The sequence below is a fragment of the Prionailurus bengalensis genome, chromosome D1 (assembly GCF_016509475.1).
Source record: "Prionailurus bengalensis isolate Pbe53 chromosome D1, Fcat_Pben_1.1_paternal_pri, whole genome shotgun sequence".
NCBI lineage: Eukaryota > Metazoa > Chordata > Mammalia > Carnivora > Felidae > Prionailurus > Prionailurus bengalensis.
In genome coordinates this window covers 109080278-109290755 of record NC_057346.1, presented here as the reverse complement: position 1 = coordinate 109290755, position 210478 = coordinate 109080278, and the positions used below count along the sequence as shown (strand labels likewise).

The window sequence follows — 210478 nt, the reverse complement described above, 5'->3', positions numbered from 1 at the left end:
TCCTGCTTGGGATTCTCTCTCCCTCTGCCCCTCTCCTATGCTCTCTCTCTCTCTCTCTCTCTCTTTTAATGTTTGTTTATTATTTTTCAGAGAGAGAGAGACATTTGATCCTTACTTCTAATTTTTTTAAATGTTTATTTCTGAGACAGAGAGAGACAGAGCATGAGTGGGGGGAGGAGCAGAGAGAGGGGGAGACACAGAATCCAAAGCAGGCTCCAGGCTCTGAGCTGGCAGCACAGAGCCTGACCTGGGGCTCGAACTCACAAACTGTGAGATAATGACCTGAACCAAAGTCAGCTGCTTAACCAACCAAGCCACTCAGGTGCCCCCTCTCTCTCTCTCTCTCTTTCTAAAAAAGAAAAAAAAAACATGAAATAACAATTTTTAAGATTTTTTTAATGTTTTATTTATTTTTGAGAGGGAGAGTGTAAGCTGGGGAGGGGCAGAGAGAGAGAGAGAGAGAGACAGACAGACAGACAGACAGAGGATCCTAAGCAGGCTCTGTGTGACAGCTCAGAGCCTGGGGCTTGCTTTGGATTCTGTGAATTTTTCTCTCTCTGCCCCTCCCCTGCTCACACTCTGTCTCTCTCTCTCTCTCTCTCTCTCTCAAAAATAAACATTAAAAATTTTTTAAAAACATAAAAGAAAAAATTGATGAAATAAAAATTCACTCTTAGAAAGACATCATTAGCAAAATGAAAAGGCAAACCACAGACTGGGAGAAACTATTTGCAATACTTGTATTGCAAATTCAAAAGACTTTTATCCAGACATATAAAGAACTCTAAAAACTCAAAGCAAAAAAATTGAATGGAAACTTTACAATAGATGGCATTTGAAGCCAGATACAAAAGAGTACTCATCCCACTGAATGATTCCATATTATGAAGTGTTAGGAAAGACTCATTGAATTAATAGTATCAGAAAGCAGTCCACTTAGGGGCACCTGCATGGCTCAGTCGATTGAATGTCCAACTCTTGGTTTTGGCTCAGGTCATGATCCCAGACTCATGGAATCAGGCCCGGTGTCAGGCTCCATGCTAAGCGTGGAACCTGCTTGAGATTCTCTCCCTCTTCCTCTGCCCCTCTCCCCTGCTCATGTTTTCTCTCTCTTGAAAAAAAAGGAGGGGGAGGAGGAGAAGGAGAAGGAGGAGGAGAAAACAGATCACTTAATGCTTAGGGCATGGGATGAGTGTGGAGATTGACTGGGAAGAGGCACAAGGGAGCATTTGGGATAATGGAAATGTCCTGTGTCTTGATTGTGGTGATGGACACATAGATGTGTATATTTGTCAACACTTATTGATCTGCATGCTCAAAATATATGCATTTATTGTATGCAAATATATTTTAATAAAATTGATTTTTTAATGTGTCCTTTACTGTACTGTGTCCTTGAGGGGGTGTCTTCACCCCTCTGTGCCTCAATTTACGCATCTGTAAAATGGAGATAATAGTATCTCACAAGGTTGCTTTGAGATGTAAATGAGCTCCGTTCACATGAAGGGCCATATTGTGAGCAGTCCACAAAGGCTAATGGAGTGCTAATAATACTATTAATATTGGGGAGGTACCCTGCTGGTACCTATGGTTCCTTCCGCATCTTGGCCTTCCCTGCTCTCAGGGCGGAGCCTCTCCAGGCCTACCAGCTCTTGGTGCCCAAACCATACAACTCTTGGTTGCAGGGGAACCCTTCTGTGCCCCATCCCTCTCAATGCCCAGGGGCTCTGTGAGGCCCCTCAAATCACCTTCCAGGCTCCCACTGGCCATCATCTTTGAGGACATCCTTGACCCTGACTCCAGCCCAGAAACACGACACAGGCATGGGGCTGCCAGCAACCCAATCCCTCTGGGCTCTCTTTTTGCTTCTGTGCCTTAGCCAAGGTGGGGGCTGGGCCGGGGCTCGGATACAGTGGGGGGACACCCCAACTTCTTGGGTCTTTTCTGAAACCTCTGATGTCCCTGTCTTGTCTGTTCCTCATCCTCTCATGATCCCCCTTGGTGGGGGTGGTAAGCTGATAGACTCTATTGTTGACAACTCTATTGTTGTCATCTATCGTTATGACATTGAAACCAGCATCATGATTTCTTTTGTTCCACTGTGTCCTGAGTCAGTGACTAGAGAGAGTCATGGAATAAAAGGAAATGTGTGTGTTTGACTTGTGATACTATCTCAAATGTTCTCCTATTCCAAATATCTGTTGGAGTAGGGCTGGGGAGGTGAACAGGAAGGGTGTAAGTCTGAGGGAACAGTTCTGACACTTGATCTTGGGCCAAGGCTTAACTGGAGACAGAGTTGGGAGGTGGAAGAGACCAGAAGATTGGAAGGGTGGCTGGGACAGGGTGGGAGGCAGTGAGAATAGGCAAGGGAGCTTTAGGCTAGAGAAAGGCAGAATATGAGTGAGTTGGAAGTGCCTATGCACTCTGGCTAGGGAAGGATCTGGGGATGGGTGAAGGAAATAGTGGGCAGGGGTAGGAGTGGGAACTCTGGAGTTTGGGAGAGGGTAGGAGGCCAGCGAATTGTGCCTTTCTTGCTGTCTGCTTGTTTGGTGTATGGAGATGGGGAAGCAGGATTTCCATTCTTTTTTTTGCTGGGACTTGGACAGAGTAAAGCTTTGGGATTGCCCTGGACCTATGGCCCATCCAAACCCCAGAAACAAGCCAAAGCATCTTGCATGGGGTCATCACAGCCAGCCCCATGGTCTTGCTCTTTGTATGACTACCTCATCTGAGACCACATTTTCAAAGGATCTTGAATCTGGAAATCTGGCAGCTCTTTCTGCCCATGGGTCCTGTCTCCATGCTTTAATAAAACCACCTTTTTGTAACTGACGATGTCTCAAGAATTCTTCCTTGGCCATTGGCTCCGAACCCCAACATTTCCACAGATAGAAACAATGCCAGGGACTGCTGACATTCAGGGATGTGGCCATAGCATTCTCTCAGGAGGAGCAGGAACCATACAGGTATAATTCTAGAGAATCATGGAAACTTCCCCTTCTTGGGTCTCCTTGTGTGGAAGCCAGAGCTGGTCATCTTTTTGGAGGAAGAGAAAGAGCAACAGTATGTGAAGAGAAAGGAGGCAGTAGCCTTACACCCAGAGAGAGAGAGAGAGAGAGAGAGAGAGAGAGAAAGAGCTCATGAGGGGGAGGGGCAGTGAGAGAGGGAGAGAATCTTGGGCAGGCTCCATGCTCAAGGCTTAGCATGGAGCCCTATGCAGGACTCAACCTCACAATCCTGAGATCATGACCTAAGCCAAAATCAAGAGTTGGATACCCAACCAACTGAGCCACCCAGGCGCCCCTGATTTTTATTCTTTTATTTTAAAAAAAAAATGTGGCAGAAAAAAACAGCAACTTGTGCTAACCTAAAAAAAAAAAATCTGGAAATCTGGAATGATCCACAGAGACTATAAGGATGTGTGTGTGTGTGTGTGTGTGTGTGTGTGCGCGTGTGTGACTATCAACATGAAACTTATTGTATGTTTCCCTCTTTAAAATGTCAATTCCACCAGGGCTACCATTTGGTCTTGTTTACTGCTCTGTCCCAGGCACATTGTGGACACATAGTAAATATCTGGTGAATGAATGAGTCAAGATCTGAGGGGATTCCCTATGGTGTGGACTAGCTTTATGTCTTCTATAAGGCCCCAGAGGGCAAAGGGCTGACCATCTAATGGAAGCCAAAGGGAGGCAGATTTGACCTACATCATGAAGGACCTTGAAAACCCAGAGCTGCTTCATGCATCTTGCTGCAAGGGCTGACCATGTTGGGGCCAAAGATAGACTTGGAGAGACACTAGGGAAGATGGCTTGCTTCAAGGAAGATCTGAAGGGCCCTCAACACTGCATCTGGGACTTGGCTCCAGGATCACATTGATGTAGGCAATTGCAACAAAGCGTCGGTTCTCAAGGCAGACAGAACGGGTTTCAATCTTGGCTTCTCCATGAAGCTGTGTGATCTTAAGAATGTTACCCAGTGTCTCTGAACCTGTTACTTCACATGTAACGTGGAGGTAGAATGGTGCAACACCTACCTCAATGACTGGCTGTGAGCATGAGATTCAAATACTCACCCATGTACAGCATTTAGCTCAACATCTGGCACACAACCAATGCTCAGTGTTAGCTATTGTCACGACGCTGGAAGTGGGCCAGCGCAGCTGATTCCCAAGGCTCAGTGAACCAAGACAAGTTGCATGCAAAGTAAACCAACTGGTCGGCAGCCAGAAAGGTGAAAGGCAGTGATTTCTTTACATATCCAGGTGCACTTTTCTCATTTGATACAGTTTTGATTCTCACATTCCCAAATCATGACTGGGAGGACAAACCAAGAGATAGGGAAGATGCCATTCTTAGGAGAGTTATAGAAACAGATATTAAATCCATAACTGGTGTAGATATTTGTCATATGTAACAGAAAAACTGACAGATAACTTCATTCTAAGTCCCTTATATAAACTTAGGAGGGTTTAAAGACTAGTTTAAAGAGGTTCAAAGACTAGTTCTGCTCTTCCCCATTAGAACAACCAGCTCCAGGAGCGCCTAACTGGCTCAGTCGGCAGTGCGTGCAACTACTGATCTCAGGGTCATCAGTTCAAGCCCCGTGTCGGGCGTGGAGCCTACTTAAATAGCAATGACAACAACCAGCTCCAACAAGAAAACTATTTAGATGGTTTTATAGACAATATTTACATTGTTTTATTAAACTGTGTTGATCCTGGTGTCAATCATTTGTAGAAAGAGTAATTTTATCAGTAAGACAATAAAATCGTAGTTTTAGAATATCTTAATTTTTTTTCAATGTTTATTTATTTTTGAGAGATGGAGAGAGACAGAGCATGAGCGGGGGAGGGGCAGAGAGCGAGGGAGACACAGAATCCCAAGCAGGCTCCAGGCTCTGAGCTGTCAGCACAGGGCCCGACCCAGGGCTTGAACCCATGAACTGTGAAATCATGACCTGAGCTGAAGTAGGACACTTAACTGACTGAGCCCCCCGGGTGCCCCAGTTTTAAAATATTTTAAATATCTAGCAAGCACAATTGACATTAAGCCAACACTTTTAAATTCTCAGAACAAGAATAAGGATCAAACGCTGATTTTGAGACTCCCAGTTAGCGCTAAACCCACAAGAGAGGCTAAATTAGTATTCAAATGGACTCAGTGGTCCTGTTACTCCCACCTCCACTGAAATTAATAGCAGAAACAAAAGCAGGAGCAAACCCTCCATGGAGGGGGGCTTTCTCAAGTTAAGCCTACAGGACTGTTTGATTTCTCAAACAACCACCACCAAGCACATGAAAGTATCACATGTGGTTTTTTTTTTGTTTTTTTTTTTTAATTTTTTTTCAACGTTTATTTATTTTTGGGACAGAGAGAGACAGAGCATGAACGAGGGAGGGGCAGAGAGAGAGGGAGACACAGAATCGGAAACAGGCTCCAGGCTCTGAGCCATCAGCCCAGAGCCTGACGCGGGGCTCGAACTCACGGACCGCGAGATCGTGACCTGGCTGAAGTCGGACGCTTAACCGACTATGCCACCCAGGCGCCCCACGAAAGTATCACATATTTTACTCAGCAATAAATATCGGCAGAGACAAGAAACCACTTATTATATATGGTGTGAGGTAAGGATTAAGGTTCTTTACTCCCCACCCCTCCCCTGCCCCATTATTCCATCACCACTTCTTGAAAAGATTAACCTTTCCCCATTGAATTACCTTGGCACTCCTGTTGAAAATCAATTGATCATGTATGTATATGTGTAGGTCTCTTTCTGTTCTCTCTAATTTGTTCCATTTATCAATAGGTCCGTTTTTACGCTAATATCCCACTTTCTTGTTTACTACAGCTTTTTTTTTTTACTTCAATAAACCCTTCTTTAATCAAAGCCCAATATACAGTTTTTTCCCAATATACAGTTTTAAAATAAATTTGAAATCAAGTAATGTAATTCTTCAAACTTTGTTCTTTTTCAAAGATGTTTTGGCTATTATAGGTCCTTTGCATTTCCATATAAATTAAAACAATTTTTTTAACATTTATTTATTTTTGAGAGACAGAGAGAGACAGAGCACAAGCAGGGGAGGGACAGAGGGAGAGGGAGAGGGAGACACAGAATCGGAAGCAGGCTCCAGGCTCCGAGCTGTCAGCACAGAGACCAACGTGGGGCTTGAACAAACTGTGAGATCATGACCTGACCTGAAGTCAATGTTTTAACCGACTGAGCCACCCAGGCACCTCTCCATATAAATTTTAGAATCAATTTGTCATTTTATAGAACAGATTCTGCCAGTATTTTGATTGAGATTGCACTAATTCTATAGATAAATCTGGGGAGAATTGATAACTTAACAATACTGAATCTTCCAATCCATGGACATGGTTGCTAGCCCAGTGAGTTAACCCAAACCTAGGTAAGGAAGGCAAATTCATACCCAGAATGCATGCCAATCCTTGTATGGACAATATCACAGCCACTCCATTGCAGAAGCACCCAATGTAATTCACTTGCCATCAGCTGTGATGAAAGGGAGCCCACATCATTGGGCCATAGGTAACCTGCATCCCTACCACTGTGGTACTCTATTCATGAACCAATTGTGCAAATGCTGGAGTCGCCTAAGACAAAAGCTGACTTACATCTATGAGACAAGTCGTCTTGTCCACCATATTGTTTAGTTTCTCTCTATGATGGATGCTGTCTGGGTAGGTAGTAACACCAGACACAAAGATCCCTGCACTTTCTTTCCACTCTCATAAGGCCACTTACATGCTTCTTCCCCACGTCTCCTTGTCTCTGGGCTCTCAACCTTGCTACTCCCAGGCTCTGACGAATGAGTTTGTCACTGCCCAGGAATCCATACATAGCGCTATTCCAGGCCATTAATTTCTCAAAGTACACCAAGGTGATGACTAGGTCTACTGCTTGAAGCTCTGACCACTGGGAGGATTACCCCTCGCTATTTTCCACCCTGAGTAGGTCTGTGGAACAGCAGCAGACCATTTTTGGTTCATTCCAATTTATCATACTGACCCATCAATGAACCAAGCATGAGCTTCTCATCTTTGTTAGCTGGTCATAGAGAATCCCTAAGAGGCCACAGGCATGAGCTGATGGGGAGACATCGATGCAACAGACACAGTGGGGATCAGGCCACATGGTCATGAAACTTACATTTGCCCTTTGGATCTGTACAGGCCCAATTGTGACTATGTCACTTTGAACTTGATGGGGTTGACAATTCGTAGATCATGATAGGCAGAGGCCCTTGGACCTTAACCTGCATACACATAGAGCTCTCTCTTGCTCCAGGCTCTACTTAAACGTGGCAGGCTTCAAACCATTCAATGGATGGATCAGAACAGAATTCCTAAATGTAGTATGTGCTGTTGTCTAAATCTAAAAACTGCCTCACAGACACGGGGCTTCTTTTCCATGGTAGAAGGTGCAAGGTACGATAACTGTAGTCCATTGTGTGACTATTCCACAATTTGTTAATCCACTCACAAAGGATTATTACTGACGGACACTTAGGTAGTTTACAGTCTTCTCATATTATAAAAAAGCTAGAAACATCTCTGTACATTTTGCGAAAGCATTTTTAAAAATTCATTTTTGGAAAATACATCATAGTGAACTTGCCGGTCATAGAGTGAATGTAGATTTAACTTCACACGTGCCAAACAGATCCCCAGAGTGGTTGTACCATTTTATGTTCTCACCAGCAAGAGTTCAAGTTGCTTCACATCCTCTTTATCATTTTATGTTTTAGTCTTTTTATCCTAGTGTGTGGGAAGTGGTATCTTATTGTAGTTTTAATTTGCATTTCTTTGATGACTCTTGATGAATACTTTTTGTGTGTTTATTACCATTTATTTGGATATCTTCTTTTGTGACGTTTCTGTTCAATTCTTTTGCCAACTTTTATTGTTTCTCTTTTCATCACTGATTTGTAGAAGTTCTTTATACTCTCGTCTAGAGACGAGGACTTCCTTGGATGTATGTGTTACACATATTTTTCCCTGAGGCCTATCTAGTTATTTTACTAATAAGTCCCAGAAAGAACATATGGAAAGCATAGAGGAAAGGTAATATATTTAGAGATAATGGACACAAAGTTTTCACAGCTGAAAGGAAGGACAGGTTTCTAATAAATAAGAGAATAACAGCAACCTTCTCAACAAAGGAAGCCACAAGACAAGGGAGTGATAGCTGCCAAGCACTGAGAGAAAATAACCAAGTTAGAATTGTGTGCTTACCAAAATTATCTTTCAAGAACAAGGGCGGAGAGGTGCCTGGGGGGCTCAGTCGGTTAAGGGTCCGACTTCGGCTCAGGTCATGATCTCATGGTTCGTGAGTTTGAGTCCTGTGTAGGGCTCTGTACTGACAGCTCAGAGCCTGGAGCTCCTGCTTCGGATTCTGTGTCTTCCTCTCTCTCTGCTCCTCCCCGACTCTCTCTCTCTCTCTCTCTCTCAAAAGTAAATAAACACCTTTAAAAAAAATGAGGGTAGAATGAATGTATTTGCATATAATCAAAAATTAAGAGTTCAACAGCAGGAAATCTGTTCAAAGACCTTTTATTTTTTAAAACATTTTTATTTATTTTTGAGAGGCAGAGAGCACGAGCAGGGGGTGGGGGAGGTGGGGTGCAGGGTCAGGGTGGGGGACAGATAGAGAGGGAGACACAGAGTTCAAAGCAGGCTCCAGGCTGGGTGGCTCAGTCGGTTAAGTGTCCGATTTCAGTTCAGGTCGTGATCTTGCGGTCCATGAGTTTGAGCCCCTCATCAGGCTCTGTGCTGACAGCTCAGAGCCTGGAGCCTGCTTTAGATTCTGTGTCTCCTTCTCTCTGCCCCTCCTCCACTCATGCTGTGTCTCTCTCTTTCTCTCAAAAGTAAATCAACATTTTTTTTAAATTAATAAATATATAAAAAAATAAAAACGAAATCCTTACATGTAGACATACATAATTCTGTACTTATGAGTTAATGTAATGGTTGCTTTTAAATACTCCCTAAAATGGAGCAAAAAAAAAAAAAAAAAAACCCAGGAAAGTTAATAACTTATGTAAGCTGAAGGATGGGTATGTGGGGGTTAACTATGCCAGTCTCTCTAATACGGAATGTATGTGAAAATGTTCCTAATTGAAAGGTTAAAATAATGAAATGAAATAGACCGAGATAACAACAGCCACAGTCAGTTTCACTGGTGAGTTTTACCAATTGTTCAAGGAAGAAATCATTCCAAACTTAAGCAGACTCCTCAAGCGACTAGAAAAGGGGAGATTTTTTCCTCCAATCTTTCTGAGGCTGGTACAATTTTGATACCAGAATTACACGAAGCCGGGGGGGGGGGGAGGAAAATGACAGCAATTTCATTCACAAATATAGTTGCAACACCCCCTCCTCATTTATCAGTGAATCAAGTCAGCAACGTAACACACTGATGACCAAGCTAGTTTTATCCCAAGAACACAGGACTGTTTCCTATCAGGAAGTCCACACCATACTCTACATTAACAGATAAAGGAGAAAAATCATCTGCTCTTCGCTATAGATGTGGAAAAACATTTGAAAAAAAAAAAAAAATCAGGGTGCCTGGGTGGCTCAGTCAGTTAAGCATCTGACTCTTGATTTCGGCTCAGGTCATGATCTCGTGGCTCTGGGTTCAAGCCCGGCATCGGGCTCTGTGCTGACAGCGAGGAGCCTGCTCTGAACTATCTCTCTGCGCCTCCCCTGCTCTCTCTTTTAAAATAAGTAAACAAAAACTTTTAAAAAGAAAAAAAAATCAACACCTACTTACCATACACTTTCTTAGTAAACTAGAACGAGAAAGGAGCTACCTTAACCTGATAATGGATATGTACCCCAAATTATATATAACCTAAGGACAAATACTACAAAAATATATTTTCAGTAACTCCACGCATTATTGGTGGCAGTTGGTGTTATTATTCTGAGAATGTTTTGTGTACAATGTGAAATACATCAAATGAGTAATTGGTCGATGTCATTGAGAACAGAGGTATTTATTTATTCCTTTATTTATTTATTGTGATAAAATATACATCGTATAAAGTTTACCATTTTAACTATTTTAAGTGTACAGTTCCATGGCATTAAGTATACTTATATTGTTTTGCAACCATCACCACCATCCATCTCCAGAATCTTTCCACCACCCCCAGTATAAATTCTGTCCCCATTAAACACTAACTCCCCATTCCTTCCTTTCCCCAGCCACTGGTAACCAGTATTCTACTTTCTGTCTCTATGAATTTGACAATTCTATATGTAAGTAGAAGCATACAACTTGGGGAGGGGGGAGGAGCAGAGAGAGAGGGAGAGAATCCCAAACAAGTTCTGTGCTGTCAGCACAGAGCCGGACACGGGGCTCAAACCTATAAACCATGAGATCATGATCTGAGCCAAAATCGAGACTCGGTTGTTTAACCAACTGAGCCGCCCAGGTGAGCCCCCCGCCTCCACTATGCTTTCTTCTAAGAGCTTTAGGGTTTGGCTCTTTAAGTCTTCAATCTATTTTAAGTTAGTTTTTGTATATAGAGTAAGGTAAGGGTCCGGCGTCATTTATTGAAGGTGGATATCCAGTTTTCCCCTCACCATTTGGTAAAAAGACTGTCCTTTCCACATTGAATAGTCTTAGCACTCTTACCAAAAATCATTCAACCCCATATGTCAGAGCTTGTTTTTCTATTTGTTTGTTTTCTACCTATTCCATTTCATCAATCTATGTCTGTATCACATGGGCCTGATTAGTATTCTTTTGTAGTAAGTTTTGAAATCAAGAAGTCTTACTCTTCCAACTTTGGTCTTCTTTTTCAAGATTGTTTTGGCTATTCAGGGTCCCTTGAGACTGCATATGAACTTAAGGATGAATTGTTCTATTTCTGTAAAAAGAGAAATGAGATTTTTTTCTAACACTGGAGAAATATGTAAGATGATTGAGGGTGAGTTAAAACCCTGTAGTCCTAAATTTAAAAAGGAGATATCAACATGAACTCCTAATACATTTTATATTATATATATAGCCTAACTGTTCATTGAAAAGATCTACAATGACTAACCCAGTACAGTAAGGGATCAGTAAGTACCCCTAGTACTCAGGCTGTGGTCTCTAAATACCATTTCCCACTAGGAGGAATGAGGACTCTTCAGAAACCTTCCCAATTCCAGATCTTAGACACTAGAACTGCGGAACTGTGTCAAAAGGAGTGAAGAACAAAATTGAAAAATTTTCCACTGGCCAAAGATGGAACAATTTAAACTTCAATAAGGAAAACAATAGATCAAATATTAATAGATCAAAATGCATCAGATATGTTTAAATCCATGCATTAAGAGCTTTTTTAAGACTGGCTATCTTTAAAAACAATTTTTTTTAAGTTTATTTATTTATTTTGAGAGAGAGCACAAGCTTGAGCAAGGGAGGAGTAGAGAGAGAGAGGAAAAGAGAATCCCAAGCAGCCTCCTCGCCGTCAGCACAGAGCCCTACACAGGGCTCAACCCCATGAACCCCTGAGATCATGACCTGAGCTGAAATCAAAAGTGGGAGGTTTAACCAACTGAGCCACCCAGGTGTCCCAATATATGTGAATTTTAAAAAGAGGATCATGCAAGGATCACTGATTGAGTGTCATTAACCAAAGATTGTAAGTGATCACTTCTGTCGACCTGAATGCCTCCTTCTCAAAAGTGAGCTGACTCTTCAAATCGGGCTCAAAACAGGAGAAACTGAAATGAGTGGGAGGGGTGGTTAACTGTTTTCACTTTTCTCTTCCTGTTTTTTCAGAGCCTGGGAAAGCAAGTCAGAATTTCCAATCTTTTCCAATTCCCACATGATTCCCTAATTTGGAACGAGTTCAGTCTTTCTCCATCTGGGGAAGAATCTACTGCCTGCCTTGGAGCATCTTCGTTTGGGGGAAAAGCCTGGGGGGGGGGGGGGTACTCCAGCCTCCTCCCTCACCCCACAAAGAGGCCTTGAGCTTGGCCTTGGGGACTATACCTCCGCGGAGAGGTCACAGGAGGGTTAATTAGTGGAATTGCTTCAGCAGATGGTTGGACCCTAGCAGTAGGCCCTGGGGAGATGGGCGGGGGAGGGGGTGCAGGACTTTGCGGGTTTAGGTGGCCCCAGGGGTCTGGGACCTTCCAAGACACAGGCATCAGGCTATAAAGACAAAGCTCCTCGGAAGATTTACCCTTGGGCGCCTCCAGCCCTACCATCGCCCCTGGGTGGGGGGAGGGGGGGGCGCTGGGGGCCTGGGACCTGGGGCTGACAATGTGAATGAACCATAAACGCTTATGAACCTTAAACCTACTAGCCCTCGGTCCGCCCTCGCCGGCGGGAGCAGATGCGGCGCAGTGTCCTGGTCGCCCCTTGCGTTCTGCAGGCTCCGTGAAGCCCACGGTCCAAGCACTGCCAGGTGGAGAGGTCCGGAAGTTCCCCTTTGCCCCTGCTTTGTTAGATTGGGGTGAATGGCTAATTAAAAAGTGCTTCTGCCGCGACACCACCAAGAGGCACCTTTGGCGATTAGGAAACTTTGCGGAGATCAGCCACCTGGCCTTTGCGGGCGAAGCAGGCCCGGGCCTTTCCCCGCGCAGGGCGGGCGGCCGCAGCCCAGCAGCCCTGGCTGGGCTCCAGACCCGGCCCGGGTGACATCACCCAACTCCTTCGATCAGCGGGAGGGGGCCCCGAAATCCCCTAAAAACATTGTGAGTAATCGCTGGGCCCGCCCTCCAGGCGGGGCCTGGACCCGGGAGGCAGCCCAGCAGCCCCGCCAGCCTCGGGAGTGGCGTCGGGACGAGCAGCCTCTTGGTCCCCGGAGCGGCGCGCTCTGGTTCCCAGACTCCAGCGGCGGCGGCGGCGGCGGCGGCGGCGGCGCGCGCGGCCTCTCAGACTTGAGCGCGGCGCGCGCCTGGCCCCGCGCGGGTGGCGGCGGCCGCGGCGGCGGCGACGGCGGCTGAGCGGCGCAGCGCGCAGGCGCGGCCGGATTCCCGGCAGTGACGCGGCGGCGGGCGCGCGCGGCGCATTTCCGCCTCTGGCGAATGGCTTGGCTGTAGCGCGCGCTGCGGGCCCAGCTGCGACCCCGGCCCCGCCCCCGGGACCCTGGCCATGGATGGTGAGGGCACCCTCTGACCCCGCGGGGTGGCCGCGTCGGGGTCTCCGGGACGGCGACGGGAGCCCCCCGCGCCGCCTTCCGCCCCTTCCTGCGCCGACGGGCGCTGCGCAGGGAGCGGCCGGCCGGATGGTGGCGCGGGGCGGGGCGGGCATGGAGGGGTCTGACTCAGTTTCCCCTTTAGGTGGCGGAGACTTGACTCAGTATCCTCCGGCGGGGGAGGGGGAGGGGTGGCTGTGAGCTTTGACTCAGTTTCACCCCGGGGCCGTGGGGGCAGTTCCGACTTGGTTTCCTTGTCAGGGGAGAGACTGTGTCTGACTCCGTTTCCTCTCAGGATGAGGTGTGGGAAGTGCCCTCCCTTAGTTTTCCTTCTGGAAGTAGGAAAGGCCCCGACTCCATTTCCCTCCGTAAAGAGAGGACGCTATACCCAGGGTTCCCTCGCGAAGCAGGTGCTTCTGCCTTCTTTACCCCTTCTCCTTAGTTTCACCCGCAGGTCCCAGGGAACAGGCCTTGACAAAGTCTCCTTCGGAGGGAGGGAGCCTGGCTCCATCTCCTCTCCGTGGGGAAGCAGGCCCTCCCTGGTAAGGATGGGAAGTGGGCTTGTGCTGACCCTCGTCTCCCTCCCCTTTCAGACCTGTTTCCCCTCATCTTCCCGACTGGTAAGTGGACCAGCCTTTCCCAGTGACTGGGGAGGAGCTCCCCAGGGTTAGGGGCATGGAGGGCAGCCGCCTGACCGGGGCTGGTCCGTGTCCCCGCCGCAGAGCCGGCCCAGGCCTCTGGCCCTTATGTGGAGATCATCGAGCAGCCCAAGCAGCGGGGCATGCGCTTCCGCTACAAGTGCGAGGGTCGCTCCGCGGGCAGTATCCCCGGCGAGAGGAGCACGGATACCACCAAGACCCACCCCACCATCAAGGTCAGCATGGCTGTTAGCGGTGGGGTGGGGGGCACAGAGAGGGTTTGCGGGAACGAACGGTGGTAGGCTTGCTTCCGGGCCCCGGTGCAGTGTCTGGGAGTTGGGTCTGGAATTCCTGAGTTTCTAGATGTTCTCTGTACTTTGAACAGATCAATGGCTACACCGGGCCAGGGACAGTTCGCATCTCATTGGTCACCAAGGACCCTCCTCATCGGCCTCACCCCCATGAGCTGGTGGGAAAAGACTGCCGGGATGGCTTCTATGAGGCTGAGCTCTGCCCAGACCGCTGCATCCACAGGTGAGCTCCTGACCAGCAGGGTGTGGGGGTGGGGGGACAAGAGGCAAGGCAGTTGTGTAGCTGTTACTGTCTGGACAAGGGGCCAAATGCCTCACTCCCAGCTCTGCAAGCAGATTCCCTTGGTCTTGGAGTTACCTGTTTGTGCATCTCCCCTGTCAAGTAGATAAGAGCTCTGTGGGCTAGGGCTGGATCCCCAGTCACCTCAACACCTGAGATAACTTCACAGATGAAAATAAAACAGTGTTAGGTTGGAAGAATAATCTGCTGGTGGAGGGGAGGGAGGTAGGAGAGTCAGGAGGTCAGGAAAGGCCTCTCACTTAAGGCTTGAATAGTGAGAAAGAGCAAAGAAGCATGGAAAGAACATTCCAAGCAGAGTGAACACATGCAAAGGCCTCAAAGTGGGGGGGTGAGTTTGGCGTGTTTGGAGAACAGACAAGAAGCCACCATGGCTGAGGGCAGGGAGCCCGCAGGGACCGTGGCCAGGGCCGGGTCGCAGGGCACAGGTGCTTTTCAGCCACAGTAAGGAGTGGGGTTTCTTTGCAGCACAGGAGGAAGCCATTCGAGGGGGTGAAGCACAGAGGTGATCTCCTGAGTGGGGGGAGGGGGGCAGCCTGGGCAGAGACCGTGGGACTGATGCCTGGTGGGGGACTCAGCTTCCAGAACCTGGGGATCCAGTGTGTAAAGAAGCGGGACCTGGAGCAGGCCATCAGTCAACGTATCCAGACCAACAACAATCCCTTCCAAGGTGAGGGGGCGAAAGCCTGGGCCTGCTTGAAGCACCCCCACCCTCTGTCGCCCCTCTGAAGCCACCTTCCCTGCACCTCTCCCTCACTGGCCAACAGTCGTAGTGCAGACGGAATCTTGCTGCCCATTCAGTACACACTCCCATTTTACCATTGGGGAAACTGGGAGCCAGTGAGGGGACATGACATCCAGGGTCCCGTGAGGGTCATACAGGTCAGTGATGGGACTAGAACCTTGTCTCTCTCCTGCTTTAGGACTCCTACTGTTTGACACACCCTCAACTAACCCTCCTGGCCCAGAGCTCCCTGCCCCCCCCCCATTCCCTGCCATGCCTCCCAATCTCCTGACCATGTGCTTTTGTGGCAGTTCCCATAGAAGAGCAGCGTGGGGACTACGACCTGAATGCGGTGCGGCTCTGCTTCCAGGTGACAGTGCGGGACCCGGCAGGCAGGCCCCTCCGCTTGCCACCTGTCCTCTCGCATCCCATCTTTGACAACCGTGAGTGGCCGGGCTAGCCGTGGAAGGGAGAGGGGGATGGGCCTGTGAGGAGGAAGGGGGTTGGCTGGGTATGGCCTGCGAGAGGAGCTCTCGCTTGGTTCAGGCATCTTGTGGATTTGTCACCTCTTCCGTGTCCCGCTCTGTGCTGGCTGGGGGGACAGGGCAAAGAAGACCCGGAGCTGCCTGTGAGGTGTCGCTTCTAGGCTGGCAGGGAGTCGATGCGAGACAGGCATTTCCACTACATGATGGGAGGATAGTGTGCCCGGAACGGTACTAACGACTCCGGGAAATGAACTCCCAGGAACAAGAAGATGTTACCAGAGTAGTAATTCAATGATGAAATCTCATAGGAAGTTCACAGATGATTTGGGCCAATGTTGATCCGTTGCAGCCTTTAATCAAGTAATCAGCAGGATGAGTGGGAATAAAAGGGCCCTGGAGCCCCAGGGACAGAAAACCAGGATGAAGTGGAGGTCAGGAGGGAAGGGTCTGTTACCAAGCAAACTGGATTTTGAAGGGTACTTGGGTCTGATGGAAAAAGAGGGTATGTGACCAGATTGGTTCCCCCAGACTATAAGCTCCACGAGGGCAGAGATGATTAAGTTTTGTCGTGTTTTCCGTGCGTGGAACAGTGCTGGGCACATAGTAGATAAACAGTTGCTGAATACGTTGGGCTGAGGGGTTCTGGGGACGGTGCAGCCTTGGCTGCGGAGGTGTGGTCCGCAAGCTCTGAACAGCCTTGACTCTGGGATGGACAGGGATGTTGCATCCCCTGCAGGCCAGCCCCGGAGACCTGCGACGGTTCAGGGCTTCCCTCCTTATTCCCACGCCCTCAGGTGCCCCCAACACCGCGGAGCTCAAGATCTGCCGAGTGAACCGAAACTCTGGGAGCTGCCTCGGGGGGGATGAGATCTTCCTGCTGTGTGACAAGGTGCAGAAAGGTACACACCAGGAAGAGGGCTGGACTCTGGAACAGGAGGTGAGGGGCAATGCTGAGCGGAGATGGTGAGTGTCAGGAGACTGGCTTTAAACACTCCCCCTAATGCCTCGGGGGCAGCAGAGTGATGTATCTTGGGAAACAAGTCTCAGCGATTGTGGGGGGGCGGGCAGCGAGCCGTATGAGTCGAGCACGGTGACCCACATTGCTCCCCATCTCCCGCAGAGGACATTGAAGTGTATTTCACGGGACCAGGCTGGGAGGCCCGAGGCTCCTTTTCTCAAGCTGACGTACACCGACAAGTGGCCATTGTGTTCCGGACACCTCCCTATGCCGACCCCAGCCTGCAGGCCCCCGTGCGTGTCTCCATGCAGCTGCGGCGGCCTTCAGATCGGGAGCTCAGCGAGCCCATGGAATTTCAGTACTTGCCAGACACAGGTACACAGCTGGGGAGGGAAGCAGCAGGACTGTCGTCTCCAGCCAGCAGACGTGAGGCTAGGGCTAGACGTCTGGGGCTGTAGTAGTGGGTCAAGAACTGGAGTCAGGGCAGGGATTTATACAGGAATCAGATTCTCTTTCTTGCCTCAGTTAGTAGTAAGGATCCCTGAGATTGGCTGAGTCCTTACATGTTTGCTCCTATTCCAAGCGTATCAGTGAATTACCTGATTTTGTTCCCTCGTGAGCTTTTTGAGGTAGAAGATGGCATCTAAGTTGCCTGAGGTCCCATAGATAGTGAGTGGCAGAGTTAGTATTTAAACTCAGGCCATCTGGCTCTAGGGTCCTATTGCCAGGCGATGTGTCTCATCACTCCCACGTAGCCATGATTTGGTCAAGGCTTTCGGGCATCCGTTAGGAACAGCCAGAATGATCTTCGATCCAAAGCCCGTCGTCGAGCCTGAGAGTGTTTTCTGTCCCAGGAGCAGCCTGATAGAGTTTGGAAAGCAACCCCCGAAATAGCCATCGGTTCATTCCACAAATAGTTATTGACACCCACGTGGTGTCAGGGCCCGTGCCAGGTATTGTGAACACAAAGACGAATGAGATGTGTTCCCTGCTCTCCAGAAGCTCAGCCTCATGAGAAAGACAAACATGCAGGACAGATTCTTAAGTGACAGAAAGAGCTGTGAAACAGAGGGAGGTGCGTGCAAAGAGCTGGAGATGGCTGCATGGGGCAGGAGTGTTTTAAGGTGGAGAAGGCCCCAGAAGCACATTCTCCAGGTAGGTGGACAGACATCTGGAGGCGCAAGGGCGTTGGAGGGTGCCCATCGCATTTGGGGGCAGCCTTGTGGGAGCTGTCGGCGGGCACTGAACAGGTGCTGGCAGGAGGGCCTCGAGTGTCAGACTCAAGGCATTCATCCAAGATTTCATCCTAAAGACAGTGGGGAGCCACCAAAGGTTTAAGAAGGAAGGGACACGCGTGGATCTCGAAGCTCACTCTGGCAGGAATGTATAGAGGATCCGAGAGGGAGAGACTCCAGGCAGGGAGGCTCTTGTGGAAGATGCCGTAGTCCGGTCCAGGAGAAGACGTGGTGTGAACCTTGCAGAGCCAATGGCAGAGGAAGACAGTCTCCTCCACCGCTGTCTCCCTTGGGTGCCCTCCACCCCCAAGCCCTTCTGTCCGACACACACTAAGCGGAGTCCCTCCTCGGGACCTGTGCTCCAGCTGTTGCCTCTGCTTGGAGTGCTTGGATCTCCACATGATGGGCCCACACTGGTGTTTCCATGGCCACCTCTAAGCTCGACTCCCCAACCTCACTTCCGGTTCTGTTACATCAGCCTGTGTCTCTTCCTTAGAGCTCCTGTCACTTGTATGTGGTTGTGTCCCTGTCCCCCTGTCATGAGGATGTCCACTTTGGGGGGAGCAGGAGCCTTTGTCTGCTTACAGCCATACCCCCAGTGACTAGAATGGAGCCTGCACGTGGTGGGTGTTGGTAAACGTGTGTCATGTTAGTAGATGGTGGAGAGTGAGAGAAAGGAAGATGCTGAGGATGATTCCAAGGTTTCTAGTTGGGGTGACAGGGCAGACAGGTGGTGAGGGGCCACTGGAGAAGGAAGAACCAGGTTTTTGAGGTGAGATGATGCGGCTGGCTTTGGACTGATGGTGTTGAGTACTTTGGAGTTATCCATGTGCTCCAGTACTTAGAAAGTCAGTCCTGGAGGCTCCAGACTGAACTAGCAAACCATCAGAGATAAGAATACAAGTCCTTGTTGGTCTTTAGCAAGCCTATTATGCTGCCCCAGAGTGCAAAGATCATGGCCAGGCCTGGATCAAGGCTGGAGGTGAGCTAGGACGTGGGCAATGCAGGTAAGAGAAAAAGCTGGAGACGGCTTCACGAGGGCTCCTGTCCCCTCAGAGCATGACCCCTACTTGGAGGCACCCACGTAGCCTTTGAGGGGGTGGTCAGATTCAGTGACCAAGGCCTTCTCAGAAAGCTGTGGGACTCTCAGAATTGCGTGTCAGTGTCATGAGGCCCTTCTCATTGGCAGGCAATGTTTGGAGAAAGGGTCTTACGGAAAGGTGGTCTCGTCCTCTTCCTCCTGCGGGTCCTTTGAAGGCTCTGGGGATCCAGCTGAGAAGAGCAAGACCCACTTCTCCCCATTACTTTTCTAGATGATCGTCACCGGATTGAGGAGAAACGCAAAAGGACATACGAGACCTTCAAGAGCATCATGAAAAAGAGTCCTTTCAATGGTGAGAGGGGCAGTGCAGAGAATTAGAAGGTGGTGGATAGGGGAGGGGAGACCCTGGGGGCTAGGAACTGACCCAGCCTTGCCCCACAGGACCCACCGACCCCCGGCCTCCACCCCGGCGCATTGCTGTGCCTTCCCGAAGCTCAGCTGCCGTCCCCAAGCCAGGTAAGGATTTCCTGTTGCCCCACCAGAACTGTGGGCTCAACTCTATTCAGCCTGTGGCTCTGGGCTGGAGGGGGTCAGCTTTACCAGCGGGTGTCTGAAGCTTACTGTCTGTGGGGCTCACAGGGCTTAAGGTCTAGTTACCCACATCAGAGTCATTTGGGGGGGGGGGGGGTAGTGAAGATGCACATTCCCCGGCCCCATCACTGACCTGTGCAATCCAGAGGCTCTGGAAGCGTGGCCCCGGAACCAGCTCATGAATTAATGCACGTTGTGGTCTGAGAACCACTATGTCAGCTAAACCCCATACTGGATGCTGCAGGAGACCGGTCAAAAATGCAGTCTTCGCCCTCAGCTCTCAGTTGAATTAGGGAAGCAAAATCTCCTCCAGCAGAATGTGCATGCTGGTATGTAGCTCACAAAAGAGCGACCAAGTGCCCTGCTTCAGGCTTTGACTCGCCGGGCGCTCACTGGGCTCATGGTCTGTGGCTTGGGTTTTACCAGCTGATCTCTGACAGCATCCCTTCCTCTAAAAGGCTGGGAGAGCTTTGCGGGCTGGAGGGCTCCACAGGAGGACGTGGGGATGGAACCGAACAGGTCAGACTGAGGAAGAAGGAGTGAGGGTGCTAGCCATGACCTTCTAGGGAGGGACCTCCTCCTAGGGACTGATCCTAAGCACTACTGACAGGGGCTGGGGCACAGGTGACAGGGTGGGTCTCTGCAGCCTTGTCTGATCCGACTCTATCTCTCTCTCCCAGCTCCCCAGCCCTATCCCTTTACGCCATCCCTCAGCACCATCAACTTCGAGGAGTTCTCCCCCATGGTCTTCCCTTCCGGGCAGATCCCAAGCCAGACCCCTGCCTTGGCACCAGCCCCTGCCCCAATCCTGGCCCCGGCCCCTGCCTCTGTCCCGGCCCCTGCCCCTGTCCCCGCCCCTGCCCCGGCCCCAGCCCCGGCCCCTGCCCCAATCTTAGCCCCAGGCCTTGCTCAGGCTGTGGTCCCGCCTGCTCCCAAGACCACCCAGGCTGGGGAAGGGACGCTGACGGAGGCCCTGCTGCACCTGCAGTTTGACGCCGATGAAGACCTGGGGGCCCTGCTCGGCAACAGCGCCGACCCAGCAGTGTTCACAGACCTGGCATCCGTCGACAACTCTGAGTTTCAGCAGCTGCTGAACCAGGGTGTATCTGTGGCCCCCCACCCAGCTGAGCCCATGCTGATGGAATACCCTGAGGCAATAACTCGCCTGGTGACGGGATCCCAGAGGCCCCCTGACCCAGCTCCCGCTCCCCTGGGGGCCTCTGGGCTTCCCAACGGCCTCCTCTCAGGGGATGAAGACTTCTCTTCCATTGCCGACATGGACTTTTCAGCCCTTCTGAGTCAGATCAGCTCCTAAGAGGGTGACACTTACCCTGCCTGGGGTACTGGGTTGCAGGGGATTGAAGCCCTCCCAAAGCAAGCACTTATGGATTCGGGGAGGGGGGTGTGCTCCAACTGCCCGCAACTTCTTTGGGTGATGTCTTCCGGGGGCTGCATTTTATTCTTTTACTGGCAGTGTCTATCTCTCTCTCTTTTTGGAGGTGCTTAAGCAGAAGCATTAACTTCTCTGGAAAGCGGGGAGCAGGGAGGACTCAAACTCTTCCCCTATCCTGATGTTCCGCTCCCTTCTCTTTACAGGGAATTCTGGGGGCCCCCATCCCTACCTTCCAGCTTCTAATACTCTCCTAGAGAGAGGGACAGGCTGGAGCTATGGCCTTTGAGGCCACAAAGCCTTATCACCAAGTGTCTTCACATGATGGATTCATTCACATCTTGTGCCAAAATAATGCCTGTTACCAGCCCCTCTGTGGTGCTGGCACGTTGTCCTTGAACTAACACCAGCATTTGAGGGCCTGGCCTTCTGGCCCTGCCGAGGTCTCTGCCAGCTCTCCTTGCTCAGCTGTGGCTGTAAGGGAACTGGTGGGACAACACTGGCCCTGTCCGGGATCCTGGGAGGTTCGGTCTGAGACCTCTCTGTTCCCCCTTTCCTCAAGTGCCTTAATAGTAGGGCTAGTTGTTTGGAGAGTAGGGGGGAGGGCAGGCTGGCAGCTCTCCAATCAAGAGGCTCAGTTTTTACTGAAGAAATCAAAGCAGTTGGACTCTTGCTCTTTCTATTCTGAACTAATAAATTTGTTGCCAAGCTGGCCAGAGATTCCCCTTCTTTCAGCAAACAGCACACTCTTTGCTGGTCATGTCAGGCTGGACATTAGCAATACAGAGTTGGATGAATAGTTACACTGTCATCTAGAAGCCTGCAGTCCGAGGATGTCTTTGGAATGAAATGCCCGTGGATGAAAGCAAGCAGCTGATAGGGGTGGTGTCCCAGCACAGTGAGAGCTCAGCAGGGCCCAGTGGCTGTGGGGATGGAGTAGTTTCCGCAAGAGCTTCACAGAGGCCATAGGGGCAATCAGCTTCAGGTCTTTGATCAGAGGAGGGTCAGTCTTGCAAAGGGTCCAGCCAGCGTTGGAAGGTGAGCCGGGTAAAAGAGACAATGTTGGAAAAGTTGGATGGGGCCAGGCTATAAAAAACATGAAGGACGCTGGACCGAGAGGTTTGGATTTCATCTCTTGGGTGGTTGAGGGAGAGTTCGCATCTGTTGGGGAAGGGAGGTGCTAGGTAAAGGTCTATGCTTTGACATCCTGTTCTGCGAGGACCAAAGAAATCTTAAATCCGCAGCCCCGAGAGCCTAAACAAAAGCCAGGCCACAGCCCAGAGGCCAGGAGCTGGACGTACTTCCGGCTTGACCCGACGCAGGCGCAGTAAGGCAGTGTTCGCGAAGGCTCGGGCCCGCAAGACCCCGCCTTCTCAAGTGCGCACGCGCACAGGCGGCATTCCGCGAGGGGCGGCCCTGTAAGGCGCTTCGGGGAAATCCCAGTCCTGAGTCGGATGGCATCTAAGTTCTGTGCTCTGCACGGCTGCGGGAGGGTGAAGGTAGAGGTATGCGGGTTACCAGTGGCGCTTGCTGCAAAAACTAGCGTGTACCCTGGGAACGACAGTAGGCCCTGGCTGCAGACTCCGGTGGTGGACTGCCTGCCGGCGAGGAAGACGCCAGAGAGCGGCAAAATGTCGGGGTATCGGAAAGCGTCTGCAGAGCCAAGCTTGCGTTCCAGCCTCTAGCCCAGCGGGCGGAGCCAGGGGCGGGGCCCGAAGCAGGGTGGGCCACTCAGGGACCAGGCCAAGCTGCGCGTCCGCGTACGGGGCGGAACCCGAGTGTGGTCGCCAGGTCAGGACCCCTGCGAACCCGCGACCCCATCGCCCAGGGAGGCCGGGTTCGGTGGAACCCCGGCCCCGGAGGCGGGGCCCGGGCGAGCCGGAGGAGGGAGGTGAGAAGGCTCTTGACCGGAGGAAGCAGACGGCGTAGCTGCGTACGGTGGCCCCAGCCTGAGGCCCGAGGGCAACGAACCGAATGAGCCCTGGTCCCCCTACCCGGGCCACGCCTCTCCCTTGGCCTTCCCAGTGTCTTGCAGTCACCTGCCAGGGGTCGAGGGAGCTCCAGTCTTGGGGGCTCGGTGACTACAGAGAGGAGAAGTGGGGCCTTCACTGGAGGGCAGGGCCTGGAAAAGGACTTTCCATCGGGGCATAATCAGCCTCTCTCCTTGACCCCTAAGCTCCTCCCCCACACCTGCAGGCCCACCACTGTCCCTCTGCCCCTGGTCTCACTCCCTCAGGTTTGGTTCCAGGGCAAGGGCCTGGCTGGGCCTGGCTCCCAGATAAAGCAGAGTAAGTGTGGGGCGTGGCCATCTGCTTCCCACCAGAACAAATAAATGTTTGTGGGAGAGAAACCAAGGGGTGGCCTAGCCTCAGAGAACCCCTCAGCGAGTGCCGACCTAGGCCTGAGCCAATGTCCCCAAGGCCTGTCCTTCTAACTGGTCCTGGGAACTTGGCACGAGCCTCTGGGGTCAAAACCGATTTGCCCCTACCCCCCCCCGCCCCCCCCACCCCACCCCCCCCGTCGTGTCACGAACACCCACACAGACACAAATAGTAGTGGCTTCTTTACTCCCCAAAGTCCCCTCTTCTCCACAGAATATTTACAAACAGGGATGGGGGGTAGGGGCAACTTCACCACCAAATAATGGACTGGGGAGTGGGGGCAGTGCTAAGACGCGCCTCTGTGCGCAGGGAGAGTTCCTGAGGAGGGCCCCGGGCCCGTTGTGACCCAGGTACCCTGAAGGACCTGAGCAGTTCCAAGCAGGTCCACAGCCAGGCTGAGGCTGGCCCAGACGGCTCAGTCCAGGTCGGCAGTAGGTGAGCCCAGCTGCTTGGAGGCCAGGAGCAGGCGCGTGGCTGCACTCTCTGATTCGGCCTGCAGCCTCCGGTTGTTGTGACGCAGGCTCCGCACCTCCTCCTCCAGGGCCGCCTTGTCTGCCTTCTCCTGGGACCGGTGGGAGGCAGGTGTCAGAGCAGCGGCTCCTTTCCCAGGGCGGCCCTGTAATTCCCCGCCGGCCCCCAATCCGCCCCGTCGTCACCTTCTGCAGATCTTCCTGCAGCTTCCTGAGCATGGACTCCAGGCGAGAGACCTTCTCCGACAGGTTCCCAGGTTCTGGCCTGAGGACGTGGGGGACAGGTTCATGGGACCAGGGTAGGTGTCAGCACCTCCGGCTGGCTCCCAGCCCGCTTAAGTGAGATGGGCCCAACCCCTGTGTTCTCAGACTTCTGTGGGTGTGAGCGCGGAGCCCTGCCCGGGACAACGCTTAACTCTAGCGGACGGGCACGTATGGAGGCCACGCAGGTACGGTGAAGGGGCTAGATCCGCACGGGGAGGCTTACTCAGCATCAGACTTCGGAGTTCCCTTGGCATCCCCGCTCTCTGGGATGGGCTGTCCTGTGGGGACAGAGGGACCATCTGGGCAGGAGGATAAAGGGGGAAAGATCCCCACCCCATCCTGGCTCCTACCCCCGGCGCCCTGGTGGCCTCACCCTCCCGGGACAGTGACTCCAGGATGGTGTTGCAGGTGGAGGCGATCTCTGAGATGGACTGCCACTCGTCTTCCAGGGTCTCGCTGCCCGCCTCTGACATGACTGTGGGCACAGGGAGGTGGGCTCAGCCCAGGGAGAGCCCAAGCCAGCCCCTCTTCTGCCCGACCCCACCCATGACCCACACCTTGCTCCAGACTCACTTTTGCTGATGGAGTTCCTCAGAGACAAGGTTCGTGGCAGGAAGGAGGCCCTCAGCTCTGGGGCCGGGTCGCCCCTGTCCTCACAACCACTGGGGCTGCCTGGCCCATCCTGAGGGGTGTTAATGGGTACGGATGCAGTGACGTCCACACTCCCCACTGTGCCCACCACCGCCCTTTGGGCTCGAGTCTTGTTTTTGCTCACCCGGGTGGGTGGTGTCTCCCGGCCAGCACTGGGTGCTGACGGCTTGGCCGTGGCGGCCAGGAGGAGGTCCGGGGTGGTGTTAGGAAGGACCGGGGCCTCGTCTGACAGGGAGCTGGGGAGAGCAGAGACAGTTCAGCGAGAGAAGCTGCACCCCAGGGCCCCCGCTCTCACAGACCGCGGCTGTCCAACTTCACTGGGCTGGACAAGAGGGAGGGCCGAGAGGGAGCACCTGCGGGGTGACGGTGAGTCCTGACTGTGCAGGAACTCGGTCCTCTCTTCAGCCAGATCCCCAGGCCCCGTGGAACTGCCACCCTCCAGCAGGCACGCTTGTAGCAACTGCTGCGTGGTGGGCTGCAGGGTCGCCGCCCCGGGGGCCTCATCCTGCACGGGCTCTGGGGCCCCCCGCCGGCTGGGCTCCTGCAGAGACAGCGTGTACAGCTCCGAAAAGCTCCTGGCGGGAGAACGGGCGGCGTCAGGCGGGAACACCCTGTCCCCGGTGTCCCGCATCTCCAGCCCCACTCCCGGCTGTGCCCGAGGCTCACTTCCAGGAGGAGAGCTCTCCAAACACCCTAACGACAACGAAAACTGTTTGCCTGACTACTGGCCATTTTTTCCACCCAGCGCTGCCCCTGTGTATCCTGGGCACATCACTCTGAACACCCGTTTCTCCGTCTGCGAAATGGGTAAACTGTTCCAATTGACAGCCCGCTGTGAGGATTTAAGTAACCCGGGGTAGAGATCTAAAACCTCCTGCCCGGGAGCCAAATCCAGCCTGCGCCTTTTTTTTTTTTTCTGTTTTAGCAGATGTGCCTGTTTTCCCACTCCTGTGAGCCAAGAGTGGTTTTTACATTTTTAAACAGTTGGCAGAAATCAAAAGAACATTTCATGACACACGAAAATCAATAAAATTCAAATCTCAGTGTCCACAAATAAAGGTTTAGGGGAAGAAAACGAATTCGTTCATGTGTCCTCTACGGATGCTTTTGTGCTACAGCACAGTTGGGTAGCTGTAGCAGAGACCAGGTGGCCCAGAAAACCTAAATATTTACTGTCTGGCCCTTTGGGGGAAAAGTTTGCATATCCTGGCTTAAGCCGGTAAGCGGCCGGTTGCATGTATGCGTCTGTGGGTGATACTTTTATAAAAGATGGGGCTGCTATTGGATCTTGGCCTCACTCTGCACCTGCGACTCAGAGAGATTAAGAAACGTGGGATTCGCCGGAGGAGAGCCCTCCCCACGGGTATTCTTGGGAGAATGCTAATGGCGACACGGGAGGCACAGGCTCCGCGGTGGCCAGCTGCCAGGTCCTCCCACCTCCCCGCATCCAGGCCCTGACCTGCGGGGCCGGCCGCTCTCGTCGGGGGGCAGGACGGTGACGCAGACCTTGGGCGCCGAGCGCAGCAGCTGGGCAGCGGCCTCCGGGCCCAGCCTGGGCAGCGGCTGGCCGCACACGCGCAGCAGGCGCGCCCCTGGCCTCAGCCCCGTTGTCTCCGCGAACGTGAAGCGCTCCACGTGCGTGATAAATCCCTCGGCGTCCACCTCGAAGCCCAGGCGGCCTTGGCCTTCGCGGGGCAGCGCCAGCTCGAGGGTCTCGCAGCCTCGGCTCACCAGCTGGGGCGGGGCGGGGCGTGAGCAGGGCGGGCACTGCGCCAGCTCCAGTCCAGGTCCCAGACCGCCTACCCCACACCCCCGCACCCCTACACCCGGGCAGATGAGGACCTGAGGCTCAGAGACCGGAAGTCACCTGCCCGACGACCTCCCCGCCCCCCCCCCCCCCCCCCGGCCCCTGTTCCAGCTCTGCCAAGCGCCAGGGTAGGGTTTGCCCCCAATCCCCAATATCCCCTTTCGCGGGAGAGGCGGCGGCGGGAGCGAGGGGTTCCACAGCCCGCTCCGCCCCCCGAGGTGGGGAGGGACCCGGCGGCGAGTTGCCTTACTCCCGGGCCTCACCTGCAGACGCGCCACCACCTCGCCTACGGCATGGCCGGGGGGCCCGTCGAACCGCAGCGTGATCGCCTCCCCGCGGCCGTGGTACAGGTCGAGCCGCTGCTCGGAGAAGGTCCAGGCCAGCACGTCGCGACAGGCGCAGTTGAAGACCACGCGGCCGTCGCGCGGCGCCACCAGCACCAGCGTCTCCGCGGAGATGCCCAGCAGGCAGGGCACCTCGGCGTCGTCGGGACCACGGGCCTCGGCCCCCGCGGCGCCCCGCGCTCCGGGCGCCGCGCGCACGGCCCACACCAGCGCCCCCGCCGCCTGCAGCTCGGAGCCCGGGCCCCGAGGGGGCGCCCTTCGCCTCCCGCCCAGGGAGGGCAGGCCAAAGCGCGAGGCCGAGTCCAGCGACGTAGTGGTCACCTCGTTGGTGGCCAAGTCCTGCAGGTACTGCTGACGCGTGCGCGTGGCCATGGCGTGGAACTGGCGTGCGTGGCCTGCTGCCTGCTCGCCATTGAGCGCCTTGGCCAGCAGGAAGGCGCGGAAGTCGGCGTTGGCCGGGAAGGGGCCTCCGCCCTGGGGCAGAGACGGCCCAAAGGCAGGGGTGTCCTGGGTGCGGCTCACGGCCACCCTGAGGGGAGGGAGGCGGTAGTTAGGGGCCACTGGGAGGGGCCGCGGCGGTGGCAGAACTGGGACCACCCGGGCACCCACCTGTAGGAGGTGTGTGGCGTGCAGGGTGCGTGAGCCCGCACCACCAGGAAGATGTGCTGAAAGTGTGAGCGGATGGTGGCGGGGCAGAAGGGCTTGCTGCCGGGTTCCTGGAACACGATGGTCACGATGTCGTTGCCAATGTGGCGTTTCCGAAGGAGCTGGGAGTTAGATGGCAGGAGATGTAACCCGGGCCCGTCTGCCCAAGTCCCTCCTAATTCTGGCAGGGCGGAGGCTGGGCACCAGGGGCTCCCCCACCTGCCCCTGGGGAAGGTCTGGGGTGATTGTCTTTGGGGAGGGTTGTTTGGGCCTCGAGAGATCTCGGGTCAAGGTTCGAATGCCACCGCCCACGCGACCCCCCTCCATGGTTCCCCAGAAGCCCGTGGCCATCCCCCAGCCCCGCCATAGCTCTTCACACCTGCTGCTGGTTATTGGGGGTGTAAGGCAGCATCGTGGACACGTGGAACATGATCTCGTGGTCCTGGTACGTGGTATACAGGGAGTGTGTGCCTGTGGAATCCGCTGTGGCCAGGGGTTCGGGGACACGGGGGGAGAGCAAGAGGGATCGGCTCGAACTTGGCATCCCTGCTTGCGGTCTCGAGCTCCTGTGCCCCCCAACCAGCAGGCGGACCACCCCTCGCGCCACCAGGTCACGAAGTCATGGCTTCGCCTGTGGCTGCTCCCTGCCCCTTCCCCCACAGGCTCCAGCCGCCAGCCTCGGCTCGGCGTGGGCGTGCGGAGATAGAAGGAGGACCTCAGTGAGGAGTGGCCTGCTCTGAGGGGGGCGGAGGTGGGTGTCCCAGGAGAGGACAGATTTGGCCCAGGCACCAGCATGCGTGGAGCAGCTGAGTGGAAGGAGGCCAGAGGTGCTCCGCAAGCGGCCCTGGGGCCCTTCCAACCCGGGAGGCGGGGGCATTCCCGAGGAAGCGGGGCTGGGGGAACATGTGTGTTTGACGGAGGGAGCGGTGCCTGCCAGCCCGCGTGGCTCCAGCTCAGGCAGTAGGGCATCAGGGCCTTGGGGGACCGTCCTAGTCCTTCCTTCCAGCCCGTGGCTTGCCTGGCCAGTGTGGCCCCTGACCCACGTCCTCAACCTGCCCAAAGAACTCTTCAACCCGGGCCTCAGACCCAGGACACTACAGGGGGAGCGGTGACAAGCCAGGGGGCTCTCACCAAGGCCGCCTGCCCCTCAGCACCGGCCCGCCCCCACTCCCAGCCCCGGGGCCTCACTTTTGGTGTCCAGCTGGGCCCTGTAGCTCTCAAAGCCTTTGAGCCGCACCACGTCGCCCAGCAGGGTGAGGAACTGCGTGAAGGCTGGTCCTGCCTCCTGGTTGTTGTACATCTCCTCCTCCGAGCCCTGGCCGGCGCGGCAGTACAGGATGCCCACCTTGCGCTGGAAGCTCAGCTGCGGGGCAGCACAGGCAGAGGGCCCAGGCCTCAGTCTCTCGGGCCCTGCGCCCACCGGGTCTTGGGCAATGGGCTGGGGGCTGGGCTGTCTCTGCGAGCGGCCCTGAGCACCTCCCTCGCTAAGCCACCTCTGTGTTTCTGCCTATAAGTGGGTTTGGTCTGTCCTGCCCCCTCCCCCCACCCCACCCAGTGCTCAGGAGGGTAGAGGAAGTCACAGGTGGGAAGGCACCAGGAGGGGGGTGGTTCTCATGTGACCACAGACGAGGTGATTCGTGGAAAGGCCCCGGCCCACGGTGCGCTCCCTCCATCTCTGTGAACGTTCACATTGTCATCCTCCTTATCTCAAGGCTAGCCTGTCCTCCCCTCCCTCGAACCCCAGGCATCCCCAGCCCAGCCTCTGGAGGCCTTGAGCCCTGCACCCCCTCCGCTCACGCTGCTCCCGGCTCCTTTCCATCCGGGGTTAACCGTGCACAGCTCAAGGTGCTCTGGCCCCTCGGGCTCCAGCCTCCTTTCTTCACGAGAAGCTTGTCTACACTCAGTCCCCACTTCAATTTCATCACTCCTGACTCCTGCGGCCCCGCTTCCACCCCAGCTCCAAACCCCTGCGGCTCCTTCAGCCCATGGGCGTGCCTTACCCTGGCACGCTGTCTCCGTGGTGGGCGCCTGGGACAACTGGAACTTCACTTCACCTGAAACCCTAACGACCCCACTGTCTCCGGCCTGGGCCTCTTCTCCGCCCGCGGTCTCTGCCCTCGGTGACGGTCGCAACCGTCTCCACGGGAAGAGACTCCAGTCTCTGCCTCCAGCTCAGACCTTCCTTCTGAGCTCCAGACCCGTTTCTCCGGCTGCCCAAGTGTCCTTCCGCCCACTCGGCACCTCACCCCCCTCACTGTGCCGCTGCCATCCCACCCACCTACCCCTGGACTGTCATCTCCTCTTCACCTCTGCCATCATCACCATCAGGTCTGGCTTGGATGACTACAACAGCCTCTGGCCTGGCCTCCCTGCCCCTCCAGTCTGGCCTCCACACTGCCACCTGAAGGCTGCTCTACCTTTCATACCTTCCATGGCTCCCCAGTGCCCCCAGGACCAAATGCAAGCCTTCCCGAATACAAGCCTTCCCCATCCCCCTTCCCCCCAAGTGCTACTCCTGCCTCACAGAACTGCCTATAGGACCCCAGTGTGACCTGCCCTCAGTCACTGAGCCTTCACACAAGTTGTTTCTTCTGTCTAGAAGACACCTGTTCTTCCTGAGCCAAGCCCTTACATTTCCACCATGATACTAAACCCCAAGCCAAGGAAGGGCTGTCAAGACTACCCTTGGCGCCCCGCGGAGCCTTCAATATTCCTCTTTCACTGCTCCACGATTAACTGTGGGTCTCTCTCTCTCTCTCTCTCCCCACTGGCTGTGAGCTACTCCAGGACAGCACCTGGTCTGGACATGTCCCCAAGTGTCCAGTCCGGGGCCCAGCATCAAGTTGCGAGAAAATGTTTGTTGAATGGCTGACAGACCGAATGACACAGAGGAGGAGAATCGGAGCCAGTGGGCAGCTTTCGGCACAGGGTCGGGAAGGACTTCCACTGGCTTGATCTGTCCCACAGTGGAACAGGCAGTCCCAGGAAGGAGTGAGCACCCCACACTGAGAGGAGACTAAGCAGCACCTTGCAGGGCAAAGTGACAGGGAAGGAGAGGGACTTGCAGGAAGGGGAACAAGTGGTCAGATCAGTGTTTCTCAACTGAAATGTACATGGCAATTAACTTGCGATCTTCTGAAAGTACAGGCTCTGATGCGGTGGGACAGGCAGGGCCCAAAAGTCTGCGTTTCTAACAAGCTCCCAGATGGCGTGGATGCTGCTGGTCTACGGGTTATACTTTGAGAGGCAAGGCTCTGGATGACCTGTGCTGCCCCCTCTGAAAAGCCAGCTCTCTTGGGGTCACCGTCCAGCCCAGGATCAGGGTCAGGGCTAGGCGGCTGGGAGCTGAGCAGACTGGGTTCAGACCAGGTCTAGCTGTAGGGGCTGCGCGGGGACACCGGCCACTCACCACTTGCTCGTCCAGTGTGAGCAGCGTGCGGGGCACCTTCGGTGAGGCTGAGCCCAAGCGCAGGCAGGTTGGGCTCAGCCGCGGCGCCACGTGCTCCAGAAGCTTCCTCGGGGACAGACCCCGCGGGGGCCCCGGCGGCAGCGCATCCTCCGAGATGGTGCCGCGGAGGGTCCGGAGCTGAGGAGGGGACATGGGGGCGCTCAGAATCCATACAGGCTTTCGAGGAGGCGAAGCGCGCTCGGGTCCCGTGACCTCGGCCCACCTGTGTGGTCCGCACGATGACGCGGTAGCTGTGCAGGGTGCCTCCTCCGCTGCCTTCCTTCTCCTCCCGCCGCAGGCTCACTGCCACCGGGCCCAGCACCTCGTCCAGTCCGAAGAAGTTCTGGTGTTCTGGAGGGGGGTGCGGGGGAGGGCCAGTCGGTGGATGACCGGCCCCACACCCCCCCGGGGGTCCCACCCCCGCTCGACCACGCCCATCACTAAATCCACCCCCCCCACCCCATCCCCTCACCTAGTGGGGGGACCCTAGACTAAGGCCCACTCCCTCCGCAGCCCCGCCCCCGTTCTACCAGGCCAAATCCCTATCCGTGTTTGGCCCTCTGCCCCGCCCCCTGGGCGGCTCGGCACACCTCACCCCTGCCCCAGACCCAGGGGGCCAATGCCCGCTCCCTTCCAGGCCTAGATCCTGCCGGGCCCCGCCAGCCACATCCGCCCATCTTCTGCTGCAGGACGTCTGGGGCCCTCCCTTCTGGGAACTGACGAGAACGAGGTTCCCAGGTGCAGAGGTTTCCACACCTCACTCTTCACCTCACAGAAGTGTTGATAGAAATTCTCTCCCCAGCCCGGAGGGGTAGGAGGGGTAGGATGAATCGATGGAGGCAGAAGGCCTCAGGTGGTTAAAGCTGGTTAAAGGTGGTTAGAAGGCCTCAGGTGGTTAAAGCTAGGCCCTGCAGGGCAGCCTTGGCCCCAGAGGCAGACCCTGACCCTTCACGCAGCCGGCCGGAAACTTGACAGGGAAATGACAACTCCTGAGCCCTACCGTGTGCTGGTCAGGTGACAGGGCCTGCTGCCCAGCCCTCCCCTTACCTTTGCCGTAGAAGTACTTGCGGTAGTAGCCAGCACCCAGGTCTGCGTGCTCCAGGCTGTAGGCCGAAGTTCGGTTCTGCGGCTCCTCCAGGATGGACACGGCCGCGTTGGGCAGTGCAGGGGGCACGGGTGGGGACGCCGGTCCACCCAGGCCCAGCTCGCCCTCACCCCCGAGCTCACTCACGAAGCCAGGCGCTTCGAGCAGCAGGTCCGAGCTGGCGGACAGGTCCTCAGCGGAGGCCGGAGTCCCAGAGCCAGCCTCTGCGTGGCCGCCCGTCCCCCGCGGCCTCGGAACCCAGTCAAAGAGCAGACTCTGCACGTCATAGTGGGCGAACCAGTGGGGCTCAGGCACCGGCGGGAAGGCGGGCTCCGGCTCCTCGGCCGGGAGCCCCAGCAGTGCCAGGGGGTCAGTGAAGAGCCGGGTAGGGGTCGCGGCAGGGCGGCTGGCCTCCTCGTGGCTGTGGGCCCGGGCGCGAGGGCTGGCCGGTGTGGGGGGCCGGGCCTCGCCGGCGTCGCTGCCGCTGCGCAGGAGCGGGCCCCGGGCTGGTCTTGGCTCGAAGGTGTGCGGTGTCAGCGGGGGCCGGGCCGGCTGGCGCAGCTTCCGAGCGAAGAGGTCATCGGTGGGCGCAGGGGCCGGGCCCCGCCGAGGGCTCCCCACGCCACCGGCCCACATGGGCGTGATGTGGGCCCGGCTCTCCGGGGGCCGGGTCGCATTGGCAGGCACGGGTGGTTGGTGCCCGGGCGGCAGGCCAGTTCCTGCCCTGAGGGAGGAGGGGGCTGTTCAGTGGGGCCTGGGGAGAAAACAGGAACCCGGGCCCCCAGCCTGGCCCTCCACCACGCGGGTTGGCTTCCGGCCCCCCTCCGCGACCATCAAAGCCTCTTCCGCTTTCCTGGCCACTTCCTCGTCTGCCCTAGGCTGAGGTTTCCAGCCCCCTCCTCCAGCTAAGTGAGGGGCAGGGCCAGGGGCTGGGCTGTCTGGGCCTTGGACCTGAGGGTCTTGGAGTCCGGGCAGCCCTGGGGCGGTCAGTTCCTATGGCACACACCGTGGCTCTGGCCTGGGCCCAGAATGAGGGTCCCCACCAAGTCCTGGCCCAGCGAGACAGACGATTCGTCTTCACTGGGACGGGAAACCCACGGGGCCACTGATGTCTGGGTCTTACCCACTTGACAAAGGGAGGACGTCCTGTCCCCAGAGACCTTCCTCCCTGCCCCTCCCACTTCCTTCAGGGTCCCGGAGGAGCCGAGCACCCAGAACCTGGGTCTCGATGCCCTGGCCCTCATGGCCTCAATACCTCAAGGACACAGAGGTTCCCGGGGGGCACTGGGAGGGCAACACAAACGACAAGAGTACTTCCTTCAGTACAGGAAGTGGCCCCAACTCTGAGCCCAGCCCCCTGCCCAGCACCATATCCTGAGGAAGGTGCTGGGGTCACACCAGCTCAGCCATGGGACCCATCCCCCTGGCCCGAAGGACAGGCCCAGGCTCACTCTCTGCAGCCTACTGTGGCCATGCCTGGGGGCAGGGGAAGGAGTCACACTGACGGAACCCCTTTGCTGGAACTGGGACCCACGGGACGGCTGCCTACCTGGCCTCACTGATGCTGACAGGGAGGTCGGAACCCCATGTGACAGACGGTCAAACAGATCCAGAGAAGGGGATGCTCTTGCCTGAAGCAATTCCATGTTACAGCAAGGATTTGAACCTAGCTCTGTCAATCTCCAGGGCCTAGACAGCGCCGAACCTGCCCACTCCCGTCCCTGTGTGTGTAGGTGTGGGGTGAGCGGGGGGTGTTGGGCTGAGGCTCGAGGTCTCACGGGACGTAAGACTGAGATACCCAAGGTCCCAGGGACCTGCTAAATGCGGAAACGTGTCGAGGCCAGGGGCAGGGGCCAAGGGTAGTGTGAGAAGGTGAGGGAAGCCACCCCAGGTGAACTCAGGTTGGTGTGGGCAAGCAGGACAGGGATGTGGGACCCTCCACTAGGAACACAGGCGACTGCTGGTAGGGCTTTGGGCATCCTCCGGTGACACTGTGTGTGGCCGGGGTGGGGGCCAGGGCTCTGTCCACCCTTCAGCTTAAGCTCTAAGACAAAGCAAGGGTAGGCCACCACGCTCGGGGTGCCTCCTCCCTTAGTTTCTCCTAGGACAACCTCTGACCTCACCCCCGAGTCTCTGTTCCCTCATCTCTAAAATGGGGTTAAGCTTCTGCCCTTTCCCAACACCACTGGGAGCCTGAAAGGAGGTTGAAGAGTGTGAAGCTGACCATGTGTGGTGATGATGCAGGCCCTGGTCTTGGGCCTGGGTTGTGAAGTGTGTGTTGGAGTGGGAGGGGACACGAGAGAGGGGAGCCGTGTAAGCCCCTGCTCCGCGTGGGCTGAGCTCTGTGTACGTGTCTGTGCACAGCCCATGGGGTGCCTCTCGCTCTGGCCCAGTGCTGGGCTCTAGCCTTGCCTTGGGGGGTGTTCTTGGGCTCTGCCCCCCACCCGGCAGCTTCACACAGGGTCCATTGAGGCCGGGACATTCCTCGCAGCCTGTGTCACTTGGGGGGAGGGGGCCGGCCCCGCCCCCACAGATCCGGAAGGCCTGGCTGCCCCAGGAGGAGGCCCTGGACGCTTCCCAGCACATCTGGAGGTCACGACCCCATTTCTGCTGCCAAGGGGGCGACAGATGTTTCCTCCCAGGCCAGGCCCGAGACTGGGGGACGGTGCGCAAAGGCTGAGGAGGAGGCCGCCCCGAGACAAGGGGAGCCCCAGAACAGGGGGAGCCCCTCACACAGCCGGCAGCAGGGGCAGTCGCCAGCGCCGCCCAGAGGAGTCGGGGGCCGCCGCATCCAGTCGCCGGCACACTGGACGGGCCGGGCCATCACGCAGAGCAGAGTGGGGGCCGCCGGCCGGAGGCAGGGGACTGGACGTACTGATTCGGGACTGGAGCTGGAGCCCGGACGGAGGTTGGGAGGGTGCAGGCGGCGAACGCGGCGAGGACCCCCCTTCCACACGCACACCACCCAGGCCCACGCCAAGCCACCTTTTCCCCTGTCTGGCCCGACCTCGGTGCTTCCACTCCCCCGCTCCCGCCGGTACCTCTAGGGCTCCCGCCTGGTGGCCGCCTCCCGCGCTGAGGTTCCGCTGCCTCTCCCGTTAGCGCTAGGGCGCTGGCTCCGCCTGGGGGCGGGGCCGTGCCGGGGGGCGGGGCCGCCACGGAGCGGGCGGGGCCGGCCTGGGAGCAGCCTGGGCCGGCGGGAAGCACCGCGGGCGGGGACTGGCCAGGCGTCGGCAAGGCGGGCGGCAGTCCGAGCGCTGTGGGGCCTCCAGCCTCCGCCGAGAAACGCTGAAGTGTACCTGCCGTCCAGACCAACTCCGAGGGCTACACCAGGATTCCTAGAGCGTTTAGCAACCCCCTCCCTTCCCACCCATCCACCCACGCAGCAGGTGCCCAGAAACTGAGTATTTATGAGCACTTACTAAGCACTGAACCCTACTCTCCACGCGCTCTCATTTATTCTTAAAACATTTTGGACAGGTGTCCTCTCTTCTTTATAGCTGGATAAATTGAGGTTCAGAGATGGGCTTCGGCTAAAGTCAAGGCTGATAATTATAGGCACTAGCCTCATGAACTGGAAGTGTTTGAAAATACAGGGATGAGAAAGTGAACAAAATGAACTTCAGACCAAGGCTTCAAAAGGAACAGGTTGGGGGGGGGAAGGGACCTAGGGCTACGTGAACCCTACCTTGGCCTTACCTCTATCTCCATCATAACCCAGCCCCACATCCTTCATCCTCCTCTTGGTGCTCATCTACCTTGACCTGGCCGCCACCTCTACCCTCCACCCAAACAATCCCAGACAGAAAAAGAGGACGCCAACCAAAATCAAAAATAGTGTTATTCTGGTGTCTCTGAAGCACGAAAAAAAAAAAAAAAAAAAAAAAAAAAGAAGAAAGAAAGAAAAAAAAAAAAGAAAAGAAAAAAAGAAACCACCCTTCCCACATTTCAGCCCCCGGTCCAGGCCAAGGGGCTGCCCCTGCAGGCAGTGCAGGCCCAGGGGCCAAGACAGTCCTGGCCACGGGCTCGAAACGGGACCAGCCCATGGGTTTGACTTCTAGGGCCTGGCTGGGAGGCTGCCTGCCTCAGTTTAGGGAGCCCAGGCCCTCGACTAGGGATGAGAGATCAGGGATCAAGGCCGGAGGTCTGGGCCACTTAGTTCTGGTACGCTGGCTAAGGCAGCCAGAGGTCAGGGTTCAGATGTGGAAGCCAAAGCCACTCAGTTCTGTGGTCCAGCAGAGGGCCAGAGACCAGGGATCCAAGTTACTGAATCCTAGGGCTGGGATCCAGAGGGTACCAGGCCACTCAGTACTGATGCTCCAGCAGGGGCTGGGCAGCCGGGCTCTCACGCTCCTCAGCAGGGGCAGGCCAGTCACCCAGGATCCCAGTGGGTGTGCCACTTTCAGGAGCACTGCCGTCCAAGCAAGGAATGTCCTGGGCTGCTCTGGCGGGCGAGGAGGCATTGGTGCTGATATCCGGGCTGAGGCTGAGGTCTAGGGGCGCCTAAGGGAGGGGAGAGAGGTTGGTGGGAAAGCAGACCCGAGTAGCTCAGGACCCAACCCTTCCACAGGACCCTTACCTGAGATTTGGGGGTGCCTCCTTTGGGGCTCCCTGAGGCTGGCTCTGCCTCAGATCCCCCCAGCCCCTTCCGACCCCCCAGGGTCCACTTCCCGCTGGGACCCTCAGAACTGAGGAGACCGGGGCCAGGGGTTCTTGAGGGCCGGGGACCCTCAGTGGGGGCGGGAGAAGAAGGGGTTGGTCCAGGGAGCCGAGGGGGTGGCCACTGCAGCAGAGGAGGGGGGCGCCCATCACCAGAGCCGCTCAGGGAAGGCCGAGGGCCCCAGCCTGGACCCGGAGGGAGGGGCTGGTCTCCACTGCCTGTGGGAGACAGATAAGAGGGTACAGATCTCAGCTAGGCCGTCCTCCTCACCCACCAGTTCGGCCCGGCCTCGCCAGCTCACCTGCTGTGTTCTCAGGTGTGGGGTGTGCCAAGGGGGGGTTATTGCTGAGGGAGCCTAAGCCACCGCCTCCGCCACAGTCCGAGTCATCCACGTTCCCGCCACTATTGCAGCCGGCACCACAGCCCTTATGAAGCCTGGGATGGGGGCAGTGGGGAGGGACAGGTTGGCAGGGGGAGGGCCAGAGACCTTGCAGGCACAAGCCCCCGGCTCCAGGACAAGTCACCTAACATCTCTGAGCCCCAGGATCCTGTCTCTAACAGATTTTGCCATCTACTTTGCAGGGTCTTCTAAGAGAGGCGTTATCAATGGCTCTTAAGGCTAAAGGCCACCTTCAACTCTGGGAGAGCAGGATGAAGTCAGGTCAGCTCTGGGACGGTGTCAGCTCTCGGGGCCCAATCCTGGCTCCAGCACTTCCTCATTCTGAGCCCTAGGAGGAAGTGGCTTCACCTCGCTGAGCCTCTGCTTCTCACTCCAGGACCTCAGCCCCACAGGCTCGGGGTGGTGTTCTGGGCTCACCTCTCCCAGCTGTGCAGAAGCCAGCGGGCAATGGCACTCAGGCTGACAGGGCCACCCCACAGTGCCCGCAGCTGGGGGTGGCTGCCGGCCAGCGAGGTGGTGAGGGGGGACACATAGATGGGGTAGCCCAGTGGCTGGTCACAGGAAGAATTGATCATGTTGCGGAGGGCCTGCTTGGCGTTCTGGATGCTACCGCGTTCGGGGTTGCGGTTGCGCAAGAACACCAGCTCCTGCTGCTGCCCGGCCCACAGGCCACGTACACACTCGCGGTTCACCTGTGGGCGGCCACACACAAGGGTCAAGGGGTCAGTGCCAGGAAGGGGGCCGAGCGGGCACGGGGCGGGAAGGGGCATCCCCACCTTGATGACTCGGAAGCTGAGGTGGCGCCGGTTAAGCATGATGATCTTGTACTCGTCGGAGGCGTCATCCAGGACGTGACGCAGGGCCAGCAGCGAGGGCGTGTTGCTGAGGATGGCGCTGCGCCAGGCTGGGTCGCCCTCGTGCGAGATGACCAGCCGCTCCTCGTTGGCTGCGATGGCGTCGTACAAGGCGGCGGGCTCCTCATACTCATCTGGGGACGTGAAGTGATCCTGCGGGGTGGACAGGAGGGCCGCGTCAGTGGCCCCGCCCTAGGGAGGGGCTTCACCCCACGGCCCGCCCTGCCTGGGGGCGTGTCCCCTACCTGGTGGAGCTTGAGGGCCATGCGAACTCCAGGCGCCACCACGCGATGAAGTAGGTCCATGTCGGCAAAGACCCACTCATCGCGTGGGGAGGTGATGCGGAAGTCCCCCTTGAACAGGGCGTGCAGGCCGTACAGGAAGGGCTCCAGGCTGTGGAAGAGAAGGCACAGGCGAGCGTGAAGGTTCCCGAGCTCTGGCTCTCCGGGCAGTGGTCGGAGCCGGGACCGCTCTTCCTGCGGGGCCTCAGTTTCCCCAGCCTGACAAGGTCCGTCTCCGTCTGGGTCCTTCACGGGGTGGTGAGGAACAGGCATGATCATAACTGGGAGGTGTCTTGCCCACAGAGAGGAGCCACCCTGAAGGAAGGACTGATGTGGTTCCTGGGGGCTTCCGGCCCAGAGCTGTTCGTGGAGGGGGCAGGGGGAGTACAGGAGGCGCGGCCGGACCTGTGGCACTCACCTGGCAGACATGCTGTGCGAGGCCGTCCCCAAGGCCCGCCGGCCCAGCACGCACAGGCCAAAACACAGCGTGACCAGCGGCGAGTTCCAATCCTGGTCCACGGGCTGCGGCACAAGGACCCCGTCCCCAGAGCCCAGCTCAGACCAGGACAGGGAATTCGGGGCGGGGGGCAGGGCCCGGGCCGAGGGAGGCTGAGAGCAAGAGGGACTCGCACGGGGAAGGGAGAACTGGTGGGGCGAGGGAGGGAGGCAGCCCCAGGGTCGTGGTGGCCGGACCTGGCTGCGCCGGGAGGCACAGTACTGGATCCACTCGAGGTGCACCGCGCAGAAGGAGGGCAGTGAGAGGCCGGAGAGGCGGAGGTCATAGTCCTCATCCACGCTCAGTGAGAAGGTGGGGTCCGAGTCAGCGTAGCCCGGCGCCCTCACGGGCCGCAGGGCTGCTGCAATGCCCTCGTGGCTCAGCCACGCCTCCAGCTTCGGTGAGCGGCTGACGTAGTAGATGATGCTCTAGGAGGAGAGGGCAGGCATCAGAGCTGGGGCCAGTGACTGCGGTCATGCCCTAGTCGTGGGAGAGAAAGCACCAGGATGCTCCCTGGGCCATCCACCCTCGGCCCCTCTGAGTTCCCTGAAGCCACACGGGCAAGTGTGCCCCCCTCTCTTAGGCCAGGAAGCCCCCCTCCTTACACAGCGTCGCCTGGAAGGTTCTGCCCTGTGGCAAGTGCTTGTCTGCTTGCTTCAGAAGATCCCTCATTTGAAGAGAGACTGGGGCTTAGACAGCAGACTTGCCTGAGGTTACACAGCAAAGCAGACGCAGCTAGGGGGTTCTAAACTGAACCCCCAGAACCTTCCACACCATGATGCTATGGGATCCAGATCTCAGAGACCTTGGAAGGTCAGGCTGAGGTAGTGCGGCTGCCTGCAGGCCATGCCCGTAGGTCATGGGTCCCTTTAGGCAGGTGAGATGTGACAGCCACAGGGCTTCCACTCAGAAAAAAAGGCGAAGGCACAGTATCCTGTGCCCAAAGTCGGCGGCTCCTGTACCCCTTAAGTGAACGCTGGTTGCTGAGCAGGTGTTTGGGCAAATGGAGAAGAGCTTCTGGAAGGTAGACAGTCAGGATGGATGGGCAGTGTGTGGCTGGCAGTTGGTAACCAGCAAGGTTACAGGGATTCCATGGGCACCCTGGGATGGAGCCGATCTGGTCCTGTGCCCGGGGACAGGGTGGCCAGTCTGGGGCTGGGGAGGGTGCTGCAGCTGGCCGTGAACAGAGAGCACCCAGACAGGACGAGGAATGTCCAGCAGGGTGGCTCCGGTGGGGCACCCTGCCCCGCACACCTGCCACCACGCCCGACTTATCCTTCCGAACTTCACCCCACGCTGTCCTTGGCAGAGCACTCCCCAGGTCCTCCAGACACGTGTACCCAGCTCTGACCGTGCCCAGCTTTGGAGGCAGCTGCATCCGTGGCAAGTTAGCTTCCCCATGGCACATTAAACTTGGCTGGGGTGGAGCTCATCTCAGCCTGCCAGCCCAAGCCTGGCTAGGTGCCTGGTGCACAGCCATGAGAAGGCTGCTGTTGGCCTTGAGCTGGGTTTCCGGGAGGCAGCAGGGTGACCTCAGTAAAAGCACTTTTCTGACAAGGGGGGGGGGGGGGGAGAGGTAGACAGAACTGTGACCCCTGGATGACCTGAAGCTGGGAATGTCCCGGTCTGGACCACAGCCTCCTCCTAGGTGACAGTGAGAGGTGTGAGGCTCACAAGCCCTTCCTTAGAAGTGGATGGGTGGATAGGAAAAACCAGAGAAGAATTACAGTTTCTCTGACGTGTGCTGCAGAAGGGATGTCACTGGAGGTGAGAGGACAGCTGGGAGATGCAGACGCCTGCCCCAGAGATGACCTCAGGTGAGCAGGCCTATCTGGGCCCCAGGAGGCCTCCCCTCCAGACCCTGTGCCAGGAGCCCCAGGGCAGATGTTAAGAGGGCACAAGGGACTGTGGCCAGTGACCACCCTCACCCCACTCCCTCGGTTCCCTTACTCTGGGGGTCACAAAGCTGCATCATTCCTGCCATCTCACAGAACTCCAGTAATCCCCACTTCTCAAGCGGATAAACCAGACACAGCAAAGGAGGTGACATCGCAGGCTTCCCAGAACCCAGTCCAGGGCTCCTGCTGGACCCCACACTGTGCCTCACAAACCCCACCACCCCCAGCAGGTGCTTGGCACACCCAGACTGAGACAGGGAGGCCCAGGCTTGGGTCTAAGACTGGCTCTGCCACTTTTCTCCTGATTCTGGGGCCTCAGACTAATCGCCTCCTTCTGCGAGCCAGCTGCCATGGCCGAGACATCAGGACCTCTCTTGAAGGGTATGGTGGGCTTCAGCCAGTTTAGGAGCCTGTCCCTTGGTAAGTACCACTGCTTGGCAGCCACTTCTATGATTATCACTTAACGCCACCATTGGTAGCATTATCGTCCCTCTGTGCTGGTGGGACCTGGGCCAGGGTCCTGGTGGTCTAGAAGACTGGCCTCAGCAACTGCCCTTCCCAGGACCAGCAGCCCAGTGAGGGGACCCATGCACATACTGCCCACTTTCCCCCGATACTGCCCAAGGTGCATCTTCCAGAGGAGGGTGACAGGGAGACCCCCGCCCCCCAGTACCCTAATGCTAGAGCCACACAGGCCACTGAGGCCCCTGAGTCCTGCTGTCTGGTGGTGGGTGGCACCTTGGAGGATGCTTAACCTCTCTAAGGCTTCTGCTTCCCTTGGGAAAAACAGGTTCCCAACAATCCAGAAGATGACACTCAGGACGCTCCTGGGCAGCGAGCATTCGCTAGTGGGGACCCCTGCCGCCCAGCCACCTGCCCGACATACCTTGACGTAGTAAGTGATGAGGATCTTGCGGAGGTCAAACACCTGCAGCATGGAGGCGGCGTTATTGTCGCTGATGCTGTAGCCCTCCAGGACGTACTTGCTGGCCGTCACCTCCCAGGCCAGCCAGCGCTGCCCAAAGGCGGCATTGAAGGACAGGACCCGTGGCAGGTGGCCAGGCTCACAGCAGCAGCAGCCCTCATCCTCCTCCACGCCCTCCGTGATGGCCTCTACCTCGCGCTGCTGGCAGTAGGTACCTGGAAGGCGGGGGGGGGCAGTCAGGGGGCCACCAGCACATCCCGCCTGCCTTCTCCCCAGCCAGCGCCCCGGCCTTCGTCATTCCCTGCCCGGGGATGCCGTGTGAGTAAACGTTATTAAATGAACGGATCGACAAATGAACCCTTTCCCTTCCTGACTCCCAGGGGCCACAGCAAAGACCGAAGCTCGGGGGTGCCTGGGTGGCTCAGTCCGTTAAGCGGCCGACTTCGGCCCAGGTCATGATCTTGCGGTCCGTAAGTTCGAGCCCCGTGTCGGGCTCTGTACTGACAGCTCAGAGCCTGGAGCCTGTTTCAGATTCTGTGTCTCCTTCTCTCTCTGACCCTCCCCCATTCATGCCCTGTCTCTCTCTGTCTCAAAAATAAATAAAACGTTAAAAAAAAAAATTAAAAAAAAAAAAAAAAAAAAGACCGAAGCTCAGAGAGAAGCGACCTGCTCCAGTTCATAGTGCTCATGAGCTGTGCTTAGAGCCCCTCTGCACCCTCAGGGGCCTTTTCTGAAGCTGACATCCAACATGGACGTCTTCCGAAGGCAAAGAGCTAGCTCACCCACCAGGGGTCCTAGGTGGCACCCAACCTGGGCCAAGCCCAAGACCACAGGGCAGGCAGTTGGGAGCGGAAGGGAGATCCCAGAGCTCCGGGCCCAAGCTTGTACGAGTGCAGCCTGTTCAGTCCCTGTGGACCCCGAGTCAGGGCAGGGACACAGCTTGGCCAAAGGAGACCCTGCCGCCTCACCATTTATACCGGGACACCCGGGCCTAGGGAGGAAGAGTGCCTTGCTCAAGGTCACCGTGCAAACCAGGGCAGGGATGGACTAGAATCCAGCCCTCACGCGCTATGCAACACAGCAGCCTGCGTCAGGCCCAGGCCCCGCGGCTCACCCCGGAACTCAAGGCCACGCAGCTGGAAGGTGACGAGGCCATTGCCAACCTCGATGAGGTGCACCAGGGCGTTGAGGTAGTCAGAGGCCAGGACGAAGCAGTCGCCGGGGCCGTAGTTGCCCCAGCGGCCCAGCACCAGGTCCCCACACAGCGTGTGCTGCAGCGAACGCGTCAAGTGCTCATAGAAGATGGAGTTGAGGTTGTTGTCGTCAGCGCCTGAGACCCAGGACAGACAGACAAATGGGCAAAGTGACAAGTAAGCAAGGCTCCCTCCCCAGGGAGGCCTGGCCCTAAAAGCCCCCAGATGGCCAAGTACGCACCTGGGTTCCGATCTAGCTGGGTGACCAGGCGGGTGTTGGAATGATCCACACGTTTAGTGCTGTTCAGAGAGAACGGCAACACGGTTGGCTGAGAGGGTGAGGCTGCCCAGGGTTCAGACGACGATTCCCGCCAGCCCACCATCGCGTCCTCTGAGCCCACACCCCTGTTCTCTGGGCAGATGCCATGACAGCCCCACTGCACACGTGACTGAGGCTTCGGGACGTGAGGGGACTCACCTAGGACCACATGGCCAGGAAGCCCAGGGTGTGAGCCCGAGGCTCGGCCTGACTCGGGTTTTGCCCTCATCAGATCACCCATCTGAAGCCCACGGTGCCCGAGCACTCGCAACCTTGCTGCGGCACCCCCCTGCACCCCACCCGACCTGGGCCCCGAGCTCCTCTCCCTTCCAGGTCCCCTCTGGGTGACCCGCCTGCTCCCGCAGTACTCACTTGTAGTCGCGCTCCCAGAACTTGAGGGGCCGCGCGTAGGACATGATGAAGACGGCACTGCCCAGCAGGGGTTAAGTGGCGTGGAGAAAAGTGCCGAGAGCAGGGCCTGAACGAACAGCATGGCCGAGTCTGGGCGCAAGTCAAGGAGGCGGCAGGCATACAGGACCCTCCCTGACCTCCCTCACCACTCCTTGACCCCCATCAACCTGCCCCGTGCCCCCAACCCCCCCCCCCCCATCCAGGCCACAGCCCTCCTCGCACACCCCCACCCAGGCAGCGGGCGGCAGGCTGGGTACGTGGCACGGCAAAGGGCTGGGCAAAAGCGTGGAAAGCCGAGCCCCAGGTGATCTGCCAGGGCGCGATGTAGGTCAGCACAAAACGCAGCTTGTACAGCAGGTCCCACAGCTGGCAGGGTCGGAGAGGGGAGAAGTGAGAGGTACACAGGTCACTCACAGAGGTGGGGTCTATCAAGTACCCATTCACAGCCTCGAGCCTACCCCAGTGGCTGCCCACGTGCGAGTCAAGCTCAAGATCACTCCCGGCCCTTTCTCTCTGGACCTGGCTCAAAGTATCCGTTACTGTTAGCAAACCCTCTACGGGAGCATTAGCCGTCTATATGCAGGACCACCCTGGGAGCTTCCTATTCCTGTCCCATTTCACAGATCGGAAAGGTGAGGTTCAGAAAAAGGTAGGGCAGGCAAATGACTTGCTCAGGCCACCAGTCAGTGACGAGGCTGGGCCTCAACCATGATACTGAGAGTCAAGAGACAGTCACGGGCCCCACCCTCAGAAGGGGATACAGTTTGGATCTCTACCACTCTGGGCCAGACCAAAAAACCAGACCAGAATACCCATGTAAAAGAAAAAGGCTCAGGGTTATGCTGGGATCCTTGCTGGGATCCCAGGGCTAGGAAGGTACCACTACAGGCTTCCAGTACAGTGCCGAGGAATGGTTCTTTGTTCACAGTGATCCCCTCCCCCAACCCCTGATCAGGGGATCCCACAGCCTGGCAGAGTAGTCTGGATATACCCAGGCCCCAGGGGCTTCTGAAACTCAGCTCTTAACTGCTCCCCAGGGCTGTGGCTGGCAAAGGGGCAGAGCTCAGAGGCTGGTATCTAGAGGACAAGGCCAAGTCTGAACTGCCTTAACTGCTTATAAGGAAAGTGACCAAATACCATGATTCAGAGAAGAGGCAGCCAAGTGAGACAGACCTGGATTCAAGTCCTGGCTGGCTACCAATTCTCCGGGGGACCCGAGGCAAGTCACTTTAGCCCTTTAAACCAGTTTCCTCCGTGCCCCTGGATAAACTGCTGCGAAGGCCCACGGTGGGGCCGATGTGGAACAGCAGCTGCGAGGGCCGCAGGCCCCTGGGGGAGTTCTCCCCGCCACCCCGTTCCCGCCGCACAGCCTGGAGACTGCAACATGACCACCTCACCTTGCTGCAGAGCAGGGACATGAGGAAGTAGTCAAGCAAAAAGCCCTGGGAGAGGCGTGGGTAGTCGAAGTGGAAGAGCAGAACAGTGAAGGCCAAGGTTAGGTACTGCTGGGGCGGGCAGCAGAAGGCTGAGCGCAACAGCTTCAGCCCAGCCACGGTCATCAGCAGCGCCCGGCAGCTGTAGACGAGAAGCAGGCATTATGTGCCAGGCAGGGCTCGGGAGGCAGAGGAGATGGCTGCCCATCCCTCCCCGGCCCTGGCCTGGGCGCCGCTGGGCTGGGCCCTGCTCTTTTGGGCTGGTGACTCTCAGCCTCTGCTCTCTAAAGGGGTCGCCCTTTTTAGACACATCTGGGAGACACGTTTGTTTTCCAAGAGGCAACTGTCTCAACAGAAAGGGTCAGAAGCCCGAATCCTGCTTTAGTTGGCTGGGCAACGGAGGCAGGTTTTCATTCCCCCTGTGGGCTTCGGCATCCCACGTGTCGCGTGGGAACGCAAGTGGTGGGATGGTGGGGGCGGGGCAGTCCTCACTAGAGGCAGAACTTGTCCGGGTGGCTGACGACAGCATGGGCGTCCACCGTGAGGGCGTTGAGCACCACGGCGGGGTAGATGAGGTACTTCTCGATGCACTGCAGGCCAGCATACAGCTTCTCAAACCACATCACCTGCGCAGCGCCTGCGAGAGAAGGCAGGACTGTTGACTCTGTGTGCTCCCCTCTTACCGCAGGGCCAAGTCAGGTGCGCTCCCAGAGGGAACCTGGAGAAAGGGCAAACCAGGGGACATGGCTCTCCAGGAGCCTAGAAGCCTTGTGGCAGCTCAAATGAGGGCAATGAGGCCCGGACAGGGCACCTCAGGGGCCCAGGGCACGCTCTTTGCCTGTTCTGTTGTCTGAAGACAAATGGAATGAGGCCATCCAACATGCCCACTGGAGCCAAGGCAGGCTGGGTGAGGCCCCTGTGCTCTGTGACCTTGAGCTGCAGGGCCCTTCGTAAGGGGCCACTGCCACCTGGCTTGAGCTGATCATCGTCAGGCGGGGATGGGCAAAATCTTTTCTCGCTTAAGTAAAACGGCACGTGGAACTTTGCATAACAAAACCAGACGATTAAACAGAGACTTAAAGGTGTTTCTATCACAGGGCTCAAATGAAAATCAGCCAGGCACACCCGGTCTACTGGAAACCAATCTGTGATCCCGGACGACAGATCCCTTTAGAGCCTCGGAATTCTACTTCCTCCATCTCCTCAGAGAAAGCAAAAGAGGCGGGAAAAGGGCAGGGCAGGCAGGGTGAGAGCAAAGCAGGGGCCAAGCTGGGGCACAGCGGGCAGGAGAAGGCAGGCAGGGCCCTCGAAGGGGCTGCAGGGTCGGCGCGGTCGGGACAGCCCGGGTGGAGGCCGCCCCCTGCCGGCAGGCTGCAGGTCAACCAGGAAATCAGGGCGGGAGGGGCGGAGGGGTGGGGCAGGCACTCACCTCGAACTTCATACTGGCTGTACTCCAACGGCTTCAGCACAGGCTGCGACAGGCAGAACCAGGGCAGCTGTTTGCGGAGCTGCGGCAGCAGGTAATGCGTGAAGAAGCCCACGGCCCCAGCCAGTGCGTACAATACGAACCCCAGCACCGACTGCAGGAGGGAGAGGCCAGAGGCTCAGCCAAGGGGAGCAGGCCAAGGAGCCAAGGGGGCCTGGGCACGGGCTGGGCAGGGGCAGAGAAAGACACGAGGCCATGGCTGCCCAGGGCCCTCGGGTGGAGGAGGCTCCGGCAAAGACCCAGGGGACAGGGGTGGCCCATGCCACACGAACCTTCAGGGCGATGAAGACGGTGCTGGCGCTGATGGCAAAGGTGAGCACGGCGATCACCACACACATCACCAGGTCAGAGTGCAGGACCTCACGCTGCAGGGCCGGGAAACACCAGCGTGGGTGCCCGCCGCCCCGGGGGGCTGACCACACCCTGTCAGCTCCCCACCCCAAGACTAGAACCCTACACTCCAGCCCCTCACCACCGACTGGCGCATCTTGTCTGGCAGTGGGTCCGGGGGCTCGGCCCGAGCCGTCTCCAAGCTCCGCTCCTCCAGCTCGGGGAAGAGCTTGCTCCGAATCAGAGACCTGGGGTGGGTGAGAAGAGGCAGAGGTCCGGGTCTGCAGAGGCCACACGCCTGCCGCAGGCACCAGGGTCGGTTGGGGCCAGGCACGTGCACGGAACACCCCCGCCCCCGCAACCCTTGCCATGCACGGACACACACGCAGACACACACATGCGCACGGACAGGCACGTGCAGGCACCCACCAGAGCACGGTGGGGTCACTGCTCTGACGGCTCAGGTGGTAGGACAGGGCCACCAGGAGGCCACAGAAGACCGAGAAGAGGACAGGGACGTGCTGCTCCGGCCAAGGAGTCTGGGGAGAGAACCCATGCTGGTCAGGGGAGGCAGGGTAAGCGTGGGGGGAGGGGAGGATCCACCGCCCCCTCCCCCTGCCCCGGGAGAAGCCACTGCTGAGCCCAATTCACAGTCCTGTCCCAACAACACCCCTGGGCCTCAGCATGCCCCCCACCCCACAGATCATCCCTACCTTGATGGCCCCAAGGCAGAAGCCGTAGAGCAGGGCAGCAGCCAACAGGCTGCGGGAGAGGCTAAAGACGGCAGTGAGCGGGCTGGTGGCGGCTGTCAGGTGAGAAACAGCAGGTAAGGCCCGACTGCTACCTGCTGCTGCCCCACCTCACCCGCACCCCACTGCCCTCGATTCTCACAGGCTAACCTCCCTGGGACCCATCACTAGCCCATTGTTCTCTGCTCCTCGAGCCCTGAGAGGCCTTCAGGGCTTCTGGCATTCTTGGGTTGAAACCACTTGTTTGGGGAGGGGAGGAAGCAGGGGGAGGTGACGGGCTCTTGATCCACACCTGTGGATACCCACAGTATAGACACAGGAGAAGACTCAGCAAAAGGCTGGAGCCACACACCCAACCCAAGGCCCCTCCTGGGCCCCACACTGCCTCCCGACACGCAAGCCACCTATGGGCCCCCTACCTGTACCCCCAAAGCCGTGCATATCTATCTGCTCCAGCAGGTACATGAGGCAAGTGTTGACCTGGGGCAGGAGGCCCAGGAGGAAGACGAACGGGAAGCACAAGGTGAACACTGCCAGGGAGGGAAAGCAAAGGCCCGGCCGGTCACCCTGCAGGCCACCCCTTGGCCCACCGTTGGGGCCTCACTCCCCTGAGTCACCTCAAGGCTGCCCAATCTCACCAGTGGCCACGTCCCGGGCACAGAAGAAGAAGGAGGCAGAGAAGAGCGTGAGGCCGTACAGGGAGACGGGTGGGAAGGGCTGAGCTGAGCCCAGGGCGTCCAGCAGCCAGATGAGCAGACAGCAGATACAGAAGTAGACAGGCCGGCTATATGCGATCACCCAGTTGTGGCCCTGGGGAGTGGGACTGTGAGGGGCCAGGCCTCCCCCACTGACCACCCCGCACACATGTGCGCACACACACGCACATGCTCACGTGCCCTACCCGTGGCCCTGGATCTAAGACAGAAAGCCTGGCAGGGTGAGGGCAGCAGGACTGAGGATCTGAGGCCATACGGGTGGTGAGGGAGCCCTGCCCCTCCCAGACCCCTGCACACCTGATCTCAGCCCCTGCCAGCCCCACATTTGAGCACCCTCGGGAAAGCACTCTACTCACGTGCATGGGAGATGCCGCATCAGGCTGGACACTCTGGAAAAAGACAGGAGCTACATTCGCAACAGAAGCCAGAGCCCAGGACCTGCTTGGTTCCACCACTGGCTGTCAGGAGTAACCAGGGCAGGATCCTAAACTGTCCTGAGCCTTGGTTCTCTCATTTGTAAGGCAAGGGGCTGGTTACAGGGAATCTCAAGCGTCTTATCTGCTTTCCAGCTCACACCCCTCAAAATGGATTATGGGAAAGGAGGCATGTGGAAAGAGGTGGGGCGGGGGGGGGGGGGGGGGCGGGAGGGAGGTGGCCCAGGGAGTAAGGACTGACCTTCAGCAGGGAATACTGGCAGGAGGCAATGACCAAGCAGAACTGGAAGACCCAGATATCCGTGAAGAAGCCCTTAAGCAGCAGCAGGTAGCCCAAGAAGGCAACGAGACTGCTCAGGCCTACGCCGAGTATGTTCTCCACCAGCCCCCGAGTCCTGGAGAGACAGCAAGGTCAGGGCACACCCAACTCCTTACCGGCTAGGGGGGCAAAAGTGGGTGGAACACAGAGGACAGGACCCAGCCACAAAGGCCCACGTTTGTGCCTGTGCCCGCGCCACCCCCTCATCCTCTGAATGTCGGAATCTAGACCTCTCAGGGATGGAGGCCAGTTCGCACCTCTTCTAGGAAGCCACCCCATTGCTACCCTGAATCCCAATCTTCGTCCCTTCTAGACCCTGTAGGCTCCAATGCCACCGCTCCGGGGAGTGCCTGTCTCTAGCCTACGCGTGCCATGCACACAGGCGGTGCCCCACAAACACTGGCTGCAGTGCCGGGAGGAAATCCAGACCACGGAAGCCAGGACACGGGCTCTTAGGCCCAAGTCAGCCATGTAGACAAGAGAAGTCACTTGACTTCTCTATCTGACTTCCTGGGCCTCAGTTACCCCTAAGAAATGGGAAAGCTGAGACAAAGAGTTTGCGAGCTTTTTTAGACCGTGGACCTCTATTCAAGAAAATCTAAAATAGAAACAGACATAAACAAGAGACCGGACAAGAATGGTTTGTCTTGAGTGGAGCTTTGGGACAGAGGAGTAACTAGAGCACCATCCGCTTGGCCACGCCTTCACCCCTTCACGCTCCAAAAGGACCTAGCAGAAGCCCACTCCAGCCCTTGACACACCTTCAGTGACCCCCAGCAACGGTTAGGCTTCCTGCTGCCATGATGGCCTCCATATGTTCATAGGGTTCAGAAGGCCGGGGGGCCGAGGCGGGTGGGCACTCACCGGTCCAGGAGGGCCAGGAGGGCCAGCCGCTCATAGCGCACAGACGTCCAGCGGCCAGGAAGAAGCCAGTACTTGTAGCTGTGCTGGGCACGAGGTGGTGCCTCCTCCATCAGCGTCTGCTCCTGGGATTCGTGCAGGGAGTCCTGGTCCAGCAGGTCAAACTGCGGTCCCCACAGCCGCAGCCATCAGCCCCTCGCCCCCCACACGGTCCACTGCCACCATCCCCCTGCCCGGTGCACACTGGCTGGTCAGCCGTTTCCTCCAGCACAGAGTCCCCGCCATCGAGCAGCCCTGTGGCCTGTCCTGACGCTCCATCACAAAGGCCTGATCCTCTCTCCAGGTTCCTAGGACTCAATGGCTCAATGGCTGCTGGGGACCTGCCGGGGCTGCTGCGGGCCACGGTCACCAGTGCCGTCCGTGTCTTCCCCGCTCAGGCAGCCTCTCCCACCTCTTCCTGGGCTCGGTGAAATCCACATTTGGGACGCAGTGCAATGCTACCCTCCTCCTGGACAGAGCCCTCAGGCTCGCTCTGACCATCCTATCCCAGAGCACACAGGGAACCAGCCCTGATGACAGGCCTGGGTGCCAATGCCAGTACTGTGAGGCCCCGGGCAAATACCTAATCTCTTTGGATTTCTTGCATCTTTCGTTCAACAAATACTCATGGGGCACAACTATAGGCCTCGCCCTGGGCCTTAGGGACACAATGCAGAGCCAAAGATGCACAGCCCCTGCCTCTGGATGTGGCCATCAGCTGTCTCAGGACTGTGGTGCCTATCCCGTGTGACAAGTGAGGAGAATAAATGCACCAGAAAGGGACACGTGGGGCTTCTGGGCACTGCATATGCTGTTTGTGACCCTGAGTGTTAGATGAGTGGGTGCTCCTTTCACGACTGTACTCTAAACTCTGACTCTGGCTTTGAAGCATTTTCAATGCTTCTGCCGTTATTAGATCCTGTAAACTGTTGTCCAAACTGGGGTACTTTTGGGAGTGAGATGGGAGCCCATGAATAACCCCGCTAAGGCAACAAGCTCGAACAGAGTGCCCCGTGCTATGCAGTGCACCTGGGCCCAGCACAGGGAGCAGCACAGCCAAGTACGTGGAAGAAAGCGCCTCTTCCACAGGTATCACTGTCGACACCCGTCATCCCCACTTAGTAGGGGCCCCTCTGGGATAAAGGAGATACCCTAGACACGCCTGTTGAATAAGCAAATAAACAACTCCTTGGGCCCCAGAGATCCAGAGAGCCTGCACGCCCAGTGTCAGCCATCAAAGGTCAGGATGGACACCTCAGGGCCCCCGGGAGCCCTTACTTGGAACGGCTCGTCCCTCCTGGTACCTGGGCAAGTGCTCAGTGACCTGGCCCCCCACCACTGCCCCTCCCGCAGGTCCTTCCCTGACCGCTGGCTCCTCACCTCTGGGATCTCCAGGGGCACGCGGCGCACCTGCATACCCTGCAGAACCACTGGCCTTGGCTGCAGCAGGTTCAGGCCACCTGCCGCCTCAGGGACATCAGCCGAGTGGAAACTGGAGGAGTGTGAGTGGCGGTCCCTGTGGGAACAGCAGCCATGAAGGTTAGGCCACTGGAGAGCCCTGGGACAGCGGGGGGACTGAGGCCAAAGTCAGGCCACAACTGGGGCCCTAAGGGGGCTGCTCGGATACAGAACACAGGAAACAGGTGGCAGAAAGACCTCCCTCCCAGGCCCTGGTTCCTAGAAGCCTCCTGCCTAGAGATGTCGTGTTCCTACAGCGTAAGCACCCCTGTAGGCCTGCCCTTTGCCACTCTCCACCCTCTTCTCCTAGAGATTCTGAGCTGCCCCTGCCCCGGCCCAGGGAAGAGAGAATATCCCTAGAAACAGCGGCCCAACAGGCTGCCGGCCGGGCGAGCCCAAGCTTGGAGACTCACCAAGCTCCATTGGCTGCCTGCTCCCCCTGTTGCCCCACAGGGTTCTCGTAGCCGCCTCCAGCCAGGCCAAAGGTGTAGGAACGCCGCACGCCTGGGGCAAGGGTATGGGACACAAAGCAGCAGATCAGGGACAGGAGCACCCAGGCCTGACCCACGTGGACCGTCATGCGAGGAAGAACCGCGAGCTACGTCCTCCTGGGTGGCAGCCCAGCCCCTAGGGACCGTGAGCTGGAGAGGAGAGAGACCGCGGGTCAGCCCGCCCCGGGTGTGGGATTGTCTCCCGCCACTTGCTCAGCTGTGACCTCAGTCTGTGTCTCAGCCTCCTTAGCAGCAGGGCAAGGATTACGAGGCTACCCCGTGCCTCGGGGCGGCTGCAAGTTTGAGGTCAGGCAGCACAGCTAAAGCGGTCGGTCACCACGGGGCTGAGAGCGTGGCACGTGCCCGACAGAGCAAGCGCTGCTGCGAGGACTACGAACACCCCCGCGCGAGGGCCAGGGGGTGTGGGGTCAGCCGGGCTCAGGGGCTCGGCCGCTGGACTCGGGGGAGGGGCTCACCGCTCTCGTCGTAGAAGTAATGCACGGCGCCCTCGGAGGTGTCATCAAAGGTGCAGGCCTCGTGAACGGTGGCGCCGGCCCGGGTGAGCAGCAGCGAGGAAGCAAAGTGCAGGGCGGAGGGCAGCGTCAGCGCCCGGGAGTGAGAGGCGGCCCGGCCCCGCTGAGCTTCCTGTAGGCTGCTGAAGAGGGGGGTCGGCCCACGGGTCAGCGCCACTTAGAGCCACGGGCCCCCACCGCCCCTCCAACCAGCCAGCAGGGGCTCACCTGGGCGGCGAGCCCATAACAGAGGCTGGAGGGGTGGGGTTGCTTCCCGCGTTGTGGCGCCTGCGGATCGCCTGAGTACGCCTCACACTGCTTGTGCGGTCCCGCTTGCCGGTCTCCTCGGCCGCTGCCCAGAGAGAGGCCCCAAGCATAAGCGACACGGGCTTGGACACGTCGGGGGGAGTGCGGGGCGGTGGGGGGGCGGGGGAGCAGGCAGCAGCTGCTCCTGCACGGAGCTAAGTGTCAGGCCTCATTCAACTCTGTCCTGCCTCTGGGGCCTAGCCAGGTCACCTAACCACACTTGTGCCTCAGTTTCCACGCTTGGAAATGAAGATAGGACCTTGCCCTGCCCCACTGGCGGCCCAGGACAACGAATGCAGATGCTGAGGATCCTCGACGGGCGGAGGCTTTGTACTAACTGCCAAGATCTGGAGCCAGGTGTCTGAGGTCTCTCGGCCCTGCTCAGGTGAGGGGTTCAGCAGACGCCTCTCACTCACTCAGTCCACCTCCACCTGCTCCCTGAGACAGAGGCTGAGCTGACTCTGACCAGCTCCTCTGCAGCCTGGCCCTTGTCCAAACCCAAGCCCATAGCTAGCTCGTCTCCCCACCCCACCCCCGGCAGAGCGGGCACTCACCTCCCCCCACAGCACCTTCCTCTTGCAGCTCCCCCCGCCAGCCGGGCTGGTTGGCGGCAGGTCCCCTGTGGGCCTCAGCAGGCAGCAGAGCGGGCTCCCCAGCAGCCAGCTCCACCCCCGCCTGGGCCTCCAGCTCAGCCTTGGAGCCAGCCAGGGGGGCCCTGAGGACATCGCCCCCTGCCCCATCCATGCTCAGCACTCGGGCATGCGTTTTGGCGCTGGCGGTACTAGGCGTCCGCTGGGTCCCATAGGGCCGCTTGGGGGGCACAGCCGTCCCCTCCTCAGCCCCATGGGGGGCCCGTCGCTTCCGGGGTCTCCCTGCTGCACCACGGGAGCTCTCGGGGGAATAGCAGGAAGTGGAAGAAGAGCTGTCAGTACTGTAGCGGCGCTGAGATCGGAGGCTGGAGGCCGGGCTCAGTTCGCTGCCCTCGCTGGTGTCTTCGTCCTCAAAGAAGCCCCCGCCTTCAAGCAGGGGCCGCCGAGGGGCACGGCCAGGTGGGGAGTGTCTTCGCATGGGTGGCCGCCGTTTGCCGGGCCGCAACAAGGCCAAGTCCTTGGGCCGCACGACCAGGAGCGGCTCGGCTGGGCCCGGTGGCGTCCCTGCTCCTATGACCGTGTCAAAGGAACGCAGGGTGTCATCTGAGGGGACTCCAGCATCTGGTGACGCAGGCAGCTCAGCCTCAGAGGGTGGGTCTGTGTCGCTGCCCTCCGGGGCTTGCCCCCCAGGGGGACTGTCCAGGTGGGTGGAGTTGGTTTTCTCACTCTTAAAGCTGCTCAGCGTCTCCCTGTCAGTGCCACTGAAGCAGGAATCCGAGGAGCCGGCTTTCTGGGGTGTGGGCTCCCCAGAGCCCCGCCTGTCCAGGGGCTGGTAGCCGCCTGCTGCCCGGCGTTGTTCCCGTCGACTGCTGGTCCTCACCAGGGCCCGGTCAGGCCGGGTCAGGGTCAGGAAGCTCTTGCTCAGCTCCTGGCTGAGGCTCCCCTTCAGAAGGGGGCTCATGGGAGTATCGGCCACACTGCTCCCCCTCCAGGGGGCTCCATCCCCAGCCAGGGGAGAACGTTCTGAAGAGTCTGTGCTGGGGAGAGAGGGGTCTGGGGCAGCCCCCGGGGGTGTCTGGGGAAGGTCTCCAACTATCAGAGAAAAGGAAGACAGAAAGTGAGGGAAGGGCATGCTGCAAAAGGAACCGGTCGCTAAGAGGGTCCTAAGGCCGCTGCTTCCCCAGAGCCCAGGGGGGCAGGACAATGAGGAGGCCCCAACCTGAAGGACAAAGAGAGCCCCAGAGAAACAAAACTTGGGGTGACTCAAAGACAAGTCAGCTAGTCCTCCCGCCGCTGCCAAGTCCCTGCCCTATCATGCCCACTCACTCAGTTTCTCCTGTGAGCTTAACTTCAGCATCTCTCGATCAGCCGAGGTCACGATCACGTTGTTGCTGCCCTGCTCCCGAACCAGCTCCTTGATGTCTGCGACCATGGCCCCACAGGTGTCAGCAGGACTTCAAGGCACCGGTGTGCCATCCCGTTCCACACCACCAAACTCAGCCCTGAGCAGGAGCCACCTACCTCTGAGGGGCCCGGAGTCCTCCATCCGGGGCAGCAGCTCCTAGGCACACAGACAAACAGATGAAGGAACACGCCGGGTAAAATGAAGGTTCAGGACGTACCCACAGTGGGGTCGGGCTCCCAAGAGAGAAGTGGGACAGACTGACGCTAGGAACCACTCACCGAGACCTGATTGAAGCCAAACACGGAATGCTGGGAGCTACAGCGTACCGGCGGTGTAGAACTCACTTTCCGAAACACTGTCATCTCCACTCCGGGGTCCCTAGCAGTGGAGAAAAACATCAGCTTTCAGCTGACCTCCCCCCTCTTCCCATTGTGCTTCCTCCACCATCCCCGGCACTCCTCTCTTCTCCAGGGTCATCTCGAAAGTCTGGGGCTGACCGCAGAGCTAGCACTCAACTGCTCACGGAGCCAATGTCCCCTAAGCCCCCAAACCTTAAGGCCAGGCACCAGGACCCCTCAATTCCCAACACAACCCCTACCCCACCCACCTGGGCAAACTGCTGTCCCCCTGTGCAGGCTCTTCTTCCGGCTCCCCCATGGTAGAGTTGCGCTTCTCCACGATCTCGCCCTGGTCGAACATAGCATGCAGCCGATAGTTCACAGTCTTGATAGTAGCGAAGATGACAGCCACCACAAGGCAGTACACACCGGCCACCATCAAGCTGGGGGGCAGGACCTGGAGACGGCAGCAAGTCAGGCTCCTCTTTACACAGCCCTGGCCCCATGGGGTAGGCCTACCACCACAGTCAGAGCCAGGATTCGCAAATTCACAAGACTTCATCGCCCATCCCTTGCTACAACTGGTACCAAGACCTTGTCGAGAAGCCCGGTCCTCTAACTGGAGTCAGATTAAGTGAGGGGCTCAAGGTCACCCAGCCCAACAAGAGAATAATTTGGCCACTCTTCCACCTACCCCAGACGCTGCAGTGAATCCTCTCCACACCCCAAGTGCCCAAGGCACAGCCCGGAATCCCTACCAGGTTGGCACCCCTCCCTGACATCCACCCTCCCTTTCCCCGCGAGAGTCACAGGTGGCGGCAGCATCTCACCATGTACAGCAAGAAGGGAAAGGTGAGCAGGAAGATCCAGACATAAAGGTGGAAGCAGTTGGAGAAGGTGCTCTGGTGCGGGTCGAAGAACCAACCGCCGGTGAGCGAGGCCCACACCCCCTGGCGCAGGATCTGCAATACCTGCGACCCCATGGCCCCGCCGCTGATGCGCGCGCCCCCCTCCCGGGACCCTCATGGGGGCGGCCGCCGGCCCATGCCCCGCCTGGCGCCCGAGGGCCCCGGGGCCCGGCCTCGAGCTCACGCCATGGCCTCCCCCAGCGGGGGAGAGGGGTCGCCCGGGCAAGGGGGCGGGCAGGGGGCGGGGCCGGCCGGAGCAGTCAGCGGAGCGAGGCCTGGGCGCGGGGGTGGAGCCTCATCAGGGGCGGGGTCCAGGCCCCCACCCCCGGCCCAGAACTGTTCCGAGGGGCCGATCCGGTAGGCAGGCGCGGGGCACGGGCCGGGCACCCGTCGGCGGCATCCAGAGATGGGCGTGGAGTGGGTGCTCCGGGGGTGCAGACGACGGCTCCCTCGGCTCTGGCCCGGGGAGAGCCCCGGGACCCTGAGGTCCACTTCCGGGGTTACAGGTCACTCTCTTCGGGCTCCGCGCTCGCCCGGCTACTGCAGGAGCCGGCCCAAGGGGGAGGCCGGAAGGAACCGCGAGCCGCCAGCCAACAGTGGCGCATGCGTGCGACGGGCCTAGTTGAGACCCGGAAAAGGAAAACCTGACGGCAGGAAACCCGACGCACGCGCAGGAAGGTAGTGGAGCGCTAAGAAGCGGCGGAGCCCTTTGGGCGTGCGCAGAGTCCAGGTCTAAAAGAGCTCAAAAGTGGTAGCGCTCGAGCGCATGCGCACACCTAGGCGTTGTCAACACAGTAGACACCACTGGGCGGAACCGAAGGGTTAGCTGATGAGTGGCCACTGGGTGACGGCGGAATTAATTGGCACAAAACTCTCCCAGTGAGTTACAGGAGGCGGGGTGGAGGCGTGGACTCCCCAGGGCTACAGGGACAGCTCTGCACCACCAAAGCACGCCCCTCTCGGTCCGCCCCTTTTAGTGCTGGACCTCACACCGGCACTCTCGCCCTAAGCGGTGTCTACTTCCGGGTCAGAGCTCAGATTTAGCGGTTAGAGAGTAACCTTACAGAACAGGCATGAGTAATAGAAATAGGATAACGTCGTTTTTCTTAAAGAGACAGGCGCAAGGCAATTGGAGTCCATCCAGCGGCTGTGAGGGCGATTTAGCTATTCTGAATCCAATCGCGGGGCGAAATTCTGGAAGACAGTCTCAGGTCTCAGCCCACTGGGGAAGGGGCATGAAGAACCGGATTGTTTTCCAGGTGAGGAGCAGAGGACAGCCTTAGACAACCCGTTCCAAGAGCTTGAGGTGCAGCCAGTCCCGTCCTCCAATCTTGCCCACTCTCATCCCAAACTAGCTCTACAAAGCAGAGCTTCTAGTCTCTGTTTCAGCTATGAAGGGAATGAGGCGAAGAGAAGATGAGTCACACAGTCCTTCAACTTCGGAGCCAAGACTAGACTCGGCTTTGCCCCACTCCCAAGCCAGGTTCTTTACCCCGTTGTGCTGATGCGGATGCAGAGGGGATGATGGCCTGTCCTTAGCAAAGACCAACCTTGACCCTGAACCTCCTGCGATGGGCGGTCGGGACTACCCACCCCCTCATTGCCCGCCTACCCGGGAACTCCCGGGACCTGCTCCGGCAGCCTCTGGGAGGGGAGCAGGGCTACCCGCCCGCGTCATCTGATGCTGTTTCCTGCAGGAGGGAGAAGAGCGGAAAAAAGTGAAACTCCACCCTCCACCTCTGCCTCCCGCCCCCGGGGCCAAAGTACAAAGGGAGGAGGAAGAAGGGAACGGGGTTGGAGCCGTCGGGCTGAGGGAGCCGGGCTGGGAAGCGGCAGCTCGGCCCAACTAGGGACACTCCAGCCACCCCCTGCGCAAAAAGACCCAACCGGAGTCCAGGCGCTGCCCCTTGCTGGCCCCACCTTACACTTGGCGAGTGCCGGAGCCAGCCTCCCAGGACTGCTCCAGGACTGAGGGACTTTCGGGCCCCTCCAAGCTGGCCATGGTGAGACGCCGGAGGCCCCGGGGTCCCACCCCCAGAGCCTGACCACACTGCCCTGGGTGGCCCTCTAGAAGCCCGAGATGCGGGGGGCCGGGAGGCAATACTCCTGGCTCCCCAGAGAGGTTTGGGTCTGGGGCTGAGGGCCAGGGCCCGGATGCCCGGGTTCCGGGACTAGGGCCTTGGCAGCCAGCAGGGGTGGGGACCAGGGGCACCCAGGGAAGGTACCCCACTTGCCCCAGTATCGGGTCCCAGCCATGGAGCCCTTGAAGAACCTCTTTCTCAAGAGCCCGCTGGGGTCGTGGAACGGCAGCGGCAGTGGGGGCGGTGGGGGTGGCGGCGGAGGAGGCTGGCCAGAGGGGTCCCCGAAGACAGCGGCTTATGCCAACCCTGTTTGGACAGCCCTGTTTGACTACGAACCCAATGGGCAGGACGAACTGGCCCTGAGGAAGGGCGACCGTGTGGAGGTGCTGTCCCGGGATGCAGCTATCTCAGGCGATGAGGGCTGGTGGGCGGGCCAGGTGGGCGGCCAGGTGGGCATCTTTCCATCCAACTATGTGTCTCGGGGCGGTGGCCCGCCCCCCTGCGAGGTGGCCAGTTTCCAAGAGCTGCGGCTGGAGGAGGTGATCGGCATCGGTGGCTTCGGCAAGGTCTACCGCGGCAGCTGGCGAGGTGAACTGGTGGCTGTGAAGGCAGCTCGCCAGGACCCCGATGAGGACATCAGTGTGACAGCTGAGAGCGTGCGCCAGGAGGCCCGGCTTTTCGCCATGCTGGCACACCCCAACATCATTGCCCTCAAGGCCGTGTGCCTAGAGGAGCCCAACCTGTGCTTGGTGATGGAGTATGCGGCCGGTGGGCCCCTCAGCCGTGCCCTGGCTGGGCGACGTGTGCCCCCGCATGTTCTGGTCAACTGGGCTGTGCAAATTGCCCGCGGGATGCACTACCTGCACTGTGAGGCCCTGGTGCCCGTCATCCACCGAGACCTCAAGTCCAACAACAGTGAGTTTTGGGGAGCATGGTTGGAGGGCGGCGTGGGCCAAGCACACACCTGCCAACTCTCAGCTGAGCCACCTGGGGATCTAGGAGAGGCAGGAGCTCCTGCCCTAGGGGAGTCCCAGCTGACTAGGGGCGCCATGAGTCCACACGGACCCCAAAGCAGGAGTCCCAGGCACCAAACCGTCCTTCACGCCCCGGCCTCAGATGGAGCCCTTAACCCGAGCTCATAGCTGCCAAGTTAAAAAGTTGGGAGCTCTCAGGTGAGCCATAAGCATCCTGTCTAACCATGGGCACCACTTCAAGGAAGCTGGATATTGGCGCTCATCTTCCTCTCCCCCTAAAGCTCACACTTGTGATGTTGCTGCTCTGCTCTTGTGGTGGGAAGCTTCTCCAGAACAGAGATCTTGGAGAGGAAAGCCCCCCACCCTTCCCACCCCTGGGGGTCAAGGCTGGGGACAGGGCTGGAATTCTGGTCCCGCCCATGCCCCTGACTGCATGACCTTTAGCTCCTTGTTTCAATCAGATCCTCAATTTCAGACTCTGTAAAAAGGGAGTGACGAGGAAGGTGAAATGGCTTAAGGGACTGGGCAAGCCTGGCATCTGATGCCTGGCACGCAGTAGGTCTGCAGCTGTGGGTGTGAGCATTTGAGGGCTGGATCACTGAGAGGGCCTTGCCTGGAATGAGCAATTGGGGTGGGCGTGGTGGGGCTAAGGGAGCCTCAAGCAGTAAGATTACTCCCTCTCCAGCCATGTCAGGCCAAGAGGCAGGACCACCCCTCCCAGTAGTGGGGACGCGGGGCTGGGTCTGCTGGGGCTCAGGGTACAGGCCGTAGAGCAACAGGAGGTGCGGGAGGGGCTGATGGGTTATTGGAGAGGCATGGGCAACTCTTGGGGGAGGTAAGCATGGATATTTTGGGCGGCCTGGCCTGAGCTGACCATATGCAAGTAGCTTATGGAGAGCACACTGCCCTGACCCAGTAATATCCAAGTCCTTGACAGGCCTGGAGGGGCTGGGGAGGCCTGCCAGCCACCCCCACCTACTCCCCTCATCCAGTGGGGCACTTCCCTCTGCTCACCCTCACTCCTTGGCCCTAGCCTTCCAGGGACCCCCACTCACTGCCCCAGCCTGAGGGAGATTCCCCGAAGGCCTTGGGGGAGGGGACTCCCTTCTTCTGTTTTTCCTCCAGTTTTCTTTCCAGAGAAAATGGAACAATAGCCCAGGCCCCTGCTCCCCACCCTCCCCACTGCTTCCTGCGTTTCCTGCTGCCCCTGAGCCGGCTTCCTGCCCCTGCTCCAGCCTCTGCTCCCTCCCCAGCCCAGCTGCCTGCAGGGGAGGAAAGAGCCAAGGGTTGGGGAGGGGGGGGGGTTATGGGAGAGGAAGGAGCCAGGGATTGCACACACACACACACACACACCCTCCAGTTCCCCTGTTTCTCTCCCAGAGTCTGGGTGGTGATGAAGGCAGGCGAGGTGCCCTCAGCCTCTCTGAGCCTGGCCTCCCACCTCGAAGACCCCGGTCCTAGGCCTGGGGTGCTGTCTGCGGGTTGGTGGGGGGAGTCCCTGGGCTGGGGGGGGGGCACAGGCAGGAAACAATGGCGTGATTTTCCTGGACAATGGGGGCCTTGTGAGGAAGCCTGGCGGGGAGTGGAGGGGGAATTCTCCAGGCCCACGAGTCACAGGACTGACCAGCCAGCCCGGCCTGGGTCTGACCTCCCCCAATTCTCCCCCAGAGGGCTCCCCCCAGTTGGAAACCTGGACCAGGCCTCCCAGAAAGGAGAAGTAGGGACCAGGGAAGGGAAGCGGAAGAGGTGTGAGCTGCCTAGGCCCCCAGAGGCCAGCCTGTGGAGGGAGCTGGGGGCCAGGCCCCTTTCAGAGGCTAGGGAGCCCTAAGAGGGGGCTGAGAGCTTGGGAGCTCCAGCTCCCTCTCCTCCAGGTGGCCCCTGATCACCCCATCCCCAAGGTTTGTATCAGATGCCAGAAGGGCAACTTGGGTTGGGACAAATTCAAGGCACTCGATATAAAGCAGGGGATGCGGAGGTGAGGTTGAGGCTTCAAAGGTGTGACGCTGGGGGTGGAGGGTGACAGAAAGGCCACCAGGGACAAAGAAGTCCTGAGACTTGGATGAGAGGCTGCCTATCTCTGGGCCTCAGATTACCTGACCGAAAAGGGGAAGCTGGCCTCCCAGCCAGAGATGCTAGTGAGAAAGTGCTTCACTAGTCTGTGAGGTACAAGTAGCTAGAGACCTGGCCAGTTGGTCTCCAAGAGGGTGGGTGGGTCCTGTCACCAGGAGAGACCAGCACATAGACCCTCGGGCCCTAGCACATAGACCCCTTTGCTTGGTGCCACTCCAGCCACCTGCCGCCCTCCCCCCCCCCCCCCCGCCCCGCCCCCCGTTGCTGTTCTGCTGCTTTGGAATGAACTCGTGTAAGGTTTACTAACTGGTCCAGTTCTGAGCCTCCAGCAGCCAGCCCAGAGTCCATTGCAAAGCAGGGAATATGTTGTGACAGAGGACCACAAGGAGAGTCAACACGAGATGGTAGAGACCAAATCTTTAGAGGACAGCTGACACTCAGCACCAGATGTCACACCCTGTGCTAAGGATTTAAGAAGTGTGATCTTGTTAAATACTCATGACAACCCTCTGAGGTGGCTTTCGTTGTCGTCCTTAGCTTTATTAACTGTTTGGGACTCAGCCCCAGTCTGGCTCAGAGGAGAGGACGGACTGCAAGACTGTTCTCTGAATTAGGAGAAATTGCAGGGAGATTTGCTGTGTGCGGTGGGATTCAGGAAGTGGTTGTTGAGGGCATTTGGACATCAGACGGGGCGGTGATGGGCAGCTGAATTGGCTTCTGGCCTAGAGCTTCAAATGTGGGAGAGTCCAACAGGGAGGGGGCAGCTGGCACTTGGGAGAGGCCAAGACAGCCTGGGGGCAGTGGGCAGAGGTTGAGGAGAGGCCAGGCTCTGAGGAGCACTGGCACCGAAAAGGCTGAGGGGAGGGGAGGCCCTAAGGAAATAGCACAAGCAGCCAGAGGCCCCAGAATCAAAGACAGCTGGGGGGGGGGGGGGTACGGCAGTGCCAGATGGGGCCGCAAGGCCCAGAAAGCTTGGCCAGCAGCAGGAGCAGGGGTTATGGTTTCAAGCCTGGAAAAGTGAATACCCTGGTTCTGCCACCTCCTCCAAGAAGTCCTCCCTTTTGCCAGGCTGGGATAGGTGCCCATCCCCTCTGCCCTCAGTACCCTGAGCTGCCCCCGTAATGGTGCTTTCACCCTGGACAGCAGGGCTGAGTGGTTGGTGTGCCCTGAAATGACGTATGTTCAGAAAGGTAATTGGCTTGGATGTCACTTCTCTACAATAACTAGCAGAGTGAGAGGCCCCCTTCAAACCCTTGATGATTCTATGTTAGCCTCTTTCTGTTCCTCAAAACCTCTCATCTGAGCCACGTTTGTCCCGATGAGAGATTTGCAAGTTGCTGCTTCTCCTCTGTCTACAGACTATGGTGGCCCCATTGGGGTCAACACCATGAACCCCTGCCAAATCTGACCATCCACTCCCGTGTTTGTCCCAAGCTCCTCCTTTCTGGCCAAGGACCTTCACCTCTCAGACTCCCCATTTCCTTCATGTCCAGCTGCATCAGTAGATATCTTTTGTTGGGAGTCTTTCTGTCCTCACGGAGAGTGGCTGCACTAGCCACTTGGCTGCACTAGCCAAGACAAGACATGGGCACCGGGGGCCTGCAGTGCCTGCTGGGTTTCCTTTCTCACCAAGGGGTTCCCTCCTGTTCCTCACGAACGGGGGTTCTAGTTCACACTCCTGTCTCAGCACCGTGACAAGACATGGGTTTCTGTCCAATGCAGCATTAGGGAAACGTTGGAACGCTGGCTTGAGAACCACACAGACTAGGTTGGCCTCCGTTCTTTATTTGCATGTGATCTTGACTAAGTGGTTTCTCTGCTCCGTTTCCTTTTCTGTAAAATGGGGATAGTGATGGGGACCTCGGAGATGGTTCTATGAATGCTAGAGCTGAGTGTTAATGCCTGGCCTCAAGTAGCCCCTCCATTAATGTTTCCCAGCATTATTATTTTTGTCTGATTCTACCCCAACCTCCAGCTGTGAGTTCTCCAGAGCAAGATCACCTCTGTGCTTCCAGTACCTAGCCAGCCTGTCTGTGAGATGATGGTTTGCTCCTAGCTCCTCCCCTGTCCCCACTAACTGAGCATGGAGCACCCACAGTCCTGCCCCCCACCCTCTTCCTCAGTTCTGCTGCTGCAGCCCATTGAAGGTGATGACATGGACCACAAGACCCTGAAGATCACTGACTTCGGACTCGCCCGAGAGTGGCACAAAACCACACAAATGAGTGCTGCGGGCACCTATGCCTGGATGGCCCCTGAGGTTATCAAGGCCTCCACTTTCTCTAAGGGCAGCGATGTCTGGAGGTGAGGCCTGGGTAGAGACAGGACAAGGCCATCAGTGGGGCTGAAGAGGGCAGAGGTGGCTGCCAAAATCTAGGGCTGGGCAGACAGGCAGAGCCCAGGGGGAGGGACCCAAATCATTTGGTTCCTAGTTGCTTTGGGGTGAAATAGTAATAAGTAAGTAGAGGACGGGACACAGACCCTTTGTCTTGCTTACAGTTTTGGGGTGCTGCTGTGGGAGTTGCTGACTGGGGAGGTGCCCTACCGTGGTATCGACTGCCTCGCTGTAGCCTACGGAGTAGCTGTCAACAAGCTCACACTGCCCATCCCATCCACCTGCCCTGAGCCCTTCGCACAGCTCATGGCAGGTAAGGATATGGGGCTGAAGGGTGTGGGGCAGAGCCCTTTGGCACAGGACACGCTCACCCACAGACCCTTTCTCATTCTGTTCCCCCTCCACTCGTGTCCCCAGACTGCTGGGCGCAGGACCCCCACCGCAGGCCCGACTTTGCCTCCATCCTGCAGCAGCTGGAGGCGCTAGAGGCGCAGGTCCTGCGGGAAATGCCGCGGGACTCCTTCCATTCCATGCAGGAAGGCTGGAAGCGTGAGATCCAAGGCCTTTTCGACGAACTGCGGGCCAAGGAAAAGGTGGGAGGGGTCGGGGTGACGGGATTGGAAAGAGAGGCCGGGAAGTGCCGCCACGGTCTCCGTGGGGCAGAGAGTGGGGGCGGACGCTAGGGTCCTTACTGGGCTGATCCCACCACCTTCCTTGTCCCGGGCGCAGGAACTTCTGAGCCGCGAGGAGGAGCTGACCCGCGCGGCGCGTGAGCAGCGGTCACAGGCAGAGCAGCTACGGCGTCGCGAGCACCTGCTGGCTCAGTGGGAGCTGGAGGTGTTCGAGCGCGAGCTGACGCTGCTGCTGCAGCAGGTGGACCGGGAGCGGCCGCACGTGCGCCGCCGCCGCGGCACCTTCAAGCGCAGCAAGCTCCGCGCGCGAGACGGCGGCGAGCGCATCAGCATGCCCCTCGGTAAGGGGCGGGGTCTAGCGCGCCTCCCAGTCATTGGTTATGAGCGGAGAGGTGGGGTCGGGCTTGTGCTGGCCTCACTGGGATTGGTCTGGGGTGCTGGTGGGTGGGACTGTGAGCTGAAGGCTGGAAGGGGTGGGGCCGGGGGTGTTGTTTTCTCATGTGGGCGGGCTCTGGCGGAAATATTTGCATGGCGGCCAGGGAGTGGCTGCTCCCGGAGAGGGGCGGGGCTCATGAAAGTTCGGGGAAGGCCGTGGGCGCCCGGCGGGTCGCCTCCGGGGAATCTTCGGTTGGTGGTGGAGTCCTGGCTGTCCGCTTTCCTTATGGAGAGCCTGAGGCCCAGGAGAGCGGTGACCCCGGCTTCAGTCACGCAGCCACCGTGCCTGAACCGCCTTCGTGGCCTGGGAGCTGGCTGAGGGCTCTCGAGGGTTGGAATCCTGGCTCTCGTTCACCACAACCCTGCACCCTGCTTTCCCCCCAACCCCAGACTTCAAACACCGCATCACCGTGCAGGCCTCACCCGGCCTGGACCGGAGGAGAAACGTCTTCGAGGTTGGGGCTGGGGACTCGCCCACCTTCCCCCGGTTCCGGGCCATCCAGTGTAAGAAACCTCTCCCCATGCTTTTCCCCTCGGCACCATATCCTTCTGTCAAACCTTACCCTGGGAGCTGGATCCCACTGTCTTCTCCTAACTCCCCACACCCAGACTCCCTCCCCTATCTGTTTAGACCGATATCTCTGCGTGCCCTGGGCGGCATTTATTTGATCTAAGTTTCATAGATGAGAAAAATGGAAAAAGTAACTTGCCTAATGTCACATAGCTAACCAGGGGCAGAGCCAGCAAACCCAGGCAAGTTTGCCACAGCATGCGAACTACTAAGCAGCAAATGCCAACTGGAGAGCTAGATGAGATACCCCACCCCACTGCTAACCCCACAACCCAAACCTACCTACCCCATCCCAGTTCTGTTCAGTTTCTCTGTGGCCCAAAGCCCACCCTCGGAATAGTATGGGTTCCCACCTGATCCCCCATCTTCTTCTAAGAAGTTGTCCCTGGAGCCAGACTCTTATGATTGGAGGGCAAGGATCAGGGCTCTTGACCTCAGCTCAGACCCTCTTGGTTTTCCACCCACAGTGGAGCCTGCTGAACCAGGCCAGGCATGGGGCCGCCAGTCCCCTAGACGTCTGGAGGACTCCAGCAACGGAGAGCGGCGAGCATGCTGGGCCTGGGGCCCCAGTTCCCCCAAGCCTGGGGAAGCTCAGAATGGGAGGTGAGTGCCAGAGAGCCCCCGCCCCAGCATCATCTACCTCCCCAATAGTCCTGAGATTCACGAAGCCCAACCTCCCTCCCCTCCCCAGGAGAAGGTCCCGCTTGGACGAAGCCACGTGGTACCTGGATTCAGATGACTCATCCTCCTTGGGATCTCCTTCTACACCCCCAATGCTCAATGGTGAGTGGCCTTTTCTCCCTCCCCCAACCCCCACCAGCAAACAGCAGACTCCTGCTGCGCTCCTATGGGTACCATGCGGAAACTGCAAAAGAATCAGCAGCAGGGCAGGTCGTTCCTAGAACCCCCGTCTGACCTACATAGGTCCACAACTGAGCCAGGTACAGCCCAGGTTTCAGGGGGCCCATAGTGCAGTCCTCGTGGTCAGGCCTGGCCCGCAAAAGGCCTCTTTTCTGCCCCGGTGGCAGCTGCCGTGCCTCAGCAGGCTGTAGGGAGGGAAGGAAGACAGTGACGGTACTCCCCATTTGGGACCCAAGGGAAGCTGGGTCCAGAGAGGGGAGGGAAACTGTGCCTGTGGAGTGGACCAGGCAGGTGGCTGCCACACTGTGCTCAGAGTCCCTTCTGAGCAGCCTGTAGGTAGAGAAGAGGATGAGAAAGCTGAGAAGGTGGGGATTCAGAGCCCATTCTCACTGCACCTGGGGCAGTTCTGAGCTTTTCTGTCCTCCACGAGGATACGAGCAGTTACTGCGCGTCAGGCATTCCCTTTAAGCAACAACCCTGTGAGGGAGGTGCTGTTATTATCGGCATTTTAGAGATGAGAAAGCTGTGGCCCCGAGAGGTAAAGTAACCTACCTGGGGCCTTCAGCTAAGGATTTGAACGCAGAGAGACTTTGGCTTCCTCAGATGCTTTCACCTGAAGAAAGGGTTTTTCGCACACAAACTGCTTGGGAAGCTAGTGGGTTGGGCAGAGATCAGGGCTCCTGTGTCAGAGGGACAAGCAGCTCGGGATTGGCAAGGGGTAGAAAGCCGCATCCTTCTTTGCCTGTGGATCCCGTCAGAGCCCCTCTCGCCCCACCCAGCACATCGCCTCCACCATTATTTGAGTAACATTTGATAGTAGTAACAACAGGTAACATTTACTAGGTCCTTCGTATGTGCCAGGCAATGCTGGGTATTATGATTAGGACCATCTCATAGAGGCACAGAGAGGTTATGTGGTTTGATGTAGGGCACACAGCAGAACAGGGATCTGAACCCAGGTCTGACTCCAGCAACAGGGCCACGGACCCTCATCTGCCGCTCCATTTTCTACTCCAGAAATTACACTGCCCCAAGCTAGCTGTACTGTAGAGACGGAACTGAGAATTAGAAGGCCCAAGGGGCAGCTTGGTTCACCTGCTCTAGAATGTACCAAGCTAGAAGGGCCAGTGGAGAACTTAAAGTCCTGTCAACCCAGGTGTGTAGGTTGAAGCGGCCCCTACCGTGTTCTGCAGAGCCCTTTGACCTTGCTCTTTCTGAGCAACCAGGAGCAGGGACACAAGGGTCTGAACCCCATCCTTCTCAAGCTTGCCCCTGACCTGGAAGGATATCACCTATCCCAGCCCAGCCGCCGGCTGAACACTTGGTTCCCTAGCAGGAGCCCACACTCCAGTGGCCATCTTGGGCCTATGAGAGTACGTGACCTTGACCTCCCAGCCACCCACACAGTCAGAAGCCTGGCTGAGAGTCAAAGAGGACCCTGTGAGGTTGTCCCAGGCACACGCCATACTACCGGGGAACGGGTTGCCGTAAGGTCCCTGTTGGTGGATACAGTCCGCCTATGCTGACGGGACTGCTCTGTGACTCTCTGGAGCCGCTAACTACCACACGGCACATCCTCTCTGTGAGGCCCCATGGAAGCGATTTCACCTGCATCTCTGGGTCAAGATGGTTGTGCTGCTTTAATTCAAAGCAACAGAGTTGCCAACTCTTAGTGCTAGGAAGGGTGGAGGCAAATTCAAATCCCTGCTGAATTACCTTGAGCAAGGCACTTACCTCTCAGAACCTCAGTTTCTCAAGGCCATTGATCACAGGAACTTCTTCACACTCTCATATTCTGTACTGACTTCCATCCGCCCTTACCTTTGTCTCACTTTTCCTGCTCGTTTTAGTTTTTATTTTTTTTAATGTTTATTTTTGAGAGAGAAAGAGAGAGTGTGGGGGAGGGGCAGAGAGAGAGGGAGACACAGAATCCGAAGCAGGCTCCAGGCTCTGAGCTGTCAGCAGAGCCCGATGTGGGGCTCGAACTCACAAGCCGTGAGATCGTGACCTGAGCCGAAGTTGGCCGCTTAACCGACTGAGCCACCCAGGCACGCCTTCCTGTTTGTTTTAAACATGTTTTTCCCCTGTTCAGTTTAATATCATTATAACTCTCAGTTTCATCATCTGTAAAGTCATATAATAGTGATCACCTTATGGGGCTGTTGCAAAGATCATAAGAATGGATGCCCCCATCAAACATATATTGATGCATTTTGTGAAACAGGCATCATGCGTATTAGAAATCAACCCTGGGGCTCCTGGGTGGCTCAGTCAGTTGAGTACTTGCCTCTTGATTTCGGCTCAGGTCATGATCCCCCAGGGTTGTGGGATCGTGCCCCACCTCAGGCTCTGAGTGTAGAGTGTAGAGCCTGCTTAAGATTCTCTCTCTCTCTCTCTCTCTCTCAAATAAAAAAAAAAAAAAGAAGAAAGAAAGCTCTCTCTTTCTCTCTAATAGAAAGAAAGAAAGAAAGAAAGAAAGAAAGAAATCAACCCTGCCCTGCCCTGGGGGAGGGCCTAGTGGGGGGGAGGGGCAGACTCAGATACAAACAAGTAAGTGGTGGGGCAAAGGCTGTATAAGGCATAACATGAGCAGTAACTCCACAGGTTAGGAGAGATTCTGGGAAGGCTTCTAAAAGAGGGAAAAAACTCTTGTTTTCCTCTAGGCACTACTCACTTCTGGCACCAAATGTGGGGTTCCCGTTCAGTTCTAACACAGTCTACCTGGAGTTCGCATCGGACCCTCCAGGTGAAGGGCTCAGTCCCACAAGACTGCCCCCCACCCCACTTCACATGCCAGTCACAAGTCCAGGGTGTCCTGTGTGCTTCTGACCAACCACCGATAAGTCAGAGGTTCCCGTGACCTCCTCCTCAGGTTTGGTAATTTGCTAGAGCAGCTCACCAAACTCAGGGAAACAGTTTACTTACTAGATCACCAATTTATCATAAAGGATACAGATCGAGAACAACCAGATGGAAGAGGTGCTTAGGGCAAGGTCTGTGGGAAGGGGGGAAGTGGGGCTTTAGGACCCTCTCTGGGTGCACCACTCTCCTAGCACCTCCACGTGTTGACCAATGGAAGCTCTCTGAACCCTTTGGCTAGGGTTTTTTTTTTATAGAGCCTTCATTATGTGGACACGATCAATTGGTTGAATCATCGGCCGTTGGTGATAGACCTCAGTCTCCAGCTCTCGTCACGTGGTTCATTCCCCCGGCAACCAGGCTTTCCAAAAGTGACCTCATCAATGTGAACTTAAAATTATTTTTTTTAATGTTCATTGATTTTTGAGACAGGGAGAGAGATGACAAGAACAGGTCGGGGGAGGGGCAGAGAGAGAGGGAGACACAGAGTCTCAATCAGGCTCCAGGCACTGAGCTGTCAGGACAGAGCCTGACATGGGGTTAGAACTCACGAACTATGAGATCACCACCTGAGCCAAAGTCAGATGCTTAACCGACCGAGCCAGCCAGGTGCCCCATCGTTAATGTGAACTTAAATGTGATTCAAAGGGGCTTGTTGGGAAGAACAAAAAATGTTCCTTTCACTTCTATCAATGTGATCACTTAGGAAAATCTAAGAGTTTTCAGGGTTCCGTGCCAGGGATGAGATGAAAACCAAATATGTATTTCTTATTATAATTAACAGTATTACAGCTTCACAGGGGCTTGAATGGTGACTAAGGGATCACAGAAAGCCGAGGTGGGAAAGTTGTGCTGAGCAGAGGGAACGGTGTGTGCACAGGCACGGGGCTTTCCACACCTGAGGAAAAGGAAGCCTCGGAGGAAAAGTTGAGAGCCATGGAGTTGCAGGCCTGAAGCCATAGGTGGGGGCCAGGCCTTCATCCTCTGGGTCTGTGGGCCCGGCTCAGCCCCAGCAGATGTTTGTTGAATGAATGAGTGGGTGACACTGGAAAAGGAGGCAAGAGACAGTTTAGGAAGGGCCTGGAAACGATGGGGAGTTTAGCCATTTGCATTTTAGAAGGCAGGGGTCTCGGCAGGGGCAGATAAGTCAGAGAGACTGGGTAAGGGTTGTGGCTGAGAAAAGGGACCCTGAGCCAAGCCCTGGTAGTAAAAGTTCAGTTTCCCCAGCCTTGCATTTCCTCCTCTGGACCCCCAGCCCCATGTTCCACGCCAGGCCTGGCCCGAGGAGGGTGGAGTAGAGGAAGGCTTTGAAAGCTCAGCCAAGGAGCTTGGACTTTATTTTAGTGGTAATGGAGAACGATGGCAGATTCTAGAGCCAGAGAGGAACTGACAAAATTGGGCTTTGTGGGAGGCCATCATAGGACCCTACCACCACCACCTTCTCAATGTCAGCTTCTCCAGGCCTATTCCTGGTGGTCTAGAATGGAGTCAGGCCAACCTTGGGCCCACAAGTAGGACACTGATGTTCTGAAATCCAGAGCAGAGTCCAGCTGGGAAATGGTGGAGACCAGCCTCCACCTGGAGTGAGGCCATCTCCGGCCCTCACTGGCTGTGCAGTCTCAGACAAGCGTCTAACTTCTCTGAGCCTGGAGACCCTGGGGCACGAGGATCAGACAACATAATGCCCCTGAATCATTGAGCTCAGGCCTGGCACAAACAACTGACCTCTCTGAGCCTCAGTTTCCTCATTTCTAGAATAGGGACAGTGATGTGTGCCTCTCCAGGCTGTCGTTGCATTGGAATTGACCTGTGTGGCTGATCGAGTAGGGGCAGGTGGGCAGAAGGGCCAGGGCTGACCAGTCAGGAAGGAGGGGGGCACAGAGCACAGGGCATCGATCCCAGCCTTGTCCCTGGAGCCATGCGGATGCCCCTGGCTGGCCACAGAGGCCAACGAGGTCAGCTGTGATGCGACCTCAGCTTGCTTCCTGGTGGACCCCGCCTCCCCTTCTCACCCCAACCCCCATCTCTGGGCTCCAAGGCACCCTGGCTGCCTCCCAGGCTTTGCTCCTGCAAGCTCCTGAGCATGCCTGCCCTCCCCACACCTGCCACTTCTGAAAGGCCAGAGTGTGTGTGTGTGTGTGTGTGTGTGTGTGTGTGTGTGAGAGAGAGTGTGTGAGAGGGAGAGGGAGTGGGAGAACGCGCGATGGGCTAGATCGGTGGGCAGGGAGGAACTGGGTCGGGGAGTAAAGGAGTCAGGGAGGACGTTGGTGGGGAGCAGAACTCAGTCCTTGTTCTAGGCCACTGAGGGCCCCCTGTGGCCCCCGCCCGGAAGACGGCCTAACGTGTGCCCGCCCCCGCTGCCAGGTAACCCCCCGCGGCCGAGCCCGGAGCCCGAGGAGCCTCGGCGCCCAGGCCCCGCGGAGCGCGGTAGCGGCTCCGGGACGCCCAAGCTGATCCAGCGCGCGCTGCTGCGCGGCACAGCCCTGCTCGCCTCCCTGGGCCTGGGCCGCGACCTGCAGCCGCCGTCGCCGTCACCGTCGCCGGGCGGCCCGGGCCGCGAGCGTGGGGAGCCCTCGCCAATGCCCCGCGCGCCGCTGCCTACACCGTCAGCCGCCGAGCCACCCCCCTCCCAGCTCATCCGCTTCTCCCCCAAGAGGCCCGACGCCCCCCCCTCCCCGCTGAGCCCGGACGCCCCCGGCCCGCCCACCCCTGCGCCCCTGCTGCTGGAGCTGGGAGTCCCCGTGGGCCAGCTGTCAGCCAAGAGCCCCCGGCGCGAGGAGGAGAGGCGCGGTGAGTGGCCCGAAGCAGGCCTACTGTGGGTGACAGCGGGGAGGAGAGGCCGCTGGGGACGTGTGGGGCAGTAAGGCTGGGGCCACAGCCATCTGCTGGATCCCAGACCAGGCCCTCAGGGCACTGGGGACGCACGGAAGGAACTGAGTTCTAAGTTCAGCCACCCAGTGGCAGGAGAGGGGGCTGGGGTGGGGGGGCATGGCCAGGCAGGTTGTGAAAGAATAGAAATAATCCTGGTGAGATAATGACAGCAAACGCCTACTGGTTGCTTACTTGTGCCAGGCGCTGTTCCTTGAGCCACGGAGAGATTGTCTCACTTAATTACATGACGGGCCTGTGAACAAAATACTCTTGTTATACCCACTTTTTAGATGAGGTTTAAGGCACAGAGAGATGAGGGACCCAAGGCTCTCACCAGTTAAGTGGCAGAGCTGGGATCCAAGCCCAGGCCCGTCTACGCCAGAGGCCTTGCTCTTAACCACTGGGTAATTAAACAGATGCACCACAGAGTATAAAGGGCCATGGAAGTTATGAGTCAAGCAGCTCGCTGTGCAGATAGGAAAGCTCCAGAGGTGGGCGGTGCCTCCTGTGGACACCCAGGATTTGGTGGCTGCCTGACCCCGTGCCCCCTCCCTCAACCTTCCTAGGAAGTGCTGTCTCACCGCCGCCAGGGATATCACGCTCTGCTCCTGGCACCCCAGGCACCCCACGCTCACCGCCCCTGGGCCTCATCAGCCGACCTCGACCCTCACCCCTTCGCAGCCGCATCGACCCGTGGAGCTTCGTGTCAGCCGGGCCACGGCCTTCACCTTTGTCCTCGCCACAGCCTGCGCCCCGCCGGGCACCCTGGACCTTGTTCCCGGACTCGGACCCCTTCTGGGACTCTCCACCTGCCAACCCCTTCCGGGGGGGCCCTCAGGACTGCAGGGCACAGACCAAAGACATAGGTGCCCAGGCCCCGTGGGCGCCAGAGGCAGGGCCCTGAGTGGGCTGGGCTGCTCCCTCACGCTCCAGCTGCCCTACAGGAGCCACAGTATACACTGGAACAGGAGCCGGGCGAGCCTCTGTAGCTGCCTTGGTTTCCCCCAGGGACCCCACCCCCTTTGGGGGTCAGGAACACTACACTGCACAGGAAGCCTTCACACTGGAGGGGGGGAGCCTGCACCCCCCCCACACCTGCAACCTGTGGGTCCCCCGACTCACCTGCCCCGTTGGGGCCCAACACTGTACCCAGCTGGTTGGGAGGACCAGAGCCTGTCTCAGGGAATCGCCCCCAGGGGTGTTGCAGGAAGGAGGGGAAGTACAGGGGAGAGGGGCTGGCCTCGGCTGTCACCAGCACTCTTGACCAAGCCCTGCTACTGTGGCCCCCGCCCCAGAGCTTAGTGCCCGGATGCCCCCACCCCTGCCCTGGGGGTCCTCTGGGGCCAGGACTCTCTGGGTGCCCTCCTGCCGCCCCGGCCAGGGTTGGGGCCTCGGCCTCAGGATCCTATGAAGCCAAATAAACTCCCCGAGCTGTCTCCCCGGGTGCAGCCTCTCACCTTTTTGGGACGTAACTGGGGCATCCGAGCCATCACGCAAACCTGGTGACTTCGTGCCCTCAGCACAAGGGCAGTTGGCCTGAGGCTAGGCTGGGACCAAGGGCACTGGCCTCGGTCAGGCATTCCAGGCCCGCCTCAGCCTCCTCAGCACCCACACGCGCTGCTCTCGCCCACCTTCTCCCCACCCTTGGCAGGCCTTTCCTGCCATTTCAAGAATCGCCCCGTTCTTCCTGCTGCTTAGCCTCGGGACCCAGCTGCAACATCACCTCCCCTGGGGCGTCTTCCCTGGCCATGCTGTGCCCGCCACGGCCAGCTCGCGGAGCTCGGGCGTCCAGAGCCCACTGGGTAGAATCTTGGGGTTTGTCCTGGGTTTGTCTCTATTCCAGGGTCTGGACCAGGAGGAGTGACCACCCTGGCTCATGGCTCAGTCCACACTTCTCTTACTGGCTCATGGCTCTGTCCACACTTCTGCGGGTTCTGCGGGGGGGGGGGGGGGGGGGCACCCCACACCAGGCCCCGGGGCGGGGCCCTTGCGCTCAGCCCCTCCATGGTTCAGGGGAGTAGTAGTCTAGGCTCCCCGCCCCTGCACACACCCTGGCAGCCAGGCTCACTGTGTTCCCAGTGTTCAGTGGGGCGGGACTCAGGAGGGCCCAGCACAGGGTTCTCAGGGAGAACTCAGAATGGAGGTGTGAGAGCGTCCTCTGGGCGGCGGCCTTGGCATCTCTCAGCTCACTGCCCTGCCCACCCCCCCCCCGCCGACTCTTCCCAAATCCCCACTCCTGTCCCCTCTTCCTTGCAGGCTGCCTGCTGTACCCCCCTCGCACCCCCCTCCCAATAGGTCTACCTGGGCCACTCTTGTCCTCTCGGCCCTGTGTCCTTACCCCCCCCCGCCCCCCGGCGTTCCTCTCACACCCCAAGCTCTCTCCCACCTTGACTGGCTTCTGTTCCCCAGCTGAAATGTCAGTCTTCACTCTTCCAGGGCCTTCCCCCAGAACTTCAGGGCATGTGTGACAATTCAAACTTGTCACATTCTCTTGCTAACAGGTTTCTTGTGGAACAGCAGGAGGGAAGGGACCTGTGTCTGTCTTCTTGTCCAGTGTCCTCAGGAAAAAGAAGTACTTGCTGAGGGGATGCAGGGAGCGGGCCGGGCTCGAGTGAGCTCCTCCCTGAATAAGCCGCCCTGTGTGACTTTGAGCCAGTCTCGCTCGCTCTCTGGGCCTCAACCTACTCCACCCCGCCCCCATCTCCCCAGCTTCAGGGAACTGGGCAAATAATGTCTCGTCCCCAGAAATTAGGAGGAGGGACCCAGACCGACCCCCTTCCAGCTCATTCACACTCTCCCTCAGTGAGTCCCTGGCGTCTGTCTTCAGCCTCCCACGGGCACCTCCTCCCAGCCGCACCCTGCCAGCCCCTCCCAGGTGCCTGTGGAGCCGCCAGCTCCCACAGCACCTCCGACCCCAGGCGGCACAACATGGGGGCTCTAAGGCCCTGGGCCCGGTTCCCACTACTGGTTGTGGCCCACCTGCTGGCCCTGGGGATCGGGGCTGCTGTGTTTCAGGCCCTGGAGGGGCCGCCAGCCCTCCGGCTCCAGGCCAAGCTCAGGACCGAGTTGGCCACTTTCCAGGCAGAATATGGGGCCTGCCTGCCACCTGGGGCACTGGAGGAGCTGCTGGGCACCGCCCTGGCGGCCCAGGTACGCGGGGTCTCCAGCTGGGGCGATGGCTCAGAGGCTGGGAACTGGGATCTGCCCTCGGCCCTGCTCTTCACTGCCAGCATCCTCACCACCACGGGTAAGGCTGCCAGGCGGCCGGGCAGGCGGGGGTTCCTGGGGGGCCCTGGCGATGTAGCCCTTCCCTCAGCCCCAAAAGGCCAGACAGATCCCAGGCCTGACTCGGCCTGACATCAGAGCTGGGGCTTCCCACACCAGTACCCCAGCTGGTACCTCAAGTTCAGCGGCCAGGCAGGGTGTGTCCTCCTCAGCCACACACCCCGACGCCCCCTGACATCCGGGAGAGATGCCCAGACCCCGTGGCCCGAGGCAAGGTGGGGAACAGGTATTGTAGGGTGGATTCTTTAACGCAGGAGAATGGAGTGAACCCAGGAGTGCAGGTCAGGACCACCGACTCCGGAGAGAGTGGCCAGGGGGAGGAAGTCCTGATGAAACGTTAGCCATGGCAAGAGGGCACAGAGATGAGGGATGACGGAGTTCCTGGCAGAGGGAACAGCATGTGTGAAGGCGCAGGGAAATAAAGGAGTGGGACCCACAGCCCTGGAGGGTTTTTTGTCCTGTGAGTGGACGTCGTCCGTACAAACGTCTGCAGAGTGTCTAAATGTCGTCTAAATCTGTATTCCCAACTTCTCTTGGACAATCAGGAGAGCTACATTCACTCTGAGCCAGAGTCCCTGCAAGGCGGCATATTGTCTGGAGAGGAACAAGGCCTGTACTTTTGGACAGAACGCTTCCTCTCCAGGCCAAGCCAACGCTCTTGTCTCACATCTGGCCCCTCTAGGCATTTGCGTTTACAACCTCTGGACTAGCTGGTCCTGTTCTCCCAGCACACCTTGCTCTCCCGCCTCTCCCTGCCTTGCACACGCTTTTCCAGTCCTGACTGCCCCCTCTCACGCACGCTGCCTCTTTTGCCGCCGTTCATGTCGTGTCTCCACTGACTTTCCTGCATCGTCGTCTCCACCGAAAGGCAGGGCCTGGGCAGACTCAGATTCCAGTGCAAGGCCTGGCACGCAGGGTGTCTCAAGACACCTTTGGGCAGGGTTAGAGTGCGTAACGTTCTTCCCAGTGGATTTGGAAGCATCGTATTGGTCAAGGGCAGAGCTGAGGAACCGGAGAAAACCAAGCTTCCTCTGGGGCAGGATAGGGGTTCTCAGAACTGTCCCAGCCCCAAGAGGCCTAAGGTGACTGCCTCTTTTAATGTTCCATTTCCCAGAAAAGAGTGGGCACAGAGGTAAAGGGACTTGTTCAAGACCCCCAGCGGATGAGGAGCACAGCCAGCCAGAGCACAGGCGGGAGCCGGTCCCTCGATCTCAGCCACTAGAGGGCGGTCTTCTGCCAGAGGCCTCGTTGGGGGAAGGGGGGGGACCACAGCCGGCATCCCTCTCGAGTGCTCATCGCCCACGACCTCTCTCCTTTCCAGGTTATGGCTGCATGGCCCCGCTGTCGGCGGGCGGAAAGGCCTTCTGCGTGGTCTACGCGACCCTGGGGCTGCCAGCCTCGTTAGCGCTCCTGGCCGCACTGCGCCGCTGCCTGCTGCCTCTGCTCAGCCGCCCAGGGGCCTGGGTAGCGGCCTACTGGCGGCCGGCCCCGGCCAGGGCCGCGTTGCTACGGGCAGCCGGACTGGGCCTGCTAGTGGCTGGCGCCTTCGTGCTGCTGCCAGCGCTGGTGCTGTGGGGCGTCCAGGGTGACTGCAGCCTGCTGGAGGCCATCTACTTCTGCTTCAGCTCCCTCAGCACCATCGGCCTGGGGGACCTGCTGCCGGGTCACGGCCGTGGCCTGCATCCGGTGCTTTACCACCTGGGCCAGCTCGCACTTCTCGGTGAGTCCAGCTGCCAAGGAGCGTGAGGGCGAGAGGAGGGAAGAGGCGTCCGGACTACGACTCCGTAAACCACTGGGGAGGCCGAGCCGCTCAGGTGGAGGAACCCTGCCCTGGGCTGTGGTGTGGGAGTCCGGGTGCCAGGGTGGCGGGTCACCTGGCTGGGAGGTGGCAGGGAGCATACGGGCACTGCCAGAGCCGTGCCAGCAACCTCTCCTCACCAGGTTACTTGCTCCTCGGGCTCCTGGCCATGCTGCTGGCTGTGGAGACCTTCTCAGAGCTGCCACAGGTCCGCGCCGTGGTGAAGTTCTTTGGGTCCAGTGGCCCGCGGACGGCTGAAGACCAAAGCGGCATCCTAGGCCAAGACGAACTGGCCCTGAGCACCCTGCCACCCTCGGCCGCAGCCCCAGAACAGACCCCAACTTGCTGATGGGTGCGAGGTGATGGAGCTGAGCTCTGTTCAGGTGGACGAGCTTGAGGAGGAAGCCCCCAGTGAAGGGAGGGGAGGGTGTGATTGTAAGGACCTCAGGCAATAGTGGTTTGTTTTGTTTTGTTTTTTAAAGGAAAAAGGCAATAGCCCTGTTCTGGTCCCTTCTTTCAAAATGGGACCCCCAGGGGCACCTGGGTGGCTCAGTAGGTTGGGCGACCGACTCGGCTCAGGTCATGATCTCACAGCTTGTGAGTTTCAGCCCCGCATCGGGCTCTGTGCTGACAGCCCAGAGCCTGGAGCCTGCTTTCGATTCTGTGTCTCCCTCTCTCTGTCCCACCACTGCTTGCACTCTGTCTCTCAGAAATAAATAAACGTTAAAAAAATTTTTTAAAAATGGGATCCCTAAAGCGATCAACGACCCAAACCCCACCATCCTTAAGCCCCATCATCCTTTGAAGGCGAAGGCCGAGGGGGGTCCTCCGCCGCATCTGGGAACCTCAAAGCCCGCCCAGCCCCACTTCGGATCGCAGACAGCCTTATCGGCCTAGCCCCGCCCCCTTCCGTCTATTGAAAGCCCCAGGGCTGAGAAAGGCGGGCCTGGTGTGGCCTCGTCCAACTTTATTGCTCGCGAAGATCAGGAAAGGGGGGAGGGCGGGGGCGCAGCGGCTCACCGGCCATCCCTGTCCCCCCCGCTGGCCGGCCCGGGCCCTGCCATCGGGGAGGGGTTCTGTAGGGGTGCTCCTGGGACCCCCAGGCCCCGCGAACACACGCACACACACTCACACGGACAAATAAATACGGCCCGGACGGCACGGCCGTCCAGCCGCTCCTGTCTGTCGGGCCCCCAGAGGCCGCCCTTCTTCCCCCCACACGGGGGCGACGGCGGCCCCTACGGGCGGCGCGCCGCGTCCGTGCGGCCCGGGTCCTCCGCAGCGCTAGTCCGGGGCGGCGACCGGGCGCGGCAGCGAGAAAGCCTGCGGTCCGAGTGGTTGAGGCCTCAGCTCAGCGAACAGCGCTCGCGCCGGCTCAGCTGCCGGCTCAGCTTGCGGCGCCGCTGCTCCAGGCCGCGTTCCAGGCGCTCGTCCTCCTCCAGGGCGCTGGGAGGGAGCGGCTTGAAGTCAGAGTCGGGCCCCAACCCTAGTCTGCCCCCTGGCCAGAGCGAGCCCTCCTCGGGAGTCCGCCCCTAGACGCCCCCACCCCCACCCCCAGCGCGGTCCCCACCCCACTCACATCCGCTCTTTGTGGTCCAGGTCCCGGACCAGCTCATCCCGCTGGTTCACCAGCGACACCAGCTCCTCCAGCAGAAGCTGCTCTCGGCGTTGCTGCGCGGCCGTTTTCAGCCAGTCTGAGGGCGGAGGAGGCCGAGGGTCAGGAGGCGCCCGTCCCTGCTCTGTAACCGGCTCTCACCCTCTCCGGGCCCCATCTCCCACCTTCGATAGCTAGCATCGCCCGCAGCTCCCGGCTCAGCAGCTCGAACCTCCGCTCCAGGTCTTGCTCCTCGATACTGGGGTGGATGGTGCGGGGTGGGTCAGGAAAAGGGGAACAGGAGAGGAAGGGGTCCCGGGGCTCTGACTACTCCCTGGCCTCCCATCCCACCTCATTACCAGTTCGTGTGGAGGGCTGGGCTGAGGAAAGCGTCCCTGCGGACCCCGTCCCTGCCCCAGATCATCTTCCTTCCAACTGTTCTCCAAATGCTGGATGCTTATAGTGTCTCCTCCCATCCCCACTGCTTTTTATTTTTTAATTTTTAAATATGTATTTATTTTTGAGAGAGACAGAGCATGAGTGGGAGAGGGGCAGAGAGAGGGGGAGACACAGAATCCGAAGCAGGCTCCAGGCTGTGAGCTGTTAGCACAGAGTCCAACGTAGGGCTCGAACTCATGAGCCATGAGATCATAACCTGAGCCAAAAGTCGGACACTTAACTGACTGAGCCACCCAGGCACCCCTCCCTTTTTTTTTTTTTTTTTTTTTAATTAGGAAACAACCTTGCAGGATCATTTGGATGAACATTATTCATCAGCAGCAAGTATGAGACACTAAAATTATTCTGAAAAATGATCTATAATCCAAAAGGGAGGCAAACTTGCCTTCATCCTGCAGGACTATCAAAGCAATCATGGTCAAGAGTTGCTTTTGACCCCACTTGGAAACCAGCTCAGATCTCTGTGGGCCTCAGTTTTTCTTATTGGAAAGGAACAGGGTCAAAGGAACAGGCACTCAGCCCTGACTTGCCTGTACCACGTTTTTCTCTGGGCCTTAGTTTTCTGATTCATAAAAACAGTACCAATAAAAGAGGTGTACAATTCATACAGGACTTTTGAGAAGAAGAAAATAAAGTGACTGAGCAATTTTCCAAAAAGACCTTTGCAGAAAGAAGAAAGTAGTGAATAGTTCTAACCAAAGTGGCCAAGATTCCCCTCTGTCCTGCACGCCCGGGGCGGGCTGGGGGCGGGGCCTGGAGTGGGAGGGGCTCACTCACAGCAGCTGCAGCTGGTCCTGCCTGCGGATGAGAGCGTTCTTCTTGTTGACCAATGTGAACCACTCCTGGATCAGCACCTCCTCCTGCAACCTGTTGGCACCTGAACCCGGCCAGGACAGTCACCAGGCCTGCCGTCAACCCAGGTGGCAAGAGCAGGGTGGCTGGGGATCGGGGCTCGCTTCCTTACGGCACCCCAGAAGCCGGAGCCTGGTGCCTCCGGCAAGCTGCTTCCCTTGTCCCGCTGTAAATGGGGACAGTGACCCCAGCCTTGCCTCCTCCCAACTCCTCCCCAGATCAGGAAGGGCTGCAGGGCTGGGCAGATCTGGTGGCATGTGTTGGGGAGTGGACTCCAGATGTCTGCCCCACCTGACTCCATAAGGCTCCTCAGCTGTGTCTCCACCTCCGCTGCCCGCCCATCTATCTGTCTCTGCTCCTGTTCCAGGGCCTGCAGCTCTGCGCACACGTACTGACTTGTGTCCTGGAACCGTTGCTGCAGAAAAGGGGGGGCAGGGGGGGCTCAGTCCAGGCTCTGCCTGGGAAGCACCACCCACCAGCTCCTCCCTCCTCAGCCCTCCTTACCAGCCCAGCCTCTTCCCCTGGACTTGGGGGTGGCTCCTCCGGTGGGGAACTCCCACCTGCAGACAGAGACCGGGTTAAGGCACTTCCATCTGACAGCTGCCCCCAGGGCGTCCCCAGCTCAGGATCTGTGAACAGCCTGAACTGAGCTGGGTCACTACTCCTTCACAACTACTCACCAGGGGGCTGCTGTGGGGCTGTGGTTGTAGATGGGCCAGGGGCAGGGCTGGGGTCAGGGCCCAGGCCTTCCTGTGGAGAAAGGGGCCGGTGAGGGCTTGCAGGGCTCCCAACAGCCCTGCCCTAGGGCCAGCCAGAGCCTCATGCACACGCAGGGGAGGAGAGGCCCTCAGTTCCAGGCCCTGCCCACCCCAGCTGCTTCTCCAGTCCTGCATGCACAGAACTCCACCCTCCGTCCCCTCCAGGGAAAGTGCCTCCCCAAGGGAAGGCCATGGCCTTCACCCTGCCTGGCCCTGTGATCCTGGGCCAGTCCACGCCCACTCTGGGAGCCTCACAGTCCTTGTTCCCTGGGCTGGGTTTACAAGGCTTTTGTGAGAGTCAGGGGTGAAAGGCTGTGAGGGGCCTGGCTGGGGCCTCTCCTTCTCCCTCTCACCCCTTCCTGCTTGGAGCTCCCTCAGGCCACCTCCGACTCCCATCACCTGGTGCTTGAGTCTCCATCATGGCCAGGGGCCCACACGGTGACACCGAGCTCCCTTGATGCATGCACCTCATCTCCAGACCCAGGCCATCTTGGGCCAGCACCTCCATATCCTGGCCAAAAGGGGGCACCCTCTCACCTTATCAATTCCCACGCCCAGACTGCTGTGCTCTTCGTAGAACACTCAGAACAGGTCAGGTGGGCTGGGCCTACCAATTTCAGTCTCCAAAGGCAGGGCTGGCCCTTAATGTGCCCTGCCCCTGGCGACTTGCCGGGTGGGTGGGGGGTCAGCTCCGGGAGCTCAGGTCAGCAGATAGCCTGGCCCCTTTGATGGCTCCTGCTCGGGCCGCCCTTCTAGGTCACAGGGTGGGGAGAAGGTTGAACTACCCCACTGTCCGCTCCATCCTGCGCTTCTCTGAGAAGCGTCCCTGGACAGATGGCGGTCAGATGCCATCCTCTCTGGCCCGTGTCAGTGGCCACTACCCATTCCCTGCCTGCTGACTCTATCCTCAAGTCACAACTGAGGGGTCTTCCTAAAACCTTCACCGGATGGTGTCACTCCCCCAGCCCCCCGACCCCTCTCAGCGCCCAATCTTGTTGCCAAGGCCTGTTGGCAGCTCCAGCCTCAACTCCTACTACCCCAGACCCCACCCAGACACCAGCCGTTGGCCATAGCAATGGACTTTCGCTTCCCCAAATAGCTTCCTCAGCCTGGACTGGCCTCTATCTGGGGAAACCTGACATCAGCAACCTTCATGACCCGGCTCGGCTCCACCTCCATGAGGCCCCTTTGGGCTCCCACACAGCTTTCTGTCTCTCTTCCCGAACTTCACCCCTCCTGAAGCCCAGAGAGTGCCCCCCTCCATGGCCTCCCAGGCCCCTCCCATCCCTGCTTGCACCCCCATCATAGCTGCTGGTTATCTGTGTCTCCCTGCCCAGAGGCAGCCCCTGCAGACAGGATGGGGCCCAGAGAATGCACTCAGGGCCCACCAGTTAGCAGCTGTTGACTAGACATTGATGCGTTGGACACGGTACATATAACGACTCCACCAGTCCCCCTAATAGCTCTGTGATTCAGGGGTCATAACATCACCACTTCACAGAACAGGACACCAAAGGTCAGAGATGAAGCTCGTAGAGGTCTGGCCTAGGACCCAGGGCCGTCTAATCCAAAGATGTGTTCCCAAGCTGGGCCACCCACTGGCTGTTTGCCTCTGGGCCAGTCATACTCCCTGGGCTTCTGTTTGTCTTTATGTGAGAGAAATCCGAACCCTGTGGAAACTGGGGGTGGCAGGGTTCCAGAAAGGCATCTAGGGAAGAACACAGTTCCCCTTTCTTGACGGCACCCTGAAGTAGTATCTCAAGGCCACTCCGTGAAGGACTTAGGCATTTGCTGCTTCTCCTCAGGGAAAGAGGACAGAAAGGCTAAGTGGCTCGCCCAGAGTCCCGCAGCCAGCCAGCCAGTAGTGCTGAGCCTAGTAGAGGGCACCGTTTCATAGTTTCAGCTTCGCGGGTGTTCTCAACTTTCTCCCTGAACCTCAATGTTCCCACCTGCAAATGGGGTAATCATTCCTCCCCGGAAGGGACATTGTGAGAAGTCAGTTGGGAGCTAATAAGGGGTCACGGGGGCAGGGCCTGGCATGCAGCGTGCACTCCACCCACAGAGCAGGCAGAGGCAGAAGAGCGGAGGAGAAACCCCAACCTCAGCAGCCACTGAGCTTACTCACTCAGCCCCGATGGGAATTCCAACGCTTCCTCCCGTCTGACCCCAATTCCCCTTTCTATATCCTCACGCACGGCCCCTCCTCCAGGAAGCCTTGCTGGGCCGCACCAGAGGCACCCTGCCCTCCTCTAGGCGTTGCTTCGGCCCCACCCCAGCTTCAAGGTGCCTGACTTCATCCCATCCAGGACTTTGGGAGCTCCCAAGGGCAGGGACAGGCCTGACCTCCTCCTACTGCATGCATAGGGCATGGGGGATGGGAACAGCCAATAAGGAGGAGTCCCCTCCAGCCCCGTGGGTCACAGATCTCCTGTGGGACAAGGGCTCGGGAGGGGCCTGGCTCAGAAGGACCAGATGCTGGGACTTGGGCAGAGAAGGGTGTAGGACGGAGCCTCCCCTCTAAGATTTAAGGAGCCAGTGACATATATTAATGAGACTGTGGCCAGAGGACAACAGACAGGCCAGGGGTGACTGTGTCCCTCTGGCCCTTGCGTATCACATCTCCTAGGGGTGCCTCTGGTGCCCTCTCTGTCTCTCATTCACAATGCTGTGCCTCTGACCCGCTCAAGGCTCCCGCTCTCCAAACCAGCCTTATCACTACCTGCGGACCTCGTGGGAGATGACTGGCAGATCCCTAAAGGAGACCTGAGCTTTCCTGCTAAGAGCACACTTTTACTTAAGCAGGTCCCCCCATTTGAGAACCATCTCTTCCCATCTTATCAGCCTAGCTCACATGGCTGCTTCTTCCAGAAAGCCTTTCCCGGTTTATTCCCTCCTTTCTTTGGAACGTCATCCCTGGGCAGCTGAAGGCTTGCAGTGGCCTGACAGGGCTGCCCCTGCTGTTGCGGGCAGGATGGGTGCAGGGGGTGGAAGGAACCCCAGCTGGGAAGCCACTTCAGTGGCACTTGTCCTTGAGCAAATCCCTGCCTTCTCCGGGACCACCTCCCCTTCAGTGCAATGACCACATGACACCCTGGGAGACCCGAACCTGAGAAATGCAGGGGCTGGGGGAGTGGGGTGGAGGGGGCACCAGGCAGGGTCTCCCAGCTTCAACCTCCCATTATCAGAGAAGAATGGGTCTCCAGGATCTGGAGTTAAAGATCCGAATCAGAGATACTTGGAACGGGGAGGCCCTGGCTGGCCCCGCTCAGGACAGAAGCCCCGCCGGGCTTATAGGGCAATGGTGGCTGCTGAGCGACCCAGGGCCAACCGCAGGGAAAGAAACGCCCCCACCCACTTCACAGTCCCTAAAGAGCAGCGTGCTGAGTGATGACAACGACGGAGCGTCTTAGGAACTTCCTGCTACAGCCCTGATTCCACTACCTGGGTGTCAGGCATTAAGAACCATTAGCATAGATTCCAAGCTGGCAGCAAAGGTGGAGACCCTGCCCAGGAGGCCGCTCTGGGCCTGGGGGGCCTCGGCCTGCACGTGTCCCCTGAACAGAAGCCCACTCCGTCGCCGGGGGACTCTTCCCGGACACCACGGCCCCCGCACTCAGAAAGCGCCTCGCGGCGTCCAGCCGAGTCCTGCTGGCCTGAAGCCGCCGCCCCTGCGCCGTCTCTGCCCTTGGGGCCCCTCAGGACCCATCCCTCTCTGCCGGGCCACCCTCGACCCCGCGCCACAGGAGGGCACTCACCGCAGCCGCGGCCCCGGCGGCCCCCGCGTCCGGGTCTTCCACCGAGAAGGAGTTGCTGTTCCGCAGCCGCGAGCGCCTCTTCTTCAGCAGGTCGGCGTCGCGCACGTGGGAGAAGGAGCCGTGCGCGCGGGGCGGGGGCACCGGCCCGGCCTCCCCGTTGACCGACGGCCGCCGCAGCCTCACGCCGCCCCCGGCGCCCGGCGCCCCCGCCCCGTTCACCAGCCCCTCGGCCGGGGGCACGGACGCCCGGGCTCCGGGACCGTCGGCAGGGGCTTCCGCGGAGCGCGCCTCCGGGGCGGCCTCCGCACCGCGGTCCTTGGAGGCCGCCTCGGGAGCCGCCCCGTCCGCGCGGTTCTCGGGCTCCTTGAGCCCCTTGGGCCCCTTGGGCTCCTCCGGCGCCTCGGCCCGGTGCTCGCGCAGCCGCTGCGCCAGGCCCCCGGCGTCCAGGCCGTCGGGCGGGCTCGGCTGGGCGCTGGCCACGCGGTACGTGCCAGCGCCGCCGCCGCCCTCCAGCTGCACCAGCTGCAACTCCTGCCCGGTGCAGAAGGCGCGGATCTGGCACAGGTACGTCATGACGATGAGCTTGTCGGGCACCGACAGCAGCACCATGTCCGCCGGCTCCAGCAGCCGCGACACGCCCAGAGCCGCGAAGCCATCGAAGGCCTAGGAACGGCGCGCTGGGGATCAGCGGCGGCGGCGGCGGGTGTTACCCAGCGACGCTGCGGCCCCGCCCAGGACCGCCGGAGGAATCCCCGCGACTGGCACGCCGGGGTTTTGCCTAGCAACGCCTTCACCCTTCTATTGGGGGAAATCTAGCAACAGGGCCCGCCCCCGGGTCACCCAGCAACTGCACACCAAAGGGCGGTTTTGGAAAAACCATCTGGGGGAAATAGGCTTTAAAACAAAACAAAACTAAGAAAAACGAACAGTTTAAAGACCAAGAGGGAAAAAAAGTGACAGAACTTCCCAAACCCACTTGCTGGGGCCCTGCAGCCCGTAGGTTCCTCTCCTAAGGACAGACGGACCCTAAATGTTGGATCTACCGTCTGGCTCTGGACCCTTCCCCCCCCCCCCCCCCCCCCCCCCAGGCATCGCTCCCTCTCCATCTCACCTGCTTGTTGTTCTGCTTGATGTTGAGTGGGTCCAGGGAGGCGTAGTCGCTGCAGAGAGAGGGCCGGTCAGAGGCTGAAATCACACTGCCCTCCCAGCAGGCTCCCTCATTCATTCCCACCCCCTCTGGCCGCTCACATCTTGTCTGGGTAGAATCGGTGCAGGATGGCACAGAAGGCCAAGCCGTTGCGCCAAGATGTAGTGAAGTTGGTGACTCGGACACCACGGTAGCCAGCGGTGACTTCCTGGCACCACTCCAGCAGGGATTGACTGGAGCTGACCAGAGCATGTGGTGCCTAGGGACACAGGGATGGGCTCAGGGAATGTGAACGGAGGACCTGTATACCCTCTGACCCCTGGGCACAAAATAGCCCTGGCTCTGGGTTTGCAGGGGTCACCAGAGACCACTGGCCAGAGCCTTGGGACTAGGCAAAGGGTTTCCAGCTCTGTGGTTATCTACCAAGGTCACCTAAAAGGTCAGTGGCCCCCAGGCAAGATCAGAGGTCACCAGCAGCCACACCTCAAGGTCAGCCCAGAAAATCAGCTTAGGGGTGTCCGGGTCCATGCAGCCCAGGGAAGACAGATGGGGGAGCCAGGGGATCCTGAGAGAGGAGAGGGTGAGGGGGGCTCCTTGAAGCTGAGCCCCTATCCCACCGCACCCCAGTCGACCAGGTGGGTCCATGCAGAGCCGCCGTTAGCTCAGCCCCAGGTTAGTGGAAAGCAGCGGACTGGGCCCTCGGCGGCCCCCATCCCTACCTGGCTGCCTGGCAGCCTCCCGTCCTCTTCAGGCTCCTCTGGGGAAGAGGCCCCCGAGGGCTTGGGCACCCCAGCCCCTGCCCCGCTGGCCACCTGCACCTCAATCAGGCTGGCCTCCGGGAGGTTTCCCTCAGCTTGTCCCTGCTCAGTCCCTGAGAACCCGGCCTCTGCTTCCTGGGCCTCAAAAATACCAGATTCGTTCTCTGGAGGCCCTAAAATCTCCGTCTCTGCTTCCTGGGCCCCCCAAGCCCCAGACTTGGCCTCTGAAACTCCCAGCACCTCAGCTTCTGCCTCCTGGGCCCTCAAAACCGTGGTCTCTGCCTCTGCTCCCTGGGGCCCTAAAACTCCACGCTTAGTGATGGAATCCTGCAAAGCTTCATATTGGAGAGTCTCCCAGAGCCCAGTCTCTGCCTCCTGGACCCCCAAAGTCTTAGCCTTGTCCTTCTCAGCCTCTAAAACTGTCGTTTCTGTCTGTTGAGTCCCCAGTCCCTCGGCCTCTGCCCTTCCAACCCCTGGCCCTGAAACCCTTGAATCCTCCACCTCTGTCTCCAGGGCTCCTGCTATCTGATTTTCTATCCTGGGAACCCCTGAACCCCCAGCTTCTATCTCCTGGGTCTCCGGTATCTCAGCTGCTGCTGTCTCAGTCTCAAACCCTGGGATCCCTGAGCCCCCTACCTCTGTTTCCCGGGTCCCTGCTGTCTCAGACTTTATCCCTGAACCCCCCACCTCAGCCTCTCGGGTTTCCAGTATCTCAGCCTCTGTCGTCCCAGCTTCTATCTCTGGCATCCGGGAACCTCCCACCTCTGTCTCCCGGGCCCCCAATATTTCACATTCTGCTATCTCAGCTGCTATCCTCAGTATCCCTGAACCACCAGCTATCTCCTGGGTCCCCAATATCTCAGTCTCTGCCATTCTAGTCTTTGTCCCCAGAAACCCTGAACCCTCAGCCTCTGTTTTCTGGGCTCCCAGTTCCTCAGACTCTGCCATCCCAGCAGCCTCTGACTCTAGGAGCCCTGATCTCACGATCTGTGTCTCCTGGGCCCCCGACGCCTTGGCTTCTGCTGTCCCCATCTCTATCTCTGGGAACCCTGATCCCTCCACTTCGGTCTCCTGGGTCCCCAGTACCTCTGACTCTGCCACCCCTGTCTCTGTTCCCAGGACCCTTGAATCCCGAGTCTCTGCCTCCCAGACCCCCAGATCCCTAGACATCACCCCCTGGTCAGTTGCTGGCGGGGGTCCCTGGTACCCGCTCACCTGGGGCCTGGTGCTTGCTGCTCCAACAGAGGGACCCTGCTCCAGGCCTGTCCCCCCAACACCAGGGGCTCTGCCTCTCACCTCTGCACCCTCTCTCTCCTGGCCTGCAGCAGCCCTGGCCCCACTGAGGTCACCGAGATGCCTGGTGTGCCCTGCAGGGTCTGCTGGGGGTGGGCTCAGGACTGTGGGAGCCTCATCCCTGGTCCTGACCCCTGTCTTCCCCTGAGAGCCCCTTGGAGGAGCCTCGGGAGTCCCCTTGAATCTTGCCTCAGACATCACCCCTACAGCCTCTGGTCCCTCAGTGTCCACATGTCTCACCTTTGACATCTGCTCAGCATCCACTTGACTCCCTTCTAAACTCTCTTCAGCCTCCCCGGCTCTGACGTCTGACCTCTTAGTGTTCACCTCTCTGACTCCTGACTCCTGCTCAGTGTCCGTCCCCCCAGCCCCCCGCCTATCCCCAGCGCTCCTCCCCTTAACCTTAGGTTTCTGCCCCCCCAAAGAGTCTCTGGAGCCTCCACCCTCAATGCCTGGGGCCAGCCTGGCTCCCTGAGCCTCTGTCCCTTCCTGCGGGCTTTCCTGGGCCTGGGTCTGCCCAGAAGAACGCACTCCTGCCGGGGGATCCCCTGAGGCTTTGGGAGCCTCATCTTCCCCTTGGGGGACTAGGGGCCAGGGGGCATCAGAGCCTTTCCGGAGCCGAGGGGCTGGGGTGGGGGCCACCTCCTGGCCGGGCTGTCTTGAAGACCTGAGGAGAGAGCAGGAGAGAGCATTTTTAGCCCCATCCCCGCCCTTCAGGTTCTTAGGGCCCTGGAAAGGCACGCTGGTAGGAGTGCAGCTTTCTAACAGTGGGCAGGGGACAGGGCTTGTGCCAAAGCTCACCTCTTCTCTGGTGGGGTTCCCGGGGGCCTTGGGGCCTTGAGGCCCACCTGGCCCCCTGCTACAGTAGCTCTTTCAGACCCCTGGCCCTGGGAGGTCCTGGCTGGGGGCGCAGGGGCACTCACAGGGGCCGGGCTGGTATCCTCCACACTAGAGGGGTTGGCAGCTGGGGAGGAAGGAAGGGAGGGGTGCTGAGGCCTGGGCCCTGAGGCTGGAGGTCCATTCCCTCCCTGGTCCCAGCCCGAGCCTGGGCCTCACCTGCCTGCTGGTGCTGGGCCCGGCCCTCCTCCTCCTCCTCACAAAGTGTCTTCAGCTCCCGAGGGGGATCTGGGGTGGGGATGGTGGGGGGGCAGGTCAGCCCAGGGGAGGGCCCTGCAGGTCTGGCCCCCTCCCCCCAACCAGAGTCCTGGGCCTACCTGGGAAACGCCCCAGCCTCAGGGCACCGCCCCGGCCTGAGAAGAGACAGGCCCTCGGATGCAGAGAAAGAGAGAGAGAACCACAAGGACAGACAGAAACAAAGCCTTAACAAGCAAAAGGGAGGGATGAGGAAGCCAGTGAGGAGGGCCAGGGTGGGTGGCGAGGGCTGGGGAGATCAGACTCCCCTCTGCGCGTTTGGCCCTGCCGTCTCCGGGCAGGTACCCGCTCAGGGCTGATGAGAGGGCCAGCGGCTCTGGGAACCCATCCTGCAGGACTCAGCCAAGAACCCAGGCCGCCGCAGGACCAGGAGCCAAGTTTGGACAGTCAGGGCTGCCGGGGCAGGTTGGGGCTGCCCGGGCCGTAGTGAGCCCCCTCACTGGGCGTGCTCAAGGCAGGCCCTGGCCCGGCACAGCGAGGGGCTTATGGGCGGGCTTATCCCCCACCCTCCCTAGGTCTTGGAGATCTCAGTCCATGGTAGGCTGTGAGCCCACCTGGCTGGGGGACACGAGCCCGTGCCTCAGGGGCACCTGGACCATTGGCCTCCTCCTCGTCACTCTCAGCGAAGTCATCCAGGTTGCCCACGTCACTAGGCTTCACGCTCATGAGGCTCGCAAGACTCTGCATATCATCGTCCCTGGGGGTGGGGGTGGGGGTCAGAGGTCAGGGGTCAGGGCTGGGGACAGAGATTACAGACTAAGGCCAAGGGAGGAGGATGGGCACTCACGTGGCACGGCCCTCGCGCAGCAGAACCCCCGAGAGAGTGAGGCTCAGCTCCGCGTGCACCACCTTCACCGACTTGGGCTTCAGCCGCAGCCGCAGGGGGACTGGGGCAGGCACGGGCCCCGCATGGCGGGCCAGGTCCACCTCTGCGGTGGCCAGCACCTTCCGCTGCCCCTTGGATTCCTGTGGGCAGGGGAGAAGGGCCGGGGGGAGGAGCATCAGTGCCGCCCCCGAGGCCCCAAGAGCCCAAGCCCCGGCCTGCCCGGCCACTCACATTCTCAATAATAAACGTCCACTCTTTGGCCTCGTACTGGTCCACGTGAGGGTCCTGGGAAAAGGGGGAACTGGTGAGTACAGGGGCTGCTGGGGTGAGGGTGGTACGGGGCGAAGGGCCAGCCGTCTCTCACGCTGCTTCTAGCAGCTATGTGTGCGTGCTACCTGCTCCAGAGAGACCTCCTGGGCCACCCACACTGAGCGGGCTACCCCCACCCCCATCTTGCTTCTTGGCCTCACCCCTCCGTTCTGATTTGGATGGATAACACACTGGGATCTGGGATCCCTCGTGGCTGCCTGGGTTGTAATCGGCCCCTCCCATTCCCACCTACGCAGGAAGGTTAGAGACTCACCCTGTATAGGGTCACAGAGATGTCCACATTCTCTGGAACCATCCACACCACGGTGCCCCGGTATGGGTTCTGGATGCCTGGCTGCCAGCTGTGGGCCTGCAATGAGCAGTCTGAAGCCTCCCCTGACTCTTAAGTCTCCCCTTGTCCCCTGTCCTTATCCCCAAACTTGACCTCATCTTTCTCTCCATTCTGTGGATTCTTTTTTTTTTTTTTTTTTTTTTATAATGTTCATTTAGTTTTGAGAGAGAGAGAGCACAAGCAAGGGAGGGCAGAGAGAGAAGGGGGACACAGAATCCGAAGGAGGCTCCAGGCTCTGAGCTGTCAGCACAGAGCCCAATGCTGGGCTCGAACCCCCGAACCACGAGATCATGACCTGAGCCGAAGTTAGACGCTTAACCGACTGAGCCACCCAGGTGCCCTAGCGTTGATTTAGGTTTGAGAGAGAGAGAGAGAGAGAGAGAGAGAGAGAGAGAGCACGAGCAGGGGAGGGGCACAGAGAGAGGGGGACAGAGGATCCGAAGCAGCCTCAAGATGACAGCAGCAAGCCCAACGCGGGCTCCAACTCGTGAAGCACGAGATGGTGACCTGAGCCCAAGTCGGAGTTTCAACCAACTGAGCCACCCAGGAGCCCCCTTTCTGCGGATTCTGGTCCAAACCTGAAGCTGACTCCACTCTCCCATCAGTCCTCACCCACTTACCCCGCACCCACTGTTGGCCTCACCCCCAACCTGGACCCCCCAGCTGACAACCTCCCCCACCTTGGAGCAGATGCGTCTGTTCCGCCGGGTCCATACCACCACCAGCTTATCCGGTTGCCTAGGGGTGGGGAGAGAGGGGGCTACTCAGTCGGGCCCACTCGCCCAGCCTCTCCATCTCCTCCGGGGTCTTCCTTCTGCCCATACCCTCCTCGCCCAGGAGAGGGACTGGACAGCCCATTATCTGGAGCCGCCAGGAGCAGGGTGGAGCTGCTTGAGGCAGGGTGAGGCCCAGGGCAGAAGGGCAAAGGCCCAGATGTGTGTGGGCCGACAGGGATTATGAAGACAGGCAGCTAGAGAGATAGAGACATATAGAGAGACAGGCACACACAGAGACAGGGAGATACACATAAACACAGCGAGGACCCTGCAAGAGACACACAGACTTAGAGACACAGGGAGAGACGGACTTGGAGGAAAACAAACCCCATCACTCACAAATATGTGGGGAGTGTGCACTGTGAGCCCAGCCCGGTTTAGGGGCAGAGCAGAGCACAGAAGAAATGAGACCCTTTCGGGGGCTGAGGACAACAGAGGTAGGGGTGGAGGGCCAATCAAGAAAGAAAAAAAGTGAACAAGCTGGCTTCAGGGAGATGGGAGAGAGCCACTGGGGTCTCCTTGAACTTGGGGTGTCTGAGCAAGGCATGAGTGGGGGAGGGACAAGCTCGTGAGGCTCTGGAGAAGGAGGGTTCAAGAAGGGATGGCAAGTGCAAGGGTCCGAGGTTGGGGACGGAGCAGGGGGGGTGGGGGCTCGGGATCAGAGCGAGGGGCAGAGGGTGGGAGGTGATCAGAGACACACAGGGTCAGTTTGTCATCAGACAACCACCCAGGGCCTTCCACATCCAGCCCTTCGCTGGGGTCAGAGGCCCTGAGAGCCAGCCATGCTCCCACCTCTCAAACCCAGAGCCCTGGACTCTAGCTCTGCAGGGCCCCTGACTCCCACAAGGGGCATCAAGAAAGACTTCCAGAAGGTGACATCCAAACCAACTGCATACACCGGGGCCGACTCAGAGAAGAGGCAGAGACGTGAAGAGACAGACAAAACAAGGGCCAAGAGTTGCCCGTGCAGGGCCCAGCCCCACAGCAATAACACGTAGGTGCGGGGAGAAGGTCCTTTTGGGTTAGAGGGTCCAAGTGCTGCCCACGAGGGTGGGGGTGGTTGAGGGGACCATCAGGCGGAGGGCAGTACAAGAGCCCTCTTTGCCTGCACCCGGCCCCAGGCCAGGGCACTTAGGTTCACCCACCTCACTGCCCCTCTGTAGGCGGGGCCAGGATAAATGGCTCTCCCGTCAACCCCTGAGAATCCTGAGGCCCGGAGAGGTTGGGAGCCAGGCCAGGTCACAAAGCCAAGCACAGAGCCCGCCAGCCTGCAGCCGAGCTCCTCTCCCCAACCCCAAACTGCAGGTGATGGCTGAGCAAAAGTAACCACCACGGGGCCTTCCCAGAAAGGGGAAGCAGACAGGGGTGCCTAGAGAGGGCGGGGCCTGGCTGGGCAGCCTGACTCAGGCCAGGCACGCCCTCCTGGGGAGCCTGAGATCTGGGCAGGGGCAGCTTCCTAGCCTGGGCTCCTAGCTCAGAAGCCCAGTAGGCCCTGCCCACCCCCGTGACTCAGATGCATTGACACTGCCCGCACCCTAGGCCTGCTCTCTGGGACGATGCCCAGCGTCCCCTTGGGCTCATCCTGGATGCTGGGGCAGAAGGTAGAAGCCAGAGACCAGAGTTCAAGTCCTAGCCCTGTGCTGTGTTACCCTAGTCAGCCCCTGTCTTCTCTGGGCCTCGCCAAATGGAGTGAAGGGCCCTCCAGCTGGCCCAGTCAAAACCACGGATATGGCTGCTGCCCAAGGGACCCTAGCCTCCTGCTCACTCCCCTCCCTTTGGACCCCATGATCCCTTCCTGCCCCAGCAGCTTTCTCTTGGGAGCCTAAATTTAGCCCCGCCTGGCGGGCGAGGCCCCCACAGCTGCGCCCTAATCCAGCCAAGGGAAGCCGACACCAGTGAGCACGTATATTTAGGGTGTGACGCAGGGGTCCGGGCAGCTGCGGGTGGGAGCCATGTGAACAAGATGCCCCCGGCTCCTTTGGCAGTCTGAGCCAGGTTCTGTGCTCTCTCACACATCTCCCCCTGACCGGGCCACCTCGCCCTCCCTAAGCCCTCTCTCCTCCCAGACTCACAGCCTTCTAGGCCCTCAGGCCCCTTTAAGCCGATCCCTGCCTCCCTCCTCATCCCTCTCAGTACTCAGTTTCCCCTTTTAAGGACATTGTGGAGACATATCCAGCCTCCCAGCATCCACTCTGGCTGAGGCCTGCGTGTGTGCGTGCGCGTTCCTCTGGCTCAACAAGTGGGCAGAGGGGGAGGGGGCAACATCCTTGTTCTGAGCTGGACCCGTCGATGGAGGTTTCTGCCGCGGCCTGGCCACCCGCAGACCTCAAAATTTGCTCCCTTTTCCGATGCTACCTGGAACCATCCCTCTGGTCAAAAAAACAGGAGGCCTCCCTTCCCCCAGCCCTGAGCACAGCCAAGGAAGGTGTGGGCACAGACAGACAGATTCCCAGGCCTGCAAATTCTGACCTCCACTCCCCAACAGCTACCCACACCACCAAGTCTAGGGGCCCCACAAACTGCAGAGGCACTTTTGAATCTCTGTCTGGGACGCCAGGGCCCAAGGTGGGGCAAGGGGCCTGTTTGGCCCCTGGGTTGGGGGCAGGGTTCTCTCAGGCTTCAACGGCGCCGCCACAGGGTTCCGGCCAGCCCGCGGAGTCCCCCAGGCCTCCCTGTCACTCACCATTTCTTGGTGCACTCCACCACCAGCTCGTGGTAACAGGCCACAAACTGGAACTTGGCGGCCCGCTTGCCCACGCGCTGCAGGCGCTTCCACACCGAGGTCATGGCCCCCGCCGCCCCCGCCGCCGGATCCTCAGACTCTGGGCTCCCGCTGGCCCGAGACCGCTGGCCGGCCCTGGGTCCCCATGGCCTCCGGGGCTGCTATCCGAGCCGCCCGTCCCGTCCGTCGGAGATGTCCGAGGCTCGGACCCGGGGCCGATCTCCCCGGGGAGGCCGCTGGGGCCCGCCGGGTGGTCCGGCTGAGTCGGCGGGTTGTCCGGGGCGCGTCGGGTCGCTGGAGCGCTGAGCGGCGAGCGCGCCGTTTCCTGGAGCCGCACCCCCGTCGGAAGGCGGGCGGGGCTCCGGCGGGGGCGGGGGCCGGGGCCCGGGCGGGAGCGGGGGGCGGGGCGGCCCGGCTTCCGGGGCCTCGCGCCTCTACCGCGGTTGGCGGGGAGGGGAGGGGTACCGAGGGGGACGCCCGGTCCGCAGCGCCGGCTCGCAGCGCGCCGAGGCGGTGCGGACGCGGGGGCCAGGGGAGAGAGCGACCAACAACTTGGTGCCGCCCTCTCGAGCATTGCCCTGGCCGCCACCCTTCCTGCCCGCAGCCCTGGGAGGTATGTACTGTTGGCCCCATTTCACAGGTGGTGGAAACAGAGACCCGGGAAGAACAGACTTGCTCAGGTCCACACTGAGAACCTGGGCCAGAGCCAACTGGCTCGACAGGGGTGGCGGACTCCTGCTGCCACCTAAGTCTTAGCCTAAGTAGGAAGGAGCAGGGTCAGGGGGTCAACCTGGGTGGCCCTACCTGTGGGCAGCACCCACTTGCCAGTCTCCGAACCTGACTCCTTAGCTGGCAAGTGGGAAGATAGCCCCGACATCATACAAGCAGCTGACTTGCAACAAGTGTGTGACCTTGGGCAAAGCACCAACACTCTGAGCCTCAGTTTCTACCTCTGTTAAGTAGGGATAATTATAGTTCTGCCTCTTACACAGTCACTGAGAATATGAAATCCTGGGAAGCGTTTAGTACGGAGACTGGCTGATTTTCTGAGGTCTTATTAAATGGAATCCGCTACCTGGGGCACCTGCGTGGCTCAGTCGGTTCAAAGTCCGACTCTTGGTTTCAACTCAGTCCCGATCTCATGGTTCGTGAGTTCGAGTTCTGGCTCTGCACTGGCAGCATGGAGCCTCCTTGGGATTCTCTCTCACTCTCTCTCTTCCTCCCCTCCCCTGCTCACACTGCCGCTGGCTCTCTCAAAACAAATAAACTTAAAACAAATAAATGGAACCCGTTATCACAGACTGGAAAGTGTGTGTGTGCAGGCACAAATGAGTTTACTCTCCCTGCCCTAAGAAGCCTGCCCCAGGCATCAACCGCCCTGTTCACACCTAGATTAGAACCCTTATCGCCTACCTGCATGGTAATGAGCAACTGCAGGTATCAGGCCCAGTTAGAGAACTGCGGCGCACCAGTCTCTTTCCCTCCCTGCCTGCCCTCTGCAAGGCTTGTGAATGGACTGCAGGCTGGTGCTTAGTAAATACTCGGTTTGAACAGGATAACTGATCTGCCAGGAGTGCCTGCCTTTGTGTCCAGGAGGCAAGGGACGTACAGCAGGGTGTGGGGGTGAGCAACCTGTAAACCTAAGCCGTGCAATTTCGAGGTCCTCTGTTTTTCATCTCAGGAAGTTATGGGGGCGTTATGTGTGTGCCTGGAGGTCTGAGCACCCACCGTACCCAACTGTGCAGGCTTCCTCCAGCGAGCCTGACACCTGGGTTTGGGTTTGGCTCCCAGACCCAGCAGTGCAGTCTCGGTTTCTTCTGTAAGAGAAAGCCCTTTACATAGAACTCTAAAGGTTCCAAGTGCGACGGGAGGGGGGGGGGGGGGGGCTAGGCAGCCTGTAGGCGCGGGATGGGAGTATCTGGCACCCAGTCGCCCCTCATCAAAGCTGGGTCTTATGCACGGAAGCCCGGGGCCCTGCCCCCAGCTCCCCTCCAGGGCTTGTGTGGCCTCTACGGAGGCCTGGGCCAACGCAGCTTCACCCCATTCGGCTTCTGCAGCTGTTTCCTTCCACCCAAAGAGCACTCACTAACTCCCAGGCCCTTCCTGGAGGCGTCTTCCCCTCTCCTGCCGAGGGGCCCCTAGGCCCGCTGGCTCAGGCCCACCCATTTCCTGTGCCGCCCCAACTCCGCCCCCACTCGGGGTGGAAAGTTTCTCTCAAGATAGGCGGCTCCTTCTCCTTCCTTCCCAGCCGGCCAGGAAGGACCAAAGCGAGGCGGGGGGGAGAGGGGCTGGACTCCTAGATGTCCAGCCAGAGAGGGGAAGTTCCTCGCCAGCCGTCGCAGAACCGCGGGACCAGCTTGGCCAGCTCCCCAACCCCGTCGGTGGAAGGAGGTTTCGCATTCCATCACCGGCCAGCCCTTCTTCCACTCGGGGGGGTCTTGGGCGCCATCTGCCGGCGAAGCGCGGGGCCGCACTTGCCAGAAACACCGCTATCTTCCAGCCGCAGAGCCAGGCAGTCAGAACACAAGAACGCTGAGAGAGTATTTATTTACCTCCGTGCCCAGGAGTCTGGCCCCTAAACTTAAATATCCAGCATGGAGCCTTGGCCCTCCTGGCCGTGGGTGGGTGCAGGAATGGGGATGCCCTGGTCTAGAGCAGTGGAACTCAGGGACCAGAGGTGGGATGCCCCTGAGCCAGCAGCTGCCAGTAGCAGCAAAAGGTGAAAAGGTGATGGGAACCAGGCACTCATCCCAATCCCAGAGACGCTAAGGGGAGTGCCAGATGCTTTGGGCCCCACCACCAGACTGAAGGCTGGCCAAGCTGGGGTGCACACGTGTGGCAGAAGTGGAGGTCCAGTGCCACGGGCAAAGGCTGTAGGCCAGGTGCCTGCCCCAGTGCCAGCTAACCAGAGTCAGGAGAGAGAGGGTTGGCAATTTTGCCTCTGAGGGGCCCAAGCCTTGCCTTCCTATCAAGTGAGGTGGCATGGGGGAAAGCAGGCACTAGAAGTCTGAGTACTTACTACGGGTGAGTTTCTGAGCCTTTTGCATGGGTGCATATTCCCCCCACCCCCAGCTCTTCAGAGGCTGATGTGGAAGGCGTCCTGCAGCCACTGGTCACGGGCATTGTGTGTCTGGGGCACAGTGAGGGGTGGCGGGTCCGGGGGCAGGCTGGCATCAGGAGGTTCATCATCATCAGATAGGCCAGCATCAGGTGGATAGGAGCTGTCTGAATGCAGGGAGGATGACAGGTCCTGGCACAGGCTCAAGTCTTGGCACAGGTGCTTATAGTCTTGGATTGACTCGTACAAGCCCCACAGCTGGCACAGCAGGGACATGTCCAGCTGCCGCAGCCCCACCTGCAAAAGACTGAGGGTGGGCTGGGGTTGGGGTCCAGGCCACCCTCGGCCCTAGCCAATCTTCCTGCACCTTTCTAAGCACAAACTTTTGTGGACGTCAGATGCCACCTGCAAGCTATGAATCTTTAGGCAAGTCACTGACCCTCATCTGTAAAACGGGGCTAACATTGATCTAGCAGGATGCAATGAAATAACACGAGTAAAGCTCTTAAAAATACATGGTAACTAGTGCCATAAACAGTAACTATAATTATTGTTACCATATCCCCTCTGACCCAACTAGCTTCTGCAGATCTTGAGACGCAAGCTATGCGTTCCCCGTTCCGTGCCTCTGCCCTCCGCCCCGCGCCGGCCCCTCACGCTCGGTGGCAGACCCCCGCCCAGTAAGTCCGGGGCCCAGCTACTCACCATCTCCTTGCGCAGCGCTGCTAGTGCCGAGTCGAGATTGACAGGACGACGCGGACCGGGGGCACCGGCGGCGGGTCCCGCGCTGGTGGCGCCGGAAGCGTAGCGGGGCCCATCTGGGACGCGGGCGGCGCGGCTCAGCTCGTCGTGGATGCGGCTGCGCTGGCTGTAGACGCGCTCCAGCTCCCGCCACGAGCCCCCGCTTGCGTTGAGGAGACCGCTGAGGCCGCGCGGCAGCGGAGGGAGCCCGGCTAGGGCGCAGCCAGCGCCACCCGGCGCCTCGGCCGAGGGCAGCCCATTCATGGCCCGGCCGACGCGGACCCCGCTGCGGCCTGCTTCCCTTCAACGCTGCGCCCGGGCCGCCGCCCGCAGGCCCCGCACCGCGCGGCCCAGCCGGCCGAGCCCAGCCGCCGCCCGCAGGCCGCGCTTTGTTCCTTCCCCGACTCCTCCGACTCCGCCCCTGCCCCACCCCCTTCGCACGGGCGGGGCCTCCCTTAAAAGGGCTATGGTGGTGGGACCACATCTCGAAAAGCTGAGAAAACGGAATGGGGCACCCACTGAACAGGAGCCAGAAAAGGGGTGGGGGTGACCAAAAGCGGCGCACGCGGTTCCTTCGTGGTTCCTTTTTGCTCCCCCCACAACAATGTGTTTAATCATTCTGCCCAATTATAACTCCCAAGGGAAAGGATCCAAAACGAGGGGGCTGGGGCGGTCGGGAGACTTGGGTAAGTCCATACTTGGTCCCTGACGTCCTGTCAAGTGTCTGAGTACCTGGGCTGGGCATGAGGTGGGTCAGGATGATGGTACCAGAATACTCCGGGGAAGGAGAAGATGCCAAAGGGGCCTGGAACCCCCAAATGTCACTGGAGGATGGGAAATGAGCACTGGATGGCTGAGGAGGCTGCAGGGGTGCGGAGAGGACCACCCCTCTTCCTTCGGCTTTTGGAGAGGCTTTGGCCTCCTCCTCAGAAAGAAAGTATCACATAGTCCTCTCCCTCCTCCCTCATTCTGGGCGGGGAAACCAAGCAGAGACAAGCCCAACGAATCTCTCAGGGCATCAGGAAGAGCAGACAGTAGTAGGGTAAGAGGCCAAAGGCAGGGAAAAGGCTCACGGAGCCGGGGCTGGCATGCAACTCAGAACCAAGAAAAGAACAAACCACACGAGAGGACAGCTGTTTTTCTAGAGGGTTTTTCTCAGGAGGGGCCTCTTAGTGTCGAAGCTGCCGCAGGCTGCGCAGAGCCTCAGCACAAGCTCGGATTAGGCTACACAGCTGGATGCTAGTCTCCAGGGAGGTGCTAGAGCCCAGCTCAGCTGAGGCCCAGGTCAGCTTCTGCAGGAGGGCCTCCTGTGTGCAGGCCAGGACGTCTGCATTTGGAGGCCCGGCAGGAGGGGGTGGCCCCTGGGCTGCCTTGAGCCCTGCTGCAGCTCCCTCACAGTGCTCTGGACGGGGTACTGGGGGCTGAGGGGCTGGCCGGGAGCCCAAGGGGAGCTCCGAGGCAGAGGCAAGCTGGTGTTCCCGAGCTTGGGAGAGGGCAGCCTGGGCGTTCAGAGCTAAAAAAAGGAGAAAATGGGTGAAATGGTCAGGGCGCCTGTCCCCTCTCGGCCCTGAGCCACCTCCTTACTCTTTACTGCTCTGCTCTTTCTATGCTTGAGATGTTTTTCCTAACCCCTCTATTAGGTAACGCATCCATTTTCTTCTTTGTGTCGAAGTTACTTGTGCCCTTGATTCATCTCTCCCATCAGGACCGTGCCCGATGGAGCTCAGACTCTTCACAGTGTCTGGCACAAAGTAGGTGTTTAGTGCTCTCACTGAACGAATGGTCCTTTCTAGAGCCGAAAGGAGAAAGCACCTTACCTCCGCCCCACCCGCAGACTCCACTGTCCCCTCCCAAACCTACTGTTCCGGGGCTTCTAATTAGCACGCATCTTCTCCACCAAGCACACTCGACCCCCTCACCCGGATTATCTTTATCCACGTCTGAGTCGAGCTCCTGACAAGCCACGCAGTAGATTTTCCGCTGTTTGTCTTGGAGGAGGATCGTCTAGAAGCAGAAAGTACGGGGGCAGGGGTGAGACGCGAGGCCACGGAATCCAGGGGGGAGAGTTGAGGAAGGGCCGTTGAGGCCTGGTCCGCGGCCCCATCCCCGATCCCACGTCCCGAGTCTCCTCACCCCGCAGTCCGCGCACGTCTCGCCCAGCATGCGGTAACCACGCAGCAGGTAGTCGCCCATGAGTCTGGAGATGCGATCCTGTCGCTCCCGTCGCGCTTGCAGAACCTTCGTCTCCGCTTCGCTTGGGGGCTCCCAGGAGAAATCGTCGACTTCTGGCGGAAGAGAGTCACAAGAGACAGAGAGGTCTTGCCCGAGCGGGTTGCCTCCGATATCCCGCAACCACAGGCCCCCGCAGCCCAAGTCCTCACCAGCGCCGTTCAGGGCCATGTTGCCGTTGTCGCCACTAGGCTCACCGGAAGTGACGTACAAGCAGCGCGCTTTCCACCCGGCTCCGCCCCCTTCACGCCCTCCTAGGATGAGGGCGGAAACGGCACCCCTCAGACGTCAACATGCCAGGAGTGGGGCGTGGCTGCTGCCGGTGACGCTGGCCTGCTGGCGAGCCCCGCATCCGGAACCGGGTCTGCGAACCTTGGGCTGCCGGGGCCGCAGGAGGGGAGTCCCCGGGGTAACGCCGCTCGGGTCGCAGGACCGGAAAGTGGTGGGTGTGCGGGGTCGCCTGTCTTACCCGTCGCAGATGAAGAAGACCACTTGGCTGGTGAAATCCCCGCTGGCCTCCACCTGCCCTAGGGCTTCCCTTTCCGTACCGGTCGCACCGGCAGGCCGGGCAGTGTCGTCTAGTGGCCCCCTGCGCGCGCGTCCAGCCTCCTCGGGCCTCAGTACTTCTCACTTAAGAAGGCAGGCCAGGCGGGGATCGGTCTCCCTTTCTATTCCTTTCAGCCTGTTTCAAGACACTCCCACCCCTTTCTGCCTGTTCGGAGTCCCGATCTGCCGACCCCTTAGCCCCAAGGCCTGGGACTGATGCAAAGTCCGCCCCTGACTCACTCTTTCTTTCTTTCTTTCTTTCTTTCTTTCTTTCTTTCTTTCTTTCTTTCTTTCTTTCTTTCTTTCTTTCTTTCTCCCTTCCTTCCTCCCTTCCTTCCTCCCTTCCTTTCTTTCTTTTCCTTCCTTCCTTCCTTCCTTCCTCCCTCCCTCCCTTTCTTTCTTTCTTTCTTTCCTTCTTTCTCTTCCTTCCTTCCTTTTTTTCCTTTCTTTCTTTCCTTTCTTCCTCTCTCTCTCTTTTTCTTTTGACTCATGCAATGACCGCCCCTAACTTTTCTTTTTTCTTTCTCTTTCTTTTCTTTTCTTTCGACTAATGCAAAGTCCGCCCCTAACCTACCTTCCTTCCTTCCTTTTTTTCTTTCCTTCTCTTCTTTTTAAAGTTTAAGCCCTCAATAGGGCGCCTGGGTGGCTCAGTCGATTCAGCGTGGGACTGACTTCAGCTCAGGTCATGATCTCACAGTTCGTGGGTTCCCGCCCCACGTCGGGCTCTGTGCTGACAGCTCAGAGTCTGGAGCCTGCTTGAAATTCTGTGTCTCCCTCTCTGCCCCTTCCCCTCTCCCCCTCGGTCTCTCTCTCGAAAATAAACAAACATTAGGGGCGCCTGGGTGGCTCAGTCGGTTGAGCGTCCGACTTCGCTCAGGTCACGATCTCACGGTCCGTGAGTTCGAGCCCCGCATCAGGCTCTGTGCTGACAGCTCAGAGCCTGGAGCCTGCTTCAGATTCTGTGTCTCCCTCTCTCTCTGGCCCTCCCCCCGTTCATGCTCTGTCTCTCTCTGTCTCAAAAATAAATAAATGTTAAAAAAAAAAGAAAGAAAGAAAATAAACAAACATTAAAAAAAAGTGTAAGCCCCCAAACGCTGGCTGACTGAGAAGTGCTGTGCTGGGCAGGCACCAGAGCTGGTCCAGCTGCTGCGGAGAGGTTCCCGCTGGATGGTGAGGCTGAGGGACCTAATAGGTATGACTGTAATATTGTTTTTTAGGTAGGTCTCTGTTAAAAGTACTAGGGCTCCCTGGACATTGGTCTTGATTTTTCCCTCTCTTCTGTGTTCTTTTTCTTTATACATTCTCTCCTTTATTAGATTTAGAGAAGCCAGACGGGGCAGGCAGTGGTCCCCAGATGTGCAGCCCGAAGTGCCTTAAGGCTGTACCCCAGGGCAGAGGAGAAGGAGCTAGGATTTAGACCCCCATCATCTAATTGGCAACTTCCTTCTTTGGCTACACAGCACATGCTTCTGCAATCTTACCTGGAGATCGAGTGCCCTCCTTTTGACCCCACCTTCTTTCTTTTTTTTTTTTTTTTTTAATTTTTTTTTTCAACGTTTATTTATTTTGGGGACAGAGAGAGACAGAGCATGAACGGGGGAGGGGCAGAGAGAGAGGGAGACACAGAATCGGAAACAGGCTCCAGGCTCGGAGCTGTCAGCACAGAGCCCGACGTGGGAATTGAGCCCACAAACCGTAAGATCGTGACCTGAACCGAAGTTGGATGCTCAACTGACTGAGCCACCCAAGCGCCCCAACAATAATGCTTTTAAGGCCTATATCAGGGTGCACCTGGGTGGCTCAGGCGGTCAAGCGTCCGACTTTGGCTCAGGTCATGATCTCACACTTGGTGAGTTCGAGCCCCACGTCGGGCTCTGTGCTGACAGCTCCGAGCTTGGAGCCTGCTTCGGATTCTGTGTCTCCCTCCCTCTCTGCCCCTCCCCTGCTCCCACTTTGTCTTCCTGTCCCTCTCAAAAGTAAATAAACGTTAACAAAAAGACACAAATCAAGTCATATCGCTCTTTTGCTCAAAATTCTCTGGCATCTCCCCATCATACCTAGACAAAAATCCAAAGTCTTTCCTATGGTCTCCAAGGTCCTATGAATTTGGCTCCCGGCCCACTTCCTCTCTTCCCACTCTCCCTGCAAACCCGCTCTCCCATTACTCAAGGGGATTCTCATCACCTTTCTCTCCTCAGAGCCCGTCCCTGCCTCCAGTTGTGCAGGAGGGTAGACAAGGCACAGGTCGGGCATCAGCTAGGCCTGGCTTTGATCCTGGATTCGCTGCTTACTGCCTCTGTCACCAGCAGTAATTCCCTTTGCTTGTCTGGACTTCCAGCTCCTCATCTGTGAAACTGGGTCAGTTACACCTACTTGGCAGGGTTGCCGTGGGGATTTAGTGAGATGTGAGGAGAGAGGTGGTAGGAGACAGTTGTCCCCCAGCCTCTCACACGAATGCAGGTTTCGTGAGCAGAGACACTACCTTTATTCTGAACTGTCTTTCCCAGGATGTTTGTAGAGTCAACAGCCTTGGACAACAGAGATAGCGGCTCCCTCTAGAGCAAAGGGCGGACATACTTACTGCCCGTTATGAAATCCCTGGGTGGCCCAAGCTCAGGGTTCCTCTACTGTGACACAACTGGCCCTGTGTGTGGGCATCCACATGAGTCCACCTGCATCGCACTGGTGAGACCTGAGGGTAAGGGGAAGTGACAAGTATTCTCGTGCTCATAACGCGTGCTGTGCTGTAATGAAGTCCTTTATATCTCTGGCCCAGAAGTCTCATGTCTTCTGCCAGTATCCCTGAAATTGTGTCACCTTGTTTATTTGAAAGTAGGGTGAAATGAGAGACCCTATGGCATACAGGTGTGCTGTTTCGAAGGGACACATGCACCCCCATGTTTATAGCAGCACGATCGACAACAGCCAAAGTATGGAAAGAGCCCAATGTCCACCGACGGATGAATGGATAAAGATGTGGTATAGCTATACAAGGGAGTATTACTTGGCAATCAAAGAGAATGAAATCTTGCCATTTGCAACTACGTGGATGGAACTGGAGGGTATTATGCTAAGGGAAATTAGTCAAAGACAAATATCATATGACTTCACTCCTATGATGACTTTAAGAGACAAAACAGATGAACATCAGGGAAGGGAAACAAAAATAATATGAACACAGGGAGGGGGACAAAACAGAAGAGACTCATGGAGAACAAACTGAGGGTTACTGGAGGGGTTGTGGGAGGCGGGGAGGGGCTAACTGGGTCAGGGGCACTAAGGAATCTACTCCTGAAATCATTGTTGCCCTAGATACTAACTAATTTGGATGTCAATTTTTAAAAAATATAAAATTAGAAAAAATAAATAAATATCATAAACTGCACAAAAAAATAATGATAAGAGACCCTTTCACAGTTCTGGACTGTTCTCGCGCTGAGGCTGAGGTGCTGACGGAAGCACAGTTTTCCGTAAGAGGACGTATGAGGACCTCGCGGGCTGACGAACACATGTTGAGGGGAAGGCCAAGGGAAGCAGCAGCGCACAGGTTGACCAAATCGTACCATCAACCAATCAATAAACGGCCTGCGACTTCCTTTCCTGTTCATGAGAACGAGTGAGGGAGGTCGTCGCAGGTGGGGTCAAAGCCAGCTGCCAGACGCTGCCCAGGTTGTTGCTAACTCTCCTCTGGGTGGGACTGGGGGATGCAGGGGTAATGGCCCACAGCCTGGCAGGCAGCCTCGGGTCTGCCCCGTTGTAACAACCAGCCCTAAGACTCATGTGGGGCCTACGGGAGTTTCCAGCCCCTTTCAGACGGCACATACACACTGAACAATGAAGGGAGGGAAATTTACTACCCCTGTGGACCAAAGTCAGATGAATCATGAGAATTTTGTTGGCTCACTTGGGAGACGAGGAGAAGGACATGGGATGCTTGTTAAGGAAGGAGAGTTAACAGCGGGACCATCTTACAGCTCAGTCCATCCTACAGTCTATCAGGCGAATCTTTTTTTTTTTTGTTACAGTTTTTTAATGTTTTATTAATTTTTGAGAGACAGAGAGAGACAGAGCACAAGTCGGGGAGGGGCAGAGAGAGAAGGAGCCACAGAATCCGAAGCAGGCTCCGGGCTGTCAGCACAGAGCCCGACGTGGGGCTCAAACCCACAAACTGTGAGATTGTGACCTGAGCCGAAGTCGGACGCTCAACCGACTGAGCCACCCAGGCGCCCCTATCATGCGAATCTTATACCCATGCCAAGATGATGATGAAAGGTCTCAGCTTTGCTTAGTTTTTTGTTTTCATTTTTGTTTTTTTGCCAATGAGTCCTAGCTGCTATATCGAAGCTTTATCCCACTCAGGGAGATTCTCTTGAGACAGACAAGCTCCCTTAGAAAACCATAGATGAGGCATGGATTGCTCTTTGGGTTCTTGTCTTAATATGGGTTCACAGTGCTGCTAAAGGTGGCCAAAAAAAATCTGGATAAATTTTTGTGATCAGCTCCACTGCCCTAGAAAATGCTCCTAGCCCTTACATTAAAACCAGGAAAAAAACCAAGATGTTATTATCACAATGAGACAGAGCCTCGACCAAGGTAGTTTCCTTTAAAAGTCACAGACGTGCAAGTCAAGTCCAAGTACTGACAGACATCTATAGAATATTCCACCCAACAATAGCAGAATGCATATTCTTCTCAAGTATATATGGAACGTTCTCCAGAAGAGACCATATGGTAAACCATAAAACAAGTCTCAGTAAATTCAAAAGGGTTGAAATCATACAGAGTAAGTTCTCAGACCACAATGTAATGAAGTTTTCAATAACAGAAGGAAATTTAGGAAATTCACAAATACGTAGAAATTAAACAGCAGACTCTAAAATGACTAATGAGTCATAGAAGAAATCACATGGAAAAAATAACATGAGAAATTAGAAACTACTTTGAGATTTATGAAAACAAAAACACGACATACCAAAACTTACGAGATACAGTCAAAGCACTGCTTAGAAGGAAATTTATAGTTCTAAAATCTTATTTTTTTTAATTTTTAAATGTTTATTTATTTTTGAGAGAGAGAGAAAGAGAGAGGATGCAGGCAGGGGAGGGGCAGAGAGAGAGGGAGACACAGAATCCGAAGCAGGCTCCAGGCTCTGAGCTGTCAGCACAGAGCCTGACGCAGGGCTCGAACTCAGGAGCCGTGAGATCATGACTTGAACCAAAGTCAGACGCTTAACCGACTGAGCCACCCAGGCACCCCTAAAACCTTCAATTTAAAAAGAAAAAAAAAGATCTAAAATCAATAGCTTAAACTTCCACATTAAGAAAATAGAAAAAGAGGGTGGCTCAGTTGGTTAAGCGTCCGACTTGAGCTCAGGTCATGATCTCACGGCTCCTGAGTTCGAGCCCCGCGTCAGGCTCTGTGCTGACAGCTCTGGGCCTGGAGCCTGCTTCACATTCTGTGTCTCCCTCTCTCTGTTCCTCCCCAACTTGCGTTTTCCTCTCTCTCTCTCTCTCTCAAATATAAATAAACATTAAAAAAATTTTTTTAAGAAAATAGAGAAAGAAGAATAAGCTAAACCCAAAGCAAGCAAAAGAAAAGCTACAGTAAAGATTAGAGAAAATCAACTAACCTACATATTAGTTCATTGAAAAGATCAACAAAATTGACAAACCTTTTGCCGGACTGACCAGCTCAGGCCCAGGTTAGCCAAAGGGTATGAACCTGGCAGCTGCAGCCAGAAAGCAATGTGGCTGTGGTTGCTATGTCAGGGAGTCCCCACATGTGAGGTCAATGCCAGTGATAGTAACCCTGCCGCCCAATAGGGGGCTTCGCATGGCAATGCTTTCAGCTAACTGTGGAAACAAACCACGGCTGCTCAATACGGATCGCTCATGTAGCTGCCCATGCTATGGGCCATTCTCTAACGAGACTGGCAAGAATCAAGCTGTTGATCGGTCCTGCATCACCCAGGTTGTCTCCATTTCTTCCTGGGTCTTTCATCATACACAACACGTCCACCACCATAGAGTGGGCACAAAGTAGAAGATTCTAGGCTTCTGATACAGAGGCCACCACTCCCTGCCAAACTTGTGACTCCTGCCGAACGTTCATCTGTGTGTCCTGCGACGAGGGAGGCCACAGCGTAGGTAGTGTTGCCCCTGTTCTCTCCGGGGGAATTGACTACACAGAACCTTCACTCCTTCTTGGGGCTATCGGCGGTGCCTTTTTCAGGGTACGGTGGTGCTGTGCCAGTCCAGCCAGGCAGCTTTGGCCACATCATTGTGGTTCTTGAGACTCATCTGTGCATTTTACTTTCTGGATGATTTGTAGCGTAGGAACAGGGCAACTGTTATCCCAAAAGCCACGCAACAAGGGGCTGATGGTCTAGGGATTTGGTGGCCCTTTCATGCTATCATCCGCAGGCAGGTGGCACTGTTGAGTGTTGAAGTAGTTTCCTCAAAACTAAACTCAAAAAGCACGCAACTCTTGATCTTGGGGTGGGGAGTTCAAGCCCCACGTTGCGGGTAGAGTTTACTTAAAGAAATAATAAACTCAAAAATATTTCTGGCCCTCCCCCCGGTCCACACAACTCAGTACAGCAGTTCAGTCACTGAATGTGGCTGTCCCCAGGATGGGACCATCTCCTCTTGGCTATGTCCTTTGTAATGATCAGGATGAGAGGGGTGGGGTTTAGATAGACCAGTTTTAAAAAGTCACTGGGGGAGGGGGGGCGCCTGGGTGGCTCAGTCCGTTGGGCGGCCGACTTCGGCTCAGGTCACGATCTCACGGTCCGTGAGTTCGAGCCCCGCGTCGGGCTCTGGGCTGATGGCTCAGAGCCTGGAGCCTGCTTCCAATTCTGTGTCTCCCTCTCTCTCTGCCCCTCCCCTGTTCATGCTTTGTCTCTCTCTGTCTCAAAAATAAATAAAACGTTAAAAAAAATTTTTTTTAATAATAAATAAATAAATAAATAAATAAATAAATAAATAAAAAGTCACTGGGGCACCTGGCTGGCTCAGTTGGTACAGCAGGCGACTCTTGATCTCAGGGTTGTGAGTTCGAGCCCCATATTTGGTGTAAAATCTCTAGAAAACAAAAAAATACATGATTCTTTGTTTCCCCTAACACTAGCCCCAGCCTGGTTGCTGCATTTCCTCGGTGGCAGCTCAAAGGGGACCTACGAGATTTACATTGAATTGTAGTTCAACCACCTAGGTTCTCTTGTTGGACAGATGTGGTCCTGGATCATGAAAACAACTGGAGTGTCCTCTCTTTGAGTCCTCAGAAGTGGCCCAAATGTAGACTGGGGGACCTAATGAGTCCCTGTAAGTTTTATAAAAATGTCCTTGTCAGGGGCGCCTGGGTGGCTCCGTCAGTTAAGCATCCGACTTCGGCTCAGGTCATGATCTCATGGTCTGTGAGTTCGAGCCCCACGTCGGACTCTGTGCTGACAGCTCAGAGGTTGGAGCCTGCTTCAGATTCTGTGCCTCCCTCTCTCTCTCCTCCCCAGCTCATGCTCTCTCACTTCTCAAAAATAAAAACGTTAAAAAAATTTTTTTTAAATGCCCTTGTCCTTCTTGCATCAGACCCTTCCAGATGAAAGATGTCAGTAGGGAATGCTTGGAAAAAGGTGATGTTCTGGCTACTGGAACAGAACAGATTGATCTTGTAACAAGGGAAGTGAAACAACCGCCTGGGCAGCTCGGAGGGAGCACTTCAGACACAGGAGCCATGAGGGAGAGAGAGACATTAGTGATCTTTGTCTTTCCAAGGCACCTGGAGCCTCCCTTACTAAGGAAAACATCCTGGTCCAATGCACGCAAACTGTCACGAGTGCCTTAAACTTAACTGCCCGCTGGGTCTGTTATCGTCCACTCGACAGCTCTGACCTTGCTTTGATTGTCATTCCGCTTAAGCTGAGAGGCCGGGAGCAGCAGAGGGTGGCCTCGGCTCCTCTGCTTCCCACATAAAACACCTGCCAACACCAGCACCTCCGGGTGTCTTCCTCATCCCCAAGCCTGTAGCCGTCATCACTCAGACATTCCCTGGGGTAGATGAATGCCATCTGGCTGGTGGCAAGGACAACCCAGAGAGGTTGGGCCCTCAATCAGTCCCTCCGAAAACAAAGACTAGACTCGATTATTTGACTTGGACTGGGCACTCTAAGGCGACTAGCGCGTGGAGAAGCCACATTGGAGGCGCTGTCAGTTGTGCCCCCAACTGATGCAGGTCCCACTTGGCGGGGGAGGTGGGGGGCAGGTTTCTTCCCAGAAGCACCATGTGCATCCTCGAGACTGCACGACTTGTGTGGAAGTTAAATGTTAACTTGCCTCTTTCTTGAAAACAGGATAAGTTCAAATTTATCCGACTTTCTGGGGCGCCTGGGTGGCCCAATCGGTTAAGCGTCCGACTTCGGCTCAGGTCATGATCTCGCGGTCCGTGAGTTCGAGCCCCGCGTTGGGCTCTGTGCTGACGGCTCAGGACCTGGAGCCGGTTTCAGATTCTGTGTCTCCCTCTTTCTCTCTCCTCCCCTGCTCATGCTCTGTCTCTCACTTTCTCAAAAATAAAAACGTTAAAAAAAAATTTTTTTTTAATTTATCCGACTTTAGTTGAAGTGATCAGTGGCACCACCTTGGCCTAGAAATCTTTTAGGAGAGTTTTAATTCACTACCTCGTGTTGCTATGGAGGATAGAATTTCCCTGGACTTCTTCCTTGCCAGCCGGGGCAGAGTCCGTGCAATTGTGATATATTCTGCTATACCTACCTGGGTTAATACTTCTGGTCAAGTGGAAAGGTTGATACCTAGAAGCAAGCAACCACCCCCACCCCGCCTTTTTTTTTTTTTTAAGTAGGTTTCACACCCACCACGGAGTCCAATGTGGGGCTTGAACTCAAGACCCTGAGATCAAGACCTGAACTGGGGGACGCTTGGGTAGCTCATTCAGTTAAGCATCCAACTTCAGCTCAGATCATGATCTCACGGTTCATGAGTTCGAGCCCCACATCGGGCTCTGTGCTGATGGCTCGGAGCCTGGAGCCTGCTTCTGATTCTGTGTCTCCCTCTCTCTCTCTGCCCCTCCCCACTCACGCTCTGTCTCTCTCTTTCAAAAATAAATTTTAAAAAAAGACCTGAACTGAGATCAAGAGTTGGGTGCTTAACTGGTCACCCTGCAACCTCGCTCTTTAAGGGAGATCTGATGCTTAATGACTCTGTTGAACTAGGAGCCTGAGGGGCATGGTTGAGGTTGAGGTCAGTACTATAAATTGACCTCATTCTGCCGCTTGATTTCCTATTGAAAGAAGCCTTACATAATGCTGTGTGTGACAAATTGAACAGATTTGGTCCCAGACTCTGTTGATCAGATTTACTGATGATGTGGTACCCTCATGGGAAAATCGGCCAAAATCAAAGTTCAGAAATGAGGATTGGTTATTATTGCAAGACAGTTCTCCGGGAGTCTCTTAAGTTTCTGCGCATTTTGCAAGAGAGGGACTATCTCCCTTGTCCTGGACTCCTCTCAAGGATGTATGTACACACACACACACACACACACACACACACACACACACACAGGAATACTACTCGGCAATGAAAAAGAATGAAATCTTGGCATTTGCAACAACGCGGATGGAACTGGAGGGTATTGTGCTAAGTGAGGTAAGTCAGTCAGAGAAAGATACCATATGTTTTCACTCATATGTGGAATTTGAGAAACTTAACAGAAACCATGGGGGAAGGGAAGGGAAAAAAAGTTACAAACAGAGAGGGAGGCAAACTATAAGAGACTCTTAAGTACACCAACTAATCTTTGATAAAGCAGGAAAGAATATTCAATAGAATAAAGACAGTCTCTTCAGCAAGTGGTGCTGGGAAAACTGGACAGTGACATCCAGAAGAATGAATCTGGACCACTTTCTTACACCAGACACAAAAATAAACCTAAAATGGATGAAAGACCTAAATGCAAGACAGGAAGGCATCAAAATCCTCGAGGAGAAAGCAGGCAAAAACCTCTTTGACCTCAGCTGCAGCAACTTCTTACTCGACATGTCTCTGGAGGCAAGGGAAACAAAAGCAAAAAATTAACTATGGGGACCTCATCAAAACAAAAAGCTTCTGCCAGAGAAGGAAACAATCAGCAAAACTAAAAGGCAACCGACGGAATGGGAGAAGGTATTTGCAAATGACATATCCGATAAAGGGTTAGTATCCAAAATCTACAAAGAACTTATCAAACTCAACACCCAAAAAACAAATAATCCAGTGAAGAAATGGGCAAAAGACATGAATAGACACTTCTCTAAAGAAGACCTCCAGATGGCCAACTGACACATGAAAAACGATCAGTATCACTCATCAGGGAAAGACAAATCAAAACCACAATGAGATACCACCTCGCACCTATCAGAATGGCTAACATTAACAACTCAGCCAACAACAGATGTTGGCGAGGATGCGGAGAAAGAGGATCTCTTTTGCATTGTTGGTGGGAATACAAGCTGGTGCAGCCACTCTGGAAAAAAGTTATGGAGTTTCCTCAAAAAATTAAAACTAGAACTACTCTACGACCCAGCAATTACACCACTAGGTATTTATCCAAGGGATACAGGTGTGCTGTTTCAAAGAGGCACATGCACCCCAATGTTTATAGCAGTGCTATAACACTGGAAAGAGCCTAAATGTCCATCAACAGATGAATGGATCAAGAAGATGTGGTATACACACACACACACACACACACACACACACACACACACACACTAAAGTATTACTTGGCAATCAAAAAGAATGAAATCTTGCCATTTGCAACTATGCGGATGGAACTAGAGGGTATTATGCTAAGAAAAATCAGTCAGTCAGAGAAAGACAAATATCATGACTTCACTCATATGAGGAATTTAAAATACAAAGCAGATGAACATAAGGGAAAGGAAGCAAAAATACTATAAAAGCAGGGAGGGGGACGAACCATAAGAGACTCTTAAATATAGAGAACAGATAGAGGTTGCAGGAGGGGTTGTGGGAGGGGGGATGGGCTAAATGGGTCAGGGGCACTAAGGAATCTACTCCTGAAATCATTGTGGCACCATATGCTAACTAACTTGGATGTAAATAAATAAATAAATAAATAAATAAATAAATAAAAAAGAGAGACTCTTAGGTACAGAGAACAAACTGAGGAATGATGGGGGTGGGGGCAGGGAAAATGGGTGATGGGCATTGAGGGGGGCACTTGTCGGGATGAGCACTGGGTGTTGTATGTAAGTGATCGATCACAGGAATCTACTCCCGAAGCCAAGAGTACACTGTATATGCTGTAAATTAGCTAACTTGACAAAAATATATATATTAAAAACAAGAAAAGATTTGGGTTCTCTAAATTTAGAGCCCTCTCCCTAGTGCAACCCACTGTGTGCAGACATCTATCCGGCCCATTGATGCCACCTCCATGGGACTTAGGGACAAGGGGACTAATGTCAATAGGCTCATGATCACACTGTTTACTGTGCCTTGAGTAATGAAGTCCTTTGTCTCTGACCCAAGAATCTCATGTCTTCTGCCGGCATGCACAAGACAATGGTGGGCTCTCTTCTTACTCTGCAAGTAGGGGGCAGTCTCAGCCCCTTGCCAGTCTTTGACAGGGGTACAAAGAAGATCCTAGAAAAGCTGGTGGTAAAGCTTATTCATAGTAGTCATGGAAAGCAGACCAGTTGTCTGGGAAGCAGTGGGCTTGGACTCTTTCAGACTATTCCCTCACCAATGAATCTATCACACCCTCATGTAAGCCAGCCCAACATCTGTCCCTACCTGTGGCACTGCTGACATGGCAATAGTTTGGCCATTCCTCAGTGGCAGCAAACACCATGGTGGCAGATATACTCGCACAACTCAATAACAGCCACCCTTGACTGCCTCATTTGGAGGTCAGGTTCACATGGTACCAAGTGTGGTCTATGATGCACAGCTGTGATTCTGAAAAATATAATTTATGTTATTGTATCTTCACACGAACAGGCACCCGAAAGGTATCAGCTTTCTTCTTGTTTTTAACTGTACTGTTAATTGACCTGACATTTCTGTGGAACAGGAAAGGGCTTGATGATACAGTGACAAAAATACTACTACTCAACTTGCGGTGTATGTTTTCTTCGGGGTGGGCACTGTGCTAAGGGCTTTTCACGACCTATCTCGCTTCATGCTCGGGACGACACCGTGAATTAGGTCTTATCATCATCTCTAATTTACAGATGAGGAAACTGAGGCCTGGACAGGTTAAGAGATTTCTCCATGAGCACTCTGCTCGGATGTGACAGGGCTGGGACTCCATCCAGGCAGTGTACCTCTAGAGCCTGATTCTCAGTGGGCTTTTCCTGTGTTTGAAAGGTGGAGAGGGGTGGCAGGGCCGAAGATGCTGTCTGATTGATCAAGCATGAAGAAAGCGTCATTTCATTTTCCAATCCCATCCCTTTGTCACAGTATGTGGCACATGGGAGGGACTCAGGGAAAGCCACTCTCGCCAAAGTGTCTTGGGAGAGAGATGCTTCGGGGCAGAATCGTCCTCTCCAGGCCTCTGAAACTTTCCACCCTCACCTTCAGAACTCATGCGTAGCCCCCCACTCCCCTACCCCCCAGAGTCATGTCTTCGGAGCCTAGAAGCTTCCTAAAGACATTCAGAACTCTGAAGGTGGCACAGAGCCCCTCTTCTAGTGGTTGTACCCCACCTCCCCACAAGCAGCCCATCATGGTTCCCAGACCCAGATCACAACGACAGGAGTTAACATATACTGAGTACTTACCACGTGGCCAGAACCCACTAAGGGGTTCCTAAATGCCAGCTCATTTGCATCCCTGTTTAACAGTGAGGCAATTGAGACATAGAGAAGTTGAAGAGTTTTCCCAATTCCCATAGTTGGTACAGGATGCAGCCAGGAAAATCTAAGGCCAGAAAACCACCGCTGTGCTCCGCTGCCTCCTGAAATATAACTTCCTTACGCAGGCTGCCTCTCTCCTGTCCCGCCAATTCCCCCAGTGAGGCATTGGGAGCCCTAGGTTTGAGTCCTGGCTCTGCTGTTGACCGGCGCTGTAAACTTGGCCCAGTCCCTTGCCTTCTCTGGGCCTCAAGAACTCCCTCCACACAGAGCCGCCCCTAAATTTAAGCAGGTCTGAACATTTCCCGGGCCTGGGTCCCCTGCCTCATGTTTGTCCCATTCCAGTGGAGCTCATCATTCCCTTCAGGGCCCCACGCACCTATCTTTAGGACATTTGTGGGACCCTTCTCACTCCTCCCTCCCAAGAGTACTTGTGTATGTTTCGGATCAGGCAGCCTTGAGTTCCATTCCCACACTTGACTCACCTGATGACCTGAGTCTAGCGGTTTCATCTTTCAAAGCCTCAGTACGCCCTTCCCGGGGTCACTAGGAGGATGTGACAATGTAAAGGTATAAAGTGCGTGGTAAATGATGGGTGTTCTTGTGGCTCACTCCACCAAGCCAGTCAACAAACTTCAGCACCTTCTGTGTGCCAGGCCCTGTGCTAGGATCTGGAGACAAAGGTGTGCCTTCCTGGGATGGCTGGGAGACAGAAAATAAAGAAGTAAACACACCTACGGGGCTCCTCGATGGCTCAGTTGGTTAAGCGTCCGACTTCGGCTCAGGTCATGATCTCACGGTCGGGCATCACCACGTCGGGCTCCGTGCTGATGAGCCTGGAGCTTGCTTCAGATTCTATGTCTCCCTCTCTCTCTGTCCCTCCCCCACTCGTGTTCTCTCTCTCTCTCTCTGTCAAAAATAAATAAACATTAAGAAAAAACTTAAAAAAAAAAAGAAGTAAACACCCCTATAAAGAAGAATGTTCCAAGGGTGACTGGGTGGCTCAGTGGGTTGAGCGTCCGACCCTTGATTTTAGCTCAGGTCATGATCTCACCGAGTCGGGCTCTGAGCTGCTATCGCAGAGCCTGCTTGGGATTCTCTCTCCCTCTCTCTCTGCCCCTACCCTGCTCATGCTTGTGCGCGCTCTCTCTCAAAATAAATAAACATGAAAAGAAGAAGGAGGAGGAAGAGGAGGAGGAGACGGAGGAGGAGGAGGAGGAGGGGGAGAGGGAGGAGGAGGAGGAGGAGGAGGAGGAGGAGGAGGAGGAGGAGGAGAATGTTTCAGGCTGTGATGAATACCAGCAGGAAACAAATAGGTGATGGGACCCAGAGGGCCAGAGGTGGCAGTGGGGAGACCCGTTGGGCAGCAGAAACGATCTGGAATGACCGAAAAGCTCATGGTCTCCTTGGACTTACAGGAGAACTCTATCCAGGAGGCAGGGAAGCATGCTGGTGGATTCTAGGGAGATGGGGTGCTGGGAATAGCGACGCAGGAGATGAGGCTAGACAGGGGCAGGCCCCAAGAGCTGGACTGTCAAAGTCTACCCTGCTGGTCCACTCTGCCTCTTTGTCCTCCTTGCTCCATGACCAACCTCATGTGCTGAAACCTCCCAGGGGCCCCTGCCCACAGGCTGCTTTGGGGGCTCAGGCCCTGGGAGGCCCAGCAGGACAAGAGGAGACTAGAGTAATATGGCCTCAGCCCAGCCCCCTCTCTGGTGCCCAGGGTCTCTGCTGCAGGCCCCAGCCCCAGCTCCTGTGGCTCTAGGCTTAGGTTAGTGGGGTAGAGGGTCCCCCCCACCCCCAAGTCCCTTCAGCGGCCAGGGCTTCCCTCTGTTGCCCCTGGTGGTCTCCTTGCCCTCTGTAAGCGGTCCCTCCCATCCAGCCCCCTCAATCACCCACGTGCAGGTGTCCTCTGTTCCCTGCTGGCTCCCCACTGAGCTTAAGGAGTTTGGTGATGATGACAGATAACATTTACTAAGCACTCAGAATGTGCCCGGTACTGGACGGAGTGCTTGCTTTCGCTGCCTTAAGTCACTGAGTCCCCTCAGCAGCCCCTGAAGAAGGGCGGTCACCACCCCCTCCTGCTTTCGGCAGCAGCGGGGGACACTGCTGGCCACACACTCCTCCCAAACACTGCTCTCAATCTTTCCTCCGTGCTCCCTCCTGCTGCTCTTTGTGAGTCACTTCCGACTCTGCCTCCTCTCCCTGACCTGGGAGTGGGGACCTCTCTGGTTGACCCAGGGCCCTCTTCTCTCCCAGGCTGAGCCCATCCTTTCCCATGGCCATCGATGCCCCTGTAGGCTGTGGACCCCAAGTCTGTGTCTTCGGGCCAGACGTTCTGTCTGAGCTCTAGACCGCTGGGTTGAGATGTCTCTATCTGGATGACACAAGCATCTCAAACTCAAGCAAGGGCCCAAACAGAACCCCAGCATCTTCCCAGCATCTCCCTCTCCGCCACCTTCCTCACCCACCCTCGGGCTCAGGCCAGACTCCCTGAGCCATTCGTGCCACCTGCCTGTCGGGTACCGGCCACTCACCCAGTGTCTAGATTCCACCTCCCAAATACATCTCCACTGTGCCCAGGATGTAGCATCTCTTCTGCGGTGATGGCAGCAACATCCCCTCTTGCCCTGATACAGTCCCACTGAAATGAAAAAAATGAAATTCCTCTGGGTGGCCTCCCACATCCATGTCCTCTCCCACGTTGCACCCTGTTGTTTTGCTTGCCTTCTTTCAGTTCCTAGAAGAACTGAATCTCTCTCCCCTCCCATCCCCCAGCCCTGCATACCCTCTGTCCATCCCCCTCCCAGCCCCCAGCCCCGCATGCCCTCTGTCCATCCCCCTCCCATCCCCCAGCCCCCCATGCCCTCTGTCCATCCCCCTCCCATCCCCCAGCCCCGCATGCCCTCTGTCCATCCCCCTCCCATCCCCCAGCCCCGCATGCCCTCTGTCCATCCCCCTCCCATCCCCCAGCCCCGCATGCCCTCTGTCCATCCCTGCACCCTCAATCCCTCAGGCCTCCTGCAGGCTTCCCTCCCGCTTGGCTGGCTTCACACGTACCCCCATGATCTCCTGTTCCTCTTCCAGCTTTCGGCTTAGAAGTCCCTTTGTCAGAGGGGCTTCCTGGACCTCCAGGTCCCACCACAGCAGCGGCAGGCCTCTATTGTAGCCACAGTCACGTGTGAATTGACTTGTCGCCTGTCAGTCTCCTCCTCTACAGAGGCTCCAGGTGAGGCAGGGATGGGTCCTATACCTTAGCAAGAACTTGGTACCTGGTGGATTCTCGGTTGGTTGAATGAACAGAGCCCCATTTCGCAGGTGAGAAAACTGGGGCTTGGAGAGATTAAGACTCCAACCCTGGTCTGTTTGCGCTGTGTTCCAAGGGGAGCCACAGCCTGTTCTCAACAGAGGAGGGTCGGGTTCAAATGAGTAGGAGGAAAAAATGACTACGGACCGGACCGCTCAGCCCTGAACCTGGCAGGTGGTAAGTGCTCACTATTATTCCCTGCCTCAGTGTGTGATCTGAGCTCCGGGGGAGGGTGGGGCTGTCTCTCGTAGCCACTTTGGGACTCCAGCAGTAGGGATCCCTTGAGGACGCGGCCTCATCCCGTCCCTGCAACACCAGGCTGTATGAACAGGTCAGAGCCCACTGGGCACTTCAGGCAGGGGCTCCACTTAAGGGTTTCCCTCAGTCCCTCCAAAGCTATCCAAATAAATCCACCCTCACAGTAAAAAACCATGAGTTCCTTGGACAGGTGTTCCTAAAGGCAAGTCCCTGAACCCCCTCCCCCGGTCAGACTGCCACCCCCAGGGCCCAACAGGAGAGGGTTTGGTGCTGCTCTGACTTGGCAGTGAGCTGCTCAGGATACCCTGGTCACACCCACCCCCTGCTGAGTTCTGTGAGTCAGACACTGAATCCTGGGGTCTCCTGGCCGGGCCCTGTCGGCACAGTTGGGGCCCCAGGACACAGCAGGCCTCCAGGGCTTCTCCTTTCCAGACCAGTGGACAGGCCTGGCTCCTCTGCAGCTTTACCAAACCCAAGGCCCCTCCCCAGCCCCTGCCAACCCCTGCCCTGGGGCCCTGCTGTGCCCCTCCCCAGCCCCCTGGGCCCTCAAGCAGCACCCCCCTCCTCCCGGCTGTTAGCCTGGGAAGGGGGCCAGGCCCTGAGCTCAGACCTTGGCGATTCCAGAGTGTCTGAGGCCCAGAGCCAGCCCCGCCAGCCCGGCCAGACAAGGCGAAGGGGGTGGGGGCAGGGTGGGCACCAGGAAGCCATTCGTGGGGGGGGGGGGGGGGCGGGGGCGGGTGGTGTTGGCAGGGAAGCCGGGCCTCCAGCTTCGTTCTTTCGGCCCCTCTTCCGGCTCTCGGAGCCCCTGGCCCAAGGGTGCCCTCTCCTGGAGCCCCCTCCTCGGAGGCGAGTGGAGCGGCACTAATGAGAAGTGACTCTGGGGTGGTGAGCCCCCCACGTGCGCAAGGGAGGCTGGGAAAGGGCTGAGAGGCCTGGGTTCCAGCCCCACCTGGCCGCCCCGGCGGCCGCGTGACCCGGCCGGGCCCCGAATTCCTCCCCCAGCCTCGGTTTCCCGCTCTGACGCGGCCTCGCCGCCCCGCCCGGAGGAATCCGGCGGCCCGGCCGGCGGCCCAGGTGAGGGCCCTCTGGCAGGCGCCCAGCGCGGCGGCGGCGGGTTCCGGCGGGGCGGGCATCTGGGGTGGGGACCGCCCCCCACCCACCCCGGCCTCCGCCCGCCCGCACGCCCTCGCTCCTCCGGGCGGCAGCGGCGACGCTTGAAACAGAAAAAAAAAAAACAAAAAAACTGTCTCCCTGGCCCGGGGCCAGCGTCCCAGCCCCCTTCGCCGCCGCCGCCGCGCCGCAGCCAGGGAAAACAACTGCTCACTTCTCCCTGCGTCCGCCCCGCGCGCTCCCTGCTTCCCGGCGGCCGCGGGAGCCCAGCCCGGCCGGGGGAGGCGCGGAGCGGGCCGGCCGCCCGGCCTTCCTCTCCCCTCGCTCCTCCTCTCCGCCTCAACCCGCTCGGCCTCCGCGCGGCCGCCTCACTTCGGGGCCTTCGCAGGCCCCCGGCCCCGGCTCGTGGCTGGGCTCCTTCCCGGGGCTCTGGAAGTTTCTGGGCTCCCCGCGGTCCAGCCTCCATCTCTTGGCCTCGCACCGGGCCCCCGGCCGCGCCTGCCGTCCCCTCCCCGCGCGCTTCCTCTGTTCCTCTCCCTCGCTGCCCTCTCTCCCCCCCCTCTCCCGGGGCTCCCGGCTTGCTACCCCACCGCCCTCAACCTCCCCCCGCCCGGGGGGCGCCGCGACCATAGCCCCGGCCCGGGCGCGCCCCCCGGGTCCTGCGGCCCCGGATGCCCGGGCCCCGCGGGGCTGCTGGCGGCCTGGCCCCTGAGATGCGCGGGGCGGGGGCGGCGGGGCTGCTGGCGCTGCTGCTGCTGCTGCTGCTGCTGCTGGGCCCGGGCGGCGGGGCCGAGGGGGGGCCGGCGGGCGAGCGGGGCGCCGGCGGGGGCGGGGCGCTGGCCCGGGAGCGCTTCAAGGTGGTCTTTGCGCCGGTGATCTGCAAGCGGACCTGTCTCAAGGGCCAGTGTCGGGACAGTTGTCAGCAGGGCTCCAACATGACGCTCATCGGAGAGAACGGCCACAGCACCGATACGCTCACGGGCTCCGGCTTCCGCGTGGGTGAGGGCCCGGGGGCCCGGGTGGGGGACGCGGGAAGGCAGACAGCAGGACAAATGCGGGATACCTGGTGGGGTAGGGTCTGTGACACTGGGGGCGCAGGGTGCGGAGTGCAGAGCTCTGGGGGCCTGGGGCCGGGGGGGAAACGAGGGGCTTGGGAGGCTGGAGTCCTGCGGCCACAGCTGGAGGGCCGCGTGGACCAGGACTTCACAGCTTTGGGGCAGGGTTGAGGCCTAAGGTGTGCAGTCATGCTGGGGTCCTGCAGGATACAGGCCGCTCGGAAGGTGCTGGGTTCTGAGAGGGCGTCAGGGTCATTACACAGGGGCTTTTGAGGGATGTGAGCCGGGGCCAAGGAGGTCTCAGAGAAGGGACAAATTCTCCCCTGAGAAACAGAATTGCTGGAAGAAACAGGAGAAACCTTTTCAAAACGTCTAAAGTAGGGCCTGCCAGGGGTAGACACCTGCATGCTCTGGGGGGAGGAGCCAAGGTCAGGGCTGGGGGTGAAGAAGTTAGATGTTGGCAAGGTCTTGGAGGGGAGGGGTGCTGAGGCCTAACAGGCGGAGTGCAGGCCTGGAGGTGGGGGCTGTTTGGGGTCCTCAGTCCATCTGTTCCCTGGCACCCCATCTATGCCTCCCCCGTAAGATCTCAGGAGCTCCGCCTCAGAGTCTCCCCTCCCCAACAATCCCGCATGACTCCCCAGTTCCACTTGGAGCCTACCCCTTCCTCAGCATCTCTCTTCAAAGGGCAAGGCCTGGGGCTCGGCTCTCCTCGCCGCAAGGCCCTGTGGGCCAGGCTGGGGGAGGTGTCCCAGCAGTAATTACCCTCCTGGACAGGGTAATTAGGCCGGGCCCAGGATGGCACCAGCGAAACGGCCCCTCTTACACATTCCTATACTCAACATACCGACTCACAGACCCAAAGGAACTCCACTGATGTGGCTCAGAGTCTCATGAGATGTGCGTGTGTGCGTGTGCATGCATGGGCTTTGCAGTGACACTCTGTGATTAATTACATGTTCCTTTGTGTTGTCCTGGGTGTATGTCTCCAGTCACTATGGGAGTGTTTCTGTGAGCTTGTGTTGGTGCCAAAATGAATGTGTGTGTGTGTGTGTGTGTGTGTGTGTGTGTGTGTGTGAGACACAGAGAGAGAGACAGACAGAGGAGATGACCGTGCATGTGAGTGTATATGGGCCCAGCCTCCCAGACCCCCTGGCCATCCTGCCCAGGCTGCTGTCTCCATCTGTGCTGCCCACATCCCCCAGGCTCAGAGCCCAGGCCACAGTGGGCGGGTGTCATTGAGAGGTCACCCTCACCGCTATGGGTGACTCACTGGGAGGCAGGAAGGAGAGGATCCTGCCTCCCCCAGCCCAGGACACACCCCTTCTGCCCTGAGAGTCCTGGCAGGATGGGCTGGGCCGGGATGCTCTCAGCCAGGCCCTGACGGCCATGGATGTGGGTTGGCCCTCTGAGGCCCTGCAGGTGTCCAGAAGAGCATCACCCCCAGCTTTCCATCCTGGGAAGTGAGGGCAGCCATGGGGCAGGCAGGAGAGGGGCTCGGTCTGGTGTGTGAGCTCAGGGCCCCAAGGCTGGATGTGAGACGTGAGTGTGTGTGTGACAGAAAGACATAGGTCCCAGCCTGCCACTCAGCCCTTCAGTCATTCCCCCTGAACCTCCTCTGAGACCCAGAGCTGAGGCAGACCCAGCCCTACCCTCCAAAACACTCTTCGTGTTGTGAGAGACAGACATAAGTATAACCAAGTTAAGTGCCAGGCAGAGCAGGACAGAGGGTGCTAACTCAGGAGAGAGAACAGAGGTGTGGCGGGGATACATGGAAAAGCTGCCAGGAGGAGAAACTGAGGCTGGAAGGATACTATTTGACTATGTAGAGGTGGAGGGACAGGGCCCTGAGGGAGGGTGGCATCAATGAAGCCATGGAGGCAGGGGATGTGACCCATTTGTAGGAGGAGGGAGAGGAGTCCTGAGGCATGGGGTGCACGTGGACAGAGCAGAGGGGGATGGACGAAAAGAAGGTTCGTTCTGGGCCATGGAGAGCCTTAAATGTTTGTGCAAGGAAGCGAGGAGTGAGCAGGGATGTGATACGCCAGGGCTTTGCCTGAGGCTCGTTTCTCTGGGGGTGCTGGGCTGTTGACAGGCAGGAGAGAGAGAGGGGCAGGAAGCCGGGGAGGAGGATGGGTGGCAAGACACAAGGCACCAGAGGGGCAGAGGGCATGGCGGGGAGGGACATGGGTTCATGAGACTGTAGAGAGGCCGGAACTGGGTGGAGTGGAGCAGGAGAGATGCGGCCTCTGAGGCTCAGTAGAACCACCTTGGCCGGCAGGGATTCCCCAGCGGGTAGTCCAGAGGGAGGGGTGGGGGCAGGATGCTGATTTCAGACAGTGTCCCCTGGGTGGAGGTGCCCAAGAGAGGTCCCAGAGAGGTAGCAGCTAGAGATGTGGGCCCTGGCGTGGCAAGGCAAAGGGAGGGAGGGAGGGAGAGGGCGAACCCGGAGAGGGCTGAGGTCTGAATGGGGAGAATTTAAGAAGCAGGAAGTGCCACATAGAGATCACATTCCCAGGAACGTTTGGAGGGAAATCCAGAGGAGAGAAAATCTGCTCCATCACCACGATCGTCCTCATCATCTGCTCCTACTTACTAAACACTCAGCGTGCAGGGCACTGAGTGTTTGTACAGGCGTGACCTCATTTCATAGACACAACAAACATCCCTACAGACGAGGACACTGAGGCACGGGGCTCAGGGCCACACAGCTGGCACGTGGCCCCCTAGCTAGGATTTAAGTACAGGACTTAAGACTCCAGAAGCCAACGTGGGTAGTAGGATGTTGGAAGACCTATAGGGCAGTTTCTATGTGTTCCGAAAGCCAGCTTCTCAAGGACGGGGCCAGTGGGTGGCAAGGAAGTAGGGAGGAGGGGAAAGAGGCAGGCTGTGGGTGAGGGAGCAGGCCTGGGGGCTGGGAGGGCCGGTGGGCCCGGTTCCTGATCCACCTCCCCTCCCCAGTGGTGTGCCCTCTGCCCTGCATGAACGGCGGCCAGTGTTCCTCCCGAAACCAGTGCCTGTGTCCCCCGGACTTCACCGGTCGCTTCTGCCAGGTGCCCGCTGGAGGAGCTGGCGGGGTCACCGGCGGCGCAGGCCCCGGGCTTGGCCGGGCCGGGGCCCTGTCCACAGGCGCGCTTCCGCCCCTGGCTCCAGAAAGCGAGTCTGTAGCCAGCAAGCATGCCATCTACGCGGTCCAGGTGATCGCTGATCCGCCCGGGCCCGGGGAGGGGCCCCCTGCCCAGCATGCAGCCTTCCTGGTGCCCCTCGGGCCGGGACAGATCTCAGCGGAAGGTACCGGACCACGGGCAGACCCGGGGTGGCCGAAGTGGGCGGACACTAGGGTGGCGGGAACGGAATGAGCGACCGCACCCGCAACCGGTGGTGCGGGGCAGCCCTGAAGCCACCGTGCCCCGCCCCCCCCCCCCCAGTGCAGGCCCCGCCCCCCGTGGTGAACGTGCGCGTGCACCATCCTCCCGATGCCTCGGTCCAAGTTCACCGCATCGAGGGGCCGAACGCCGAGGGCCCAGCCCCCTCGCAGCACCTGCTGCCGCACCCCAAGCCCCAGCACCCCCGGCCACCCACCCAGAAGCCCTTGGGCCGCTGCTTCCAGGACACACTGCCCAAGCAGCCTGTGAGTGAATCCACAGTCCAGCTGGACCGGACCTTCGGGTCTCCCAGGGTTGTCCTGTCCCAACTAAACGGGGACTGCGCAAAACGGGGGCCCACGGGCTGAGGAGGGAGGAGAAGGGCCTGGGGAGGGAGGCTGGGTGGGGCTGGGCGCCCTGTGACCCCAGTCCCAACTTCCCCTAGTGCGGCAGCAACCCCCTCCCCGGCCTCACCAAGCAGGAAGACTGCTGTGGGAGCATCGGCACCGCCTGGGGCCAGAGCAAGTGCCATAAGTGCCCCCAGCTGCAGTGTGAGTGCCTGGGCTCCGGACCCCCGTCACCGCAGGGTGGACCTCCGCATGCCTCTTCCTCCCCTGCAGGGGAGGACCCAGCCGGTGCCGCCCGAGCCTCTCCCTGCCCACCAGATTCCTCTCACCCATCCCACTCTGCTCCTCCCCATGGCCCTCCTTTCCCCCCTCCCCTGCAGGACCCCCAGTGTCCTCCCCTGCCACCGTCTCCTCTCTCTGCAGACACAGGGGTGCAGAAACCAGGACCTGTACGTGGGGAGGTGGGCGCTGACTGCCCTCAGGGCTACAAGAGACTCAACAGCACCCATTGCCAGGGTACGGCCAGCCAGGAGATTCTGTGGGCTGGAGGGGCAAGCCAGTTGTCACTGGGGGAGGCCCCGAGGTGACTGAGGGAGCAGGCGGGGCTGGGGCAGGACCCTGAGGTGTTCGGAGTAGCTTGCTGTCACCCTATGGCCCCAGACTAGAGGGATCACGTTCCTGCTTACCACAGACATCAACGAGTGCGCGATGCCCGGCATGTGTCGCCATGGTGACTGCCTCAACAACCCCGGCTCCTATCGCTGCGTCTGCCCACCCGGCCATAGCTTGGGCCCCTCCCGAACGCAGTGCATTGGTGAGAATGGGGGGGCTCAGGTCCCTGGGAAGTCACAGGCATGGACCTCCAAGCAGCAAGCGGCAAGGATCAGAGAGGTCACAGGGGTCACCGTGTGGTCAAGGGTTGATTGCAGGAGGATCGAGGCCCAGAGCCGATAGGATCAGGGATAAGTGGGGTCAGGAGTCACTTGAGATCTGGTCAGAGGTCACATGGGGTCAGGGACTATATAGAGTAGGGTTGTAGGAGATCATGGTCTTGGTGGGTAGGAGGGATAAAGCCCTACATACAGCAGCTAGAATCAGGGGGCAATGGGGCCAGCGGTCACAGAGATTTCAGGGGTCACATGAGGTCAGAGAAACACGGGTTCGGGGATCACGTGAGTTCGGGGTCACCTGAGGTCAGAGGCCACAGGAGGATCAAGGGTTGTCTGGGCCAGAGAGGCAAGGCCTGGAGCAGCTTGGAAGAGGGACATGGGCGGCGATCAGGCCCAGGTGACCATGCCTGCCACTGGCCCCCGCAGCGGACAAGCCAGAGGAGAAGAGCCTGTGCTTCCGCCTGGTGAGCCCCGAGCACCAGTGCCAGCACCCGCTGACCACGCGCCTCACCCGCCAGCTCTGCTGCTGCAGCGTGGGCAAGGCCTGGGGCGCGAGGTGCCAGCGCTGCCCGGCTGATGGCACTGGTGAGCGTGGGGCATGTGGGGCGAAGGGGCCGTCTCTGTGCCCGTCTAGGAAACACTCACTTCTCTGCCCCTCCCTCTGGCCGCAGCTGCCTTCAAGGAGATCTGTCCAGCTGGGAAGGGCTACCACATCCTCACTTCCCACCAGACCCTCACCATTCAAGGCGAAAGTGATTTTTCCCTTTTCCTGCACCCTGACGGGCCACCCAAGCCCCCGCAGCATCCTGAGAGCCCCAGCCGGGCACCGCCACCTGAGGACGCGGAGGAAGAACGAGGTCTGGCCTGAGCCTTTCTGTTCCCTGACAGATGATGAATGCCTTAAGACTCGATCCCCTGGCTCCCCACCCACAGATGTGACCTCAGAGTCTAACCCCTAGCTCCTCATCCTTGACCTCATCACTGACCCCCAGAATCGACCCTCTCGTCCCGAACCAAGGTTGTCACCCCAGGATTTGACCCCCTGATGGACAGGATCTGACCATCCGTTGCCCTCCGGATCTATTCCTCTGACCCTGGAACCCCTTTGATTTCCAAACCAGGGCACTGATCCAGTCCGAATGCTGTCCCTAGATCTGACCTTCTGTCTCCCGACCCAAGGATTTGGCCCTAGCTGTAACCTCCTGAGTCTTGCTCGATAACCCAAGGACCTTGACCAACCATCGCTCCCCATACCCGCTCCCCTGACCCGTGATGCAAACGCCCCCTGGCTCCAGGATCTAACTCTTGACACCTGACCCAGAGACATGACTGCTGAACTCTTAGAGACCCTAACCACAAATACCAACTGCCAATCCCAGTCTTAACTCTCTTTTCCCAGCCCTGCGCTAATGGCCCCATCTTCCTCCCTTTTAGGGGTGAGCACGGACTCAGTGAGTATGAGAGCCCAGGTGGGAGGAGCGGGGAAGCCAAGGAGACAGAGGGCTCATGCTGCTGTCACTCGCAGCCAGTGATGGAGGAACAGTCGGCACAGCAGAGCCACCTGACCGCCACCACATCTCCTGCCAGGCCCTACCCTGGTGAGCTGGGCGGTGCTGGAGGAACCAGTCCTCAAGGACTGTCACTGGGGGGTGGTTGACAGCTTAGCCATCCGGGGATAGTGAAGATGGGTGTGAAGTCCCAGCCACTGGCCTGCCTGGAGAGGGGCGGCTCTCCCATCCTCCACACCCCCTGACGGCGACCACTGTCACCTACAGAGTTGATCTCCAGGCCCTCGCCTCCCACCGTGCGTTGGTTCCTGCCAGACCTGCCCCCTTCCCGCAGTGCAGTGGAGATTGCTCCTACCCAGGTCACAGGTAAGACCTGCCCACGTAGGCCATGTCCTGGAGAGGCCAGGTCCCTGGCTTAATTTCAGTCCTCCCTTACCGCCCCCTGCCCCCATCATTCCTGAGCACTAACCCTCCACCCAGGCTTCCTGTGTGCCTGGCCCTGGGCTGGGCTCTGGGGAAGCCTTGGCGTGCAACCTTGAAGGATCCGGGTATTGTGGTGGTCAGCCCAGTCTGACGGTGCTTATTCATTCATTCAACAAATACTTATTGAGTACCTGTTATGTTCCAGACACGGTTTTGGTGCTGGGGATACAGTAGTAAGCAAAAGGCAAAACTTCCCTGTTCTTGCACAGTAAATAGAAAACAGATCAGTAACTAAAAATCCAGGATGTCTCATAAATGCCATGAAAAAGTAAACCAGAGAAGAAAAGAAGTCTGGGGATTATGATAATATGTAGGGTGGCAATGAGAGAAGGCTAGCAGGGCTTTAAAGAGGGCTGGAAATTAATGAGAAGAAGCGGGGAAGAAATGGGTGTGCAGGTTGGGAAAACGGGACGTTCCAAGTGAAGTGTAGGCAAAGGCACGGAGACATGGAAACGCTGGCGGAGGAGGGAAAACCACACAGCCCCGTGTTTCTGAACCAAGGGAGGGCCGACGCGTGGAGCCTTGTTCAGAGGCTTGGGTTTGATCCCAAAGGCTGTGGGAAGTGTCTGTAGGGTTTGGGGCATCATGATAATTGCTAGCTATGGCTGAGCAATTGCCTCGTGCCAGGCACCGACCGGAGAGTTGTACGTACTAAACATCACTTAACCTTCTCATACTCTGAAAGTGAACACTGGTAGCTTCATCTTCCAGATGAGAAAACAGACGCTCAGGTTCAGTATCTTACCGGCAGATCACACATCTGAGCCAGGTTCAAGCCCAAGTCTGTGTGGACTCCAAAGCTACAAGGGAGCCACCGGCCCCATTGAAATCTAGGAGGCTAGATGGGCTGGGGGCGGGGGGAGTGATGGCTCAGGCAGAAGGTGGCTGCCCAGGAGGCCTGTACAGGCTAGGGCAATGCAGTGACAGCCCTGGGGGTTGTGGGAATGTGGGGGAAGAGGCATCTGGGGAGGCTTCTCAGAGGAGAGGGTGTTAGGTGTAGGGAGAGATACTCTAGGCAAAAAGGGCAGCTCACCAGGTGTGTTTGGGTGGGGCAGGGTTCAGGGTCAAAGCCTGGGCTGCAGGTGGGGGGGAGGAAGGGAGAGGGGGAGTGAGGGAGTTCAGCGAGACTGTTGACAAAGAAAGTGAAGGGGGTTTCTGGATCTGACTGCCTACATATCCACAAAGGGGCAAGCCAGATTCCCAGGAAGGAGCTCCTTGCCTGCCTTGGGAAGGGGAGGAAATCAACCATTCTGGAATGGGGGACCCGGGTCCCTAAGGCAAGGGTGTTGGGGTCACTGGGCTAGAGGATATGGGAGTAACAAATGCTGCGGGATTTTAAATATTGAGGTGACTGGAGGGGAGGGTCTTCGAGCCCCTTGGGTAGGGGCATTGGGGTGACTGAGGCCCTTGAGGGGACGTGATCGGGTTTGGGGTGACGGGGAGGCAGAATATAGTGAGTAGAAATAGAAATACCAGGGATCCTGGAGTTGAGGAGAGGGATGTCAGGGACCCGGGGTTGCTATCTGGGGGTCGTGATGCTGGGGTTATCTGGGATAGAGGTATAGGAAATCCTAGGATTGGCGTATGAGTGCACAGGGGCCTGAGGTCATGGTGTGACCAGGCTCAGGTATCTGGGTTATTAAGAATGGGGTATGGAGGTCCGCTGGGGAACGTGGCAGAAAGTGAGTGCTCCCTGCTCAGCCCCATGCTCCCCCCCCCTCCCCCCCAGAGACAGACGAGTGCCGACTGAACCAGAACATCTGTGGCCACGGCGAGTGCGTCCCGGGCCCCTCGGACTACTCCTGCCATTGCAATCCGGGCTACCGGTCGCACCCGCAGCACCGCTACTGCGTGGGTGAGCGCGGGCGGCCGGGCGGGCGGCCCGGGGGCGGCCTCGGGTCCCCGTATCCCTCTGACGTCTCGCCGCCCGCGCGTCCTCCCCAGACGTGAACGAGTGCGAGGCGGAGCCGTGCGGCGCCGGGAGGGGCATCTGCATGAACACGGGCGGCTCCTACAACTGCCACTGCAACCGCGGCTACCGCCTGCACGTGGGCGCCGGGGGGCGCTCGTGCGTGGGTGAGCGCGGCGGGGCCCGGGCGGCGCGGAGGCTGGGGGGATGGGGGGCCCTCGTCCCGACCGCCGCGTAACCGCCTCTGCCGCCCCTGGCGCCCCCCCTCGCGCCCTCTTCCTCCCGCGCAGACCTGAACGAGTGCGCCAAGCCCCACCTGTGCGGCGACGGCGGCTTCTGCCTCAACTTCCCCGGTCACTACAAGTGCAACTGTTACCCCGGCTACCGGCTCAAAGCCTCACGACCGCCCGTGTGCGAAGGTGGGGGAAGACCCCGTCCGGGCCGACAGGGGGTCCTCCGCTGTCCCTCGGCCTGGCGTGGGGGCAGGGGGCCTGGACTCCAGCCCTGGGCCCCTCAGAGGTTGGGGTGCGGGAGCCCTGAGGTCCCAGTGGGCCCCGTTGATCCGTGACGGAGGGAGGTCCTGCCAAGGATACTGAGGGCCTGGTCGGTCACGATGTCCCCAAATGGGTCTGCCTCCTTCTCGCCTCACGCACGCAGACATCGACGAGTGCCGAGACCCGAGCTCCTGTCCGGATGGCAAATGCGAGAACAAACCCGGGAGCTTCAAGTGCATTGCCTGTCAGCCCGGCTACCGCAGCCAGGGGGGCGGGGCCTGCCGCGGTGAGGGCGGGGCCTAGATGCCGGACGGGCGGCTTCGAAGGCAAATGGGCGGGGCCCATCCGGGAGGGGTCCCCCGCGACCGGGCAGTTTCGGGGTCCGGTTAGGGCAGGGGAGGGCTTATGTTCGTGAGAGTCGCCTCGCAGGCGGCGCCCCCCATACTGGGCGGGGGAGACCCCCACCCCCACCCCGACACAGTGCCAGGCCCAGTGGGGTGGCGACCGAGGTGAGTCTCCTCTGCCGCAGACGTGAACGAGTGCGCCGAGGGCAGCCCCTGCTCACCGGGCTGGTGCGAGAACCTCCCAGGCTCCTTCCGCTGCACGTGCGCCCAGGGCTACGCGCCTGCGCCGGATGGCCGCAGTTGCCTGGGTGAGCCCCAGCCCTGCCAGTCAACGCCCCCCGCACCCACGCCGCGCGCAAACTGGGGACCGAGTCTGTCCCACGGTGGGCAGGAGATAGATAATGCACCCTCCAGTTCACGGATCCAGTCGCTCATTTTCTCAGCGAACCTAGCCCATGGAGAGACCACCAGGATTTCTGTGTAGGAAGGGTCTTAGCAGGCAAGGCTGTAGCTGCTTTTGCAAAGCAGGTTCCTTAAATTTAAAGAAAAGAAAAACCTATAAAAGAATGGGGAGGGGCGTTAGGAGGCCCTCTGCACTGTTTCTTTTTCTTTTTTTAGAGAGAGGGGAGAGGGGCAGAGGGAGAAAGAGAGAGAGGATCTTAAGCAGACTGCACACACAGTGTGGAGTCTATCCTACAACCGGAAGATCGTGACCTGAGCGGAAACCAAGAGTCAGTCGGTCACTTAACCTAACCGACGGCCACCCAGGCGCCCTGGCACTAATGTTTCTTAGGCACCAAGAAGTCTGGAGAGTGCAAGGCCGTGGGCCTGGATGGAATGTGGGTGCAGGGCTGGGAGGAGGGGAGACCTGAATTGTCTTAAAGAACCAACAGAAATTAGCCAAGCAAAGGAAGTCAGCACCAGCGGACGCAGAGGTGAAAAACAGCGCTGCATGTGCAGGGAACTGTAAGGTAGAGGCAGAGAGTGGGGGCTGAGGCTGGCTGGTGAGGGGCAGGACCCGAGGCCCTGGGCCTCAGCCCCTGGAAGGCCCCTCTAAGCCCTGCCCGGAGGTTAAGCTTCATCCTGAGGGCGCTATAAGGCACCTGAAGCATTTTAAGGGGAAGGGGGACAAGATTCACCATTTGCTGTAGAAAGTTTCCTGATGCTGGGTGTGGAGAGTAGCTGGAGGTCTTCTGATGGCTCAGGACACAGATAGTGGTGGATGTGATGAGAGGAGTTGCCTCAGGATGGTCATGAGATGATGTGATATTAGAGAAATATTAAAGCAGATTCCCCGGGGCTTCACTGTATGCCCAGGTGGGGGTGGGGGAGGGGAACAAGGAACCCTCCAGGGGTCTGGTTTGGGTGGCTCTGCGGGTGGTGCTGTTCACTGGGATAGGGTCTCTAGACGTGGTGCATATTTGAGAGGGAAGACACCCAGGCTTCATGCTGGACAAGTTGAGTGGGTGGTTCCTGGCGGGCCTCTGGGCTGGAGATGGCAGCAAAAGGTGGGCCGTACAGGTTGGAAGCCTTGGGCCAAACACCGCCCCCCCCCCCAACACACACACTCCTAGAACTGTGGACGTCGGGGGCCGTGGAGCCTTAGGGTGCGTCTGCTCAGCCAAGGGGGGTGGGTCCAGTGAGGGGAGCCTCACAGAGCCTTGTGGGCAATACCACATCAGCGGAAGGCAGGGGTCTAGGAGTGGGAGATGGGGAGGAGGGATGGAAGGAGGCCCAAGGAGCACCAGCTGAGAAACTGGGGGAGGAGAGGCCCCCAGGGCAGAGGAGGATAAAGCAAATGCAACAGAGAGGTTCTTGCAAAATAAGAACTAAGAGGTAAGATGAGAAAGCTCCCGGTGACCTTGTTAGGGTGGTTTCTGTGGCACGAAGGGGTTGGGAGGTGGCAGCTAGCAAGTGAGGAGGAGCGAGACCTGGGGCTACCAGAATGGGGTGTAGGGTTGTAGGCTGAGGCGATGCCATGAAAATGGGCGAGGGGATGACAAGGGCAGCTGGGGGAGGGGCCATGGACAGGGGAAGGGACATCTCTTGCCCTCATGGGAGCCAGAGGGGAACGGATATCATGATTTGCAGGAGGTTAAAAGAGATTCCTCTCAATTCTCTCACGTACAGGGAAGAGCCTGAGTCCAGTAGGAGACTTGTAATGACCAGTAGAGGTTTGGGACTGCCCAAGGGCATGGGAGCTGTCTAGGGGCTTTCCAAAGGTCCAGGCTTGGGAGGTGGGGGAGGGTAGCCTTGGCCACACTGAGGGTGGGGCGGGCCCAGAGGCCAGAGGGAGTGGCTGTGGCCCAGGGTGCACAGTCTGGCAGCTGCCTGCACCCCTCTCGGCACCCAGGATCTGGAGACCCAGAGGCAGGCATGGGGTCAGGTGCACCTCGGAGGCGGAGCTTGGTTTGGACGGGGGTTGGAGGTGTGGCCAAGAGCCAGCTTCTGGCAGAAATGACTGCAGAGAAGCATGCTCTCAGGGGAAAGCCAAGCTCCTTCACTGCACAAGGAGAAGAAACTATTATGTGAGAAGGACAGAGAATAGAGGAGCTTATTCACATGGGAAGAAAGGGAGCCATGGCAGGTAGGGGAAGGGGAGAGCAGCTGGGGCAGTATGGGAAGAGGGGATGGGGAGGGTGCCCTTTTTGGAGAGGATGGATGAAGGTTGGTGAGGCTTGAGCTCTTTGGAATCGGACATGGCCCAGGGTCCCTGGCAGCACCTGGCCTGGTCACTAGGGCATGGTGTGCCACATGGAGGGCGGGTTAGGGTCCCGTGCTTCCCTTCAGCTCCCTTGGCCTCCACTCTGGTGCTCCACGCCATAGGCACGAGCGGGAAAAGGGTGGCAGAGGCCCGAGACCATCCCCATGCTGGCCCTCTGACCCCGCCTTGTGCCCTGCAGATGTGGATGAGTGTGAGGCCGGGGATGTGTGTGACAATGGCATCTGCACCAACACGCCAGGCTCCTTCCAATGTCAGTGCCTCTCCGGCTACCATCTATCAAGAGACCGGAGCCGATGTGAGGGTGAGTGGGGCCTAGAGCTGGGGATTGACTTGTTCCTCCCTATCCTGGGACTTCTAAGCCCAGGCTCCAAGTTCAGAGCTACCTGTAAACAGGTCAGGCACTCCCATGTCCAGCCCGCATCCCTATCCAAGATTGGGCGTGGAGTGTAGACCTGACCCACAGATTGAGTGTGGAGGGGGAGCCTCGGCAGCCTCAGGCTGAGTAGGGTCAGCTCATGAGATTCTCCACCTCTTTGATCCCCTACAGATATTGATGAGTGTGACTTCCCTGCCGCCTGCATTGGGGGTGACTGCATCAACACCAATGGCTCCTACCGATGTCTTTGTCCTCAGGGGCACCGGCTGGTAGGCGGCAGGAAGTGCCAAGGTATGGGGGTATTGGCTGAGAGTTCCTCAGGAGGAGTGGCAGGGAATGACAGTAATCTCCTAGACACCCTGTTGACCTGTCTTTCCATCCATCTGTCCATCCACCCGCTCACTCACCCTTCCACTCCACCCACAATAGCAACAGTAATAATGACGTAGTTGCATGGTGACCTTTCCATGCATTAGTGGACAGGAGTTTCCAGAGAACCTACTATTTGCCAGCTTCTATACTAGGTACTAGGAATAGAGCAGTGATGCAGGACTCCCACTGGGGGAGGCTGACGTGTATATTGATTCTTACTGTTCAGAGTGCTGGGAGCCAAAAGAGGTCTGGAGGGGTGATTAATTGCAACGGAGATGTGACAGTTGAATTGGAACTTGGAACATATATATGGTCCCCTAAAGCATAAATAGGTTCCCTAAGTAGAGAGAAGCATGGGATGGCATTCCCGGCCCGAAGAACAATGTATGTCAGAGCACGGAGATCTGGAAGGAGCTAGTTGTGATTTTAGGGGACAGTGCCCTGAACGTAGACTCGGGAGTGCCGGTGTTTAGAATACAGGGTGATGAGATTGAAAGGTACCAGGAGACCAAACTCAAAGGCCTTGAATGCCAAGCTGAGAGTGAGGGCTCCATTCTGTTGCCGGTAACAGCCACTGCAGGTTTTGGGAAGAATACAGTGAATGTGCACACATCTACCCACATGCACAGACAGGCAAGAGCGCACTCCCTATAGTGTGCACTTTGAGATCAAAGCGGAAGTTCGGGTTCTGAACTTGTGTGAGTCCCTGGAGGCACATCTCCCCTTCCTTCCCGCCCCCCCCCCCCCCCAAGAAGCGACTGGTTTCCTTGGAGCTACTCTTCCTGCTTCCCTCACTCCCCACAGACATAGATGAATGCAGCCAGGACCCCGGCCTGTGCCTTCCCCACGGGGCCTGCGAGAACCTGCAGGGCTCCTATGTTTGCGTCTGTGACGAGGGCTTCACGCCCACCCAGGATCAGCACGGCTGTGAGGGTGAGTGTCCTCCAGGCTCCTCCTCAGACTAGACAACTCCCCTGAGCTGCAGCTGCGGTTCAGAGACTTTTCCTGGTCTCGCCCTCTGGAATCTGGGGAACGGGAAGAAATCCCTTTTGCCCGAGAGTCCATTGGACCTGGACCGCACAGGAGAGTCCTGAACCTCACATTGAGGATGGAGCTTGGCTCTGACGGGGCGGCTGAGGGGAGCGAGGGAGTGTGGGGCAGCCGGGGCATGAGGTCGGTGGGCAGCGTGGACAGCAAGACCGTCTGCAGGACCCTGAGCTGCCCTCCCCTCCCCTCAGAGGTGGAGCAGCCCCACCACAAGAAGGAGTGCTACCTTAACTTCGATGACACCGTGTTCTGCGACAGTGTACTGGCCACCAATGTCACCCAGCAGGAGTGCTGCTGCTCGCTGGGGGCTGGCTGGGGAGACCACTGCGAGATCTATCCCTGCCCAGTGTACAGCTCAGGTCAGGAGCCGGGCAGGCCTTTCGCCTTCCCAGAGTCTCAGTTTCTTCATTTGGAAACGGACGGGGAGAAATGGCCCCTCCCTGGATAGGTGGGAAATGAGGTGGAGAGCCCCGACAGAAGCACGCACGCGCTCAGTCCCGCCTCCTTTCTTCCCCACGGCCGCTCTCTCCCCGCAGCTGAGTTCCACAGTCTCTGCCCAGACGGGAAGGGCTACACCCAAGACAACAACATTGTCAACTATGGCATCCCGGCCCACCGTGGTAAGCCCCGACACGGCTCCGCCCACCGGACACGTCCCTCCCCGCCCCGCCCACCGAGCTCGGCAGTGCTAACTGGGGTAGGCCCCGCCCACACCGTCATCGTCTGCCCCGCCCCTATCACGCCCTCGTCCGCCTCCGGAAAAGCCTCTCCCACTGAGTTTGCTCCGCCCCCGCGGTAAGCCCCGCCCACACTTCCCTGGCTGCGGGCCTGAGCCGCCCGGGAGGTAGAGGCCGCAGGGCGCCCACGGCTGGTCACTCCGCAGACATCGACGAGTGCATACTGTTCGGGGCCGAGATCTGCAAGGAGGGCAAGTGCGTGAATACGCAGCCCGGCTACGAGTGCTATTGCAAGCAAGGCTTCTACTACGACGGGAACCTGCTGGAGTGCGTGGGTGAGCGCAGATGGTCCCAGTGGCCGTGGGCCAGCAGCCGGGAGACACGCACAACCACCCGACTTCGGGCTGGTTCCCTCCACTCGTGCTTTTCCTCCCCGCAGACGTGGACGAGTGCTTGGACGAGTCCAACTGCCGGAACGGAGTGTGTGAGAACACGCGCGGCGGCTACCGCTGTGCCTGCACGCCCCCCGCCGAGTACAGCCCAGCGCAGCGGCAGTGTCTGAGCCCGGAGGAGATGGGTGAGGCCCGGGCCTGCCGGCTGGGGAAACAGGAGGGGAGCGGGGACTGGGCCAAGCTGTGACCGCCACTCCCATCCATGCCCTCGCTACCCCCTAGACGTAGACGAGTGTCAGGACCCGGCAGCGTGCCGCCCTGGCCGCTGCGTCAACCTGCCGGGCTCCTACCGCTGCGAGTGCCGCCCGCCCTGGGTGCCCGGGCCCTCCGGCCGCGATTGCCAGCTCCCCGAGAGCCCAGCCGGTGAGGGCAAGAGTTGTCTTGGGCCGATTCCAGGGCCTGGGCTGCCGGGTGGAGCCCCGGGGTCGCGGCTCCCCACGAGGCTTGGTTGGAGCAGGGACCTAGTGTCCCCGTTTCGGGCCCCCCAGCTGAAGCCAGGTCTCCCCTGGCAGAGCGTGCCCCGGAGCGACGGGACGTGTGCTGGGCCCAGCGCGGAGAAGATGGCATGTGCGCGGGACCCCTGGCCGGGCCAGCCCTCACCTTCGACGACTGCTGCTGTCGTCAGGGCCGCGGTTGGGGAGCCCAGTGCCGCCCTTGCCCGCCACGCAGCGCTGGTGAGCCTCCCCAGAGGGGTTTGCGGAGTGCTGGGGCAGGAGCCAGGGTGCTGCTTTCGCGTGGCTGACCGCCCCCGCTCCTCCCAGGGTCCCAGTGCCCAACGTCACAGAGTGAGAGCAATTCCTTCTGGGACGCGAGCCCCCTGCTGCTAGGAAAGCCCCCTCGAGGTGAGTATAACGGGAGGGCACGGAGAGGGGGCGGGGGGGGGGGGCGGAGGGGGGTCCCCAACCATCTGCTGGCAGAGGTGAAGGTTGATGTCTGCATTTTCCCCACCCGCACAGAAGAGGACAGCTCGGAGGAGGACTCGGACGAGTGCCGCTGCGTGAGTGGCCGCTGCGTGCCGAGGCCCGGCGGCGCCGTGTGCGAGTGTCCGGGCGGCTTCCAGCTCGACGCCTCTCGTGCGCGTTGTGTCGGTGAGCCGGACCGCGGGGGTGGGACCGGCCCCCGGGCCAAGACCAGAAGTTGGTGGAGGGGCCGGGGCCAAGGCTGGCAGCCCGGGGGAGGCACGGGGCCACACGCTAAGGGGGCTGCGTGCCCTGGCGCCCTGGCGAAGCTCGCACCTGTCGCCCCCACCTGCAGACATCGATGAGTGCCGAGAACTGAACCAGCGGGGGCTGCTGTGCAAGAGTGAGCGCTGCGTGAACACAAGCGGGTCCTTCCGCTGCGTCTGCAAAGCTGGCTTCGCACGCAGCCGCCCACACGGGGCCTGTGTGCCCCAGCGCCGCCGCTAACGAGGCCCTCAGCCATCAGCGAGGGGTTCCCGCCTGACCCTCGGGGTGAACTCAGTCTCTCACCTGTGTTCCCACTCGGGGCTCGGACCCAGGAACTCTCCGGGGGGTCGTAGACCCCTTCCTGCGCCCCGAGTTCTGAGGGCGCCCTTACAGGCGCCGCCCGGTTCGCAGGTGGAGTTTGGGACTCTCAGGCACTGAGGTCCTTCCTCCCAGAGGGCGTTTCCTGGAAACTGATAAATCAAATCATGCCTCTGCACTCTCGGCTTGTCCAAGCGAATTGATGTTCCCGTCTGTGGTGGGCGTGGACTTCGCAGGGCAGCGCCGTACCCAAGCCTCCTGGGAGGGGCTACACTGAGCCCAGCACAGGGGTGTGAAATAGAATTTATTGTGGCTCTGATTATGTACACGTGAGATGTGCCTGGCCGGGCTGGCCGGGCTGGCATGGTTTGTACAATAAATACATCCGCGGGGCCTGCTCTCCGCGGCTGCGAGCGCCCATATGGCAAGTTCAGTCCAGCTTCCGAGTTCCCAGCTTCATGGGGCCCTTGGCTGCCTTCTTTTCAGCGCGTTTGGCTTCCATCTCCCGCCGACGCTCCTCGCGCTTCTTCCGGGCCAGCTCGGCCTTCCCTTGCCCTGGGAGCAGGAGGAGGAGGAGAAGGAGGAGGAGGAGGAGGTGGGCGGAGGGCTTCAGGACCACTGGGGCCTCAGCTTCCCAGCCTGCCCCTGCCCCCAGTCTGTGTGCCCGGACGAGAAGGGGAAGCACTCACGGCTCTCGGTCTCCAGACCCTCCCAGTTGTCATCGCCCCATGAATCAGGTCTCGGCTGAAAGGGAAGTGTGGTTGGAGTGGAGGTGGACTCCCGGCTGAGGTCCACCCCGGTCTGAACCCTCATGGGAAAAGGTGCCAAGTACCTGAGCGCTGGTCTCCCGGCGTGACGACACAGCAGCAAAGGGATCACCTTTGTCACTGGGCTCCGAGCCACCCCAGTTATACTCGCTGGCCAGCCGTGTGCCCTCAGGCGGTGGCTCCGGGGGACTTGGCTCCTGCCAGCCCTGCTCCCACGAGCCCTCGGCTTCCCAGCTGCTCCAGTCTGACTCGGATTTTGGGTCCGGGTTGCTGGTCTGCAGAAGATGGGGAGGTAGTGCCCAATGGTGGGGCGTGCCCAATGGCTGGCCTCCCCCTCCCCCATAGGAACACCACTGTCCCACCCTGCTTACCTGCCCGGCACGGCTAGCTCGGCCCCCAGTACTCCAGTCCTCCTGCTGGGCCAACACCGAATCGGCCTCCTGCTGCAGTGTGGGAAGGAGAGCGCGACCATAGGCGCTCCAGCCCCCACCCAAAGGGCAAGGAAGCCTGCCTGCCCCTTCCCAGCCACGGGCTCCACCCTTTCTTCTTTGGCATTCCATCTCACTTGCTCCTCAAGCCTTGCTTCCCATCTATAGAGTGGACATGCATCACTCCTCTGAGGCTGGGGAATGAGATCTAGATGTTCCACACCGTTCCCCACAGCCTCAGACCCGAGACTGTTGTCAGCAGATGGGGAAATCGGGCCCCAAGGTCTGCCCACATTCCCATCAGGGTAGCCCCACTCCATCCTCAGCCCATCCCCCACAGGCCTGGGGGTGGCCTCTCCTTACTGATCCCTGGAGCTACTGGAGGACAGGGAGAAGAGAGTGAGGAAGACAAATGGGCTGCCCCCAAAACCACCACCATTTCCATCCCCGCGCCCAGGGGCCCCTGGGGCTTAGTGGGGACAGCTGCCAACTGTTACCCACAAGGGCCACTCGTGACACCTACTCAGCAGGGATGCTGTGCAGATGAGGACAGGCGTGACCAGCCAAGCCCACCTGAGCTCCTTGAAGGCAGCCTTAACCTTTGACCCGGAGTTACCTGGGAGTTGCCTGGGGAGGCCCCCTCAGCCCCACTCACCTCCAGGCTGCCCCAGTCTTCATCATCCCATCTGTCGGCAACACTGCTGTCCTCCGCTGTGTCCGTGCCCTCCTCTTGCGTCTCCCAGTGGCCTGAGGTTGTGGATGTGGCAGGGACGACGGCGGGGGCCGGGGCGGGAAGTCCTGAGGAGCAGAGGCTCACTGAGGTCCCGGATACTGGGCCCCAGGAAGGTCTCAAAACAGGGCAGAGGTTTCTGGGGTCAGGGGGAAGGTGCAGAGAGCAGCTCGTGAAGGGACTAGACCCCGCCTGTCCCCTACGTCCCCACTGCCACCCCCGGAGAAGCCAGACAGTCATAGCTCCTAGGTGCCAGCACCCCCAAGCCCTCTCAGTCACTGATGCGGCCACTCTGGGGCACACTCACCCTCGGGTGTGGGTCTCTGGGGGACGTTGGTCTCAGCCGGGGCAGCTGCTGGGTGTGCACGGATCAGCTTGGACGTGAGCGAGGAGACCCCTGTGACAGCCCAGCCTGCCCAGCTGACTGCGGCTCCTCCCATTCCAGGGCTGGAGGCGGCATGGACATCCTTCTCTGGGCAGTGTCAAAAGAGACAAGTATAGTCACCTCAGGCTCTCATGGGGAAGGTGACAGGAGCGCAGTAACGGACACAGAGCAACCTGTAGCGGCCCCCCTTCTCCAGGCCTGTGCTCCCCCATCTCTAAGATGGGAGGGGTGGGGAGCAGTGGTGTCGGGTCTGCTCTCCGAGGTCGTTCTAGCTTTCAGAGACTCCAGTGACATGGAAGGGGGCTCTGACAGGTAACAGTCAAGGATGTGATGGAAGAAGAGGGCACACGACTGGGGGCCACTCACCCACTTCCGCTAGCTGGGTTGGGTCCTCTGACACAGACTCCAGTTTGGACAGGAAGCTTCGAATGGCCTTGAAGGCCTATGGGGTAGGAAGGGGCAAAGCTGGGGCCTCCAGGGTTCCCATGAGTCCGCGGGGCCAGCTAGGGCCCAAACGCCCCCCTGGAGCCTCTGCTCCAGGGCCCGGGCCCAGCTGTGCCTCACCTGGTCTCGCACGGATTTCTCAGGATCCACGGTGAGGCCACAGAGCACAGGCAGGATCTTGTGGGCACAGTCATTCATCGAGTAGAGGTTGTGGGTGGCAGCAAAGCCCAGGACACCCGCCACCCGCGAAGGTGCAAATGGGTCTTTGGTGGCCCGGCTGAAGGCAGAGGTGAGGACCCTGTGTCGGGTCTGGGGTGAGGCAGGGGAGAGGGCTCCTGAGTTCAGGATCAGTACTGGGACCCAGAACTCCCAGATCTACTTCCCGGAGCAGAGGCCATCCACGGGCTCCCCCAGAATCTGAAAAATGTGAGCTAATCACTAACAAACGAGGAGAATTTTTCCTGGAAACTCGACCTGGGCTTCTCCTCCCAGATCACCCTGTTCATGCTGCCTCAGGACAACAGGGGCTGGAGCCGCTGGCCTGGGGCCGAGGCCTGGGCCGCCGTCACCATTCATTCATTCCTGTTAACTGTCTGGGTGCTGCAGACATCTGCGTTTACAAACCCTGGCTGAGGGAGTGCACACAGGCCAAGGGGGCCAAGCAAGCCTGGGTTCAGTTCCCAGATCCACCGCCTACTGGCTGGGCGACCTGATACATGCCTCAATCTACCCTCACACATCTGGGCTGGGAGCACCCAGGGCCTAGGTCTCTGGGAGGATGGCAGCCCCTGCACAAGGAGGCCTGGCCCTGGAGGACACTGTGGCCCCGGGGACAGTGAGAGAACCCCCAGGATCCATGTAGGGCACTCACACTGGCACTGAGGTAGGAACCGATTTTGCCCAGGCAGACGGTGGTATTGCAGCGGATGGGGCCCTGCTCATCCTTGGCCTGCAGCCGCGCGAAGTGCTTCATCAGCTCCACATTGAGGTTGGCCTCGTTCAGCTTTGGGGCCAGGAGCAGCATGGACTGTGGGTGCAGGAGTGTGGAAACTGTGGGCCACGGCCGGCCAAAAGACCACACGCAGAAGTGGCTTCCGGGGAGGGTGGGTGGGCCAATAGTGGCACTGGGTGCTGAGGGAACCTCCCAAACCTACCCCCCAACCTGGTCCTGGCCCCTACCCAGAATGCCGTGGAAGGGGACGCTTCTCTGTCCCCTTTACAGCAAAACCTCCGAAGTTTGTGCACACCCCTGTCTCCCGTCCTTCTCCCTCCGTTCTCTCTTGCGTGCACTCTACTCACGCTTCTACAGAAACACCGCCCCCCACCCACTCTCTACAAGCTGGCTCCAGGAGGTGACCAGGGACCTTTGTGTTGCTAAATCCAGTGGCCGATTCTCCGTCCAAACCAGCTGTGACCCCTCAGTAGCTCTGACACTCCTGAGTTCTCCTTCCTCCTTGAAACTGCCATCTCTGGTCCTCCAGGACCCTGCCCTCTCCTCACTCTCCTCCGACCTCATCAGCTGCTCCTTCTCGGGCTCCTGTGGCCGAGATCTTACGGTTCAGACCCCCACTGGTGCTCACCAGGCCTCTTCTCTTTCCACCTCACCCTAGGTGACTTCACCCCTTTCGTGGCTCTGAATGCCCTTGTTAGCTGACAAAGCCCAGATGAGCAGCTCCGGTCCAGACTTCTTCCCTGAACTTCACACATATATAACCAGCGGCCGAACAGACATCTGTACCTGCCTAACTAGACCAACCTCCTCCCGCAAACCTGAGGCTCCCAGTTTCTCAGTACATGGCAACTTAACCTTCCAGGTGCCCAGGCCAGAAACCTCGGAGCCACACTTGGCTCTGCAGCCATCCATCAGCACATACTGTCGGCCCCACCTTCGGAATGTGGCCCCGTCTGTCCCCCACTGCCACCTCTCAGATCTGAGCCACCATTACCTCTCAGACTCCACCTCTCACAACCACGCCCCTTCAGCCATGCTACACCTCTTACTGCTATTTCTACACTGGCCTCAGGACCTCTGCACATGTTCCTTCTGCAGGGAACCCGTTTCCTCCAGATCTCCACCTACCTTGATCCCAAGCCTCCTTTCCTTAAACGATACCTCCTTAGCAAATTCTTCCCTGATCGCTGTTTTTAAAACTGCAAACCCTTTTCTTCACACTGTCACTTTCTAACATAACGTACCTTTCCTAATTCTGTGTACTGTCTGCCAAGCCCACTCCCTGTCACCTCAAAAAGATGCTCCATGAGACATAGTGCATCCCAGCATGGGGCACAGGGCCGGCCAGGCACGAGAGGTGCTCAGCCAGTGTCTGCTGAACGGAGGACTATAAGCCGATCCCAACCTGCTTCCCTCACCAGCTGCTGAGCTGCTCCCAGAGCCCGGCCCTACATGCAGGGTCGTGCCTGCTCCTCCCTTAACCTGCTCAGACCCATAGGCCAAAACCAAGGCCGCTGTGCTCTCAAGTGAGCCCTCTCTGAGCTTTCAAAGACCAGGGCACGCCCACCTTGACTGTCTGCTCCCGGATGGCAGGGTTGGTGTCCAGGAAACCGTGCACAACGTGGGGAAAGATCTGGGTGTTGACTGTTGGCTCATCGAGGTATTGGATAAACTGTTCCATCTGTGGCCCAGCGAGGGGGAGAACACAGTCAGCACCCCCAACCCTGATCACAGCCACCAGCTCATCTCGTGGCTTTGTTTTTCCACCTGGCAGGCACCGGCTAGCCAGGTGCATCTCCTGAGCCCCCTACCTCGCATCTGGCCTATCTCTGGCCTTCGGACCACGCAGAGTGATGAAGAGAGGCCAGGAGGGTGCTGGGAAGAACCAAGGACTGGCAGCTGGAGGGCCTGGCCTCCGGTCCTGCATCACATCCCTTCTCAGAGCCTCTACTGTCTCTTCTATAAAAGGGGTTATAAACCCCAGCCAGAAAGTGGCGTGAGGTAGGCTCACGTGTTTGGCAGCTGGGGAGGGAATGATACCTGGGAGCCTCTAGGTACTTGCTGGCTCATAAGAGGCCCCCACCCTTGATCCCAAGGATCCTGTCTGATGCTCCCAGCTGCCCAGGGATTGGCAGGGGAGACACTATCCCCACTCTATGAACAGCTCAAGTGATCAAGTCAAGAGACTGGGGGAGGCGGACAGTTGGGGCCCTGCAGTCTGGGCAGGCTGTGCCTTCCCAAAGGTGCCGATGAACCTTGTGATGGTCTCAACTTCCTGAGAGCCTAGTCTTACCAGTCCCTCATCTGTGCGTGTTTGGGGAAAGGTTTCTGGGGTGCTAGGGCAGGGGCTCGGGCCACCAGGCTGGGGCTGGAAGTGAGACAAGGGTCTCCCCAGCAGCCAAGGTGGGGTCTGGGTGGGGTGGAGGGGTACAGGGTCTGACCACAGCCCCTACCTGCTGTAGGAGGCGGATACGCATGGCCCGGTCAGTGGATGAGAACATCTTGACCACAACAGGGATGATCTTCTGCTGATACTCCTCAGCGTTGAGGAACTTGCCCACCTTCGGGAAAGAGCAGGAAGAGGGGGCTCGGCTACATGCACAGAAGCAGGGTGACTTTACTGGGCTCATTTACCTTCCTTGGACTCCCTGCTGATCTCCCAGGGTGGGAATGGGGTGATGGTAGAGGGCGTCAGGCACTTCTTCAGCAGCCCCTCTGCCCATACTCCATCTCAGGCAGCCCTGCCCTTAACTTTTCGGGTCCAGGCCCCTCTTAGGAGACTAATGAAAGCTCTGTGCCCCTCCCTATAATCAGGCACCAATGTACCACATGCACACTCATACACACAGAATTCTGCCTATGATTTCTGGAGGCTCCCAGCCATAAGGATTTGCTTGCTGTCTTCCCTCTTGCCCCATGCCAAGCCCCTTCAGGAGAAAGTGTTCTCCCAGGGTGGGCAGAGTGGGGAAGAGCAGGTGCCCAGGTAAGGGTGGGCTGGGGTCTAAGGGAGTGGGGGGAGGATCCAGCCCCTAGAAGTCAAGAGAACTGAGTGCCAGTGGTCAGGAGGGAAGAGGGAAAGTGGGGTGGTGAGCAGGTGATCTCCTGGGCCTTGGAAACACAGTGCACACGTCAGACCAAGGGCACTGTGTTGGGGAAATGGAAGAAGGTCTGTGGGCTCTCAAGCAAAGGGTCTTTGGAAAAAGAATTTTAGAGGCCCAGGGTTTCGCCTCCTCAAGGACAAGGAGTCCACCCAGCCTCCCTGACAGCTGATCAAGTGGTCCTGGATTGCTGGACCAAGGGGACATCAGCAAGAAGTCCCTCATGTGTGTGGATCTGCCCTGACCGGACTGCCCCTCCCCCAGAGCCCTCTCCTTTGCCATTCAGACCCACCCGGCCAGTCCCTGGGCCCCACGGGCCTTGCTCACCTTGAACAGGGGTGTGAGGACAACGGCTCCTGCATTGCCAAACTCGAAGGCGGTCAGCAGCTGGGGCAGCACCTTGTGCCGGCAGAAATCCTCGGGGAAAGAGTCCAGGCTCTTGCTCAGCTCTTGGAAGAACTTTTGCTTCTCAGCCGGCTCTTTGATCTGGGGGTATCAAGGACAGGATACGGGGAGGAGATCAGCCTAGATCAGCCTCAGCTATGGGCCGGGACAGAGGGTCGCCCCCAGCCTGAAAGAGAATTGAACTATACGGGCTCTGGAGCCCCACTGCCTGGGTTCAAATCCCAACTCCCTCATTTAGCAACCACGTGACCTTGGGCAAGTTCCTCCAGCTGTGAAGCGGGATAATAACTATACTGAGTTGTTCTGCAGATTCAACCGGAAAATGCACGTGAAAGCTGCCAGCACAGTGCCTGGCGCACCGTGGGCGCCTAGTCAGTGACTGTCATTCTCGTCACTACCCCTGACCCGTTGCTGGGAAAGCAGCCACTTGGGCCATCAGACCTTTGTCGGCATCACCTCTACTCCTCACAAACAACAACCCAAGGTGTGAGTACCATTAACCCCAGCACACCAATGAGAAAACTAAGGCTCGGAGAGGGGAGGGGGCTTAGTCCATCCACGTGACCCTGGCCAGGGTGGTATTCGTGGCAAGCTGTGCGGAAGGCAGGGATCAGGTATAGTTAACCCCGAGACCTGGTCCTCCCACTGAGCCAGACAGGCCAGGCCGTCAGCTCAATGGTCCCCCTAATCTGCCTCTGAGGCCACAATCCCCGTAACTCACATCTCCTGAGGACAGACTATGCCAGGCAGAGTTACATGCTAAAACCTTTACACAGGTTAAATGATCCCCCCACAACTTTACCGGATAGGTGCCAACTTCATCCACATTTAATCCCACAAGGAAGCTAAGGCACAGAGAGGTCAAGGAATCTGTCAAAAGTCACACAGCTAAGCAGCAGACAGGGAAGAGTTTGACTCCGTGGGCTGTCACCTACCCTGTGCTGCACCCTGTGAAGAGATGCTGTCATTCCCTCATGTATATGCAAGGAGGCTGAGGCTCGAGGTCACCAGCCGAGAGTGACTGGCTAGGGATTATACCCTAGTTCTATATGCTTCCAAAGTTCCTGTGTTTTCTACTGTGCTCTCATTCCCCAAGCAGATGCCTGGCCCAGAAGAGCTGACCTCTGGCTGGGAATGAGGAGGACCTGGTTAGCACTTGAGTACCTCAGTCGAGCGTGGGAGGCAGACTTGGTGCTCTGACAGTCAGGTTCATGGGGCGCCAACGCCCAGAGAAGACCGAACCGCATTCAAGGTCGCATAGCTGGGCGCTCTCCACTGGCCAGCCCAATGACAGGAAGACGGGCCCCAAGGCCCTGCCCTCCCACATTCTCCTTGGGCTTGGCCAGAAACAGCCCATTTCCTATGGAGCACATTATAAGAAGGGTGGCCTGGCAGAGTCAGAGACGTGAGGACTCCAGGTGACAAAGTCCCTGCTGCCCCCACCTGCCCAGGAGGCACAGGGCCCAGAACCTCCAGCACTTTTCCCTCAGGATGAAGCTCAGGTTCTCCTGCTCTGAAGGCCCTCCCTGCCCGACCAGCTCCATCAAGGTCAGGTAAGTGTCTCACTCCTCTCCCCCTCCAGATTCTCAGTCACCTTTCCGTGTGCCCCACACTCAGCTGGGTCAGAGCAGGTATCCAGGGCTGAGCCCCCCCCCCCGCCCCGCATTCCCTACAACAACCTACAGGCCAGCAGAAACTATCATTATCCCCATTACACAGATATGGAAACTCAAGTTCAAGGAGATTAAGCCAAGGAGTCCTTCCTCACATCTTTCCATTCGCTGTTCCCTCGGCCTGGAACGCTCTTCCCCAATTCCCATCGCCATGGCTCCCACCTTTCCACTCTTCAGGTCTCAGTTCAAATGTCACCCCTCAGAGAACCTCTCCCTGAGCATCCTGACCCACTATTTTCCTTCCTGGTACTTGTCCCTATCCTGGGAGCACACATTTCCTCATTTATGATTTTCTGTCCCTCTCTCCCAGTGAGAGTCCCTCAGGGTTGGGACCTGGTCCATTTACTCCCTGCTAGATCCTTGAGGGCAGGGATCTGGGTCTGACTCTTCCTCCTGGCCCCGCTGCCCACAGCACAGCGCAGCACCAGGCATGGCATCCATCAGGGCCAAGGCCAGTGTGCACGGGGGAGTTACTGGAGTGCCAGGGGCAGTCACTAAGTACCTACTATGTGGCAGACATTATATTATGCGCTTCCCACTCACTGAATCCTCACCGAGTTCCTCTGAAGCAGGTACTAGTGTAGAAAGAGCATCTGACAAGTCACAGTAAATGAGAGCTGGAGCCAGGGTTCAGCCCCAGAGAGCCTGGCTCCCTAGTCCATGCTTGTCCCCCAGGGTCTAATTACAAGGGAGCCCACAAAGTGGGGAGGGAGGACTGGGATGAAGGACACAGGACCAAAGCCCAGGGCGGGGTGGGGGGCTCACCTGAATCTCCTCCAAAAAGAGGTTGGTCTCCACAAAGCGGTTGTTCATGAAGCCACCGGGCGCCCGGCAGTTCTGCAGGAAGCGGGCTGGGTTGGGACGCACTTTGGGGTTGGCTCCAACTAGCTCGCAGTAATGGGGCACCAGCGATTTGGGGATCTGCAGGAGAAGGGTCAGTGTCAGGGCAGGGCTGGTTGGCTGGCAGACAGGGGCTGGGACTGGGTCGGACACTCACCTTTCCAGGGTTGCGCAGGGCGGCTGCCCGAGGTAGGGGCCCGTTGAAGACTTCCCAGATGAGGCAGCCCAAGCGCCACATGTCGGCTGACCTGAGGCAGTGTGACCAGAGCCGCTCAAGGCCCTGCCACCTGCTAGCACAGACCTCCAACCCGCCTTGGGCACCAGACACTAAGCTGATCATCCCATCAGCCCTGAGAAGCAGGGCTCGTTAGTCCCATTTGACAGATAAAGAGACTGAGGCTCAGAAAAGCAAGGACATCCACCCCAGCTCATACGTCTTTGTTTCTCCTGCCCTACCTCCCTGACGACCCTAGGTCCCTCCCCAGCTGGGCAGCAGGGGACAGGGAAGTGCCAGCTGGTTGAGGGGTCCCGAGGCTGCTGGAGCTTCCAGAATAGGGCAGGTTGGGGCATGCCGCCCCCAGTCACCCACCATTTCTCTCTGACTGCTCTGCCACTGCCATCAGCCAGCTCCGGGGGGTCATACTGCTCAAGTTCAGGGACCCCCTTCCGGGGGGGTCCCCCGCCATTGCCCTGGGCAGAGTACATGTAGTCCAGGCCCCCCAGCTTCCACTCGCCGGCCCGGTCCACGAACACAGCGGCCATGCAGACGTTGTTGTGAATGAGGCTGCAGTCATTGACCAGGAAGCTGAGGGCTTTCTGGGGGCAGAAGGAGCCATCGCACTCCAGCAACTGGAGTCCCCCACCCTGCCCTCATCACCACTGCCCCCCACCTCACCACAATCTGGTGTAGCCCCCAGGAGAGCTCCAGATCCTTCAGGCCACCGGCCTCCGCTCGCTCCTTGAGGTACGTTCCCAGTGGGGTCACTGCCTCTGTCACTACATGGAGGCACTTGTCTGTCTGAAGAAGGGGACATGGCCGGAGAGGAAGGGGAGATGAGAGGCACAGGGAGAGAGGTGGAGAAGGGGAAATCAAATCTAGGGGTGCAGAGGCAGGAGGGGTGGAAGTGGAGGGGCAGGAAGGCAGAAGACAAGGCTGGGAGCCTGGGAGAAAGTGAGGGGCACGGATGGGACAGCCTGGGCAGCAGGTACCTCCAGCCCATCGATGTAGGCCAGAATGTTGGGGTGCCGGAGAGTTTTGAGGCGCTTGAAGGCAGCTTTGGCCACCTGGGTCTGCTCTTCGGCACCGGGCTTCACGTCGTACACGAAGATGGACACCGGGCTGCCTGTGGCCTGGGGGTAGGACAGAGGGACCTCAGGGATGTGGGCCGGGCCCAGGCGACCACTCCAGTTCCGAGATGGGCCCCCGAGCTGACAAGTGGCGGGAGAAAAGGGCCGCCGCCGGGTATCTCCCCAGGTCAGCCTTTAGGGACTCAGCCGGGCCCACGTGACCCCGGTTCCGTCCGCCGGTCGTCCCTCGGTCCTTCCGCCCGCCACGTCGGCACTGCCCGTCCCCCTCCCCCGGCCGGTTGCCCCGGAGGCTCCGCAGCCACGTCAGGCGGGGCGCGACGCGGCGGGGCCGGCGGCGCTGACTAGGCGAGGCCGAGGTCGGCCGCGGCCTGCGGAGCGGGGCCGCGCTCACCTTCTTGCGGCCGCGGTGCAGGACCCAGGGCCCAGGCGGGCCGCCCTCGGGGGGGTCCGGGCTGAGCTCGAACGGGAAGTCCCGGACCGGGTCCCGGGCAAAGAACCACATCGTCCCCGCCGCCGCCGCAGGCCGGGGCGCCTCAGCTCCGGGTCCTCTGGCGGCCGAGCCGGGCGGGGCGGGGCGAGGGCGGGGGCTGAGCGGTGGGCGGAGCATATAAACGGGGCGTGGTGTGGGGCGGGCACGGGGGCGTGGCATGGGGCGGGGCGGGCGGGGTCTAAGCTGCGCGGAGACCAGCTCGAGAGCAGCCGGGGCCAAACGCTCGGTGGCCGGGCGCCGCCGGTTACTAGGTGCGCGGCCTTGGCAGATCACGCAAATCTGAGCCTCTGTGTCCTTATATCTAAAATGTGGGTGGTAGTAGAGTCCACCTCCCAGCGTTATTATGGGATGAGAACTTGGGAAGGAACAGGGGATGGAGAAAAGGCATGGAGGAGGAGAGATATCCCCAAGCCAGATGCTGTCTCCCACCAGCCAGTGGGGGGCTCCAGTATACAGTGAGGCATCAGTGTTTGTAGAATGGCCTAGTGACCAGGGGAGAAGCACAAGGAGACAGAGCTCCTGAGAATCGATGGGGGGAGGGGGGTGTGGAGTGAAGCAAAGGTCCAGGGGAGGCCCAGGAACCCTGTAGCAGGGAGGGAAGAAGCTGTAACCCCAGGAGGAGAGAAGAGTGGAGAAGGAACAGCCCGGCAAGTCCAGAAGAGGCCAGAGGGCCAGGAGGGGCTGCTGCCATCAGACCTGGCGCTCTGGTCTACAAAGCCAATGCCTTTTCCCAGCTCCCCAGTGCCACTCAGAAGAGTCTCATTGTCTCCCTTTTCTTCTCCAAGTACCTGGAGGGACAGTCACGCAGAAGGAGGGTTGGACAGGGTGTTGGGTGCTCAGAGCAGAACAGAAATAACAACTAGAGATCTTCCTGTGTGCCTTCTACAGGAAGACAAGACAACATTGTAAATATGGAATTTGCAGTATTAGGAGGTAGGGGGCTTACTATCACTGGAGGGGAGCCAGCAGAGGTCTCGAATGCCAGAGTGGAGAGTCTAGAACTTTATCGTACTGGAGAGGTGAGCCAGAGCCTGAGCTGTGTGTTTGGGGTGTGAAATGATGGAGCGGTGACACTTTGGAGGCATGGGTGAAGGGCCTTTAAGAACACAGGGTTCACGTGGTGGCATGTAGCCAGCGGCACATTCTCTTGGCAAATGTTTGATCTGTGCAATGCAAGGGGCCTCGCCCTTGCACCTGTAACAGGTGCAGAAAGGGAAGACCCCTGGGCTGGGGGAGATCTGGGTGTCCCTAGTGCACGGAAAGACAGCAGGGAGGTAGGGGCCAAGTCTGGAACAGGCTGGGCAGGGCTACACCAGAAAGCTTAGTTACAAATGAAGAATCAGAAAAGGGAAGGTCCCTGCAAATTCTCTGTTAACGAACCCTGCTTCTTCAGTGCAACTCAGCACAGGGACGCTGGCATCTTAGGAAGGAGACGGTGTCCCTTTCCCAAGTTCTCACCTTGTGCCCGCCCTGCCCTCACGTCGTGAGCCTCCGTGTCATCACCTATAAAGTGGGGGTAACGCCAGTTGCCCATCACTGCCCTGTGAGGGGGGACCGGTGTTCTCACGTGCAGATGAGCACCCTGAAACTCTGAAAGCCGACGCAGTAGGAAATGGCAGCCTGCGCTCTGGGCTGCTGGCTGCCTCCCTCGCCAGCCAGGACAAGTCCGAGCAGCCCTGCAAGCGTCCGGCGACCTGTAGACGTCCTGGGGCAGCTAGGCATGGGTTCTGCAGACCACCAGAAGGCCAGCTGCTCCAGAGGAGCTACAGTAAGAGGTCAAGCCAGCAGAACCTCGAGGTGGATGTCGTGGGTTAAGTCCCATTTTATGGGGTCTTGAACAAACCACTCCGTGCCTTTTCCTCGTCTAGAGAATGGAGACTAGAAAAGTAACTAAGCGTTCGCCACTGTGGCTAGGAGACGTACTTGGCCCCAGATAAATAGCACGCCACCAAGGGAAACGGAAGGCCTGGGAAAGGAAGTTGTCGACAAGACTTGTGGCTTGAATACAACATAAGAAGGGAGAAACTGGAAAGGCTCAAGGATAGAAGTGATTTATTAACCAGAGACCTTCGGAAGATGACACTGGAGAGGAAACACAAAAACCCCACCAAAGCAGGCAAATTAAACCCTCAAACACGATGCCCCTGACAAGGCGGAGCAGAGGGAAATAAAGCTGGAATCACAGTCAATGTTAGGACAGTATTTTGGGTCCTGCGGTACGTTAAGGTAACAAATTATTTTTATTTTCTCCACGAAGCTGAGGGTTCTTTGTTCCCACTGTAATTTTTTGTTTATTATTGGGAGAGTAATATTCCTCTCCTTTCATTAAGGAGAAACATTTTTCGGTTACTCAGTTGATACGAAGTTGTAAAAATCCTTTGGTTTTGTGTATTCAAGCGACAGTCTGCCCTCAGAGCTTCTAGAGTCGGGTTGAGGAGAACTTCTGGCTTTAAGGAGCTGCTGGGGCGAATTAAGTGACACGGCTGTGGTGAAGGACAACGTGGCAGCACCTGTTACACTGTCCCCCAGTAATTCTGCTTCTAGAAATGTATGCGACACAAACCCTCATTCTAGTATGCAATGATTTATGCAAAGTTGTGTAGTTGAGAAAACCTGGATTATGGAGCCAGACTGCCTGTACCCCAGCTCTCCTGCTTCTGAGCTGTGTGACCTTGGGCAAGCTACCTACTCTCTTTGTGCCTCAGTTTTTTCATCTGTAAAATGCGTAGAGTAATAGTATTTACTCCATGGGTGAGGTAGGCTGAATGAAGCCCGCTCACAGGTGTCCACCTCTTAATCCCTGGACCCTGTGACTATGTTACTTTATGCGGGAAAAGGGACTTCACTGTTGGGATCAAGTCAAGGATCTTGAGATGGGGCGTTTATCCTGGATCATCCGCGTGGGCCTGATGTTGTCACAGGGGTCCTTCTCAGTGGGAGGCAGGAGGATCACAGTGAGTAGTAGGAGGTGTGCCTGGGTGGGGGTGGGGACAAGAGGGTGGAGCCAAGGGGGGGGGAGTGGGTAGCCATGAGCCACAGAATGCAGGCAGCCTCTAGAAGCTGGGAGAGACAGAGTCTCCCCGGCAGCCCTCAGAAGGGACACGGCCCTGCCAACACCTTCATTTCGGATTCCTGACATCCAGAACTGTAAGGTAATAAACGTTGGGTTATTTTAAGCCACTCAAGTTTTGGAAGCGAATAGAATAGGCGCGTTGTGAGAATTGGAGTCACTATATGTAATTGCTTCAGAGCAAAGCATATGTAGGCTGAGTGTTCAGGGGCGGGCAGCTCTTCTGTGGATCATAGGGCTGTTCGTAATAACGGAAGAGTGGAATAATCCCAATGTCCATCAGGAGTTGAGGGATTCCACACTCCATCCGTACCGCGGAACCACGGCCATGGCCAATAAGGCAGAGGCTACTCTGTAGGTGTTGACGTGGAGACGCGATAATGCCAACGACAGGGACGACGATGATGATGACGTAACCGCTGTTTTCTGAGTCCTCCCTGCGTGTTACACACTGAGCTCAGCCCTCTCCCTCCTTCCAATCCTCATAACAATATGTGCGATCGGGTTCAGGCTGAGGGAAACCACAAAGTAATTTGAACAGGGAAAGTTTAATATAAAGAATTATTAACTAGAACAGGGGATTGGAGTAACAAGGGATCGGCTAGTAAGAAGTAAAGGGAACTCGGGCGCCTGGGTGGCTCAGTTGGTTGAGCATCCGACTTCGGCTCAGATCATGATCTCTCAGTCTGTGAGTTCGAGCCCCGCATCGGGCTCTGTGCGAAAGCTCAGAGCCTGGAGCCTGCTTCTGATTCTGTGTCTCCCTCTCTCTCTCTGCCCCTCCCCTGCTCATGCTCTGCTTCTCTCTGTGTCAAAAATAAATAAACATTAAAACTCTTTTAAAAAGTAAAAGGAACTCTAAACAGGACCAGACTAGCAGATGTAAGGAGCAGCCCTTGTCCCCAGGGCCAAGACAGAGCACTTCCTCCCCTAGCCAGAAGGGCTCCCATCCAGCCCCAGGTCTGAGATCCAGACCTCGTTGGAGAGGGAATGGCCCGGGCCGTGGCTCATTGGATAAGTGAAGTTGCTGAAGCACAGCACAGGCCCCATGGAACTTACTGGAAAGCCATCCTTTAGGGTGCTGGGGAAGAGGCCCTCCACTACTCCCAGGGTGGGAGTGGGGTGCTAGGGGAAGCAGCGGTTCTGGCTGCCTCTGCTGAAGGAGCCGGCTGCTGGAAAAGCTGTCCCCGTGGCAGGAGCTGAGCTGGAGAAGTTAGCCCTGCCGCATCACCACCAGGAAGTAAAGCCTCTTCCTCAAGAAACGGCTGCTGGCGCCCTCTAGTGGCAAAACTCAGCATTGTTCCATCTGGCAAAGGAAAATAAAGGGCCCAGACCCATTTCCACAGAGCGGACAAACATGAATTTGGAGCCCAGAAGCAATAAACACCCGGCACAGAACCATCAGTTCCATTTTCGCAGATAAGGAAACGGAGGCACCAGAGAAGGGAAGCAGCAGCAGCGGCCCTAGGATTTGCTTTGCTCTACAAAGTGTTTAGAAAGCAGGTTGCGATGTTATTCGTGTTATGGCATTGTGGTAATAACCCCGCCAACCGTGAACATGCACAGACATACTCTCCAGCCTGGAAAGATACACACCAAATGCCAGCGGTTCCCTCCAGGGCACGGAGATTACAGGGAATTCTCCTTGCTGTATTATTAGGTTGAGCAGTATGAAATCGCTGATCGTGTAGGTCAAAAAAATAGTGAACTTGGGGCGTCTGGGTAGCTCCGCTGGTTAAGCGTCCAACTTTGGCTCAGGCCATGATCTCACGGTTGGTGAGTTTGAGCCCCACAAGGGGCTCTCCGCTTTCAGCACAGAGCCCACTTCGGATCCTCTGTCTCTCTCTCTCTGCCCCTCCCCTGCTCTCTCTTTCTCTCTCAAAAATAAATAAAAACATAAAAAAAAAAGAACGAAAAATAGTGAAATATTGGAAATTTTATACAGCTCAACATAATATTTCTGTGATGTGATCTTTGAAGTTTTTATGGGCGTGAGGTGCTTTTATAAACAGAAAATTATACATGTACATATGTATACACGTATACATACACACATATACATAATAAATGTTGAGGGGCGCCTGGGTGGCACAGTCGGTTAAGCCTCCGACTTCAGCCAGGTCACGATCTCGCGGTCCGTGAGTTCGAACCCCGCGTCAGGCTCTGGGCTGATGGCTCAGAGCCTGGAGCCTGTTTCCGATTCTGTGTCTCCCTCTCTCTCTGCCCCTCCCCCGTTCATGCTCTGTCTCTCTCTGTCCCAAAAATAAATAAAAAAACGTTGAAAAAAAAAAATGTTGGTATTACGTATGTGTGCTTCGGAAAGTCCTTCTTCTGGCTTTTGCCTGTAGGGGCATCTGTCCCTCCGATAAAATAGAAACTTTAAGCTTAGCTGACAGGGATCCAAAGACTTCAGGGGAAAATATTTGTCGTTCAACCCGCCGTGAGGTCGCAGGAGCGTCTTGCCAATGACTCGTGCTTTCATTCTAGACATTTTCCCATATGAAGAACCTGTCGCTTGTGTTCTTTCTGCTTATTTTATATCTAGGTCATGAAACAGAAAAGCTGCTGTGAAACAATAATGGCTCTTATGCGACAGTAATCAAATTTTAATTTTAGAAAGGATTTGACTTGTGCTTTGTCCTAAGTCTGAATACTAAGAATTAAAGGAGACACTCCAATGTCTGCAAAAACATGAGAATAACTTCAAGGCAAAAGGTACTTTGTGTCCTTACTATTGCCATTCCCCGAAATGGTTACGTGGGTTTTTGTTTTTTGTTTGGCAAACACCATACCCAAAAAGGAAGCTGCTGGTGGTTTTCGCCTGTTGTGTTAAGCAGCATAATGACCCCACCCTCTCCCCCTCCTAATGTCCGTATCCTAGTCCTCAAACCCTGTGAATATTACATGAAAAAGGGGAAATTAATGCTGCAGAGAGAATTAAGTTCATTAATCAGCTAACCTTGAGTAGCCTAGATTATCCAGGTGGGCCCAATGTAATTACAAGAGTCCTTGAAAACGAAAAAGACCCATCTTAGCAGAATATACATTCTTCTCAAATGCACATGGAGTGGTGTTCAAGATAAACCACGTGCTAAGGCAAAAAATGAGCCTCCATAAATTTAAAAGCATAGAAATAACACAAAGTGTGTTCTCTGAACACAGGTGAACGAAATTAGAAATCAATCATAACAAGAAATTTGGGAAACAAATTTGTGGAAATTAAAAACGACACACTCCTGGGGCGCCTGGGTGGCTCAGTCGGTTACGTGTCCCACTTCCGCTCAGGTCATGATCTCGCGGTCTGTGAGTTCGAGCCCCACGTCGGGCTCTGTGCTGACGGCTCGGAGCCTGGAGCCTGCTTGGGATTCTGTGTCTCCCTCTCTGTCCCTCCCCCGCTCCCAAAATAAATAAATAAATAAACCTTAAAAAAAATAAATAAGACATGCCACCTGCCTCAAAGAGTAAAGCCAAAATACGGTGGAATCTTTGGCAAGCACGTCCACTGTGCGGCGTCTCACCCAACCCAGAGGACCCGCACGTGTACCCAGAGCAGACCTGGGTGTGCGACCACGGGCCCTCTTCTCTGCTTTTGGCTTATCTGATGACGCTTGCCTGTAGACAAGAATCTTTCCCGATAGGTGATTCCTGTGGGGAGACTTGGAAGGAGCCCTGGGTTTGAGATGAGCAAGATCGGGTCAGGAAGCGGGCAGATCAGGCAAGGCCCTCCGGGAAAGGACTGGAAGGAATAAAAGGGGCTGGGGCGTGTCTGGTGAGGGCAGCCTGGTCGGGCCTGACTGGGGGCCGTGGGCAGTGCAGAGACTGTGTTGGGGGGTAGAGAGTCAGGAATGAAAAGAGAGAGCCAAATAGATCTATCTCACATAGACGCCGAATATTGACCCCTCAGAAACCCTTGCTGGAAGAATTTCCAAAAGGGCCTTAGGAAGAAGGGCCTTGGGCCCAGAAGGGCGGAACAGGATTCGAGAAAGCCAGAGACACTGGCACAGGAGTCGGTCAGGTGAAATAATAATCCCTACCCATAAGGGACAGCCGATTAGCATGCACGTGGGGAGACGGAAAAACAAGGTGGCCAAGAGGCAGGGGTGGCTGGAATTCTTCGGGGGGGGGGGGGGCGGGTACAAAGCCCGCATTTAGCAGTGCTGTTAAGTGCCCTGCTTCCAAATGCAAGGGGATAACAAAAGATTAGAAATAGTACACGTTTGGAAGCGGCGGAAAGAGAGACAAAGGAATCAGGAGAAGGTGGAGGTGGGGGAGGGTGGGGAGCTGGAAGGACCCACAGCGGAGGGGGGTGTGGAGCAGGTCAGCCCAGAGGACCGTCTGGAGTCGAGGGTATGACCCCACAGCCAGCCAGCCTCCAGCCTCCTGCCTCGGGGTGATTTTCTTCCTGTCCTCGCATGCGTGAGCCCCAACATTTCATCGAGGCTTAACTCAGACGCTTTCTCCTCCAGGAGGCCTACCTCCCACCGGGCCCATGAGGCCCTTTTCCTGACCCCCGGGCACCTCAGCTTGTACCTGAGCTCGAGTCAGAGCTGACAGTGACGGCTCTCTGAGCCCGGGGCCTGTGCCTGCTCCGTCGCCGGCCGGGGGCCACAGTTCGCTGGCGAGCGTGTGCAGAGTGTGTGAATGGGTGTGTGCAGGCTGCCAGGCTTCAGATGCCAGCTACTGACTGTCGGTAGTGTGTGTGTTTCTGTTAGGAGTGAATGAGCAGGGCTAGTGCAGGACGTGACAGGGTGGCGGGGTAAACCACAGCCTGGCATCAGGTCACACAGCCAGTGACGAGGCAGGGCGCGGGGGCGGGGAGGGCGCCGGAGAACAGAACACAGGGCTCCAGGAGGCTCGGAGACCAGGGCAACTTTACTTATTTGTTTGTTCGTTTATTATTTTTTTAATGTTTATTTAATTCTGAGAGAGAGAGAGAGAGAGCATGAGCCGGGGAGGGGCAGAGAGAGAGGGAGGGGACAGGTTGGGCCTGTGGGGACGTGGCTGGAGACGCCAGAGGGAGACACGGGAGCAGGCAAGGAGGCCCTTGTGCAGGGAGGGGGGCACCCACGTGGGCGTGTCCAGCCCAGATCTGAAATGGGGGTTTGAGACTCTCCGAGGGGGAGGCGTCACACGTCGAAGCTTCTGGCGGAGGGACGGAAGGTGAAGTCCGATCATGCCCCAGGGAGGCCTTCCCCGCCCGCGCACCTCCCGAGTCGGCAGCCGAACCTCTTCCTTTCCTTCCGGGCCACCATCTGGGTGGTCCCTGGGAGCCGGCGGATCTCACCACGGCCTATTTCTGAGCACCCCAAGTGCATCCGTTCTGATCACCCGGAACGCGTCCGCTCGGCCATCCCACGGGCCTTTCGGATGCGAATCCAACGCTCACCTCACTGTCGTCACCTGCCCGGGAACCTCTCAAGCGCTCCTGCCTGCCCCCCTCCGGCTGTCTCGCGGAAGGCAGGCACCTTGTCCCCTGCACACCCCCCCTCCCCCCCGAAACCGGAAACCAAAGGCCTTCCTCACAGCCATTCTCTCCCTCGGTCCCAGCCTAAGTATCTCGTCGCCTCAACGCCCCTGGTCCCCAGACCTCGGGTCTTTCCTCACTGACGTTGTGGCCAGAATCAGGTTTCACCACCTGCTCCCCGGGCCAGCGCCCTAGCCTCTCTGGTGTTCTAGGACCTTAACCATCGGCTTCCAAGCGGCCGCTCCAGCTTCTTCCTCTTCTCCTCTGCCGGCCCTGCCCCCCGCCCCCCCAAGAAGTGCAGCTTTATTGATGGACAATAATCAAACCGTTTGAGGCGTACAATTTGATGAATTTTGACATCAGTGCGCGTCTACGAAACCAACGCTACGGTCAAGGCAACAAGCACGTTCATCATCTTCAAACTTTCTTTGTGTCCCTTTGTAACTCCTTTTTTTAATGTTTTTTTTTTATTTTTGAGATGGGGGGGAGATTGAGCGCAAGCAGGGGAGGGACAGAGAGAGAGAGAGAGGGAGACAGAGAATCCAAAACAGACTCCAGGCTCTGAGCTGTCAGGGCAGAGCCCTATGCGGGGCTTGAGTCAGGAGGGCTCAGACTCATGAACTGTAAGATCATGACCAGAGCTAAAGTCAGACACGGGACCGACTGGGCCACCCAGGCGCCCGCCCCTTTGTGACTCCTAATCTGCTGTTATTTCAGGTTAGTTTTTATCTTTTGAGAATTGTTTAGAAATGGAGCCAGACTGCGTGTACTTTTCAAAAACTGGCTTCTCTCTCTCAACAGTTATTTTTAAACTCCTTTGTGTTATTCCGTACGTCAATGGTTCATTCAAGATTTAAAAAACTTCTGGGGTGCCTGGGCGGCTCAGTCAGTTGAGTGTTTGACTTCAGCTCAGGTCACGGGTCTCGCTGTTGTCAGCGTGCAGAACCCACCGCAGATCCTCTGTCCCCCTCTCTCTCTGCCCCTCCCTGGCTCTGGCTCGTGCTCTTTCTCTCAAAAATAAATAAACGTTAGAAAAAAAAATGTAGTGGGGTGCCTGGGTGGCTCACTCGGTCGAGTGTCTGACTTTTGATTTCGGCTCAGTCACGATCTCACTGTCCCCGAGCTCGAGCCCTACATCGGGCTCTGTGCTAACAGTGTGGAGCCTGCTTGGGATTCTCTGTCCCCCTCTCTCTGCCCATCCACTGCTAACCCTCTATCTCTCTCTCAAAATAAATAAATAAACATTTAAAAAAACAGCCAGGTTTAAAACTTCTCTTCAAAGACAGTTACAAAAAAATGAAAAGGCCAGGCACATACTGGGTGAAATATATTCAAAATATACATGGACAAAGGACTCATATCTCGTACTTGTAAAAGGTCTTACAACGCAACAATAAAAAGATAAACATCCCAATAACTACACTGGCAAAAAAAAAAAATGAATAAACACCTAACAAAAAAATGTGTATAAATGGTGAGTAAGCACAATGAAAAGATGCTTCACATCATTAGTGATTATAAAACCCAATTTATTTTTTGTCACACTTTTATTTATTTTGGAGAGACAGACAGAGACAGAGCGTGAGCAGAGGAGGGGCAGAGAGGGAGACACAGAATCTGAAGCAGGCTCCAGGCTCTGAGCTGTCAGCACAGAGCCTGACACGGGGCTCGAACTCACAGACTGTGAGATCATGACCTGAGCTGAAGTCGGACGCTTAACCGACTGAGCCACCCAGGCGCCCCTAGCCACAAATACTTGTACGCAAATGTTTATAGAAGCTTTGTTCCTAACTTCAACAAAGTGGTAATAACTCAAATAGCCACGCAATGGAATACTACTTAGCAATGAAAACGTTCATTGAACATTCAATCGGGTTATGAAGCATTCCAAGGACGGTGCATGCAATGCCGCATTCACCCACTAGAGGGAAGCAAAAGCCCACTCATTTCCAGTTCCATCAAATTTGTGCAGTCCTTACCACAGCAGGCAGGCAGACAGGGCATTAACCCATTTTATTTAATCCCATTTAACTGGTGGGAAAACAAAGGCCTGGAGAGGGCAAGTGACACCCCATGTTTGCCAACCTGCCAGAGCCAGGAGCCAGGACTTGACCCACACCTCCTGGAATTTGTGTGGGTTTCGGAATCAACAACCCGGAGAGACACTCACACAGCTCTCCCCCACGCTCTGTCCCATCCCCCCAAGTCCCCTCACTCTCCCTATACTGAAGTCGGAAATCTGCGGCCTGGATCCATAGCAACTGGGCTGGGCCTGGGAGGCCTGAGGGGAAGCTTGGTGAGGCCAGGAAATGTGGAGCTACAGCTTGAATTCAGGTTTGTTTTAGAGACACCCGGGAGGATCAGGGTGATGAAGTGCAAAACAAAAAACAACATGGTAGGAGAGCACGTTGTCCAGCTGGAGGGTCGTGTAAATGCCTAGGGTTTGTCTATAATACCAAGACCTAGCCTCTTAAGTTGGACGTAATCTTTGGGGGAACTTTATGTCGGCCTGCTCTCCATTCCCCTTTCGTACTCAGAGGGTAGCAGTGGCTTCAGGCCTACTTTTGTACCTTCCTGTCCCTGACTCTGTGTCTGGCCTTTACCTTTCCAGTCCTGGCCAACCCTAAGCATGCTCGGCACCAGGAACCGTGTAGCCCCTAGTGAATACAGGCCTCTCTCTCTCTCTTACTACTTTGCAATGAAGTCTTTCCGGGGAGGCTTCCAACTCTGGAAAAAACGAAGACCTTTCTCCAAAAGACCCTAAGACGGCGTCCATTCAGAATAGGCAATCAAGTCCAGGGGACCATGGTTCGGCTTCTCCCTGCCATCTGCCTCTTACGAGATCACTTCAAGGGAAGAGGAAGTCCCTGTGCCCAGGGTCTGCACGGGCTGGGTGGCTTGGAGGTTGGTCTGCTGCAGACAGTGACATACGCACTGAAATAACAGCAACAGAGTCAGCCTTGAGACTGACCAGGGGTCAAATTCCAGCCCTGCCACATTGGTTGGCAAAGTGACCCAAAGCCTGCTTTTCCATTTTTAACACATGAGTAACATCTTCCAGAGTTGTAACGTAGAAAAAAAAAAAAATTCGGTTCACTGAGGCCCCTCCACTGGACTGATCTGTGGCCATCAGGTGAACCAGGATGGGAGGCCTCTGCTGGGTGTAGCATGTCCTGTAGACCAGGGTCCCCCACTCTCCTAGGCTTGGCTGGGTGGAATGAGCCTCTCCCACCCCTTCAGGCAATAGGTCAGTTGGGAGTGGAAGGGACTTAGCAGCCAGGTTAACACCATGAGGGTATTTCATTGGGGGGCTGGGCAAGGTGGTATTTCAGTATTTTCACTTTAACTGAAAAGGGAAGACCTGAAGACCACCTATCCAGGCCGTTCCACAAAACAAGGGGACTCCGTGACCAACTTGTCTGGGGCACCAACTGATTAAGGGTGTTATCAGGAGTAACAGATGGCCAGAGCTACTTCTTATTAAACGCACAAAGCGCCCCTAGGCCTGCAAGTGTTGTTTCACTGAAGCAATGGAGAGCTCTCCTTCCTCACTCCCAGCTGTTTCTCTACACCCCGGCCCAGCTCCCCAACTGCTGCAGGACGAAGCTCCTGCTGCTGCTTCTGTGGGGACGTTACTGGGTCCTTTTAGGTGGTGGACTCTCTACCACTTCCCCCAAGTCACTCCCCTACTCAAAGATTATGCTGATCTTTCACACGAGCCAGTAACAAGGTGGACAAACCCCCACAGAACGCCCCATCTTCTCTCAGCTGCTCACGCACAGAAGTTTGGTTCATAGACAGAAGAATCACACATATGAAAAGTTTTCCTTTTTATTTTTATTAGTAAGAAATTTTCAGCTTTCAATAGTGAGGTTTCTTCATGTACTAGATGCACGGGGACTACCTGAAAATTAGAGACAAGTTAGTTATCATCAGGATCCCACATAAACACGAACTGATTTCGGTTTCTGACGAATTTAACAAAGTCCTCTCCCACCTTCCCCAACCCCAAAAGCCTAGAACTAGAGAGAAGGACAACGGAAAGAGTTCTGAAGACAGAGGTCAGAGTCAAGCAAAGACGCCGCAGGGATTTGAACCCCGTCCTGGAAACCAGGAGTGCCAACCACCAGCATCTTTTGCTTTTTTTTTTTAAGCTAGGAAAAGGCCAAAAAGCAAAACCTGAGAAAACAAAACTTGTTTTCTCAGGAAAAGAAAAACCTTTACAACCCTACTGAAGAACACTGGAGAATCTGCTTCAGCTAAGATGCTAGCTTGGCCAAGTCTGTTATGTTCACCTGAAAAAGTCTTAGCAGAGAATTTTTGCAATCCCACCCGACAGTCCTCGAGACTAAAACGCCGATGTTTCTTCAGTTTACAAGGTAGATTCTCCCACCCAACATGACAGTCTTAAAACATTATTCTCCATTCACTGGTTTAAGTGTTTTAATCACTGGATAATGGGGTTATAGATTTAAAGTTATCTTTGAGCTTTTAGTTGTGGTTTTAATAACGTTAACTATTTGCAGGCAAATTAATGGCCTCTTCTAGTAGTGCAACCCACCGGAAGGAACAGCTCAGCACCACTGTTACCTTGAAACCGATTATGGATCATGGCCTGAAGGATCCAAGCTACTGGCGGCATCGAGGTGAGGGGTGAAGGGTCTGCGCTAGGCCAAAGGCAGGGAGTGGCGATGTGGCAGAGAAGTCACTTGTGGGGAGACCTTGCTTTTTAACAGGCTTCTGGAAAAGCTAGGGAAAAGTGGTTGCCCGCTTTCCCCTTTCCCTCCCCTTCAACCGTCACTGGACGTTTGGGCTTTTTAAAGAGCTGCTGTAAAAGCAGCACAATCAAAGGTCAGACAGGCCCAAGAGTATACAAGGTACTCAAAGCATTCCTTTAGATGCTCCGTTCTCCAAAAAGAGCCTCAGTGCATGTCTGCCAAGGGCGTGGAGGCGAGTCCTCGTTTCTAACAGAAGATGGGGTTATGAGGCCGACACCGTTTTTATTGACCTTAGTATAAGAGCGCATTGTTGTCTCTCTTGCCACAGGAAGGCTCCATGGTTGTCCTACTTTAAGCCTTCGGTGCCTTTAGGGAAGGATACCTGAAAAATCTTAAAAAAAGGCTTAGCGCCCACCTCACCCCTCCACCCCCAGGCCAACAAACAGCTTGCTCACATGCTATTCATTCCAGCATAAAGCTGAAACTATTTAACACTAAATTAATTTACTCATCATGGATCCGACTTGGTACGTAAATATAGAAAAAAGCTTGTTCACCTGTTGTCCTCATTTTGTCCACTGGTGAATTCAACTGGAAGCTCCTTCTACATGTCTGAAGAATACCATCTGAAAGAACTAGTGGTTCCCAATCCCCACATTTTAAATGGAATGTTTATTTAAAGTAAATAAGCTATTTTTTTTTTCCTTACTGGTCTGGCTTCTCTGGCCCTTCGCATACGTCTGCTGTTTTGAATGTTCCTGCGTATAAGAATTAAGACCAAGGGAGGGGAGAGAGAAACCCACACAAAGACAATGCACTAAGACCACTGAACTGATAAACATTTCCACTTGCCAGTTACATTTCTTGAAGACTGTTGCTTGTTTGGAATTTATTTCTTGTCACTGATTTTAAGGTTGCATCTGGAAAAGACTAAAGGCTTCAGTGCCCTCCCCACCGCCCCCTACCAGAAGTGAACAAAAAGCATTTTACCTAAAGAAGCACAGCAAAAGGTACTTGACTTCAATCACAAACACGAATGCTTAAAGCTGCAGAAATTTCCTCAACACTCAGCCTTTATCACTCAGCTGGATTTTCCTTCAACAATCACTACTCCAAGCATTGGGGGGGAACACAACTTTTAATCATACTCCAGTCGTTTCACAATGCATTCTAATAGCAGCAGATCAGAACAGTACTGCATTACTTGCCAACAGAACAGACAGACCTGAGGTCAAGACAACTGCATTCTCTGTGTGGTCTGTAAAAAAAAAAGCTAAAACAAGTAAGCCCCACCCCCTCCTCCCTTCCCTCCAAAACAGGGGAAAAAAAATTTACTTGAGTATTATGCGGATACACTGCAAGGTCTCACACACTCACTAGGAGAGCAGAAGGCAGAGCCAAGCGCTTATATGCAAGTCAAAATCCTGAACAGCTTCATGAAGGATGAAATGAAGCCTCTGCAAAGGAAAATTCTTTAAAAACCCACATGCCCCCCCCCATACCTATAACGAAAGGCCAGTTGTATAAACGTTGGCTAACACCAGATGAGATGATTATAAGCATTTAAAAGTTAACATGCAAACTCTGGAATGTGGACAGTATTGTATTACTCTACCACTGTCAATTTATAGACCCCTGACTTTCTAGAAACAGTGTTGGTGTAGTTACCTGTTATTCTGATCATACTCTCCCACCTGTCTAAGAGGTATTTATTCCTTATTTAGAGGGCCTCTATTGCCATGTGCCTGGAATTATTAAATGCTCATCACTTTACGAAGGATAAAATGTTTTTCCTGCCTTAAAGTTAAATTCGTTCTTCCGCTCAATTCCTGATCTTGTCCATTAAAGTGTGTTTCGCAGACAAAGTTTCTGAAAGATTAGAGAAGAATCCCCCCAAGATTGCCCAACACTAACTACAAACAAACAATACTTTATTTAAATGAGGAGACAGCTTTCTAAAAGCATACATTCTCTATATTAAAATGGTTTTATTTTGAACGATTTTATGTTTTCTGCACAACGTACATCACAACACAATTAAATTTTAGCAAGATTAACAGCATCCGATTCTTAACACATTATGCTATCCTTTTGTAGGATTTAAGCGATTCAATGCTAAACAAGTTTTCTTAGTTTTATAAAACGCCGCCTTATTATATAAAGGCACCACCCTCAAGGCTTTTAGGAATTACTTGCCTGAGTGAGGTGTGCGATCCCATCATGGAAGCCCACAGGTACAAGTCCTGTCTAACTTTACAAAGGCTAGATGGGAAAATTCCTCACAATCCTGGAATCCCCTAGGGAAGGGATCAGGAAAAACGGCCATGTTCAATACTCAAGACATCCACAGCTCTTATTTAAAATAAGCACTTATCCCTAACATGCAATACTGCAGGTGCAAGTTAAACTTATCTGTTAACAGCTGCCTGCTGTTTTCTGCTCCCAGATGAAATGAAGCAACTCTTCTGATAATGAAGAGAAACCTGTCTGAGGCAAACGAAAGATTGGCAAACAGCACAGCCTCCTCCTCTCAATCCACTTGATCCCACTCTGAATTATTTCAGCTTCTTTTATTCCACGATTAATGTAGTATTATTTTCATTTCATTTCTTTATTCTGCTTTTGTAAAAGCAGCATTTTGAGATGGACACTTGATCTTCGTTGCATTTCTCATCAATTCATTATATTATTTCTCATCAATTCATTTTTGTGTGTGGGTATAGCTTGATAGGCCAGAACTTTTAAATGGTAGATTCCATTAACTTTAAATTGGTAGTTTCATTTGGTTAATTTTTTTTTTTTTTTTTTTTGCATATGCAGACCATGCGTTCATCAGTAGTAAGGATCTCAAGGTTATGCTTTTTCCCCAATGGAGGTATGAAATAGAATCTTTTCTGCCTTTACTTATCATTCACCAAGGAGCTGTTCCCTCTCCATCTAGGCCATCATATTGCCAGGCTGGTTATGACTCAGAAGAAGTTATCTGAAAAAAGTCTACAGAAAAAAAAAAGGTTTCCCCTCCCTCATCCACAAAGACCCACCCTCTGTATCAGTTACGATTAAAATACACAATTTACAGCAATTTTGAAGCATACCTTAGCATCTCGTTTGCAGTCATACAAAAGAAAAATACTTTTCCTACACTAAGAAAAAAACTTGCTTATACACAACTGAAAATAGAATCTTACTTGAGAATATAAAAGCTACCATCAGAAGAAATCCCTTCAGGATCATTAAGCCACTTCCTTTGCTCTGAAGCTCCTACAGTAGTATTAAGTTATATTAAATCACCTGAAAAAAATTCCAAAAGAGAACCACACACTACCATATCCAAACAAACTTTAAGTCATTTTTCAAAGTTCCCAAAGTTTCTAAGTCAGCCAGTGGGCTAGACCAACCCCCAGTCCTGCACTTGCCTTCCCCAAGCCCTACACTGTGAATCCAATGGATCTTCATGAACTTCCCCAGCTGCCCAACTCAAACATTGGGGGAAAACAAAAACTAGAGGATCGGGAGTTACTTGCCAACTTGGAAGTTGAGATTTCTTTAGTTTTTCCATCCTAAGTATTTAAGTTCTCTGGCATGAATTATCTGAAATCATAAACTAAACAATTACCTAACCCCAACCCTCCCAAATCCCAACCATTAACAGGCCACTGCCAACTACCAATTGCCAAAATTTGCCCTCCCCTTTAATAAAAGTGATTTTAAAGGTCACGTTACTTGAAAACTTAACTTCAACATTTGGCCTAGTCAAGCTCTTCTGAAGTGCTCCTGAGAGGACTGAATATGAACCAAAGCTGCACTGTGCTGTACCACTCCAGCTTCAACTGGGAATACTCCTCCAAGGAAAAAAGCAGCTCCAATCCCTGAAGGTGTTCGTGCCAACAGCATAGCAGTACAATCCTTCTCTAACCCAGTTTGTCAATAGTACTATAGCATCTGTGGAAAATCTTAGAAAGAAAATTTTCTCCCCCACCCTCTTCCCTGTTAAGACCACCCCAAAATAAGTAAATATGACAAATTTAAAGGGTTATGTATTAAAAAGCTGACAAAGGGGTGGAAAAAAAGAGTAACTACCAGCCATTTCTCCAAAGGACAGCTCCGCCACAGAACTCAAAACTGAGAGCTGCTCGTGCTCTAGTTTCTAGAAACTGTAAACCTGTGGTGTTCTGATTATCCTGATACTGGATTTTCTTTTTTTCTGTTACCTTGAGTCATTTGCCTTTGGGAGTCTAGACAGACCTAAGGGGAAAAGAACTCAAAACATATTTTGCCCCCCCCATCCCCACAAGAAAACTCCCCCCCCCCAGAGTTACACACCCAAACTCCACATTTACATAACTTTAATACAGGGTGAGGGAAGAAAAATAGGTCATCTATTCACAAAACTGAAATGCTTCATTACCCCAAGCTAAAAATAAAAACTTCTTACAAAACTTGCCAAGATCTTGTCTCAAAGTTGTTCTATCAAATTCATTTGGTTCAAATCAAATTGGTTATAAACAAAAAAAACTTGCCATCTACCATTCCTCCGGGCCTTGGAAGTCTGCCCTCAAAAGCTTCAGACAAGATGCATGAGAAAACAAGCCTGAAAAAGAGAAACCTACAACACCCGGAATCGGCCTACACCCCGTCAAATCCCTTGGCGCTTAGATACACAACTCCCCCGTTACCATTGGAAAAACAAATAAAGGTTACCATACTCCAGTTACAAAAAACACATCAGCCGACCTCACGGATTTTTACCACACCACTCGCTCGCTCGCTCGCTCTCCCTGCGGCCTTGCACACTGGGATGCTTGCTGCTCTAGGATCCTCTATCTATCCTCCACACCGCCTGCTCGCCGCCTCCTCGTGGTCACCGAGCCACAGCCGCCAAGCCGCTCGCTAGCTTCATCACCACATCGCACTGGCTCCTGGCTCCTCCTCCTTCCTGGAATCCTCTCTCCTAGCTTCACCTCCAAATCGTTAGGGCTCCTTCTTTCTTCCTAGCTTCCTTCACCAAACCGCACTGGCTCCTGGACTTCTCCTTCCTTCCTTCCTATCTTCACCACGAACTGCTGCTGGCTCCTCAGTCCTAGCTTCACCAAACACTGGTTCCTGGAATCCTGTCTTCCTAGGTTCACTGAATCCACTTCTGCGTAGCACCTGGGTCAGCTGCCAATTACGCTAGTCCTCAGGATTTAAAATCATCTTAGCCCAAAGTCCAATGCAGAAATGTTAAGTTGGAAGTTATTCTTGATCTTGAATTACTTCAGTTATGAAAGTTCTTTAAATTTTCCAAAAGACACTAAGCTACTGCATTTAAAGACTTTGAAATTTTTAGCTCTCCAAAAATATGCTACCTTGGTTCTTAAATAATTTCAAGTCTTTTTAGTACCAAGGCCATGAAACGCTGTAATTTTAAACTGATTCCCCTTCTAGCTTCTGAATAATTCTTCTAAGTTGGCGCCGGTCTATAGTTGTTTTAACACCCTCATCTTCTCAAATCTAGCTTCTGCACCACCAGAAAGTAAATTCATGGGCGTTTATAAGAAATTCTAATAAACATTAATTTCCTCCTTAGTTTTCCTGTTCTTGTACTTAATCCAATTTTTTGTTTTTGGCTTTAACCTTTTCTATCTTCTTTTTGACGTCTATCTTCTAAGCTTGCGCTCAATAGTCGTCCTAGCTTTTCGTATTCTACCTGAAATACTTTCCCTGACGGTATCTTCCACCTCGTTTCCAACTTCTGGTTTTCTCCTGAACTTGTAATCTGAGACCTTAGTTGCCTTGGTTTTCTAGTTTGTCTAAACACACCTTTTCTTCTGCTTCCTCCCTTTGGACTTTTAATTTTCTGTCTTCTAAAAGCCGTAATTTTTCTTCCAGTTTTCCTATCTTCTCTAAGTCTTTTCTTCACCTTCCTGTACTTCTGTCTTTAAGTCTTCACCTTCCTGAACTTCTGTCTTCTGAGTTCTCCACTTCAATTTTCTAAGCTCTCCAAATTTTTATCCTACTACTTCCAATTAGTATTTGTCATTTTAAGAACTAGGTTTCAAATGATGCAATCCTCCCTGCGCCATGAATTTGAAGGCCTATCTCTTAAGGCACCTTCAACTTAAATCTTTTTAGAATAAACTTAAAAAAATTTTTTAATCGTCTACAACTCGTCTTTTTAAAATAGCATTTAGGCCCTGTTTAGGTCGCTTACATTTTTAACGTCAATCTACACGGCTGCCCTTCAATTTAAGGATTTTTTGAATCCCGGGCTTGGCAGTTCTGGCCTCAATTTTTAAAGCCTAAGTTTTTTTTCACTGCATGAAGAAGCTTCGTCTCTTAACCTCCGTCTTGTTCTAGAAAGATCTTTCCTCTTTCTCAACCTAGAAGTCTTCATCTTTTCCCTTACAGATCTTGTTAAGATTAAATTACTCTAAGAGTTTCAGGCTAAGCAATATCTCAATAAGCATTAGCGCTATTTACGTTTCCTAAAGAATCGTATCAATTCCTGTCTATCTCTTTTTAAGAGAAGAACTTATCTGCAATCTCCTCAGGCAGTGCCTCCTGCCTCCCAGCCGCCTCTGCGCTCGCTGCCTGAAAGCCTGCCGCAGAGCCCCGGCGAGGCGTATTTATAGACGAATGACGGCTCACACCGCGATCTCAATAACCCTCCGCCGCCTTTGTGAGGGAAACAAAAATAGTTCCAGGGCAGGGTTAAAAATAGAATCCAGTTTTACAAGACTTTCCAGATTTTTCGTGACAGTTCACGCAACTTGATTGCCCACGCGTATTTTAAAACTTAACTAGCCAGCACATTTGAGTTGAAAATGTAGGCAAAAACAGAATCACACATAAGTAGAGCAAACAGCACCCCCCCCCCTCCCGAAAAACCCCACACCCATTACTTGGGAGTTTTTTCGCAACTTTTAAAATGCCTGTCATGTTTCCTCCGGAGTACAGTAGGTACTATGTAATGCTTTTTGAAGCAAGGTTACAATGGGTTTACTGACGGCCTTCATCTCCATTACGTAACCCAGCAGCAGCCTGGGAAACACCGCAGCCATTTTAGGCGCGGCAAGGTGTCCCTTTGTCCCCCAGACCGCCTGGGGTCCTGCGGGTTGGTGCTGAGCTTATACTGCACGCATTCTGATTGCCCTGTTACTGGAGAAGCCCGAGCGGCCTGGGGTTATCTGCTTAAGAATTTTACTAAATGTAGAAATCGCTTCCAGAAAGGGCCTCTACTGGCCTCTGTGTGTGGCTGTCTCTTGCAACAAGAGCTGGCGAGCGAGCCTGGGGGGCTGCCGAGATCTAACGCATCCCAGTGGGCTGGCGTTCCTTCCTTCACACGCTTACCCTTCCTGGCTTTGTGTAAATGCTTGCTAGACGTCCCCCAACCATTTTTGGTTTTTTGGGTTTTTTTTTTGGATCATGCCTACACTTTGCTCCGTCCAAACGTGAGCCGTTTCGGGGCTTCCAGTCTTCTCGCTAAAGTTGTCAATACCCCAATCCGCTGGCAAAACCGAGTCTCACGAGTTTCGCCTCCAAGGACATAACGACCTTGGGCAACCAGTTCGGGAACGTCTTCTCGAATATTCGCAAAGCTTTGCTTATGGGTTTGCTTTACCGTGTGTTTTAGAGTATGATCCCTGGCTTGGCTCCATTCTCCCGATTTTCTAAACCGGACGTGCAAAGGATACAAAAGGCTTTCCCCCTGACCCAAAGCCTTTCCTTTCTGCACAGTCCGCGTTTTGCTTTTAAAGCACCCCCCCGGGGTTTCCCAACTAAAGGGAAAGCTAACTAAGCACCGCGTTGCAAGGATTCTGGAAAAAAAACACCTCGCCTCCCGGGGACGCAAAGGGGATGTGACTCCGGGGCGAGGCCGGAGGATGTGGAAACAATGGCGCTGCGGGGGTGGGGGTGGGGAGGGGGTTTCCACGCGGCTAAGGCGGCTGCGCGGAGAAGCACAGGGCGAGGCGGCTTGTGAGGGGGTCACGTCCGCTCCGGCTCCGCTCCGCGCCCAGGACCCTCGGGCCATCGGGGAGGACAGCGGGCACCGGCTCGTCCCGAAGCCCGGGCTGCCCGCGGCCCCAGAAAGGGGACAAAGGCTGGGGGAGGGGTGCCGGACCGCACCCCCACACCCGCCCGGCGCAGGGATACGCGGGCCGTGAGCCGCCGCCTCGCTTTGTGAGGCTTCGGCTCGCGGGCGGGCACCGCTGGCTCTAACCGGCTCCAGCCGGTCCCGGCCGCCTCCCTGAGCGGTGGTGGTTGACGCAGCGCGCCATTGCGCGTGCGCACCCCGCCCCGCCCCCAGACCATGTTCCAGTGCCAGAGAATGGTGGGGGGGGCAGGGTAGGGGGGAAGCTGGGTTTGGACGGGGGGCTTCCCGGCCGAGCCTCGGCTGTTGGCCACGCTCGAGCTGCTCTTCCCTTTTTGTGGCTGCTGCTCTCCCTCCCTTTGCAACCCCCGTCTGCCTTTCCTTCCCCTTTCCTGGCCTTTGTTCCTCCATATTGTATCAAAGTCATCCGTTAGTTGAAAATCCGCACAGGATCCCCCTGTCGTTAGCAAATGCTGTTTCTTTATTGTAACACACTTCCGGTGTTTGCGTGGCGCCGGGTCTTACTAGTCTAGGATGCAGGAGGCGGAAGAGGGTCTCCGAGACCTGGCAGCTGGCTGGGTTTTTGGAAAAGAAAAGGATGTAGCGAGAGTGAGGAGCTCGGGGACAGGGTGGGACACCCATCCTCTCTCACCTCCAGGGGCTTTCTTGTAGAATCTGCAAGATGGCATAAGTTCAGAGAGGGGAAGGTGGAGTTCAATGACAAGGTCTAGGTTAGGGTGGCAACTTAGGAATGACATGGCAATTGTGCAGACTTGTTTCTGTTTTTAAAAACCCCTTTGGCTCCTGTAAATGACGGGTTGTGCAGGGGAGCGGGGGATGGGGGCAGGGGGAGGGCGAGGGTGCAAAGGGACCGACCCGCCCCCCCCCCCCCCCCCCCCCGACTGACCCTGGCAAAACTTCTTGTATAATCGTTCTTCCCCACTTTCCCTTTAAGAGTGGAATTTTACTGAGATGCACAGGATTCCCTTCAGACACAGACTTGATGTTTTTTCTGGGTTGGAAAATTTTTGGTGGGATTTTTAGCGCTGGAAGGAGGAAAAAGGAGTTGGGTCACCTCGATGTACAAATGGGGAGTTGGGAGCTTGGGGAGTTTGTGATCTGGCTAAAATCGGACACAGCTAATTAGTACCAGAACCTATTCTTGCATCCCTGAATTTGACCTCAGGCTGCCTCCCCTCCTCCTCTCTCCTACCTCCGCCCCACCCACCCCTCCCGGCCCTCTCCCTGTGCCTCTGTCAGCTTCCACTGCTGTTTTCTCCAGGGCTGGGGGAGAGCTGAGGGCCTCATCTGTCATCCGTGCTCTTTCTCTCCCACCCTGGAGCTCGTGAGATGAAGAAGAGACTTAAAGTGCTTTAAGTAACTGTCAGAATTGCAAAAGAAGTCATTTCCATTCCCTTATAGACTGTAGCATTTTCCTCATACTGTTAAAATGGCTGTGTATCACTTGGTCAATTCTCCATGGGTTTGGGGAATGAAGGTCAGCATTCAGGAATCTGTTGTGCCAAGAGAGGAGACTTGCCAAGGCCAGAGAGAATTTTTTTTGTACCAGTTGGTGGGTGAGTGCTATTTTGGAGGAGAGTGTGGACTCTCACCCCCGTTTTTACTATGTAGGCCCAAGCATTTATTGACTTCATCTCTCCTAGCTTTTGTTTGACAAAGGGAGCTTTTGCTGTCTCCAAAGTATTCTGATTCCTTCCTCCTCTTTATATAGTGAGTCCCTTCTTTCCCGGAAGGTTCGTTTCAACAAGATGGCCCCGAAGCACCACATTCTTTGGTGGAGATATTAATACGTTTGATTATGTGCCCTTTTCTCAGACCCTTGAGGATCCCTTTAACATAAAACTACATTTTTTCAAGGCATCTCCTCTCTGGCCTGCATCCCAGTTCCTTTCAATTTCAGAATGTCTGATGGCAACTGGTCTCCCCACTGGTGTTTCCATATTCAGTGTCACCTGAATCTACAATTTAGTCTTCATTTGAGCCTAACGACTCAAATATAAGAGGGTAAGGGCGCCTGGATGGCTCATTCAGTTGAGTGTCCGACTCCGGCTCAGGTCATGATCTTGCAGTTTGGGGGCTCGAGCCCCCTGTGTCGGGCTCTATGCTGACAACACGGAGCCTGGAGCCCGCTTCCGGTTCTGTGTCTCCCTCTCTCCCTGTCCCTCTCCCACTCTTGCTCTGTGTCTCCCAAAAATAAATGAACATTTAAAAAAAAATGTCAAATGTAAGAGGGTAAATCCATTTTAGCCAGTTGTTTCTTGCCCTCCCCACCACCACCCTCAAAAAAGCCTTGGCTAAAAATAGGTGGCCCTTGGTCTGTTGGGGGCAGTCACCTCACTGACCAACACACCCGCGTGACCTTGGGCACTAACCCAAATAACTTCTCGCTGGCAATTTCCTTCTGTGTAAATTGAGGAGATTAGATGAAAGAAGTGATGACGCTAATTCTATAAAATGCAGTCAGCGAAGAGATGGGAAGAGAGCAGGAAAAGGATCAGGCCTCCTGGCTGCGGCTTCGAGGAGGCGGGTCAATGGAAAGGACTGTGGGAGCAAAAATTTAAGGTCAGGCCTCCCAGGCCTTTTGTCAGCAAGGCCCTACCTAATGCTCCAGACTCCCGTCCGGCCAGAAACCTCCAGAGAATGCCAGAATCTACTCCACCTCCTCCCCTTTTTAGCAAGGCCAGTCGAGCTTACTCAAGAGAGAAACTATGGGTGCCCTTCATTTCTGGGTCTGGGGTCCGGAGTTCAGTCCGGGGGAGATTCCAGCGGCCACCTCTTTGGTTTGATTTCATCGAATCCTGTGATTTTTATCTAATACTGCATTACCAAAGACTGTTCTGGAAATGCAGATCAGAAAGGCAAGGGGAGTCCCGCAGAAACAACTTTTTTGTTGTCTGAGGACTAGGAATTTGCAGTCCCCAGCCCCCTCCTGCCGCCCACCTTCCCAGAGCTGATCTCTGGAACAATACTGGTTCAGACGTGGGGCTCCCTCGCAGCAAGAAAATCCCACAGAGGCCACGCAGCTCAGGGCTCCGTCACACCAAAGAGAGAGCATTGTTTTCCAGGGGATTTTGGACAGCTAAAAATGTACCCTGGAGAAACTCTGAAATCAGCCCCTGAATCCCAGCAGACTGTTACCTTGCAGAGAGCTGAGGGCAATTCCAGCAAAAACAAGTTTACAGAAACTACAGGCGGCAGTGTCACTGGCCTTCCCCGAATGCGGTTAGAAGAGGCAGCCCGGGGCCTCTCCCTCTCAGGCACCGAACATCACTAGGCAGAAGAGTAAAGGAAACATTCTCCTCCTGTCTTCCTGAGAGAAGCATCCATCTTCTAAATGTACCCTCCTCTAAGATGTAGTGTGAGATAGAATCCTCCTCAGAGGTGGGGGGGGGTGGGGGGGGGGACAAGGGGGAAGGCATCTTGTAAGAACAGTTCCCCCACCCCCAGCCTATGAGCTCCCTGCTGCTAGTTCCCTTCTTTGGTTTATTCACCACATAATGTCCTTGGCGCTGGGCCCTGCAGCCTGTTTGTGGATCTTTCTGGAAGGTCTGGCGGTGGAAGCCTGTTGGAGGACAGAGTGACAACAGGGCAGAAAGTGCTCTCTAGGGGAGCGGCTTTAGCTTCATCTCCCCAACTTAAGAGCTCTGCAGGGCAGGGGAGGGGGGTGGCCCTCACAGCCTTCACCCGGGGTTTCTAGACCTTTCCCCCACGCTGTCCTCCTCCCTCTGGCCTCTCTTCTTGTCCCAGTTAGTCTTTCCTGGAGACTTACTACTGACCTCCTCTCCCCAGCAGAGAACAGTCTGCTTGCTCTGCCTTCCTGGCCCCTCCGTTGTCCCTGATGTGTCTGCGGGACAGTAAATTCGGCACACGGCTTTATTTTCTGTAACTGGTAGCGAGGGCTGCGCTGCCACCCCCTTGCCCGGCATAATCCCCTTTCAGCTGTCACCCCAGCTCCCTGTGAGGGACGTGCTGCAGTCCCCCAGACGGATGAGGAAACTGAGGCCTAAGATGGCTCCCTTGGTACCACTAGTGGCCGGCACACAACAGAAGCTCTGTACGCTCTACTGAGTAATGACTAAATGAATAAATCGGGAAAAGCATCTCGTTGGAAGTTAAAACCCCAAGCCGAATAGCTCAGGGGCATGTGTGGTACGTGCTCAGCTGTGCAGTGTGACTGACTGACTGACTGACAACTGAGCACGGGAGGGGCTCTGAAGGGCCAAGCGGTCCTCGTTCTGGAATGTCCCGTCCGGGGTCACTCGTGGGAAATAAGCTCCGTCATAATGTGAGGTTTTCAGTGGTTTGCTGTGCTGCTTAAGTCTTGAAAGGTGGTAGGAAGGAAGAAGGAAGCGATTAGACCCAACTTGACGTGCCGTGAGAGGAACTAAAGGCATCCGGATTTGACGTAGATGTCACTGCTCATCAGGGTGCAGCGCGATGGCAGGGAGCAGAGCTACGTAAGTCTCCGGAGAACTTCCGGACAGACTGATGCACGGGTGCAGGGGAAGAAACTTCCCGACACACTGACCCACAGGGGTCAAAAACAGGGGAAAGTACAGGGGAAGAAACCCGAAGGCCACCTTAGGTCTCTCTCCACCGAGCTCCGGCTGAACACTCAGGCTGTAGAGCGAAGGGACCGGCTGAAGGCTCAGGCCTCATTGTCATCCCCCTGTATGGGGGTCAGGCTTCACCTGTGCCGGGACCTCTGCTTACTCAGCCTCGGGGCCTGCTGAGTGGACCTTTGGAAATAGCCCAAAGGAGCGTGAGTCTCCACATTCTTGTATCCCTGAGCTGTTCAGTCACCCACTTGGGGACCCTGGCGGATGTTTGTGTTAGCATCGCGTACCCCGCCTGATGCTTATTAAACATTTCACATCTTCTGTACATACACACACACACGCGCGCGCACACACACACACACACACACACACACACTGGGTGTGCCATTCGTCCTCGACACAGCTGTGGCCCACATCCCATGCAGACAACTTTTGTGGAACAAGGGGGCAGAGGTCACCCAGTTCTGGGAACTTCGCCTGAGGTATATTTCTCAACACAGGGCGGGTAAAAACAGAAGCCCGTGGCATTACAGGTCCTCCTCCAGGGCTAATGTAACAGGAGAGCCATGCAGGGATTGAGGTGGAATGGACCATAAAGCTCATTAGGTGATGGGAACTCACTAGAAAGCAGGAGAGGCACGAAGGGAAGACTGGAGCGAGGGCTGGGGGGTTTCAGTTACCTGGAGGGGGAATTTGGATTCTGCTGTTTGGGCCTTTCTGGACTTGAAGCAACCCTGTGACCATAGGGAGTATTATATGGCGGCTCTTTGGAAGGTGGCTGAGCTGGGAGAGGTGGCAGATGGCACGACACTGGAGTCCATTGTTGCAGCCCAAGCCAGAGGTCATAGAGGCCTGGATTGGGGTGGGTGGCGGCCAAGGGACAAGAGAATGAAGATGGAGAAGTCTGCCTGAGGCTCTGAGCTCCCCAGTGTTTTCCTCCTCTCTGGTTCCTCAGCACCCGGCCCTTTCCAGACTCATGTTCTTTACTCTCAATGACACATCTCTGCTCTTTCCTCTCGATGACATAGCTCTTCAGGTGACACTCATTCTCATCACCCCGCCTAGACATCACTCCTCCAAAAGGGCCTCTCTGACCAGCATATCCAAAGTCATCTCAGATCACCACCTCGTAGTTCCTCTCTGTCACAACGCAGCCTATGTTCTCCCGGATACCGATGCGTATTAACATTAACATGTTCCCCTTGTTCCTCTGACAGTCAAAGGGACTCCAGGTCTGTAGCTGGTTGGCAGGGAGGATGGGGTGTCACTGCTGGGGCCTGAACGGGGGAGAGGGGGCAAAGAAGCCTCAGGCTCACTCATGCACAGACATGGGAGAGGCAGGTCTGTGCCAGCCTCCCTGAGAGACAGTCCCTCCCCCAGCTGCAGACAGAGAGTGAGGACACCATAGGTACATCATTTGGCTCCGTCCTGTCTGGACCCTGCATTTCCAGCTGTGGCTGTTCAGGAAGAACCTAACTAGAACCTAACCAGGGGTGGAGCGGGGAGCCCAGCAGGGGGAAGTGGGGGGAAGGCAGAAGAGGAGAGAGAGCTTCCAGTGTCTTCCCAGCCCCACTCTTTCCTTAGAAGTCACTCTTCCATTTAGAAGCTTCTAGAAATAAGTATACAAAATACTACCCCCGTAAGAAAATAGAACATCCAGATAATTTCTGGGGAGCAGAAGTGGTGGACCCCCAATATTCAGGTGCCTCTGGGCTTGTTCCAGCCCTGCTGCGCTGTCCTCTGGGGGAAAGACACCCATGTGGAGTTGACCTGGCTCAAGAATGCTGCGGTGATTGATGGCGGAAGCTGTCACTCCTCCCCTTTGCCCTCCCAGGACCAGGAATCCTGGGGTCTCCGGGACCATCAGTGTGGGTACAGATCTGGCATTCCATAGCACCATGGTGCCCTGCGCCTGAAGTTCTGACAAGTTTTTTGGCTGTCCCCAAGTCCCCAGGGCTGCCCCAGGCCTCTTCAGCCACAGCCTACACAAGCAAAAGAACTCAGCAGAGCCTGGGAAGAAGGTGGAGCTGAGAACAGCTTTGGGAAAAGAACCTAGGTGGAAATTTCCATCACTGTTCTGCTTAGGCAAAGACCAGCTGAGGCCCAAGGTGTAGGCAGACACTGCAAAAGGGTTACAAAGGGTCACTCTCCCTCATTCTTCCAGTGTTAATCACCTACTGCCCCACCCTCAAGCTGGGCCATAAAGCTCAATCAGCGGTGTCCCTCCTGTGTCCCCACTTCTGGCCCTGTTTACTGCCAGCTCCCTAGTTCACGGACATCCACCACCTCTGCCCTGAGGATATGCCCATTCTCCCTGCCAGTCGGAGCCCCCCCCCCCAACTTTAGAAGCCAGGCAGTGTGCCTTTGCTTTTACAGGAAGACTTCCCTGCTGAATGGTCAGTCTGTCCTGCAGCCATCGTGGTCCAGTGACCTCAGCAGCAGTCCTGTGGTCACACCCTTCCTCCAGTGACTCATCTGTTATTACCTTCAGCTATGGCATATTTATTGTTTGTCCTTGTCGTTTAGCATCCTTGAAAACAGAGTCCTATAGCCCTGCCTCAGCTGAGAGCGGCTCGTCCATGCCGTTGATCCTGTGTGGCCTCTGGCTTGGGCTGGCACTGGGGACTCTGAGAGGCTCAGCCCACCCCACACTGTTCCAGACCTGGTTCCCCAGATCCGCCCCCAGCCCAAGCCAGCACTGCCTCAGCCAGAGTGGAGGGAAAGGAATGTTTATAGGCTGGACTTCCTCCCCCCCACAGCCAGAATGCCAGCATGCCCGGTGCTAGAGGCTGAGACGACTGGGCCTCGGGCTCTGGCCAAAACCACCCCTGGGGCCTGTCTGGTCTCACCCATCAGCCCTCTGCTCTGGCCTGGCAGCTTAGGTGTGCTGGAACCAGCAGGTGTTTCCTCCCTGTCCCTCCACCCAGCCTAAATGTCACCCTCCTTGGTTTGGTGATGGTCCCCTGAAGACTGTGGATATCTCCCTCCTGTCCCCCACCCATCTGGGACTACTGCAAGCGTTCTATGGAGGAGTCACGAAGAGAGCGGCCCCAGAGTCCCACACACTCGGTCTGAGCCTCGTTTGTTCCTCCGCTTTCTGCCTGAGCTCTGTGACACCGGCAAGTTACTTAACCTCTCTGAATCAAGTTTTTGCCTCAGTGAAATAGGAATGATCTGCGCAGTACCCCCTTCTCAGGGTTGTGAGGTCGTCAGCAGCTTGGTTCAGTGCGTGGCTCAAATGCTGTGCTCTATAAATGGTGGCTGTCATTAACCAGCGGCAGCTTCCCGGCATGACTGGAGCCAGGCACGTCTCGGGAAGGGGTTAACCATTGGCAGTGACTTCACCCCTGCAGTGGAGCAGGAAGGAGGCAGAGGAGGTAACAAAATCAGGCCTCAGCGGGGTGGAATTTTCCAGCGCTCATAAAATCGGAGTTGCAGTCAGGTTGCTAAGGGAGGTCACCATGGAAACGGTCAAGTGCGCTTGCTTCTGGTTATTCCAACCTGGCTCCAGGACGATGACACAAGTTCCAGGCCTCTTCATTGGCTGCCACCTTCCTCTTGCCACCGAATCTGGCAGGAGATTGGCCGAGAGCTGTTGCTGGGCTGGAGCTAGACCTCTTTCCCACTCCCCTACACCCGGAACCTGCTGGAAGCTGTTATTTTGAACCCGAGGAAGGGGGAAATAGGCTGCCAAAGATGTTGCCATAGCAACTGCTTTCCTTTCTGCCCTCCTTGGAGTTAGCAGTTGACTTCTTTGTAGCTGAAGTACTTTTGCAAAGACAGAGGGGGTAGCAAGTAAGGGCAACTCCCTCACCTTCCAGAATAGTCAAGGAATTTCTGAACTTCTCCTTATGGCCTTGGTTACTAGCCCACCCCTGGGGGCCTTGGTTTCTTTTAGTGAAACGGGGTATTCATCCAGGATTCACTACTTGTGCGGCCACCGTGTGTCTTTAACTGACCGGCACTGACATTAGCTTAGTGTGGGATAACTCTATGAGGTCGGGTTGGAGGCCCCACAGACTTGTTTAGCCAAGCCTGGAGCCTTCGGGACCCAGGGGCCCCTCAGGAGTCTATTTCTTCTGCCAACAGCTGCCCTCTGGAACCAGCGGCAGTTCACATAGCCCCCCAGGGACTCATTTTCTCTTTCTGTAAAAGGATTCTTCTGTAGATGATCTTGAGAAGCCCTTTCTAGCTCGGACATTCCACAGTCCTAAGTTAAAGGGCTGCCTGCTTCCCGCAATAAATCTGTGGAACTCATCATCCTCGTAGGAGGTAAAAATACAGGCAAATTCCCTATGCCAAGCACTTTCTATGTGGCAGGCCCTGCACATGCATTAGCTCAATGTTCACAGCAACCTTTCAAGGTGAATATCACTATTACAACACCTACCCATTTTACAGATAAGGAAACCGAGGCCCTGGAAAGGTAGGTAAATTTGCCCAAGGTCGAGATGTAAAGCCTGGGGGTCTGGCAGCAAGTCCATGCGGGTAACTTTCCCAGCACCAACTGACATGAAGATTAGACAATGTGGGTCGACTCAGAGTAGGTAGAACACTGGGTGGAATGAATCCCGCACTAGGAATCACAAGCCTGGTTCTACTCTAGGTCCTGCCGTTAAGTCCCATTGCGTTGTCTCCAGAAAGTCACTTTTCCTCTCTTGGCCTTAGTTTTCCCATCCATGAAAATAAGAGATTGTACCAGATCTTTGAGGGCCTCTCCGGGTGAAACACTCTGAGTCTCTGAGAGAAAAATTGGCTTAGAGGAGACCAGGGATGGCCTTCCCGAGTCACAGAGCAAATAAATGCAGCCTCAAATGGCCTGTCCATTAGCTTTGATCTCACCCTTTGAGGTGTGGGAAGGATTGTTTGAAGCTGGGGCCCACAGACCAGCATCAGTCCACATGATTTTTTCCAGCAAAATACATTTTGTCTTAAGACTGGCCTTTTTTCGGGGCGCCTGGGTGGCTCAGTCGGTTAAGCGTCCGACTTCAGCCAGGTCACGATCTCGCAGTCCGTGAGTTCGAGCCCCCGCGTCGGGCTCTGTGCTGACAGCTCAGAGCCTGGAGCCTGTTTCAGATTCTGTGTCTCCCTCTCTCTGACCCTCCCCTGTTCATGCTCGGTCTCTCCCTGTCTCAAAAATAAATAAAAACGTTAAAAAAAAATTAAAAAAAAAAAAAAGACTGGCCTTTTTTCAGTGAATGAGCCCTTCCTGCATTTTCGATGTTATAAAGTCATTTTTCTTATGAAATGATGATGATAGCAGATGGTAGCTATTTTGTTGTCATGTTCTTACTTGGGAAATGTTGACTAATTGGGGAAAGTTGGCTAACCTTAGGTCTATATATTATGGAAAATTTCAAGATTTTATTTTTTATTTTATTTTTATTTTATTGTATTATTATTATTTTTTTATTTTTTAAGTGAACTCTGTGCCCAACATGGGGCTTGAACTTATGACCCCAAAATCCAGGTCACATGCTCTACCAACTGCTAGCCAGGTGCCCCAATTAGGGAACATTTCAAACAGAAAAAAAAGAAAGGAAGAAGAATAGTTTAGTGAATCCCCATGTTACCCTTCAACAATTATTAACCCCTGGCCACTTTTGTTTCTCAACACCCCAAATACCTCCACGCCCTGAATTATTCTAAAGCAAAGCACAGACGTCATATAAATCCATCTGTAAAAAAAAAATGTTTAGAGTCGCCTAGGTGGCTCAGTTGGTTAAGCGTTCGACTTTGGCTCAGGTCATGATCTCAAGGTTCATGAATTTGAACCCCGCATCAGGCTCTGTGCTGACAGCTAGGAGCCTGGAGCCCGCTTTGGATTCTGTGTCTCCCTCTCTCTCTGCCCCTCCCCCCGCTCATGCTCTGTCTCTCTCTGTCTCTGTCTCAAAAATAAACATTAAAAAAATTTTTTTAAATAGCCACATTAGCATTTTCACACTAAAAAATTAACAATACTTCTTTAATACTAATCTTCAAATACACAGTTTGTCTCAATTTTTTGCAGTTGGATTGTTCAGTCGAGATTTATAGAGTCTACACATTTGCTTTGATTATATGTCTCTTAAGATTCTCTTAAATTCTGTAGGTTTGGCTCCCCACCTTTTTCCCCCTGTAAGTTATTTGCTGAAGAATCTGGGTTTGCCCTTGGAATTTTCCACACTCTGGATTTTGCTGATCATATCCCTGTGGTGTGGTGTAACTTATTCTTCTGTCCCCTCCACATTTCCTGTAAACAGGTGATTAAATCTAAGGGCTGGAATCCAGTTTGGGTTTCCTTCCTTCCTTCCTTCCTTTCTTTTCTTTCTTTCTTTCTTTCTTTCTTTCTTTCTTTCTTTCTTTCTTTCTACAAGAATATGTTATACATGGTGTTGAAAATATCCAATTGAAAATAAAAGTATATTGGGGCACCTGGGTGGCTCAGTTAAGCGTCTGACTCTTTGTTTCGGCTCAAGTTATGATCTCATGGCGCGTGAGTTTGAGCCCGTGTGAGGCTCTGTGCTGGCAGCTCAGAGCCTACAGCCTACTTCAGATTCTGTGCCTTCCTTTCTCTCTCTGTCCCTCTCCCGCTCATGCTCTGTCTCTGTCTCTCTCTCTCTCTCTCAAAAATAAACATTAAAAAAAAAAATCTAGCTAGCTAGTTCACTCTCACTGTATGTTTAAAAGCGGATTTCAATTCCCTGCCCCCCCCTCAAAAGATGACTTCAATCCTTTGTGTAAAAGGTAGATATAAAGAGATTAAAAAAAAATTAGTTATACAGTAGGACCTAGTGGTCTTTACTTCTGGCTTCCAATTCTTGACTCCTGGGACAGAACTTTATTCATTCAACAAACACTCTCAATGAAAGGCACCCCTAGTGGAAATGAGGCAAGAGGAAGCCAAGGCCAAGCTTTCCTAGGAGCTAGTGTTGGAGTCAGGTGATGACTCCAGAGAACAGCAGTGTATAAATGTTCGAAAGAGAGTAAGGTGGAGGGATAAAGGGAGCCAGAGGAGAGGACCAATTTTAGATAGGGTGGACAAGGAAGGTGACATTTGAGCAGTGATTTGGAGGATGAGAATGAACCGGCTTTGAGCAGAACGGAATTCTAGATGGAAGGAAGAACAAGGGTGGACAGATGAAGTCAGGGCCACAGATATTTTCCTCTGGGAGATGGGCTGCTCCCCAGGCAAGGGAATGAAAGTTCCTTCCCCCTCTTCCCCCCTCCCCCACCCCCAATCCACGCAGGAAGTCTCCCAGTAACAGGCCATCTGCTCTTGGCTTAAGACTGTGAAATATTCAGCTGTTCCTCCTCGCAGATTCCAACCGCCACCTGTGTTGAAACATATGCCCACGTCTTCCTTTGTGGGTGGGGACCCCAGACCTTTTGCCCCTTGGGCTTAGAGGGCAGGCAGCTTCTGAAGCCCTGGCTTCTGGCTCCGCATGTGTTCTGGCGGTGATCCTTGCTCCAGGGCCTGTGCCATGGGGGGGACCAGATCTCACCTTGACCAGCCCAGCCCCAAGGGAGCCAGCCTCCCTCCCCACTGGCCTCCAACAGAGCTGGTAGCTGGGGAGATTTTCAAAGCCCAGAGCTGAGCTTTCACTAGGCATCTCCAAATTCTTTGGTCAAGTTCAAGCCAGAAGAGGTTCCGCCCTCTCCAGTTTAAGGGCTTAACCCAGTGGGCATAGGTAGGAGGGCTTCCAGAGAAAAGTGATCCATACGTTCCAAAGGATCCTAGAACATCAACCAAGAGACTTGAGACTTGGTTTTGTCATGGCAAAGCTGTCATTATCTAAATCACTGCCCAGTCTCTGCCGCATAGTAGGTGCTCGGTAAACATCTGTTTAATGAATGAATGAGCCAAGCATAAAGGAGTATTCACTTCAAGAATTTTCGGGAGTGGGCGGGGGAGGGGGCGGGGTGGGAAGAATTTTCAGGGGCGCCTGGGTGAGCCTGGGGCTCAGTCCGTCTTGGTTTCAGTTCAGGTTATGATCTCAAGGTTGGTGGTTTGGAGCCCGGCCTCTGGCCCCAAGCTATCAGTGCGGAGCCTGCTGGGGATTCTTTCTCTCTCTACCCATCCCCCACTTTCTCAAAATAAATGGATGAAGTTAAAAACAAAAAACTTTAGTGGTAGTAATAGGTAGTGAGCTCCCTATTAGTGGGCGGAACCAAGGAGCTGCTGGATGCCCACTTTCATGGGGTCCCCTCTTAAAGCATGGTGAGGGCCTAGGAGAGCCTCCCTTTGCAGGGCGGTGTGAGGCTGAGAATGATCTGGAACGGCTGACAGTCTGCCTGCTTAACCGCTTTGACCCCTAGGCCCCTCTGCGGCGGAGCCGAGGGGCTCAGTCCACGCGCTCCCGCACTGGAGGCTGCCTCCCGCCCCCCTGCACAGCCGGAAGGCCGGGCCTCCGCCTCCGCCTCGCGCTGCTCCCGCCCGGGTAGAGGCGTTGCGAAGGTGGCCGGAGCTGACGCAGCTGCGAGCGTCCCCCGCAGGCTCTGGCTCCCGGGAGGCGACGCGAGGCCGCCGTTGGAGCTCGCGCGTCACCGCCGAGTGAGCTCAGCCCGCTGCCTCCGCCCGCGCCCCTGCGGGGGTGGGGGCGGGGCGGAGAGGCGGAACGGGGAGAACCGAGCGAGCACCTGCCGGGTCCGCAGTTCCGGACCCCACCCCGGCCCCGGCGTGGGGCGGAGCGGAGCCTCGGGCACCACACCCCTCCTTCCTTCCGACGCTGTCCCTCACCCCCACCCCGCGCAACAGCGTCCCTTGTCACCGGATTCCCACAGTGGCTCAGTGACCTGCCCACCCAGCTCCCCGCCCCGTGCGGCTCCCAGCCTCAAAGCCCTTTCCCCCGCGAGCGCCAGGCCCTGGGTTCGCACACGCTTTGGTTCCGGGCTTGGGAGGCCGGGAGGGAAGTGGGGCCGCGATGGAACTGGTTGACCCTCCCAGAGAAGGCTTTCCAAAAGGGGCTGCTCTGGAGCTGGGTACGGGAGTGGGGGGCGGGGTCCGGAAGACCGAGTCTGGGTTGCAGGGGAACAGAAGGCGCTGCACGGAGGAGTGAGAGCGCCCGGGTGGGGCTGCGCGCAGAGCGGAAATGTAGGAAGGGGCCGGGGAGGGCACTGGCTGGGATGAGAGGGCTCGATGGTAGGCGGTGGATGGAGCTGGGTGCCAGGAATGCCGCTGGCCCAGTGTGTGTATGGGAAAGGGGAGATGCCAGCCCAGTTAAGGCGTAGCAGAGCTTGAAAGCTGTTTTGGAGAGGGTGGAAGGACAGAAATATAGACAACCTTCCCAAGGACACGCATTCCCCCATATCCATCTCTGGGGCACAAGACCGTGGGTCTTTCCTCGGGTGCTCCTGCCAGGATGCTGCCCCCATTCTCTCTCCAAACCTGGGACACTCTTCTCCCTCATTGCTGACGACCCCTACCCATAGGAACCCCAGCTATGAGAGGCATGGTCTAATGACCCCAGGGTTGCTCCTTCTAGAGCCTCTTTGTGCCCTAGATTCATTCCCCTTCCCTGCCTGGCACTCCCCGTGTGTCCCGATCTGGAAGGCCAGGGCAGAGACCCTGGGATGAGGAGAAGCGGGCCTGGGAGCTCTCCCCGCTACCCCACCCTGAGTTGGGACCTCTGGGCCCAGAGAGAAGGCCCGTAGGTTGGCCCAGCTCCGACCCCGGCGCCACGCCAGATCTTAACGGGATGACACAGTACGCGCCGCACCTCACGTGACCGTCCTAGTAATCAGACGCCCGGGGCTCCTGGGAGTCACCGGACTGAGCCCCACCCCCCAACAGGCTGGGGGCGGGCAGCGTCGGATCCGCGAGGTCCCCTCATCCGCGAGTGTCATTCGGGGGTGGGCAGTTCGGGGGAGTGGGGTGGCCCTCAGCAGGGCTGGGAAAGAGGAGCCTCGCGGGAAGGAGGGAACTCTGGGGGCGGGGGTCTGTCTCCGCCTCGACTTTTGGGAACCGCTTTTCCCATCGATGTGGCTCAGCTTGGTGCTTTGATAGTGCTTGGGCGGGTATGGCGGCCCCGGATCCAAAAAAGGCGCAGAAACGGGACCTGGGTTGGGGCTCAGGGCTCAAAGGATGGTGGAAAGGACCCTGTGGCCACGTCTCATTATTTTCTTTCTTTTTTTTAATGTTTACTATTTTTGAGAGCGAGCGCGCACGCGTTCAAGTGGGGGAGGGAGAGAGAGAGAGAGAGAGAGAGAGAGAGAGAGAGAGAGAGAGAGAGAGGAAGACAGAGGAGCCAAAAGAAGTCTCATTCTAGGGGTCCCCCGGGAAGAAGACGGTGGGACAGTGCCTCTGTCCTCGCTCGTTCAGCCTGATGTTCCCTTCCCATCCTTCCTCCCTACTCCCTCGCATGGGCCTCGACTCCTGCTGGGGCTGCCTCCTCTGTTTCCCCCTGCCCATCACCCACAGCACCCAGGGCACCTCCCCAGGACTGAGCCTCTCTGGATTCTCTGGGGTATCCCGGACCTCCTCCCCACATCATCTGCCTTTAGGAAGCTCTTGCTAAACCAGTCTTTGGTATTGTCCCACCCTTGGCTTGTCTGTGGTTATGCCAGGCCCTTCAGGAGCCCTTTAGGCTGCCCCTCCCCGGCTCAGCTCCTCCTGCCGCTCCTGGCTCGAGTTGGTCCTCCCCAATCCTGGTGAACTCCAGCTCTCCTTACATCTCGGCTCAGCCCTCAGCCCTCAGATCTCACCTTGAAGACGTGGGTGGAAGGGCCCTGCCGCAGGACTCCCTGACCTGAAGGAGAGAGCTGACTCATTCCTGCTCCCTGAGGCCCAGCTCAGGCCTCTAGAGGAGGGCGCTGATGGCACCCGGCCCCAGGGTTGTGTCCTCAGAGCTCAGAATGCTGCCACCGAGTGTGGTCAGTCCGCTTCCCGCCCAGCTCAGACTAATAACTCTGGGTCGGGATCAGCAGAGAAGATTCTGAGAAGAGGTTAAGTAACACACTCCTCTGTTAAGAAATAATTATTCGAAAATTGGAAATAAGGCAAAAGGATGACTGCCAGTCCCAGCTCAAGCAGATTGATAAGGTGTCGAGAATTTCCGCCGGATAGAAAAGTCGGCTCTGCAGGCACTGGTTTCATCACCTGTAGGTCGTTGGCAGCTGTGCTTGTAGCTTAGTAGCCTCGTGCTCAGCTTTTTTTTTTTTTTTTAATTTTTTTTTTCAACGTTTATTTATTTTTGGGACAGAGAGAGACAGAGCATGAACGGGGGAGGGGCAGAGAGAGAGGGAGACACAGAATCGGAAACAGGCTCCAGGCTCTGAGCCATCAGCCCAGAGCCCGACGCAGGGCTCGAACTCCCGGACCGCGAGATCGTGACCTGGCTGAAGTCGGACGCTTAACCGACTGCGCCACCCAGGCGCCCCACAGCTTTTTAATTTCACTGAACTTAATTTAACTTTTTTTATGTTCTCTTTGAGTTAGTTCTTCCCACCTTACTGGTACCCTCCTCAAGGCATTCGGTAATCCCTGACACACACACTGTATTAAGGAGGGCCATGCCTTTAGCTTTGGAAATTATATACTGTGACACTTTGGGAGACTGGCCCATCAAGATGTCCAACCGGACTCAGCGGCCAGAGCCGATGAAACTTTGTTGCAGGAAAAATATGTCATGGGCTCACCTGAAACACTGCCTTTCCTACCTCGGGCTTCCTGGCTCCACCCTATGATTTATTATTGTTATTTATTTAGAAATATTAAGTACATGAATACTTTCTTATTGTAAAAGTAGAAATTTTTTTTTTAACGTTTATTTGTTTTTGAGACAGAGAGAGACAGAGCATGAACAGGGGAGGGGCAGAGAGAGAGGGAGACACAGAATCTGAAACAGGCTCCAGGCTCTGAGCTGTCAGCACAGAGCCCGATGCGGGGCTCGAACTCACAGACCGTGAGATCATGACCTGAGGCGAAGTCAGACGCTTAACCGACCGAGCCACCCAGGCGCCCCAGTAAAATTTTGAAAAATGTTTATTTATTTTTGAGAGAGAGAGACAGAGTGTGAGAGGGGGAGGGGCAGAGAAAGAAGGAGACACAGAATCCAAAAGCAGGCTCCAGGCTCTGAGCTGTCAGCACAGCCCTGTTCAGCAGGGCTTGAACCCATGAACTGTGAGGTCATGACCTGAGCTGAAGTCGGACGTTTAACTGACTGAGCCCTGCCCCTCTTGTTGTAAAATTTAAACAGTACAGTTAAAGGCCCTTGGACCATCACCTCTCATCCTATGCCTGTCCTAAAGTTGACTACTGTTATTCTGCCATAGATATATATATATGCATCAGTGTGTGGAATATATATGCTCCGGTTTATATATGTCTATATACATGATATACATATGTTAAATAATGTGCATTATGTATATACACATACAATACACACATATATGTATACTTAATATATGTATATATGTACATATTCTATTTAATATATGTGTATATATAGTATATACACATAAATAGAAATGTATTATTTTAGCAGTTATGAGATTTTTTTCATAAAAGGTATTATACTGAAGATACTGTTTTGCAGCTTGCTTTTTCTTTTCTTTTAAAGTTTATTTTTTGAGAGAGAGAGAGAGCACAAGCAGGGGAGGGGCAGAGAGAGGAAGAGAGAGAGAACCCAAAGCAGGCTCCACATCATCGGCGTGGACCCAATGTGGGCTTGAACTCACGAACCATGAGATCATGACCTGAACCCAAATCGAGAGTCACTTAACTGATGGAGCCACCCAGGCTCCCCTCCAATCTTATTTTTCAATGAGAAAAAGCAAGCTGCTGGGGCACCAGGATGGCTCAGTCGGTTGAGCTCCTAACTCTTGATTTGGGCTCAGGTCATGATTTCCCAGTTGGTGAGATTGAGCCCTGCGTCAGAATCTGTGCTATGGGATTCTCTCTCTCCCTCTCTCTGCCCCTCCCATGCTCATGTACTCTCTCTCTCTCTCTCTCTCCCCCTCTCAAAAATAAATAGGGGTGCATGGGTGGCTCAGTCAGTTGTGCATCTGACTTTGGTTTAGGTCATGATCTCGAGGTTTGTGAGTTTGAGCCCTGCGTCGGGCTCTGTGCTGACAGCTCGGAGCCTGGGGCCTCCTTCGGATTCTGTGTCTCCCTCTCTCTCTGCCCCTCCCCTGCTTGTGCTCTGTCTCTCTCTCTTTCTCAAAAATGAATAAATGTAATAAAAATAAATAAGATAGATAGATAGATAGACCTAAAAAAAAAAAAAAAAGATTGGATGGGGCGTGGTGCACCTGGGTGGCTCAGTCGGTTGAGTCTGACTTCGGCTCAGGTCATGATCTCACGGTTCATGAGTTCGAGCCCTGTGTTGGGCTCTGTGCTGACAGCTCAGAGCCTGGAGCCTGCTTCAGATTCTGTGTCTCCCTCTCTCTGTGCCCCTGCCTGCTCACACTCTCCCTCTCTCTCACTCAATCTCTCAAAAATAAACATTAAAAATATAATATAAAAATAAAATTTTTTAAATGAATAAACATTAAAAAATAAAAATAGAAATGTGTGAGACTTTACATAGAAAGGTATTAACAATTTTGTTATAAAAATTTCAAACAGGGACGCCTGATTATCTCAGTAGGTAGAGCATCTGACTCTTGGTCTCTGCTCAGGTCATGATCTCTCAGTTTGTGAAACACAGCCCCGCATCCGGCTCTGTGCTGATGGTGTGGAGCCTGCTTGGGATTCCCTCTCTCTGCCCCTCTCCCTTTTGTGCTCTCCCTCTCTCAAAATAAATAAATTAAAAAAAATTAAAACAAAAGGTTGTAATATTTACAGCCTTATCATATTTATACATTTTATAAACAATGAAATGTATAAAGCAAAAAGTGAAAACACACACACACACACACACACACATAAAGCAGCAGCCCTGTGTTTCTCCAGGCTTCTCTACCTTTCTAAGCATATTTCTGGAACTTGCTTTAAGATGCCTCCGTGGGGAGAGTTGTCACATCTATAAATAGCTGCAGTGCCATGTGGGCCGTGCGAAACGGCTGCTGAGCCACCCGGTGCACTGGGAACTTGCGTCAGGGAGACAGTCATGAGCACAGGGGTGGGGCTTTAATTAGGACTGAAGGATGAGGTGGCAGATGAGTTGGGAAGAACATTCCAGGCAGAGGACTTGATCTGGGGGTGGGATGACATTTCTTTTTTATTTATTTATTTTAGAGACAGAGAGAGACAGGGAGAGGGAGGGAGAGAAAGCGCCAGTGGGGGAGGGGCAGAGAGAGGGAGTGAGAACCCCAAGCAGGTTCCATGTGGTCAGCATAGAGCCCAACTCAGGGCTTGATCCCACTAATGGAGAGATCATGATTTGAGCAGAAATTAAGAGTCGGCTGCTTAACTGACTGAGCCACTCAGACGCCCCGGTGGGATGACATTTCTCCATGCAGAATCCTGACCAGGGTGACACTGAGGCCCCTGGAGAGGAGTGTAGGGCTGAGCCAGGCAGAGGCTGAGCGTCCTGGCTCTACCCTTGTGCAAAGCTAAGCTAGAAGCTGGGAGGCCACAGCCAGACCTGTGGCTTGAGTTCCAGTCCCAAGAGACAGGAAGGGTCCGGGCTGTGAACCTCCTGCGCCCTGCAGAGTGGGGTCCATGGAGGAGCATCTCTTTGCTGCAAAGAGGGGAAGTCTGGTCTTTCCAGAATGCCGGAGCTGGAAACACGCTTGATGCGGGAATGGGAAGTACTCGTGCCGCAGCCCCGACTACATCGGGCACTGCCCAGAGGTGGAGCCCGGAACTGTAGGCGGCCTGTGTCCCAGTCCTAGGGCTCCTTGGGAGTCCCTTTGAGGAGCACACAGTCCCTAAGGCTCTGGTGCCTCTGGTGCAGGCAAGCAGTGCGGGGAGGGGACACCTGCTCCTTGGGGACCTTCACCCCCTCAGCCTTTCCCCAGCCAGGCTGGGAGCAGAGTGGGTGGCAGGGCAAACAGAGTGGGGCCTGGCTCAAGGCCCCTCAGAGGATGTGAAAGCGGCAGGTCTAGAATTCAGATTTCCTGCTCCTTAGAGTCAGGCCAGGTCTACGGCTGGTCTTTTATCGGCCCTCAAGAATCATGGCCGGATCCCTTTATTACTTGCCTCAAGTTGCCCAGCCAAGGCACGTCAGCATGAGTGTGCTAGGCCAAGGTCTAGGTCTAGCAGGCCTCCTTCAGTTTCACCTGAAACTCCCACCCCACCGCAAAAGGACAGAAGTAAAAATAGGCATTTGTAGGGGCGCCTGGGTGGCGCAGTGGGTTAAGCGTCCGACTTCAGCCAGGTCACGATCTCGCGGTCCGTGAGTTCGAGCCCCGCGTCGGGCTCTGGGCTGATGGCTCGGAGCCTGGAGCCTGTTTCCGATTCTGTGTCTCCCTCTCTCTCTGCCCCTCCCCCGTTCATGCTCTGTCTCTCTCTGTCCCCAAAATAAATAAACGTTGAAAAAAAAATTAAAAAAAAAATAGGCATTTGTTGGATCATGTAACTAAAACACCCAGAGGCAGTCTCTGTTGTGGCTTGGCTGGACCCTGTTCTCCATGGCCCTCCACCCTGAGGCCCTGCTACCCCCAGGCATGCCTTCCTTCCCAGACCAGCCTTCTCATACCACTTAGATAAAGTGATTTATATTGTGAAATAAACAGGGAATGCTTGTTAAACTGGTTTAACAAGTGCTTAAAAATGGATAGTTTACTGTGATGTACTCATGCTGTGGAATATACCAGAACTGCAAGAGACCACAGGGTTTCACGGGGGATTCCAGGGAGCTATTTCCAAGTTGTCCGGACACTACACTCATCAGACCACCATGAAGCTGGAAGGGAAAGGGCAGGGTCAAGGTCAAAGCAAAACAGTCAGACCAGGCCCAAAGAAATGCAAATGTGACGGTCAAGGGATAAGAAGACTGGGAGAGAGACAGGCCCAGGAAGTCTGGGTGTTGAAGTTCAGTGTGAGTTCAGGAAACAGGTGATCTCTAGGGGCTGAAGGGAGGGAAGGGCAAGCAAGTTCTCTGCCCCGCTCAGCACTGGCGCAAAGATGAGGACCGCAGTCTCACTTGACTCTGACTCGTTTCCCACGCTCCGTAACTGGAGGGCTTGCAGGGCACAGACTCAGTGTGTGGCCAACAGGGGCCTTTTCTGCAGCTTGCTCTGTTTCGTGGGCCTCATTTTTGCATGGTGTCTCTGTTCTTCTTCTTCTTCTTTTAATGTTTATTTTTGAGTGGTGGGGAGGGGCAGAGAGAGGGAGACAGAGGTTCCGAAGCGGGCTCCGTGCTGACAGCAGAGAGCCTGATGTGGGGCTCAAACCCACGAACCACAAGATCACGACCCGAGCTGGAGTCAGAGACACTTAACCTACCGAGCCACCCGGGCGCCCCTGTGTTTCTGGTTCTAGTGCTCTTCCATTTTCCTGCTGAGCCCTGCTGAGTTCTTCCCGTGTTCCCGGATTCTTCTGGCAATTCTTATTAGGAGATAGTCATCTGTGGGCAGGAATGGCCAGGGGTTGGGCATTTTCAACTAGAAGGACTCTACATATTTCGTGGCTTCCTGTGAGGTCCTAGAACACACATTCCTCTACCAGGTCTGCTTCCTGGTCACAGGAACCTCTGCAGCCCGCGGACATCTCTCTCCTGGACATTCTTGTATCTCTGTCTCAGGAGGTGTCAGGCCAAGCATTAGCTCACAAAGGGATGGGGGCAAATGAGGCTGCAAGATGAGGCTGTGGAATTGTCAGGCTTCCTCAAGCTTTTAATGAGGAGCCTCCATCCTGAAGATGCCCAGGAGCCCATCAAGAGTCGTCCCATTAGAACAAAAGACACTCAGCGTGCCTGGGTGGGTCAGTCGGTTAAGCACCAGACTCTTGATTTCGGCTCAGGTCATGATCTCACAGTTCAGGAGTTCCAGACCTGCGTCTAGCTCCACGCTGACAGTGTAGGGCTTGCTTGGGATCCTCTCTCTCTCTCTCCCTCTCTCTCTCTCTCTCTCTCTCTCTCTCCCTCCCCCCTCTCCCACTCTCTCCCTTTTGCTCAAAAATAAATAAATAAACTTAAAAAAACAAAAACAAAAAAAACAAGACACTCCTATCACCCAGGAAATTCCAAGGGATTGCTGAGCTCCGTGTCAGAAACAGGTCCAAAACCAAACGTCAGAATAAAGGATGCTCCTAATGCTGTTATCACTTAGGAAGTTATAGGAGTTTAGGAGCCCTGTGTCAGGAACTGGGGCAGAGACCAATATATTTGCTATTATCTCACAGGCTGCTACAATACCACAGAATACCACAGACTGCATGGCTTAAACAGCAGACATTTCTTTCTCAGTGTTGGAGACTGAAGTCTGAGATCCGGGCGCCAGGACGGTCGGTTTTGGTGAGAGGCCTCTTCTGGGTCGCGGCTTGCCAACTTCTCACTGTGTCCTCACATGGTGGAGAGAGAGCAAGGGAGCCTTTCGTAGTTCGTTTATAATGGAGCTAATCTGCCTCATGAGGGCTCCACTCTTATGAGCTAATTCTCTCCCAAATATCCCACTGGGGGCTAGGATTTCAACATAGGACTTGGAGAGGACACAAGCATTCAGTTCATTACAAGTATATTGTGAAAACCAAGAGATTTGCCGTGGTGCCATCCAGAGACCTGATTCAGATTTTAATGGTTTTACACACACTCATTTGTATGTGCGTTGTGTAACACTGTGTAATTGATGTCATGTGTACATTTATGTAACCACCATCACCATCAAAATACAGAACTGTTCCATCATTACCGAGATCCTATCAGATGCACCCTTGTCCCTAACCCCTGGCAACTACTAAATCTGTTCTCTATCTCTATAATTTTGTCATTTCACGAGTGATATATAAATGGAGTCATCAAGTATGTAACTTTTTGAGATTAGCTTTTTTTCTTTTTCATCAGCATAATTGTTTTGAGATCCATTCAAGATGTTTTGTTCCTTTTTATTGCTGAGTGATATTCCAGGGTGTGGACACACCATTCATTCATCGAAAGACACTGAAATTATTTCCAAATATTGGCTATTACAAATAAGCTGCTATGAACATTCACGCACATATTCTGAGTAGACATATGTTTTCACTTCTTTGGAATAAGTGCCCAGGAGTGTGATTGCTGGGTTGTATGATAAGCGTATGTTTAGGTCAACAGAAACTGCCAGGTAGTTTTCCAGAGTAGCTATACCATTTATATTTTCACCAACAATGCACAAGAAATGCAGTTTCTTTCTATCCTCCTCAGCATTTGGTATTGTCACCATTTTTACTTCAGCTGTTTGAACAGGTATGCAGTTACCACTGATCATGTAACTGATTTTCTACCTTGGTCTCAGGGGGCTGGTTTCTCTACCCCTCTATAGAGAGACTATACTATACATCTATTTGTCCCTATTCATTAGGGCATAATGACCCCTTGACAAGTGTTACAACTGGTCACTATCCCTGTATGAGACACTCACGTTAATGGGACAAGGGAAGACGCACAGAAGTAGACCCTTCCTGGAGAGCAGCAAGTCACAGGGTGAAGGTCAGCAGTTTTCTAGTTCTTCCCCATCCTCCAGAGGTCACTATCCTGTTGTCTTTGTGCAGTTCCTCTGAAAGGTTTGTACTGTTCTTCACCCTTTGCCTTCTAGGCTGACTTTGCCGCCCGGTGGTATAAACTTAGGGGTTCTCTTCTGGCTTTCAAGGATTTCTTTTTTTTTTTTTTAATTGAAGTTTAGTTGACATACAATATTATATTAGTTTCAGGTGTACAACATAGTGACTTGGCAATTTTATACAATTCTCAGTGCTCACTGTGATGTGTAGTCACTATCTCTCACCATTAATGTTATTACAATGTTATTGAGTATATTCCTCATGCTGTATTTTTCATCTCTGTGACTTTTTTTTTTTTTTTTGAGAGAGAGAGAGACAGAGAGACAGAGAGAGAATGAGTGAGTGAGGGGCAGAGTGAGAGAGAGAGAGAATGCGGAGTCTGGAGCAGGGCTCGAGCTCACCTGACGCGGAGCTAGAACTCACCAACTGTGAGATCGTGACCTGAGCCAAAGTCGGATGCCTAGCCAACTGAGCCACCCAGGCGCCCCTGGCTTTCAGGATTTCAAGAGGCATGTGTGGGTTGCGGACGTGTTAGGATCATCTTATATTGAGCTGTAGAGTGTCGTCCGTGGATATCTAGCTGATTGTACAAGACTGACTTGAAATGAAAGGCAGGTATCTATGAAAGATGGTCAAGGGTATCTCACAGGGCCCAGTGCTGGGTGGGAATCAGTTCTTTTCTCTAGAAAAAGAACTGGGTCTTCTTAGACACGGGCTCTGTCTGGAGTCAGGTATTGGTATAGAGTTCACTGTTGGCCTGGGTGCCCCCAACTCAAGGTGAATGAAAAGCCACTCGGAAGTGTTTGAGGGGGACAGCAACACATTCTCCAGGGCTTGAAGGAATAGCTAGACGGAATATGAGCTGAGACCATCACCTCTAATAATAGAGATCACAGCAGGAGACCACCTGTGACTCTGAAGGACAAGGTAATTCTATTTAAGGTTGTAGGATCAGTGATCCCATAATTCCAAGAAGGGTGTGGATGCTGAGCCCCTTCTCAGATTCTAGAAACATGCAGGCTCTAATTCTGTCTATTGTCAGAAGCCTGCAGCAACATTTAAACTGATAAACTCAAGACACAGGCATAGTGACTTCATAAAGAGTTTTGAGAATTTGTTATACACTCTGGATACAAGTCCTTTATTAGATATTTGATTTGTAAGTATTTTCTCCTAGTCTGTGGCTTGTCTTTTTCTTCTCTTAACAATGTTTTACAAACAGTAGAAGTGTTGATTTTGATGAAGTCCAAATGGTCATTTTTTTCTTTCATGGATTGTTTTTGTTGTCATTTAAAATTTTTTTTTATTTTTTAAAATGTTTATTTTTGAGAGAGAGAGAGAGAGAAAGAGAGACAGAGACAAAGTGTGAGTAGGGGAAGGGTAGAGAGAGAGGGAGACACAGAATCCGAAGCAGGCTCCAGGCTCTGAGCTGTCAGCACAGAGCCCGACGCGGGGCTCGAACTCACGGACCGCGAGATCGTGACCTGAGCGGAAGTTGGACGCTTAACCAAGTGAGCCACCCAGGCACCCGTTTTTGTTGTCATTTCTAAGAGATCTTTGCCTAATCCAAGACCGCAGAGATTTTTCTCTTGAATTTTCTTCTAGTAGTTTTAATAGCTTTAAGTTGTACACTTAGGTCTATGATCCATTTTGAGTTAATTTTGGTATAAGATGAGATGTTTGGACTGAAGTTCGTAGTTTTGCATATGGATGTTTACTTGTTCCAGCATTACCTGTTGAAAAAACTATTGCCTCTCCACTGAATTGCCTTTGCACTTTTGTCAAATATCAATTAACTATGTATGTGTGGGTATATTTCCTAGACTCCCTATTCTGTTTCATTGATGTTATCTGTCCCTGTTTACGCTAACATCACACGGCCTGGATTGATCTAATCTTCTAAGTCTCGGTTGTGTAAGTCAGATAGTTCAAGTCTTCTAGCTTCATGATTTCCCAAAGTCGTTTTTGACTCTTCTAGGTCCTTTGCATTTTCACATGAATTTTTGAATTAGCTCGTCAATCTTTATTTAAAAGCCTGGGATTTGGGCTGGTATTGCACTGAATCTACAGTTCACTTGGGAAAGACTGACCTCTTCACAATATTGAGTTCGTCATACCTCATCTCAATATTGAGACAGTATATCTTCATTTTTTAAATCCCTTAATTTCTCTCAATAATTTTCTATTATTTTCAGAGTAAAGGTGTTGCCATTTTTCAAATTCATCCCTAGCTATTTCACTATTTATTTATTTACTTACTTACTTATTAAAGTGTATTTAAAAAGTTTTTTTAAATATTTATTTTTGAGAGAGGGAGAGACAGAGTGTGAGTGGGGGAGAGGCAGACAAAGAGGGAAGGAGAGAGAGCCCAAAGCAGACTTCAGGCTCCGAGCTGTCAGCACAGAGCCCAACTTGGGGCTTGAACTCACAAACTGCGAGATCATGACCTGAGCTGAAGTCAGACACTTAACCAACTGAGCCACCGAGGCACCCCTTTAAAAGTGTATTTTTAAGTACTCTCTACACCCAATGTGGGGCTCAAACTCATGACCCCGAGATCAAGAGTCACGTGCTCTAACAACTGAGCCAGGCAGGCACCCTGGAAATTAAAAATTTTAAAAGACAATACCATTTGCAATAGCACTTAAAAAATGAAATAGTTGGGGCGCCTGGGTGGCGCAGTCGGTTAAGCGTCCGACTTCAGCCAGGTCACGATCTCTCGGTCCATGAGTTCGAGCCCCGCGTCAGGCTCTGGACTGATGGCTCAGAGCCTGGAGCCTGTTTCCGATTCTGTGTCTCCCTCTCTCTCTGCCCCTGCCCCGTTCATGCTCTGTCTCTCTCTGTCCCAAAAATAAATAAAAACGTTGAAAAAAAAATTAAAAAAAAAAAAAAATGAAATAGTTGAGGTGCCTGGCTGGCTTAGTTGGGAGAGCATGTGACTCTTGATCTTGGGGTTGTGAGTTCAAGCCCTGTGCTGGATGTAGAGATTACTTAAACTTAAAAAATAAATAAATAAAAATAAATACAATAAAATTTCCAATGGTTCATTGACAGTATATAGAAATACTATGATTTCTGTGTATGGATTTAAAAATTTTTTTTTCAACATTTATTTATTTTTGGGACAGAGAGAGAAAGAGCATGAACAGGGGAGGGGCAGAGAGAGAGGGAGACACAGAATCAGAAACAGGCTCCAGGCTCTGAGCCATTAGCCCAGAGCCTGATGCGGGGCTCGAACTCCCAGACCGCAAGATCGTGACCTGGCTGAAGTCGGCCGCTTAACCGACTGCACCACCCAGGCGCCCCTGTGTATGGATTTTATATCCTGCAACCTTTACTTAGTTAGAAGGCGCCCTTGTTTTTTTTTTTAATTTTTTTTTTAAATTTTTTTTTCAACGTTTTTATTTATTTTTGGGACAGAGAGAGACAGAGCATGAACGGGGGAGGGGCAGAGAGAGAGGGAGACACAGAATCGGAAACAGGCTCCAGGCTCTGAGCCATCAGCCCAGAGCCCGATGCGGGGCTCGAACTCCCGGACCGCGAGATCGTGACCTGGCTGAAGTCAGACGCTTAACCGACTGCGTCGCCCAGGCGCCCCTGTGTATGGATTTTATATCCTGCAACCTTTACTTAGTTAGAAGGCGCCCTTGTCTTTTTTTTAATATAGACATTTAGTGTATAAATGTCCCTCTAAGTACTTATTACCTGCATCCCATAAATTTCCATATGTTGTGTTTTTTTATTCTCATTTGGTTCAGGATACTTTCTAATTTCCCTTTTGATTCCTTCTCTGATCTATGGGGTATTTTAAAGTATGCTATTTAGGGGCATCTGGCTGGCTCAGCTGGTTAGCATGAGACTCTTGATCTCGGGATTGTGAGTTCAAGCCCCACATTGGGCTTAAAGCCTACTTTAAAAAAATAATAAAGTATGTTATTTAGTTCCCAAATATTTGGGGATTTTCCAGAGATCTTTGTGTTATGGATTTCTAATTTAATTCCATTGTTGTCAAAGAATATACTTTCTATGTTTTGAATCCTTTCACGTTTATTGAGACTTGTTTTATGGCCTAAAAATGGTCTATCTTGGTAAATTTTCTGTCCTAGAAAAAGTTTATTCTGCTGTTGTTGGGTGGAGTGTTCTATAAATGTCAGTTAGGTCCAAAAAATATCAATTGAGTCAAGTGGGTTGATAGTAATGTTCACATCTTCTGTATCTTGACTGATTTTCAGTTTACTTGTTTTATCAATTATTGTTCTATTTGATATTGAAATTTATGATGATTACTTGACTATGCCTATTTCTCCTTGCAGGTCTGCCGGTTTTTGTTTCGTGTATATTTGAAGCTCTATTATTAGATGTATAAGCATTTAGGAAGGTTCTGTCCTCTTTATGAATTGACCCCTTTATCATTATGAAATGACCCACTTTATCCCTGGTAATTTGTTTTGAAACCTAACTTGTCTGGTATTAAAAAAATTCTTTTGGGGGCACCTGGGTGGCTCAGTCGGTTGGGTGGCCGACTTCGGCTCGGGTCATGATCTCACGGTCTGTGAGTTCAAGCCCTGCGACGGGCTCTGAGCTGTCAGCACAGAACCTGGAGCCTGCTTCGGATTCTGTGTCTCCCTCTCTCTCTGACCCTCCCCCCGTTCATGCTCTGTCTCTCTCTGTCTCAAAAGTAAATAAACGTTAAAAAAATATGAAAAAAAATTTTTTTTAATATTTATTTTTTCATTAAAAATTTTTTTAATGTTTATTTTTGACAGAGAGAGAGAGAATGAGTGGGAGAGGGGCAGAGAGAGAGGGAGACACAGAATCTGAAACAGGCTCCAGGCTCTGAGCTGTCAGCACAGAGCCCAATGCGGGGCTCGAACTCACGGACAGTGAAATCATGACCTGAGCTGAAGTCAGATGCTCAACTGACTGAGCCACCCAGGCACCCTGATTTTTAATATTTATTTTTGAGAGAGAAAGAGAGAGGGGTGGGGGGAGAATGGGAGAGGGGCAGAGAGAAAGGGAGACAGAATCTGAAGCAGGCTCCAGGCTCTGAGCTGTCATCACAGAGCCTGATGTGGGGCTTGAACTCACAAATGACAAGATCATGACCTGAGCTGAGGTTGGATGCTTAACCGACTGAGCCACCCAGGCACGCCTAACTTGCCTGGTATTATTAGAGCCACTGCAGCATCTTTTGTTGTTGTTGTTATTGTTAGTGTATCTTTTCCCACTCCTTTACTTTTAACCTATTTGTTTCTTAAAAGTATGGTTCTTATAGGCAGTATATGGTCGGGTATTGATTTTTTCATCCATCACATTTAATTGGAGTGTTAGGACCATTTCATTTAATGTTGATAGTATTTTGCTGCTTGTTCTCTATTTGTCCCCTCTATTGTTTCCCTTACCCTCTTTATTGTATTCTTCTAGATTGTTTTTATGATTCTGTTTTGTCTCCTTTTTTGGCTTATTAGCTATAACTCTTTGTCATGTCATTTTGGTTGTTGTCTTAGGGTTTACAGTATACATCTTAAACTTATCACAGACATTATATCACAGAATGTATAAGCACCTTACAGTACTATGCTTCTATTTTGCCCCACTCTGCCTTTGTGCTATTATTTTCATATATTTTATTTATACATTTGTTATAAACCCCACAATACATTATTTTGCGTTAAACAGCCAATTATCTTGTAAAGAGATTTAAACAATAAGAAAAAAAGCTTTTTAGGGGCACCTGGGCGGCTTAGTCAGTTAAGCGTCTACCTCCTGATTTCAGTTCAGGTCCTGATCCCACGATTTGGGAGATTGGGCCCCACACTGGGCTCTGTGCTGACAGCACAGAACCTGCTTGGAATTCTCTCTCTCTCCCTCTCAAAATAAGTCAACCTTTTTAAAAATGTTTATTTCTTTTTGAGAGAAAGAGAGTATGAGCAGAGAAGGGGCAGAGAGAGGGAGACAGAGGATCTGAAGCAGGCTCTGCGCCATCAACACAGAGCCCAACGCGGGGCTCGGATTCATGAACCATGAGATCATGACCCGAGCTGAGGTCGGACACTTAACCAACTGAGGCACCCAGGCGCCCCTAGATCTTATTTTCAAAGGGTACCCTCAAGATCCCTCCCCACCACTCCAGAAAACACTCAGGCATCCACAGGGAAGAGAGACGTTTGCTTTCAAAACTATACAAAGTTGAAAAGGTTGAAAATACACAATTCGAAAGGTAATTCGAAAGCAGGTTTGACAACACAGAGTCAGAATAAACAAGGGAAAATGAAACTGAAGGGAGAACTGGATATACATTTGAAAGGAAAGGAAGTCACTGTATTGTTCAGAAGGAGTAGGAGAACTATGACATAAATCTGTAAAGCAGTCACGATTTAAAGGAATAAAATACCTAGGAGCCTTTCTGTTAGTGTGGTACTTTTTAGACTGAATTGTGCCCCCGTCCCTGATCCCCAAGTTTATGTGTTGAAGTCTTAATCCTCAGTACCTAAGAATGCCACTGTATTTGGAGGTAAGTTCTTTAAAGGGGTGACTAAGTTAAAATGAAGCCATTAGGATGAGGCCCTAGTCTAACATGGCTCACGAGAAGTGGAAGGGTTGCCAGGAACGGCCATGTAAAGACGCATCAAGAGGGCAGCATCTGCAAGCCAAGGAGAGAGGCCTCAGAATATACACCGGCCAATACCTTTTCTTGAACTTCCAGTCTCTAGAACTGTGAGAAAATAAACTTCTGTTATTTAAGCCACTCAGTCTGTGGTGTTCTGTGATGGCGGCCGGAGCAAGCTGATACAAGGATATAAAGTTCTATTAATGTTATCGTTTGTTGCTGGATCCAGCTGGGCCTGAAGATGGAGGTTACCTCTGGTCTTCTGAGCAGACTTAGTGTGGCCATTTCCTGGCAATGGGAAGCTAGTTAATTTCTCTGTACTCTGTGTTTTTCATCTCTAACACTGAACCTAATAATACCTGTACAGCAGCCAGCACCGGGCACATAGAAGGTGATCAATAAACACCAGGTTATTTCCACTTTCTCACAGACTATATTTTGTCCAGTATCTTATAATAACCCCTGTATTTATACTGCATTTTTTTAAAGTATATTTATTTATTTTGAGAGAGGACAAGAGTGAGAGCGAGCGCAAATGGGGGAGACAGACAGGGACAGGGAGACAGAGAATCCCAAGCAGGGTCTTCTGCACTGTCAGCATGGAGCCTGATGTGGGGCTTGATCTCATGAACCGTGAGATCATGACCTGAGCTGAAATCGAGAGTCTGACATGTAACCAACTGAGCCACCCAGGCACTCCTATACTGCATCTTAACTGTATTTATACAATGTATTTCTCATATGTTTTTCTAATAGGCAAGGCAGAGATTAGTATTCACAATTTACAAACTAAAAGACCAAGGACAAGTCCAGAGAGTTGCAGGAGGTTACACAGTGAGGCTGTCATAAAGTCAGGAGACAGGCCAGATAGTCCTATGGGTGTTTGTGGCTTCTCTGCATTTGACTTCATTGCCAACTGGTGAAATGTACCAGTTGTCTGTCCTACACTTAATGGTCACTACAACTGTGCCTTTTTGAACTGTTTGCTTTTTAAAAAAAATTTTTTTTGGGGGGTGTGGAGAGACGGAGCATGAGCAAGGGAGGGGCAGAGAGAGAGGGAGGCACAGATCCAAAGCAGGCTCCAGTCTCTGTGCTATCAGCACAGAGTGTGACACGGGGCTCGAATCCACAGACCGTGAGATCATGACCTGAACCAAAGTCGGACGCTTAACCAACTGGGCCACCCAGGCTCTCCATGAACTCTGTTTTTTATTTTTTATTTTATTTTATTTTTTTTAAATTTTTTTTTTCAACGTTTTATTTATTTTTGGGACAGAGAGAGACAGAGCATGAACGGGGGAGGGGCAGAGAGAGAGGGAGTCACAGAATCGGAAACAGGCTCCAGGCTCTGAGCCATCAGCCCAGAGCCCGACGCGGGGCTCGAACTCACGGACCGCGAGATCGTGACCTGGCTGAAGTCGGACGCTTAACAGACTGCACCACCCAGGCGCCCCTGAACTCTGTTTTTTAAATAATTTTTCTGTTTCCCTCTTTTGGGTGAGGCAGTCAACTGCCCACCTACAGCAGGCCTGCTATCCCATGGTAATTTCTTGTTTTAGTGGCTCTGATTCTAGAAATCAGACCCTACTTGATACCAATGTATATAAAACAGAAATCAGTAAGCTCTGAGGCCTCCAGGAGCTATGTTCTTAAATCTTATGCTATTGATTGTAACTGCTCAGAGGCCTTCAGGGCGCCCTTCTGGGGTGTGGGAGGCTAGCTGCTGGTTCCGTAGGACCCTGCCCGCCTGCCCGATCCCAGCGACACAATCTCACCTACAGCTGTGGCACAGTCAGTGCCTATTGAATAAACGGTCTAGTGGTTTTGGAACTGTCATATTTGACGTGGCCACCAAAGGGCTCTCCCCAAGGTCGCCAGGGATTCCAGTCTCTAAACCCAGGGGACAATTTCCAGTGTGGACAATTTTCAAAAACCAAGGATAGTTCCAAGCTTTCTAGCCGGAGCTGCACGAATGACAGAATTGCTACCAACTGCTGTAGGTGTAGATTTGGAGGAAAGACCAGCAGCTCCGTTTTGGACTTAGGAGAGAGAGGTCTGGCTGGAGGTGAAAATTTGGGAGTTAAGAGCATATTAATACTAACTTAAAGCCAGGAGACCCAGGGAATGTGCACCAACAGAAGAAATATAATTGGAGAAGAACCCCTGAGGAGCTTCAATGTTTAGAATTTGGGAGGTGAACAAGAACCATAAAGGAGGCTGAGAGTCACCAGTGTAGTGAGAGGAAAGCAAAGGAAATGTCAGAGGAGGGAGACATGGGCTGTGTCAGATTCTGTCGTTAACTACCTTGAGACCGCTGTGCCGGAGAGGTCATCTATAGCCCCGAGAGCCCCCAGGCTACACGGGGGTCTCTGGCTGCCTTGTGAATGAGCCATCATGAACACGTGGCCCAGGTGAGCCTTCAGGTTGACTATAGCCACCACAGACATGTGACTGCAATCACACGGGCCTCTCCGTAGGCCTTTTCACAGCATGGTAGCTGACTTTCCTGGAGAAGTCATGAGAGACAGGGATCCTCTAGCCTCAGGAAAGCCTTCAGATGACTGCAGGTACAGCTGACAATTTGACTACAACGTTTTAAGAGACACTGAGCTGATGGGGTGTCTGGGTGGCTCAGTTGGTTAAGTGTCCAACTCTTGATTTCGGCTCAGGTCATGATTATCTCATGGTTCATGGGTTCCAGCCCCACATCAGGCTCTGTGCTGTCACCATGGAGCCTGCTTGGGATTCTCTCTTTGTCCCTCTCCTGCTTATGCTCTCTGTCTCTCTAAATAAATAAATAAATAAATAAATAAACATTAAAAAAAAGAGAGAGAAACCACCCAGCTAAGCTACTCCCAGATTCCTGACCTACAGAAACCAGTGAGATAATGAATATTTATTGTTTTAAGCCACTACACTTTGAAGTAACTTGAATGTGGTTAACAGATAACTGATACGTGTGGCAACAGCCTCATTTTTTTTTAAATTAATTTTTTTCAACGTTTATTTTTATTTTGGGGACAGAGAGAGACAGAGCATGAACGGGGGAGGGGCAGAGAGAGAGGGAGACACAGAATCGGAAACAGGCTCCAGGCTCTGAGCCATCAGCCCAGAGCCCGACGCGGGGCTCGAACTCACGGACCGCGAGATCGCGACCTGGCTGAAGTCGGACGCTTAACCGACTGCGCCACCCAGGCGCCCCTGCAACAGCCTCATTTTATGGGTGAAGAAGGTAAAACTCGGGGGACAAGGTGACCAGCTCAAGATCATGGAATGAACGAATGACAGAACCAGCTTGCACCCAGAGTAGGATCTTGCACATGGTATGTTCTTGACGAATATTTGTTGAATTGGCCCAGTCATTTTCTTCTGCTGTCAAGTTAGGTTATAGTTGAAGTACAACAGTGATGAGTTACGACCAATTATTATAAACATAAAAACAGTCTGCATGATTGATTAAATGCTACGGGGCCTAGAGACATCTCCTCTCCATCTAGTGACATGCTGACTCAGGGAAAGGCGAAGGCTTGAGTACATGCACATTTGTCTTCCTTGTTGCCACAATCCAAACATGCTCGTTTTTGGGGTATCCCAAGAGAACTAAGAAATAGGGCCTGTGCCAGTCAGGGTCCAATCGGAAGAAGCCACACGATAATTTAAACCGTGATTTAACATAAAAGTTATGAATTCTCTTGTAAGAATTCTAAAGAAATACCAGGGATAAGGACCAGGTGCTAACTATCTCAGGGGCTGAGTAGATGCCCAGGGAAGAGGCTCCCAACTGGAGGGCTGAAATCCAGCCCATGTTGGATACATCCAGATATACAGAATAGATACAGAAGAAAGACAGAGAAATTGTTGCAGTGCCACACTGGCAGAATTTGCTGGAAATCTCCCCTTTAGGGTACTGGGGAAGGCTGTTCATGGTGAAGTGTCTCAGCAGAAAGATTACATTATACAACTGCCTGTAGGGATAAGCCAGGGGATGCTGCTGACTGCGGGGCCCTGCAGGACACTGGTGCTGGAGACATCAGCTGCACTGCAGGAGTCGGCCAAGTGAGCAAACCAGGAAGGAAAACTCCTTCCTTTTGAAACGTGTCTCCAGTGCCCTCCACTGACAAAGCTTAACATCAGGCCTGCTGTCAGAGGAAAGATATTTAAAGGGCCCAGATCCATTTTTAGAGAGCAGACAACAAAGAATGAATTTGGAGCGGAGAAGCAAGTAATTGATAAATAGCACAACCTGGCTCAAAGATGCGTAAGAAGTCTACAGCTCAGGCATTTTGCTCGAGGCAGCAAGTGACGGTTTTTCCCTGGCTTGAGACAAGCAGAAAAACAAACACGAAGTATGGCAACCAGCTCCATCAGGCCGAAGTCTCAAACTAAAGTTGGGTAGCCAAGTAAGTTAGACAAACAAGCGTAACAGGCCCGAGTATATGAAAAATCAAACGCCAAGGGAAAAACAAACAACCTAAACTTTTTTTTTTTTGCAATCGAACCACACTGCAAGTGGGTAACGTATAAAGTTTATAATACTGGGTGTTTCAAAGACAAAATTTAAAAATACATGTTGAAACATAGAAATCTTTTAATTATTAAAATTTTTGTTCATAATCTGTTATTCCTTTGATTTGGAACCAGAAACCTGACACCTTTTTTTCTGCACCAAGATGTCAATGTCTGGTCTTATATTTCGAGTCGCAATGTGGAGAACTGAGTGTAACCCTGTATCCTTTAATTGGGAGCGAAACTTAGTTTTACTCAATTTCATAACAGAAAACAGCTGTTCACAGACATAGGTGCTTCCGAACATGGACAGAATTTTTGCACAATGTTTTCTATATTTAGGGTAGCTCTTGCTGAGGTATTTGTAGAATTCTGGTATTCCAATGTCATCATATTTCGTTTTTAATACCGTATTACACTGCAGTTCAATAACTTCCATTTGTAATTCTTCATTAACACTATCGATGTTAATTGAGAAAGGTGAGCTAAACAGTATGAGTTCATTTTCATAATGTTTGAAATCAAAGAACCTTTTTTGGAATTCCATCTTTAACTCCACAATTTTGGGGATGTAGATTAAGCCATCACGTTCGTTTCTGGAAACCGATTTCAGTGTAGGAAAGTGAGCCAGATTATTTGCAGCCAAATGAGCTTCCCAGAGACTCAATTTTGCGAGGAAAGAGCAAACTGAATCATACATCTGTGTCACTACTTGTGAACGTCTCTGGAGGGAGATATTCAAAGTGTTCAGATGGTTTGTGATGTCAACTAAAAAGGCCAGGTCTCTGATCCAGTCTTCGCTGGTGAGCTGGGGAAGGGGTTTGCCCTTGGAAGACATGAACACGTCTATCTCTTTTATCAATTCAAAAAATCTCTTCAGCACCATGCCACGACTAAGCCACCTTACCTTTGTATAGTAAAGGAGATTGCCGTATTGGGCATTCAGTTCCTCGAGCAAAGCCCTGAACTGCCTGTGGTTGGAGCCCCGGGTGCGTATCCAGTCTACTGTGTTAATCACTACGTCCATGACATGTTCTAGCTTTAACTTTTTAGTACAAAACAATTCCTGGTGAATAATGCAGTGGATAGATTTAAGCTCTGCATCCCTGAAAAACATTTTGACCTTGGACTTAAGTTTTGCCACAAGTCCAGTGTTATCACAGACCATCGCAGGAGCACCGTCTGTGGTTACACTTACTAGTTTTGACCAGTCAACATTAAACTTTTCAAGACTTTTCTCAACATACAAAAACAGGTCATTCTCAGCTGTTGGGTCTGTCATGGGCACCATGTCCAAAAGTTCTTCAGTGATGTCAAAGTTCTCATCAACACCCCGGATAAATATAATCAACTGCCTCGTATTATTTATGTATGTGCTCTCATCAACTGCAATAGAAAATGTCACAAATGATTTCACTTTTTCTCGCAACTTGTCCTGTAGGTTCTCAGCCATATCTTTTACTCGCTGAGCAACAGTGTTTCCAGTTAGACTTATGTGGGCAAATGCCGGTTTCTGCTCTGGACACAGGATTTCCGCAGCACTCAAGAGACAGTCTTTTATAAACTCACCATCTGTAAAAGGTTTCGATGCCCGGGCAATTTTCTCACTTATGACATAACTGCATTTCACAGCAGCATCACTTAGTTTATTTGTATTTGATGACAGATGCTGAAGAAAGTGTAGTCCTTTCTTTAGTTCGTTAAGTTTTTCATCACGCATCTCTTCCGTATACCGGTCAAAGTGCTTGCTATGGTTTGCCTCGTAATGGCGTCTCAAGTTGTATTCTTTTGACACAGACAAAGTCTGGTTACATATTAAACACACGGGGCTGTTCTTAACTTCCACAAAGAAATACGCTCGTTCCCACTTTTCTTGAAACATGCGATGCTCTCGATCCATCTTTCGTTTTCCCACTTTTGACAGAGGAACAGGGACAAAAACAGAGTTCACTTTTCTTTACTGTAAGAGAAACACCACCACAAGCCTGAAGATAAAATGGTGCCTGACCATTGGTTCTGAGGAGTGGAGGAGGGCGGAATGGAACCTGCAGCAAACTGTAAAGCCTTCCAAAGGGCACAGCCACGACTCAGCCGGGGCAGATTGTTAGTATGTGGGAACCCAGGCCCTATTGCCACCAGATCTACCCAATTGCTGAAGCAAAGCCAGATACTGTATTTTAGCACAAAATCAGCCGACTTTTAGACACGGTAAATTAAGGCAAAATATGCTAGACACTGCGAAAGGCAAACCAAGTGAGTATGTGTAAGGATCATAAAGAACCCCATGGTAACAGTTTGGCCTCTTGCAGCCCGACTCACCTCCTAGCATTCGGCCAACCACTTCCAGGGTTGCCAGGGCTTCTACCCCACACTGACCCAGGGTGGCTTCATCCTGCAGGGGAGAACCTGCCAGAAGCACGACTTTGTCTTCAGTGGTGAGGCCCTCCAGGAAGGCCACATGAGCCTAGGGAAGAAAGGGAGGGTCAAGAGTGTTCTCTGGGGGAAGTCACAGGAAGCCAGGCACAGGGCACATGGGTTAGGGAAGCTCAGGGATACACTATCACCTTTACCTTGATCTGGGCAACTGTCTCCAGGCCGGTCACTTCAAGAGTGTGCAGCTCCCGGGCACGGACAAACAGCTGCATGTCAGTGACTTGGCGACAGAGAAGAGTGAGGTCAGCAGCTGGGAGACTCAGGAAGAGGGGTTGTGGGGGTCCAGGACAGTTCGTGGGGCAGAAGAACACTAGTGGGCGGAACAGCATCCTTGGGGAATCGCGGGGCAGAGCTAACCAGAGCCCGCAGTGGGGGCACGCACAGGGGCGAAAGGTTAGACCTCCCCCGACCCCGGGCCCAGGTCCCGCTTCCCCGTTCCCCTAAACCTTGCTGCCTTCGGTCCCTCAAGTATCACGTTTCCGTTCCACCCGGATCTTACCTGGGACCGAGCCTCGCGCCGCCGTAACCGTGGAAACGGAATCCAGAGGCTACAGAGCGAAGGCGCGAAGACACCCGCCACTAGGGGCGCATTGCGTCACCGCCCGCGCCTCCTCAGGCCTCGCCCCCGCGCCCTTCGCCACGCCCCCCGCGGTCCGCGCACGCGCGGGCGCCCTCCCGGGCGGGCAAAGGCTCTCGGAGGCGGCGCCAAGATGGCGGCCCCCGCGCTCAGGCTCTTTTGGCAGAGCTGGAAAGCGGGCTCTCTGCAGCTTGTGGGATGCGGCAGGTGATGGGAGCCGCTTAGCCTGACACTCACGCGGAAGTCCAGCCATCTCTCGGGACCTCGGAGCAACGAGTAGCCCGCTGGAACCTCGGTTTTCTCCTTCGAGGTGGACATCTGTTTTAAGCACAGATAGGGTGAGGGTGCAGAGAAAGAGAGGAGGTAGCAAAGAGTGCGCAGGACAGGGGCGCCTGGCTGGCTGAGTCAGAGGAGCGAGTGACTCCTGATCTTGCGGTTGTCAACTGGAGCCCCATGTTGGGTGTAGAGATTACTTAAAAATAAAATCTTCGAAAAAATGCGGAGAGGGACAGAACGACCACGGGGCTTCAGGTGTGGCCATGGTCCCTGATGGCCTCAACTACAAGTTGCAGCATGTTTAGTTCGGCTCCCTCTTTTCATTTAGACTGGGGGGCAGGAGGCAGACTGAGCGGGACGCCCAGGAACTGTGGGTCCCAGAGGGCCTTCGGCCCACCCCCACCTTGGCAGCCCCTTTCCGTTGTAACCCTCAGGCCTAATCCAGCACTGGGGTATTGTGTTGGAAAGAAATACTCCTCGAGGATCCTTATGGCAGAATAGTTGTCACAGATTGTAGGGGGGGAAAAAAAAAACAAAAACAAAAACCTAGGCCTGAATCCCAACTCACAATTTACCCTGAGGGTCTAACTCTCCTGTGAAGCTGGGCAGCAATAATTACTCTCTAGAAGGGTTGCAGGAAATAGGTACAACTCTCACTTAGCATGGTGTTGGGTATGCCTGCATAAAACTAAAACCAGGAAAAACGTGTATCAGAAAGACTTTTAAATGTTGAAAGCCTTTTATCTTGGCCTAGTATAATGGTTTAGACTTTGGAGCCAGGCTGAATTCAGATCGCAGTTCTGTGGCTTACAATCTCTATGATCATCGGCAAGTCACATGACCTGTACCTCAGCTTTCTCATCTGAGAATGGGGATAAGAGAACCTACTCCTATGAGAATTGAGTAAGTCAATGTATTTATAAAGCATTTGGAACAGTATCTGGCACAGAATAAGTGAAACATTGTTAATAAATAAAAACAGAGATATACCATGTTGAGTTAGACTTGTGATCCAAGCGTTTTTTCGTAATTCTTCAAACACAACTCACTTGAGCCTCACAGATGGGAGAAGCAGACACGTCAGAGGCCAGCCCTTTTCCAGTCTTGTAACCCATTAGCCTGGGTTCCTGGCCTTGGCTTCTGCTTTGCTCCCTGCCTGGAATGTTCTCCTTTCACCTGTTGAGTTTCTTCTATCCAACCTTGGAAGCCAGTCGCTAAGTTGGTTGTTTCTTTGCTTCAGACACAGACCCAGGAGCTGACTAATCACTCTACCATGGTGGAGTCTGGTTGAGTGCTAGTCTGTGGAGATCCTGCTACCCCCAGAAGTATCCCAAAGCTCCCAAAGCATGCACAATGTTTCATCTTGAGTGGCTGGCACCTCTACACATTTAATCCCAGGATATGGGGGTAGCTTGAAGGCTGTGAGGGACTTTCAGGGGTACCCTGAGGGCAATAGTATCCATCACCGTGGCCCTTGGTGTTTGTGGAAGAGCCCACTCCCGCATCCCATGGTCGGCCCGTCTTCATCTGGGGTTTGCCTGATGGACAGGACCTGTGGGGAAATTCCCCAGGGCTGACATCTGACTCAGGTCTTCAGGAGTGGCCAGAAGTAGAGCCCTCTGTCTCCAAACACTATTGGATGCCTTACAGAGCTTTCCCAGATGAGAACAAGTGAAGCACAGAGAAGACCCAAGTGCTTGGATTCCCCCAGCAGGCCTGTGTTCTTGGCCTTGCATCCCTATCTCATCGCTACCTGAGGTTTCTAATTCAAGAACATGTGGCATCACAAGAACATAGGCTTGGGAGTCGATGGATCTAGGTTTAATTTTGGCCCCGTCATACACTGTGGGTGTCAGTCTCTCCCAACCTCAGTTTCAGCAGGATAGAGATACTACATCTGACCTCAGAGGGCTGTTAGGATAAAATGAAGGTGCACATAAATCACTCAGAACTCTGTTCCTTTGTTCCAGAAATTTATCTGAGTCTTCCCGGCCTAAAGAAGGGAGAGATCGTTCTCAGAGAGTCACCTAAAACCCCACAGCAGCTGTGGCCTTTCATTTATACATTCATTTCTTCCTTCATTCCACAGACACTTACTGAGCACAACTCAAGCAGGAGACAAGTGCCAGGCCCTGTGCCCGACAGTGAGGTGTCAGGGTGAATAGTTTGTCCTGGCTGTAAACTTATGGAAAAGGGAGGCTCTTGACCTGGAGTCTGGAGGTGGCTTGGCCATTTGGTGCTGCCCGTCTGTAGACGCTGAGAAACCAGGTGCTCAGCTTTGGGGAGATGAAGCCTAGGGAGAACTGGCTTATCATCCATATTCTTTGCAACTCCCCCTCTCCCCCCACCTCACCCAACCCGCCCTACTCTGTAAGGTGTTTCCCAACACACAACATCACCTACCTTGTGTACGAGCACTACCCACAGCAACCTCCAGATGAGAAGAGGGGAGACATCTAGTCAGTGGGTAGATGGGTCAGACTTCTGGTCTCTTGCCTTTTCAGGGCTAAGGGGGTGGGGGCCCAGAAGGCTGAACTGCTCTCTCTGTCCTATAGAGGGATGAGGCACCCGGCTAGGACTGACTGACCTCCTTCCTTCTGGACATGGAGAGTTTCCCTCCGGTGGTACCGGGTTTGACGCCCATCACCTAGACCAGCCAGGTGATGGAGGATCATGCTGACCAAGGGCAGCTACGTCTTGGCTCCTAGAGAAGGGCTCCTGACGTTTGGCCGAGCAGCCTGCGTGACAGTGTTCCCTGCATTACAGACAAGCTCTCGAGGTGGTGGAAGAAGCAGGGCCTCAGAGCTGGGGAGAGGTGCTGGCACTGCGAGGCAGGAAGCACAGTGGCTGGAATCCTTGGGACCAGTCCCTGCCCTGAAAGGGGGAGGCATGGGAGCTTGCAGAGGTTGCCAGCAGTGGAGGAGGGAAGACAGGGCCAGAACAGCTACGTACCTTCAAGGACCTTCAAGGAGGGAAGACCCACCAGGAGTAGCCAAGCGAGGGATGGCATGGCTGATGGCCCCCGTGTGGTTCCTATCCTGACACAACTCAAGCAGGAGGCAAATTTAGGCTCTGGAAATGGGCATGGTGCCGGGAGGGGGTGAGCCTCAAACTCTCCTTCGTAGGCCACTTTGTCCATGCGATCTCACTCCTGTAAGTGCCGCTGAGCCCCTGCCTCGTGCTAGGCTGAGCAGAACTGACCCAGAGATGGGCATGAAGGACAGTCCCGCCGCCCCCGCCCCGCCCCCATGTGGGAGCCGCCTCCTAGTCCCTTCAGATTCCCTTTCTCCAGCCCAGTACAGCAACCAGGAGTGGCTTCCCAGGGCCTTTGGGCTGGTGTGTGATGCAGGGAGGATGGGGGGCACAATTCCAGGGGACCCGGGGAAAGCACATCCCCCTTTCCTGGCTACTCTGGCCTCAACTCAGGTCCAGGTCAAGTGTGGCCTTCCAGCTGGGTGATGAAGCTCTAAGGAGGGTGTCCTTTTTTCTTGTCTTCCTTTCCCAAGGTAGAAGGGACAAGCCACCCAAGCGCTGAAGGGGGACCTTGCAGGCAAGAAGGTGCTGGCCCTTCAGCTCCCCACCCCCTGCCTACAGTGTTATTTGGACATAAAAAAAGAAAGAAGCATTGACACATGCTACAGCATCGATGAACCCTGAAAACACGCCAAGTGGACGAAGTCAGACCCCAAAGGACGATTATTTTATTTTATTTTATTTATTATTTACTTTTATTAATGAAAAGAAGAAGTTACTTTATTTTTCTTTCTTTCATTAAGATTTAAGGGTCTTTGGGGGGGGACACGTGGGTGGCTCAGTCGACTGAGCGTCCAACTTCGGTTCCGATCATGATCTCACAGTTTGTGAGTTCTAGCCCCGCAGCAGGCAGGTGTCAGCGCAGAGCCTGCTTCGGATGCTCTGTCCCCCTTCCTCTGTGCCCCTCCCCTACTTCTTGAAAATAAATAACATATTTTAAAAATATATATAAGGGTTTTTTTTTTCTTTAAAAACTTTTTTAACTCCAGGGGCACCTGCGTGGCTCACTTGAGTGTCTGACTTAGGCTCAGATTATGATCTTGCAGTTCGAGTTCAAGCCCCACATCGGGCTTGCTGCTGTCAGTGCACAGCCTGCTTTGGATCCTCTGTTCCCCTCTCTCTGCCCCTGTCCTGCTCATGCTCTCTCTCTCTCTCTCAAAAATAAATAAACATTTTAAAAAAACCCCAAAACTCTCCTGCCTTAAAAAAAAAGAAAGAATATAAAAATTTAACTCCAGTATAGTTAACATACAGTGTTGCCTTAGTTTCATGGGACAATTATTTTAGATTCTATTTATATGAAATATCTAGAATTGGCAGATTCATAGGAACAGAAAGTAGGGTAGAGGTCACCAGGGGCTGTGGGGGAGGGGAAATGGGAGTAACTAATGGATGTGGCTTGTCAGGGGCTATGAAAGAGATTTGGAAACAGTGGTGATGGTTGCACAACTTTGTGAATGTAATTAATGCCATCAAATTAAAGACTTAAAACTGGTTAAATGGCAGGTTTCACATCGTGCGTGTGTGTGTCCTCAATAAAAATTTTTTAAACATTTAAAAAAGGCCACAAAGCCAAGCAAAATGCCTCCTGGTCAAATTCAGCCTCCGCGATGAAATCTGACACAGGACCTGGAGGCAGGAGAGGCTGGGGGTGAGGGGAGAGTCTAGGATCCACAGGGTCAGAAGGATGAAGAACCAGCAGAGAATGGAAGAAGGGGAAACTGAGGCTTGAACTTGCCTCCAGCTGCCCACGTGGCCTGTAGCAGACACCAAGCCCCATCTTAACACTCTCCCCACCTCCGTCCTCATTGTCCCTGCCTCGTCCAGTCTTCCTCATCTGCACTGGCTTCCTCTGCTTTGACCTTTGGTCCGTCTTTCATTGGCCTGGCTGGTGACCCTTCTAGAACCTGGATCTGATCACGTGTCTCTTCTGCTTAAAATTCATCTGCAGCTCCCCACTGCCTCCGCTCAGCCTTGCAGGCAAAGCTGTTCCCAGCTGACTCCAACCTGCTTTTCGTGTTTCACAGTCCTCTCGTTCCCAAGCTCCGAGTTCCTTTATGTCCGTAGCCATTTTCGAATACCTTCCCTGTGGCAATTCATAAATGTTATTCCTAGTTTTCCCCACAACCCTGCAAGGT

The 210478-nt window shown here is 55.4% G+C and overlaps 11 protein-coding genes and 1 long non-coding RNA gene across 25 annotated transcripts; 4 read left to right on the top strand and 8 right to left on the bottom strand.

Annotated features, from left to right (window-relative positions):
* Positions 1 to 12733: 12733 nt before the first annotated feature.
* On the top strand, positions 12734 to 21556 carry RELA (RELA proto-oncogene, NF-kB subunit). The gene is made up of 11 exons (XM_043582538.1): positions 12734 to 13135; positions 13765 to 13791; positions 13894 to 14045; positions 14195 to 14343; positions 14997 to 15088; positions 15454 to 15585; positions 16422 to 16526; positions 16748 to 16960; positions 19134 to 19214; positions 19304 to 19378; positions 20134 to 21556. Exons 1-11 carry the CDS (start codon positions 13129 to 13131, stop codon positions 20766 to 20768), a joined length of 1668 nt encoding a protein of 555 aa, XP_043438473.1. The 5' UTR covers positions 12734 to 13128; the 3' UTR covers positions 20769 to 21556.
* Positions 21557 to 23393: 1837 nt separating this feature from the next.
* SIPA1 (signal-induced proliferation-associated 1) lies at positions 23394 to 35078 on the bottom strand. Of its 4 annotated transcripts, none has more exons than XM_043582536.1 (16): positions 34979 to 35078; positions 31901 to 32661; positions 31077 to 31204; positions 30815 to 30991; positions 28594 to 28768; positions 27785 to 27888; positions 27370 to 27527; positions 26680 to 27289; positions 26069 to 26343; positions 24963 to 25184; positions 24734 to 24845; positions 24532 to 24640; positions 24332 to 24433; positions 24182 to 24236; positions 23881 to 23959; positions 23394 to 23786 (listed from the first exon to the last, which is right to left on the bottom strand). In XM_043582536.1, exons 2-16 carry the CDS (start codon positions 32571 to 32573, stop codon positions 23640 to 23642), a joined length of 3126 nt encoding a protein of 1041 aa, XP_043438471.1. In that variant the 5' UTR covers positions 32574 to 32661; positions 34979 to 35078; the 3' UTR covers positions 23394 to 23639. The 4 variants fall into 4 exon arrangements, with proteins under 4 accessions (XP_043438471.1, XP_043438470.1, XP_043438468.1 ...); XM_043582535.1 differs by having other exon boundaries at positions 24182 to 24257; positions 34979 to 35077; XM_043582533.1 differs by having other exon boundaries at positions 24182 to 24257; positions 24532 to 24845.
* Positions 35079 to 35378: 300 nt separating this feature from the next.
* Positions 35379 to 56325, bottom strand: PCNX3 (pecanex 3). The gene is given in 36 exon segments (XM_043582532.1): positions 35379 to 36440; positions 36517 to 36815; positions 36899 to 37032; positions 37415 to 37689; positions 37774 to 38004; positions 38097 to 38244; positions 38551 to 38654; positions 38826 to 39056; positions 41413 to 41666; positions 42566 to 42781; positions 42886 to 42944; positions 43336 to 43402; positions 43405 to 43464; positions 43632 to 43740; positions 44772 to 44949; positions 45300 to 45444; positions 46237 to 46387; positions 46566 to 46658; positions 46766 to 46871; positions 47053 to 47162; positions 47337 to 47428; positions 47792 to 47902; positions 48011 to 48182; positions 48445 to 48477; positions 48764 to 48917; positions 49706 to 49827; positions 51122 to 51257; positions 51613 to 51703; positions 52167 to 52345; positions 52431 to 52554; positions 53063 to 54190; positions 54425 to 54520; positions 54620 to 54659; positions 54782 to 54881; positions 55111 to 55298; positions 55672 to 56325. Coding segments are annotated over 36 exon segments (6087 nt in total). The 5' UTR covers positions 55825 to 56325; the 3' UTR covers positions 35379 to 36242.
* Positions 56326 to 56790: 465 nt separating this feature from the next.
* Positions 56791 to 72874, top strand: MAP3K11 (mitogen-activated protein kinase kinase kinase 11). The gene is made up of 10 exons (XM_043582537.1): positions 56791 to 58745; positions 62998 to 63178; positions 63374 to 63522; positions 63627 to 63802; positions 63939 to 64182; positions 64667 to 64780; positions 65315 to 65450; positions 65539 to 65630; positions 70932 to 71357; positions 72005 to 72874. The coding sequence occupies exons 1-10, from the start codon at positions 58004 to 58006 to the stop codon at positions 72340 to 72342; spliced, it is 2598 nt and encodes an 865-aa protein (XP_043438472.1). The 5' UTR covers positions 56791 to 58003; the 3' UTR covers positions 72343 to 72874.
* A 1297-nt stretch (positions 72875 to 74171) lies between these two features.
* Positions 74172 to 77016, top strand: KCNK7 (potassium two pore domain channel subfamily K member 7). Its single transcript, XM_043582539.1, has 3 exons — positions 74172 to 74685; positions 76045 to 76443; positions 76665 to 77016. The coding sequence occupies exons 1-3, from the start codon at positions 74367 to 74369 to the stop codon at positions 76868 to 76870; spliced, it is 924 nt and encodes a 307-aa protein (XP_043438474.1). The 5' UTR covers positions 74172 to 74366; the 3' UTR covers positions 76871 to 77016.
* Positions 77017 to 77453: 437 nt separating this feature from the next.
* Positions 77454 to 93628, bottom strand: EHBP1L1 (EH domain binding protein 1 like 1). Of its 6 annotated transcripts, none has more exons than XM_043582525.1 (20): positions 93236 to 93628; positions 90457 to 90514; positions 89699 to 89794; positions 89347 to 89400; positions 89077 to 89255; positions 88844 to 88986; positions 88352 to 88387; positions 88194 to 88262; positions 87939 to 88101; positions 85806 to 87804; positions 85188 to 85345; positions 85051 to 85099; positions 83940 to 84602; positions 80107 to 80176; positions 79931 to 79986; positions 79718 to 79841; positions 79352 to 79451; positions 78301 to 78374; positions 78101 to 78215; positions 77454 to 77967 (listed from the first exon to the last, which is right to left on the bottom strand). In XM_043582525.1, the coding sequence occupies exons 1-20, from the start codon at positions 93337 to 93339 to the stop codon at positions 77868 to 77870; spliced, it is 4410 nt and encodes a 1469-aa protein (XP_043438460.1). In that variant the 5' UTR covers positions 93340 to 93628; the 3' UTR covers positions 77454 to 77867. The 6 variants fall into 6 exon arrangements, with proteins under 6 accessions (XP_043438460.1, XP_043438463.1, XP_043438464.1 ...); XM_043582528.1 differs by having other exon boundaries at positions 87060 to 87804; XM_043582529.1 differs by having other exon boundaries at positions 87780 to 87804; positions 93236 to 93627.
* A 2174-nt stretch (positions 93629 to 95802) lies between these two features.
* Positions 95803 to 98088, bottom strand: FAM89B (family with sequence similarity 89 member B). The gene is made up of 2 exons (XM_043582524.1): positions 97038 to 98088; positions 95803 to 96629 (listed from the first exon to the last, which is right to left on the bottom strand). The coding sequence occupies exons 1-2, from the start codon at positions 97335 to 97337 to the stop codon at positions 96351 to 96353; spliced, it is 579 nt and encodes a 192-aa protein (XP_043438459.1). The 5' UTR covers positions 97338 to 98088; the 3' UTR covers positions 95803 to 96350.
* Positions 98089 to 98207: 119 nt separating this feature from the next.
* On the bottom strand, positions 98208 to 99585 carry ZNRD2 (zinc ribbon domain containing 2). The gene is made up of 4 exons (XM_043582523.1): positions 99455 to 99585; positions 99207 to 99358; positions 98993 to 99077; positions 98208 to 98586 (listed from the first exon to the last, which is right to left on the bottom strand). Exons 1-4 carry the CDS (start codon positions 99471 to 99473, stop codon positions 98243 to 98245), a joined length of 600 nt encoding a protein of 199 aa, XP_043438458.1. The 5' UTR covers positions 99474 to 99585; the 3' UTR covers positions 98208 to 98242.
* A 17997-nt stretch (positions 99586 to 117582) lies between these two features.
* LTBP3 (latent transforming growth factor beta binding protein 3) lies at positions 117583 to 135337 on the top strand. 4 transcript variants are annotated; one of them, XM_043582518.1, is made up of 28 exons: positions 117584 to 118391; positions 121406 to 121735; positions 121873 to 122075; positions 122255 to 122360; positions 122580 to 122672; positions 122848 to 122970; positions 123473 to 123631; positions 123718 to 123903; positions 124481 to 124497; positions 124572 to 124644; positions 124822 to 124920; positions 126767 to 126892; positions 126982 to 127113; positions 127237 to 127365; positions 127604 to 127726; positions 127970 to 128092; positions 130688 to 130810; positions 131057 to 131176; positions 132062 to 132190; positions 132496 to 132663; positions 132841 to 132924; positions 133188 to 133316; positions 133421 to 133558; positions 133656 to 133796; positions 133946 to 134107; positions 134195 to 134275; positions 134393 to 134521; positions 134688 to 135337. In XM_043582518.1, the coding sequence occupies exons 1-28, from the start codon at positions 118064 to 118066 to the stop codon at positions 134837 to 134839; spliced, it is 3906 nt and encodes a 1301-aa protein (XP_043438453.1). In that variant the 5' UTR covers positions 117584 to 118063; the 3' UTR covers positions 134840 to 135337. The 4 variants fall into 4 exon arrangements, with proteins under 4 accessions (XP_043438454.1, XP_043438453.1, XP_043438455.1 ...); XM_043582516.1 differs by having other exon boundaries at positions 117585 to 118391; positions 134390 to 134521; XM_043582519.1 differs by lacking the exon at positions 124481 to 124497 and having other exon boundaries at positions 117583 to 118391; positions 123718 to 123904; positions 124571 to 124644; positions 134390 to 134521.
* On the bottom strand, positions 135209 to 146527 carry SCYL1 (SCY1 like pseudokinase 1). Of its 2 annotated transcripts, none has more exons than XM_043582521.1 (18): positions 146339 to 146527; positions 145849 to 145989; positions 145535 to 145657; positions 145229 to 145455; positions 144797 to 144887; positions 144565 to 144720; positions 142049 to 142207; positions 141077 to 141184; positions 140191 to 140304; positions 138543 to 138698; positions 137792 to 137980; positions 137594 to 137669; positions 137150 to 137314; positions 136768 to 136910; positions 136056 to 136127; positions 135750 to 135959; positions 135607 to 135661; positions 135209 to 135472 (listed from the first exon to the last, which is right to left on the bottom strand). In XM_043582521.1, the coding sequence occupies exons 1-18, from the start codon at positions 146447 to 146449 to the stop codon at positions 135348 to 135350; spliced, it is 2421 nt and encodes an 806-aa protein (XP_043438456.1). In that variant the 5' UTR covers positions 146450 to 146527; the 3' UTR covers positions 135209 to 135347. The 2 variants fall into 2 exon arrangements, with proteins under 2 accessions (XP_043438456.1, XP_043438457.1); XM_043582522.1 differs by having other exon boundaries at positions 136056 to 136124; positions 146339 to 146524.
* A 13258-nt stretch (positions 146528 to 159785) lies between these two features.
* LOC122484017 lies at positions 159786 to 166551 on the bottom strand. Its single transcript, XR_006297520.1, has 2 exons — positions 162875 to 166551; positions 159786 to 162680 (listed from the first exon to the last, which is right to left on the bottom strand). It is a non-coding gene; the product is annotated as an uncharacterized LOC122484017 (long non-coding RNA).
* Positions 166552 to 198995: 32444 nt separating this feature from the next.
* Positions 198996 to 205531, bottom strand: LOC122484016 (ubiquitin-like protein FUBI). Of its 2 annotated transcripts, XM_043581698.1 has the most exons (4): positions 204592 to 205531; positions 204341 to 204485; positions 203843 to 203935; positions 198996 to 199005 (listed from the first exon to the last, which is right to left on the bottom strand). In XM_043581698.1, coding segments are annotated over exons 1-4 (432 nt in total). In that variant the 5' UTR covers positions 204784 to 205531; the 3' UTR covers positions 198996 to 199003. The 2 variants fall into 2 exon arrangements, with proteins under 2 accessions (XP_043437633.1, XP_043437632.1); XM_043581697.1 differs by lacking the exon at positions 198996 to 199005 and having other exon boundaries at positions 201975 to 203935; positions 204592 to 205104.
* Positions 205532 to 210478: the final 4947 nt, after the last annotated feature.

What these genes read in the sequence shown, in the direction of transcription:
- RELA (XM_043582538.1), top strand. An exon ending in TCCCCTCATCTTCCCGACTG is followed by an intron (nt 13,792 to 13,893) that starts GTAAGTGGACCA and finishes TCCCCGCCGCAG; the next exon opens with AGCCGGCCCAGGCCTCTGGC. An exon ending in GAAAAAGAGTCCTTTCAATG is followed by an intron (nt 19,215 to 19,303) that starts GTGAGAGGGGCA and finishes CTTGCCCCACAG; the next exon opens with GACCCACCGACCCCCGGCCT.
- MAP3K11 (XM_043582537.1), top strand. Translation starts at nt 58,004, where the DNA reads ATGGAGCCCTTGAAGAACCTCTTTCTCAAGAGCCCGCTGGGGTCGTGG. An exon ending in CCGGTTCCGGGCCATCCAGT is followed by an intron (nt 64,781 to 65,314) that starts GTAAGAAACCTC and finishes TTCCACCCACAG; the next exon opens with TGGAGCCTGCTGAACCAGGC. An exon ending in TACACCCCCAATGCTCAATG is followed by an intron (nt 65,631 to 70,931) that starts GTGAGTGGCCTT and finishes CCCCGCTGCCAG; the next exon opens with GTAACCCCCCGCGGCCGAGC.
- SCYL1 (XM_043582521.1), bottom strand. Translation starts at nt 146,449, where the DNA reads ATGTGGTTCTTTGCCCGGGACCCGGTCCGGGACTTCCCGTTCGAGCTC. An exon ending in TCTTTTTGGAGGAGATTCAG is followed by an intron (nt 142,208 to 144,564) that starts GTGAGCCCCCCA and finishes TGATACCCCCAG; the next exon opens with ATCAAAGAGCCGGCTGAGAA. An exon ending in TCCTCACACCCCTGTTCAAG is followed by an intron (nt 141,185 to 142,048) that starts GTGAGCAAGGCC and finishes TCTTTCCCGAAG; the next exon opens with GTGGGCAAGTTCCTCAACGC.
- LTBP3 (XM_043582516.1), top strand. Translation starts at nt 118,064, where the DNA reads ATGCCCGGGCCCCGCGGGGCTGCTGGCGGCCTGGCCCCTGAGATGCGC. An exon ending in GGGACAGATCTCAGCGGAAG is followed by an intron (nt 121,736 to 121,872) that starts GTACCGGACCAC and finishes CCCCCCCCCCAG; the next exon opens with TGCAGGCCCCGCCCCCCGTG. An exon ending in TCTGAGCCCGGAGGAGATGG is followed by an intron (nt 133,559 to 133,655) that starts GTGAGGCCCGGG and finishes GCTACCCCCTAG; the next exon opens with ACGTAGACGAGTGTCAGGAC.
- EHBP1L1 (XM_043582525.1), bottom strand. Translation starts at nt 93,339, where the DNA reads ATGACCTCGGTGTGGAAGCGCCTGCAGCGCGTGGGCAAGCGGGCCGCC. An exon ending in GTGGAGTGCACCAAGAAATG is followed by an intron (nt 90,515 to 93,235) that starts GTGAGTGACAGG and finishes CCCCACCCCTAG; the next exon opens with GCAACCGGATAAGCTGGTGG. An exon ending in GGAACCCCACCAGAGAAGAG is followed by an intron (nt 87,805 to 87,938) that starts GTGAGCTTTGGC and finishes CTCTCTCCTCAG; the next exon opens with GTCTTCAAGACAGCCCGGCC.
- KCNK7 (XM_043582539.1), top strand. Translation starts at nt 74,367, where the DNA reads ATGGGGGCTCTAAGGCCCTGGGCCCGGTTCCCACTACTGGTTGTGGCC. An exon ending in CAGCATCCTCACCACCACGG is followed by an intron (nt 74,686 to 76,044) that starts GTAAGGCTGCCA and finishes TCTCCTTTCCAG; the next exon opens with GTTATGGCTGCATGGCCCCG. An exon ending in GGGCCAGCTCGCACTTCTCG is followed by an intron (nt 76,444 to 76,664) that starts GTGAGTCCAGCT and finishes TCTCCTCACCAG; the next exon opens with GTTACTTGCTCCTCGGGCTC.
- LOC122484016 (XM_043581697.1), bottom strand. Translation starts at nt 204,783, where the DNA reads ATGCTGTTCCGCCCACTAGTGTTCTTCTGCCCCACGAACTGTCCTGGA. An exon ending in AGACAGTTGCCCAGATCAAG is followed by an intron (nt 204,486 to 204,591) that starts GTAAAGGTGATA and finishes TTTCTTCCCTAG; the next exon opens with GCTCATGTGGCCTTCCTGGA. An exon ending in GGTTGGCCGAATGCTAGGAG is followed by an intron (nt 203,936 to 204,340) that starts GTGAGTCGGGCT and finishes CTCTGTCAAAAG; the next exon opens with TGGGAAAACGAAAGATGGAT.
- FAM89B (XM_043582524.1), bottom strand. Translation starts at nt 97,337, where the DNA reads ATGAATGGGCTGCCCTCGGCCGAGGCGCCGGGTGGCGCTGGCTGCGCC. An exon ending in CAGCGCTGCGCAAGGAGATG is followed by an intron (nt 96,630 to 97,037) that starts GTGAGTAGCTGG and finishes AGTCTTTTGCAG; the next exon opens with GTGGGGCTGCGGCAGCTGGA.
- ZNRD2 (XM_043582523.1), bottom strand. An exon ending in AGACGTGCGCGGACTGCGGG is followed by an intron (nt 99,078 to 99,206) that starts GTGAGGAGACTC and finishes TTCTGCTTCTAG; the next exon opens with ACGATCCTCCTCCAAGACAA. An exon ending in CGTGGATAAAGATAATCCGG is followed by an intron (nt 98,587 to 98,992) that starts GTGAGGGGGTCG and finishes TCCTTTTTTTAG; the next exon opens with CTCTGAACGCCCAGGCTGCC.
- SIPA1 (XM_043582533.1), bottom strand. Translation starts at nt 32,573, where the DNA reads ATGTGGGCCGGTGGCGTGGGGAGCCCTCGGCGGGGCCCGGCCCCTGCG. An exon ending in TCATCGTGCGGACCACACAG is followed by an intron (nt 30,992 to 31,076) that starts GTGGGCCGAGGT and finishes TCCCCTCCTCAG; the next exon opens with CTCCGGACCCTCCGCGGCAC. An exon ending in GAGAGCGGCCGGCCCCGCAG is followed by an intron (nt 25,185 to 26,068) that starts GTCAGGGCCTGG and finishes TTCTCCCGCCAG; the next exon opens with GAGCTTTTCGGAGCTGTACA.